The 288358-nt window shown below is 38.2% G+C and overlaps 2 protein-coding genes and 1 long non-coding RNA gene across 19 annotated transcripts; 1 reads left to right on the top strand and 2 right to left on the bottom strand.

The window, feature by feature from the left end:
• Positions 1 to 24019: 24019 nt before the first annotated feature.
• On the top strand, positions 24020 to 31417 carry LOC131832300 (uncharacterized). 3 transcript variants are annotated; one of them, XR_009353980.1, is made up of 4 exons: positions 24020 to 24182; positions 24280 to 24563; positions 25663 to 25961; positions 26533 to 29211. It is a non-coding gene; the product is annotated as an uncharacterized LOC131832300 (long non-coding RNA). The 3 variants fall into 3 exon arrangements; XR_009353979.1 differs by lacking the exon at positions 26533 to 29211 and adding an exon at positions 31173 to 31417 and having other exon boundaries at positions 24280 to 25961; XR_009353978.1 differs by having other exon boundaries at positions 24280 to 25961.
• A 39397-nt stretch (positions 31418 to 70814) lies between these two features.
• Positions 70815 to 115850, bottom strand: SREK1 (splicing regulatory glutamic acid and lysine rich protein 1). Of its 4 annotated transcripts, none has more exons than XM_059175133.1 (12): positions 115243 to 115850; positions 105327 to 105460; positions 99524 to 99639; positions 93901 to 94065; positions 93585 to 93763; positions 92302 to 92432; positions 91324 to 91438; positions 86199 to 86318; positions 85490 to 85858; positions 81245 to 81340; positions 74150 to 74291; positions 70815 to 73004 (listed from the first exon to the last, which is right to left on the bottom strand). In XM_059175133.1, the coding sequence occupies exons 1-12, from the start codon at positions 115401 to 115403 to the stop codon at positions 72855 to 72857; spliced, it is 1878 nt and encodes a 625-aa protein (XP_059031116.1). In that variant the 5' UTR covers positions 115404 to 115850; the 3' UTR covers positions 70815 to 72854. The 4 variants fall into 4 exon arrangements, with proteins under 4 accessions (XP_059031116.1, XP_059031115.1, XP_059031117.1 ...); XM_059175132.1 differs by having other exon boundaries at positions 74150 to 74294; positions 115243 to 115846; XM_059175134.1 differs by lacking the exons at positions 105327 to 105460; positions 115243 to 115850 and adding an exon at positions 99926 to 105308 and having other exon boundaries at positions 74150 to 74294.
• Positions 115851 to 153579: 37729 nt separating this feature from the next.
• Positions 153580 to 280326, bottom strand: ERBIN (erbb2 interacting protein). Of its 12 annotated transcripts, XM_059175122.1 has the most exons (29): positions 280130 to 280325; positions 279473 to 279579; positions 278874 to 279021; positions 234436 to 234483; positions 229586 to 229783; positions 226032 to 226149; positions 212935 to 213013; positions 211252 to 211341; positions 209207 to 209263; positions 204729 to 204792; positions 203719 to 203793; positions 202732 to 202876; positions 201641 to 201713; positions 201170 to 201299; positions 200727 to 200842; positions 199083 to 199152; positions 190848 to 190947; positions 183933 to 184054; positions 182478 to 182651; positions 181404 to 181589; positions 174260 to 174374; positions 172057 to 172240; positions 168187 to 169732; positions 163822 to 163965; positions 160987 to 161106; positions 158147 to 158356; positions 156970 to 157062; positions 156434 to 156508; positions 153580 to 155652 (listed from the first exon to the last, which is right to left on the bottom strand). In XM_059175122.1, the coding sequence occupies exons 5-29, from the start codon at positions 229772 to 229774 to the stop codon at positions 155545 to 155547; spliced, it is 4383 nt and encodes a 1460-aa protein (XP_059031105.1). In that variant the 5' UTR covers positions 229775 to 229783; positions 234436 to 234483; positions 278874 to 279021; positions 279473 to 279579; positions 280130 to 280325; the 3' UTR covers positions 153580 to 155544. The 12 variants fall into 12 exon arrangements, with proteins under 12 accessions (XP_059031105.1, XP_059031104.1, XP_059031107.1 ...); XM_059175121.1 differs by lacking the exon at positions 278874 to 279021; XM_059175124.1 differs by lacking the exons at positions 278874 to 279021; positions 279473 to 279579 and having other exon boundaries at positions 158147 to 158275; positions 280130 to 280326.
• Positions 280327 to 288358: the final 8032 nt, after the last annotated feature.

Genomic DNA, 288358 nt, shown 5'->3' with positions numbered 1-288358 from the left:
AGGAATGCGGCCGCCTTGAGTACTGATAATAATAATAATAATAATAATAACGTGATAATAATTACGTTACCTTTCTAGGCTACTGGAACAATTAAATGAACTACCACTTGTGAATATACCAGTATTATTATTGAGCTCTACTGTTTCATTTTATTAACAGGGAACCTGAGACTCCGAGGTATTAAGTAATTTATCCAAAATCAGAATTTAAAGGCATAAAGTTTTGTCTTTTCTCTGCGCGCTGCTGGACCCATCAGTGATGAGAGTCATGTTTCCTGAGCATTTGCTGTGCGTGAGAAACTGTGCTAAGTGCTTTATATCCATTTTCCCCCTCACCCAAACCTTACAGAGTTGGTACTTGTGTCAGCTTCCACTTGACACGTAACAAATGATCACAAAGTTGTCAGCTTAAAATAACACCCATTTATCGTCTGACACTTCTGTTGATCAGAAGTCTGGGCACCACATGTGTGGGTCTTCTGCTCAGGGTCTTATAAGCCTGAAATCAAAGTGACAGCAGGGCTTTGGTCTTCTCTAGAGATTCTAGGGAGCAATCTTCTTTGAGGCTTGTTGAGGTTGTTTGTCGAATTCAGTTGATGGCTCATCAACTCTTGTCCTTAAGACCATCAGCTGATTGGATGAGGCTCACTCATATTATAGAAGATAATCTTCTTTCCTCAAAGTCTGCTGATTTAAATGTTAATGTCATCCAAAGAATACTTTCCCAGCAACATCCAGACATGTTTGGCCAAATATCTAGGTACCATGGGCCTAGACAAGTTGACACATAAAATTAATCTTTGCACATAGTCAATACCCTGTATATTACCATTCCCTTTGACTTTTGCTTATTTACTTTTTCCAGTTGTGCTGTGGAGTCCTCACGTGAAGAAGCAGAAATGAAGTTGGGGGAGAGAACTCTGGAGGGAGGGAGGTCTTGAGCTATTTCCCACACTGATTATATAAAGATGTTGACTGTGCACAGACTCCCAGTTCTTTACACTGGTGACCAGTTTCTAACAACCCACAAGGTAACAATTACAAAGATCTGTCTCCTTGGAAACTGTAGACATCTGCACATATATTTTCAGATAATTATCATTTTATATCCCTTCCAAAGAAGGAATAAAAGGATAGAAGGAGGCAGGGAAATAAAGGTAGTGAAAAATCATAAAGAGTAGTAAGCTGCTTTCTGCTGCATTCAGAAATACCATTATTGGGGCGCCTGGGTGGCTCAGTGGGTTAAAGCCTCCGCCTTCGGCTCAGGTCATGATCTCAGGGTCCTGGGATCGAGCCCCGCATCAGGCTCTCTGCTCAGCAGGGAGCCTGCTTCCTCCTCTCTCTCTGCCTGCCTCTCTGCCTACTTGTGATCTCTGTCTGTCAAATAAATAAATAAAATCTTAAAAAAAAAAAAAAAAGAAATACCATTATCTCTAACACTTGTTCAAAATTTTCACGTAATTCAAAATTAACCTGCACAATGAAGGCTCCAGGCAGAAGCACCTCAGCCTCAATGGTCCCCCAGGTGGTAGAACCGTCACATTCAACCCTCCTGCCTCAGCCCCACACCAGGTCTGAATCTTGCCAATTAAGTAACTTCTTCCCTCCAGCTTCCTCACAGCCAGCATTTACAGCCCCTTTTGGAAACTGGCAGGGTGTGAGAGCTGCCAAAGACATGAGAAGTTCAGAATAAGGTTCCCAATTTCAAAATGCTTCTCAGTGAATTTCAAAATACCAGCAAAATACCTGTGATGGTTAATTTTTGGGGGACTGGCCTGAACCACAGTGTCCACATACTTATTCAAACATTGTTCTGGATGCTTCTGTGAAGGTGGTTTTTGAATGAGATTCACATTTAAATCAGTGGGACTCTGAGTGAAGCAGATTGCATTTCCTACTGTGGGTGGCCCTCATCTAATCAGCTGAAGGTCTGCATAGAACAAAAAGACTGATCTCTCCCAAGCAAAAAGGAGTTCCACCAGTAGATGACTTTGGACTTCACCTGCAACACTGGCTCTTCTCCTGGCCTCCAGCCTGGAGATTGCGGACTTGCCAGATTCCGTAACCACATGAGCCAATTCCTGAAAACAAATCTCCCTCACTCTCTCTCTCCACGAACACACACACCACACACAGCCCTACTGGTTCTGTTTCTCTAGAGAACTAATATAACCCTCAAGATGACTGTAGAAGTATGTGATGTCACAGGTCTAATTAGAAGGGACAGGAGGTTTTCTATGGAGGAGAGACTGGCAGAGAGGAGAGGAGAGGGTTTTCAGAGATTACAGACCAGGGTTCTGCCTCAGAGAAAACAGGGGATTGAAACAGGCCAAGAAAAGCAGAAAGCCATGAGGGAAGGGGGAATGGAACTGAAACCAGTAGGAACAGCTTCTAGATTCTGAGCTCTGCCTCATACCAGGCACCTTGCCCAGGGCTTATATTCGTTATTTTATTCAATCCATACAAAAACCTAAGGAATGGCCCAAACCCCAAATACTGACAACACCAGAATCTGGTGAGGCTGTGGAGCAAGAGGAATTTTCATTCATTGCTGGAAAGAAAACGAAATGGTACGGCTACTTTGGAAAGGAGTTGGGCACTGTCTTATAAAGCTCAGTATAGACTTCCCATATTTTCCAGCAATCATGCTCCTAGGCACTCGCCCAAATGATGTGAAAACTGACGCACATAAAAATGTATGCACAACTATGCTATCTAGAGCAAACTATACGTTTAATGCAATCCCTATCAAAATACCGTCAACCTTTTTCAAAGAAATGGAACAAAGAATCCTTAAATTTGTATGGAACCAGAAAAGACCCCGAATAGCCAGAGGAATGTTGAAAAAGAAAGCCAAAGTTGGTGGCATCACAATTCCAGACTTCAAACTCTATTACAAAGCTGTCATCATCAAGACAGTATGGTACTGGCACAAAAAGAGACACATAGATCAATGGAACATAATAGAGAGCCCAGAAGTGGACCCTCAACTCTATGGTCAACTCATCTTCCACAAAGCAGGAAAGAATGTCCAATGGAAAAAAGACAGCCTCTTCAATAAATGGTGCTGGAAAAACTGGACAGCCACATGCAGAAAAATGAAACCGGACCACTTCCTTACACCTCACACAAAAATAGGGAGGACAGGTGTCTGAAAAGTTTACACACTGTATGATTCCAACTATATGACTTCCTGGAAAAGGCAAAACTGTGGAGATGGTCAAGAGATTAGTGGCTGTGAGGGGGACACGCAGCAACATGAAGCACAGGTGAATTTTAGGGGCGTGACACGGCGATGATACTGCGATATGGATATATACTGCAATATGGATATATACTGCGATGATGGATATATACATGCATTTGTCAAGACCCATAGAACTGTACAACATAAGTGGGGAGAGAGGAAGGTACAAGAAAACCCATTGTATTTTCTGTACAGTTTTTCTGTGAACCTAAAACTGCTCTTTAAAAAGTCTATTAACAAAAAAAAGAAAAGAAAAGAAAAACCCTACTCAATGGGTGTTATTCCCATGTTATAGGTAAGGAAACTGAGGCACAGAGAGATAAATAACTAGGATGACCCAAAACAACTCAGCAACAGCAGCTCTACCGAGCACAGCCAGGAGCTACTACGATGGCTGGCACTTCCTACTAAGGATGCAAGGGCTGAGCCATTCGCCATCCGTTCACATACAAGCCCTCTGTGTCCCCACAACACCCACCAGCAACTTGTGCATGCCCTTTCAGAAGTCTTGTATGTCAGCCTTTCTCCACTTAATAGTTCTTACACATGTCTCCCTCTCTGTCTCCATCTCTGAAGCCAGCATGGGGCCAATAAAGTTCTGCCCAATGGCCTTAAAATTACAAGGGCCCTAAAATGGTCCACCCATCCAAGGCAGAAAGAGCCTAGGAACTTGCTAGAAATGCAAATTCGTGAGCTTGACCCCCAGACACAGTGACACTGGAACTCTGGGTCCTGCCATCTGTGTTAAAAACCCCGCCAGTAATTATTCTGAGTAAAATATTCCATTAAAAAAATAAGTACATACTATATCATTCCATTTCTGTAAAATTCTAGAAAAGGCAAACTTATCTATAGTAACTGAAAGCCTCAGGATGGGAAAGGAGTTAGTGGATATGTTCATCTTCTTGAGTTTGGTGATTATTTCACAGATCAATATGTATGTCAAAACCTGTCAAATGGCACACCTTAGGTATGTGTACTTTATTGTGTCAATTATATATGAAAAAAGGTGTTTGAAGTTGTCTCTGTGGAGCACCTGGGTGGCTCAGTGGGTTAAGCATCTGCCTTTGGCTGAGGACATGATCCCAGAGTCTTGGAATTGAGCCCCACATGGGGTTCCCTGCTCAGTGGGGAATCTGCTTCTCCCTCTCCCTCTGCCTCTTGCTCCCCAAGCTTGTGCTCTAGTATTATAAATAAATAAATAAATAAAATATTTTTAAAATAAAGCCCGCCAGGGAATTCCGACACACGCAAGCACTGGAGAACCACTCAGCAAGGAGGCAGAGGAAAGAGCACCTGCCATGTCTGACTGAGAGTGCAGGCGGTGGGGGGAGGAGTGTTGATTTGGTCCTTCTGAGTCTTCAGGTTTCCATTCTAGAGGAAGTCCACAGCAACTGGGAGGTTTCAAAGTCCGCAGATAGGTTAGGTTGGTAGGTATGTAGGTAGGAAAACAGGGAGGAAGGGTGGGAGGAAAGGAGAGAATGGAAAAGAATTGCCACAGGTCTCCTCACTGTTTCTGACGTCTTTTTCCTGCTCTCCACCACACTAACTCCTGGTTTCTGGATTAGCCAACAGAAGGACCTTCAGTCGCTGACAGAACCTGGCTATGCTTGTTTCCTCCCTTCGGACCTCTGCTGGGGTACTCCTCCTGCTCAACCCTCCTCCACTCCTCCCACGCAGACCCTCTGACCAGCCTCTCCCGCGATCCTCTGGGCACAGGGCCTGCCTTGTCCCACAGGCTTCTACAAAGCTCCCCGCGCTGTGTAATGTTCGTTGAATAAATAGACAGGCAACAGCCAAGGGAGGAAATGGGAGAAAGGGGGTCAGTCTTGTCATTTTTGTCCCCTCCTCGCTTGCCCCCTTCCCACTGCCGCCCAGGATGCAAGAGTCTAGAAATCCTGACGCTAGGCATCAGTCCTTTGGCAAACTTCTGCCAAAGCCTAGGCCTCTTTGCTTTGGGGGATGTATCCCCAAACTGAAGTTAGGCAGTCTTGTGGGCTCCCTGGGCACGGGCACACTCAGGGAACAGAGGCACCAGGCCTGCAGGACACATTGCTCTGGCCATGGGTCAAGCTTGACAGTCTCGCTCCTCATCTAAGAGAGATGCTCACACCCATCTGTCTTCAATCCCTGAATTCTTCCCCCACCACACCTGCAGACCTCTTCGTACACCACACACAATCACTTGTCTTGCATGTTTGTAAATTAGAGAATGCTTCATCTAATTCTAAAGTCCTTGGCACAATAAATTAACCCACATCTACCAGGTGGCACCTCCAGCATCCCCTGAAACATAAAGACTATAAAATATAAGAAACAACCCGGAGACCAGCATCTCAGTGCTTATACTCCCTTCAGCAAGAGACCATTTCTTGCCTCGGCTTTCGCCTGATTCATCTGTCACCTAATTCTGATGTCCATCCAGGCGTTAAATGGATTTAGGCCTTTTAACCTAAAGCCTTCTGCCACCTCATTTATTATACCTAGAAACCAAGTGCAGAATGGGGTTTACTAAGTATTTGTCACAGATGATGCTGACTTCAGGGTGCGTGCCTGTGGGGGTGCTGGGATGCTCAGAGACAGCTGGGCCTTGTAGGAAGTCTGCGCCCTGGGTCCTTCTGCTGGGTGTCCCTGCCCCACACAGCTCCCGCCTGTCGAGACCTGAAAAAAGCTAAAGGCAGGGCACACTCAGGAGCTTGGGCTTTTTAGCAAAAACTGTCTGCTGCCCTTTGTATCAGAAAACATGTTAGGAAGTGAGTACCTATGTGGGTGTAGGAGAGAATAGAGAGAGGGTGTGTGGCAGACTATCTTGCTGCTGCACCCGACTCACGGCCAGACACCCTGGGCATCCCCCAGGCCCAGCCGCCAGGGTTCTGCAGGTAGGCCTGGCACTATTCATTCTGACGTGACTACCTATCAGCCATTTCAGTTCGTCTATTTATAAAATGGATATTTTTACACTTAAAAAAACCTAGGAGGCCGGGCGCCTGGGTGGCCCAGTGGGTTAAGCTTCTGCCTTCGGCTCAGGTCACGATCCCGGGTCCTGGGATCGAACCCCACATCAGGTTCTCTGCTCAGCAGGGAGCCTGCTTCCTCCTCCTCTCTCTCTCTGCCTGCCTCTCTGCCTACTTGTGATCTCTGTCAACTAAATAAATAAAATCTTAAAAAAAAAAAAAAAAAACCTAGGAGACCTAGAGACATGAATCTTTCTCAGTTCAGAATTAAAAGGGGAAAGAGTTAACGTTTACTGGGTAATCACTATTAGCATCTGGAGTTATGACACTGTGTACATCTCACCTCCTTAACCTTAGCAATAAGCCTGTGATGTGTACAACAGTTGTGACGTAGGTAATTAACTCATTCAACAGCCCACAAAGGAGGGAGGTCTAGAAATGCCCCAGCCTGTCTGAACCTTACACCTCAGGTGAGTCCAGAAACAGGTCGGTGATTAGGACCTTGAAACAGGAGTCTCTTAAACGTGTGTGTGTGTGTGTGTGTGTGTGTGTGTACATACACATATATACACACATTTATTTATATTAAATTTATTTTATTTCTATTTTTTATATTTATTTTTTACTTTATATGCATATATATATAAACTCTTTAAGAATATAAGGGTGGTGGTTGATCTATATTAACAAGGCATTGATCTATATTAACAAGGCATTTAACAAGGCACTGTTATATTTCTACTATTATAAGTTCTATCTTACAAAACATTTTAGAAATGAGATCATAGAATCTCATTTTTGTAAAATCAAAAAAAAAAAATTAGTGTGGGTATAGTTCTGTCAGGGGTGGTACCTGTGTACCTAGAAAAAAGTCTAGCAAATATACCAATGTTAGCAGTGCTTACTTCAGAGACAGGAGGTCATACATAATCTTTATTTCATTCTGTATACTTTTCTATAACTCATAAAGATGCATACAATGGGCAGAAATAACTCTTCCAATAAAAGCAATTGAATCCTGGAGTGCCTGGATGGCTTAGTAAGTTAAAACTCTGCCTTCGGCTCAGGTCGTGATCTCGGGGACCTGGCATCAAGCCCCACATCAGACTCTCTGCTTGGCAAAGAGCCTGCTTCCCCCTCTCTCTCTGCCTGCCTCTACCCCTACTTGTGATCTCTCTCTCTCTCTGTCAAATAAATAAATAAAATCTTAAAAAAAAAAAAACAATTAAGTCCTATTGTATGGTGACTAACATAACACACTAAAAGAATAAAATAAAATAAAAACATTTTAAAAATAAATAAATAAGAGTACAAGATAAAAAAGTTCAATCAGAAAAACAAAACCTAAGGATTTCACGTCCAGTGAAACAGTAAGTTTCTGTTTCCGTTAACTTTCTCCCTGGATTTCATGTGTAATCTAATCAGTTTCAGAAAACGCCTCTCTTCATTTACACCCACTCACTCAGTCTGGCGTTTGTTAAGCACCTACGGATAAATCAAGTACTGAACCACCGCCCCTAGGAGATCTGCCCTTCCGAGTCTCCTGGAAATGAAAGGACTACAGTTACTGTCCTCAGAACCTTCTACGGGACAGGGAGAGAGACGGGAAGACGAGGCAGTAAAGGAAAGGAATTGAAAACTAGAACAAAGTAGCATCAGCTCCAAGCAAGGAAGAACTATTTGGACTGTGCTTTGCTTTTGTATGCTACAAGGTAGGGTGGGACCAGAAGCTGTGTGTGGAGCCCAGTTTCCAGATTTTGCAGGTGAGGGGATGACAGGGCTGGAGGAGAGACTGAAAGCAGAGAAGAGGCCACCTGAGGACAGGTGACTAAAAGCAGAGGAAGACCAAGAGGCCCACCACGTGGTCTCCCTCCCTATAACTTTTCCCTACCTGCCACACACACCTGCTCTTGGACTCTCCCTCCCAGGGTTCCCTCGGCAGGACTCTGCTTCCATGTCCGTAAGCATTAAAAATGGGGATCACCCTTACAGGATGTGGTTTTATGATCTATTTCAGCTGGCGTTCTTAATGAAAATAAATGTATCCGTGCAATCCTTACTAAAATATTTATTTCTTCAGACACTTTGAGTCAACTTCTTTGGAAACTAACGATTTCTTTTACAACCATCCAGAATCTCAGAAAACTTCCAGATTTGTAAAGACTCAGATACGGGGCACCCACAGAAGGCTAATTAATAGTTAGGCACCTGTTCAAATAACAGCCTGCAAGAATTTGTTCAATGCCTCCTGGTAGGGATGGGGAATAGCTGAAATTCTGTGTATAAATGCTATATAGGTCTCTATGGCCAAATTAAGGGATTTATTGTGTGTTCTAAACACTACAATTGATCTCATATTGGAATCGCCTATTTTTCTGTAATTTTTCCTTTGAAACTGTTTTGAGCTGGTCCCACCCAATCACAAAGGATCGGGTCACTCAAAACCATTCTCCCCAACTTTTTTTCACATTATCCACCCATAGAAAATGAGCATATTTGTATGATAGGCTAAGGTAATCTGGGGGAGATTTGGAGCATAACTCTTTGGAACTTGGTGTCCGTTAAAAAAAAAATCCTCATTATATTTTCTTTGTTTTATATATAAAATCATGATGAGAAGATTTAAAATATTGGGGAATATGTTAAATACTGAACGTATATTAAACTTCCCCCAACATTTTTTGATATATTTTAATAAGAACCTTGAGCTTATTTCCATTAAGGTAGCAAACTAAAGTTCTTATATCATATCCTAAGGCTAAAATAGCTACACATAGTTCCTAATCAAGAATTCTCAGATGCTTGAGTGGCTCAGTCAGTTAAGTGTCTGCCTTCAGCTCAGGTCATGATCCCAGGGTCCTGGGATCCAGACTGGCACTGGGCTCCCTTCTCAGTGGGGAGCCTGCTTCTCTCTCTGCCCCTCCTCCCACTCATGGGCTCTCTCTCCTCTCTCTTTCTCAAAAACAAATAAAATCTTAAAAAAAAAAAAAAGTCTTAATGATGATCCTTCAAATTTGTGAGTCACATAAGCGAGAAACTTCATTGACAGAACTATAGTGTAAATTTTAAAATCATTTTTATCACCCTTGAAAAATTCACAACAGTGAAGATTACCCTTTTTTTTTTAAAGATTTTATTTATTTATTTGACAGAGAGAGATCACAAGTAGGCAGAGAGGCAGGCAGAGAGAGAGGAGGAAGTAGGCTCCCTGCTGAGCAGAGAGCCCGATGTGGGACTCGATCCCAGGACCCCGAGATCACGACCTGAGCTGAAGGCAGCGGCTTAACCCACTGAGCCACCCAGGCGCCCCAAAGATTACCCTTTAAAAAAAAATCTAACCACTCTTCTTTCTTTTCATTGGCAACATAATACTGAAATGTATTTAATGATGGGAATGAATTTTTAATCCAATGAAATCTTCACATCAAGTATTCCAAAAACAATGGTAACACTCTGACTGAGAGGGCAGGAAAGTCATCCTTCAAGGCCAATCAGCTGCAAAACAGACAATGGAGCCATCATCTGTGTGGTAGGCTGATTATCAAATTCCCAGAAGTGTCTCTGTTGCAATCCCCAGAGTCTGTGACTATGTTACTTCATATGGCAAAAGGAATCTCCCAAATGTGGTTAAAATGAAAGGTCTTCAGCTCAAAGGATGATCCTGGTCATGCATGTGAACTTAATGTAATCCCAAGGGTCCTTATAAGGAAAAGTAGGAGGCAGGAAAGCTGGAGTCAGAATAGACTTGACAACAGAAACCAAGGGTAGAGTCAGAGAGATCTGAACATGGCATGCTGTTGGAGGAAGGGGTTGTGAGCCAAGGAAGGCAAGGGGCCACTAGAAGCTGGAAAAGATCAGGAAACAGGTTCTCCCCTAGAGCCTCCAGAAGGAATGCGATCCTGCCAGCATCTTGACGTGGGTCCAGTGAAACCCATCTCAGACTTCTCACCTCTAGAATAGTAAAATAATAAATCCCTGCTATTATTTAAGCCCCTGCAGTTGTGGCTATGTGTCAGAGCAACAATAGAAAACTGAAACATGTATGTAAACTAATGCTGAGCCAGGACCTGGAGCCACACCCACAAGGAAACTTACCCAACCTCTGCATCTCCCCTACCTCCGACCACCTATTTCTAGGGCATCAGAAACACAAATTCTCCAACAGTTCCATAAGCCTTTGTCCACAACATGCGTACTTTGCAGCTGGCTGCGAAATTAGGTCTCTGGGCAGTAGGATTCTGCCTTCACGCAGCACATCAACCTAGACTCCTGAGTGCTGCGTGTTGCTCCTCATGCTGGCCACCCAATGTGACCACAGGGCAACCACGAGACCCTGCTCCCCTTGAGCTGCCCCCTGTGAGGGCTCCAAAGCTCCTGTCCCTGCAGGTCCTGCCCCGCCTCCTTAAGGCAAGCCGTAACAATACCTTTCAGCACACATGTGACCCTTTGTGACATCTCAGGATCCTGGTGACAACTATTGGGAATCTCTGACTTCCGTGGTCATCGTTACCAAGTCTGATACACAGCAGTACACCATGGTTTCTCCACTTCCAGTTTCTCAGCAGAACTGGATCGAGACGCCAGGCAATGATCAGCGGGCAGATAACAGAGCTGCTGGTGCAAGGCGTACACCAGGAACCCTGAACATACACAGACTCGGCTCAAGAGCTATTTAAAGGAGACTAAATCCATATACATGATAAGTGACAGATACGTACCATTTTAGGAAGAAAAATCATCCAACCAATACTTTACTGGGTCTACACGTGGTACAATGTTGGCTCTATTTAGTCACTAAATATACATGGCAACTTTTCAAAAAAACGTGAATTAGGGTACTGTTTCCTGTCTTTTTAAAAGTGCAGGCTTGAAACACTAGCATATAGCAAGAATTCTATTTTTTTTCTAGTTCATCTGCCTTAAATTGAGCAAGTAGGCCTAGGCTATTGGTAATTCCTGATGAACAGTCTGAAGAGAAAGGCAGCTTAACCAGGTAATTTATCTCATCAAGTCACGGGCTGAGTCCTATAGGAATGTGACCCATTATTTTATAGGCATAGCACACATTTTGCACTGAATATAAATCTAAATTACAAATGAAGCATCGACACTAGCCATATTACAATTTACAGGAAATGATACACAATTTTGAAGCATGATTTGAAATAAATACAAACACTTATTTTAAATAGATACAAATACTCTTTGTATTTAAAGTAAACAATAGAGTCATCCATCTTGGATTCCTGAGGAGGAATATTTTACCACAGGTATTGTTTAGAATTACTGGTACAGGTGCTAATAAAAAGCAAACTGGATTCTAGTCAGTTTTATTATTAAAATAAAAATATTATTATTATTATTAAACTTCTCTTTTAATTCTTATTAAATTTCTCTTTTGCTTATCTCTAGGGGAGATGGTTCTCCACCCTTTGGTAGTAACAGCCTCAAATCCTTTTTAAAATGAGGCAAATATAGGGGCGCCTGGGTGGCTCAGTGGATTAAGCCGCTGCCTTCGGCTCGGGTCATGATCTCAGGGTCCTGGGATCGAGTCCTGCATCGGGCTCTCTGCTCAGCAGGGAGCCTGCTTCTCTCTCTCTCTCTCTCTCTGGCTGCCTCTCTGTCTACTTGTGATTTCTCTCTGTCAAATAATTAAATCTTTAAAAAAAAAATGAGGCAAATATAAATAAAAGAATGTAAGCATACCTAGGAACTAAATCTACCTAAAAGACATATTTAGAAACCTCCAAATACCAGTGCCTACAGGAAATATTAAAACCACCCTAATACATCTATAACCCATTACTGCATAATCTTCCTTCCATTTCTCTGTTTTGCTTTAGGAGGATGTAGTTGGCTCACCTCCCAATCAGGACTGAACAGCCCCACTTCCTTAGAGTTTTGGCGGAGCCCTTACAATGCTGGCTGCACATGAACTCATTTCACACTTGGGAGACGGCTCCAGCCCTGCCCCCAGAGGATCCCATGAGCGCAAACTCCCACGTATTAGCTTTCAACACAGATGAAGACAGTAAGAATCTGTCTAAACTCTTCACCTTTTTCAAGGATGGCAAATTCAGATGTATAAGGCCAGGCCAGTAACGCAAATAAGTAAGACAATCAGGGGCTACTGGTACTACACAAACTTGAGCCAGGAAAGGAAGTGCATTTTATTTTTTTTTTAAGATTGTATTTATTTATTATTTATTTGACAGAGAGAGAGAGAGATCACAAGTAGGCAGAGAGACAGGCAGAGAGAGGGGGAAGCAGGCTCTTAGCCAAGAAGAGATCCCAATGTGGGGCTTGAGCCTAGGACCCTGAGATCATGACCTGAGCTGAAGGCAGAAGCTTAACCCACTGAGCCATCCAGGCACCCCAGGATGTGTGTTTTAAAAGTTCATAATCACAGGGCAGCTGGGTGGCTCCATTGGTAAAGCATCACACTACTGCTTTCAGCCGGGATCATGTTCTTGGGGTCACGGGATCAAGCCCCAGATGAGTTCCCTGGCTCAGCAGAGAGTCTGCTTCTCTTCCTTTCCCTCTGTCTGTTCCCCCCACTCATGTGTGCGTGCACTCATTCGCTCTCTCAAATAAATAAATAAATCTTTAAAAGAAGAAATACAAAAAAGGTTCTTGATCTCAAGGACACGGTGGTGGTGGTGGTGGTGGTGGTGGTGGTGGTGATACTGTGTTGTGTTTCAGTGTGTTTTGGAGGGTTGGTTTTTGTTTAGTGGAATTTTGTTTCGAGTTTGTTTTGTTTTTAAGCTTTTGCCTGTTTGGGACCTTGATTTTTGTCTGTTTAATTTTATTTTTTCATTGAAAGAAGTAATTTTCTTACTGGGTTGGAGCACTCTAGGAAAATTAGGAGATATATTCAGAAATTTCAGGAGACCCCCTGTATATTAGAATATTTAAGCCATGTGAACATTTATTTAGACTTATTTCAACCATTCTAAGAACATCACTATTCTAGGATTTTCTTAATGATAGTCATTAAGAGAAAAAGATTCCACAACATCCTGAAGTAGAACATTCTAATCAAGAAAAAAATGAGACTCTGAGACAATGCTTACTTATTCTGTATTTACTTTACTTGAAGTTTTTATTTCCACCTGGCCTTAGAGATATTTAGGAAAGTGTTTTATGATGCCTATTATTTGTGGGAGTTTCTGTTTTATTAATTTTTAATCTTTGTAAAATGTACTTACTTTAATATCTATTTTAGATGATTTTGATAATATTTTTATGGTTCCTTGCAAAGACTATATATCAGAGTAACCCCTATTCGTGATGCTGTTCAGATTATATTTCTATATTACTTCTAACATTATTTGCTTTGTATATTTTGAAGCAGTATTATTTGGTTCATAAGAGTTCATTATAGTTATATATATATTTTTTAAAAGATTTTATTTATTTATTTGACAGACAGAGATCACAAGTAGGCAGAGAGGCAGGCACAGAGAGAGGAAGGGAAGCAGGCTCCCTGCTGAGCAGAGAGCCCGATGCAAGTGTCGATCCCAAGACCCGGGATCATGACCTGAGCCTAAGGCAGAGGCTTTAACCCACTGAGCCACCCAGGCACCCCAATAGTTATATATTTTTGACAGTAATTTGTTTTATTAACATAGAAGACCCCACAATCTTATTTAATCTCAATTTATTGGCTCCTTAGATTCTATTTTATTGTATCTACATTATCACCTGTTTTTAATTTGTTCAATTATCTGATCTATCTCCTCTTATCCTTTTACATTTAAGCACTTGCTTCACTTTGTTTTAGGTCTACTTCTTTTCGATAGCATAAGGTTGGATTCTGTTTTCTGACTCAGTATGAAACTCTACTTCTTTTAATGAGGATATTTTATCCCATTTATATTTATCATTGCAACTGAGCTGGTTGTTCTTATTTTTATCACAGTAGTCAATGCTTTCTCAGTGCTAATTTAGTTTTAAGTCTTTAACTATATTGATTCTTCTTCTTCTTCTTTTTTTTTTTTTTTCTGTTCTATGTTTGTTCACTTGGTTTTGATCTATATGCTCCAGAATTCTGGATATTAGTTTGTTTCTTATTGCACTAAATAATCTACTACTTCTGTAAATAATTCTTTCACCTATATTTCTCTGTCAGAACCAAGAAAATACTTTATTTTTTTTTCAGTTGCCTCTTTTTGAGATAAGAAATGAAGCACATTCTTTCTTCCATTCTTTCAGGTTCTTTTATTAATATCATATGGACTTTAAAACCTGGATTATTGTTAATTTCATATTATATGTCTCCTTTAAAAAAGATTGTGGGACACTTTAATTCAGCTCTTTTTTTTTTCACCTCAATTCTGCTTTTGCTGCCTTCAAGTAATTGTGAATTCTGCAAAGGCATTCCAGCTGTGAACAATCCTCTTTCTATTCATCTAGCTGCCTTTTTATCTTATAAGGCTGCCTTTTCACTGCAATTCTTTTTCACTGCTGGCTTTCTCTCTTGATGCACAGAGGTCAAGTCCTCTTGAACTATTTCAAGAATGTCAAGAAGCCTTATGAAATTTTCTTCTGAGTTCCATGGGAGATGATTTTTAAAGGTATGCGTTTCCTCTGAGTTGTCCAGGTCCTATACCCTTTCCGTGGCTCCACACAATTTTTTTCAGGCTCCATGTCAATGTTTTCTCTTCTTTGAATGAAACCTACATCTAGCCTTAGAGTTTGTCAATGGAGAGTGTGATATGCCAATCTCCCAGGCTAATTCTTGATTTTGCATGGGTTTTCATCTAATTGATCACCGATTTGTTGCAGAGGTACCGACTTCAAACCTCTTCTTCCTTGTTCTCTCATACTGGAACCAATGGAGTACATGAGAGACTGGAATTCCCAACATGCACTTCCTATCTCTGCTCCTAAACTAATGCTTTATTCACACACATACACACACATACACACACACACACACACACTTCATGCTCAGATAATTTTTGAGATTTTCAGGCTCTCCCTAGATATACAAAGTTGGGAAAGGAGACATCTACTCTTCCAGCCTCCAAGAGAGAGATATAAAAATTATAACTGATCATTTTCAAATTATATAGGACCTAAGTTCATATAGATAGAGGATAAAGGAAGGTGGGATATATAATACCTCCTGACATTTTTTTTTTAAGACCATCTGCTTTGGAAACAACTCTAAAGCTTGAGGAGTTTTTCCTAGTCAAAACCCATCTGCTTTATGATTACTGTCAATCCCTCCCAGATTATTTTACCAGGTTGCGTAGTTTGGGTTGGGGGAGTAAATGCTCATATTATACAGGATATTTGTGATTATTTTAGTAAGAAATAAACCATAAGTCTCTTTAAGTATTTATTGGCTTTCCTCCAAACACAGCCCCTGAAAGGTTATAGTGTATCCTTTCAATATCAAGATCCAAGGTTCTAAACACACACACACACTCTTGCTGCCAAGCTGTTCAAGATTCCCTTCCATCTAATTTTGATGTCAATGATGCAAAAAATCTCTGGAAATCCATCAAAGAAGCTTCTGCCAAAAAAAATCTCTGGAAGTCACTCAAAGATGTTTCTGACATCAGGTGCTTCGATTTACTCATATATCACAGTGGCCATCCATATGTTGGGAAGTTCACAGGGTGATACCTAACTTTCAAACTCAGATCCTAAGTCCACCAGCCAAGGAAACACAAGTGCTTACGCTTGCCTGTCATGTGCCATCCTGTTCCCTCCTTCCCCCCAGGAAACGGATGCTGGCAGATGGTCGTTCCCACAGGCAAAATCATGGTCTTGTTGTATTAAAAACTCATCCCTATGCCCACCCCCACCCCCGGAGGATAGGAGGCTGCCACCAAATGCTGGATGCTCCAGAACATGACACCATATGGTTGTCCCCATAGCCAGAGGCTTAGTAAATGGTGCTAAATTGCAGACAATTCAAAGAGATGCCTTTGTTTGCTGCTGAGACCTTAGTCTTGCCAAAAATCACTGCCTGCCCCTGAAAGCCCAGAGAAAAGATGGCCAATTCGGTGGAGGAGTGCAAGTGCATTACCTGTGCTCCCAAATGCCCAAGGAAATGGTGTCTGAGGGTCCCAGCAGAGTCAAACCTCCCTCCCCAACACATCAACCATGAAGGTCCCAATAACCCTCCGGTACAAGCAGTCTCAGGAGCAAAGGAGGAAAAAAGCCAGACTTGAAACCCCCAGAGCAGACCCAACCTCAACACCTTCCCTAGAACCACCCCGACGTCTCACTAGCACACTAAAGGGTGTGCGGTCAGTGACCCGGGCTCAGGTACAGCATCCCCCTCTGCAGCTCTCTGCCTTTGGAACCCCCACCCCCTCTCAAGCAGCGGGCGGTAACACGGCCTTGCCCAAATAGCCTCCATCAGACACTCAATTAACTTTGTCTTCCTTCCTTGCCTTTATTTTATTAAAAAAAATTTTTGTTGTTGTCTGGAAAGAGACATCAAGATGTTTGGCCCGTTGAGCGATCTGAGTTTCTGCAGATTTTTAAATACGGCTAATAAAACAGAACCCAAAGAATTACAGCCACCATTATGAGAGGTATGATTAAACTGCCTGGGCATGATTTGATTCCATTATATAAGAACATGAGAGAAAAAGATTAAACCATCATCTTTATCACCCTTGGGGAGAAAAAGCACCTTTCCCTGCACACTGAAGACCACACCTCCGTTCACAGAGAAATTAAAATCCATTCATGGTTATTAACAATCAATGAGCTGGCCACTACCAGCACATTTGGGGAAGAGTTGATAACTGTGCCTGTGAAGACGGTAATTTACATTAATATGGACCATGAAGCTAAAAATGAAGATGAAACAGTGAAACGGAAACGTGGAAACCAGAAGAGACGAACTTTCTTAGGTTGTACAACCTACAGGAGGGCTCACGGCACCCACCAGCATGAGGAATCTGTGGGGTGGCCTGGGGGACAAGAGATCTGAGTGCTCTGCAAACACTGTCCTCTTCCAGCTCTACTTATGGGCTGCCTGGTGCCTGCAGACTTCACGAGAGGGTACTTGGCACACAGTGGTTCCTGCAGGGATGTCCCGGGTCCCTGTGGCTCCATCATCAGTTGCTGGGGTGTTGCAATTTTCTCTTCTGACAAGCTTACTTGACCGAGAGCAATGGCAGAGCTAACACTTTGGAAATTTCCACAAATCCTGGATCCTCCCATGGATCCTTTCCCTGGCTTACCTCCAGTCCACACCCCCAACACTCGTAACCTACCCTACCCACCTGCCTCTTTCTCTCTCCCCGCGCCCCATTCACTTTGTCTTCAGATACATATGATTCCAGCACACTGGGAGTAGGTGAAATTTTATATGAAAGGAATTGGAGCACTTGAAATTTAGAGAGCATTTTGGTTTGGGTTGGTCAATAAGAGGTTTTAATTATTCTGATCTTATTAGTCACTTATGTTTAATTCCTTACCCATCCACGGCACACAGATTTAAGAAGACATAAAGAGGGGCGACTGAGTGGCTCAGTTGGTTAGGGCATCTGCCTTGGGCTCAGGTCATGATCCCAGGTTCCTGGGATCTAGCCCCACATCAGGCTCCCTGCTTAGCAGGGAGCCTGTTTTTCACTCTCCCTCTGCCTGATACTTCCCCTGTTTGTGCTCTTTCTATTAAACAAATAAAAATCTTAAAAAAAAAAAAAAAAAGAAGAAGAAGAAGAAGACATAAAGATTACATGTACAGTGACTCCTCTAAAATTGAAACTAAGCCTGCTTTCATAATGCAGGAGAAAGAGCCTTGTACTGGAAGCCAACAACCTAGAGTGTACTCTTTGGTCTGTCACTATACATTTACATGGTCCTGGCGGATTCATTTGCACTTCTTGGGCATTGCTTTTCTCATCAATGACACTCACTTAACCTTTGGGGTCAAGGACACCTCTGAGAATCTGATGAAGCTACAGACCCTCTTCCCAGAGAAATGCACACGAACACAGAACTTTGCACACAGTATCATGATACCCCAAAAAAAGGTCCCCACAAAAGTCTACCTAGGGCTTCACATGTATAAGTGAGCCACAGACCAGGAGCCCCCAGACAGGAGCACCTCGCCAGCCACTCCAAGCTGCAAAGTGCCACACCTTGGAAAAACCTGGGAGCAGCAGATAATGCTAAAGCATTTACTTTAGGAGAAAGAGGGGAAGGAAGGAAAGAAGGAAATCAAAGGAAAAAAGAATGAGGAGGAAAAAGAAGTTCTCCTTCCAGTAACTTGAAAAACACTTATAAATTGAGTCTGAAAATGAGCACTTAACTGAATTAAATGCAATATAATTAAATTTCAGGTTATAAAGGAAAATGTGATATAAAATTTTAACTCATTTAAAAATATACATTCTGGAGAACAATAAAATGACTCATTTTAAATAAGATAAAGAAAGGAAAATGGAAGCAAAAAAAAAAAATTTACCGTAACTAAATAATGATCTCAAAATAGGATTTAAATACTTGGAATTGTATGATAATCAAATTAATCTTTACATTTTTTTAATGATCTGGTTTCTGTGACTTGATTCTTAAATCTTCTGCGAAAATAAGCCTCATCTGCAGATGGCTTTATTTAGTTCTATGAAAACACACCGCTACCCCCATTTTTGAAAATGCAATCTTAACAACTCCGTATAGGTATTCAATCTAAAAGATGTAATTACCTTTAGGTGAACGTCTTGAGCCAAGCCGCAAGCAGAATATAGCCACTGACAAATATTATGTGAACAGTGAGCCGGAGAAGCCATGAACTCAACAGAGAGGGCACTGGGCTCCAGTCGTGGAGATGGGGAGCCAAGCAAGTCCCTTGCTCTGTCTGGACCTCAGTTCTTTCTTCCGCAAAATAAAGGTGTTGAGCCTGATTTAGGAGGTGCTCAGGTAAGGCCTGAGCACGTTTCTCTGACTCCAAAACCAGTGCTCTCTGAAGGACTGCGATAGCCACTTCTCGTTCCTAGAAAGAAAGAAAGCAATTCACCTGGCTGATGGATGCCATGCCCTCCTATCATCCAAATCTGGCACCTTCTTTGTGGGTACAGAGAGAAAGAGCTAGGAAGGGAAACTGGGGATGCCAAAAGAGAAGGAGATTCTGGTGCCATATTTAAAATGCCACCCAAGCACGTTTGACACGCTTCACGCTTTAACATACAGAACATCGCGCAGCCGTTAACTCTCAAGATTTATTCTCCTTTTTACTACTTATATGTTATGCTACTTAATTTCTCTAATTTTCAGGCTGGCTCAGGTGCAATAATGGAATTCTAGGTCAAGGATAATTTTTACACATGATTAACAGGCTGGAAGAACAGTGTCTTTCCAAAAAATGAATTATTCACCTGAAGTAATTAGCCGGTGGTTTCTAGTTTCTCGATATTCTCATTACAGCCTGTCTCCTCCTGTCAGAACGGGACTTGCGCTGGAATTTGGACCTTCATGTGGGCACCGTCCCCATCTGTGGGTTTTGGAATGAGCAGAGGAGCTCTGCCTTTCATCTGCCATGAATGAGCCTCCGTCACCGGAGCGAGGCTTTCATCAGCGAGCCTGGCTGGAAACCTTCCTGTGTGAGCACGAGCCTGCCAGACATTTGTATCAAAAACCCACAGGCTTTATTTAACTCTCCCTGGAAGGAGGTATAAAGGTTACAAAATAATGAGGAAGAGCTCAGTTGAGCAGGGACCCAAGAGTCACAACCTCTTTGTTAAAACTGACAAAAGAGGTGGGAGATAAACTCTATGAGGAATGGAATCGGGGCGATTTAACCTGCCGAAGGGGAAGCTGGAAGGGAGCAAAATCACAGGATTCATACATATGAAGAGAAATTATAATAGGGGATGCTGTCCGGACTCCTCGGAGGGAAGGTAAGAAAGAAATGGGCTTTAATAGCAACAAAAGGGTTTGCAGGTATTTGAGCATGTTGGAAAGAACAGACAGTAAGAGAGAAAAGCGGAGTTCTAATCCATGCTCCTCCCTTAGCCAGCTGACTAGCCCAGGAAGCCCTGTTTTCTGGGAAATGGGAATGGGATTGCCACTGCCCCCACATGGCACTGGATGAGTAACGTTAGAGTAAAAAAGAATGTGAAGCACAAAATCGCCCTGAGAAAGTAAAGAGCTTCACCTCAAAGTCAGAACTGTTATCTCCGTTTTGGCGAACCACAGTGAGGGGCTGCTGGTCACTGTCAACAGTAGGGCCCTGATTTACCTAGTAACCTCATGGAGTAGAGTGTCTTTAGCTCTGCACACATGTTTATTTCTCAAGAGCCAAACAGATTGTGTGTGTCCGTGTTGTGTTTATACATGTGTATTTGTAGACAAAAAGGATCCCGATAAGGAAACTTTTCAACTTCTCTGGTGGAGGCTAGTTTAGGCCTAAAATCATAGTAATACCCTAAGAAATGCTGAAGTATATGAGAGGTTACCTTGGCGTATAGGTCTTATAAATAAATAGTGATGTCCAGAACTCTCTCACAAGGGAGCTTTCCCAGTCCTTACTAAAGCCACCCAAACATAATATCCCAGCAGCTGGCATTATTTTATAGTTGGAAAACCCAAAAGAACCCATGGAAAAGCTATTTTATAGAAGAACAAAACAGCAGATTATAAAATCAATGTCCCAAAGTTAGTGGGCTTTATATATACAAAGAAGAACCTTAGAATGAGAGAGAATACCCCATTTATGATATCAATACACAGGTGCCAACTTAATAAGAAATGCCCAAAATCTTTATGGGGGGAAGCGCAAAGGATTCCTTTGTGTCCCAAAAGTCGCCTTGAAAAAGTCCAGAAATAGAGCATGTTTTGGCATATCAGTTATCGTGAAGGCAATATATAAACTGAATAAAATTCCAATATAAAATATCACTAAAATTTTTGTCTGGCACAAAGTAAGTGTACTACAAAGTTCATTTGGAAGAAGAATAAACAATAATGCCAGGGGGAGAAAACCTAAAAAAAAGAAAAACAATGTGAAGACAGGGAACTAGCTTATATAAAATAAAGCCTCTATAAGTTAATAAAAAACAGTGTGGCACTAACACATGACTAGAGAAACCAATGGAACAGAATAGAAAATCCAGACCTAGGCCTAACTGCACATGGAAATTTCATATACAATAAAGGAAGCATCTCAAGTCAGAGAGGAAAGAGTCATGCTAACAGTGTGAGGGGCCGGCTATATGAAAAAGAGAAAATTAGACCCATTTTTCATAATACACATCATGATAAAATCCAAATTGATTAGAGATTCACAGATAAAACATAAACCTATATAAGTACCTTAAGAAAATATATGTAAATAGCTCCAGAATTAGAGAGAAGGGCAATTTTTCTCAGTATGGCTCAAATCCATAGAAAAGGTTAATAAACTTGATAACATAATAACCAAAAACTTTTGTAGAGGTCAAAACACCATGAACATAGTCAACTACCAAAAGGTGAACTAGGCAAAACTATTTATTGCTAAGATCACAAAATATTAGTATCTTTAAGAAAGAACTTGGGGAGGGGGGTCGGGAGAGGGCGGTTGGGTTATGGACACTGGGGAGGGAATGTGCTATGGTGAGTGCCGTGAAGTATGTAAACCTGGCGATTCACAGACCTGTACCCCTGGGGCTGATAATACATGATATGTTTATAAAACCTTAAAAAAAAAAAAAAGAAAGAAAGAAAGAAAGGAAGAACTTCTCAGAACACAACAACAAGGTCCAACAACCCTGAGAGAAAAACCAGCAAGGCGGTGCCAGTGAAAATGTCAGAGTAAGAAATGGCAGGAGTGCACTCCTCCGTGAGAGCAAATAAAACACTGGCAAAGAACTGTCAGAATCCACTTTTTCTGGAACTCTGGAAATGAACCCAATAGATGGCTACAATTTGGGGGGCACTCAATCAACAAAAAGGGCTGAATCTCAGTAAGAACAGTGAGCTCTGGGGCATTTTAATTTACTCTAGTCCCCTTGCCTGCCCTCAGCTTAACAGTTGCCTTGAAAGTAACAGCCCGCAGTCCCAGTATCTATGAGGTTCCAGAGAGAGCAGAACCATTCTCATTTGCAAAGAATTGTCCTTGGTGATCTATCTAATGCTTCCATGGAAGCCTTGCTCAAAGAGCATGTTTTTGTTCTCTTTTTTGACGATTTTATTTATTTGAGGGGGGGCGCTCAAGCAGGGGTAGGGGAATGGTGAGGGAGAGGGAGAAGCAGACTCCCCACTGATGGGGAGGCCGATATGGTAATCAATCCCAGGACCCTGAGATCATGACGTGAGCTGAAGTCAGATCCTTAACTGACTGAGCCACCAGGTGCCCCCAAAGAGGCCTGTTTTATCTCCCCCAACTGGAACACACCCAGTACTATAACCATTACCCAAAGTGCATTTGTCAAAAACATTTATAATGTTGTAAAAACATTTACAATTTACAATTGGAACAGACAATAGATTAAAAAGCATGGCGGGGTGGGGGGAGCGACTGGCTGGTTGAGTCAGAAAAGCTGTGACTCTTGATCTTGGGGTCATGAGTTGGAACCCCATGTTGGAGGTGGAGATTACTTAAATAAAAAACTTTTCTAAAATTTTGAAAAATAAAAAGCATGGAGGAAACGCTGGGAAATATTACCCTTGGGGCATAAGAGCTTGGAAAATTTCCAATGTATTCCGATAACCTGGAAAGCCACAGCCTCAAAAACAGGACTACATGTGTTCAGGAAAGACCTGAGAAGACCTTTCATCCTCACCCCTGGCTGATCCAGACTCTGCACACACAGGAAGTGAAGACTAAAGCAGGGTTACAAACTGCATGGCTGAGGACTGAAGGTTCACCCCAACACACACAGAGTCCCGGGCAAAAACTCAGAGATATGTGATTTCCGAACACTGAAGGAAACCTGTGTCCACTCATTGTCTGACCAGGAGGCTAACAGAACAGAAACTTCAAAGGTCAAAAATGACAAAAATATAGACTTAAACTCTGGCTCAGAAAAGCCCCTAAAAAACAAACATTAAAAGCAAGCAGAAACAACAGACCCTGGGGAAGTTGGAGAATCTTGTTTCCAAAGTCACACATTACAATGCTCAACCTGTCTACTTTTCATCTAAACATTGTGAGATATGGAAGGAATCAAGAAAATATGGTCTATACCTGGGGGAAGGGGAGGGACACTCAATAGAAACCATCTCTGAGGTAGCCCAGACACTGGAGTTACTAGGAAAAGATTATGAGTCAGCTGTTTTACATGTGTTCAAAAAGCTAAAGGATATCGTGAGGACACTGTCTGACCAAAAGGAGAATATTAATAAAGAGAGAAATTATTAAAAGGAACAAAACAGAAATTATGGAGCTGAAAAGTACAATAACTGGAATTGAAACTTGACTACTTAAAGGTAGGTCAATTGAAATTACACAGTCTGAGAAAATAAAAGAAAGAGAATGAAGAAAAATGAAAAAAAAAATCTAAGAAACCTACTGGACACCATCAATCATATCAGCAGATACACTATGGAAGTCCCAGAAAAAGAATAGAGAAAAGGGAAAGAGAATAATCAAAGAAATGAAGGTTAAAAAAAAAAAAATTGGCAAAGCCCCCCCAAATCTCTTAGCCTCAAACAAAAGATTTTCATCAAATGTCCTGTATTACTTAGAGATTTACTGTCACAGTTTCCCCATAGTTAGGAAAAGTATGGCCACGAAGAATTTTGCTTTGAAAAACCACACTAGAACTTAAGCCCTTTCTTCTAGAAATAATATAGAATCACTGCCAAGAGCTCATTAAGCTCTTTCCTTTTGGCATCATCTTCTGTTCTTGCATACAGGAAAAACTTCTGTCATGCCCCAGTCGGGCGTGGAAAAATACCACCAGGAGGGTTCAGCTCCAGAGCAAGTGTTCTCAGCTGATCACCAAAGCAGATGATCACCCAAAACACAGGAAACCACCACGGGCTGTCATCGCTACAGGACAGCAAGCCAACTGGCTGCACAGGTCAGTCTAAGGACGTCTTTTGAGCTTGTGATCAAAAGGGGGCACGGGGGGAGTATTGTACTGTACTGACTTTTTCCTTTCTTCTCTACATGGACAGAACCCATGACGGCTGTGGTACCACATGACTCTCGCCACAGTGTGTATTGTTGAATCCTCTCGGACTGTTGGTTATCTGATTTACGTTCCTGAGAGACTGGTGCTAGGAGATCTGGCATCGCTTCCCATTCAAAGAGCTGCCCCACTGAAGCAGCATACATCGGGGAGGGTGCGACTTTGCTGATACCCTGGAGTTGGGGACTCCCCTCCGGGTCCGCAGAAAGCCTTCCCCCAGCTGCAAGGAGATGGGCTCTGCGCGCACCTGATTTCTTCTCCCTTGAGAAGGTTTCCTGACAGCTTCTTAGCAATCACAGACCTTTCTGACTCTTTCTAAATCAACACTGTAAAGACACTTTCTCCAGAAATAAGGTTGAGTTCAGAAGGGCTAGAGACATGTGGGAAGGTTATGTGAATCCTAAAGCCGAATGCTTTTCCCATTTTAGAAGGCTACTTTCTCATTTTATGGTTACTGCTTCCCTGTTAGTTCCTCTTAAAAACAATTATTTTTTTTCTTTTTTAAATAGTGTTCCCTCTGGAAAATCTTAGAATGAGGTGGGGGTAAGACTCTATGACCACCTGGTTAGGGTTGAATCACACCTGATGTACAATTATACACTCTGCCCCACCCCTGAGGGGCTGGGACATGAAACAGAGACTGCCCATTTACTTGACTTGCTGTGCAAACATGGGCAGCAGTATCTTTCCAGGCCCTGGTTTCTCACTTGAAAGTAGGGAAGAATGAGAGTATTTACCTGATGATATTTAGGAATGGCACATACTAAGCATTTTATGAGTATTTTTTATTGTTGTTGTTATAATAACAATTATTATTAGACTTAGTGAGCACCCTGAATAGGAACATTAGGTCTAATTCTCCAGGGTGTAGTCCCCAGAACATAATAGGTGCTCAATAAATATTGAGTGGGAGGTTGAATGACTGAATAAATGGAAAACTATTTAAATGAGGAAGCAGCAGTAGTAGAATAAGAATTCAACCCATGGTCCCACTGAGTGTAGGTTGGGACCTTCCTAGATCTTTCTGGATAGATATTCACTGATGTTTGTATGTCCAGTGCAAAAGGAATATGTGTAAATAGAAACAGGGGACAATGGTGAGACTCCATGTTTTTGTTTAAATGTTTATGTATTTATTTCTTTGATGGGGGATGGGGAGGAAGAGGGAGAGAGAGAATCTCAAGCAGACTCTGTGCTGATCAGAGAGAACACAGGGCTTGATCTCAACACCCCAAGATCATGACCTGAGCCAAAACCAAGAGTTGGGCCCTTAATCAACTGAGCCACCCAGACACCTTGTGAGACTCCATGTTTTATATCTGTTGATGTAGGTATTGTAAACATGTATTGATTTGTACATCTGATGCAGAAAAAGCCGTGATGTCTGCCAGCCGCAGAGAGACATGGCAGCTACTGGAGAGTCTGGAGACATATCGGAGATCCCAGGAACCCTGACGGGGATTTTGGAAGCCACAGCTACTGAGAGCTACAGGTGCTATAATGGAAGCTACTGCTACTGGTCATGTTGCCACCAGAAAATCTGCCTCAGAAAGAAGTTGAAAACCACTGAGGACCAGGGAAGAAACTGCTGAGGTATACTTTCACTGGGAAAGCCTTGCCAAGAGCCACCATGGACCCCACCATCAGGAGCCACATACCCGGTGACAGGTAAGGAGACTGCTGTGCTTCTGGCTCTATGCATCTCTGCCTTGCAATCCTTGATTTTCTGGTAGGGGTAGGGACTGTGAGTGTTCCACTGTCTTCCCTTAAAGTGGGCACAAGGCCAGCTCAATCACACAGAGCTTAGGTTCTCAGTGAAAGAGGTGTATCTCTGTCCCTGCTTTTGTACCCCATGGTAGGAGAAGGAAATCTCCTGATTACCAATCACTATGTAATCCCTTACTTGTATGCAATATTTTTCTCCTTAGGAATTAAAATGATGGTACTACAAATCAGGAAAATTTGTTATAAGACATATATTCCTTTTTTTTTTTTTTTTTTTTGTCAGCACTCACTCAGTAAGCATGGGCAAGTTACTGAACTTTGCCTTCTTCTAACATGGTTTTTCCCATCTATGAGGTCAGGCTCCCTTCCCATTAAATATGGATGGTGTTGATCTCTACCTGCTGACTCTCCCCTTTGTGTTGGTGTTTTATATTCATGGAAGCCCAGCAAGGAACAAAATACAGAATTCAGTGCAGAGCTTCTGTTCATTGGGTTTTCATTCAAAATTCAACAGGTAGATAGAACTCCCGCATAAGAAAAGGAGGAGGCAAGTAATGCCATACAGTAATGATGCTTGGATGCGGGCTGCCAGGGCCTCGGAGGGCCAAAGGCTGAGCTTTTCAAAGAAAGAGAGTCTGAAGATGTGAACAGTGTGTGCCAAGATCACGCTAAGTGAGTTTTGCTGCCCCCCCGACCCCGAAGTCGGTGGTGTGTGAGCTCTGCAAACACAATCAGCTCCCATTTGCCTGGAACCAGGCTGGTATTTTTGTGCTCCTCTGCAGACGGGGACGAATGGTACTACTGCATCTGGCTAATGGATCCAAAAACCAACAGTGTAACATCAAGTACTTCACGTGCGAAGATGATGCAAAGTACTGTCCGAAAGTACAAAGGTACTAAGCAAGCTCCCCGCCCTCGAAGAGCTAACCAGATTGTTGACGAAACAGACCTACTAAAAATAAAAGATGGAATTAAACAATCCCATCAGATAGGTGTTAAGGACTGGTATCCACTAAAAGGACAGAAGGATTTACAGGAAGGAAAACCCAATGGGGTGCTTGGAGGGTTTTGTAGCAAGCTGGGGTTTTGGCCAGAGCTTGCAGACTGGGTTGAGTCTGGGTCAGTGGAGAGGAAGAAGAAGAGCAGGGGTGTGTGGGAGCCAGCTCACACGGTCTCGTGAGAGCTGCTGGTTACCTTTTTTAGGAATACCGTCAGACAGCCATTAAATGCAACCATGACTAAAAATTAAATTATAAAAATCTTAAAATTAAATAAATTATACCTTATAAATGTATATTTATATTATTTAGTACTATAATGGATAATATAGTATCAATACATAATTGAACATTATCTAAATAAACACTCAGAACTCACTGCTTCCTCATTACTTTACTGCATTTTACTGTAATTTATGCTGCTCAGGATATTAACATCTATGGTATCTATATGGTGGATATGCTATGTAATCATACACAGCATTACTATATACTATATACATAATATATATATTTTAATATAATATAATGTAGCTACTGCATAGCTCTTCCAAATTTCTTTCATGCTGGGAGCATTTACATAGCAGAAATCTGCAAATGCTAAGAATCAGGGTTTGATTTATTGCTTTGTTGGTTGTTTAGACTAAGAAAGTAATGGAAAAATCTTAATAACACAGATTCAACTTTTAAAGATACCATGTTGTGGGGGCGGTGGTGCCTGGCTGGCTCAGTCAGAAGAGCAAGAGACTCTAGATCTTGGGGTTGTGAGTTTGAGCCCCACCTTGGGTGTAGAGATTACTTAAAAATAAATCTTAAAAACAAAAAATTATGTCGGTATTTGTTGCATCGTGAATGACACCAAAGACTTGAAGAAATCTTCCAGCATTTGAAAATTGTTATGTGATTCAGCAAAGTCCCTCACACCATTGATGATCAAAACATTCTAAAATACCTATTTATGGGGGCACCTGGGTGGCTCAGTGGGTTAAGCCGCTGCCTTCAGCTCAGGTCATGATTCCAGGGTCCTGGGATCGAGCCCCACATCGGGCTTTCTGCTCAGCAGGGAGCCTGCTTTCCTTCCTCTCTCTGGCAGCCTCTCTGCCTACTTGTGATCTCTGTCTGCCAAATAAATAAATAAAATCTTTTTTTAAAAATACCTTTTATGTAAAAAAAAATATGTCAACCAATACAGCAGAACTGCAGTGAGAAAGCCAGTTATGAAACATTTACACACCACTGGAGGAAGGCCACATCATAAAGAAGTAACAGCATGTATAAAACAGCAGAAGCTGAAACATTCATAGCAAACGGGATAGATAATGTGGTGTGATAGGAATAATGTGAGCTATAGTCCCGGGTTCAAATCCCAGTTCTGCTGTTTATTAACTAGGTGAATTTAGAGGGGCTGCAAAACATGAATGAGCCTAAGTGTTGTCACAAGTAAGATGATAAAGCCAACCATATCATGCTGTTACAAGAATTCGGAAGAATATAGTTTTAAATGCCTCAGATAGTGCCTGGGGGTGCCTGGCTGTCTCCGTCAGCTGAGCGTCTGTCTGGCTCAGGTCATGATTCCAAGCGTCCTGGGATCAAGCCTCTCAATGGGATCCTGCTCAGCAGCAAGTATGCCTTCTCCCTCTCCTTCTGCCCCACCCTCGCTTGTGTGTGTGCTCTCTTTGTCTCTCTCTCAAATAAATAAATAAAACCTTCACGCCAGTCAGAATGGCCAAAATTAACTAGTCAGGAAACGATGGGTGTTGGTGAGGATGCGGAAAAAGGGGAACCCTCCTACACTGTCGGTGGGAATGCAAGCTGGTGCAGCCACTCTGGAAAACAGCATGGAGGTTCCTCAAAAGTTGAAAATAGAGCTACCCTACAACCCAGCAATCGCACTACTGCACATTTACCCTAAAGATACAAATGTAGTGATCCGAAGGGGCACGTGTGCCTGAATGTTTATAGCAGCAATGTCCACAATAGCCAAACTATGGAGAGAACCTAGATGTCCATCAACAGATGAATAAATAAAGAAGATGTGGTACAGATATACAATGGACTACTATGCAGCCATCAAAAGAAATGAATTCTTGTCATTTGCAATGATGTGGATGGAACTAGAGGATATTACGCTGAGCAAAATAAGTCAATCAGAGGAAGACAATTATCATATGATCTCTCTGATATGAGGAATTTGAGAGGCAGGGCAGGGGGTTGGGGGGGTAGGGAGGGAAAAAATGAAACAACATGGGACCAGGGAGGGAGACAAACCATAAGAGACTCTTAATCTCAGGAAACAAACTGAGGATTACTGGAGGGGAGGGAGGTGGAAGGGGTGGGGTGGAGGGGTGATGGACACTGGGGAGGGTATGTGCTGTGGTGAGTGCTGTGAATTGTGTAAGACTGATGATTCAGACCTGTACCCCTGAAGCAAATAATACATTATATGTTAAAAATAAAATAAAATATGGGTGCCTATGTGGCTCAGTGGGTTAAGCCTCTGCCTTCAGCTTCGGTCATGATCTCGGGGTCCTGGGATCAAGCCCCACATTGGGCTCTCTTGGCAGAGAGCCAGCTTCCCCCCTCTCTCTCTGCCTACTTGTGATCTCTCCCTCTCTGTCAAATAAATAAATAAAATCTTTTTAAAAAATAAATAGAATAGAATAAAATGAATAAAATAAAATAAATGCCTCAGTGGCTGATGCATATCACACACCCAATACAGATACTAATTTATTGTAAAATATTGTAAAACCACAGAAAATAGTTTGAGCAATGGGTTTATTTATTTAAGGGATGGGTGGAAGCATCATGTCTTGATTTCCAGGCAAGGAACGTGGAATTTACTACATAAACACGGGTGGGTCCCTGAAGGTTTCCTAACAGGTCAGAAGGTGCACCATGGGACAATGGAAATGGTAGTGATTTGCTCCAACCCTTCCTTCTACGGGGACATCTAGTGTAGTGCTGAACGGAAGCTCAGTTATGTACAGAACAGTGCCACACGGCTACTGGAAAATCCCAAATGCCTTCTGAATAAAAGATTAAATCACATTTAATATAATTTTGGTATTAGTATAAATCAGCATGCTCTAATTCTTTAAAAATGCATAACGCTTATCTAGCAGCGATAGGAATGCCCAATTAAGCAAGAACACCAAACCCACCCTCCATACTTGTCCTTCCTGTCAGTCTTTCACTGAAATGATTGCCAGAACCTGTGGTTCTACTTCCTCAGCATCTATCTATCTGCTATGAACCTTCCCCCATGGTCTTGTCTTAGGTCAATGATTCATAGCCTTGACCTCAGACTGGAATCACCAAGACAGTATTAATAAAACTGGGCCAGTGTCTGGGTCCTGCTTCCAGAGACTGTGGTTGAGTTCGTGTGAGGTGGGGTTTGAACACGGATATTGTGAAAGCTCCCAGGGACTCTACCACGCACCCATGCCTTAGTTTATGCTCCGTTCCTTATCTGAATCACTGCATGAGACAACACTTGCCTCCAATGTAGACTTCTTCAAATCCCTCTTCACCCTGCTTTCATAATGATCTCTCAAAAACACTCATCATGCCACTCTTGCCTGAGAACTTACCAGTATCTCCTCAGTTCCTACCCAATAAAGCCCAAGCTCATTGACATCAACCTTCTTTAACCACACACACACACACACACACACACACACACACACGCTCTAGTGAAAGGGTTATGACAACTTGAAACAAAGTGACCCAGCCTGGGAAAGATGTTGCAAATTCAGATGTTTAAAGACATTTCCTAAACTCTTTGTTCAAATACCCAGCCCCATGTAGCTGCTGTGCTTTCCTGAATGCCACAAAGAGTTTGGGGAGGGGAAAGAAGTCCAAGCACAGAAATAGCTCTCAGCCCCCGGGGCCCACGGCAAAGTGGGGGGAGATGGTGGCAAGGAGAGGTCAGCAGAGTTCAGGAGAGCCTACTCGGTTCAACTTCTGACTCCCAATACATTATCTGATTTCCCTCCATTTATGGACTGAATGGTGCCTCTCCCCCAACTTCATACCCCCCAGGACCTCCTCAGAATATAACCTCTTTTTTGAGATCAGATCTTTAGAGAGATAATCCAGTCAAAATAAGGTCCGTAGGGTGGGTGCTAATTCAGTATGACTGGTATCTTTACAGAAAGGGGCATCGGAAGGCAGGCGCACTAACAGGAGAACACAGTGTGAAGACAGAGGTAGAGATCGGGGCGATGGGTCAACAAGACAAAGAATGCCAGACACTGCAGCAGACCACCAAAAGTTAGGGGAGAGGCTGGGGACAGATTCTCCCTCGCATCCCTCGGAAGGAGCCAATCCTGCCAACACCTTGATCTTGGACTTGTGACCCCACAACTCAGAGACAATAAATTTCTGTCGTTCAAACCACTCAGTTTGTGGTATTTTGTGATGGCCAACCAGGTAAAGTAACACAACTCCCAAATCTGCTTCTTGATCTACCCCTGCCTGTCTCTCCAGCCACATCCCACCTCTCACACCCAGACTTCATAACACAGCCATATCAGTTGACTTCAGGTTCTCCAGATGTAGCAGGTTCTGGGCCTCTGGGCCTGTGCCCATGCTGCTGTCTCCATGTGGAGTGACCACTACCAGCCCCCTTCCACCTGGAGGGTACCCACGAGTCCTGGAAGGCTCAGTTCAACCCTCCCTTCTTCCGTTTCCCTGGTCACTGTGCTCTTCTCCCTCTCAGCCGAACTTCCACAGAATCAGCCACTCATCCCCAGATGTACCACTACTGCTGCTTGGACCCAACATCCCTTCCCATGGTCTCAGCTCCGTCTCTTACTCCAGCCACTGGTGCAGCTACTAGCGTCAACCCCATGTCAACCAGCTGCGCACAGGTGTGATCTGACCCCCCTCTCCTCGGCCCACACCACTTGCACCTCCCTGCCTGGCCCAGGCCTTCTCTGATGCCAATAATGGAACACCCACAGAAACCCACTAGATACATGCAAAGGCCAAATGGAAGAAATACTCTGGAACTGGATAAAGTTGCCCTTTTCATCCCCTGGGCAGGATGTTCTGACTAACTTTTTATCAAAGTCCTTAGAAGTTCCAGCAAACTGAGTGCCAGTGGCTGGGGCAGTGGCCAACTCCGTAAGCATCCCTGTGTTCTGGCTTTCTCTCCTTCCTTATTTCACTCCCTTCTTCCCTCCCTCTCTACTGCTCCCTTGAATCATTTTCAAATAAACTGCCTACATGCATGTGTCTTGCCTCCAGCTCCATGGTCAGAGAAAGTCAAGCTAAGACATTGTGCTTATTTTGTATTGGATTACACCACATGAAGTTGCCAAGATTTGACTGTAATTGGCTTACAAAAATGGCAATTTCATATGGTCTGACTAATGACTATTTGTTTGTATTTAGGTCTTTTCCAACTGAACATAAGCTTCTTGAGATCAGGAGTATATCAGGCATTTCTCATCCCTATCATCAACTACTGTGGCTGATGCCCAGTGGTCCCTCTATAAATGTCAAATGAGTATGTAGTGATCCTCCAGATGTAGGTAAGGAAAAGATTAAGGAAGGATTCTTCCTTAAGTTGACCCCTACTTCACATTTTGCACCAAATTAAATCAATATGAATTAAAGATTTAAATATAAAGAAGAAACAATTTTTTTTAAATACTAAGAAAAAATGTATAACCTAGTGGTGGAGAGAGTTACTCAAACCAAAATCCCAAGATGGAGCAAGAAGGGCTCCACTCACAGAAGTGCAGAGTGCTAGAAATGCATCTCAGTTAAGCTAGTGGCTTCTAAGGAAGAGACCTCAAACCTGACCTCTGAAAGGGCCACAAGAAGGGTGTTCCAGGTAGAGGAAAGAGACTGTGCAAAGGCAGAGAGATGAGAAAATGGAAAAAATGAAAGCAATTGAAGTTTTCCATGTAGATACTAACTGATCCATGGGTATTAAAAAACCTCGCTTTGGGGAAGGGATGACAAGTCTCACACAAACAGCAGCTATCTCAACATCAGTCATCATCAGGGAAATACAAATCAAAACCACAAAGAAATAGAAGAAAAGAACCTGTCCGAAGGGCTAAAATCGACAACACAAGAAACAATAGGTGTTGGCAAGGATGCAAAGAAAGGGGAATTCTCGGGGCACCTGGGTGGCTCAGTGGGCTAAGCCTCTACCTTTGGCTCGGGTCATGGTCTCAGGGTCCTGGGATGGAGCCCTGCATCGGGCTCTCTGCTCAGTGGGGAACCTGCTTCTTCCTCTCTCTCTGCCTTGCTCTCTGCCTACTTTTATCTCTCTCTGTCAAACAAATAAGTAAAATCTTAAAAAAAAGAAAAAGAAGAAGAAGAAAGAAAGAAAGAAAGAAAGAAAGAAAGAAAAAAAGAAAGAAAGAGAAAGAAAGAAAGAAAGAAAGAAAGAAAGAAAGAAAGAAAGAAAGAAAAGAAAAGAAAAGAAAAGAAAAGAAAAGAAAAGAAAAGAAAAGAAAAGAATGGGGAATTCTCTTGCACTGTTGGTGGGAATACAAACTGGTGCAGCCATTGTAGACAATGTGTGGAGGTTCCTCAGAATGTTAAAAACAGAACTATCAAACTATCCGGCAATTGCACTACTAGGTATTTACCCAAAAGATTTAAAAAAAAAAAAAATACAGGGATGCCTGGGTGGCTCTGTCAGTTAAGCATCTGCCTCTTGCTCAGGTCATGATCCCAGGGATCCTGAAATAAAGCCCCACATCAGGCTCCCTGCTCAGTGGGGAGATTGCTTCTCCCTCTCCCTTTGCCACTCCTCCTGCTTGTGCTCTCTCCCTCCCTCTCTCTCTGTCAAATAAATAATTTCTTTAAAAAATTTTAAAATACAGGGTGCCTGGGTGGCTCAGTGGGTTAAGCCACTGCCTTCGGCTCAGGTCATGATCTCAGGGTCCTGGGATCTAGTCCCACATCAGGCTCTCTGCTCAGCAGGGAGCCTGCTTCCTCCTCTCTCTCTCTGCCTTCCTCTCTGCCTACTTGTGATCTCTCTCTGTCAAAGAAATAAATAAAATCTTTAAAAAAAATTTTTTTTAAATAGATTCAAAAAGATGCATGCACCCCAATGTTTATAGCAGCATTATCAACAACAATCGAACTATGGAGAGAGGCCAAGTGTCCATCGACTGACAAATGGATACTGATGAATGGATACAGAAGATGTGGTATGTATATATATGTATATACACACATATGTATATATATGCATACATATATAATGGAATATTACTCAGCCATCAAAAATAATGAAATCTTGCCATTTGCAATGACAGGCTGGAGCTAGAGTATATTATGTTAAGTGAAATAAGTCAGAGAAAGACAGATACCATATGATCTCACTCATATATAGAACTTAAAAAAAAAACAGATGAACATATGGGAAGGGGGAAAAGAAAAAAAGGAGAGAAACAAGCCATGAGACTCTTGATGATAGGAAACAAACCGAGGGTTGATGGAAGGAGGTGGGTGGGGATGGGCTATATGGGTGATGGGTGCTAAGGGCACTTGCTATGATGAGCACTGGGTGCTGTATCTAAGTCATGAATCACTGAAGTCTACTCCAGACATCAATATTGCCCTGTACGCTAGCTAACTCCCTAAAATTTAAATTTAAAAAAATATGCAAGTTATTAAATAAATAAATTATAATAAAGTAAAAATTAAAATAAAACAAAAACAAAAACCAGCAGCTGTTTTCTTGGAGCAGGAGCTCAGAGTTAGACTCTGCCCCTGTTCCCTTGATGGGGGTGGAGTGGGATCTCTGTGTGAGGTAAATGGTTGCTGGGTACCCAGGGTCATTGTGATCTCGGACCACACACCGGCACCGGCTTTGACAAGTAACAGAAAAACTGGCCAGGTCCACGCATGAAGGCGCATCCTGACTCCACAGCTGGATCCTGCACCAAATATACATTTATAAACCCTCTCCATTCTCTTTTGAGGTCTTGACAGAGAACTGCTTGCTTGGTAATTCACCCCACGGCGGATGACACGCCCGGAGCTGCTCAAATCACATGACCCAGCCTGGCTGAGGAACAGGATCTCACACGGAGCCACAGAACGGAGCATAAAGCAGGTTTATGCTTTATTTTTCAGTCTAGAATTAAGTTAATTAAAGACTCGGGGCACTGTGTTTTATGGCCTGTGATAATCAAAACCTTTCCCCTACATAAAATCCAGTGTTTATACCATGTTTACCCTAATGGATTGTTCTACACAATAAAAAGAGGGTTCTCTGCAACTTGGTAACTGAAGATAACTTTTAAAAATTTCCTGTTCCAAGAATCGGGCAAATTGAATCAATTTACTTCATTTTATAATAATGCAGGATTTCACCATGTATTTTAGAATCCACTTTAATTAATGAAGTATGCATTTTGCCATGAAATCCTTCGAAACAAGAGAAAGTGAAGGGACTAAACACTAAAGCATTCTAAAGAGGACCGACCAGTATACGCCATGTCCTGTTCAAGAACAGGAGTAATTGAATACGAGTCCTGATAAGAGATTTTATGGGGAAGTTCGTCATTTGTCACTTGTAATAATGAGGAAAAGTCACTTAGCTTCAGAAACTTGGTCTGTCACTAGAGGGTAAGCATAAAAATGCCCATGTTCTTAAAACCATCTATTTCAAAACTCCTGTCTTCGGTCACTTATCTACTTTTTTCAGACATCTGATAGGATAAATTGGAAGAAACTGATCAAATAATATCATCAGTAATATGCCCAGGGAATGTCTATAGTCATATATTCCCCAAATTACAACAGTGTGTTATTTATGACTCGTGTCAAAAATGCCTTGGGACTTTTGCTCCTCAATTCCACAGCAGTTTATTGTCCCAAAATTGTTCCCCTGTTTTATACCAAGATCCACAGCAATAAAGCAAGACATCAGAAAAATCAGCATTTGATATCCACAGCTTAGCATTCTCTGCGACCTGGGACAACCGGGAGATCACAGAAAGGGTCTCAGTGACCTTGCTGTAGCTGCAAATCACTGTGATCTGAATTATAATGGTCTCCCTTCCAATAATACATTACAGACTCCGTGCACTTAGGCGTCCTCAGGATTTCTCAGTAGGAACCAAAAATATTCCAGCACACACCACATTTTTCTTATCACACAGCTTCCATCAATATATTCATGCTCTCTTTTAAAACTCATAATAAAGGGCACACCTATGTATTGTGCCCACATTTACCCACAAGTGCTCAGATAGATACATAAGCCAATAAATCCTAAATAACTAAATAAAAGAACTAAAATTCTTATTCAAGGGGAGAATGCACGGCTGTTCAAGTTCAAGATCTCTCCTAATAGAAACTGAATGAGAAACTAAACAAAAGCAAGCTAGCAGAGGTCGGCTGTGAAGGTCAGGGAGATGAAGGGGCGGCCATAGCAGCTAGTAGCAGGTGGTACCAAAAGGAGACCCACTGAGACCCTTGGCATTAGCTGAGAATGAGTCCCCAGACCATCAGGGGTCCCCATATTCAAACAAGTCTCTATAGGATAGGATTCCTCCATAAAAAGCAATAAAATACTAAGAGAAACACAATACCCTTTCAGACCCACGTAAAGAACAACAAAGCCATATTGAAATGTCATTGCCCATTGCTGGGAGTCCTGCTGGGGACCTCACCAGACCCCAGGGTTCCCATCCTGCCCCAAACACAGAGGCCTTCCCCCTAGTTTTCTCGCAACCTGAATGATTCACTCACAACAGGAATAAGTCAGATTTTTCCCTCAGGACGACTACAAAGTATTAGACGCCATGATTATAAAAATGGTGGCTAACAGGTCCGGGGTGCCAACGGGATATGAGGCAGTGTGCTAAGTGTTGTTTATATCAGAACTCATTTCATCTACACCTCAACCAAATGAGACACATGCTATTATGAGCCCACTCTTACAGATGAGAATCTTACATGTAATGAGTTAGACACTTCAGCAAGGGTCCGTACTGTCCTGTTCACAGGCATGTTCTCACCTCATTGAACCCCTGCATCTTTGCCCCGCCATCCAGTGAGGTGGATCCCTGGAAACACACTTGTGCCACCTGGTTCTGTCCGTTGAGCCAGTCAAAACCCCAAATTCGACCGGAGAACAAGGGGCGGGGGGTCTCAAAGCCGATTGCTGAGTCTTAGCGGCAGACCAAAAAGAAGAGTCGCAGTCCCCCGCTGCCAAGGTCCCAGCAGCCCTGGGGCCCGTAAGGGATCTTCCAGCAAGCTTGCTTCTTCCTGAACTAGACTGGGTTTCTTCTGCTCCTTGCTGCAACCTCCCTGCCTCTGATGTGGGGAGAGAAGAAAGTGCTCTGTACCTCCAGGAAGACCTTACCCCCCACACCTGGGCGCCTTCATCAGCTGGAACCAAGAGGGAGCTTCCAAACTCTGCAGACCCCCTGCCACGACCCCCACCCGGGCTACCACCACCTGCCTTGGGGCCACAGGTCCTTTCTCCTGCTACAGCAGCCACCACAAGAAGCTCAGGACCACAAAGCACCTGGAATTCCCTTTATGGATCCTGCCACCCACCATCACTCACCATCGCCCCCCCCACCTCTGAACTCTCTACCTGCTGAATCACATAGCAGTCCTCAGGGAAATCTCGGCTGTTCTCAGCCCCCTCCAGGACCATTTCCTTTACCTCTTGCTCTGACTAAAACCTGAGGAGACCACTTCTTCTGCAGCCCTTCTAAGTGACGGCTGTTATCCCTCTCGCGCTACTTAAACAACTGGGCTGGAGATGGAGTAGCTGTCCTAGGATCCTCACTGCCACTTCTCGATTTCTTCTTCCGACATCCTCCAACCTCCGCTTTGATCTTCTGCCATCACCCTGTTCCCACCCATTACCCCTCCTGGTTACAGTCATCTACCGAGGCCCAACATCACCCCTCATTGCTCTAAGATTTTTGCTCTTGGCTCACTGTCCCTTTCTCCAACAGTACTTTCTTCAAAATCCTTGGTGATTTTAATATCGTTTGTTTGTTTGTTTGTTTTTATTTTTTGTGATTTTAATATCTTTTTAGATATTAAAGATACCAAGAGGCTGTCTTTTCATGTCCTAAAGTTTTTGTCCTCCACTCTTCCTCAGTCACTCATTCCTAAAGTCATACCCTAGACCCTGTCATTTCCAATAATGGTATCCCCTCCAAAACATTGATTTCAAGAATTTCATTCATATTTCCACTGCTTATTTATATCCCCACTTGTCTTATGGCCGCCTCAAACTTGGCAACACCATCCTTCCAGGCATGTGGACCATTTTTCTCATACTCCACATCCAGTCCGTCAAGAAATCCCAGTGGATCTACTTTCAAAATATTTCCAGAATCCTGGGCATCTGGGTGGCTCAGTCGATTAAGCCTCTGACTCTTAATTTCCGCTCAGGTCTTGATCTCAGGGTTGTGAGATCAAGCCCTGCATCAGGATTCAAGCTGAGCATGGAGCCTGCTTGAGAGTTTCTCTCCCTCTCCCTCTGCCCCTCCCTCCTGTTCACACTTGCTCTCCCATGCACTCTCTCTCTCAAAAAAAAAAAAAAAAAAAAAAAAAAAGGAAGAAAAAAACCCAACAACCACATACTTGAGGTTATGGCCTTTTCTCCTCAAAAGCTCTTTGCTGGCTTTTTTCGGTCACATTTAAAGTGAAAACCAAAGTCTTTACAGTGATTTAAAGACCTAAGACATGAGGGCACCCTAGCACTTCTCGGACCTCCTTCCTGGCAGTACCACGTTGTTTATTCTGCTTTGTTTATTCTTCTTTGTTTATTCTTCTTTGTTTATTCAACATACGAGACCTGCTTCTGCCTCGCTCTTTCTCTCACCTCAAGTAAAAATGTTTTCTTGTGATGGGTTTTACCTTACTCTCCTCTCTCCTGGGTCCCTACTCAGATCACTTCACCGAGGGTTTCCCTAACCAGTCAACTTAAAATTACAACCCCTCTACACCCTCTCTCCCCACCCTGTCCCCTTTTCTTGCTTTTTTTCCTTCATGACACTTACTGTCCTCTTCATGCTATAAACCTTACTTCTTTCCTTAGTGTCTGCCTCCACCCGGTGGAATGCCAACTCCACAGAGGCATGGGTTTTTGTGTTTCTTTTTGCTAAGTCTCCAACACACAGGACATAGTAAATACTCAATAAACAATTCTGAATCAGTGAACCAATAGATTTAGGCAGATGAGGCCATCTCTCAAAGGCCACAGAGCAGGTAAGTGGTGGAACCAGGACCTGAGTACACATTTACCCAAGGCCACAGTCTCTGCACTGATGGACCACCCAGTCTCACGGAACGAACGTCCCAGTTGGCTCACGAAGAGACACAGTCACAAAAGCTAAATCTTCATGAGACAAGTTTGCTGTGCCCTTATTTTTAAAGATTAAAGATAAACAAGAGACTGCTTGGCATTGTTTAAATCAGGGCAAACTTTGTAAAAGGCTGGATAATAAATATTTCAGGCCTTTAGGCTACTTGGTCTCTCTCAACCGCTCATCTCTGCTGTTGCAACACGAAAGCAGACTCAGACAATACACAGACGGAGAGGCACAGCTGTGTGCCAACAGAACTCTATTTACAAAAAAACAGATCACAGACTAGATTTGACCCACGGGCCATAATTTGCTAACCATGGTTCAAATCTGTAAAAATGCAATTAGGCTGAGTGTGTCCTTGTGTTCCAAGTCCTAGGCCATTACAGGAAGTCGTGGGATGAAGTGAAATGTGCATGAACTTCTACTGAAGCCAGTTCTGGGTTCAAATTCCAGGCCTGCCACGTGCTAGTTGTGACCTGGACCCACTACCCAACCCCTTTGGGATTCACAGTGCTCACCCGTCAAAAGGGACGGAGCACCTTTCCCTGGCAGGGCTGTGGTGAAGCATGAATGAAAGGACATACATACAACAGCCACTAAATTGCACGCTGTAGCTGTTCAGGACTGACTGTCCTGAACAGTCAGTTAGCAGACAGCGCCTCTCGGTCCTACTACACTGCACATCCCCTGGGGCCCAGGCACTGAGCAGTGTTCATTTTGAGTTCCCCTTAGCACCTAATTCTGGCCTGCAGATGTCAGTACCTAGCACTTTGTGAAAGTGAACAAGGACATCATCTGTAATTACAAAAACCTGTTTGCCTCCTCTTTATTCACAGCTACTAGCCACATGGAAAGAGCCATGTGTGGGGCAGTAACGTCGGGAGAGGTTACGTGTGATCTGCAGGAGAGGCTTTCTGTTCAAACCTGGCTTTCACATGGACACATGAATATTCTAAAAGTTCCACTCTGTTGTTTCTGAGAAAACATACATTGGTGACATCAGAATGATAAAGTGGGCAGTGGTTCTCAAACTTGAGCAAACATCAGAATCACCTGCTGGGCCTGTTAAAACACCGACTATGGGTTCACCCCCCTCCCTGAGTTCCTGTTTCAATGCCCCTGGGGTCAAGTGCATGTATCTGTGCTTGTAGCTGTTTCCCCGGGGGGGGGGGGGGGGTTGTCACACTCTGAGACCCTCTGCTCAAGACCCTGACTTCTGAGTGTAGTCCTAGAACCAGTAGCAGCAGCTCCAGGGACCTTGGGGGGAACACAGAGCCTCAGACTTCCTCCCAGATCTCCTCAGGCAGAAGTGGCATTCTGGCAAGAGCCACATATAGTTCCCACACATGTGGCAGCTGGCCCTGCTCAAGACCTCCAGAGCCCTTGGGGCGCCTGGGTCTCTGCACTGTGGGTTAAAGCCTCTGCCTTCGGCTCAGGTCATGATCCCAGGGTCCTGTGATGGAGCCCCGAATTGGGCTCTCTGCTCAGAAGGGAGCCTGCTTCCCCCTCTCTCTCTGCCTGCCTCTCTGCCTACTTGTGATCTTTGTCTGTCAAATAAATAAATAAAATCTTAAAAAAAAGAAAAGAAAAGAAAAGACCTCCAGAGCCCTCAGCCCTAACACTTCAAGATGCTCCCCACGCACGCGCCATCCAGGAGCTCCCCTGCACATCCTGGCCCTGTAACGCTGAGGCAGGTCAGTGGCCTGGGCCACTTGGTGGCCTGGGCCCAGGGGACAGAAGGAAGGAGATCTTGTCCATGATTTGGAGGACCTCAGCCACAGCTCTCAGGGTCACGCAGCAGGAAAACTCCTTTCTCCACACTGAGAAAACAGTGCTCAGAGTTACATCCTCCTGACCACACAGAGAGGCAGAGGGCAGGACCCCATTCTGGGGGGAGCCCCCCAACAACTCCACCCCGGGCGTCCTTCCTAGAAATATTCAGTCTGCAAAGCTGGGCAAACAGAATACAAGCCAGCCAAACTGAAGGTCTTCTGGACCAGCAGGACCTCCACCCCTTATTTCTTCCTGGAGTCCCTATGATGAGAGGAATTATTCAGGCCAGGTGCCAAACACAGTTTCATGGGCTTACGGGGCTCATGCAGGCCACACCAGGATCTTGACCACCATGCAACGAGGCCATCCAGCCTCTGTACCAACACGCTCCTCCCTAAAGGCCAGCAAAATCCCTGGGAGAGTAAGTGCAGCCCTCTCACCCCTGCTTCGGCTTGCCTCTCAGCCCTTCCCACTGCACGGAGAGCCCAGTGCAAAGGATCCCACACCAGCCCGCAGGGGATGAGCACGTCGAACCACAGTTCCTTTCCCTGGAAGAGGAACCAAGACAGGAAAACAGACATCACAAACAAACATGCAAACAGGGCTTCAGCTCATGAGAACGGGGGGGGGGGGGGGGGGGGGGTTCTCTATTTCTCTACAAAAATGTGTTTCTCCACGGTCCTTGCGAAGTATGGACACCAGGGCGCCTGGCTGGCTCTGCTGATGGAGCATACAACTCTTGATCCCGGGGCTGTGGGTTCAACCCCATCCCACAAAGAAATGAGTGGTATTGACTGGCCTCCAGAACACTGTCAAGAAAGGGACGATATGCTGAATGTTTGAAGTCAACTTTACAACTGGGAAAAATGAAACAAAATAATAACATCCAAGTGAATAAGCAGGTATCATCCTTTCATAAGTTGCACTAATTGTGGTGAAAAATTAAAAAAAAAATTAAAAAAAAAAAAAGCCCTACCCTGTATGAACATGAATACTTGTGAGGAGTTTACTGCGGGTCAGGCAGCAAGCTGGACCTCCCTGGTTTCACACCACCCCCTGAAGCAGCAGGAGCTGATTTCACTCACAGCAATTCTCACATCCAGCATGTGGGCTTTTCTATACCGACAGACAACCAGTTCTCCAACACTCCAGCACCAACTGGGTGGGTATCCCACAAATCAGCTCTGCTCTGACACGAGCTATCAGGAGTCAACACCAGGCCCCACAAGTGTAAGGGCTCTCTCCCACAAACTGCAGGTTGCAAATATCGGGCACCCAGGGTACCCACTCTCTGTCTGACACAGCTACAAAGTTGAGGGTTCCCCCACGACCTCATTCCAGGTCCAGTGATTTGCTTGAACAGCTCGCAGAACTCGGGAAGACACTTACTTTCATATCAGCAGTTTATTATGAAGGAGACAAAGGAAGAGCCAGATGAAGAATCCGAGCCCCACTGTTTAAATATATTTATGGGGGGTTCATTACAGTGGTATGACTAAATCATTGGCACTAGTGACTGAACTCAACCCCCAGTCCCTCTCCCCACCCAGAGGTCGGGAGGTAGGGTAAAACTGCCAACCCTCCATTCAAGACTTGGTCTTTCTATGGCCTGACCCCTATCCTAAAACTACCTAGGGTCCATGAAGAGTCCTTCCACTAGAATCAAAGACACTTGAACACTCTGGGTTTTTTTGTTTTGGGGGTTATGCATGCTGTTGATTAGAGAAATAAAGTTCAGAGAGATTAAATAGTGCCCAAGGTCCCACAGTGATTTGCTGGAGTCTGGATTTGAACTCAGTTTGTCTCATCTCAAAGTCAGCAAGTGCTCACAGGCACCGTGGCAGTCCAGCCTCCTCTTCTCCTTGCACAAGGGCCAACACTTGAACACTCTTTTCACTCCAGAAAATACAAGGGTTTTTGGAGTTCTGTGCCAGGAACCTGGGACAAAGACTAAATAGTTTTCTACGATATCACAAATGGCCATCATTCCCTTCTTTGTACAAACAGGAAATCTAAAACTCAGAGAGTTTCATTAACTTGCAAAAAGTCCTACAGCTAGGAACCGGGGGGTGTAGGTTCCTTTGAGGCTATATGCTTAATCATTAATGTATACCACCTTCCAACCTTAGGGTGTAATGAGGCACCTCCCTTGAGAAAAAAAATAAACACAGTGATGGCAAGAATATCCGAATGCTTCTGAGGTGTCACATTGCCTTTGAGTAAAGGTAACCCATGTGTAACAATGAAAACATATACCCATCTTCCGGAGATCCAGATGGCTCACGCACTGTTTGGATAAATGGGGAGGCAGTCAATCCCGTCATGAGAAGGGAAAGCAAAACTCTGCCTCAGCTCAACCACAGGCCATCATGACTACCAGCTGCAAAAACACGGCACTTGGTCATGGCCCAGGTGTTAGTGTTGACCTGCTCTACCACATGCATTGGCCCAGACTAAAGCACGAGGAGACTTCCTGCTTCTCAATCTTCCTACCTATACGGTACTCCTTCCTCACCCGTCAGAACAACAGAAGGCCTTGCGTCGTGTTGGAGGGAAAACAGACGAAGCCCTGAGAGGAGCGTGGCTTCACCTACAAGTGTGGGATGAGATAAATTAAAGAGCTCTGCTTACATTAGTTTCAAAAGGGAAAAGGCAGTTGATTTTTATTATAAAACCAAAGGATGATTTGACGTGTGTTGGAAAGTTGGCAGCTTTGTCACAGAGAGAATCATCTTTGTGTAAATGCTTTGTGTAAATGCAAAACTTTAAGTCATAATTCAATGGTCGGGGTAGGAGGGGAGGGAGGGATCAAGGCCGTTCAGGTATAAAGTACAGAAAACACCCAGAGTCCCAAGCATACAAGATAAAGCGAAGGCTAGGGGAAGTACAAATGGGAATATTATTAGAAAGAAAAGCCAGGTCAGTGTTTTAACACTGGCTACGGGGTGCCTGGCTGGCTCAGTCCGGGGAGCGTGCAACTCTTGATCTCAGTGTTGTAAGTTCGAGCCCCACAATGGGTGTGAAGATTACTTAAAAATAAAATCTTAGGTGCGCCTGGGTGGCTCAGCGCTTTAAGCCTCTGACTTCAGCTCAGGTCCTGGGATCAAGCCCTGCGTCAGGTTCTCTGCTCGACGGGGAGCGTGCTTCCCCCTCTCTCTCTGGCTGCCTCTCTGCCTACTTGTGATCTCTCTCTGTGTCAAATAAATAAATAAAATATTTTTTAAAATAATAAAATAAAACCTTAACAGAAAATAATTAATAAATAAAACCAGCCTCAAAGCAAGTCATATATGGCACATTAAGCAGAAATGGACTCAAATGTCTTATTGACACAAAACAGAGGAAATTGGAGTTATGAACTGATTTGTGAGTGGTCATAACAATAAATAGCACTTCTTAAGAATGTACTGATCAAAAAAAATAAAATAAAATAAAATAAAATAAATTTTAAAAATATACTGATCACCAAGCTAGATATTATTCCTATTTTATGACTAGGGAAATCTGAGGCTTAAAGAAGCTGAATAAGCTTCAGCAGATGCTACAGATGATTTAAAGCAGAGCCTTGATCCAAATCAAGGTGGAGCTGAATCCAAAGCCCATCAATTATTTAAGACTACATTGAAAATGGCTAGAAATTTTTTAGGACTACAAATTGGGAAGTGGCATCCCATTTGAGGTACGCCTAGAAGGGCCTGGAGCGACCCCTGCTGGTGATCTGCCCAACATCTTTCCCCCCCTTCCCTCCTTCCTGTTCAAACCTCAATTATGTTATATACTTAATCATCAAATTTGCAGCTCCCAAGGGAAGAGTCCTGATTAAAATAAGAAAATCCTTGATGGATGTTCTCTTTGCCACTGTTACTGGTCTGTGAGTGAGCACGACTTGGGCAACCCGTTATACTGAAGGGAGGGGGCTATATATAATATAGGGGAGATACTCTTCTCCCTCCTCAGGAAAAAATAAGGAAGTACATTGTTCTTTGGCTAACTGGCAGCCATACTGTAGCCATGAAGAAAACCAGGTGAAGACAAAGCCAAGCCCCCATGAATGCAATTGTAGCAAGATGGGCGGTGGGGGAGGGGGGGTGTGAAGGGGACCTGAATCTATACAAAAAAAATCCATTGAGCTGCTCACTTAACAAATTTTTGCAAGTGTCATACTTCTGAACTTCTTATTGTGTGAAGTAAAATGTGCCTTTATTTTTAACTAATTTGAGGCACAGTTGCGGTCACTGGCATATAAAAGCCTTCTAACTGGATAATGGCTCCCGGCCCCCATCATCCTCTTTAAAGCTTACCAAGTAGCCGTGTTCCACAATTAGAGATTCAGTCCTTTCAATATTTGTGTTCCTTAACTGGTCATAGGTAAATAACTATATAATCTTAGAAAAGGAAATATTTTTCTTCTCTTTTTTTTGGATCTCATGTATCTATATGAGAGAGAGAGAGCAAGGGAGCAAGGGAAGGCTGGAGGGAGAACGAGAAGCTAACTCTCCTCTGAGCAGGGAGACTGATGTGAGGCTTAATCCCAGGACCCTAAGACTACGCCCTGGGCCGAAGGCAGATGCTTAACCCACTGAGCCACCCAGGTGCCCCAGGATTATTTTTCTTAATACTGCACAAAAGGAAATGATTTACAAAGGAAAATATTAATAAATTTATCCACACAGAAAGTTAAAACTTTTTTTTTTAAGATTTTATTTATTTACCTGGCAGACAGAAATCATAAGTAGGCAGAGAGGCAGGCAGAGAGAGAGGAGGGGAGCAGGCCCCCTGCCGAGCAGAGAGCCTGATGTGGGGCTCCGTCCCAGGACCCCAAGACCACGACCCGAGCTGAAGGCAGAGGCTCAACCCACTGAGCCACCCAGGCGCCCCAGGATTATTTTTCTTAATACTTCACAAAAGGAAATTATTTACAAAGGAAAATATTAATACATTTATCCACACAGAAAGTTAAGACTTTTTAACGAGAGATACATAACTAAACTTTAAAGGGAAACAACAAAATGAAGAATGATTTTTCTGCATATAACACAAAGAGTATCCTTTCTGTATAAAAAGCTCTGCAAAGGGACACCTGGGTGGCTCAGCCATTGGGCGTCTGCCTTCGGCTCAGGTCATGATCCCAGGGTCCTGGGATCGAGCCTTGGGGAGCCTGCTTCTCCCTCTCCCACTCCCTTTGCTCCCACTCCCTTTCTCGCTGTGTCTCTATCAAATAAATAAATAAAATCTTTTTTTTTAAGATTTTTATTTATTTATTTGACAGACAGAGATCACAAGCACACAGAGAGGCAGGCAGAGAGAAAAGGAGGGGAAGCAGGCTCTCCGCCGAGCAGAGAGCCCGATGTGGGGCTCGATCCCAGGACCCTGGGATCATGACCTGAGCTGAAGGCAGAGGCTTTAATCCACTGAGCCACCCAGGTGCCCAATAAATAAAATCTTTAAAAAAAAAAAAAAAGCATTCTGCAAATAGATGAAAATCTCAAGAGAAAATGTGCAAAGGATATGAACAAGCAATGACCACTAAATGTATTTTTAATGTTCGATTTTACTCATAATCAAGAAAATATAAATTAAAATAAAATAGTATATTCATCTACCAGATCTAAATTGGCTATTTTCCCTTAATAAGGACTATGTCATTAAGGAAAGGACTTCCTACTGATGGTGCCTACCAGTTGAGGCTCCTGGGCTCGCTCACTCTGCAGCAGACTAGCCTGGGTTGGTTATCAGGGCCGAGGCAGGGGTAGAGAGAGTGGAAACACATGGGTTTCTCAAGGCCCCACCTCAGAACTGGCACGCTATTATTTCCACCACCTTCTATTGGGCAAATCGCATCACAAGGCCAGGAAACAGTGAGGGAAAACTGACATTGCCTCTTGATGGGGAATTTGCAAAATCATACTACGGAAGTTCTGAATACAAAAAAAGACAAAGAATTGGGGCCAATTTTCAATCAATCTATCACAAGCATGTCCTACATTATCCCAATTATGCTTTGAAAAAATTAAATATCTATAAGAGAGTATACATGTTTTTAATGTTTGTGATATGTGACCAGATAGACCATCCACAGAAATCTATCCTCAACTGCACAAGCACCACACAGAAGAGAATATAGAAATGGCCAGTAAGACTATGAAAACACACTCCACAGCACTAGCCACCACTGAAGTGCAAATCCACACCATGGTGAGACTCCATTACTTACCCACTGGCATGGAGAGAATTAAGATGAACAAAGTTTTAAAACCCGACAACACCGCAGATTCATGAGGTGTGGAGTTGCTGGGACTCATATACCACTGGTAGGAATGTAAATGGGTAGATAACCACAATGGGAATTGCCCGTATCAACCCCAATGAATATAGACACTCCTAGGGGGCCCAGCAATTCCTCTCCTAGATATATCCCCCAAAGCAAGGCACATATGCACATGAAAGAAGATATTTAAGAATATTCACAGAAGCAGGAGCACCTGGCCTTCGGGTCAGGTCATGATCCCAGGGTCCTGGGATCGAGCCAGGCATCAAGCTCTCTGCTCAGCAGGGAGCCTGCTTCCCTTCCTCTCTCTCTCTGTCTGCCTCTCTGCCTACTTGTGATCTCTGTCTGTCAAATAAATAATAAAACCTTTAAAATATATATATATTAAAAAAAAGAATATTCACAGAAGCATGCTTACAGTAGCCAAAATCAACTCAAATGTTCATCAACAAGAGAATGACTAAGTTGTGAGGGTTTTTCACCCCCAAAAGGGAATGCCATTACAAGTGAAAAGAAGAAACACTACTAGAAATAACATGGATAACCCTAACGGACATACCGCTAAACAAATGAAACCAGACCCCAAAAAAGCATATACCTTACAATGCCATTGACCCCGGGCAAAACTAAGCTGCGGTCACAAAAATCAGAAGACCAGTTACCTTGGACAACAGGATGCTCCGAAAGTGGCACTAGGTGCTGCTAACGAACTGATCCGGGTTGGGGCTTTCCCTCGGAAGACTTGAGGCGATCCACTTAAAACATGGGTATTTTGCTGTATGTCCGTTATACTTCAGGCACACTATTTACCAAACAAGGGAAAAAAAAAAAAAAAGATACGTTGGAAACGTTCGCTCTTAAAATGCACATGCCTCTCCGGGGAGACCTCTCCGTGGTAACCCATCACCGAGGGCCCCACCGAGAGCGCCTGGCCCGGCGGGGCGGCGAGCCGGGCGAGAGGCTGCAGCACTGGCAGGTCCGAGAGGCCTGGCGGCTGGAAGGGCGCCCCCGGGCAGGCAGCCCCCGCGCAGGCAGCCCCCGCGGAGCGCCCCAGCGACGCCCCGCGCCAACAGCAGGCCCTCGTGCAGCGCGCGAAATCAGCTCGGCGCCCTTGGCCGCGAGGCTGCTCCTTGTGACCCCGTCCCTTCCTGTCCTGCGCGCCCTCTAGGCCGAGCAAGCCGCCTTCGTGATCTTCTCGGCTTTTCCCGCGCTCAGCACACGGCAGAGCAAAGCACCGCCCCCACCCCGCCCCGCCGGCGCCTGGTTCAGTGGGAGTCCCCGCAAAATTGTCACAAGTGACAGCAAGTTTAAAGGGACCCCGATGGACTATGGACTCTGAAAAACAATCTGAGGGGTTTGAAGTGGCTGGGGGGTGGGAGGTTAGGGTACCAGGTGGTGGGTATTATAGAGGGCACGGATTGCATGGAGCACTGGGTGTGGTGCAAAAATAATGTGTTTTTCTGAAAATAAATAAATTGAAAAAATTTTAAAAAATAAACATTTTTTTAAAAAGGGACCCCGAAGGGCGCCTGGGTGGCTCAGTGGGTTAAGCCGCTGCCTTCAGCTCAGGTCATGATCTCAGGGTCCTGGGATCGAGTCCCGCATCGGGCTCTCTGCTCAGCAGAAGCCTGCTTCCTTCTCTCTTTTTGCCTGCCTCTCTGCCTGCCTCTCTGCCTGCTCGTGATCTCTGTTAAATAAATAAATAAAATCTTAAAAAAAAAAAAAGACCCCGATGGAGCGGAGAAGTGAGTTGGGGAAAACTGGAGGGGGAGACAACCACCAGAGACTGTGCACCCTGAAAGACAAACTGAGGGTTTTGGAGGGGAGGGTGGAGGTGGGTATTATGGAGGGCACGTGTTGCATGGAGCACTGGGTGTGGTGCATACGTAGTGACTCTTGAACACTGAAAAAATAAAATTTTTAAAAAATAATAAATAAAGGGACCCAGGTGAACCCGCCTGAAAGAGCTTTCCTACCGCTCTTTTCCGCTTCCCCTCTCCACTTCAACTTCAACTTCCCAGTCATGGAATGCCTCCTTGTCAACACGTTTTTAGGATTTTCTCACAGATAAAAGGGAGATCCGTGGTGCTTGGGCTTGGGCTGCCTAAGGGACACTGGGGACAAGCTGCCAGGATCGAAGGAAGACTATAACTAAAAAGAGTGCATTCAGGACTTCGCGTTCAGGCAGATGATTAATTCATATCACTGTCTTTCCATGACAGCTGGGGAAATTTATCCAAACTTGGCTCAAGGATTTTAAAATGTGCTGCAGTTTGCCCCAAAGGGATCTTAAAATATCTATGATTTTAACCAGCGTAATGTTTGAGTGTGTCTGGTCTCTGTCAACATAGGTTAATAATAAATTTGATTTACTAAATATAGCAAAGTAGGGCACTGTTGTCTGCAAAGTAGTGCTCAAAATAATCAAAGGAACACTCTAACTCTGAAATGAATAATACATTATATCTTAATTGAATTTAAATAAAATAAAATTTAAAAATAATAATAATCAAAGGAACATAGAGAGAAAATGATAGGAAACTAATTTGTAAGGTAGAAAAGCAAATACTATGCCCTTTCTGGACCGATTAAGCCTGTTGAAGAACAAACTGGTTTGCATTTTAACCACAAGAATCTATTCTTGTAGCGGTGCATGACTAAGTCCTGGGAAATGTAAATAAAAATCAGGAACCATTTGCCACGTAGAAATTTGAGAGTTATTTTGACCTCGTATCACACACCATGTAAGTCAACCAATGCCCCAGCTAAATCCTAACACAAATAAGGGAATGCACACATTTTTTATAGGCCAAAGTCAGAGTAACTTCCAAGAAATAACGCTGATGACTCTACTCACCTCCTGACACAATGCCAGGACTACCCACATGGCAAAGGAAAGACCATGGTTAGAAAGTCCTGCTACCCTCACTAATAATTTTGAGAGATGGGGCGCCTGGGTGGCTCAGTGGGTTAAAGCCTCTGCCTTCGGCTCAGGTCATGATTGCAGGGTCCTGGGATCGAGCCCTGCATTGAGCCCTGCTTCAGGCTCTCTGCTCGGTGGGGAGTCCACTTCCCCCTCCCTGTCTGCCTGCCTCTTTGCCGACTTGTGATCTCTGTCAAGTAAATTTTTAAAAATCTTAAAAAATAATGCTGAGAGATCCAATGTCCCAAATAGGCAGCATGACCAACCTGTCTAGCACCCCCCCCCCAGATAACCTCAAAGATATTAAATTCTAGATTCCATCTACCCATTCAAGGAAAACATATATTCCCCTTCCATCCCATGATACCCGTGTATATCAAGGGCTGTTACTAGCCAGACTGAGCAGGTTTGTTGAATGGAAATGACCTAATACAACGGCTGGACATGAAAACAGGAAAGACACATGAGAGCCACTGAGCAGATGTCTGAAGAGTCCAATCCTACTTTAATTTCCAGAAGATGATTAAGTTTCAGGCACACACAGCCGTTCAGACCTGCTGCTTGAATCTTCGGTCACTCACCCATCACCGTGCCCAGACCATCAGCTGTGAGGGGAACACGGTGATCAGGAACTGTGCACATTCCCCGGCTGTGAGGGGATCGAAGCCTAGAGGGAACACCTATGTGTGAACATCCACGGGAAAACAGGTCGGACGAACAAGTGTGTAAGTGCCACAGGAGAAGAAACACGGTGCTGGAACTCACCTGGCTAAGGGCCTCCGATGAGTACAGCTGATGGCTGTTCAAAGGTGGCAGGCCTCAAAGCCTGGAACCTGGAAATGCCACCTTATAAGGAAGAAAGGCCTCTGCAAATGGGATTGAGTTAAGGATCTGGACAAGGGGCGGTCATCCTGGGTGATACTAATGGGCCAAACTCTGATCACAAGCATCTTTCCAAGAAGGAGGCAGAGGGAGATGTGGGCTGGACACTTGGAAGAGGAGGCCATGTGAGGACAGAAGAGATTGGATGAAGCAGCCCCAAGCCTTGGAATGTCAGGAGCCACCGAAAGTTGGAGAAGGGAAGGAAGAGTCTCCTCCCAGAGGCTCCAGAGTGCAGCCCTGCCAACACCCTGACTGGGACTCTGGCCTTCAGACCCAGGAGAGAACATAATTCTTTTGTTGTAAGCCACTAAATTTGTGTCAGTTTGGTCCACAGAAATAGGAAACTAACACATCAAGAATTGGGAAAGACTTTAGAGGGGAAAACAAATGCATGTGCTGAGTCATAGAGGGTGTGGAGATGCAAGTAGAGGAGGCAATGGTAAAATGCAAAATGGAGGGGTGAGAACAGCCTCGGCTGGATCATGGAGGGCCCCGATGTTTCTGTTAACATTTTACCTCGACATTTATTCATGGTGAATGAGAGGGAGCTCTTGCAGGGTTTTAAGTCTTTTACATTTTAAATTTACACTTCAGAAAGGTCTCTGTCCACACTGTGAAGACCTTCCCTCACCAGCCCCACATCCAGTGTACTAGGAAATCCTATGGGCTCTGTATTCTAGATGCATCCACATTCTTACTTCACTCCCTGCAGCCACAGCTAGCATTCTGATCCAAGTCCCCGGGTTCACTTCTAGATTTTGAAATAGCCTAATAGCCTCCTCGCTTCTCTCTCTCCCCCTCTCTCTCTCTCTCTGTCTCTTTATCTATATACATATATATGGGTATACTATATCTATCTATCTATCTATAATTGAATAGTCTTAGATCCAGTAACAATAAGCTCATTCAATAAATCTACATTAAAGAGATAGAGCTGGGTACCTGGGCGGTTAAGCACCTGCTGGGATCAAGTCCAGCATCGGGATCCCTGCTCAGTGTGGAATCTGCTTCTCTCTCTGCCCCTTCCTCCACCCTTCCCCTGCTCATGCTCATGCTCATTCTCTCTCTCTCTCTCTCTCTCTCGGAAAAAAATAAATAAAAAAAGAGAGAGAGCTGTAGGAAAAGACACTAGGTAGATGATAGATACACCAATATTATTGATAAAGATAGAGACATACATTTGTGGGACAGTTAAGTAACATAGCATAAAAAATGTCCAGTAATGAAAGAATGCTTCATTACATTGTGAAATATTATTCAATCATAAGATATTTTCACTCATATACGCAAAACAGTAATTAACTGGAAGCGATTAATGGCCTATTTTAATCTATCAGATTAGAAGATACATTTAAATGATACCTAATTTGGCAAAAGTGTAGGGTATGTTAGTATTCTAAATAGGCACAATCTCTTTTTTTTTTTTTAAGATTTATTTATTTATTTATTTGACAGGGGAAGAGAGAGAGAGAGCACAAGTAGGCATAGCGGGAGGCAGAGGGAAAGGGAGAAGCAGGCTCTCTACTGAGCAGGGAGCCTGATGTGGGGCTCGATCCCAGGATCCTGGATCATGTCCTGAGGCAAAGGCAGCCACTTAACCAACTGAGCCACCTAGACACCCCGGTACAATCTTTTTCAAGGACAACTTGGCACTAAGTGTAAAATTTCTGGCCCAGCAATAGTATGCTAGGATTTATCCTAAGAATAAAAGAAGAGATGAACGAAAGAGTCATTTCTATGAATGCTAAAAATGGTGATTAATTTTTTTCCTGATAAAGCAAAAAGCATGACCAACTTAAATTTACAACATTGTGTAGTTACTTAAATATATTATGATATATTTCTGGCTCATTCATGTAATGGATTACAATGCAGCCCTTTAAAATGTGCTAAAGAAGAGGGGCACCTGGGTGGCTCAGTGGGTTACAGCCTCTGCCTTTGGCTCGGGTCATGATCCAAGGTCCTTGGATAGAGCCCCACATCGTGCCCTCTGCTCAGCAGGGAGCCTGTTTCCTCCTCTCCTCTCTCTCTGACTGTCTCTCTGCCTACTTGTGATCTCTATCTGTCAAATAAATGAATAAAATCTTTTTTTTAAAAATGTGCTAAAGAATATTATTAAACAGTAAGGAAATATTCACAATGTTATTAAATTAAAAGAAAGTCTTAGAGTAGTGCATACAGAAATTTATGTGCAGATAATATTCAGAAAACTAGAAGGGCATACTTCAAAATGCTCAGAGTTATTTCTGATGGTGGGAACTACATGTCCTTTTTAATTTATTGTTTATGATTTTCTCCTTTACCCAATACTTCAACAATAAATATATAACATTTTGAAATCAGATTTAAAATATTTTGTTCCTACATTAATATTTGAGAAAAGTCTCACAATGATATTTTAAAAGGTAAACTACTAAACTATACACAGGTTTTGATTCCAAATTTGTGTATATGTTCACAAAGAAAATATACTGGAAGAAAAGACCAAAATACAAACAATGTTTAGTTCTGAGTAGTAGGGTTCCCATTTTGGGGAAAATGGGATAAACAGGTTCACCCCTGTCTCTCCCCAACTGAAAGCAGTTACAAAACCGGGACATAACATGGGGACCAGCAATTTGAAGATTCTGGAAACAGAGCAGCAAAAGGACGGGGAAAGAAGATTGGCACTGGAAGTACCCTGATTCAGTGGAGAGAACTTACCATTTTATTTAACTCCACTATGGCCCTATCTGGACTGGGGGTATTGGGGGCCCATCAGGAAGCCACCGTGGGCACCCACCAGACATCTGGCTCCAGGAACACTGACCAGCTCTCCTGGCAGTGATGATTCTGGCAAAGGTAGCCCGCGACCACCTATAAAACTCCGGAAAAAAACTACACTCTCTCAAAGAACTGCCTTCCCAAAAGAATAGAGCAGATCTTGTTGCCTTTTTCTCTGTGTCCCCTCGGTGTTCTGTCAACTAGGCCCATATGGTTGCAGAAGTGGTCCGCAGAGCATGGTAAATAAAGCCACAACTTTCTGAGGGAGGTACCAAAAAGGCGACTCCCCGGGGAAATGGAGTACTGAAGCAATCAGAGAAAGGCACTTGGAAAATCATCCCACCGAGTTGCTGATGACCCCTGGCCTCACTGCCAAACTGCACGAGCTCCAACTTAATCCTAATCGAATGACGACTTTGAGAGCTGAACTAAGGGATAAACCACTACCAAAGAGTTAGGCTGATGGCACCACTGGGACAGATCAGAACAGCCCTGCAAAGTTGGGGTCCCTGCTCAGCAGAGAGCCCGCTTCTTCCTCTCCCTCTGTCCCTCCCCCTGCTCTCTCTCTCTCAAATAAATAAAATATTTTAAAAAGAGAGAGAGAGAACTCACAGCCTGTAATCTCTTGGACATCAGCCTTAGCCATTTTTCAGCATTCGTCACCTCAGGTAAGAGACTACTACAAAAAACTTTTCTGCAGCAAAGGAAACCATCAACAAAATGAAAAGGCAACCTATTGAAATGAAGAGGTTATCTGTGAATGATATCTTTAACAAATGAACAATACCTAAAATATATAAAGAACTCACACAACTCAATACCAAAAAAAAAGAAAAAAAAAAAAAAAGAAAGCCCACTACATAGTTGTTGGAGTTACCTGATTTGGAGTTTACAGCAGGTATTACCAAATTCCTCCACCAGGTAATGGTGAGCATTCTTGAAATGAACAAAAGAAAGTGTCAATAAAAAAAAAATAAAAAAAAATAAAAAAACAGAAGACAGGGGATAAGCCTCTGTCTTCGGCTCAGGTCATGATCCCAGAGTGCTGGGATCAAGCCCCGCATCGGGCTCTCTGCCCAGCAGGGAGCCTGCTTCCTCTTCTCTCTCTGCCTGCCTCTCTGCCTACTTGTGATCACTCTCTCTCTCTCTGTCAAATAAATAAATAAAATATTTTAAAAAAACAACAACAGAAGACAGAAACAAGGGTCAAATGGAAAATTTCAAACAACATTTATTGGAGGGACTTCTTAGCAGAATGGAGATGACAGAGGAAAGAGCATACATAAGGAGAGGTCAGGAGAAATTACATAAGTCAAGCAACAAAGAGAATAAAAGATTTAAAAAGGGTGAATCTATGAGTTACTTCAAAAGTGTCGGGACAATACCAGAAGGTCTAAAAACACTCATGTCACCAGAGTCACAGAAGGAGAGAAAAAAGATGGGGTGTAAAACACTTTTTTTGAAAAAACAATGAAAGTTTTCTGAATTTGGTGAAAGACACAAACCTACCCATTCAAGAAGCCCAGCAATTCCAAAACCCACCCAGACACATCATACACAAGCTGCAGGAAACCAAAAGCAAAGGAGACATCTTGAAAGCTGTCAGAGAACAATGATTTGAATAAAGGCAGGTTTTTCCTCAGAGCTGAGTCCTGAAGACTGGAAAGAAGAGAGCAATACTTTTTTAAGTCTGAAGGAATAGAACTGTCGGCATTCTATATCAGAGGTAACATTCCTCAGATTAGAAGCCATTCTCACACGAAGAGAAACAAAGAGAATTCATGTGTGCACATCTGCTCTCAAAGAACTGTTTTAGGAAGTTCTTCCAACTGGGGAAACATTATCAGAAGGAAACTTATCTTCGGAAACAAAGGAAGAGAAACAAAAATGGTAAATATCTGATAAAAGTAACAATGGCAGTTGAACACAAAAATTGTAACATTGTCTGATAGGGTTCTGTTGGATGTAGATGTAATAGAGAAGATCACTATTGTATACAGTGAGGAAGGTAAAGGGACCTATGTGGTGGTGATATTAGAATAAGAACTTAATTAACAAAATTAATGCAAAAGATGTTCAAGCTCTGAATAGGAATCAGGGGCAGGGAGAATGTTCTCCAAACCAGAACAAGTCCTGTACCAAAAGGTCTGTCCTCACTTTCACCTGCCAAAACCCAACTTCATCCACCCATCTTTCTTCAATCCATGAAGACTTCATCAAGGTTCTCTCACTTCCTTCTGTTACATCCCCTTAGCCATTTGATTTATAACTGAGAGCCTTTGTAATATAGTAGCTAGTAATATTAATAAAAATATCAACAACTGGGTGCCTTGGTGGCTCAGTGGGATAAAGCCTCTGCCTTCAGCTCAGGTCATGGTCTCAGGGTTCTGGGATCGAGCCCCGCATCAGGCTCTCTGCTCAGCAGGGAGCCTGCTTGCCTTCCTCTCTCTCTGCCTGCCTCTCTGCCTACTTGTGATCTCTGTCTGTTAATTAAATAAATAAAATCTTTAAAAAATATATATCAACAACTATCTGTTAGGCATCTTCTCTCAGATGAGGCACTAAGTATAACCCTTTACAAATGTTATTTCTAATTCTTACCAAAACCCTGTGAGACAGATAATATTATCCCCCACTTAACAAAAGAGGACACAGTCTCATTAGCTACTGTGATTTGTATGCCTGTTGCGTTTACAATAATTAGACTTCTCGGGTTCTGCTAAGTTGGATCTATCCTGAAGCATCTTCTGGGCTCACAGAATCTAAGCTGAACTGACCTTGGTAATGTGCTTCTACTTTAATCCTCTGACTCTATAGCTGACAAAACTGGGCTCATTTGGTTTATTTTGAAATGGACTCAAACCCATAAATCCCAGAGAAGTCCAAGCCAATAAAATGTATGTGAACTGGGAGGTCTTGACTATGGCTCTTAAGCCTCCCCGCAAATAACATGCAAGAAAAGGCTGAGAAAGTTGAAGAGAGCTTTGTGCAAACGGCAAAACCACTCTGGATTCTAGGATCAGAGAGAAACGATTTATGTTTCTGAGCATCAATACCTTCGACTGACCTTGCTGCTGAATGCTTATTGTGATTTCTGTGCTGCAGCACATTCCAAGTTCAAAGTAAGATGGATATATCTTAGCAACACGTGCTGGAGAAAAATCGATTTTTATGATAAATGGTGTGATGCTTGTCTTGTCTGGGGGCTGTGTGGGCAGCCCCATAGGGGCCCAGCATATCTACTTCTTAAAGGCCACCACTCTTGGAGCATCATAACAGGATTGTTACCTTGGAAAGTTTTAGGCCAAGCTGCAGTGCACACAGAAAGAAAGAGTATCTAAACCATTCAACTATCATGTCTGCTATGGTCTGAATGTGACCTCCTCCATATTTGTATGTTGAAACACTTGTATGGCAGTGGGACTTATGCCAGGAGAGTAGCGCACTCATGAGTGGGATTAGTACTCTTATAAAACAAGCTCTAGAGAGACACAGTCTCTTCTACCAAGCAAAGATGTAGTGAGAAGGTATCAGCTAAGAACCAGGAAAAGGGCCCACACCCAACCATGTTGCCATCTTGATCTTGGACTTGCCAACCTCCGGAACTATGAGAAATGGTTGTCTGTTTTTATGAGCCAAACAGTCCATGCTATTTTGTTAGACCAGTCCAAGCAGATTGAGACAACATCCGAGGGAGCTTGGCATGGAGGAGGCCCAATGCACTGGGCATTGAAGAAGAGGATTTCGACTTGGAGAAATGGGATTGGAGGGATAGGGAGCAGATGATATTCCAAGTTGAGAAGGCCAGAGCCCAGGAAAGGGGACCAAGTCGCGGGGAGCAGAGTTTGACTACAGCATAGGGTGTATATTCAAAGAAGGATAGGGCCTGCATTAGGAAGGGAGTTTTCAGTGGAAGGAACTGAAACCCAATTCAAGTTTGCTGAGTGAAAAAAGAAGGGAATTCATTGGGCTCTCATAACTGGAACACCCAGGGCTCTTGCTAGACTCAGGTAAGATTGGATCCAAGCACTAAAAAGACCCTCCGTTTGTCCCTGTCCCCTTCCCTCAGCTGTACTCACCAATGGGTGCCGGCCAACTTCCTCAAGTGGTCAACGAAAAACCAGCAGCAGTTACAGGGATACATCCCCTCGTCTGAAACTCAGGTGGGAGAGCGTCTCCCTCGCCTAGAGCAGTAGCTCGATCTGATTGGCCTTGTGCAAGACACTTCGTAACCTCTCCCTGCACCCGTCGCTGGGTGCCTGTAAATGGGGAGCAGTGGTGGGCCGGGCCTGAGTTATCCACCCACCCTATTGCCACAGAAAAGGGCCTGTACCCAGAAGATGGAAGATGAGGAGAGGGAAGGCAAAAGTAACAGTTAACACGGTCTACCACAAGGCTACGTCGTGGAGGGCCTCGGAAGTCAGTGTCGGAGGTTGGCACTGTATTGTTTAGACAATAGCAGGGACAGTGACTTCTGTCTTCCAGCAGAGAAGATGACTGATCAGAAATGAGAGTTACATAAGGAAGTCCAGTGACAGTGCATGGGGTGGACTGCAGGGGTCAGGCATGAGGGAGGGTCCCTCCAGCTCCAGGGGCTCACATCTGAATTTGACCCCCCAGGGAGCCCAAGGGTAGGTCCTGGCCATGGTAGAATAGGGAAGAGCAAAGCACTGGGAGAGGACTGTTCTTATGTCTTTATCCTGACAACCAAATAGCAACAGCACCAGAGAAAGGGTGGGTGGGGTGGTCTTCGAAAAGACCAGGGTTCCGTGTTTTCTCTGCAAGCCTGTGACCCTCACAAAGCTTGTCTCAGACTGAACATCGGAGGGGAGGTGGAATGCAGAATGAACTTGCCTGGGGGCATCAGATAGGGGCTCGGGATGATAAAGACATTAACTTGGTATGTGCACAGAATAAGATCCAGAAGGCTGCACACAAACTGTCAGCACTGATTCGCAGAGAAGAGAGAGAACTTTCACTTTATAACAGCAACACTCTGATGTTGTATAAAATAAGCAGGTTTCCATTTGTAATAACAGTATCCATGGGCATTGTGTCAATGTTGTGTATACATGGCAAAAACGTACATTGTAAAGGAAAGGCATTGGAATTTTTTGTACCTTGAACTGGTGACTTGGGACACAACAGGTTTGCTCTGGGTGGAGATGAAGAGGGTACAGTGGTGGGCATGGTTAGTTCTCTCTGGGGCCTCAGGAAGCTTCCATTGAGAGGCTTCTTGTGCTTAGACTTGAAAGAGGATGGAGCGTTGACCAGACCAACAATAGTCAGAGGAACAGACATTGGAGGCTGAGGGAACAGGGCAGAGGAGTGAGGCCAGAGGAGCCTGGAAGGTCTACAAAGGCAACTCAGAGCAGGAGGTAGGGGCCAGCTCAGTCACCCCACCTGAGTACCAACCCCCTCTTCCCCCTCCTTCCCCCCACATGGGGCTTTGCTCTGAGAACAAGAGGGAGCCATTGATAGGCTCCATGCAAAGGCAGGAGTGGTGTTGAGGGCCTGAACGAAGTTGGCAGCCATGAGGATGGAAATTTCTCACATCCAAGAGCAAGGTTCACACGCTGAGCAGGGGATGCAAGAGCTAGGGCTACTGGTTGCCATTTTCTGGTCTGAGCTGCTGTTGGATGATGGTCCATAGAAAGAGGAGAGCTTTCTTTTTTTCCTTTTTTTAAAAGATTTTATTTATTTGAGAGAGAGAAGAGATCTCAGGACCCTGGGATCATGACCTGAGCAAAAGGCAGAGGCGCTTAACTGACTGAGCCACCCACATGCCCAGAGGAGAGCTTTCTTAAGGTCAATTCCATTGTTCTATGATCTTTATCATTATTCACCAGCGTTCACTTTTTTCCCCTAGTAGGTTAGTTTCATCCACTTTGCATCTGCCATCTGATGATTCGATCATCCCCATTAATACTGGAGTGGCCATTCAGTGGCAGCACATTACCCTGTCACCTGCACCTTCCCTGAGCTTTTAGAGAATGTCCAGCCGCTCCTCCCCAGGACACCCTTGCCATTTGCTACATGTGCTACACCATGGTCCTGGCTTGATCCCAGGACCCCAGGATCATGACCCAAGCCGAACGCAGTTGCTTAACCAACTGAGCCACCCAGGGCCACCCCTGCCCCCTGGCCCCGGACACTCTTTTATCAGCCTGGTGAAGGGAGTGTGCTCTAGTTCTCTCGAGGAACATAGTTAGGGTCCCTTTTCTGGCCTCACGAAATAATCTTTCCTAATACTCCCAGCCCTCTGTACCCCAGAGCATTTCTCAGCACTCCATTTGGGCAGCTCTGCTTTGCACCTGGTTAACTGTAGGTCACCACTTTGTCTCTGTCTCAGAAAGTAAGTGAGCTGCTGTCAGGACTGGCCCAGATGTCTTTGCCAGGAGGAGCTCCCCTATCGATAATTCCCCTTGCCATCTATCTTATGTCCTCCACAGCCCCAGTTCAAACCTCCGCGCTACAGCCACACACAAGCCCCCAGAGGCAGTAGACACTTTAGGACTCGGTTCCTACAGTTCTTTCAGTGAGTACAACATTTCCTCTGTGCCTTGGAGCTATGCTCCACTCTGACTCTGGTTCTGGTCAAAAGCAAATCTTGGTGGGGCAGACCTTAAGGAAGATGGAACTCTCTTATGAGGCAAGGCCTGCCTAAGTGCCTAGCCGTTTCCACGGGTCCCTACACCATGGTCCGAGAGAGCATGAAGCGGAGCGTATGTCCCTTACCAAAAGGCATTTTCTTGGCAATTTTGAACTTAGATACCATCTGAAATTTGCTCAAGAATGCCTGAGAATTTAGCCATTACTTATGAGCATTCCCTCATGCCTCTGGCCCTCGCCTTTCCTGCCCTCCTAACCTTCATCTCCCTCCTCCCCCAGCCGAGGACATTAACAGACGTGCCTCCCAACCACCATTCTAGTGGACTTGTTGGGAAAATGAGATCCCAGCATCCTGCTTAGAACACGAAGCAGGGGTGTCGAGCTCCGTGGAGCCTGAGAGCATACTCAGTCATTTTAAAAGCTTGTTATTTTTGAGGCCCCAAGCTCAAGAAATGAATTCAGAAAGAAAATGAAAAAAATAACAAGACAGATAGCAGGAGTGCCTCCTCCACTAACAAAGGCCCTCAGCTGAAACCAATTTGGACAGCTCAGCTTCGTCTTGGCTCATGAACTCCGGTTTACCTCAGAGAAGCCCTGCAGTGCACACTTGCGTGCATACACGCACACACGGCAGACCGGGTTGAGAGCTGTTCGGCCTGAAAGAAGCAAAGGAAACTTGCTCCTTTTATTTAGGTGATAATCTCTGTGGTTTTGATTTCAGTAGCTTAACATCTTCTGAAGATGTCTTAGGTCATCCTGGGCCTGAAAGATGGGTTTTTAGGAGACACTTCGGGATACTGAACCTCAGGAGAAAATAGGAAAATTCCAGAACCAGCTCCTGGTGCCTTTGTTTACACTAGCCACTTACCCTTTGAAACACCTCATCTCACAAATGGCCTTTATTTTTTCAAACCCAGGAATGAAGAATTTGAAATCCTGAAATATCTGAAGTGCCCCAACCCAGAACTCCTCACCAGAAGGTGCCTGCCTGAATCTGAATCTCCTGAGAAGAAAATGGCTTGCCAGCTCCTGGGGAAGATTCGGAGTCTTCCTTTCAGCTAGCCTCTATCATCAGAGGAAGCAAAGAAGGTAAGGAAAGGCACGCTCTCTCCCTGACTGCCTTCAGACCCCAGCCAGTATCCACCTTCTCCTTCAGACTTTCTGAAAAATCAACCGAGTCCTCTAGAATTTCACAATGTCTGCACACAAGGGCACAGCCTTGCTCGTTCAGTGATACCTGCTGTCCACCCGAGCAGCTTGGATGCTTTCTGTAAACAAGGAACACTCCTTCCCCCCCCTCCCCCCCAGGGCACAACAGAAATGAGGTAGAGAAAAATTTCATTCTAATATTAAGTGAGAAAAGCAAAAGTCCAGAGCTGTGTGTATGGTAAGTTACTAACTGTGTAAAAATGGAAGAAAAGAAACTCATTTGCTTGCATAAAAATAAAATATCTCTGGGACTGCCAGGTGGCAAAATCAATTGGGCATCGGACCCTTGGTTTCAGATCAGGTCTGATCTCGGGGTCATGAGATCAAGCCCCACATTGGGCTCAGTGCTCAGTCAGCTTAAGATGATCTCTCCCTCTACCCCTCTGTACCTCTTCCACTCTCTCTCTCTCTCAAATAAATAAATAAATAAATAAATCTTGGAAGGAAGGATAAAGAGAGAGAGAAAGTATCTCTGGAAAGAAACACAAGAAACAAATTATACGATCTCTGAGGAAGTAAACTGTATCCTTTTGTGGCCTTTGAATTTTGAAACAGACTGAATTTCCTGTTCAAAATGAAGTAATTAAAACACAATTTAAAAACACATATTTATTTTTAAAATATTTCAATTCTCCCAGAATTTCAAGGTAGAGTAGGCAAGGTTGGACCAATAATAGTATACTTGTGGGGGAGAGTATTCTTCTAAAGACTGCAACCCAAGGAAGGTTAAATATTGGGACCATGCTTCTTTGGGAACAGGTGGAACCAGAGGTGGAAAAAACAGTGTTATACTAAATAGTAACAGTGCCAGGGGCGCCTGGGTGGCTCAGTGGGTTAAAGCCTCTGCCTTCGGCTCAGGTCATGATCCCAGGGTCCTGGTATCGAGCCCCACATCGAGCTCTCTGCTCAGCAGGGAACCTGCTTCCTCCTCTCTCTCTGCCTGCCTCTCTGCCTACTTGTGATCTCTGTCAAATAAAAAAAATCTTAAAAAAAAAAAATAGCAACAGTGCCAGTGTGGAAGTGAAACATCTTAGAACTCCAGGAGCATTCCTGAGTTCACAAAATCATGGGAGTGTCCCTGGACTTTCTGATACAAAATGGGGACAAGAACAAGGCTCATGGGGGCACTTGGGTGGCTTAGTGTGTTAAAGCTTCTGCCTTCGGCTCAGGTCATGATCTCAGGGTTCTGGGATCGAGCCCCACATCGGGCTCTCTGCTCAGCAGGGAGCCTGCTTCCTCCTCTCTCTCTCTCTACCTGCCTCTCTGCCTACTTGTGATCTCTGTCAAATAAATAAATAAAATATTAAAAAAAAAATAAGAACAAGGCTCATGAAGGCACTCGTATAGGGTCAAACTAAGACAGCACACTTGGATGGAGAAGACAGTTAAGAAGGTCAGGAAAAAAAAAAAGTCTGAAATTCACAGAAGTCAAAAAGAAGGTATAGGATACAGAGTAGAGATTTAACCCAAGTCCACCTCCCAAGAGCAGCCCAAACCCCGATACTGAAGTATGTACTTACACCGAAACTAAGGTTATCCTGGAAGGAAACTTGCTCCTGAGATCCACAGGCAGCACCCCTGCCGACTCATACAGAGCCTTTGCGTGATCAAGAAAATTGTACTCCTTCCTCAAGACAACTTCCTTGTATCTGCCAGAAAATTGTCAAGTCTATGATAACTGCTCTTTGAAGGGCAGCCCTTCCTGGTGTGAACCCACAGCATGTTAAATCACTGGAGCTGCAGAGGACAACTCTGAGTAGGGGCAGGGAGCCTGCAGGCCCACATCTGTGGATCTCAAATGGAGGCAGGATTGCCTGTCTACACACATGCACGCGTGCACATATGCACCCACTCCAAACCCTAACAAGTGATTCATATTTCAAAACACTGTTTTGTGGAAAAAAAAAAAAAAAACTTCCTTAAATAAACTTTGTTTTTCAGGTCAAAATGTGACTTGTTATTACTGTATTTTATGTCTATATTTTACTGTGCCCTGAGATTTAATTTGTGCCCAATTTGTCATGGCTCAAGAAATGTTGGGAACTCGTGGTTGAAAGACTCAGAGTTGTAAGAGCAGAGGCCACCCACTTCTAAGTAAGATGTGCTTCACGGAGAATGTTCTCTGTAGGTCAGCTTCATCTGTGATATTAGGTGATGCAAGAAATTATTGGTTTAGGGATCTAATATGGATAACAACTTTCTCCTCAACACATAGAAAAGGTTCTCAAATTCTAATCTGCATAAGAATAACCAGAGAAGTATGTTAAAATTATATTCCCACCTCTTCCATCCCAACTACAGCCACCATAATGACTCAGTAGGTCTGGAGTTTTGTTAAATACCTGAGCAAGGACTCAGCTACAGCACAATCTTCAATCTCTTGTGTGAACTCAGAGGAGACTTGCCAAATAGGAACAGTATCCATGATCTCTTTTGTTACCAGTGGCTTTTAAATACATAAGCAATAATCACATGGCTCCCTTAGGTACTTGAAGCAAATAAAGCAAAAGTGCAGGAAAGTCAAAATTGCCTCTGATGTCTTTCTTCCATTGGGTCCCAGATGAAGAAATTGACTTGCATTCAGGAGCTCTCCTAAATGAGAAATAAGTATCACTAAAGGGAATCCCAGCCAGCATGCTCCACAGAGAGAATGAGACTCACCCAGGAGGTAACAGATCAGGGTCTCCCAATTTACCCAGCAGAGGAGTAAGGAGCCCATGATTCTGTGACAGAAGAGGAAGCCCTCATGCTATTAAATACTTGCATAATGTGATACTTGTTGGCTTGGTGTTAAACAAAGTACTAAGTACGTTCAAGTTGCTCTAGAGCGTCTTTCTTCTCTTGCCCTTTCTCCTCCCCACCATCTCGGCCCTGAAACACATGCCCAGGAGGAAAGGGACAGGAAATCAACATGTATGGACTGAAGTCCTGTGAAATAGGTAGTCCTGTTACCACTCTGCAAATATGGGAACAGAGCACAGAGATTAAACTCCTTGCTGCAGTCACACAGGGGGACAAATCAGGCCTAGGACTCACAGGCTGCTCTGGCTGGCATTCCAAGCCTTGGCTTGCGATACCCTGGAGCATTTGTGCTGTGCACTCTGTCAGGTACAAAATAATGGTAACTAACACACGGGGTAATAGCACGATTTGTTCTCAGTTTCTTAAGTCTTGTGCCCAAACACTCTCCTTCTCTACTCTCTTTCCTCAAATCTCATCTTCTTCTCATGGCTCTAAATTCTTTCTATATAGAGGGCGCCTGGGTGGCTCAGTGGGTTAAGCCGCTGCCTTCGGCTCAGGTCTTAATCTCAGAGTCCTGGGATCGAGTCCTGCATCTGGCTCTCTGCTCAGCAGGGAGCCTGCTTCCTCCTCTCTCTCTCTCTGCCTGCCTCTCTGCCTACTTGTGATGTCTCTCTGTCAAATAAATAAAAATAAAAAATCTTTAAAAAAAATTCTTTCTATATATAGTCATCAACTTTCAAATTTATATTGTCAGCCCAGATCTCATCCCTGAGCTTCAGAGATGTATCCACTAGGCAACACATCCATGACTTCTTGGGGTCTGAAATGGAATATGTCAAACACTGAACTGTTTATTTACAGTCCATCCCTTTCCAGCAAAATCCTTTTCCTTCCTCGTTCTTCACCATTTTGCTTACGGGTACTGCTTTTGAGGGGACTCCTCTCAACAACGAGCATTGCTCTGAATTCCTTCACCCTCCCACACAAGGTACATTAGCATCCTGAGACCCACCTACAAATTGTAACTACAAATCTAACTACTACCTACTCTCCTCTCTTTTACCGTCCAGTTATATAGATATGCATCTGTGTATTCTTATTTCTCAGCTGCAGTGTCACGATCAAAAACTTCAAGAGCCACTCATTGCCCATCAGGTTAAGGAGCCTACCTATGTCTTTGATCTCATCCTCCCTTATCTCTCCATCTTGGTTCCTTCCATACCTGGAGATCTGAGCTCTTTCCCACCTTGGAGCCGGAGTATTTGCTGCTGCCTCCACCTGGAATGTTTTTCTCCATACCTTCCCATAGCTGTCTCAGTTTAAATGTAGATCCTCAGAGAGGCCTCCCCTGATCGCACTATGTGAACTGGGTCCTGTACATACTTATTTTTCTCTAATGAATACCTATCCATGACTTATCGGTTTTTCCATTAGACTAAAAGCTTTGTGGGGACAGGAATGATTGACATAAATGATAATTCCCTGCACCCCACTTTCACCTAACTCAAAGAGCTCCACAGGAAAGGAGAGGAATTAAGGACTATCTGTAGTGTTTCTGTATCCATAGAAGTAGTAAGATTGCATGCTATAATGAGTAGAATTGCATCCCCCAGAAAGATATGTTCATTTCCTGATCCCTGGAACCTGTGGGCATGACCTTAGTCACAAATAGGACTGCTGCAGATATAACCAGTTAAGATGAGGTCATACTGGACCTCATCTTAATCCAATATGATTAGTGTCCTTATAAGAGGAAACTGGGGACACAGTGAGGGAGAATGCCAGGTGACAACAGAATAGTGACTGGAGTGGTGTATGCATCAGCCAAGGGAGCCAAGGACTGCCAGCAGCTCCAGGAGGTACAAGGCAAGCCTGGGACAGATTATCCCCTGAAGCCTACAGAAACGGCATGGTGCCGCCAACACCTTGATCTTGGACTTCCAGCCTCAAAACTGGAACTCTGAGAGGCTGAACTTTTGTTGCTTTAAGCCACCCAGGTTTGTGGTGGTCATCTCTCACTTGAGTCAAGTGAGGAGAGGATAGTAATTTCTAAAGTAAAATGTAGCTCTAAGTTTTGTGGATTTTACGAAGAGTAATTAGTCAGAAGTGAAGTTAGGCCCAATATAGGATTTGGAGAACCCGGAGATGATTTCTAACGTGGGTTTTCTTCCCCAAAGGTAAAAACTCTCACCCAAACTCTAATATCTCATCCAAACCAATGTTACCCCAGCCCCTGAAGCAGAAAATAAGACATATTTAATTCTTCAAGCAATTAAATTGCTCATTAAACTTTTGCCACCTAGCCTGAAAGAACAGAAAATCTTATTACAGTGAGGTTCGAAGATGTTCTCATTGTTTAATAGCTGTAGTACTTTTTAAAAGTCAGGTACTGATAATGAAGTTACATCGGCCTTTGAGGACATCTCTGAACACAAATTGCATTAACTCTGAAGTCTCAGTTGGTTCATCAACAGTAATGGAATTATTACTGCCAGAAGCCATGATTCCACGGAAATGATAATTGTGTCTTTCCAAATACTACAAACAGTGATGCTTGGCAGTCCTGTACGCATTGAATCAGAAAAATTACCTTTTTATCTGAATTTTTGAGATGGGTTTTAATGTAAGCAGCATTTTGGAGGGGGAAAAAAAACTATTCAAATTTTAATTTAAAATGGTTATTAAAGGGGCGCCTGGGTGGCTCAGTGGGTTAAGCCGCTGCCTTCGGCTCAGGTCATGATCTCAGGATCCTGGGATCGAGTCCCGCATCGGGATCTCTGCTCAGCAGGGAGCCTGCTTCCCTCTCTCTCTCTGCCTGCCTATCTGTCTACTGTGAACTCTCTCTGTCAAATAAATAAATAAAATCTTAAAAAAAAAAAAAAAATGGTTATTAAATACTGGGTAGGAAATTACTGATCGTCAAGTATTAGGTCATTCAAACCCTGTCCAGACTCATTGCTTACCCCTGGTGAACATGGGGCTACTCACGTCCTCTGAGTTTTGGGATCATCATCCATTAAAGAGCAAGAAGGGAAGAACTAAATCATTTCCCAAATCTTTTCAAGCTCTAAAATAATGTGTGTAGGCATTTCCTTATTCCTCTGCAGTATAAACATAATATTAATTGTTAATAATATTATATTATATAAATTATATGTAAAATTATATATTTCTATTTTATAAAAATATATAAAACTGATTTTTTTAAAAGGCATGTTGTCATTAGGACTGAAAGAGAAGATCACCATATCACCATGTAGCTTACTTTATTAAAATACAAGGGAACTTCTGGGACGCCTGGGTGGTTCAGTGGGTTAAGCCTCTGCTTCGGCTCAGGTCATGATCTCAGGGTCCTGGGATTGAGCCCCGCATTGGGCTCTCTGCTCAGCAGGGAGCCTGTTTCCTCCTCTCTCTCTGCCTGCCTGCCTACTCGTGATCTCTATCAAATAAATAAATAAAATGTTTTTTAAAAAAATACAAGGGAACTTCCAATTTCTGCCAATAGATTTGACAGCAAATTCCTTTGAAGACGCACAACACCAAAGCTTACTTGAAAGAGTAAGTAACATGAATAACCCTAAATCTACTTTTAATATTGATATGTAATATAAGAAGGAAATTCTAGACTCAGGTTGGCTTTATTAGTAAATTCTACCTAACACTATGGAAGAAGTAATGACAATATGATACCCAGTCCTTCAGAAAACTAAAGAGGAGGAAGTCAACACTTTCCCACTGAACCTATTAGGCCAGCATGACCCTTTTAAACCCAAATCAAAGACATGACAAAATCCTGGAAAAGCTTACTACCACTTTTCAGTTATTTTTTTAAAAGCCGTAAATATGTAAATGTCTCAGAAACACATGAAATTACTACTCAACAGTGGCAAGATTTGAAGATTTTTTTATTAAAAATATAGCAACACAATAGCAGCATCATTTGATAAATCTTTACTAGTACCACTTGGAAGTAGTCCTACTCACATAAATATACACCACCTAATGCAGCATCTTTGTTTACATTTTAAACTCTTCCCCTAATAATCCATAGCATCATGTAAAGAACACTACTGTTAAGATTCAGGAGAGTAATAGTTAACTATGAAACTGAACTACTTACACAACTACATAATACACCCAAATGTTCTCTTCAGTGGAAATCAGGGAGCTCTGTTGATTGTTGCCCAACAGTCTGTTGCCTGCCACACAAGCTCAGATTGGTGGAATTCCATCCCTCCAACTCTAATTCCTTCAGTGTGATTTCCATAAATTTGGCTTGCATATATAGTCAATTAATTATCTATCTAGCAAATAAAAGTGAATCAGGAGTGGAGAAAACTATATTATTCCATTCTAATCCCAGGAAAATAAGTCTTAGCAGTAAAATATCTGAAGTTTCCCAAAGATTGGTAATTTTCAAAATTAAAATGTTAGCCAGATACAAAGTAAATTTAAAAAAAGTCAATGAACTAAAATACTGCTTTTAAAAATAATATATTAAGAAACATTATATTAAATATAAACTAATAGTTATAATTAGTTGCTAGGAACTATAAAAATACCTTAAAATAGAATGGAAAGAAATCTAGTTATTACTTACTACCAACCTGAATAGGGACCAAAAGTCATTAATAGCTCCAGCTTTTATTTTTTAAATAATGTTATCAATCTTCAGGCAGAATCACCAATAGAAGATTTAAGAAAAACAAATACATCCACAAACCCAAAAATAAGTAGGGAAGTCAACTTTATTTTAAAAGACTTTATTACATTATACTGGACTACTGCTTCCAGAAATATAATTTAGCCCTTTTAAGAGCACTAACTTTTGAAATCTGAAAATAAACAATTTTAAATGAACATTACACTAAATAAACACTAAATACTAAAGAATACTAAGTATGTAAGTAGTAAAATAAAAATTTTTTAAAAATCTCAAACATAAAGAACATGTGGAAATGACAACTTCATAACCCACCCAGTTAAAACCAGATAGTATGTTTTAGTGAAAATATAGTGATTCACTGAAATGTTAAGTTACTCAATGCATCCCTCCAAAAGGACTCATTTTAATAGTTAATTCAACTACTAAAAAAAAAATTTTTTTTAATCAAATCATATTATTTCTAATAGATTTTTAAATGTTTAAAAGCCTGTCACTACATATTATAATCCTTTAAATTAATATCTTCAGAGTTGACTTGGATTAAGGGCTTTTTTTTTTTTTTAAGTTTTAAGATAAAGACAGCAACATATATATAGGAATGAATGAGGTCTTAGAAATAACTAATATCACAAATGAAGTTATTTTCTTCACAAAAAAGAAAGGATTCTAAATATGAGTTCTTATTTTTGAGTATTTCAAAATTTAAACCTCAGACATTTCTGAAGATCAACACAGTATATATAGAACCTCCTGAATTTAAGAATTCTGAACAAAATCACAAGCTGATTAGTGTTTGCAATTATAAATTAATTGGATTAGATGGAGAATAATGAGAGAACTGCAGAAGTTGTGGATTTATACTTGTTTTCACGTATGAAAATAGCCAGCTTATCATGAAGGCCCATCTTAATATAAATAATTCATCTCATTGCTGAAAAGAAAGAACAAGAGATCTAAAATGGTGAATAGCAACACAATTCAGGAAAAGAATCTACTCTGATTAAACAATCAGGCTTAAAGAGATAATTATAGAACGGATCAAGTATAAAACGCCTGTCTTCTTGGCCTTACCTCAAGTTTTCCTGACAACATCTACCTGGATTAAAAAAAGAATAGCCTTAAAGTAAAAACAAAATGCCTTGCAGGAAAATATCAAATAAATGGAAACCTACCTGGCTCCTATAAGTGAACAAAAACAAAAAAGTCTCTCTTTCTCTCTCTCTCTCACACACACACACACACACATGCACACTCACACTCACTCCAATACCTCCAGGCCCTAGAAAGCTTTGCTTCCATAAGCCCATTTAAGAACATTTTTTCACTTTCTCTGGATCTCTTGTATTCCTATTCATGTCCAACTTTAACAAATCGGAGTCTTCCAAAAGCATCATCATCATTTTAAAGCTGAATATCACCAACAGGAAAAATAATTAGCAGCAAGAACCAAATTAAGTTTGTCAACTGTCAATACAGGGAACATTAAGACTCCAGAGTACAAGAAATAGCTCAAACTTTAAATGATGATTTTATAGACACCACACATTCATTCTCCAAGTTGAAATAATCACTATGCCAACTAAAACAAGATAAACATGATAAACTAAGATGCTATTTTGAAATGCATAAACAAGTACTTTCCTCTAAAATACTTAGCTTTATTAGAGAAATGGTACTAAAAATAACAAAGATTCAAACATTTGCTCTATTCTACTTACATATTATAAATAAGACAGCTGTTGGTGCAAGACACCCACTCCTTCCCAATCTTTCCATATGCACCCAAGCATTCTTGTATCAGAATAAGCTGTTTACCAGCCAACCGTATATGGCTGAATGATTAAAATGACCATCTATACTTTACATAGTAAAGCATTTTCAAAAATTTTAATGTACACAGTGACAAAAAGGAAAAAAAACACAGTTATTCTGAACACATGAAGAGTAATTAAGCAGCTTCATAATCAAACCAGGCTTCATTGCAATAAGGGCAATTCTTTCCATTCTCTACCAAATACTTAAGTTTCAATAGTATTAACATTAAAAGAAAACTCAAGTTGAAACCAAGTAACTGATGTGCTACTCAGCTTCTTAAATCTATAAGTAACTCTTCCCATGAGGTAAGGCAACAGAGTAATTTGATTGTATTAGGTTGCATTAAAATAATTGATACTTGATTTTTTAAATAACATGCTAATTAAAAGGTGTAACTTTTAGGAGAACAAAACAATAATGAAAAGATATCTGAAACTATGAGTTATGGCTTTGGGGGAAAATATTAGCAATGTTGTTTTCCTACTTGCATACTTCCTGCAGAAAGTGAGCCTAAGAGTAACGAATGACCTATATTTTAAACTCAAGTAAACATATCCTTAAAACAAATAACCTCATGTGTTTCTTTTACATAGAATTTCTGCACATCATTTATGAGAAGATGATTAAGAGGTAATAATTAAGGCCATCCAATGGAGACAACAAAAGTGTTTGCTCTGATTTAAGTAAAGAACGAACGTGCTTCATTTTCAATTATCACAGTATAAAACTGATGGTCCCAAAACTGCATTGTTGTTTTAAGCTCTAAAGTCATTCTTGAAAACAGGACTTCCCTCATGTTAGGTGAACTACATAAGAAGCTCTTCTGACATACCACTTGCACCCTTCTCTATGGGAGTGAGTGGAATATCCATCTATGTTCCATATGAACTGAGAATGACTAGCACATATAAAATTCTAGAAAACAGCATACCACATTGTAGAAGGCACTAAAGCTTCAGCTTGTGCTCCCATAGCCCATTTTGAAAACCCAGTTTTCTTTTTATAATGGCACCTTTGCCACCTACAGCTGACAACACACTGCAGTATTATTTGTAATAAGCTTGGAAATGTCAAGAAAGTTCAAAAAGAAATGCTTACTCTGTGGGGAGACCCAATGATTCTAAACACTGAATACTAATGCACTATTATTAGTATTCAACACGGGTGCTCTTCCTTTTGAGAGAGAACAGGAGCATGCACTGTCAGTTGTTTGTTAATCCACTTATTTAAGCAACTTTAGTCTGTAAAACTATTTTAACAAAAAAAAAACAAACCTGTTGTCCTAAACAGTGAGCAAAAGAAAACACAATAGTGAGAATTTAACACAATCACCGTAAATCCTGTGAAGTAAATGTTAAAACTTCTTACATACTCTGCACTTACAAGGATGTATATATATTTCCACCGATTTCAAGCACATCATCAAATCTGTATATATTGAAATTAAAAAAAAAAAAAAAAAGTAAAACAATACAAAATTCAGCAACTACCATTTTTAAAAAGAGCCTCCAATGCTTATCTCCAGTCTTTAAGGATAGTACAAATTTGATTTTGATGTCCCATTTATTTTTAATGGTTCTTGGCAAACACTAACAAACCACATAACGAGTGTGTCAGCCACCATGGAAATGCACAGATTCTAGAAGATGAGGAGTCTGGGTAACACCTGTTATTTTCACGATGTCCATGCTTTATTTTCTTACTCCGGAACAAGATGGCCACACAGTCACCTAACAACTAGAAAAGCTGTTAGTTTGTATCTTTATGCTCAACTGGATTTCTTCACTGTTTAACATCTTGTTGAGAGATTTAAAAGCTTTGGATTTTATTCCAGCGTGTGTTTAGAGGTGCATTTGTCAGTCCTATACTGCTTCTGTTTTGGTAGAGAGGTTTTCTTCATTTGGCTGACAATTTCCATTTTGCTGTACTTTGTTTTCCTCGGTCCTTGGTGCATCCTTGTCATCTACTTCTTTGCCCACGCTTGCTTCTGGTTCTTTATTGTGTTCCTTCTCCTAAAGTAAGTATGAAGCCACACATTTAATATTTTTCTCAAGAATTTCCTGTTACATCTGGTTATGGATAACATATGTATTTCTGTGAATTTAGTAAAAGTAGGTATTTTCTGTCATTACCTTATCATATAAATAAGATATGCAAACATGTATCAGTGTGTCCTCCATACTTCTCATAAAATATGGAAACTGTAAATTAAATTAGAATAAAATAATCTAGAAGAAAGTCTAGGAAGTGTTCAGTAAACATTACTGAATTGAAAAAATGGAAGAGATCTGCTGAAAGAGTTAAACAGTTCCCAAAGATGCCAGGATAGATCTGTAATCTGGATACCAAAGAAGAAAAATTTAGAGGATGTAGAAAAAGAAATCACTGTTTGTCCTAGCAAAGACTGCTCAAGAACAGTGCAATTCTGCCCTCAGTTCAAAGGAGAATTAAATGAGAACATACGGAACAATCTCTGACATCAGACATACAGAAATGCTCAAGAGGCATTATCAACGTTACTGACAATGATGATAAACCCCTACCAATGAGTAAATAAAATTGTAAGATGAAAGCTCCAAAACTCATAATTGATTTCCAAATACAAATACACTTACTGAAATAGCAAAGCAATTAATGTAATTCATAAGTAAATATTTATCCCCAAAAATACCCTTACTTGGTGGAATTTGGTTTTCCATTAATTATTCTAATCCAGTAAATCTACTAATTTCAGTGTACATTACAAAACCAATGATGACAGAACTTTTGTCAGATTTGCTGAAACAAATCTATTTCAAGAATATATATATTTTTTGAGGAAAATACCCTCAACCAGAAATCTTTGTATAAAATCAAATACCTTATCATATATTGTTCCACATATAATACACGTTATGTACAAACAGTCTTATTGTATGCCATTCTAGGACTCCCTAAAGTAAGGAAAGCATATGAGTTTCAGTTAGCTCTTACCTCATCCCTTCAAAAATCCAGCTTAAAAAAGTTACCAATTGAATAAATATTAAAAGATACCAAAAACATACAAAATACCACAGCCCTCAAAAAGGTTTTGGTCTACACCTAGTCCTATGTAAAAAAAAAAAAAATCTCAATTATTAATTATTCAAAGCCTAAATAATGAATGCCTGCTACTTACTTTAAGTGAAGTATTGTTCTTCTCCAACTTTTCCTTTCCATCTCGGTCATTAGAGCTTTTTCTTGTAGAGCTTGATCGTTCTCTCTCTCTTCTTTCACTAATATGGTCCCTTTCTTTTTCTCTCTTTTTATCCTTCTTATTTCTGCTATAAGAATAGTGATAATATGCCAGTTAACTTCTAAGAGATTAAAGACCTACTATGTCATTAACAAAACAGTCTTCTCTAACACTAATGCACTATATGTAAGCCCATCAGTAATCTGGTCTGACCAAGTAACATAAACAGTCCTATAGACCCACCTACTCCACTTCGTATTAATTAAAAAATTAATTAATTAAAAAATTAATTTTTTAAAGATGCCCAAGTCTTTGCAGAGGCCACCATGTGTTCACATAAACCACAATTTCGTATTTTCAATTTATTTGTTCAAGATTTATTTATCAACTGTAATGAGATTAAAATAAAACCAAATACTCAGGTTTTTTACCCACCTTTTCAAAGCAAAAAATGAGTAAGCAGAAAGGAATGAAAAGGACAAAGAATTAAAGGCATCTCCCAGGGAGGACTGAATGACTGAATATCAGCAAAACTTGGAATTTCAAAATAACAGTGCTACTGTCATTGTCATTCACCATTATAAACAAGTCGCACCAATTCAAGATCAAAAGTTAAGGGAAGACTACAAGAACAAGTTCCAATGATAAAAACAATATACCCTTAGAATTAGAGAACAAAACATCGTATTTCCAATCGGAAACATAAGATTTTCTACCTTTTTATTTTTTTTTAAGATTTTATTTATTTATTTGACAGAGAGAGATCACAAGTAGGCTGAGAGGCAGGCAGGCAGAGAGGAGGAAGCAGGCTCCCCACTGAGCAGAGAGCCCAATGCAGGGCTCGATCCCAGGACCCTGGGATCATGACCGGAGTTGGAGGCAGAGGCTTTAACCCACTGAGTCACCCAGGCGCCCCAAGACTTTCTATTTTAACAAGTTGGCCTTAACGTGGAATTTTAAGCTTTTTTCTCTTATTATGAATAATTCAAAAATAAAGACAAAGACCAAGAAAACAAATAAAGACACTGGGCAAGCAGAACTAAGTACATATAAATATTTAGTATAAGAAAGGTAGCATCTCAAATCATCGAGGAAAAGATGGGTCTTACAACTGGATTATTATTTGGTAAGTGATAAAACTCAATCAATATCTCGTATCTCATTCCACAATATATAAATAGGTCCAAATGGATGAGAAACCTAAATTTTTAAAATAAAATACAAATGCTAGAAGAAAATTTACCCACCTTTTCAAAGCAAAATTCCTGTAAGATTTTTTTTAACGACAACTAAATTCAGGTACAATAAAAGACTGATAAATTTGCCTACATAGGGCGCCTGGGTGGCTCAGTGGGTTAAGCCGCTGCCTTCGGCTCAGGTCATGATCTCAGGGTCCTGGGATCGAGTCCCGCATCGGGCTCTCTGCTCAGCAGGGAGCCTGCTTCCCTCTCTCTCTCGCTCTCTCTGCCTGCCTCTCCATCTACTTGTGATCTCTCTCTCTCTGTCAAATAAATTTAAAAAAAAAAAAAAAATTGCCTACATAAACCTTCGCAAGGAAAAAAAATACATTACCATATTCAAAAAAAAATGACATATTTACAACATATGTGTGCATCTTTCTACAGAATTTTTAAATATCAAGGGAACAATCACATCAAACTGAATAAATGTCTTAGGAGTAAATTTAACCAAGGAGTCAAAAAATTTGCTGAAAAAGATGAGGACAAATAAAAAGAAAGACATTCATGTTTATGGATTGAAAGACTTAAGTATTATTAAAATGGCAACAGTATCCAAAGCCACCTAGAGACTGAATGCAACCTCTATCAAAATCCCATTGCTGTTGTTGCAGAAATACAAAAACCCACCCTAAAATGCATACAGAATCTTTAAGGAAATCAAACAGCAAAAACAATCTTAAAAAGAATAAAGGTTGAAGGCACAGCATTCCCAACTTACTTACAAGGTACAGTAATCAAAACAGTACAGTACTATATAAGGACAGAAAATAAACCACTGGAATAGACCAGAAGACCCAGAAATAAACTCCCACATAAATGGTTCAAATGATTTCTGACAAGGATGCTAAGACCCATTCAATGGGGAAAGGACACTCTTTTCAACAAATGACATCAGGAAAACTGGATACCCACATGTACAAGAATAAAGTTGGACCATTATCTTATACTATATTAAAAAGTTAACTCAAAATAGATTGAAGACCTAAATGTGTATGCTAAGACTATAAAATTCTTAGAAGAAAACACAGGAGAAGATCTTCATGACACTGCATTTACAAATGATTTTCTGGATAGGACACCAAAAGCACAGGCATTGAAAGGAAAAAATAGACAAATCTGACTACATCAAAATTAAGAGCTTTTGTGAACCAAAGAATAGTATCAGGAAAATGAGAAAGCAACCCACAAAACAGGAGAGAATATTTGCAAATCATGTCTCTGGTACAAGATTAATATAAAGAATTTAGAGAACTCTCACAACTTAACAAAATACAAATACCCAATTTGGAAATGGGCAGAAAACTTGAAAAGACATGTCCCCTAAGATATATAAATGATCAATAAAGCACACAAAAAGATGCTCAACAGGGGCACCTGGGTGGCTCAGTGAGTTGAAGCCTCTGCCTTCAGCTCAGGTCATGATCCCAGGATCCTGGGATCGAGCCCCACATCGGGCTCTCTGCTCAGCAGTGGGAGGAGCCTGCTTCCCCCTCTCTCTGCCTGCCTCTCTGCCTACCTGTGATCTCTGTCAAGTAAATAAATAAATAAAATCTTTAAAAAAAAAAAGATGCTCGACATCATTATTCATTAGAAAAACGCAAACCAAAACTATAAGATGGTACAAGATACCATTAGGCACTCAGTAGAATGGCTATAATCAGAGGCAGACAATAACAAGTGTTGGTGAGCATGCAGAGAAACTGGGAGTGCTAGCACAATGCTGGTGGGAAGGTCGAATGACAGAGGCACTTGGGAAAACAGTCTGGCAGTTCCTAAAAAGATAAGGAGAGGGACACCTGGCTGGTTCACTTCGTACAGCAGGTGACTAGTGCCACCCTAAGATTACTTACAAATTTAAAAAGTAAGTAAATAAGTAAATAAATTGATTCGCTGCTCTGCATACGGATTTAAAAAGAAAAAAAAAAAGTGTACTCTAAGACTCAGCAATTACCACTCCCTAGGCCCGTGCTCCAGAGAAAGGAAAACAAGTGCCTACACAAAAACTTGTGAATGAATGTTCATGGAAGCATTATACATAATAGTTAGAAAATGGAAAAATACTAAGTTCATTAATTAATGAATGGATAAGTAAAACATGGTTTCATCCATTCAACGGAGTATTATTCACACAAGGAATAAGATATCAATACATGCTCTAACACGAACCTTGAAAACATTACATTTAATGTAATACAAATACAGAACACTACGCATACTGCATGAGTCCATATACCAATGTCCAGCACAGGCAAATCCACAGAGTAAGTTAGACTAGGGACTCCCAGGAGCTAGTAGGGATTAAGTGCTTATGGGTACGGGTTTCAAGTGAAAAAAATATTCTGGAATTAAGTAGCAGTGATGGTTGACGATACTGTGAACCTCATTAAAAACCAGTGAGTTGCATATTTAAAGTGAATTTTATGACATGTGGATTACTTCTCAATTCAAAAAAACAACAACAAAAGAAACACCTAAGGAGCGCCTAGGTGGCTCAGTCGGTTAAGCATCTGCCTTCAGCTCCCATCATGCTCCCAGGGTCTTGGGATCGAGTCCTCCAAGAGGCACCCTACTCCACAGGGAGCCTGCTTCTCCCTCTCCCTGTCTCTCCCCCGCTTGTGTGCTCTCTGCCAAATAAATAAATAAAATCTTTTAAGTCTATATATAAATAAACCCAAGGTGTAGTTGGGGCTAGGTAGTGTCTCTCTCTCTCTCTCTCTCTCACACACACACACACACACACACACACAGTGTATACATAATGTATGCTATCTTTCGTGAAGAAGGAGTTATTCTAATCAATGCATCTGCTTAATTTTACAAAAAGAAACACAGGAAGGATAAAAACAATCGATTACTCACAGAAGGTGAATGGGGAGCAACGCACAACAAACAGGCAAAAAGTAACTTTGTGAACACAACTTTTTATCTAATTTGAGTTCCTAACTGAAAAGTTCTTTCATGAGCAAAGTATTAAAAATACATATGTGGCCCACAACTACAGTAATGCCGTCCATTATCTTCACCCTGAAACAATGCAAATAAACATAAGACCCCTACTGAGAAACATGCTCTTCTCTACACGCTGACAAAGGTTTTTATAAATTTCTCTTTTCTGTACCTATAAAACCAGGGAAAACCAACCGAAAAACTATACCCATTCATTAAGGTAGTGAAATGAAAAATAAATACACAGAATGCAATAACCTTCCTTTGCAGCACAAAGCCAACCAGCAATGAGAGGACATAACGAAAGAAAAGACTTCATTAACAAGGGCAACAACAAAAAAAGATCTAGGAATAAACTCAGAAATTGCATAAAATCTGTATAAAACAAACACTGAAACATTCTTTTTTTTTTTTTTTTTTAAGATTTATTTATGTTATTTTACAGAGAGAGAAAGAAAGAGATATCACAAGTAGGCAGAGAGGCAGGCGGAGAGAGACAGGGAAGCAGGCTCCCTGCTGAGCAGAGAGCCCGATGTGGGACTCAATCCCAGGACCCCAAGATTATGATCTGAGCCAGAGGCAGAGGCTTAACCCACTGAGCCACCCAGGTACCCACACTGAAACATTCTTAAAATAATGCTATGGATGGTTTAACAAAGTGAAAAAGAGTCGGTATAGAAAAACTGACTATCACAAAGCTTCATTTATTTAAAAAATAAATTTATCAATGTCCCCTAAGTTAACTTTATTTCTATATTTTATTTCTATATTTTATTCAAGATTTTATTTCTAGAACCTAAACAACTGACTCTTATTTTCAAATGGGAAAAAAAAAAAAAAAAAACACAGGTAAGAATTGTCAAAAATGCTCAAAAAACAGCAGTCGAAGTGTGGGGGAGGATCAGACTGATTAAATGTTTAAAAAATACTACACAATTTGAGTAATTAAAAGCCTGGAGCATTGGTACATGATAATAAGTCAAACCAACCCAGGGACCCAGAAATAGACCCATTTACAGAAAGAAATATTTAATACCTGAAAAGGCAATATAACAAATCAAAGTTAGAAAAACTGAGTTTTTAATAAATGATAATGATCAAAAGAAAAGCATATGGAAAAATAAAATTGGATCCACATGCCATATTATACATAAGGATGACCTCCTCCTAATGGATCAAAGATTTTAATACAGTAAGTAAAACCATAAAATTATAAGAAGAAACAATGGAAGGCATTTGATTATAATCTTAGAATAGAAAAGACCTAATCTGATGTGACTCAAAATCCAGAAGTCATAAAAGAAAAAATCTGAGGGGCACCTGACTGGCTCAGTCAGTAGAACATGTGACCCTCAATCTTAGGGTTTTGAGTCTGAGGCTCCACACTGGTTTTACACTCTACTTTAAAGAAAAAAAAAAAAAAGAAAAGAAAAGAAAGAGAGAAAGAAAAGAAAAAACTTGGGTAATTATAAAAAAATCAAAATCCTCTTTAAAATCAAGTCTTATAATATTTTCTGAAAAAAAATGACAAAGTAGGAATGATACCTCATATCAAATCACTAATCTCCCTAATTGGGGGGGGGGGGGGGCTAGCTGGCTCAGAAGAGCATGCAACTTCTCGATCTCAGGGTTTTGAGTTCGAGCACCATGCTGGGGGTAGAGCTTGTTAAAAACTAAAACACAAACAAAAATAAAAACAATACTTAAAAAAAAAAATCACTCTAATATAAAAAGAGCCCCTGGATATAAGGAAATTCTAAAAACAAAAAGCAGACCCCACAAAAAAATGGCCAAAGTATACCAACAATTCACAGAAAAGGAAATATATATGGCCTTCAAATATATGACGAGAAGGTCACCTTCACTATTCAGAGAAATGCAACTAAAATTACTGATTATATACTGATACAATTTCTCATCTATCAGACAGTCAAAAACCCACAACTATAGTAACATAATACAGTGCAGCTGAGAGAAAACACTCTCATACATAGCCAGCTGACATGCAAACTGCTGCCAATCTATATGGAGGGCAATAAAGAAACACCTGTCCAAATTATAAACACACACAAGCTGTGACACAACACCACTTTTGGAATTTTCCCACATAACCTGCACACAATGAAGTTAAGTCCAAAGGTATTCACTATAGTACAGTACAGTAATTTATAATACAGGAAAATTAAGCAAACCCATACTACTGCAGGCTGGTTAAATAAACCAAAGTACTGCCACACAATGAAGTCCATGCAGTTCTAAAAAAGAGTAAAGCAGCACTCGCTGATGAATACATAAAGGTCTCCAGTCTGTTGACTGACAAAAAGCAAGGGCACAAGTGTTTTTTTGTGCTACCTTCTGGATAAGAAATATGAAAAGAAACTATAAATTTAAATGTTATAGATCTCTACACAAAAACAGAAGAATATACAATCCAAAAAATGAAGTCACTACTTATGGACACAGAGTAGTGCATAGGTGAACTGATGTATTACTTTTTATAGTGTTGGGATTTCTGAACATGCAAATGTGTAACATACTACTCATTCAAAATAAAAATTTCAAAAATAGACCAAGAAGAAAAATTTTCTTCCCCTGCTCCATCCTTGGATTTAGGTTTTGTTGTTGTTGTTTTAAGATTTTATTTATTTATTTGACAGACAGAGCGATCACAAGTAGGTATAGAGGCAGGCAGAGAGAAAGGAGGAAGCAGGCTCCCCGCTGAGCAGAGAGCCCAATGCGGGGCTAGATCCCAGCACCCTGGGATCATGACCTGAGCCGAAGGCAGAGGCTTTAACCCACTGAACCACCCACGCGCCCCCATCCTTGGATTTAGTACACACTTTCAACCTACCTCCTAGGAGACGGAGATCTAGAAGATTTCCTTTTTATAGTTTTTGATGTTCTTGGTGATCTGGAAGAACTCCTGCTCCTCCTCCTACGCCTTTCCCTGAAAATAACAAATATATCATTTAAAAATGCAGCAATTTTAATAAAGCGCAATTCAAATACACAAAAACAAAAGGGTCCTTAAGACTCTCTAGTTAACAGTAGTCTTCAAAGACCAGTTTAAACTCATGTCCTTTAAAGAACATGTCTTTTTTTTTTTTTTTTTTTTAAGATTGATTGATTGATTGATTTGACAGAGAGAAACACAATAAGAGAGGGAAAACAAGCAGGATGAGTGGGAGAGGGAGAAGCAGGATTCCTGCCAGGCAGGGAGTCTGATGCAGGGCTCAATCCCAGGACCCTGAGATCATGACCTGAACTGAAGGCAGATGCCTAACGGCTGAGCCACCCAGGCCCCCAAGAACATGTTCTATTATCTGATATTACTGCAAGTCAAATTTTGAACCATAAATTTTATAGACATAAAAATATGTTCTAAGATTTCATAACAGAAAAGGGAGAAGACTCCTTTTCATCTCGTTTATTTGAACACTAATTTCCTGAATGAAAAAAAATATCAATGGATATTTCAGATTCTCTCAAGTTAAGTATGTTCTTCTCCAGGATCTAAAATATGTTCTGCTTATCCAGATCCTTTGTCCTGCATCTAACTCCTTGCTGCCCCACTGTGGATTATTTTATAGAAAGATTAAGTTGGCTTCCAAAATGTGAACTTCCCAAATTCAAGCATTTAGAATGTCTCTAAAAAATAATTTACATGAATCTGTTTTACAGAGAAATTGTTTTATCCTCCAACTTCCTACCATTTTATTGCTCTATTCATTTAAACCGAATGAACAAGTTGCTTAGACAGAAGTAAAATAGTTAAAACCTGGGGTGGCTTAAATATGAAATAAAAAATAACCACTGAATTAACAATGTTTATATTATTAAAAACTATTTTGTTTAACATGTTACCAAATAACTTTATTTATAAGTGTGGTCAACTGAGAAACAATTAATTTCAAGATGTCCGTAATTCAGGGATGAGGTAGGAGGACATACTTACTATGATTAATGTGTCCAATCACCTCCCAAGGAGCTCTAATAATTAGTGGCCATATAGGTGAAAGAACCAAAACCCCTAGAATCTAAGTTCTCCACACCACCCTCAGTAAGAATATTCTAGGCTAGGGGTGCGTGGGTGGCTCACTGGGTTAAGCCTATGCCTCGGCTCAGGTCATGATCCTGGGATCGAGCCCCACATCAAGCTACCTGCTCTGTGGGGAGCCTGCTTCCCCTGACCCCCACCTGCCTCTCTGCCTACTTGTGATCTCTCTTGTCAAATAAATAAATAAATAAATAAATAAAATTCTAAGCTAAAGAAGCATTTTGCCTATAATAGCCAAGAACTTTGAAAATACCATCAATTCCAATTTTACCTCAAGATCTCTCCTCCATTACCCAATTTTATTCCAGAACACCCCAAAATTATACTTCCTGACTAATGTGAAAATTAGGGAAAGACATTCCATTCAGTCTGTGACATTCTGTAACAGCTCTGTATAAGTACCACAAATACTTATTTCATAGTATGAGAATATCAATGTATCTTAGACTTTGTTTACCCTCAAAATAGTTCCACTGTGACCAGTTTTGACTGTTTAACTTTGTTCAGGAAGCACTGTGTACAGATAGACATCTAGTAACTAACAGCTGATGAGAGCTAAGTCTGGACAGACAGCAATCCAGAACACCAATTAGGTGAGAAAGAGGCAGTCAGGGGTAGTAAAAGTACCTGTAGTTGGTTACACTTAGATTTAAATTTTAGTTCCACCACTTACCAGTTGCATGACTAGGGCCATATTACTTAACCTGAGTTTCAGTTTTTCCAACTGGAAAATCGGGTTAATAACTAAGCTTGATAGTGCTGTTATGAGGATTTAGGATGATACCTGTAAGTACCACACAGTGTCCTGCACATACTCAGTGTCAATATTTTCTTTCTCTTCACTAGCTTTATTGCTTGTTACTTAAAATACTATGAAAGTTGTAGAAGTATCAAAATTTAAAAATGTAGGTTAGGGGCACCTGGGTGGCTCAGTGGATTAAGCCGCTGCCTTCGGCTCAGGTTATGATCTCAGTGTCCTGGGATGGAGCCCCGCATCGGGCTCTTTGCTCAGCGGGGAGCCTGCTTCTCTCTCTCTCTCTGCCTGACTCTCTGCCTACTTATGATCTCTCTCTCTGTCAAACAAATAAAAAATCTTTTGAAAAAATTTTTTAAAAATTAAAAAAAGAAATTAAAATGTAGGTTAGAGGACAATGTTGAAAATAAAATGCCACATACCCTATTTTTCCGAGCCATGAAAATGTTTCCTGTTTACTAAACAAATCAGAGCACATAAAAAACAGGAAAATGCTAAAAGATGACAAATTGTAACTCTTCACCAAGCTCTTATGAAAGCATAAAACATACCAAACTTCTGAACCTTTAGAAACTAGTGTTAGTTAGCCTTTCTTTTCCAGGCCCCAGAGGTTAGTTAATATATTTAGGAATGAATGTAAACATCTCAACTTCCTTAAATGTCAAGTAACTTAAAATGGCCCCCTACAAAACTAAATATTTCAAAGTCATCTAAAAAGTAAATTCAACTGAAATTAAAAGGAACCAAAACATTGTTTTCTGTTACGAAGGGCAATAATTAAATGATCATATAAACACAAAAGAAGGTGTGACAGACAATCAATAAAATCACTGAGCAGCAAAAGAATAGTTGCAAGGCTTGACTGAGGTCCACAGCAAAGAAGCTAAGTTAATTCTTCAGTTTCTGGTTCAATGTGCTGAAATACAACAGCGGTCTGTTTACATACACTATTACTTTCAATTTTATGCTTCTGCGGTAGTTTCTTAAAGCAGGTACCAAGTTCTGATTAGAGAATTCTCAATTAAACAAAATCTCTTAAAAAGAAGAAAAAGAACTACCATATTTCTTTTTTTTTTTTTAAAGATTTTATTTATTTATTTGACAGAGAGAAATTACAAGTACACTGAGAGGCAGGCAGAGAGAGAGAGAGAAGGAAGCAGGCTCCCTGCTGAGCAGAGAGCCCGATGCGGGACTCGATCCCAGGACCCTGAGATCATGACCTGAGCTGAAGGCAGCAGCTTAACCCACTGAGCCACCCAAGTGCCCCAAGAACTACCATATTTCTAATATGGAAGTGCAGAGCAGATGGAAAACCTCCCCTAAGCCGTGGTATTATCACACTTGGAAACCATGATACTAATAGTCTTCTCACAGACTTACTATGGCAATTAAGTAAGGCCAGTCATGAAAAATTGTGCCAAAATAAAATCTGACACTTGGTAAAGCATTCAACAAATGCCTGCAATTATCTTGTATTACCTAACCAAAGACTGGTATATTAAGAACAAGCTACTAGAACACAAAGTTAGAAAAACGGGAAATATGCATTCATCTCCAATCACCTTCTATGAAAAACCAAGTTTAAAAGTCATAAAAACTTGCTAAAATAGGTGTTTTGTTTAGTATTTTTAAGATCTACTATTAAAAAAATTAAGAACTCCCATTTACTCAGTTACTATATCATGTGGAATAATGGATATAGGTTTAGATAATCTTGAATCAAGGAAGGTCTAGGTCTTCTTTTTGCAGCTGTTACTATGGCAACGTGCTGCCACCTGGTGGCAGTGTACTTATTAATAGACGGAACAGTCCTAAGAAAAAAGGAAAATCTTAACATTGACAGATCAAGGAAAACAAAAATTTAAAAGTCATGCACTTAACAAAACAGAGCAGTAAAAACAAATGAAATTTTTATAAGCATTCTGAATATGAAAATTTACCAAGAGGTTAAAAAGAAGGGCAGGGGAAAGAAAAAAGGAAACCTTGTCCTTGCCATCTCATCCTCCAAGAAAATAAGCAGCAGCAGTCACTGTTTTATACCAGGGATTACAAAGGATAGTTAAAACTTTTCGAATTGCCCAATTATCATCTCTTCCACCTCACAGATTCTAATACTGTGGCAAGTGCTCTATTAGAGAAATGTTTACTCTGCAATTAAAGGGCAACGTTCTGGTATTATTGTACTGTTTTCACTTATGTAGAATAACCTCTTCCCCTTGGTTAAAATTCAGATTCTCATTTGTTATCAGTAAACCCTTAAGTAAAAATTTTAAGCATTATCAAACCTGCTGGAACTACGAGATCTTCTTGATGCATTGTAACTTCTGGGTGGTGTTCTGGATTTTTTATCCTTCTTTCTTTTGTCATCTATCTCTTTGGATCGGTCCTTGTCTCGTTCCTTTTCTTTGTCCTGTTCCTTGTCCTTGTCTCGCTCCTTGTCATGTTCTTTTTCCCGCTCTCTCTCTCTGTCCTTTTCCTTGTCTTTATCCCGGTCTTTTTCCCGTTCTTTATCCCGGTCTTTGTTTTTACCCCGTTCCTTTTCTTTTTCACGTTCCTTCTCCCTCTCTCTCTCTTTTTCCCTTTCCTTTTCTCTATCTTTTTCTTTCACTCTTTCCTTTTCCTTGATCTTTTCTCGGGTGTCTTTTCTCTTGTCCCTTTAAAAACAAAAATAAATAAATAAATTCACAACTAAAATTATTCTACTCCCCAAAAAGGACCTCCCTTTCTTCAACAAAACAACTTATACTAGCTTATAATACGTGATAATTTCTATATAACCCAGGTGTACATGAGGCTGTTACCCAGTTTAATTACATATTTTAGAAACCTCATGAGTCATTCTGATCATCAGATTCCAATCAATGGCAATCAATATTAATCACTACTTAAAGCAATAAAAAATATTAAATGTCTCTCATTAGAAACCTAAACCACAATAATTTTTTAACAAATGAAGCCATGAGAAAAATTACCGCTAATTTCCCCAAGACTCACCGTGAACGTGAACGACTCCTTGATTTCCGTCTCTCCCTTGATTTAGAGCGTTTTTTATGTGGGCTCTTGGATCTACGTCTGTCTTTTTGTCTTGAACGTGATCTATTATGGGATCTACTCCTAAAGAAAAACAAGTTGTTAGAATGTCAAAACTTACTCTTACAATTGTAATTTTTAAAAATTTAAGATGTTTTTCAAGTAAGAAAATTTTAAAACTGACCCCAACAATATCTGTATTTTAAAATTCTCTATTACATAACGCCTCAGTCAGATTATTTGCAATAAATTATTTATTAGCAACTTTACCAAACACTTCATTTTCAGAATACAGAGAAAGAAATTACATTATTTTCTATGTCAGACTGAAGCTATTATTTCCAAGTGTGGCTTTCCCGTGCTAATTATTATATGCCTGTTACCATATGACTTCTCCCACAGAACAAGTTTTATACTATAAATTAAACTCTTAACTTGCATGTAATTGAACTGCTAATGGTGATACTTTGACAAACAGTGGTTTCCTGGCTCAAGAGTTTCTCTAGCTGGCAGTGTGATGTCTGTCATAACATATATTAAGAATGTGTAAGGAAGCACAGTACTAATTACACTCCTAGTATGACAGGAAAACAAACATTACTCATGAGTTGAAGCTACAGATAATTAAATGCTGGATCTCTAAGACCTTTTGATTTTATAACTACATAAACATAGCTCTTAAAAGAAACCGTTTTTTTTTTTTTTTCATTTTAAATATTTATTTATTTGATATGTAACAAGAGTGAGAGAGAGAGAGAGTGTGTGTACAAGCTCTGGGAACAGCAGGCAGAGGGAGAAGCGGACGAGCAGGGAGCCTGATGTGGGCCTCAATCCCATGATACCAGGATCATGATCTGAGCTGAGGGCAGACGCTTAACAGACTGAGCCACTCAGACACCGCCCCCCACCCTTTTTAAGATTTTTATTTGAATGTGAGCACAAGACGGGGAGGGAGGGGTTGAGGAGAGGAAGAAGCAGACTCAGGAAGCCCAATGTGGAGCTCAAATCCAGGACTCTGAGATCATGACTTGAGCCAAAAGCACACACTTAACCGACTGAGCCACCCAGGTGCCCCTAAAAAAAACCCTTTATTACTAGAATTCTTGCAAGAAAAATAAAGGTTACTTCAATTCTGAAATTCTATAGGCTCCTTATTCCCACTGAAATAGTGCTTATATATTGTAATTTTTATCCTAGTAACTATTTATCAAAATATAACAAAACTGAATGCACAGACAAAGTGACAAGACTCACCAGCTCTGGAGCAAAACAATCTGGCTCTGACACTCAGCTCTGCCACATACTAGCTGTGAGAACTCTGGCTACTCGCTTAGCCTCGCACTAAGCCTAGTTTCTTCATCTACAAAGTTGGAGAATCAAACCTTTATCGCCTAGGGGGGTCATGAGGACTGAATCGGATCATGCATGAACGAATGCCTAGCTGTGTCAGGCACAGAGTAAATGTTCAAAATTCTTAATTTTCAAGATCATCAGCATTAACAATTAACATAAATGAAAACTTTAAGTTACAGCTTTATTCCAAGGAGATCAAATGAACTTCCACAAGTATGCTTTATATAATTAAAATTCATCTTGATAGTCATGTTTTCATGAGTTAAGTTAAAGCAAAGATCTATAAAAGAAATACATACAGTTAAATGCTTGTGGTATGCTACGAAGCCAGAAAAATCTCAAGACAATTTTCAATGAATAATGAAATCCTGCTTTTTTAAACACATTTTCAGTACCTAAAATGTTTCCCAACAGCTAATTTTCAACTGAACCACTTATCTATTTTATGGCTTTAAAAATTATACATTTATGGTATTGAAAATACCATATTTTTAATAGAGAAAGATAAGCCAGTTTGCTGAAATCTTTAATAACTCAAGAGATAAAGGGTCGTGTGCTAGGTATTAAGGCAAAACTGCAAAACTTAAGCCATTTTTAATCCATTTACAGACATCCACATGAGGAGAATGTTTTATAAGGCCTTTGCTTCTACGTACTTAATAGAAAGTCTTTACATTTTTGTTCTAGTTAACTTGCTAAAAATATACATAGTAATTTTGTTTTCCTCAAACACTGCTTTCCAACCTTAATTAAGCAAAGAAACACCTTTTAAAAAATTAGATATAGCCTTAGCAAGAATTAATTTTAAAAACACTGATCATTTGGATTCCCACCTTACCCTACAGGTCCTCAGAGTTTCAAAGTCCCAAGAGTAATCACTATATTTTAATTTTGACATTAAAAACTATCACGTCCCTATTTCATCCACTAGTCACCTCCAAACAAGTGTTATGATTAGGAATGCAAAAAGCTTCAAGTCAAGAGCAAATCTAATCCAACCAAAGAGAAAGACTTGAGTTATCATCAGGAGATCTCATTTTAGCATAATGTGCAAAACCACATTTATAAATTAAAATGTAAATACAGGGCAACTTACCATCATGTCTCATCAAAGTTCAATTCTAAGTCCGCTGTTTCACATTAAAGTACTATAAAATGTCTTATAGTTCCCATGCTGGTCTGTCAAGGTTACTTAACTTTAAAATATAATAATTACAGTACTACCCACCTTTTCTAACACTGCCCTTTGAAAAAAACACATATAAAAATTTGAGCAAAGTCAAAATACATCTCCCTGGTCCTAGCCAAGGTCATAGTGACAAGAAACCCCTTCCTGCCTCCTTACAAGGGAAGGAAAAGGGAAAGGATAGGGGCTGGAGGAGGCTCCAGAAGCATCTGAAAATGCTGAGAAAGTAGAAGAGGGTAAGCCTTCAAGAGCAAAGGCTCCTGAAACTCACACTCCTGATAGTAAGTCTAGTGGGGCAGAGCCAGAGCTGAGGGGAAGTTCCTTACATATCAAGATCCTTAAGTCAAATATTTTCAGGGATTTCAAGGGATTTTTTTTCCCCCCTTAAAAAGAACCTTTATTCTTTTGTATTTCTTTATGAACTCAGTAAAGGCTACATGTGTTTCTATACATGTGTAAAAATTAGTATAGTATAAATTTACTTTAGTAAATTTAAACTTTAATAAAGTTACTTTAGTATATTTATACTGTATTAGTATAAATTTAGTGTAATATAAATTTATATACTACATAAATATATGAGAGTGTTACATGTATATGTGTGTATGCCAAAAGCAAGTAATTTCTAATGCTACATAGACAAACCTTGAGGAGAACACTCTCATGACTTAAGAACAGTAACTAACAAGTTTCACTTTAGACTGAAAAATCCTTCCCCTACTAACTCTTGGAAAGGGAAAATATCCAAATATACTTAAAATGATAAAAGCAGGAACCTTAAAGCAGAGAGTTAAGTAAATTTGCTCCAATAGATAAATCTTCACAGAGATTATCAAGGAAACTGATGTTAATCATGTTTTCCTTTTTTCCAGCCTTAGAAAACCAGTAAGGTATTAGATTTGGAGCACAGCTCTTATAATCAACACAAAATGAGATTCAGGTCACTGGTCTCTTTCCTTCTCAGAAAAGAAGTAATTATTCTTGAGCTCAATTTTTTATCTCTTTTATCTCCTTTACCTCCACCACATCCTGTCAACCTGCAGAAATATCCACAATCTAGTACCACTGCTTCAATACCACTTTCCTTCTCCAACTCAGGCTTCTGTGGCTCTGACCTCTTCCCTGTACATGTAACAACTTCCTTCACTTGGATCTGAACTTGCCTTACTGGAAACACCTTGGAAGGGGAGACAGTAAAACCATATCCCAAAAGAGACCATACAAACTAAGAATTATGGAGAAGTATACACCAATAAACAGCTAGAAGTATAGCTTATTAGAGTCAAACAAAGAATACCATTTTTTTCCTTTCTCACTGCTTCAATTTCCTTGGTATCATAGAAAAATAGACTAAAGTGAGCTTGCTGATGAGGTTCAACATACAGTATACTGGTTCCCTTTTCTCCTTCTCTCAAACCTTCCTCCTTCTCTAACACCACCACACACGCCCTGCACACACACGCACAGAGACTGTTCCCTACCTCTTCTCTTTAGACTTAAGTATGTGTATACATATTAACATGCAATTAGGATCCACTATATACAGTCTCACATTTCAGTAACACCTCCCTCCAGATCTTAGAGAAGACAATAAAATTTTTCACTTTAAACATGATTCTTAGGGCACTTCCAAATCAAAATGCTGTTGCAAGTTCTCATTCAGACTGAGTACAACAGAACAGATTTTTTATTTATTATTATTATTTTTTAAGATTTTATTTATTTACTTGACAGAGAGAGAGCATAAGCAGGGGGAAGGAGAGGGAGAAGCAGGCTCCCCACTGAGCAGGGAGCGAAGATGCAGGGCTCAATGCCAGGATCCTAAGCCAAAGGCAGACACTTAACCGACGCGGAGCCACCCAGGCACCCTCTTAACAGATTTTTTAAAAAAAGAAAATTAAAATGACAGAACTATGTTCCAAAGTAAGACAAACAGAACAGAAATAGAACTTTAGCATAATACAATAGTTGAAGCTAAAGCTGCAAAGTTACTACTGTGTTTCAGGTCCCAAAGTGGGTGCAGGAGAGGCTCTTATCATCGAGAATATCAAAGATTTAATAAAGCACTTCATTTGACTCATGGCACTAGAGACAGGTAGGTACTGGAATCCAAGATATGAGGTGCTACTCCCTAAGTCTTGAGGAGACTTGGGGGTGGGAGGGAGGGGACAGGGAGCTGCTACTTCAACAATATTTCAGCATCACCAAACATGTATGTTCCTTTTTCTCAAGAAAAAGAAGGGAAAGTTTCTGCCAGTTCTGTATTAAGACTAGTTTATTCTTAGAAGAATAAGGAATAGAGCACCTTAAGACAGAAAACTAACTTCTGAAACTGAAAATTAATTGAAATAATAAAAATTATATATCAATTAGATAAAATTTCATTCTCAACTATATTATTATAATTAAAGCAACATTTAATAATAAGCATAATTCCTGGTGAACTCCGCTGAAGTTTCTAAATTCTGATACGTAAACAAAAACTCAAAAAATCTTAACAGTCTTAAATACATGACCAAAAATTTTAAATATGATAGCAGAAATTCTCACCTGTGTTTTGACTGCGATCTTTTTCGTCTAGAATGGGATTTTGAGCTAGACCTGGATTTTGAACGAGTATGGGAACGAGATCGACCGCCTTTTCTTTCATTGCTCTTTCCAGACTCTGGGAGGAAAAAACCACTTTGCAGTGTAAGCTCAGAACAATTAAAGATCCCAGTTAATAATCAGGCACAAGTGGAATGTACCACATATAGTGCAAGGGGCCTACTCTCTGTACATCCTCCTCCTGTGCAATTATCCTTCAGAAACATCCAAGAAAGTCATTGCATAAACTCGTTGAGTGCAGCCACCCTGCAGCAGTACATATAAACCAGATGATTATAAACAGCTGTTCGTAATATTTTGTTGCTGCCATAATGTACGATTATAACATGTCTGTAATTCCTAGGACAACGATTTTAAATCTTCTCTCCATTTATTTTGCTAGCAGTGAAGCTTAAATTCTGAGTGCAAATGTAGAAAATTTGCTCAACTGTAAACCACCTAGACATTTTTAGATTGGATTTTTAACTTTCAGTAAGCAACATAAAAGTCTGAACAGGTGTTCCTTTACCTTGCTAAAATGGTCTTTGTGTTTGGCTAATCATGGGCTCTTTCTTATTTTTAAAATGAAATCATTGAAGGAAAGTGAGCCTGCTTGATTATGTTTTAATTATATTTATTCTTAGTTTTAGCCTCACAATAACATTTATACTTTGCTTTAAAGCCAATCAGTTGTGAGCACTGACTTTGCTACAAAAACATAAAGAACTGATTAACTCAAGCTAATGTGCCTCAATTCATTATCACGGGAAAACAGCATTTGTGCTAACCAGTTCTTTAACCTTTGACACTAGTAAGTCACTTACTCTTTCTCGAGTTTCAGTCTTCTTGTTTGTAAAATGGAGGGACTAAACAAGATAACTTCTAAAATTCCTTCCAGTTCTATGGTTCTATGTGACCTGTGTAACAACACTGTGACCTTACCTGGTTCAATGGCTGCTGAGATAAAGGACTGAGCCTCTCGTACTCGCTTCATTACTTCTTCTAACTCCTTAGCTGCAGCCTGAGGTGTCATCTCAGGGGGTTTTACTATTGCATTGTTGGAGTGATTAATTCTAAATTAAAAATATTAGCATATCACAAATACACACCATATTTTACAAAACATGAAACAAATGTTTATGATACACATATTTATAAATCTGAGGACATGTCGAGAGCACATTAAGAATGATACAGCTAAATACAGAATAATCAAAACCAACATCAAAACCCTCATTACCACTCATCTTTATCTCTTGCTACCAAAGCCTAGAGGAGAGAAGAAAAACTGAACCCTACCTGACTCCCTAACAACTTGAATATATCCAATTTAGAATTATAATAAATTAAAATCCTGACATCAGTATTAAAATGCATCATTTCTCATCTTGGAATATAAGATTTCACGGATATCTCTACACACTGGGAGAATGCAGGAGAGGCTGTATATTGCACAATTTTAATTAACCCTGAACCATGGGTGAGTCAGATACAGCTTCAAATCTGAGAGGCACCTGATAAAACTCCTATCAGATCAGAAGGGGTTTCTCTGACGCACATAAATGAATCTGGTAAGTCTCACTTTACCCCCTTCACACTAAGACAGGCATTCACTAAAAAGAGGTATTTCGTCCTTTCATAGCTGAATCTCGATCAAGCTATATAACTAAAGCAATTACCTATGAAATTTAGATAGAACTGTTGCCTTAATAATCTGCAAGAAATAGAATTTCTGATCTTGAGTATATAAAGTCTATACCAATTTTTCATTTTGCACACAAGGATATGAGAAAATATTAAAACTCAAAATGTATGATTCAAAACACTTCTGGGTACTTAATATTATTTTCTTCCTGGGATTCTGGATTTACCAAAATAATTGGTAATACCAAAATAATTCATTTCATATGTTCAACCATCCCTTAGTCTAGTCCTAACCCAAACCCAATCTGCTTTATTAGAGCTTATGAGAAAAGACTTATAACCATTATATAGGGTATATAATGTTAACATCAAATTAGATCTTATAAAATAGAAAATGTCTTCAAATACAACTTTAAAAGCTAAAATGGTAACTTAATGTATTTCATTTATACTTAACACAAAGTCTTCCTTTCCACAAATTGCCAATTACTATTAAAAAGAAAAAAAAAAGCCTTAATTACATCAGAAATACTTTAAGTTTTTCCAAAATCATTAAAATTTCTTTGTTTAGGGTTTCTTACTTCAGTGGCCTGTCTCCAAACATAACTCCATTAAAAGCAAGGGCCCTTGGTACAGAATTTTGGTCTGCAAATTCCACAAAAGCAAACCGAGTTGGCTGAGTCTCATCACCTGCCATCCGCACAAACTTCACTTCTCCAACTTGTTTAAAAAATTCAAGTAGTTGATCAGCTGTTGTTGTCTGAAGAAACAAAGTCACGCTTTAATAAAGTATATTCTTTTTTTAAAATTAGGTAAATATTTGTCAAAAGCTATCATTTTGAAGAAGGGGTAAAGAGGAAGAGGACCTACCACTCAGTTTTTCCTTAAATTAGTTACCTGGGAATTCAAATTGCCAACATAGACTGTTCTCCTAATTTCATCAATTTTGGAAGGATCCACATTTCCCATAAGTGGTGGCTGTGGTATCTCTCCAAGCGTTGTAATGTTGGGGTCTAGTGCTGCTGCTGGTATAGCTCCCAAACTGCTAAGGGAAACACCCAACTATAAATTTAAAAAAAGAAAGAACACATACTTCCTGTTAGTATTCAAGATTACTATTCTTTAACCTTAAAAAGAAAACGATCAACTCTACAAGAATGGAAGGTAACTACGGAGTCCTAACTTTAAGCCAGGTATTTATCTGAATTATTGAGGAGGAGGTCACCGTAGTTAGGCATGTAATTAGAAATACAACATAATTCTTAACTATCTGGGTATTTTAATTACTTTCAAAGTTGAAACTAAAAATGAACAGTCAATTCTCATTATTACAGCACTTACGCCTATAAAGTTGCTGTATGACTACTATGCCAATTTCACAGATAAAGAAAAAGACTTATGGAGGTTAAATAAATTTCACAAAGCTACTCAGCTGCCAAGCGGTAAAAGCAGGGTACTACCATGCACAGTTTAAAACTGAAACAGGGACAAAGTTTACCTAAGAAAAGAAACTGAACTTATATATACTTTGATGGGAAGAGGACAAAAGCTTTGAATGATCTTTCATAACATTACTAAATTTAGTTTTATTTCAAGGGTTAAGGAATATATTTTTAATGTGAACTTCAACGAGGAAAGATAGAAGATCTCAAAATTTGAAAATGGAAGACTCCGCAGAATTAATGAGAAGACATTTCAAGGGGAAAAAAATTAGAACTGTCATTTCCATTTGAGATTGAAGAAATGTTGGGGCCCTGGTGCACCTGGGTGGCCCAGTGAGTTAAGCATCCTACTCCATTTCAGCTCAGGGTTGTGAGATGGAGTCCTGTGTCAGGATCTGCGCTAGGCATGGCGACTGCTTAACATCCTCTCTGCCCCTCCCAATCCCTGCCTCTCTTTCTTTCTCTCTCTCCCCCAGTCCAAAGAAAGAAAGAAATTTTTGAGCACTGATTACATAATGCTACAAAACTAAGATTAAACAAATACTACATAAAAACACTTCCTAAAGGTGAAAGCATAAGTTAATGAAACAAGTATCACTTACACTGTTCTAACAGCCTGTGTATTTTCTTTTTAAAATGTCAAATTAGGTCTTACCCTGCTTAAAGCTAACCAATGGTTTTTAATACCTTTTGAATAAAATTCAAATTCCTTTCCATGGCCCCAAAGTCCTAAAATCAGTATACCATCTATCCCTCTAGTATCTCAAAATATATACTACCACCGCCCCCATTTCCTAAGCTTCAACTATACTGACTGCCACTCTACTTTGAAGACAAAGTTTTTCTCACGTTATAGCTTTTGCTTGGAATTTCTTGTCAAAAAACTCTTCCTTGTCTTCTGCCAGTCAAATCCTTCAAGCATCAGGTCACCTGTCCCCTCCAAGAGGCTTTCCCTGACTTTATATAAAGCTTCACTTTCTAACACCTATTTTTCTTCATAGTATTTATTATAATTTGTGGTATCTTGCTATTAACAGATCTTGGATTTGTTGCTCAGCACCACCATTTCAAGTTATCCTAAAGTTGTATAAAATATCTTAATTCAAAACGGGTGGTGATGGGAGTCAAGGTTATCACCCTCTGAGCCTAGTTTTTCTCCACATTTTGCTTATGTATTGACACTCCTTTATCTCCCTTCCACACCTTATCCTGTACACAGATGTTTGAGTCACTAAATTTTTTTTTACTGTACAAAAGAATTATTATATACCATTAAGTTAAATCACAAATATGACTATTATTTCTTAGGGTTTTTTTTTTTTTTTTATTTCTTAGTTTTGAATGGATTTAAAGAATTCAACAAACCTCCTCAGGCACTCCTAGTTGTCAATTACTTTTTTTTTTTTTAAAGATTTTATTTATTTGACAGAGCGAGATCACAAGTAGGCAGAGAGGCAGGCAGAGAGAGAGGAGGAAGCAGGCTCCTCGCCAAGCAGAGAGCCCGATACGGGACTCGATCCCAGGACCCTGAGATCATCACCCGAGCCAAAGGCAGAGACCCAACCCACTGAGCCACCCAGGCGCCCGTCAATTCCTTTGACCTGCAAATTTTCTCCACTGGGACATTAGACAGACAGACAGACAGACACACACACACACGGAATGTGTTTTTTTCAAATTATCTAATCCAACCTCCCGGTTTCTCAAACTTAAGATCATTCAGCTCTTTTTTAGAAACTTTTTTCCTCTTCTTTTTACTATACCATTCTGCTATACCTATGCTATTTAATATGGTGTTCTAACCCCATACAGCTATCTGAATTTTAATTAAAATTCAGGGACACATTTCGAGTACTCAATAGGCACACGTTACAGTAGCTATGACACTTGATAGTACAAAGACATTTTCAGCAGAGCAGAAATTTCTACTGAATGCAGATGCTCTGTAACAATACAATTACCTTTGTTTTGATTACTCTACTTTCTAGCCCTGATCTAAAAAAAAACCCCACACTATTTAGTTACCCTGTTGGTCTTCAATGGGTTAAAAGATTACCTAGGCTCCTGATGTAACACTTTCGCCCTCTGACATAGAAACCATGGCCTCCTGAAAACGAAATGTTCTAAGCAAAAGCCGTAAGGCAAAAATATGTTTGGCATATCTAAGAAACAACAAAGCCAATATGGCTGAAGTAGAGTAAGCCAAGAAAACAGGTAGGAAAAATGTCAGAGAGGTAAGCAGGAGTCAAGTCACAGTGGGTCACCTGTCCCATTTTCTATTCAAATTGTTCATAAATTAAATTTCAAAATAATAGATATCTGCAGATGAATTTAGAGAAAACCATTTCCCCTCAAGGCAACAAATTAAATAAAAACATTATGCTGTTGCTAAATAAACCATAAGAATTATCAAGATAGCAAGATAATACTTTCTGAAAAATAGATAGTGATCCAGGAATTAAATGTTAAAATATACCAGAATATAACCCAAATAAAATTTTCTAGAAAATCTGTAAAAGGCTTAACTCAAATGATCAGATTTTGAATTAAAAAGTATTCTCCTGGGGGACACCTGGGTGGCTCAGTTGGTTAAGCCGCTGCCTTCGGCTCAGGTCATGACCCTGGAGTCCTGGGATCGAATCCCACATTGGGATCCTTGCTGAGCGGGGAGCCTGCTTCTTTCTTTGCCTCTGCCTGCCACTCTGCCTGCTTATGCTCTCTCTCTGACAAATAAGTAAATAAATAAAATCGTTTAAAAAAAAAAGTATTTTCCTGGGATGCCTGGGTGGCTCATTCCACTCAGGTCACAATCTTAGGATCATAAGCTCAAGCCCTGTGTCAGAGCTCATCGCTCAGCCAGGAGTCTGCTTGAGATTCTCTCTCCCTCTGCCCCTTCCCCCACTCATGTTCTTTCTCTCTCTAAAATAAATAAATACGTCTTTAAAATAAAAGGAGGGGGTACCAGGGGGTGGGAGGTTGGGGGACCAGGTGGTGGGTATTAGGGAAGGCACATATTGCATGGAGCACTGGGTGTGGCGCAAAAACAATGAATACTGTTAACGCTGAAAAGAAATTTAAAAAAAAAAAAAAAAAAAGGAGGGAGTACCTGTGTGACTCAGTCAGTTAAGTATCCAACTCTTGATTTGGGCTCAAGTCATGATCTTGGGGTTGTGAGATCGAGCCCTACCCAGCCACCATCTGAGTGTGGAACTTGCTTAAGATTCTCTTTCCATGGGGGCACCTGGGTGGCTCAGTGGGTTAAGGCCTCTGCCTTCGGCTTGGGTCATGATCCCAGATCCAGGGATCGAGCCCCGCATTGGGCTCTCTGCTCAAGAGGGAGCCTGCTTCCTCCCTCCCTCTCTGCCTGCTTCTCTGCCTATTTGTGATCTGTGTCTGTCAAATAAATAAATAAAATCTCAAAAAAAAAAAAAAAAAAAGAAAAAAGAAAAAAAGATTCTCTTTCCATGTCCCTCTGCCCCTCCTCTCTTTCCACCCCTCCCAAAATAAATAAATAAATTTTAAAAATCCCCCTGACCAAAAATAAATAAATAAATAAAAGTAAAAAGCATTTCCCCACCAGCAATCACAATGCAGGTCTCCAGTAGTACAATGCTATGTAAAGAAAAGACCCAAAATTTTGCACTTCAAAGTTTCATAGACCACTTTTATAACTTTAGTAAATGAACTTCCATCAAAGGGGCACCTGGCTGGTTTAATCAATAGGGCATGAGACCCTTGTTCTCCAGGTGAGCCGACCCCTTATAGTGGGAGAACTTACTTTAAAAAAAGGTGGGGTGGGGAGGGCTGGCTGGCTCAGTTGGTAGAGCATGCAACTCTTGATCTCAGGGTTGTGAGTTCAAGCCCCACACTGGGTGTAGAGATCACTTAAAAATAAAATCTTTAGGGGTGCCTGGGTTGGACGACTGCCTTCGGCTCAGGTCATGATCCTGGAGTCCCGGGATCGAGTCCCACATCGGGCTCCCAGCTCCATAGGGAGTCTGCTTCTCCCTCTGACCTTCTCCTCGCTCATGTTCTCTCTCTCTCAAATAAATAAATAAAATCTTTTTTAAAAATAAATAAATAAATAAAATAAAATCTTTAAAAAGGAAAAACAGAAAGAAAAAAAGTATTTTTTTAAATAAATGCTTATTTATTTTTTTAAGATTTTTATTCAATCATTTGACACACAGAGGAGAGAGCACAACCAGGGGGAATGGCAGGCTGAGGGAGAGGGAGAGGCAGACTCCCTGCTGAGCAAGGAGACCAACTCGGGGCTCGATCCCAGGACCCTATGATCATGACGTAAGCAGGAGGCAGACACCCAACCAACTGAGCCACCCAGATGCCCCCAAAAAACAGTACTTAAAAAAAATTACTATCATAAAGTTAGTATTGGTTCATTCCCTAAACAGTCCCAACACCACAAAGCTAAGACACACCACAGAATTAAGGTGAGCTTTATATTTTGTCTTACATTCATTTCTGAAGAAAAATGACCCTTCTCTAAAACAAATATGACAGGAGCCCAGTATCAGCAAAATCTTTATTTACCACTCTTAGAAATCACAAAGGAGGTATTAAATTCCTATTTAACTCTATGTGGTTAATGAAAACATAATTTTACCATGTTTTTACCTTGTTACATTTTTTCAGTATTAGACAAATGTTTCTCTGAGATATTTTTCTTCTCTTACAAAGCTGTGATTCATTTTATTTTATTTTACTTCAATAGATTTAGTCCTCTTGAACTGGGAAATAGAGTTATTACCTAGATTTTCCAATTCCCCATGCAATCTAAAATGCTGGGCTTCAATAACTGATTCTCTAATGAATAATCTATTTTAGTTCTCAAATTTAAATGAATGCCCTATTACTTCAGAAGTATTTCCAAAAGTCAGTTTAAGTCAGTGATAACGTGGCGGTGTGGGGGGTGGGGGTGGGGTTAGTAGACATTTTGAATCCTTTTCAATTAAAAAGAAGGAAAAAAGATTCAAAACAAATAATTTTCTAAGCTCTTTATTCACATGATTACACAACTCAACATAAATCTCTTTCAGAAGAGGGTGTGGAATACTTACTGTGGTCAAGGGATTTGGGGTCGGTATGGGAAGCAAGCCTGCACCAGGCATTAAACTTGTCATGGTTGGAGCAGGAGCCAATAAAGAGAGGGCTTTGGATTCCTCTGGAATTTTACCTGCAGAGGCAAGTTCCAAACATTATGGAAAGCAGAAACACCACACAAACTTTACACTATGATTTTACAATTACCCTTGCACTTAAAAAATAATAATAATAAATGAATCTATCTATCAGATCTGTACAAAGAAATAAATAAGAACTTAAGTCTTTCCTTTTATCCTGCTCTACTAGGAAAAATAAAAGTGAGCAAAACTTCAAAGACTAACAATCTCATTAATGGAATATTATTTTAAAAATTGAATAATGTAGACAATTATTTAACACTTTGAGCTATGGGTCACCTGTACTGGAAACTTAATGTTCATGAACCAAACGATATCAAGCATGGACGCTTTCCCAGGACGGTGTTTTCGCGGTGATCGAAAGTTGTGTTACACATGACAACCGTTCGTGTTGGCTGCATCACTAATAGCACACAGAACATCAGATACAGAAAAGAAGAACATTTTTTAAAGTTTAATCCCCAGAAATGGCAAATAACCAAATTAGTCAAAAAAAAGAAAAAGAAAAAACAAATATGTGCGAATTGAAATTTGTTCCTTAATGAGTGCCCCTATCCTGCTTACTAAACTACCTACTGGTGCACAGTTTTGATAACCTTCCAATAAATTCCATTAAATTTCAAGTAGACAGTAAAAAACAAAAGCCTACTCCATGTAATCAGCTTCAATTTAAAAGGAAGTTTACGCCCATCCAGTTAAAAAAAGACATCTCACCAACTAGGTCAGAGACGCTTAAAAATCCAATTCCAAAGAACATGCCTTGGAAAACTACTAAAATTTTTGAAAATCACTAACAGAAGTTCCCTTGTCTCAGGAAACTTCTTAAAGTCCTGATTTTTAGAGCCAATTTATGTATACTTATCTGAAGAGGGGTGGTTAATGCCTAAATGTCTTGCTTATAAACATCTAAATTGCCTAATAAAAATAATGACAGTAACACTAAAATAACCTTAGACACTAGAAAGAAAAAATCCCTATGACTAAAAATTGAAAATTTTACTCTAAAAGTTCATCAATTTGCCATATTTAATTACTGAACTCTAATCAATTAACTTTGATATGAACTGCAACTTTCACACATTTTCCCTTTGTGTCCTCTTACTGCCCCTGTTAAAATTATTTCTTAAAAAGTTGTCTACATATATCTATTTTAAAAGAACTACTTAATAGTTATGTGGTAGTTGGCTATACATTTCTGTTATGGAGTCCTCAAAAATAATTTAAAACACAGTGTACAAAATCACACTAAATTAAAAATAGCATATAGAGTAAGTTTTCAAAAGCACCACGCTGGATTTTAGAAGTAATAATTCTACTTAAAACAACCAGATGTGGAGGGATAAATCTCTAAACAGTATTATCTGAATATACCTCTAAACGTGGATGAAATTCAAGACAGCTTTTAAATTTTGCTTCAAATAATAATTATACCTTACTTATAGGAACAGAAGAATTACATATGATTAGTTTTAACAAAGGTCTTTTTCCTAAATTTTGCAACATCTAAATCTATATTAATTGACTAATTTCAAAAACAGTTACTTTATAATTTCAGTGTAAATTCTGCACACACACAGATTTTTTTAACACGCATAAATAAAAGGTAGGTAGGCCTTACTGAAGACATTAAATAACAGTAATTTATTTTATATTTATTAGTTATTGGTATTAATATACGTATCTGTATACCCACCTATATATACTAAGCTATTTAAATTGCTACCAGACCCATTTTATCTGTTATAAATAGGTGTTATTTTTAATGCGTATAAAACCTGAAAACATCTTCATAAATTGACTGAGGTCCTGTAGTGTAAACCTTGTGCTCTGTCACCCTAATTTATGCATCCAAAAAACAAAGAGTTTCAATTCATTAATGCCCTCAATTTAAGATTATTTGTCAATTAAATAAGCAAAACTTCTCACAGAAGACAGTATAGAAAGCCTACACAAAATAAAAAGTATTCAACACAGGCCAAAAGATGAGTACTTAATATTATATTTTCACTTTTGGCTTAAAAAAAATATCAGTAAGTCATCTGACTCTCACTGCCTCTCACAGTAGTAATAAACTGTTAGAAATATTAAGTCTAACTATAAGCACACTTTTTCTTATCCTAATGACCATTAAAGATACTTTAAGAAAAAAGTTCTGTTGCTTAACTCCCAAGATAGAATTCTATCAAATTTACCCTCCATATACTACCAGAGTATATACAAAAATATAAAACAAGCATTTAAGCATTTTTCCCAAACTATACTTCTCAAAGACAACTGAGAAAAAAAAAAAATATCTCAGAGTATTAAAATTAAAGTGCTAGCCCTCATCTCAGAATCCATTTAGAAGCTAGTAACACCTGAAATTTTTTCAAAAAATTCAAGCAGAGAAATACACACACCAAGTAAGTTTTCAACAAGTTTCTCAAATATCCATTCCCCACACAGGCAAGCAAGTCTTTGTAAGTCAAGGAAATTAGTTCTTTCCTTTAATAACTCAAAAAAGTAAATGTCTCTGCTTGTCCTCTACCCCTAGATTGTTCTAAGAAATTTACTTATTCTCCTTGAGGGTTTTGTATGCCTAAAATTCTAGAGAAGGGGGAAGGATGAAAATTAGAAGCTATCAGTTGGTTTTTATGAAAGATGAAGATTTGGGAGAAAAATTCAAAAAATGCTGCCATGAGGTCAGAAAATGTTCCTAAGATTCTATTAGTGTTTCAGTGTTTCCAGAACAAAATGTACTGTGCAGTCTATAAACACCAATTAAGACTCACACTGAGCTTCAAAACACTGTATCCTAGTTTACTATGAAAACTTATTTCATTCTAAGATTGAGCTCTGCTAATCATCTCCCAATATAATCTGCAAAGCAATGTTATGAACCCTTAATGGAATACCATTTACAAAGAACTGGAAAACCAGCTCACAAGTTATAAGTGAAAGAGATTTAACAAAACAAAAACAAAAACAAAAACAAAAAAAGGGACAAAATAAAGAAAAAGAAATGAAATTAAAGTAAAACAATAAAAAACAGAGACAGGGCGTCCATCTTCTGCGGTTCAGACTCCGATCTCATTTCCCCAATGAAGGTTTCACTTGACGGCAGGTTTAGTGGCATGGCAAACAATGCCTAACTCAGGCAAGTGTAACAGGTCTGCCTTGGCCAGTCTAGTCATCTAATAATGCACAAATATCACATAGAGAAAACATACAAAACCAAATTAATAGTCAAAATCCATCTACCAGAAAATGTGGACATAAAGTTACGACTGATGATTAGGCTTGACACCCTTGTTATGTTTGACCTTATCTTTTTCTAAGTGTTAACATTTACAAAAAAGAAATCTGAGATGCACGCAACAACAAAAAGAGGTCATATCTGGACAAGTATAATGAGAGCATATTTTATTTTGAAATGGCATGTTTTATTAACAATAGCTAATACTCAATATGTATAAAACTTTTACACATCAAACATCACTTTATACAGCTTTGGGTCTTGTTACAAAACTGCATTACAGAAAAACAGCAAATTGAAAGAAAATGAAAAAACTTAAAACTGTTTCTATGGTTTTCTCATTTCTTTCATAATGCTGTTTCTATAATATCAAAGAAAGAATGCATCAGTGAAGTAAATAGAAGAATGCTTACAGCACCCCATCTCCTCTAACAAAACTTACTCCACTGGAACTCTTTCCTTTGTTTTTTTTCAAACTCACTTTGCTATCTTGTTCAGTATAATAACACATTATTACCTTGCTTGCAGTGCATAATCATATCTTCAACAGCTCACTATAAAATTCCTCAGATTCTATAAGGTTATTCAGTGGTATTTAGTTAAATTAAAGAAAATTATGTATCTCAATGTTTCTCCAATACCAATTATTTTATCAGTGTCCTAAAATACTTACAACTAAACTAAAATTAAATATGTGCTTAAACTTTCATGTTCAAAACTAGAGAACCTCTTAAAATGTCAATATTAAAAATATTCAAGAGCTATGATAATAAATGTGTATTTACTAAGCTCTATTGAATAAAACAGACAAAAAAGAGAACCTCTACATGTCCATAACACTTAATGACAAATCATGGCTTGGGCTTCTCAAACCTATGAAAAATTCTATGGAAATGTAGCCAGGTTCCAACAAAGCAACACTGATAAAAATTCTTCCTTCCAATTTAGTAATGAGCTTATACGGCTGGTGGCATAGTTTTGTGACAGGATTAATATTCCCATTTAATAAACCTTCTGATTTCTTTTTTCCCATGTAGTTCACTTGGTGTGAAACTGCTATGAACTTGGTATGCAGAACTAAACCATTTACCAGCTCTTTTCTCACCTTGCTCTCCAATTCTGGGCTGACTGTCCCCTTACGGAACAATAGGTAAGGACAGATTCAGCGAATAGTTAACTTTAATCCATTTTTATTCTACCTACTCCATTCTAACACCCAGGCATGGGAAAAACACTTTCAAATTCATCTGGGGAAAAAAAAAATCTAGAATGTCCTATTCTGGGACTTCAAAACCAAACAAATGGTTTCTACTGTATCTACTGTTCTACTGTAATGTTTCTGACATCCCAGAATAGGCATTCTGAAATAAGCATCAAATTTTGAAAGTGTAGCACTGTGTACCATATATCAAGTTATTTTAATATTAGCCTGGTTTCTAACAGAGGCTTTAAAACATTATATACTAAAGCTCCTTAAATTGTTTCAGTTATATTTTTTATGTTGTAAAACAGTTACCACTATCCACCAGGGAAAACATATTTTAAGGACATTTAAATTATAATAATCTGTTCTAAAATCTATGTACACATACCAGTGTATTCTAAATAAAAGTCAACTACACACCAGAACTGTCAAATTCAGCACAGCCTATTATATGTGAATGGCTCTGTAAATAAAAATAACTAAAAATTAAGTATTAGTAATAATTAGTTCTTAAAGCAGGTTAAGCCTTGAATTTATTTAATAGACTATAAGGCTTTTGGCCTTGTTCCCATCTTCAACAATATTTCCTTAACGGAAGCTTCAGAAAATTACTTTCCATGATTTTTCTTCAATTACCCATCCCACCCCCAAAGAAAAGCAAGCCATTGAAAGAAAAAAATAAATTCCAGTTGCATAGCAATCACAATAAATATGCAATAATGGTCTAAATGAGAAGGTGAATTACCTTAAGAGGATACTTTAGAGATTAAATTATGAGTATTTTTCTTATATACATAATACCACTTAACCCCAATTTGGCAAAATGCAGTTTTTATTTATGTGATATCATTAATACTGTATATAGAGAGACAAATGCTCACTTATTTATACATTTAAAATAATTTCCCCTACCAATTTAATATTTTCATTTCAGAAAGCTTTCTTTACAACTCGCAAATTGACTACAGAAAGCCAAAGCAAATCAGAACTCATGATTTTTTAAAATGTTTGGCTATTAAATCTCAAGCCTACATAAGTAATAAGTTAACAATTATAATATATTTTATTATTAGGTAAAAATCCTTTCCTTCTCCAAATTTCATTCTTACACACACACACACACACACACACACCCCCACACACACAACAATGTACTATCTACCTACCAATTTCTAGGATAACCAAAGGTAGTAACACACAGGACAGAGATTAAAATAGAAAAAAACACATGAGATACCAACCTTCTGCACAGGGTACAACTATCAGAGCTCTGTCAATAAAAACCGTGTTAGTTAGATGCTGGGCCACGCCAACACTTGATGGGTCACGAAACTTAACATAACATACTTTGGAAGAAAAAGCAAGAGGAGCGTTGCTGCAAGATAAAAAGAAAAACAATTGGACTAATAAACATTTGGTTGGTTTTGTCATTTTCATCTGAAATTTCTCTTATATTTTCATATAATCTTACATAATCAAGAATTTTTATTGCTAAAGATCATTAAAACACATAAAGTTTTATATTATCAAGTTCTTATTTAAATTCCAATGAGTTAATATAGTTACCATCAGTTTATTCCCTATAGTTAAGAGTCTGTTTCTTGGTTTGCCTTCCTCTTTCTCTCTACCTTTCTTTGCTCATTTGTTCTTTTTCTTAAATTCCAGTGATGTCATACGATATTTGTCTTTCTCTGACTTACTTTGCATAGTATGATACTCTCTAACTCCATGCCATCAATAATGGTAAGATTTCATTTTTTTTTAATAACTGAGTAATATTCCATTGTATATATACCCATCTTCTTCATCCATTCACTAGTCAATGGACATTTGGGCTGTTTCCATATTTTGGCTATAAGCTTCGGGGCGCCTGTATCCATTTGAATTAGTATTTTTGTATTCTTTGGGTAAATACCTACTAGTGCAATTGCTGGGTAGAAGGACAGTCTATTTTTTTTTTTTTAATTTAAGATTTTTATTTATTTGACAGACAGAGATCACGAGTAGGCAGAGAGACAGGCAGAGAGAGAAAGGGGGGTGGTAAACAGACTCCCCGCTGAGCAGACAGCCCAATGCCAGGCTCGATCCCAGAACCCTAAGATCATGACTCCAGCTGAAGGCAGAGGCTTTAACCCACTGAGCCACCCAGGTGCCCCTGGACAGTTCTATTTTTAATCTCTTGAGAAACTTGAGAAACCTCCATACAATTTTCCAGAATGGCTGTACCAAGCAAAACTTAAGTCTTTTCATGGTGATTTGTCTGCAAAAGTTGACAGCATCTAGGAAGGCCTATCGTCTTATGTGTAAAAATACCAAAATGTGAAAACAGCAGATTTAACCCAAAAATGTTCAACCAGTCTATCATCAATAGGCAAAATCACTTTATAAAAGTCCCAATCCTCACAATTCCAAATTCTGTAACCACTTTCAACCCTTCGTAATGCAACTCCCCAGGTTTTAGATCACTAAAAACTTCACCAGAGTCCTGCAAATAGGTAACACAGAATTAAAATTAAGGTCTTTCACATGTAGTAGAAACTGCTTTACGCTAGGCAGCATTGTGATTTTCCAAAGATTTTACAAACAAAATATTATGTATTTCATATGCAAAAGAACATACTCTTCTAAATCGTAGGAGATTCAATTTAACCTAAGTAGCCCTACAGTAAAAAGAACAAACAAAAACAAAACAAAACAAAACAAAAAAAACACACAGCAGACAAAAGCAGTTTATAATAGAAGTCCATCTTGTTAGTCTGCAGGATATACTATATTCACCGATGATCATTTTATCAATCTGTCCAAGATTATTTTCAATTAAAGTCTAAAATTGTCTTTAGCAAGGAAAAAACCTCCCATTCAAACTAAATAAAAACCTAATAAAGGACATATACAACTCCTTTAAAGCATTAAGATTTTTTCACACTAAAAAAAAAAAAAATTTGTTCACACTAAGAAAGAAGTGAGATCATCTGAAAAATATCATCTTTGCCTCGTGCAGTAACAATAATCTAGTTTACAAAACAGATCAAGAAAAAAGTTGACCATAATCCTAGCCCTAGTAAATGGCAAAGGTGGGACTTAAAGTTTAATTATCTAAATCTAATAATCTCATGCAATCTTCATCATTCAACTAATCAAGAATTTTATAAGCATTTTAGGGGCACCTGGGTGGCTCAGTAGGTTAAAGTCTCTGCCTTCGGCTCAGGTCATGATCTTAGGGTCCTGGGATCGGCCCCACGCACTGGACTCTGCTCAGCAGGGAGCCTGCTTTCCCCCCCACTCTCTCTGCCTGCCTCTATGCCTACTTGGGATCTCTCTCTCTGTCAAATAAATAATTAAAATCTTTAAAAAAAAAAAAAAAGAATTTCGTAAGCATAGGGGTGCCTGGGTGGCTTAGTCGGTTAAGTGTCTGACTCTTGATTTGTCTTGATTTGGTCATGATTTCAGGGTTGTGAAATGGAGCCCCAGGTCAGGCTCGGCACTAGCTTTGAAGCCTGCTTAAGATCTTCTCCCTCCCTCTCTATTAAAAAAAAAAAATTTTTTTTTAAGCATTTTAATGTACTACTTAATTGGCAATTCCAAATATGAGCCATTTTAAAAATAAAAAATCTTTCACATAAGGCAACAAATCCACCTTGATAATGGTTAAACATACAGGTTTATGCCATTACCCAAATACTGTGATAATAAAACATATTAGCACTTAGAACTTGAAACTATTTACGTTATTATTAACATAACTAGTCAGGCTAATAAAAGATGACAAAATGAAACTACCTCTTTCTCACCCAACACAACTCAATTCATTTCTGCCTAAGGCTATCCAATTCAGGCTTCAAGAGGCCCACTCCAACGATGCCTACTCCACACCTCCCCACACACACAAAAAGTGAGTCAAGCACTTTATGAATTTGTCACTGGGTAGAAACAGTCGTATCCACACTTATTAACTCACCTTTACATTACCAAATCTCCAATTTAGGCCTCTCTTGAGCTTTAGACTCCCAGATCCAAGTGTCTGCTGGAATATTACACCTTGATGGTCACAGGCCCCACCCCCAAAAAGTTACTAAATCTAAAATTCATCATTCTTCTTCCTCACTAAACCTGGTCTTTGTCTTAGACTTTACCTCTCAGTTAAAAATGCCACCGCATTACTCAAGTCACAAATCTAGGAGTAATTAAACATAACCATCATTACTACCACTCACTACAGACTTCCAAATCTCTTCTGGCTACATGGTAAAATTCCATTTCGTTGTTCCTTGAAGTCAGGTGTGCCCAAGGAACTGGTTTTGGCCAATTAAATATGAGCAGAATTGACATTCAGGAGCTTTCAGGGTCACTGCTTGGTTCTCTTCCTCTGCCACAGTGACCAGCCACCATTTAAGAGATGGGTGGCCACTACATCTGCTTCATCCTAAAGTCAATGACCACAATGAGTAGAGTTCCCTACTTCACGAGCTTAGCATAAGAAATAATGTTTCTACAAAAACTACTAAGATGCAAGGGTATTTTGATCTTTGACCCTTCCCTTTTCATTCAATTGGTCATTAAATCCTGTGAAGACTGCATCCCAAATATTTGTCACATTAATTATTTTATCATCCTTACTATAAGAACCTTAATTCAGACCCTCATTATTTCTCACCCAGATTATTACAATGGCTCCTAACCAATCACAGTGACTCCAAATCCAAACTCCTTAATAATGGTCTTTCAAAAAAGTTGCCAGAGTGATCCTTCAAAACTATAAATTATGTCATGTCACTCCACTGCTTAAATTTCCTTAAAGACACCCCTTCTGTTCTTGTTTTACCATCTAAATGCTCTCCAAAGTCCAGGCATTAGAAATTCTTGTGGTTTCTACAACATAATCTGAGTATCTGGGCCATCTTTGTACATGTTGTTCCATTTGCCTAGAATATCCTACCTCCCTTTTTGAGTGTTAATTCCACTTTTCTCCAAGACTCAAGTTTCCAAGTCTTCTGGAAAGCTACTTTAAAGTCTCAAAGTGAGTAAGCACCTCTCCTCTATGTGCTACATTCTTTTATACACTTTTAGCACAGCCTTACCAGTTTTCTTAGGTGAAACTCTCAACAGATTTTAGAAGCTTCTAGCACAACTGATTTGGCACATGACACAAGGGTCCATTTTACTGACTAACCAACAACCTATAATTTGGGTGGCTTGATCGAATCAACTTAAAACAAGATTCTCTCTCGGGCTGAAAAGTCACTTAGACTCAAGGCTTGGGCCAGATGCCAAAATAGTACAATAAGTCTGCAAAGAATATAGAGCAGATACACGGAAACAAACTAGCAGACAATAAAGCCTCTGAGAAGAAGCAGACAGTTGCCTTGGATGGTGATTATCTTCCTGGTTCCCAGTCCCAACTCCCATGAGGCCTACCTGTACTACAGTCTTTATTTCAATTTAGGAAAATATCCACCTTTTTAATAATTTTATCTCTTCTTGAGGTAGACTGGGTAGCGCTGTTTGCCTTTTGAAACCAGCCCCCTTCCCCCCCAAAAAAAAACCTATAATTACAATCAGCTACTAAAGCCCTAGCAAGGGGTGCCTGGGTGGTTTAGTGGGTTAACGCCTCTGCCTTGGCCTTTGGCTCAGGTCATGATCCCAGGGTCCTGGGATAGAGGCCCCACATCAGGCTCTGCTCAGGGAGAGAGCTCAGCAGGGAGCCTGCTTCCCTTCCTCTCTCTCTGCCTGCCTCTCTGCCTGTCAAATAAATAAATAAAATCTTAAAAAAAAAGAAAAAAAAAAGCCCTCGCAAATACAAATACTCTCTTTAAGCACTGAAATCTACAAGAGCCTAAACAAACCACCATTGAAACTACGTTCCCTAAATAGATCCTTCTGTGTAAGAATGGAAACCTAAGTAATCACTGTGGAAAATTAAAAACACTTTTTCCAATACTCCTACTTAAAACCCACACCATTTCAAATTTAAAAACAACCAGAGGAAAAGGAAATGTGAGACTGGATGGTAAAGCAACTTCATGTTATAATAGACTATCAAGATTTGAGAAGCCCAGGACTGGCTGACAAGACTGATCGGTGCAGACCAAACATCATAATAGGAGTATGGACACTAGACAGAGCTACACCACTGTTTTGACAAATTTTCTTTATCTTCATCTCCAATTACCTTTCTTAAAATACAGAATAGAGATCAACTTACATTTAACACTTTTATTTTGAACATTACATCTAAAATACAACACAGTGTCAAGCCTAAATACAGAAGATGAATTTCTCAACGAATGTATTTTTTTAAAGAATTTATTTATTTATTTGACTGACAGAGGTCACAAGTGGGAGGGGGGAGACTCCCTGCTGAGCAGAGAGCCGGATGGGAGGCAGATCCCAGGACTCCCAGATCATGACCTGAGCTGAGGCAGAGGCTTAATCCACAGAGCAGCCCACGCGCCCCAACAAATGTATTTTTATTTATAAATCACTGTTCCCAAATTTTATATTTACAGCTTTTGTTCTAATACATCTAACTTTTAAATAGATTTACTTTTTTAAATTAAATAAAATTATCAATTTTAAGTGCAATTTTGACCTAGATCTTCATTTTTAAAAGAGTGTTACATATTCCAAATGCTTCTAAGGAAAGTAGCAGTAGCCAAATATAGCAAATTTTACCTCTACCTCATTAGTTGAATCAAATTTTGTTTCTTTTTTCTTTTTTTTTTTTTAATTTTATTTATTTATCAGAGAGAGAGAGGGAGAGAGCGAGCACAGGCAGGCAGAGAGGCAGAGAGGCAGAGGGAGAAGCAGGCTCCCTGCTGAGCAAGGAGCCCGATGCGGGACTCGATCCCAGGACGCCGGGATCATGACCAGAGCCAGAGGCAGCTGCTTAACCAACTGAGCCACCCAGGGGTCCCTTGTTTCTTTTTTCAAATATAAAACGGTATACAACCGTTTTTCAAAAAGATCAGAATTTCTGACTAGGAGTTTACCGCAGAAATTTTTTTTTGAGCATCAGTTAAATTTCCTAGGCCCTAACTGGTTATTTTGTTTTTCATTAAACACAGTGATAGCACAGTACTATCTTTTTAAAAAAAAGTCAAGCGGTACTAATATATCCAGTTTTTTATTGTAGGATCTATCAAAAAAGATATAATCCAAAGCATGGACAAAGTACATAGACTCACATATAAAAATATTAACTGACACACAATTTATAACAGGGTTTCTCAGAAGAATTCTAGTGTACTTTGGATGGTAATTTTGCCTTATGTTAAGATTTTCTTATGAATTACTGATCCTTGCCCACCAAATGCCAGAAGGTGCTCCCATCAGTGCAGAAAATCAGAAAGACACATTTTCAAATGTTTCCAGCTAAAACCAACTGACTTAAAACACCAAAAGAACTAATATAGGCAATGACAGAATTTGAAAAACACACTTATGACATAATTACAGCCTTTAAAATGTTATTACTATAAGACACAGCAATATGAAAAAATAATTATATGCTGAATGAAAAAAGTTCACCATAAGTGTATAAATCCTTTGATTATGCTACATTAAAATAAGCACATATAAAAAGGACTGCAGGAAATCTATGGAAATGGAGAGAGAATTGTTAAGTGGTGTTTCTTTTTCTCTATTTCTCGTAAAATGATTATACTGGTCCTATTAATTTTTTTAACTAAGTAAATAAGTAGTTGAAAGATTCTTCCTTATTAATCCTTTGAAGACCAGAGAAATGAAAACCAGCAAGCAAAAAAAAATCCAGGTGTTAATGTGAGAAATGGTGTTAGAAATCAGGATAGGATTACCCTTTGGGGTTTAGTCACTTGAAAAAGGACACTGGGACAACGCTGGGACACACACAAACCTGATGTTGGTGCTAATTACACAGGTGTGTTCACTTTGTGGAAATTCATCAAGACTTTTCTGTCTGTAGAGTACACCTAAAAAAAGAAATGACTAAAAAACTACAAAAAAGTTTCTTACTGCTATAAAAAGGTTCTCACGTATGGTATTCATTTGTCGTGCCACAAGTGAAAGCAAAAATTCTGGGTATTTATCATCCCAATAGCACAAAATAAGAAGAATTTTTAACATGTATAATGGATGTTCACACTAATTACCAATATTTAAAAACGAAGAAACTGAATCACACCCTCATTCCAAAAGAGTTAAATTTAAAATCTGAATTTTCATATTAGCAAAGGAATTCTTAAAATCTTAAAGAGAAACTGTTTTCACATTCTTTTAAAGAACTCTATTTCCAAATTCAAAACAAATGAAATTCTACTCAGCTTCCAAACATTAATCATAAAGTACTGGGGCACCTGGGTGGCTCAGTGGGTGAAGCCTCTGCCTTCGGCTCAGGTCATGATCTCAGGGTCCTGAAATGGAGCCCCACATCAGGCTCTCTGCTCAGCATTGAACCTGCTTCCCCCCGTCTCTCTGCCTGCCTCTCTGCCTGTTATCTCTCTCTGTCAAATAAATTAAATCTTTTTTAAAATTAAAAAAAAATCATAAAGTACTGTTTTCAAGACACTGCAAACAGTTATCTGTCCTCAATACAACTACTACCATTGTACTGTTATCCATTTCAGCTCAAATTTGCAAATACATCTTTAACATAAAAACCAGGTTACAGGGGCGCCTGGGTGGCTCAGTGGGTTGAAGCCTCTGCCTTCGGCTCAGGTCATGATCTCAGGGTCCTGGGATCGAGCCCCGCATGGGGTTGTCTGCTCGGCGGGGAGCCTGCTTCCTCCTCTCTCTCTCTGCCTGCCTCTCTGCCTACTTGTGATCTCTCTCTGTCAAATAAATAAATCTTTAAAACAAACAAACAAAAAAACAGGTTACAACAACTTCATTATAGAGAAGAAAACACACTGTTAGTAAAGCATGTCATATTTTTGAAAAACAGTAATAAGGGACTACATTTAAGGAAAAACTGATTAAGAATTTTGCAGGACCCCCCCCAAAAAAAAAAAAAAAAAGAATTTTGCAGGACCCATATGTGCTATGTTTATGTTACAATTTTGCAAAACTTATTATAGTTTGTGACACACTAACTTTTTATTCTCTTTGACTTATAAACTCTAAGTAATATCTGATTTCAAAAAAAACAGCCCATTACAAAGTGTCAGATAATGACAGTCAGTATATTGCCACCCATACCCTGGTTTTAACTATGAAAGTGATATTATGTTGGCACTGAATAATATTATGTAATATATTTCTACCTATGAGACACATTATTACCACAACCTTGAAAACAAGGTTAGTTTACAAAGATTCATATACAAAATATTTTGCTGTTTGATTCCAATTCTTAAGGGTACAGCATTCTTCCAAACACTTCTCAATATTAAAAAAAGTTCTGAATGCTGAAATGAAGAGACAGCAGAAAGCATTTGCAAAAGATATTCAAACTATAAATGCCATTGCTGATCAATACGTATATGCACGTACTTAAAAAGTATTCTTGACAAAAAAGTATTATCTGAATCTAATCATGTAGAAACAATCTATATAAACCCAGATTAAGAATCATTTTACAAAATAAACTATGAGACAAATTGTCAATGTCATGAAAGATTTTTTAAAAAGGTGACAGGGGACTGTTCTGGATTAAAGGAGATTAACAACCAAATAAAATATGTGGTTTCTGATTATATTTTGGATGAAAAAAAGAAAAAGAAAAAACACATGATTATAATAATTGGGAAAATTTAAACATGAACTACTTGTTATACATTATCAATGTTAAATTTCTTAAACATGTTAACAGTATTATGGTAATGTAGAACAATGTACCTGTTCTGAAGAGATACATACTTAACAGTCCTGGTGTCTGCAACTACTTTGAAAAGGATGGGAAGAAAGAGGGAGTTTAAGTGTAGAGGGTATAGATAGCTAGGGAGACAGAGCTCAACTGGCAAGAAAGGAATATAGGTGAAGGAAACGTGGGTGTTATTCTTTTCAACTATTCTGTATACATTACATATTTCAAAACAAAAAGGAGAGGGAAAAAACTTCAAAAAAATTTAAAAATCCAAATACCAAACTTTACCAGTATCTATGCTGTGGCAATGCGATATACTTACAGACAGAAACCGAAAGAAAAAGCGGTCTACATGCATCATTATGAAATAAACGAAAAAGTCAAATACATTTGGGGGGGGGTGAAATCCTGGGCAACTGCTAGCCCTCCCTTCAAAGAATTTTGACACAACGAAAAAAGGCTGAGGATTTTAAGATTCTAAACTCTACTTTAACAAAAAACAAAACAACAACCAAAAAAGTGCGTGTAATAATGTGAACAACCCCAAACCCCTTACAAATTTTGAGCAGATTAGTACCATACAAGGGAAATCTTACTTCAAAATGCAGTACTTGAGAAGTGGCCGAGAGCTACATGTAGGCTTTTAAATAGAGACAGACTTTCAAAGCTTCCAGCAGGGATAATCCTGCACCGACTAATTCTTTTTATGAAAGGCTTAGGACAGTGTGACCTTCAAAGCGGAAATTTTAATCCGCGGCCAAAAGGGCGAATAGACATGATCTTTAACAACATGGATGGGCTCGGTCAGATTAACCAAGAAGATGCTAAATTTGTGAACACCGCCCTGGGGAACAAATACAGCCTCAATTCCAACCGGCCATGAGCCGCAGGCTTTCTAATCAGTAACAACGGCCTGACACCAAGGCCCTAACAAGTGGACAGTTTCCCCGCCGCGGTCTCTGCGATTTTCACATTGCAAAAACGCTTAACAGGCGTTAGCCATGAGGACTATTCCGGGCCCACCTGCGGCCATCTTAAGTTCGGGAAGAAAAAGGAAACGGGGGAGGCACTGAATACGAGGAGCCGACCGAGACCACAAATCGAGGACGCACGAAAAAAAAACTTCCCTAATTGTCTCTAAAGGCTCGGTGCATAAGTTAAACCCCAGTCTAACTAACAAGGAGACAGGACCTCGGCTCCCACCCGCCCGCCCCCTCCCCCGAGCCCGGTGCCCTAATCAAACATGGGCACCAAGGTAAGCCCGGGCAGTCACGTGACGGGCACCGCGCGCCCCCGCCCGCGCTCTCCCCAACGCCTCAGTGCCCGAGGTCTCTATGGCGCCCGCGCCCCTCCCCCAGCCGAGCTCGAGCACTTACTCTGGGGGGTAAAGCCGCAGCTCTTCGATTTCTCCTAGGAAGGAAAAAAGCGTCCGCATCTGCTCACTGGTCACCGCCGACGACAGATTGGTCACCTGAATCACCGCCGTAGGGGTAAGGCCGAAGCCTAAAGCCAAACCGAAGCCGCCGCCGCTGTTCATCCCGACCCGCTGCTGCTGTCCTCCGCTCTCCAACGTCTACGACGCGTCAGCGACGGAACCGGGAAAGCGAAGAACGCGCGGCCGCGAGCGCGCTCCCGCTGGCGAATTCACGGCGGCGGGCAGGTCTAGCCGCCCATTCCACAACTCCCCTGCTCCCAGGGCTGCGCGCGCCGGCCGGAAGCGTCGCTCCGGCAACCCGGCGGGTTAGTGGAGGCTGTAGCCTGGGGCTCCCGAGTCTTCCAGCCGTCTGTAGCTCCTGTTAGTCTTCTCGCTAGGATATTTATCGATTTTCTTCCCCTGCTTCGAATAAATCAAATTTCAGTACTCCTAAAAATGTAGGAGACTCGGATCTTTCCGTTCTTAAATCTAGGTAGAACTGGGGAACCCAGAGGGCTGGCCTGCTGGTGCGGGGTTGGGAAGGAGGAAGGACTCTCCGGCATCACAGATGAATGCTTGACCAAACCGTAGCGCGTCGTGATCACATGCAGGCCGCTGCCCCGCCCCAACTATTGAAAACGTTGGCCAACGTCCTAATTAAAAAAGGGAAAAAAAATTAAAAAAGAAAAGAAAAGAAAAAAAAATTAGAAAACGTTTAAGTTCTGATTGAACTAGGAAAGGAGGCAGGTGAAAGCTATGCGGTCGTTGTTTATAACTTGTCATTCAGTCGCTCATTTCGCAGGTACTAATATTTATTGAGCCTTACTTTGCAGACACCGTTAGACAAGGGCACGTAAAAGACGGTTACAGACGGTCCACATACAACTTGCAACTCAGGGCCGCCTGGGTGGCTCAGTGGGTTGAGCCTCTGCCTTGGGCTTAGGTCATGATCTCGGGGTCCTGAGATCAAGCCCCACCTCAGGCTCCCTGCTCAGTGGGGAGCCTACTTCCCCCTCTCTCTGCCTGCTTCTCTGCCTACTTGTGATCTCTGTCTGTCAAATAAATACATAAAAATCTTAAAAAAAAAAAAAAAAGGCAAAAAAAAAATTGCAACCCAATGACAGATAACGAAGTATGTGCTCCCGGGCAGCTGCTCCCAAAATTCATCCCCAGAACCTTGCTGAGGGTCCTGGAGGCCCTTTGGATGGGTCCGCAAGGCCAAAACAATTTTCAGTATAATGCTAATACTCTTTTGACCTTCTTCCCTTTGTTGGCATTTGCACTCGTGGTGTAAAAGCATACTAGATTAAGCTGCTGCACCTTAGGAGGAAACAAGGCAGTTGTGCCAAACTGCACTAATAGTGGTATTTTGTATTCTTCACCTCCTTGCAATCATAGCATACAAAGTTTAAGATTGTTTCAACATGCTAATCCAAGAAAGTCCTTGACAAAGGGGGCAAAAATTACTAATTTCATTAACTATTAAAAATAATTTCATTAACCCTAGCATACACATCTTTTTAATCTGTGGAGAGAAATGGTAAGTACTTTTGTTGCGTGCCCAAGTAAAATGGCTGTCTCCAGAAAAAGTACTTGTGTGATTGAGTATTCACACAAAAAAACAAATATTGTGAAACTTGTATATACTTCCCCTTAAGCTACAGCTTTACAGTACTTTTCCACTAAAAAATACCAGTGATATTAACATGTGTAGTTTTTGACATTACATAATGAAATATGTGAACATTTGAAAGGTCTCTACAACTCAACCAACAACTATTTCCAAAATAGCCAAGGCTATTACAAAATCAAAATGAGTCATCAAAGTGGTAGATAGACTCATGGATTTTAGTGTAGCAGAATACAGAAAGTTAATTGATACAGTTTCAGATTTAGTTTGCAACTGAACTCTAAGAAATACCGTATGTGAAGTTTGGTGTGGTATCAAAGAAGTATATCTAGAATTATCTAGAAGGGCTATGAAAATAGTTTTTCCTTTTCCAACTCCTTATCTGTGTGAGACCAGATTTTCTTCATATGTTTCAATCAAAATATAACACAACAGACTGAATGCACAGATAAGAGATTCCATCTGTCTTCTATTAAGCCAGACAATAAAGAGGCTTGAAAAATGTAAAACAATGCCACTCTTCTCAAAATTCTGTTTTGGAAAATAACATTTTATCATAAAAATACATCATTTACATTAATGTATAGTAGGTTCTAAAATGCTAAGTTTTGGGGCACCTGGGTGGCTCAGTGGGTTGGGCCGCTGCCTTCGGCTCAGGTCATGATCTCGGGGTCCCGGGATCGAGTCCCGCGTCGGGCTCTCTGCTCATCAGGGAGCCTGCTTCCTCCTCTCTCTCTCTCTCTCTGCCTGCCTCTCTGCCTACTTGTGATTTCTCTCTGTCAAATAAATAAATAAAATCTTTAAAAAAAAAATAATAAAATAAAATGCTAAGTTTTTGGACGCCTAGGTGACTCAGTGGGTTAAAGCCTCTGCCTTCGGCTCAGGTCATGATCTCAGGGTCCTAGGATCGGGTCCCAAATCTGACTCTCTGCTCAGTGGGGAGCCTACTTCCCTCTCTCTCTCTGCCTCTCTGCCTACTTGTGAACTCTGTCTGTCAAATAAATAAATAAAATCTTTTTAAAAATTTAAAAAAATGCTAAGTTTCTAATTTTTAATGTGGTAAATATGGATAGCTATCCTATAAGTCTCTCAGGATCCTCAATATTTTCTAAGTGTATAAAGGGGTCCTAAGTGAAGTTTGAGAACTACTACCAGAGGGATAAGCACAGACAAACCTGGGAGTATATAGGAGGGCCACTTAAACTTAGTCCTAATGGAAGACTTCCCTAGAAGGGATGTTGCTTCTGCTGAATCTTAAACAAACAGGAATTAGGCTGGGGGAGAGTGGGGAGTGGGGGGAGAGGCAATGTAGGGCATTCTAGAGTGAGTATGCAGAATATACAGATGCAGACAGGTATGGGAGTCCAAGTGAGGTTCAGAATATTCAAAATTTATTCCTGCTAGACCAAAGGATGATTAGAGATGCATGAAAAAGAATAAGCATTGATGGAAGGTGATGTTTGTCATGGTAAGAGGTTACTTTATTATACACTTTATATACTATTGAGACCTATTGAAGACCTTTGAGCAGGAGAATGGCCATGAGAAGGCTCATGTTTCAGAATGATCGTTGTCACTGAGACATGAAGATACATTAAAAAAGGTGGTGACTAGGGAAGCCTGGGTGGCTCAGTCAGTTAAGCATCTGCTTGCAGCTCAGGTCTTGATCCTGGGATCCCGGGGTGGAGCCTAACAGCAGGCTTGCTTTTTCCTCTCCTCTGCCCCTCCCTCATGCTTGTGCTCTTGCTCTCTCTGTCTTTATCAAGTGAATAAAAAAAATCTTTAAAAAAAAAAAAAAGGTGGCCACTAAAGGCAAAAGAACTGGATCAAAGGGTAAGTGGTGGTAATGACAGAAAACAAGGAATAGTCCCAATTTGGGGAAGGACTGACCCATTTGAAAATAAAATGAATAAAGGTTATATATTTATATACATGGAAAAAATATAAATGGATACACACTCAGCTTTAGACACAATTACAGGTGCTTTGGGTTTTTGTTTTTTGTTTTTTGTTTGTTTGTTTTTTGTCCTCCTGAAGCCCAGCCATGAATCCCTAGAATTAGCAGTCACAAGTTCAGAATAGCAGTCCTCAGACTTCAGTATACATCAAAGTCACCTAGAGGGAATGTTAAAACAGACTGCTGGCTTCCTCCCAACTAGGTCTGGAGTGGGGCCTGAAAATTTAATTTTCTAACAAGTTCCTAAGTGTTGCTGTTGGTGGTATTCTGAGAACCCCACTTTCAGAACCCCTGGTTTAGGAGGTCATAAAAGCAGTACATCGTACATTTACTACTACTGTTGATGGTAAGGCAGATGGAGGAATTTGTTTCTGGCCTGAGGGATTGTGTAGTAGTGCCATAATTTAGGACCAAAAATAGGAAGGAAAGGCAGCTTTGTGAGGAATGAGCAAAAAAATATTGAGGTCCATTATGGACAAGTTTCTGAAATGAAGTTGAGAGAAAATAGAACTAAAATACAACATGTTACTTAAGCTTGAAAGTAGATAGAGTTATGCCAGGCATATGTGTAGAGGAAGTACAGTGGGTAATGTTAAAGGGATAAAAACAACAACCAAAAACAGTATCAAGCCAGGAGGTGAAGGGGAGGTGGGATAGTCACCAAAGTTAAGGGAGGAAAAAATCCTAATAAGGAAAAAGTGAGGTGTGAAGAGGAAAGAATGCTGAAAAGTATCACATTTTATAGAGATGACAAAATCAGGGACAAAATGTGCCTACTGGTAGATACAATGTGACTGTTGAGACAAAAGCTACATGAACCGTTTAGAGAAGCCAAGTGCACAACCATACTTCTCTTGATTCCTCTGTGAATCTTCCAGCAAAACATCCCAACCTGTCCTAGCCCTGCCACTTTGGCCAATGACAAAGTGCTCCACTCAGGGAACATTTTCAGATATGCTTTAGACATCCAACCTTTACACCATGTTCTGTCTCCAATCTCATGACCCCCATGTGCAGATATTTCTTCATCCCTTAGGCCTCTTGGTACATCTGCCTACCACTACCTTCTTTTTTTTTTTTTTTTAAGATTTTATTCATTTATGTGACAGATCACGAGCAGGCAAAGAGGCAGGCAGACAGTGAGAGGGAAGCAGGGAGCCCGAAGCGGGACTCGATCCTAGGAACCCGGGATCATGACCTAAACCGAAGGCAGAGGCTTAACCCACTGAGCCACCCAGGCTCCCCCAACCAGTACCTTCTAAAACAGGAAGACAAGCAGTAACAAACTTTCAGTGCAGAGAGGGCTCTGCACAGTTTAGGTTCAGGACCATAACAGGACCATGACTAGAAACCAAAAATATGAAAGATAAACTCCAGCAAATAAATTAACAGCAATAAAAAAGATATACATTAAAATCATATGCAATTCTTGGATCTAGAACCTGGAATTGCGCTCTGGAGGAAACGGCTTTAGGAGGCCAGCCACAGGAAGAAAATGTTTGATCTGTGAAGCTACGGAGAGGAGTGTGGGTTGTGCTTATAAGAGGGTGTGATGCCTTTGATCTTGTTTTGCTTTTTGAACAAATGAGATTTCCAATGAATCTACTCTACAGAATTTTAAAGGAAATTTTGACAGAGAATAATTGAGAAGTAACATCAAATAAGGAAAGATCTCTAAGTAGCCCTATCTTTGAAGGAGGAGTGCTGATTGTAGACTGAGTGCAACAAGAAAGCATTGGGAAAAAGGTAAATAACGAGATAGAATCAGAAGCGGAGTGAGAGGTTTGCATGCATGAATGCACTATGTGTGTGTACATATGTATTCATATGTAGAGTGTTTTGAAATAGGACTCCTCCAGAAATGAAGAGAAACACTTAGTCTTTCCTGTGTGTAACCCTATGACCCTCTTCTTTCAGAATCCAGAACTCTCCATTAGTTCGTGATGTCTCTAGTGGACTAATTCTGAAAATTTATCATTTGGCATAATTCTTTTAATTACTAAAAAGTTATTCTAGGGGGCCTGGTTGGCTCAGTGGGTTAAAGCCTCTGCCTTGGCTCAGGTCAAGATCCCAGGGTCCCGGGATCGAGCCCCACATCAGGCGCTCTGCTCCACAGGGAGCCTGCTTCCTCCTCTCTCTCTACTTGTGATCTCTGTCTGTCAAATAAGTAAATAAAATCTTTTTAAAAAAGTTATTCTAGGGGCACCTGGGTGGCTCAGTGGGTTAAGCCTCTGCCTTCGGCTCAGGTCATGATCTCAAGGTCCTGGGATCGAGTCCCGCATCGGGCTCTCTGCTCGGCGGGGTGCCTGCTTCCCGCTCTTTCTCTCTCTGCCTGCCTCTCTGCCTACTTGTAATCTCTCTGTCAAATGAACAATAATAATAAAAAAAAAGTTATTCTAGATAGCTTAAACAGAAGGGAAAAAGTATAGGCAATGATGGCAAGGTTATTTCATGAAGTGCAAGAAATAATTGCACAATCAAATCATTGGAAGAAGTATGACTAGGACATATTTAAGATAGACTTTGGTACTCTAAGAAATCAGAAAATATGTACAAAGACAACTAAGATATTCAATAGAATTTTGGAAAGAATTGTACACAGAAATCTTAGGATAAGGAATTGATCAGAGCAGTTGTGGGAACTTTAGCAGGAGGCATTCATAGACCATCTCAAGAGTGTTGCCTAGGGGCACCCCTTGGCTCAGTTGGTTGAGCGTCTGCCTTCGGCTCAGGTCATGATCTGGCATAAGGCTTTCCCTGCTCGGTGGGAGCCTGCTTCTCCCTCTCCCTCTGCCTGCTGGTCCCCTTGCTTGGGCACTCTCTCTCTCTCTCTCTCTCTCTCTCTATCAAATAAAGAAATAAAATCTTTAAAAAAAAAAAAAAAGGAGTGTTGCCGATAAGGTAAATCAACTCCAGTGATTCCCCAGCTTTTGGCAATCACTGATCTGCTTTCTGTTTCCGTACATTTGGCTTTTCTGGAAATTATATACAAATGTAGTTATACAATACATGATCATGAGTATCTAACTTTTATCAACAAGCCAAATGTTTTTTGAGGTTCATGCATATTGGAGCATGTATCAATAGCTTTATTCCTTTTAGTGCCAAATAGCAGAGTGTTGTATGAATAGCCAATATTTTATTGATTTGCTCAACAGTTGATGGACATTTGGCTTGTTTCCAGTTTGGGGCTATTATGAATAAAGCTACTGTGAACATTTACATGTAAGTCTCATTGCTTTTGGGTAGAGAACTAGGAGTAGAAGAGTTGGCTCATATGGTCAGTTTGTTCAGCTTTTTAAGAAACTGGCAAACTGTTTTCCAAAGATGCTGTACCATTTTACTTGCCTGTTGGCAATATATGAGAGTTAGAAATGCTCCATATCTTTCTCAACACTTAGTATTATCTATCTTTTTTATTATAACCATTCTAATGTGTTTGTACTGGTATTTCACCATGGTTTTAATTTTTATTTCTCTAATACTAGTAATGTGAACAACTTACAATCAGCTCATCAGCCATTCACGTATCTTCTCATGATACATCTATTAACATATTCAAATCTCTAATCATTTTGATGAGGTCATTTTCCTCTTTTCAAAGAGTTGAAGGTTGGGGCGCCTGGGTGGCTCAGAGGGTTAAAGCCTCTGCTTTCAGCTCAGATCATGATCCCAGAGTCCTGGGATTGAGGCCAGCATCGGGCTCCCTGCTCATCGGGGAACCTGCTTCCCCTCCTCTCTCTCTGCCTGCCTCTCTTCCCACTTGTGATCTCTGTCAAGTAAATAAATAAAATCTTAAAACACACACACACACACACACAAAAGAAAACAAAGAGTTGAAGGTGTTTTTATGATTCTAGATACAAATTATTATCAGACATGGCTCACAGATATCTCTTCTTCATCTGTAACTTCTGTTTTCATTTTTTAATAGTGTCTGTTTTTGTTTTTATGGTTTGCTTGTTTGTTTGCTAAAGTTTTATTTATTTATTTATTTATTAAAGATTTTATTTATTTATTTGACAGAGAGAGATCACAAGTAGGCAGAGAGGCAGGCAGAGAGAGAAAGAGGAGGAAGCAGGCTCCCTGCTGAGCAGAGAGCCCAATGTGGGACTCGATTCCAGGACCCTGGGATCATGACCTGAGCCGAAGGCCGTGGCTTAACCCACTGAGCCACCCAGGCGCCCCCAAGTTTTATTTATTTATTTGACGGAGAGAGAGCAAGAGAGCAGAAGCAGAGGGAGCTGTGGAGAGAGGAGAAGCTGCCTCCCCGCTGAGCAGGGAGCCGTATGCAGCACGGGGCTCCATCCCAGGACCCTGGGATCACAACCTGAGCCAAAGGTCAGTGCTTAAACCGACCGAGCCACCCAGATGCCCCTTAATATTAAGTGTCCTCTAAAAAATAAAAGTTTTTTATTTTTATGAAAACCAAATTATCAATGTTTTATTTTTTATGTTTTTATTGTCACATCTAATAAATCTTTGCCTCACATAAGGTCACAAAAATTTTCTTTTTCTCCTTTTTCCATTTTTTTTTTTAAGTGGGCTCTGTACCGAACATGGGGCTTGAACTCATGACCCAAAATCAAGAGTTCCATACTCTACCAACTAAGCCAGTCGGGCACCCCACAAAGATCTTCTCCTGTTTTTTTTGTGTGTGTGTTTGTTTGTTTTCTGGAAACTTTTAGTTTTACCTCTTACATTTATGTATCTGATCCATCCTTAGTTATTATTTCATGTTGTATTAGGTAAGGGTCATTGTTCTTTTCACCGTTCCTCCTTTGCCTCTTCTCCTCCTCTTTCTTCTTCTTCTTCATATGAGATCAAATTGTTTTAGCACCATTTGCTGAAAGGACTATACATTCTGTTGCATTATCTGAGCACCTTTGTCAGAATTCAGTTGACCATAATTTTTTTTTAAAGATTTTATTTGTTTATTTGACAGAGATCACAAGTAGACAAAGAGACAGGCAGAGAGAGAGAGAGGGAAGCAGGCTCCCCACTGAGCAGAGAGCCTGATGCGAGACCCGATCCCAGGACCCTGAGATCATGACCTGAGCCGAAGGCAACAGCCCAACCCAATGAGCAACCCAGGCGCCCCAGTTGACCATAATTTGAGGGATTTATTTTTGGACTCGAAATTCTGTTCTACTCATCTATATACAACACTGTTTTAATTACTGTATTCATATTAAGTTTTGAAATTTAGTAGTGTGAGCAACCCAAATTTCTTCTTCTTTTCCAAAAATCATTTAACTACTCTATGTCCTTTTCACTTCCTTGTAAACTTTAGGATCAGCTTGTACATTTCTACAAAAAACAAAAATAAAAACCTGCTGGGATTGTGATAAGGATTGCCCTGACTCTATACATCAGTTCTGGAGGAATTGTCATATTAATAACCCCAAGATTTCCATTCCATGAATCTAGAATTTCTCTCCATTTATTTAGATCTTTGTCACTTTCTCTTAGCAATGTTCTTCTTTTTAATATCCTACTTCTTTTACAATGTATTTCAGGGACGACTGGGTGGCTCAGTTGGTTGGATGACTGCTTTGGCTCAGGATTTTTTAAATGCTTTTTTTTCCATCTACTGAGATGATCATAGTACTTCTAGGATTAAATCCCCTTGGTCATGTTATGTAATCCTTTTTTGTATGTTGATAGATTCGTCATGTTAATATTTTATTAAGGATTTTTTTTTAATGAAGGATATTGGCTTTTAGTTTTCTTTTTTCACAATGTGTTTATCTGGCTGGCTGTGATGTCAAGGTAATATTGGCCTCGTTGCATGAATTGGGAAGTATTCTTTCTTTTTCTATTTTGTGAAGGAGTTACGTAGGAATGACACTGTTTCTTCTTTACTTAGAATTCACCTGTGAAGCCATCTGCCCCTAGGATTTTCTTTTTTTCCTTTTATTTCCTTTCTTTCCTTCCTTTCTTCTTTCTTAATTTCTTATTGAAGAATAGTTAACATACAATGTTACATTAGTTCAGACTTTTCTTTATGGGGATATTTTTCATTACCTAGTTAAGTTTTTATATCTTATAGGTCTATTCAGCTGTTCTACCTCTTAAAATAGTTATGTTAGTTTTTGTCTTTTGGGGGAATTTATCCATTTCATCTAAGTTTTATCATTTGTTTATCAAAAGGTGTTCAAATGATGCTCTCATCCTTTCAATTTCTGAAAAGTCAGTACTAATATTCTCTCTTTCAATCCTGATATTGGTTACTTTATGCCTTCTCATTTCTATTTGTCAGTCTGGATAAAGGTTTATCAGTTTTGTTGTCTTTTCAAAGAAGCATCTTTTAGTTTTATTGATGTTCTCTAATTTGTTTCTTTTTCTTGTTTTATAGATTTCCATACTGATTTTATCATTTTCTCACTTCTGCCTGCTTTGTGATTGATCTGCTCTTATTTTCAGGTTTCTTAAAGCAGAAGCTTATGTTATTGATTTGAGACTTTCTGTTTTCTAATATTACCATTTAGGGCTATATATTTTCCTCTAAGCATTGTAGGGAATACTCTTTATTAGAAGTTTCAGAAAAGCTATTCAGAGCTAATGTCTCACCAGAAGCACTATACTATAAATTTCTTTTTGTTACTGATTTATAATTTAATTGTTGTGGTTGGAAAACATATAACTAATGATTTCGATTCTTTTAAATTTATTGAGACATGTTTTACAGCTTAACATATGTCAGCCCTGGAAATTGTTCTATGAGTGCTTGAAAATGTGTATTCTGGGGGCTCCTGGGTGGCTCAGTGGGTTAAAGCCTCTGCCTTTGGCTCAGGGTCCTGGGATCAAGCCCCTCATCGGGCTCTCTGCTCAGCAGGGAGCTTGCTTCTGCCTCTCTCTCTGCCTGTCTCTCTGCCTACTTGTGATCTCTGTCTGTCAAATAAATAAATAAAATCTTAAAAACAAAAAAAAGAAAATGTGTATTCTGTTGCAGTTGCATAGAGTGCTCTGTAAATGTCACTTAGGTCAGGTTGGTTGATCATGCTATCAAGGCTTCTATATGCTGACATAACATGCTCTGCGAGATCCCGGTAGCAGAGAAGTTATCCATGCTGCAGAGCATGGTGGTGGACCTCCCTGTACCCTGTAGGAACTGGACTCTGGGGACACCATGTACTCTCCGTACGTGGAGCTGCGCTTTAAGCACAGGAATCAGCAAGGGAAATTAACAAGGGAAATCCTCTCCTGTTGCAGTAATTATTCATTGCTCTCTACTAAAATAGTTTAGCATTGTGCCATCTGGCAAAGAAAAGATATTTAAAAGACTCGATTTAAATACTATTTAAGCAGTATCTTAAATAGCAATTTTTCCCCAGAGCTGACAATCAAAAGTGAATTTCTAGCCAAGAGACAATAAAAATGTCTCTCCTATAGTTTGTGGCCATTAATATCCCTGCTCAGTTTTTTGTTTTTATTTTTTTGTTTTCAACTGTTACTTTTTGACTTGTTTCCTAAGTGTTGCCCCTCTGTGTGTCTTGCCCCATAGTCTGCCATGGACTTCAAAATAGGAAGATTTCTGACCCTCGCCAACAGATTTATGGGTTTAGGAATACATTCAAAATTCAGGAATGTATTGAGTTTTTACTTCTTACCAGCCCCTCTCAGGTCTGTCCTGCACTTGCTAGCAGCCGATAAGGCAGCCAGAGATGTGTGCAGAGCTCATCTAACTTCTCTATAGCTCGCTCAGTGCCAGGATGTGTCCCTATTACATTTCTTGCTAGCCACTCCACCAACTAGAACCATAACCTAAGGTTAGCATAATGGTGGACACGGCCTATTCATTTCTTAGCATATTTGCCACTTTTGTTGACCACACTACTGAGTGGTATTTTCTGCTCTTTTGTACAAATCAACTCATCGATCTTTCAGTAAAGATGCTGCTTTCCACAGCCAAGCTCCACGTGGTAGAACATCATTGCCAGTGGAGCAAGGGGAAGAATGGGAACAGGAACAGCTCCAGCCAAGGACCCCACAGACTCATACTGCCCTTAAAATTGAGCAGATTTCATTAATAAGCACTTCTCATTTTCTTTGCCTTTAGTCAATTTTCCAGAGCCTTGAAATGGCTGGTTCTGACTATTTTGGTTAGTTGTTTGTGGAAAAGAACATTTGCCAACTTCTTCACCCCACTATGGCCAGAAGTCCCTGTCAGTACACTTTGTGTTTTTTTGTTTTTGTTTTTTTAACATTTTATTTATTTGAAATAGAGAGATCACAAGTAGGCAGAGAGGCAGACAGAGGGCTGGGGTAAGAGGGGAGCAGGCTCCCTGCTGTGCAGAAAGCCAGATGTGGCTTGATCCCAGGAACCTGAGATCATGGCCTGAGCTGAGGCTTAACCCATTGAGCCACCCAGGTGCCCCCCTGCCAGTACACTTTGAAAAGGACATTTATTCACCTCTAGGAATAATTTCATGGTAAACAACTGCCATTACTGTGAGGCTCCTAAGGAAGTAGCAGTCACATGACCAGGCTCTAAACATTTCTTACATTACAGATGTAATGTAAGTTGCAAATGAAGAAACTAAAGTGCAAAGAGATTTACTCAGAAAACATGTGTTGAACACTGACTTAATGTCAGACCTATTCTAGGGGCTGAGGACACAGGAGTGAAAAAAGTAACCCCTACCCTCTTGCTAACATTGCTGTGAATTCTATTCTGGAGACAAAGAAACTTATCCAAGTTCACCCAACCAATGAATGATGATTCTAGTCTGTTTGACTCCCAAGCTCTTCTTTCTTCTCCACATGGCCCCTTATCTTAGTCTTTTAACTGCTGTAACACAAGATCTCAGACTGGGTATTTTAAACAACAAAGTTATTTCTCACGATTCAGGACATTGGGAAGTCTAAGATCAAAGTGCCATCAGATTCAGTGTCTAGTGGAGACCTGCTTCCTGGATCACAGATGACCATCTTCTTGCTGTGTGTTCACATGGTGAAAGAGCAAGGGAGCTCCCTAAGGTCCTTTTTATAATTCCATTTATGAGGGTTCTACCCTCATGACCTAAGCACCAACCATCACATCGAGGGTTTGGGTTTCAACATATAAACTTGGGAGGTTGGGGACACAAACATTCAGTTCCTAGCACTCCTCAGCCATAACTTAACTGTGAATAATGCCTTTCAGTATAAAGAGAAGTTTTAGCAGTAATACCTTGTTTATTCTTTATTAGAAACTCATAAGTAGAGATTTTAGTGAAGGCTAAATTGAAGCAGAAGAGGAGTGTTTAAAAACAACAACAAAAAAAGCATACCAATGGGGCATCAGGCTGGCTTAGTCAGAGAATTGTGCAACTCTTGATCCCTAGATCATCAGTTGGAGCCCCACAATGGGTGTAGAGATAACTTGAATTAAGTAAGTAAGTAAATAAATAAATAAATAAATAAATAAACATTTTTTTAAAAAGCATACCAAGACTTAAACATAGTCTTTCTAATACCCAATTAATTTCCATTATTTGTTAAACCATAGCATTTCATATGAAAAGCCTTGAAAAAGGGGATCACCTATAGTTTCTTATTTTGATGAAAAAACTTTTTGGTTTTATTGTGATGAAACTTTTGAATACATGCACATAATTCAAAATCCAAAAGTTACAAAAGCGTTAAAAATCTCTCCAAATCCCTGTTTCCCAGCCACCCAGTCTCCCTCTCCTGGGAAAATAAATTGTGCTGTTTGATTCACATCCCTCTTGGCCTAACTCTCAATTAGGTGCCTATTAGGTTTTAACAAAAATACTTAAAGGAACCGTATACAACACAGTGTTAAGACCAATATAAAGGGAGGTAGATTTTTTATTATTATTATTATTAAAACATGTTGGGGCACCTGGGTGGCTCAGTTGGTTAAGTGTCTGCCTTCAGTTCAGGTCATGATCCCAGGGTCCTGGAATTGAGCCCCGCATCAGGCTCCCTGCTCAATAGAGAGTCTGCTTCTCCCTTTCTCTTTCACTCTCCCCCCTAACTTGTGCTTTCTCCCTCACTCACCTTTTCTCTCTCATATGAATAAATAAAATCTTTAAAAAAATAAGTTAAAATAAAACAATACATCTTTATTTCTTAGTCATTCTATGTATGCAACATGGGTGCCAGCCAATTCTGCTCATTGTAGTCCACACTGAATATAAATATAAACTGATACGCAAGATAAAATAAGGATGATTTCTTAGCCCAGTATAGAGTATGGTCTTCTAATAAACTGAAACAAATAGAAGAAAAAGCTTTTCTTGACCTATTCCAGTAAGTTTTTGTGGTAACATCAAAGAAAATTTTATTTAAACAGCTAAGGAGTAAACATTCTTATCTAATTAATTCCTAAACAGCTTCATGGAAATATTTGTAAATTTTAAGAGCAGAAGTTTTACACTCTTCCCCTGGTTGACTATTTAGACCTAGTTGTCATTCTTAACAACTTAACAGAGGAATAAAAATTGAAGCAGAATTTTCCACTACTCAAATGCTCAACGCTCTTCACTCTACCGTCAGGAATGAGAAGTGTTGCTAGAGGTGGATTTAGTATAATGAAATGTTTAGTGTGAGAAGCAGAAGAGTCAAAATTTGTTCTTCTTTGTCTGTTTCTATTACATTTTTAAAAAGGATTTATTTGAGAGAGAACGCACACATGAGCAGGGGTACTGAGCCACCCTGGAGCCCTACTTGCATTCTATTTTTTAAAAGAAATCTTCTTGGACACTGTCTCTTTCTAGTGTTCTTCTCTTGGAATTCCATGCAACTAGCATGGTGAGTTGACCTGGGGCCACCTTCTTGGTGAATGGGTGGCCCAGCTGATTCTTACTGCAAACTAGTTCAGCTTGTCTCAGTAGGTGATAACAGTATATGTACACATTTGTCTGAACTTGCTCCCTTCACATAGATCTCTCTGGGGGACTTCGTGGATTGGCAGGGGCCTGGGAGGCAGGGGGAGGACTGTAGCTACAATAGGAAACTCACTAAAGGCTCAAAATATTTGAATTCCATATCCTGATACTCACTTTCCTCTCTCTTTTTTTCTTTCATCCTGGAGACAAAACTAATAACTAACTTCTTTGTGTTTAAAGGTTAAAAAAAAAATGTCTGGGTGGCTCAATCAGTTAAGTGTCCGATTCTTGGTTTTGGCTTAGGATCATTATCTGAGGATCCTGAGATGTAGCCCCATGTTTCTGGCTCCAGGCTCAGTAGGGTGTCTGCTTGTCCCTCTCCCTCCCCTCTGCCCTTCCCCTGTGCCTCTCTCTCACAAATAAATAAATAAATAAATAGTAAATAAAATCTTCCCCAAAAATATAAATTTAAAAGTAAAAGTAAAAAAAAGTTCTTAAAGTCTCAGTATTTAATAAAGGCCACATTTTGGAAAATATCAATGGCATTTATGGAATATCTCTTACGGATCTGGTATGAGGTTAGGCATTTCACAAGTGATATCTCACAAGGTAAGTTAAGAGATATCAAGTTAAGGGGCGCCTGGGTGGTTCAGTAGGTTAAACCTCTGCCTTCGGCTTCACTCATGGTCTCAGGGTCCTGGGATCAAGCCCCCAATCAGGCTCTCTGCTCAGCAGGGAGCCTGCTTCCCCCTCTCTGTCTCTGCCTGCCTCTCTGCTTACTTGTGATCTCTCTCTCTCTCTCTGTCAAATAAATAAATAAATAATCTAAAAAGAAAAAAAATTTAAAAAACAAAAACATTGTCAGTGACCAGGTTTTCGTATTTATTTATTTACTTATTTTTAAAATAGTCTCCATACTGAGCATGGAGCCCACTGCAGGGCTCGAACTCATGACCAGGAGATGGGAGGCCTGAACTGAGATCAAGAGTTGGAAGTTTGGGGCCCCTGGGTGGCTCAGTGGGTTAAGCCTCTGCCTTCAGCTCAGGTCATGATCTCCAGGTTCTGGGCTCAATCCCTGCATCCCACTCTGCTCAGCCAGGAGCCTGCTTCCCCTGTCCCCCGCCTGCTTCTCTGCCTACTTGTGATCTCTCTCTCTCTAGCAAAAAAAAAAAAAGAGAGAGAGTTGGAAGTTTAAGCAACAAGTCATGCAGCCATTCCCCCTCTCTGAACTTTTAGGATTTAGTAAGAAAGCCACCTGAGAGGATAAAAAAAAAAAAGGAAAAAAATTTTTAAAAAAGAAAGCCACCTGAAATGGAGTTTATTTTACTTGTTTGGTAGGAAAGAAGGTTTTTTTGTTTGTTTGTTTGTCTTTAAGATTTTATGTATTTGATAGAAAGACACACAGTGAGAGAGGGAACACAAGCAGGGGTACTGGGGAGGGAAAAGCAGACCTCCCGCCAAGCAGGGAGTTCCATGTGGGGCTCAATTCCGAGACCCTGGGATCATGACCTGAGCCGAAGCCGCTTAAGGACTGAGCCACCCAGGTGCCCCCACAAACCTTTTTTAAAGATTTTAAGTACACATTTAATTAACAGTTTAAAAATTATATATTCAGATATTTTATTTCCTCTTGGTCTAGTATTACTAATATGTATGTGTGCTTGTGCGTGCATGTGTGTGTGTGTGTGTGGTGGGAATTTAAACATCTCAAACTTTGCAAATTTAGTGGCATAAAGTTCTTAATATCCCTTGATATCTTTTTAATACTTGAAAGATCCATAATGCATGGCCCCTCTCTCCTTTCTAAAATACCTTTTTCTTCCATGATCAATCTCAGAAGAATGTTGTCAATGTTATTGTTTATCAAAATGTATTTGTTGGGGTGCCTGGTTGGCTCAGTTGGTTAAGTGTCTATATTCAGCGTAGGTCCCCGTCTCAGGGTGCTGGGATTGAGCCCCATGTCAGGCTCCCTGCTCAGTAGGGAGTCTGTTTCTCCTTCTCCCTCTGCCCCTCCCTCTCCTCATGTTCTCTCTCTCTCAAATAAATAAAATCTTCATGAAAAATGCATTTGGTTTTGTTTGTTTGAAGTAGGCTCCATACCCTGTGTGGAGTTCAATGCTTGAACTCAACCCTGAGATCAATGCTTAACCAACTGAGCAACCCAGGTGCCCCTATTTGTTTTCTATTTAATTAATGATCCAGATATTCTGATTTCCTTTCTCTTCCTTTAGGTTTAACTTGCAGCCATCTACAAGCAAGGAAGACAGTCCTTACTGTAAGGACCTATTTAGCAAGAGGTTTTCATTAAAGTTAAACTGTCACTGCTCCCCTTCCCCCAGGGGATTTACTTGGAGACAAGTCCCAGGAAACCAGCCTCAGGTAACAAAGCTCAAATACAGGGGTGGGTCGGGTCAGGTGGAGACATCCGATCAGTGAGGGGATGCAGACTGTCTCCCTGGTTACCAAGGGGTATGGTCCCCGCCCTTTGGGAGCCTTTTGGGTGCCAATCCCAACCGAGGTGATAGGCTGGGTCAAATGTCTACTAGGGTAAATTGTAACTCAGTTGGTCACCTAGCATCACTGTGGAGTTTCCTGTGTGTGTTACAATCTCATTGACCACCTGTGCATGGCCAGGCCCACCCGCATGGCCTTTGCCTTTAAAAACTAGTCTGTGAAACAGAGAAGCGTCGCCCTCTCTTGTAAGAGGTGTGTCCCCGAACATTCGGTCTGATTCTTTTTTTTTTTTTTTAAGATTTTATTTTTATTTATTTGACAGACAAATCACAAGTAGGCAGAGGGGCAGGCAGAGAGAAAGGAGGAAGCAGGCTCCCCACTGAGTGGAGAGCCTGATGCAGGGCTTAATCCAAGGACTCTGGGATCATGACCTGAGCCAAAGGCAGAGGCTTTAACCCACTGAGCCACCCAGGCACCCCATTCGGTCTGATTCTTGATGCTTGGCGCAAAATAAAACTTTGCTTGACCTTCGCTTTATATCAGTCTTGCTCCTTTAATCACGGACCCATTATTGGGGCATAACACTCATCAGAAATTGAATTGGTTAGTATTGTGATCTTGGATTTCCAGCTCCAGAACTTAAAGAGATAAATTTCTCTTGTTTAAAGTTCAATTACCAGGGGTGCCTGGATGGCTCAGTGGGTTAAGCCTTGCCTTCAGCTTAGGTCATTGTCTCAGGGTCCTGGGATCGAGGCCACATCGGGCTCTCTGCTCAGCGGGGAGCCTGCTTCCCCTCTCTCTCTACCTGCCTCTCTGCCTACTTGTGATCTCTGTCTGTCAAATAAATAAATAAAATCTTTTTTTAAAAAATTCAATTACCAGTCTGTGGTATTTTTGTTATATGGATAAAGACACTTAACATATAAAGAACCAGATTAAAAAAAAAAACAAAAACAGATAAATGTCCTCAGTTCTTAAAGGGAAAAGATAATCAATAGATGTCAACTCTGAAATGACATATATATTGAAATTATCAGAAAATGTTTTTACCAGCTGTTATAACAGTATGCCATGAGTTAAAGGTGAAGGCTCTTGAAATGAATGAAAAGATAGTTCTTAGCAGAGAAATAGAAAACAAAATGTACAAATAAATAGGTATTCTGGAACTGAAAATACAACATTTGGAGTAGAAAAGCTCACTCAGCAGAATAAGTAACAAAGGAAAGAGTCACCACTTGATAACAGGAGAAGAACTGATCCAATCGTTAGCAGATTTGATGTCTGGAGAGAGGCTATTTGTTGTTTCACAGACCCATCTCCTCACTACGACCTCACACAGCAATAAGGGACAAGGGAGGTTTCTTCAGCCTCTTTTATAAGAGCATTACTTCCTGAAGGCCCCACTTCATGATACCATCACCTTGGGAGTTAGGATTTCAACATACGAATTGAGAGGGGAACATCAGTAGTCAGCCTATCACATCAAGTAATTTTTTATTTTATTTTATTTTATTTTTATTTATTTGACAGAGAGAGAACATAGGTAGGCCAAGAGGCAGGCAGAGAGGAGGAAGCAGGCTTCCGGCTGAGCAGAGAGCCTGATGCGGGGCTCGATCCCAGGACCCTGAGATCACGACCTGAGCCAAAGGCAGAGGCTCAACCCACTGAGCCACCCAGGTGCCCCTCACATCAAGTAATTTTGAGTTGTATCCTAGATGTTTTGAATTTGTATTGTGTGACTTGTGAGAGCTTGGATCCTATTAAAACCCTGTGAAGAATGTCTCTGCATACATACATATATATAATCTGTATTTGGACTTCAAGTTCTGTCTCACTTTCTATGAGTCATGGTTCCAACGTGAGTTCACTTTTCAAAACCTTTGGTGTGCTGCTTTAGAGCTGTCTCATGTTGCTTGTCCCTCTCAGAAGTGGGTTGGCACTGGGGGGGGTTGTTGTAATTCAGTTTTTAGATCTTTTGCAATCCTGCCAACAAGATACACAAAATGAATAAGTCTTTGATCATAAGGGACTCACCATTTATTAGTTCAGTAAAATTGTTTAAAATATTTTGCTTGGGGCGTGTCTGGGTGGCTCAGTGGGTTAAAACCTCTGCCTTCGGCTCGGGTCGTGATCCCAGCGTCCTGGGATGGAGCCCCGCATCGGGCTCTCTGCTCAGCCGGAAGCCTGCTTCCTCCTCTCTCTCTACCACTCCTCCTGCTTGTGCTCTCTCTCTCTCTCTAATAAATAAATAAAATCTTTTAAAAAAAGATTTTATTTATTTATTTGATAGAGATCACAAGTCAGGAGAGAGGCACGCAGAGAGAAAGGAAGGGAAGCAGGCTTCCTGCAGAGCAGAGAGCCCAATGCGGGGCTCGATTCCAGGACCTTGGGATCCTGAGCTGAAGGCAGAGGCTTAACCCACTGAGCCACCGAGGCACCCCAAATAAACAAAATCTTAAAAATAAATAAAATATTTTGCTAAGAAGATGTTTGTTACATTTTAAAAATCATCTACCAAAGTGAACGATAGTAAGGAACACTTGGAATATGTTTTACCAATGATACACTGGTAAGTAGTTGTCACTGTCTCTCTCGTTGTATTATTAGAGAACATAAAAATAAAAATGAAAATAGACTCCATGTACTCTAGATGCGTGTGAAGGTTATATCTATCATACATACATGCTGATCACTATGCCAGAGATGGAATAGGGCCACAGTTTGATTCAACACAGGTATCCAACCTGAGACTTCATAGAATCAGGTTAGTATTTAGCTGGGTTCAAGGATATTTGAAACACAATCAAGCCAAATTAAACTGCCTTTTTTTTTAATCATTTAGAAACTGCCTCAGGGATCTTTACTACAAATAATCAGGCCAGAAAGGACCTGTGATCTAGTGAAAAATCTAGTGAAAACAACTTCCAATGACATATGGCAGAACTCCCTCAGGCTTATAATTAGACAATAATAAACCAAAGGTCACCTTATGTTTCACAGAGGGTGTTTGTACAAACATTCAAGATGATCAAGTTGAATTCCAAAATGGACATATTGATTACCTTACAGATAAACTAAAAATATAAAAAATATTGGAGAAAGTAAGAAAAACCATTTAGTTTGGAAAATAACATTTTTACATATTAAATTCAAAAGCGTATTTACAGAAATATTTTAATCCTTTTCAAAAGAGCTACCTTAAAAAAAAAAAAGAGCTACCTTAAATATCATATCTGGTTTCCAATTCTACGTACTGCCTGCTTTCATTTTTGTTTTTTAAATAATCATATGTTCTGAGTATGTATTTTTGTCCAACTCTGCAATGGTTATTTCATATAGATGTTTAATACCTAAGTTATTGTGTTCTTTTCATTTAAGTATTCTGATTTTCAAGTATTACATTTTTTGTTATCAAAAAATACATTTGAATTTAGTATCAAAAAAGGACTTCGCAACTGGCAACTATATAATACAGTATAATTAACTATAATCACCGTGCTGTACATTAGATCTCCACAAGTTATTCATGTGAAAACTGGAAGTTCATACCCTTTCTCCAACATCTCCCCACTTCCCACACACTCTCAGCCCCTGATAAGCACCACTCTACTCTCTGTTTCTAGGTTTCTGGCTTTTTTAGATGCTACGTGTAAATCATAGAGTATTTGTCTTTTTCTATCTGACTTAACTTAGCACCATGCCCTCAAGGTCCACCCATTTTGTTTTCTTCTTTCTCATGACTGAATAACATACATATATCTCACATCATCACCCATTTCTCCATTAACAGACAAGTTATTTCTCTATTTTGGCTATTTTGAATAATGCTGCAATGAACATGGGAATGCAGACATCTTTTGAAAATCTTTATTTCATTTCTTTTGGGTATACACCCAGGAGTGAAATTGTTAGATCATAGGGTAGTTCTATTTTTGACTTGTTGAGGCTTCTCCATACTCTTTTCCACAGTGGCTGCACCAGTTTACAATCCCATCACCATGTACAAGGTTCCCTTTTCTCCACTTCCTTGCCAGCATTAATAATCTGTTTTCTTGTTAATGACTGCCATTCTGACAGGTGCAGGGTTAATATCTCATTGTGGTTTTGATTTGCCTTTTCTGGATGATGAAGTCAAGCAACTTTTTATGTACCCGTTGGCCATTATGATTTCTTTGGAGAAACGTCAGTTCAGTTCCTGGGCCCATTTTTTAATCAAAAAAATTTTTTTTTGTTTTTGCTTGTTTTTGCTATTGACTTGTTTGAATTCCCTGTATATTTTGGATATGTGGTTTACAAACATTTTCAGATGTATGATTTACAAATATTTTCTCCCAGTACATAGGTTGCCTTTTCATTTGGTTGACCATTTCTTTTGCTGTGCAAAAGTTTTTTCATTTCAGGTAGTCCCACTTGTTTATTATTTATTGTGTTGCTGGTCCCTTAGGTGTCAGATCCAAAAAAAGCCATTTTTCATTCTGCTGATGTGGTATATCATTTTTTGATTTGCACAGGTTGAACTATTTTTACTTCCCAGGAATAAATCCTATTTGATCAGGGTCTGGGATCCCTTTAATGTTCTGTTGAGTCCACAGAACTCAATTTTGGGGGATCTTTGCATCTATGTTCATCAGGGATATTGGTCTAATTAATGATCTTGTCATATTACATCCTTGTTTGGTTTTGGTATCAGGGTAATACTGACATTGCAAAATGAGTTTGAGAGTTTGCCCTCTCTTCCATTTTTTTGGAATAGATTGAGAAGGATTGGTATTAGTTCTTTAAATGTTTGGTAGACTTTTTCAGTGAAATCACTTGGTCTGGGCTTTATGTATTAGAAATCATTTTGTATTATTGATTCAGTCTCTTTGCTAGTTGTGGGTCTGTTCATATGTTCTGCTTCTTTTTGATTCAGTCTTGGTAGGTTGTATGTTTCTAAAAATGTATCTTTTTTCTAGGTTATCATTTGTTAGTGTATGTTCCTTATCGTCTCTTAGGACCTGTCATATTCCCTTGGCACCAGTTGCAATAGCTTGTCTTTCATTTCTGATTTTAATTATTGGAGTCTTCCCTCTTTTTTTCTTAATCTAGCTAAAGATTTGTCACTTCTGTTTACCTTTTAGAAAAAAACAGTCCATGGTTTCACTGATAATTTTTACTTTTATTTTTTTTAAGATTTTGTTTTTTTGACAGAGAGAGAACAAGAGAGCAGAGGCAGGGGGAACAACAGAGGGAGATGAAGAGGGAGAGGAAAAGGCAGGCTCCCCGCTGAGCAAGACCCTGGGATCATGACCTGAGCCAAAGGCAGATGCTTAACCAACTGAACCACCTAGGCATCCCTCCCCCCACCACCGCCCCGCTTTTCTGGTCTCTATTTCATTTATTTCTGCACCTTTTTTTTTTTTTTTTAAATATCTTTCTTCTGCTTACTTTGAGCTAGTCCTTCTTTTTCTACTATCTTGATGTATAAAGTTAGGTGGTTTTATTTGACATCTTTCTCTTTTATTAATATAGGCATTTATGGCTATAAACTTCCCACTTATAGCACTGCTTTTGCAGCATCCAGTAGGTTCTGTGTGTTGCTTTCACATTTTTGTTTTGTCAAGTGATTTTTAAATGTTTTTCATTGTTCTTTTTGACCCATTAGTTGTTCAGGAGTGTGTTGATTAATGTCCACACATTTGCGAATTTTCTAGTTTTCCTCCTGTACTGATTTCTAGTTTCATGCTATTGTGGTTAGAAAAGATACTTCTTATGATTTCAGTCTTCTTAAATTTGCTAAGATTGTTTTGTGCTGTTATGTAGGATCTATCCTGGAGAATATGAACTTGAGAAGAATATATTTTGCTGCTGTAGGATTGTATGTTCTGTATACGTCTACTGGGTCCACTCTCCCTAAAGTATGGTTTAAGTCCAACATTTCCCAGTTGATTTCTGTCTAGATGATCCACCCATTGTTAAAAGTGAAATACTGAAGTTTCTTACTGTTATTTTACTCTAATCTGTTTCTCCCATCAGATGTATTTGCTCCATATATTTAGTTCTTATGTTGCATACATATATACTCATGATTTTGTATCTTCTAGATGAATTTATCACCTTACCATTATATAATAATCTTCTGTCTCCTGAATTTATTTTTTGATTTAGAGTCTATTTTGTCTCATTTAAGTGTAGCTACCCTTACTCTGTTTTCATTTTTACTTGCATGGGATATCTTTTTCCATCCTTTCACTCTGAGCCTGTGTGTGTCATTAAAGCTGAAGTGAGTTTCTCTTAGGCAACATAGAGTTGGGTCTTATTTTTTCACCCATCCAGCCACTAGATATATTTTGATTGGAAAATATAATCTGACATGTAAGGTAATTACTGCCTGGGAAGGACTCAGTAGCGCCATCTTATTATTTTTCTGTTGCTCCCTTCCTTCATGAATTGATAGTGATATACTTTGCTTCCTTTCTCTTTATATTTGGAATCTACTATAATTTTTGCTTTGTGGTTACCATGAGGTTTACAATAAAACGTATTTATAACAATTTATTTTACACCAATGACAACTTAACTTTGCACACAAAACTTCTCTTCTACTTCCTATCTTTTATGATTTTGGTTCTCAATTCACCTCTTTTTACATAGTGTAGCAATATAAAATTAGATGCAATCTTATAGTATATAACATTTAGACACTGCTGTAGGTATAACTGTTTTAAAATTATTTATTTATTTATTTGAGAGAGAGAGAGAGAGGAAGTGGCGGGGTGGGGGTGGTAGAGGTAGAGAGGATAGAGAATCCCAAACAGATTGCATGTTGAGCATGGAGCTCAATGTGGGGCTTGATCCTACAACTCTGAGATCACAACCTAAGCTGAAACCAAGAGTCAGATACTTAACTGACTACATCACCCAAGTGCCCCTCTTTTTTTTTTTTTTTGTATAGCTCTTTTTAATACTTGCATCTTTTCATCTTTACACTAGAGTTAAGTATTTAACATACCATTATATTGAAGTATTAGAGTATTCTGAATCTGACCAGTGTGTTATATATTTTTGAATGTTTCATGTTACTAATTAGCATCCTTTCATTTCAAGCTTATTTTGCAAGGCAAGTCTAGTGGTAGTGAACTCTCTCAGCTTCTGTTTGTTTTGGAAATTCTTTACCTCTACTTCATTTCTGGAGGACAGCCTTGCTGGGTAAAGTATTCTTGATAGGCAGTTTCTTTCTTTCAACATTTTGAATATGTCATCTGACCCTCTCCTAACCTGTAAGGTCTCTGCTGAGAAATTTGTTGAGAGCCTTAAGGGGATTCCCTTGCATGAGATTTTTTTTTTTTCTTCCTCTTACTGCTTTTAAAATTCTCTTTTTTGATTTTAGATAGCTTTATTATAATGTGTCTTGGTGAAGCTCATCGGATTGAAATTGTAGGATGACCTATCAGCTACATAAACTTGGATATTCAAATCTCTCTTGGGTTTGGGCAGTTGTTGGCTATAATAGCTGTTCATAAGCTTTCTACCCTTTTCTCCCTGCTTTCTCCTTCTGAGATTCCAATGATATGGATATTGGTTCACTTGATGGTATTTTGTTATGTCCTATAGCCTTTCTTAATTCATTTTCATTCTTTTTTATTTGCTTCCCTGATTGGATAAGCAACTGATCTGTCTTCTAATTCATTCTTTCTTTCTTCTGACTGGTTAAGACTAATGCTGAAGCTGTCTATTGAATTTTTCAGTTCAGGCATTGAGTTTTTCAACTCCAAAATTTCTGTTTGGTTCTACTTTATGTTCTTTGTCTTTGTTGAACTTATTTTGTTCTTGCTTGGCTTTCCTGGTACTATTAAATTTTTGTTTGTGTTCTTGTATCTCTCTAAGCATCTTTAGAATAATTATTTTGAATGCTTTGTCTGACAATTCCTGTATCTGCATTCTTTGGGGTCCACTACTAGTGGTGTACTGTTTTCCTTTGGAGGAGTTATGTTTTCCCAATTCTTCATGATCCTGGTAGCCTTGTGTAGTTGTCTGTGTGTTTGAAGAAACAGTTCCTTTTTCTAGACCTTATGGACTGACTTGAATGAAAGAAGACGTCCACTTGTGGGTGGAGGTACACTGTCACCCTGGATATGAGGCACAGGGTTCCAAATGCACAAATGTGTAGTGGCACTGGGTCTAAGGGGACAGAGGAGAACATAATGTCTTTTTGCTCCACTCTTGAGATTCACAGCAACTGTGTGGTCCTTGGTGAGCACTGCAGTGGGTTTGTAGTGGCTATAAGGGCTGCTGGGGTCCTTAGCAGTGCCTCCAGGCACTGGCTAGGGACTAGGCCAAGCAGTGGTGGTGGCCAGAGCTGGTGGTGTGTACACACTTGGCTGCATGTGCCAGCTGCAGGTGCCTATGTAGTGGTGGGGTCCTATTGCAGACACACACATAATGGCAGTGGCTAGGTAAGCAACTAGGGCCAAGGCCAACTACAGGCTCAGTGGAAGTTGCAGGGGCCCTGTCTTTGGCATGCTTTTCCCTGTCTGTGTGACCTCCTCTGGCTTTGCACATGTGGTGGAGGTCAATTACAGGGCTTGGGTCAGGGGTGCATAAGTACACAACTGGAGGGGATAGCTATAGATCAACAGACAGGTCAGGGCCTGATCCACACCCACAAGCAACTGTCAGTGCCCTGGTTATTGATCTGTTCTCTCTTGTCTGCACAGTCTTCCCCTGAGCATGTATACTGCATTGGAGGCTAGTGATAAATGCCAGGTTAGCAGCATGCAAGGGCAAAGCTAGAGGGGCAAGCAAGGAGGTGCATGGTAATCGGTTTTAGCTGCCATTGTCTAGGCTTGCATCTTCACTTGCAAAGTTGTGGGGTCCTGAGCTGGTTACCATTGTGGCTCCCAGGTTCTGTAGAGCGTACATGGAGTTAAACATCTCAGACAGCTGGTATAGAAAGCAAATATCTGTGGGACAAAACCTAGTAAAATCTGAAGGGTGTCCCCAGTGAATGTACTGGCTGTTACTTTCTTCAGTGGTGAAATATGCTGAGTTTGTCTGCAGAGCAGGTGGTGAACCACAATGACTCCTGGTGTGTGGCTGCTACTGGTAGCACCTATTTTTATTCCTTGTTTCTAGCCATCTCTATATCTCAGCTTTGCCCATCTAGGTGGAATGAAACCAACGTGGGACCTTCATGGAATGCCCCAAAAGGCTGGGGAAGCTGGATGCTCACCCCACTCTTCCTTTCCTGGTGAGAAGAACTCTTTATAGCTAGGATATTTCCTCTTGACCCTGAGCAAAGCTGACTGGGGGGATGGGATGATGCCAGAGAAATGAAGTTGTCTTCCTTTTCATCTTACGCAGTTTTTATTGGGTCTTTTGTTCCAATGTGTTGCTCAAATTTCTTCAGTAGACTCCAGAGCTGTTTTTGTTCATGGATAGCTAATTGTTGATCTTTGGGGAAGGATGTAGTTGGGTTCTCCTACCTCATCATTTGGGGCTAAAATGACTGCTTTCAAACTTATCTACAAGTTGCTATTAGCCAAATATTTGCTATCATATTTGAGAATGACCTGAGATCACTTTTTCCCTTAAAATTTAGACAGACAACATAACAATTACAACAAATTTTGGTTACAGGGCAAAACCATTCCATAAAGCTATCACTCCAGTTTTTATATAAGACTTCTGGAATAGCAACCATAAGGTACCTCTGTTTTTATAAATTGCCTTTTCCACTTAACATTGTATTTATCATTTTCCTATTTTGTTTCCCGATATTTCTAGTTATCATTTTAAGAATTTATACAGTAGATGAAGTACCTGCTTTATTTAATCAATTATTCTCATATTATTGCTTATTTGGGTTGCTACCCATTTTTACTTTTACATATAGTACTTCCATGGACACCAAAATAACTTTGTAAGTCTTGGTGACCTCAGTAATCCCATTTTTGTTTAATGACAATTCAAAAAACAGTATTTTAATTTGTACCGTTTCTTTCATATTTAGTAGAATTTAATGCAAACTAGACAATATAGGTTTAAAGAAATTGCCTGTAATTAAATAGCACACAGATTATTTCTACGGTTACAGAAAGCTTTTTTCTGGATTTTCAGAGTGATAGAAAAATTTAGTAAATTTTTTTGGTTATTGACCAAAATTAAAAATGCCCACAGAGGGACGCCTGGGTGGCTCAGTTGGTTAAGCAGCTGCCTTCGGCTCAGGTCATGATCTCAGCGTCCTGGGATCGAGTCCCACATCGGGCTCCTTGCTCCGGGGGGAGCCTGCTTCTCCCTCTGCCTCTGCCTGCCATTCTGTCTGCCTGTGCTCACTCTCTCTCCCTCTCTGACAAATAAATAAATAAAATCTTAAAAAAAAAAAATGCCCACAGAGGGGCATCTGGGTGGCTCAGTCATTAAGCATCTGCCTTCTCCTCGGGTCATGATCCCGGAATTCCGGGATCGAGCCCCACATCAGGGAGCCTGCTTCTACCTCTCCCTCTCCCATTGCTTGTGTTCCCTCTCGCTGTATCTCTGTCAAATAAACAAAATCTTAAAAAAAAAAAAAATACCCGCAGACTATCAAATACAAATAAGCAAATATTTGATTTTTTCTAAGGTACTAATCCAGTAGAATCCTTCCCTCTTTTTAAAAGTTTCAAAAAATTGGTTTTTGCCAATATATTTCATAACATAACGCTTAATAAAAGAAATTCTTAGTTCAGTAGTATTATATACAAAGCTATAGCACAAATAATTATATTTGGAATGGAAGATTATGTACAGCTGTGTGCCATTTTCCTAACACAGTAGTGAGCCTGGGTGGCTCAGTGGGTTAAAGCCTCTGCCTTCAGCTCAGGTCATGATCCCAGAGAGTCGTGGGATCAAGCCCCGAATTGGGCTCTCTGCTCAGCAGGGAGCCTGCTTCCTCCTCTCTCTCTCTGCCTGCCTGTCTGCCTACTTGTGATCTCTGTCTGTCAGATAAATAAATAAAATCTTAAAAAAAAAATATTGAGGTAGAAAAGCTGATGTTCTATACCCTGACATCTGTACAACTGCATGATACATTGAAGAATAATACTTGAAAAACTTTACCTGTTAAATGAAATTCATTTTTAAACCATGAGTAGGATGATTGAAATAGCAATGTTTTTGTCTTTGTTCCTAGAGCTAACGAACATGCTGTTGGGTGTGAAGAAACTGAGGATGGAGAGCAGATGGGATTTTTGGCAGAGAGCAGACAAGTCTGACTCTCGGCAGCAGGAGCTGGCTAATGCTCTAGCATACGGTGCTGATAATACCTCAATCAATTAAAGAAATGCCATCCAGGTTTTGTCAGTCAGAAGACATCTTAACTACTATTTCTTAAAGCCATGAACAGCTTCATTATAACCTCCTATGGGGCCAAGGAAAAATTTAGGATTCACTTTTGACAGTTGGCTGCTGTCAGTTTTTCAGTGAATGTATGTTCATGCCTGGAAATGTTGCTAATGGGAAATGTTGCTATTTGTATGATACTATGTCACCATCTGAACAGCACATGCATAATTTATTCATCATCCACAAATATTTATTGAACTCAACTGCTGAGTGCTTTAATATGTACATAACAAACCTTTTGTTTTCAAAGCTGAGTATACTGCAAGTCAGCATGGGGTTCCTGTGAATTCCTATTCCTTCTGTACCTCTCTTCAAGGCATTTATCACTTTCTTTTTATACCTTCTCTCTCAGAGTAAAAACCAAAGTGAACCTTACAATGGCCTAACCCCCACACAAACTTCCTTTATATATCTGACCTCCTGACCTCTCCTGTCTCTTTCCCTCTCTCTCCCTAGGACTCCTTTCAGATAAAGTGTACTCCTTGTATACAACTATCATCATGACCTTATTTATTGGCTACATATTATTTTTTTATTTATCATTAAACAGGCAGCTTCCAAATCTTTCTCTTTTTCCCATTACTTTTCCCTGAGTAGCAGGTGGGCATTTTTTAAATGCCTCAAACAGAGCAAGTGCAAATCAGAATTTATTATTCCCAATTTCAATTAATGGCATCACCACCTAGTCTTCCAACCACAGCCAGAACCTGGAAATAACCCTTAATCCCTCCTCCTAAACTGTCTCCACCTCCACCCCCCACCCCCGCCACCGTCTGCATCCTATTACCCTGGCACTTCTTAACTATATAGATTCCCTTCCCTAAATGTCCTTTTCCAATACCTTGGCTAGTGCCAATGTCATCTTTATTCTCCTTTTCACAAGAAGCTTTTAATTGTATGCTAATTCTAAGTTTATTTTCCCCTAACCCCAGCCAGTGCTACCCCATTTTCCATACAACCTTGTGATCTTTTTAAAGTTCAAATCAAATCATTTATTTTTTTAAGATTTTATTTATTTGACAGAGTGAGAGATCACAAGCAGGCAGAAAGGCAGGCAGAGAGAGAGAGGGGGAAGCAGACTCCCCGGTGAGCAGAGAGCCTGATGTGGGGCTCGATCCCAGGACCCCGAGATCATGACATGAGCAGAAAGCAGAGGCCTAACCCACTGAGCCCCCCAGACACCCCAGGAATCAAATCACTTATGTCACTTAGAATAAAATCATTTGCATGGTATCAGAGGTCCTGCTTGTCATCCATCCTTTTCAGACGACATTCTGGAAGCTTTCAGGTCTGATAGCAGGGAATGGGGTGTTTTCCCTATTACCAAATCTAACAATTCCCACTAGAGCCAATATAAATCAAGAGGGTCTGATCCAAGGGAGTGGAGTGGGGTTTGGGAGACGGTCTTTGGAAATGTGGTAGGCACACAGCCAAGGCCAAAGTTTTAGGCTCTTGGATAGGTCCTGGTCTAGCTCTGTTGGGTAGAATTAGAGGAGTCATGAGGAGAAAAAGTAGAAAAATGAATATGCCAGTTGCATTTGATTTCTATTACTGACTACAAACTTAGCAGTTTAAAACTACCCATGTATATTATCCCGAAGTTCCTGTAGGTCAGAAATCTAGGCCTGGCTTTGCTGGAAACCTCTGTTCAGGATCCCACGGGTTGTACTCAATGTACTTGGGGTGCATCCTTATGAGCTTGGGGTCCTCTTCCAAGCTCATTCAGGTTGTCAGCAGAATTCAGTTCCTTGCAGTTGTATAACTGAGGCCCTCAGCTCCTACAGGTTGGCTCTCACCATAGGCAGTTCACAATATGACTGCTCCTTCAAGTTCAACAGGAGAACATCTTTCTTGATTCAGGTCTTTTAGACAAAGCCTGGTGTCTGTCTGCCTTTCTACCTATCGTGCTCTCAAAATATCTATTTCTGTATCTCCTCCATTTTATTATCCCTCCCTCTCTGATACTAGCTATGAAAATATATTATGAACAGGAATTTTTCTTTTTTTTATACTTACACTTTTTTTTTTTTTTTTAATAACTTGAGGGTCTCTTGTCATCCATTAACTTATTTACTAGTCACGATTACTATCCCTGTTCCTCAGACTGGGAAATAAGGCACAGAAATGTTAAGAACTTGCCTAAGTTCACACAAACAGTCCTAATTGGATCTGGAATTCAGGACAGCTTGGGAGGGGCCATTGGGTAGCCTACCCACAGTGACAATGAATGAAAAAGAAGGCAGGAGGAAGAGTGAATGGAGGCAGAAGTTGATTTTTTTCTACAGAGGTGGATATGTGGGTGCCAGGAGAGAGGCTATTGACAGTAATAATGTCAATCTGGGATTTCCTCTGAAATGTGACTAAATCTCACAGATGCCTGCCATTCAAATAGGATCTACATGACAGAGACCATGAGATCACATCTAGTGTGAGGCTCTTGTTACAGTGGAGGAACTATGAAGGCCACCTTTTGGAATTAAAGAGGGACTGAATGAAGGACAAAACTCAGTGCATTTTTTCAATGACATATAAGGATGCCATAAACCTACTCTGAAATGCACGTGAAAAAATAGAAGTCTGCTTATACCTAGGGAAGTTTTGGAAACAGGAGTAAAGAGGCAAGACTTATCCTATAAGACAATGATTCTCTCTCAGTGTTATCTCCAGACCATAAGCATCAAGCATCACCTGGGAACAGGGCTGGAAACAGAAATTCCTGGGCACAGACCTGCTTCAATCAAGCGCCCTGTGGGTGCGGCCGGACACAGGCTCCTGGTGACTCTAAGGGGGCAGAGCTGAGGGTCGCTGCTTTAAGAGATTAAGATACACATTTTTATTTATAAAAGTAACAGGACAAAAAAGCAAATACAGAAAAATGTTAATGGAAAATCAAGATGATAGGTGTTTTATTATAAAATTTTCAAATTTGGTTTAAAAAAATGACCCCTTAGGAATAGGAAAACAGTCCAAGAGAACACTATAGAAAGCTCAAACATGGATGCATAGGTACTTGATATATAATAAACATCACACTGCAGATCAATAAAAAAAGTAAATTTCTTGAGCCTTGTGGAGAAAACATGGAGCTTGATTCCCAATGTGTGCCATATACAGTGGTGGACTCTAGATGGAGTAAAATCTAAATATTGATAGTAACTATAGCTAATAGAAGTCAATGTGGGAAAATAGTTTATTGACTCAGATATGGAGAAGACTCAAGAACAATGAAGCATAGATGATAGATTGTTAAACTTTTTTTAAACAAAGGAAATCATAAACAAAAGTAAACAGACTGTGGACTGGGATACTGATGGTGTCTAAAAAACAATAGGAGAGTACTATCTGGAATAGACAAGGAACTCCTACAAATTGGCCTTGAAAACATCAGAAAAATGGAAAGGGAATAGGAAAATTACAGAATGGTAAACCTTACTGACTAACAAGTGTATGTACTTGTCAAATACCCTAGTAATCAAAGGGAGAGAAAATAAAACAATGTCAAAATGCATTATATTCATTAAACATGCAAAAGTTATCAAGTCACATAAAACTAACTACAGATATGTGGTGAATGAGATTCACATCTAGCCAGTGAAAGTGTAAACTGGTGCGGACTTCCTGGGAATTACTTCACAATGCTTTCTGCAAATTAATAGTATCTGTGACCTGGCAATTGCACTTGTAGGTATGTATTCTAGAGAAATTTTCAGAGCTTCAAAAAAATGACATAAATGAGGATACTCACCACTCTGGTGTTTATGAAAGCAAGGGGGTAAAGTAGAGACATCACAGTTGTTCATCACTAGAAAAATGGCGGAGTCAAACATAGTGGATTCACACATCACAGAAAAGAAATCAACAGCCTGTTGCATTTGTTCAATAAAAAATATCAACACTATTCTTTTGTTGTTATTTATTTATTTGACAGAGAGAGAGAGGGAGAATGCATGCACAAGCAGGCTCCCCACTGAGCAAGGAGCCTGATGTGGGACTCCAGGACCTTGGCATCAGGACCTGAGGGGAAGGCAGATGCTTAACCAGTTGAGCCAATCAGGTGCCTCAGCACCACTCTTTTTATAATCATTTTCATCCTATAAATTCAACTTAGATTTTATTATAAGAACTTAAAATTAACTTAAAATTGATGTATAGTTTCTTTTAGAAAAAGTGGAATTCTCTTCTCACTTGTAGAGATCATTTAGTATTTTACAACCACATTTTTACTTTTGATCAACACTAATTGTACTACTTTTGCTACACTGTATCTGGTTTTGGTCATTATTCTTTGGATCCCAAATCTACTTTTGAGATTTCTCATTTTGTTCCAATATATTCCCTGATTTGGGTTCAAATATATCTCTTTTGCTGAGGCTCAGTGGGAGATTAATTTTGAGGCCTTGAATTTCTGAAACTATATTTTGCCCTCTGTCATGAAAAACCTTAAAATATCCCTGCATCCAAAGTGGGTCATTAAATTTCTGACTTTGTTCACTTTGCAAGTAAATGCCTTCACATTTTGGAACATAAGATCTTTTTTGGAAAGTTATTTTTTTTTTTTTTTTTTTTTTTAAAGATTTTATTTATTTATTTGACAGAGAGAAATCACAAGTAGGCAGAGAGGCAGGCAGAGAGAGAGAGAGGAGGAAGCAGACTCCCTGCTGAGCAGTGAGCCCGATGCGGGACTCGATCCCAGGACCCTGAGATCATGACCTGAGCCGAAGGCAGCGGCTCAACCACTGAGCCACCCAGGCGCCCCTGGAAAGTTAAAATAACTTTGGAAAGTTATTTTTTAAAAAAAATATTTTATTTATTTGAGAGAGAGAGCGTGAGAGCTGAGAAGATTGGAGGGAGAAGCAGACTCCCCAGGGAGCTGGGAGCCCGATGAGGGACTTGATACTGGGACTCCAGAATCCTGACCTGAGCCAACGGCAGTTGCTTTACCAACTGAGCCACCCAGACACCCTCTTTTTGGAATTTTTAAAAATGTTCTTTATACCTGATCTGAAACTTCGTGAAGACATTATGGTGTGCATGTTTATAGTTTTTATTTGGCCATGAATGGGCCCATTTGGTTTGAAGACCTATGCTGTGCTTCAGGTCTAGGACATTTCCTTGAGGTTTCTAAATCCACTCCCACCCCCTTCATTGTATGTCCCTACCCTTCTTTCTCCTTTAGAACTCCTATTAGACCCATGTTGGAACACAAGACTTTCATTTTCATTTCTCACTATTTTTAATTCATTTGCATCACATTTTATGGAATCCTAATCCAAAGAACTCACAGATTTCTTTTTGGGATAGCCTTCCTATTCTTCAGCACAACTAGTGAATTTGTGATATATTCCACTTCCCATTATAGAGATTATTTAAATGCTTTCCTAACAGTTGATCTTGCAAATTAAATAGTCTCATTTATCCCTGAGAAGATACCATTTCAAAATAATGATTTAACTATTGGTACTTCTGTTTGAGGACTCTTTTCATGGTATTGCTTTCTTTCAAATGCTCAGTAACCACTGTTCTCATCTTAATGTGAACTTGTATGAGAATGTTATTTGCTTACTGCAAACCATTTTCCCTGATGGGCAAAAGGAAGGACAGGACATTGGGAAAGCCTGATAGAATGGTTCTAATATAATCACTCACATACATCATCTGCATAGTGCTTAGGATAAAAAGGGTGGTAATTATAACCAACCTCTTATGATGCAGTACTCCCAGCCGTTATCTAAAGCTTCTTGATCTTTTATTCTATCTCTACTTTTGAAGCATCCCTGAAGCCAGATTCACCTTTCAGGTAGAATTCTCTGGCCCGGTCAGTCCTGGGATTTCAAAGAATTCCTTAAAATTTATCTATCCAGTGCACTTTCATTTCTCCAAACTGTGGAGATTAAATAATACTTTTACCTACCATAGTATGAAATAATCCTCTTCTCTGTCACTTCTGTTGGTATGGATGTGAGGAGCCTGAAGGATGTACCAGCTTGAACAATGTACTTTGTGACAGCTAAGCCTGTGCATGGTTACTCCTATTCTTGGGAAACTGAATGCTTTTGAAGGATGATCCAAATGTGAAAGATGTTTTAATATACATTCTGGGATAGCATCAGTTCTCAGAGTATTAGTTTTTGCTTTTCATGAAGATGAGAAACTTTCCAAATCATCCATCCTAAAAATTCATGCTCTGTGCATTTATTTTTCTTCAATGCTTAGTTTAGTTTTCTTTAGTTTTTCTGACAAGGAAGTTCATTGGGAAGACAACACATTAAAGAAAAAGCTGTGCCTTAGAAAAAATTGATTGATTTAAGGACATCAGTTCAGGAAAAATATGTATAGACTTTAACATGTTTTCATGCAAGGGGCGCCTGGGTGGCTCAGTGGGTTAAGCTGCTGCTTTCAGCTCAGGTCATGATCTCAGGGTCCTGGGATCGAGTCCCACATCGATCCTATTCTCTGCCTACTCGGCGGGGAGCCTGCTTCCTCCTCTCTCTCTGCCTGCCTCTCTGCCTACTTGTGATCTCTCTCTGTCAAATAAATAAATAAATAAATCTTAAAAACAAAACAAAACAAAACAAAAAAAACAAATAACATGTTTTCATGCAAAATAAAAATAGCTCTAGGGCGCCTGAGTGGCTCAGTGGGTTAGGCCGCTGCCTTCAGCTCAGGTCATGATCTCACGATCCTTGGATCGAGTCCCGCATTGGGCTCTCTGCTCAGCAGGGAGCCTGCTTCCTCCTCTCTCTCTGCCTGCTTCTCTGCCTACTTGTGATCTGTCAAATAAATAAAATCTTTAAAAAAAAAAATAGCTCTATCGAATAATGGTGGTGGGTGGTATAATTTTACACTGTGGACTTCTTCCTTTACTGATGATATGTGAGCTTTTCATATCCTGTAATCAGATTAAGGGCTGATTAAGCAGCTAGATGGGCCACATGAAATCCGAAAGATCATAATTGTCTCTGATTGTTTTATGAAAAGGAAATTATCAGCAGAATTATTTTTTCTCCAATCTTTTTCCTAACAATCCTATAGAAAGGTTTTAGGACTAACTTAATTGTTCTTTAAAATAAAAGCAGAGGAGATTCTACTGAGGTGTTTTTCCTAAAAAAAATTCTCAGTTTAGAATGCAAATTGCTTCACAAAGAATGCATAGTCCTAAAAAAAGAATAAGATAGCATCGTCTTTTAAGTTTTCCAAAATTGTAAATGACTATGCTGATTATCCCCTGGGATTAAAAATTTCTGCAGAAGTAAAGAAACTGCAGCTTTAGGTATAAAATAGACAACTTTTCTGAACTATTAGGCATGGGTGGTTCATTCTATTAAACATCTGACTCTTGATTTCCACTCAGGTTATGATCTCAGGGTTGTGAGACTGAGTCCTGTGTCAGGTTCCACAGAGTGTGGAGTCTGCTTAAGATTCTGTCTCTTTGGGTGCCTGGGTGGCTCACTCAGTTAAGTGTCTATCTTTAGCTTGGGTCATGATCTTAAGGTCCTGGGATCAAACCCTGCACTGTGCTCCCTGCTCAATGGGGAGCCTGCTTCTCTCTCTGTCCCCGTTCGTGTGCTTTCTCTCTCAAATAAATAAAATCTTAAAAAATAAAGAAAAAAAGAAAAAGATTCTCTCTCTCCCTTGCCCTCCTCTCCCCAGATGGGTAGGGGCACCTGGCTGGTTTAGCAGGTAGAGCATGAGACTCTTGATCTCAGGGTTATGAATTCAAGCCCTACTTTAGGCATGGAGCTTACAAGAAAGAAAGAGCGAGCAAAAGAGAGCGAGAGAGAGAAAGAAACAAATAGGGATGCCTGGGTGGCTCAGTCAGTTGAGCTGCTGCCTTTGGCTCAGGTCGTGATCTTGGAATCCTGGGACCGAGTCCCGCATTGGGCTCCTTGCTTGGCAGGGAGCCTGCTTCTCTCTCTGCCTCTGCCTGCCACTCTGCCTGCTTGTGCTCTCTCTCTCTCTGACAAATAAAAATAAAAAATCTTAAAAAAAGAAAAGAAAAGAAAAGAAATAAACAAGGGGAATCCCTAAAAGTTGGAGCAGGCTGCTCATATAATCTACATTACCTTTAAAAGACAAGTGGTATTTTATTCCCTTGTGTATCAACTATGTGTATTAATATTTTTGATGAAACATAAAATTATTTTGATTTCAGTCTATTTCATAAGAAATCTATTTACTATACATTAAACCAAAAGAATAAGCTAATAGAATTTCAACAGAAGTAATGAAAAAAAATACTTTGAAATAGGTTTGACTTCTCACCAATCTTGAACTAACTGGAAAACATTTCCCATTCCAATGGCTTCCTTTAGAAGTAAAAAAACAGCAATTTAAGGTAAACTACACTTCCTCCATACTCAGAAACACAAGGGTTTAAAGTGCCCAAAAACTTGCTGTGTATCTTTCTATGACAGTTTTTCTCACCCTGAATTTCATAAAATAAACTACACAACTTTAAACAGCATAAGTTTATTACCTATTCACTGTGTTACTTTAAGCATTCCAAATAAGGAAAAAATTTGTAAAGTTTTACAAATGCTGACTGATAAAAATATTATATAGCTGCTAATGGGATTTTCGTTTAAGCACAAGTTAATACTAATAAGTTTAGTTCTGTTAATGCCAATGCTTTTTTTTTTTTTTAAGATTTTATTTATTTATTTGACAGACAGAGATCACTAGTAGGCAGAGAGTCAGGCAGACAGAGAGTGGGGTGGGGGGTAAGCAGGTTCCCTGTGTGGGACTTGATCCCAGGACCCTGGGATCATGATCTGAGCCGACGACAGAGGCTTAACCCACTGGGCCCCCCAGGCTCCCCTATGCCAACATGTATGTTTAAAGAATTTTTCAGGGGCACCTGGGGGACTCAGGAGGTTAGGCCTCTGCCTTAGGCTCAGGTCATGATATCAGGGTTCTGGGATGGAGCCCCACATTGGGCTCTATGCTCAGGAGGGAGCCTGGTTCCCTCTCTGCCTACTTGTGATCTCTCTCGCTCTGTCAAATAAATTTAAAAAAAAAATCTTAAAAAAAAAAAATTCAGGATCACCTGGCTGCCTCCATCAGGGGAGCATGGGACTCTTGATCCTGGGGTTTTAAGTTTGAGCCCCATGTTGGGTATAGAGATTACTTAAAAGTAAAGTCTTAAGAAAGTTTTTTCTTTTTCAAGCATACAGACAACTTCAAGTCCAAAGAGGTCAGAAAAGTATTTACATAATAAATATGTAAGAAATTTTAGAATTTTATGGATTTAAATGAACTGATGATTCCCTCATGAATCAGCATAAAACAGCAGTTTGTATAAAGAATTCTATACAGAATAAATTATTCTGAACACATACTGTTTAACAGTTTAAAATTTTAAGGTGGTCAATCTTAAACACTATCACTAAAAATGAGATAGTTTTGGTTGTGATGGTTTGCTGCATAATATTTAAATAATGTCAGTTATGAGAATGGGCCTTGACTATAAATTACTCAACAATATGTAAACTAAAAATGTCTTCATTTCCTCAGAAGATTTAATTTTCCACTCAAATTTTAAAACCTTATCATTGCCAACCAAAACAAAAATTCTAACAGAGTTCTAACTTCATTTTAGTTTTCCAATATTTTAGAAGAAAATTATGGGTATATAATTAAAGTGCAAAACATTTTGTTATTAATTTTTTGTTACATAATCTATCATGTTATCTTCTTTGTTAACTTTCTTACTCAACTATATATGTTATAAGAACAAAAAAAAATTTTTTTTAACTAACTAGTGCATTAAAGCACTAGTGCATGTAATACTTGGAACATTTGTAATATATCAATATAATGTGTAGACAGTTAACTTAAGGTTAGATCACTAATCAATCATTTTTTGTGGCAAATTTCCTTTTCCAAAATTACCTCTGTGTATCTGATGAGAGATAAAATAGCTGAAAATGTCACCATTATATCTATTTTATGTATTCCTTATTAAAAATAGAATGTGACTGAAAAATTGTCTGAAATTTTAAAAAAGTGTGCCAAAATTAGTATTTTAAAATAAACTATGAATAAAGGGAACACCGAGGCTCGTCTTAAGAAGCTGTTTGTCATTATTTTTTTAGAGATTACAACACGCATACAGTAAATGAATTTTATCAAAATACAGCACATTTCCTCTACTATATCCATAAAAATCAATTCCTATGTAAATAGTACTGAAAAACAACTAAAATGAGTTAAAATTTACAAAGAGTTGTTAAAGGGTTTCAATCAATATTATTAAAACTATACAGTACAATAACCAAGTGATAACATCTTGAAAGAAGTGCAATATTTGAGTTCACATCTTTTGAAAATTACTGCCTATTTATTCTGACTAGCAAGAAAGAGCGGGTTCAACTTTTTTTGCAAAAATAATGTAAATTGCCATTTTTGCTAGTCCTATAAAAATCTTAATTAAAACAAGGTTGAAGAACAAAGCTTAACAGATTAAAAATTCCAAAATTATATTTCTTAGTAATTAAAAATGAAGTGCAATAACTGAATATTGCTCTAATGAAAGGCTCCAGGTTAGCCTTGACTAAAAACAGTTATTGGTCTTCTGTGGCACTTTTTTCTGGTCCAAATAACCATGCATTAATTCTTACCATTGCATGTTATTCAAATTTTATTGAATTACAAGACAGAACAGAAACAAATAAAGTTAATGGTTTGGATAAACAAATTGATAAACAACTATGAAATATTTGTTACACTAATGAGAACAAAGGCAGCTGGTGGTAAAACACTATTCTATTACACTGATACACTTAGAAACCCTTTAAAGACTCTGAAGTGTTGAGTTCACATTTAATGTTACCTTTAGGAACAGCCCTTTATTTGAATACCTTTACACACTGGTAGGCCTCAAGGACCCATCCCTTTGCTCTACAACTCTCCACAGCAATTCTCTATCACTGTGCCAATTTCACAAACTTACTTTGGTTTCCTAGCTCCATGCGTACTGTTTCCTTTTCTTTACCAAGGCAATGTGAGACCAAACAAAATCCAGAGGCTTTCCTAAATCTGCTTACACTTTGTGTTATAGCAACACAATCTTAAAACTGGCCATTTTAGTTTCATGTGCTGCTAAAAATAAAAATTATAAATTAAGATTAAAATGGAATACTAATTATAAAACAGATTGCAAGGACTACTATTTGCAAAAAAAAAAAAATCAAGAGATTTCCATATCACAAAAAAAATGCATGGACATGCATCTACATAAGAGTTAAAAATTTCCTGTGACTAAAAAATTAAAAATTGAATCACCAGTAGCAAATGTATTGTCAATGGCTATGACAAGAACAGATCCTGTAGAGCTCATAAAATGCAATTACCGTCATTTTATTTCTTTAAAAAGACATTACATTTTTTATTGCATTATTTTATTAATAAAAACACATTAAGAGCTTTTTCAATCTCTGCTTCCAGATTTTTATAGGAAGTGACTGTTTTAATCTGGCCTTGGAAAGTGAACCCACCAGCACCACCTTCACCTACTCGCTCTTCAATTCAATATGCACATAGCAAAAACCAACACTTCAAATCTCTTGCCCACATTGAAAACAAGTAGTTTCAGCAGAAAAACATTAATACGAGTTGAATAAAAATAAGGGCACAAAAGCTATGAGACAGAAAGCTCTGCCATCTGTCTCTGGGCTACAATCAAGGCCAACTAGAGCCTTGCACAGAGTTCAGTCATGTGTATGAAATCCAAAAATAAACCTACAATCTATACAAAAACAACATATGTTTGTTTTTGTAGCCTTGATTGCTATGTTTAAAAACCTAACAAGAACTTTTATATGGTATGAATTCACCAGTCTCCCCTATATACTGTACAGTGGTTCTTTCCCTCTGACCACAAGTTCCATTATTTCATTAATGTACAAATTTGAACATAATTTTTTGAGTTCTTCTTTACATATAAAAATAGTCAAAATATTAATTTCTCCTGCAAATATCTTCCAATAAATCTTGCTGCCTTCCCCCTTTTTTTGTCCACAATTCTTATGAGGAAACCTCTCGTACAATGATGAGTTCTACTGTGTTCTGGAAAGTTTTTAGCAAGGACACTGCTTGTCCATGTTCAATATTGATAAAACTGTAGCCATTAGCCTAGAGGAAAGAAGAAAAATGTCTTTAAGAAAAACATTTCATAGTAATTTATTTGCATGTGTACATTTAAATATCTGCTGGTACTGCATAAACCTGGCAGAAAATAAGAATCATTCTGGAAAATGATGGAAAACACATGCAGACTCCTGGGCCTTAGGAGGACCCAGGAACCTGTATCTTGTCTATGTTTTCAGATGATTCTTATGCAGCAACCCAATGTTAGGAAGCACCTGGCTAAAATACAGTGCCAGGTATGGTGTTCAATGTGTATGCACTAAAACATAAATGAGGTCACCAACATGCAAGGATACCAGAGGGCAAGGCCTACTCTTTCTATTGCCTTGGACCAGCAGGTAAACACTACACTTCTAATAATTTAGGCTTAACATTTATTGAGGTCTTACTACATACCAGACACATAGTTCTAAGTGCTTCACATTAATTAAATTCTTTAATTCTTGTAACAAACAAAAAGATTCCTTCACGTTCTTATTTTCAAGAAGTTAACATTCCTGAACTCTAACAAAATGCTAAGATATACTGAATATGTATTAAAAAATATCCATGGTTTTTCCAAGGTTCTAGGAAGAAATATGATCAACTATGAAAATATTAGAAAGTGGCCTATAGGAAATGCCACTATTTTCATCCACAAATATTTAGTGATAACCTTCACAAAAGGACTATTTTAAAAATCTGACCTTTAATAATTACTTGATGAGAAAGCAGATCTTATAAAATGAAAAATTAAGAAAATAATAAAAAGATGTATCTTAGTTACCTGAATAATTTTATCCCCTGGTTGTAATAATTTTGATGCTGGTCCTTCAGGCTGTACCCTTGTTACAAATATACCCTTTAATAACAACAAAAAAGATAAACACTTAATGGAAAACAGTATGCACCAATGACAGAATAACAAGGAACAATTTTTCTTTGACAGTATATAAATACTTGAACCATAGCACAAGTTTTCTCACCATATTTTCTGAATATTGTTATTTTTGGTGCTGGTAATTCTGACTTGAGTATAATGACTTCTCTTAAAGTACAGATGTGCAGAAATATAATAACCAAATTTAAAAATCACTTCACAATGTAATGAACATTTAAAACTGGGGGTTTAATCTGTTTTCCTCAAACAATTAATTTGAAGTGATCATATTTCAAAACAGAAAGCTGAACAATACAGAGAGAAGTAAAAAAGTTGGTATCTGTCTACATTTATATAAGTATCTGTTAGATTTTTACTTATGTACAAGAGACAATAGTGAATAAAACCTTATGAGAATATCAAGGACATAAAAACAAACTCACGTCGTCTTCAGGTCTGAATGGATTTCCTCTGCCCCCAACACCTCCTGATATGCTAAACCCAAGTTCTGGATCCTTTTCAACTCTTACTCGAATCTGAATTAATATGAAAATAAACTATTACTAATATTTCAGAAAAAGCTACAACACAGTATTTAACTATAGGTAAAATATATAAAGATTCATCTAAAATAAATACTCAGCTATATGAAGGGAAACCATGACATGGAATATTATGTTAATGAGTTAGTGAGTTAAAGGCACAGCTAGGATTATAAAGCATAGCTCCTAACTTATCCTATTGCTATTTTACAAGGATAGGCAACCGATTACTACTGACGCTATCTTTTTTTTTTTTTTTTAAGGTATCATGGATTTTAATGATATGGAGCACACACAGTTACTATCAACTTACTGCCAGTTTCTATCTGTAAAACATCTAAATTACATAGTATCACTGTTTCCTGGAGGCTTCATAAGATATTTAAAAATCCCCGGGTGGTTGTTGGATATCAACTCATTTCCTGAACCCATTTATATGCTTCCAAGACATTGGAACTGATGATCAGCTGATAATATTTTTATAACCACGCTATAAAAAAAGATCAAGAACTAAACTTGTTACAAAATACTCCTTTCCCCAGAGACTAAGCCAAAACGAACAAAGCACATGTTCTCTACCTCACTTTCTAACAGTACTATTTTATCAATAAACTATAAAAACGTGTAAATGTATGATTAGTCACTTTTTACGTACTTTGGAAGACTGAATTCTCAAAATAGTTTGGAGGATAGTCAAATTTCAAACTCTCAGTATCAAACAACAATAGTAAACCGTAATAGGCCAGTCACGTTTCATGGTCTACTATTCATATTCCTGAAGAAGATCTAATTACTGGAGTCTCATCAAATGGTTTTTATAAACAACCACCTTAGGAAAAAAAAAAAATCACATCCAAAACCCTGAATCCTATGTCAACTAATCAGAACACAGGGGATCATGGAGTCAAGTTAAACCATTAAGTTTGACACCGTATAAACTTAATATGAAACCAAACCTTTCAACAAATTGGTAAAACTATGTTAAAATTCTATATGGATTTATTGCTAATAGTTAAATATCCTATGAAGTACATTAAAAGCTTAGTTTCATAGTTCAAATATTCTTGATTATTCTTACCTCTTGCCTTGCCAGTTCATGGCCTTGTCTAGGAGGACAATGGGGCTGTGTATATGGAGGCTGGTGGGCCACCTTCAGCATCAAGTAATCAATTAGTTGTTCTCTAGAGGGATGCCTTGCCACAGAAGCCTGAGGAAGGGGGTGATGTATTTGACTATAATTTGCCTGAGGCCTGAGGGGCTGGCCCATCTGTCCATTAATCAAAGGCATCTAAGAAAAACACGAAGTGTCTTAAAATGACCAACAATAATCTCTCATTACAAATATCTGGATTTTCTTCTTGGAACATTATAAAGCACTAGAGTTTAACATTCTAAATCGCACAATATCAAGCCACTCACACTATTTTTTTCTAATTTTGCAGTTTTAAAAGAAAAAAAGCTATTAATTCTAAACTTGCTTAAACGCTTGCAGATAGATTTTCACTCTTTAAAGGTTTCAAATGAAAGGAAATACTTTAAAATTTAAAATTTTAACATTTAAAATTATCTGCTTTTCTGTTCAATATGCATGGACCTGTTTTTCTTATAGTAACCAAAAGTTAAAATGGTAATTATGTCAAAATTTTAAAATTTAAGCCCATTAAAAGGGTAAATTTTTCCATCTCACATATACACAAGATGCATTTGTTCATGTTTTCTTCTGAACAAAAGTAGCAATTTCTGTGGTAGGATTTTTTTCCTAATCTGACTCTATTTCCTTTTATTTCTTTCTTTCCAGAATTAATAAATTAATGCTGCTATATGGTAGAAAACTAATTTACTTCTTGAGTGTGTGTAACAGTTGGCAACTTTTAAACTCTCTAAATGTTAGTTCCATAAACCAGTAATCACAAAATTTAAACCTTATCATTCTATTTTACTTTTTGCAAGCTACACAAAATATCTTGAGATAAATATTTTGTTGTTAAAGAATTATCCTGTTTTGGGGCGCCTGGGTGGCTCAGTGGGTTAAGCCTCTGCCTTCAGCTCAGGTCATGATCACAGGGTCCTGGGATTGAGCCCTGCATCAGGCTCCTTGCTCAGCAGGGAACCTGCTTCCCCCTCTCTCTCTGTCTGCCTCTCTGCCTACTTGTGATCTGTCAAATAAATAAATAAAACCTTAAAAAGAAAAAGAATTATCCTTATTTTAATGCTTCTCATCATTTAGACTGAATCTGAATTTTACACTTAAAATCACCTTTGTGCAAATGTGGCTAATTATGCTAGTATGAGGAAACTATCTGAAAAATAAGTTTACATTTGGATTATAAATATTTGCATATAAAGAGAATGCTATATAGAAGGGGAGATATTTTTCAGAGATTAATCATTTAAAACTTCTTACTGATTATCAATAAAAAGGTGATCTTATTCACAAGTGAATTATAGAAAAACTGTAAGAGAAATATTGAAAATTAAATTATCCCAAAAAATTATCCTAAAATTATCCCAAAGTAGAAAAGTTTGGGAAAAGATTATGGTAATTGTTTCATAACTACATGCTCTTGTTATATGAACGTTGCTGAAGGAAACAAAGAAGTTAGGCTTTAGTGAACATTTTTACTTTAAAAAGTTATCTTTTTTACTGTGTTACACTTCAGAACTTAGTTAATTCTGGACTTTGGAAACTTACAAAGTTTCCAACTGGAGATTTCTAACAGAGTGCAAAGATATCATCACTCTAGGCCAAATCTTACATTGATTGGAGAAAAAGTGAATGAGGTACTCTATTATCCCTATATCTTTTTTTAAAAAAATTGTGGTTGTTTACTAGTTGAACATGGTAGATTTGAAGCAATTATCTGGCAGGAGCCTTTAATTGGTTGTGTTGTCACTTTATTACTTCTGCACAATTCTGTGGACTGTACTCACTCTCTCCAACATGTATCATTTACTCCTATGTGCAGATTCAGTACTTTTCTTCTGGGGAAAATTTTCCAAACAATAATTACTTCTGACCCATGCTAAGACTGCCTGATATCTAGATTCTGAGTTGTACCTGACATTTTACATCAATGTTAAACATACCCATGGAATATATTAAGCTATCATTAGTAGATGGCTCAGGAGAATAAAAGTATGAAACAAACCAATAACCTAAACTACAAAATGTGATATTAAAAAGAAAAAGAAACTGAATAACATAGCTCAATTAAAGAAAAACAGAAAAAAAGGGTAACATAGAGTTATGTATGAACTTATGTTATAGGGCTGGGTACCCACTCTCAAGAACAGTGTGGAAGTTTTTATAGAATACATTAAGTATGCTTCAAAACTGTATTGGGCTATACTAGGAATATGGAATCAGGAGAAAGAACAGCTGAGAGAGAATATTAAAGGAAAGAATTATCAATCTGGTGTTGGTGACAGAAAAGTAAATTTTCTAAGTGATGCTTTAGTTACGAAAGTCATAAGAATACGATCATCATCTACTCTACCACATACAAAAAGTCTTCCAAGGTGATTTCTAATTACATTTAAAGTATTTTAAAATGCCTTTAATAATAGTAAAACATCCTCAAATGAAGAATTTAAGACAGGTTCATGTTTAATTCTCCAAAAGGTTTGCTATCAGGATGCTAAAAAGCCTCAGACTGAAACAATAAAATAAGCAGATGACAGTAGAGAAATAATAACAATAAAATAATTTTCTACGGTGGAAAAAAAGCATTGACTAAACTAAGAAATAACAGAGTAAAAATCTCTTTCATATTTCCTAATTAGTTTTTAAAAATCTTTACTTATCAAGGAGGAAAAGTCCTCAAAACATTATTTTTACTGTTAAGCATAGTTATTTCCAGTTCAAAAGCTATAAAACAAGTTCAAAGAGATGTCTTCATTTATTTCCTGAACACCTACTTTCATCAAGCTGTCTGGAGGAACATCTTTGTGACTAAGTGTAGCTGACGAGTAGTTCGGCTGTCCTGAAAGGAATATATCATCTTGACAAGGATCTCCTGGACAGGATGTCTGGGGATGCTTCAAATGAGGGGAAAATAAAAAGTAAACAAATAATGCTCTTTCAGATGTGAAACCAAAATGATGATGATGACAATTGAAAGGAGAGTAGGAAAAAATATTATAGGTAGTGGAAAGATGAAGAACCAAGTCAAACATTATGATCATAACTGCCATCAATACTAGTATCTTTATGATGGATATTAACTAAACTTGTTGTAATCATTTCTTTATATATATATAAAAAATCATTATGATGTACACTTTGGACTAATACCATATGATATGCCAATTATATCTCAATAAAACAGGAAAAATATCTCAGTACATTCAACACTGTTAAGCTATTTCTTCATGATGTATTTAGTTTTATTTATAGTAATACCTAGCTTTTAACAATGTGAACAATTTAGTTATTAATAAAAGTTAAAAGTCCCAAATTTTAAGAGCAACTAAAATTTACTCCTGTTGGGACGCCTGGGTGGCTCAGCTGGTTAAGCGGCTGCCTTCAGCTCAGGTCATGATCCCAGCATCCTGGGATCGAGTCCCACATCGGGCTCCTTGCTCAGCAGCGAGCCTGCTTCTCCCTCTGCCTCTGCCTGCCATTCTGTCTGCCTGTGCTGACTCTCTCTGTGACAAATAAATAAAAATCTTTAAAAAAAATAAAATAAAAAATAAAATTTACTCCTGTTGAGACTACAAAAAGTCTTTTTTTCCCTTAACCCCCCCCCCCCAAAACTGCTATTCTTTTAACAGCACAGTGCCCACCAAGATTTTCTTATTAATGATGGGCAGTACCAATAAACACACAGTCTTCTAAAATTCACTTAAGCTTAATTCTATCACATTAGTATTGGACAGCTCAGTATTTTTAAAATGAATTTTTTGATGAATTTTTAAAAAATTAACTAGAGTTTGTATTTTTGTATGTCAATAATATCCTTATAGTTTATCTCACTGATAGCTTTAGAGAAAAAACAAACTCAATAGCTCATTGTCTCTGAATATATTTTTTTATAATATGCTAGGAAGCAAGATGCCCATACTTTTCATTTTAATTTAGTTCTAAACACACCCAGCTATATTTTTAAAAACTGAAGGGACCGTGATAAATAGCACTATTGTTACTTTCAAAACAATATGTGGCTAGCAACACAGCTATGTATACACTACATCATCATTTTGAAAAATAATCTGAAATCTACTTCATTATGATATGCCACAGGATACACATAAGCCTAAGGGCTTTGTGACTTAATCTAAGAAACTTTATCTGCAATAGAGCTATCATGTGCAGTTTAGTTGCTGGTTCAAAGCACTGATTAGCATTTTTAGATTTGGTTTGATCTAATTTTGTGTATTTATGCAATGAATATTTTGCCTTCCTTCCCCATTTTTGAGATGTGCTTTCGGATTGCACAGTAATCAACTTAGGTCATAGCTTGAAGTTTAAATTCAAGTCTGAATATGTAACCTTATCTAGTTTTTAAAAGAACAAATATATTATGAATGAAAAAGCAAAATGCAACAAAGTCAAAGGCTATGAGTTTAAGAATAATAAACAAAAAATATCACTGTTTAAGAGTTTGGAAAAACAATCGTTCCAGATGACAATAAAGATTATTTGAGTTAATAAAAGCCCCTGGTCTTCACTCTGTGGTTTCAGCTGGAATGAGTACCAGAAATTCAGGGCTTAATAGCTATCTCTCTTCTCTCTCCATTTCAAAGTGATAAATTATAAAACAATTGCTAGGACTCTAACACAGAAACAGATGGCACAGCAAGAAAGGTGAGGTCCAGCCACAGCAAAGTGAATCCGGGAGACCACTCTTGTCCTAGAACACAACAATGCAAAGCCAGCAGTGTATTAAAAAGGGGTTGGTGATGAGTACCCTTGGGATAAGGCAAGGATCCAGAAGTAAGCAGAGTCAGTAGGAAATAAAACTAGGGGAAAGAGACAAAATAATGTTGTAGAAGGAGAAAAATCTTTTCAGAATGGAAGGTAAGGGGAAGAAATAAATATTTATTTATAGGCCATGCTACCACCTTAAGCTGTTATGAAGAGAAAAATCTTAAAATAGAGCCATACCAGAGTTGTTCAGTTCTTTCTCCTTCTCTGCTGTTCTTATCACCTACCCTTAACTTTCATTAGAAGAATAAACCTTCCTTCTTCATCATTAATGACTACACTGAAACATGTATAATAAAGGATTTGGGTTTTGCCTTTTCATTGGTACTTATTACAATTTTTCCAGCCTTGTATTTAATCAGATTCAGTGAATTCTGATTAAACTTACTTCCAGGTAGTGATTCTCATTTGCCAATTCTAAATTACTAAACTAAAAATTATTCTTCCCCACAACACTTCTGTGTACTATATATATAGCACAGCCTTTAAACTTGAATTTTGGAGACTAACAAATTTTATTAAGCGAAAACACCACAAAGCATAATAATTAAAAAAACAACAACACTCGGTTATTTCAATTGCTCATCCCTATTTACATAAACAAGAGTATATTACATCCTTAGCTTATAACCAAAGAAACTTAAGCGATAAATACTAAATCAACTTTACAGGGAGTTTCAGAATTAAGCCATGGAAGAACTAGAAGGTAATCAAGATATCTAACCCACCATAAAAACTTATTTTCTAGAAATGGGAAAACAATAAAATGTGGGTTTTTTTTTTTTTCTTCTGTGTACTAAAAGTACTGGTCTACTGCAGGTACTCACTCGAAAAATGTGCCCACCAGAACCTCTTCCGTCTGCAACACTCAAGGCAAGGCTGCCTTGGCTGCCATGCAGATCCCTAGAGCTGCCATAGTGAAAGTTGCTTACAGCAGTAAAATTGGAATTAAAGGACCTTGACAGCATGCTCTGAATAAAGAGGGGATAGATTTAACAGAGATTAGTGTAGCATGCAAAATTCACAAGACATGTTATGTACAAAGACGTATTTATAAGTAACCCCAATACCACGCAGGAATATCATGCATCAAATTTTAAGTGCCAGTGCAAGAAATTGGCACTATTTACCATATATTTACATGACAACATACACATATACACATAAAGTACATGTAAATCCAACCATTCACATGTTTAAACACTAAAGAAGAAAGTACAAGCAAACAGTGGCTTTTTATGATGCTATCATTTCCTTTACTCCTAACTCATCTTATTAGAAGTTTGTCAGAAAAGAGAAACTGATGCCATACCTAGACGTATGTGTACATATGTAGTTATATATGGAACACAAGCTAATTTTTTTATAAAGATACATTTTTACCAACCAGTTATTTCTAACTTAAACTGGAATTCTAGAGTCTGCTTCATTTTATAGAATTTTATATCATTATTAAATAAATGGAGCATTTAAACATACATACATTCATAGCATAAGTCTGCAAAACACACCTGGCTCCTGACCACTATAATTTCTAAAAAAAAAAAAATTCCCTTAGAAATTCCCTTAGAAACATGTCTAAAGTTAGAAAAAAGTTGAACATATACATAAAGTTTTAGGATATAACAGAAGGCTCCCACTGCTCTATAGTTAACGGGAAAAAAGTTAGACAATGTACTTTTAAAAACGGTTTCTCCCATTCATATAAATAGATACTTAAGATTTCATTTTAGGAGTTAGTGGCATTTGCTGCTTAAACTTGGAAGAACCACTGATGAAATCCTTACACTGATGAATCCCTTATCACCAATCCCAGAGCTGCCTGAGAAATGAACCTCAATAAACACAATGCCTGATTTTCATTCTTCCTGCTTATTAATTCCCAGAGCTGTTACATGCTCTTCCTTTGTGTGGAGTCCCTGAATATGAGAGTCTTATGGTCAAACCGAGAGCAACCATATTTTGAGCATGGCTTGTTATCAAGAAATACAGAAATGGCTAACAAGCATTTCTATATTATTCCTAGGGAATACATATATGTTCTGCAGATTATGAAGTTGATCTCTAATACTAAGAAAACTTAATGTGCCAAATTACAATGTACACTTTTGGTTTTTTTGTGGATTCCAAAGTAATGACTAAAGAAAAAGCTAAACTTAATAGGCCATGCCTATGCTTTCCCAGACCATTTCACAAGCAATTAGGACTTGGCAGAAGAAATTCAGAGATACCCAAAACATTTGATTATAATGTAAAAATAAAGAAACTATACACAAAATCACACATAGAAACATAAACAACACACACTGAAGTACTACAAATAGTTTTATCATGCTCTTAACTTGATGGTCCAAATGACCCTTTTTAATTATATGTAGATCCTGGAACAAAGCTTTTTAGGACATCTTTGAACATATCTAGAGTTTCTGTAAATATGTCACTGACTAAGAAGGCTGAAGCTCAGAATAGGTCCAGGCCTGTGAATTCAGGACTGTGCACAGACATCTACATAAAACTGCACCCTGTCACAACACAACACATTTGTGCAGAGCTCAATTAAGGAATATGTCCTGGGCACTGGTTTGGTAAATAAATATGTCACTGACTAAGAGGGCTGAAGCTCAGAAAGGTCCAGGCCTGTGAATTCAGGCCTGTGCATAGACACCTACATAAAATTGCATTGTCGAGGCACCTGGGTGGCTCAGTGGGTTAAAGCCTCTGCCTTCGGCTCAGGTCATGATCCAGGGTCCTGAGATCGAGCCCCGCATCGGGCCTCTCTGCTCAGCAGGGAGCCTGCTTCCCCCTCTCTGCCTGCCTCTCTGCCTACTTGTGATCTCTGCCTGTCAAATAAATAAATAAAATCTTAAAAAAAAAAAAATTGCACCCTGTCACAGTACAACACATTTGTGCAGAGCTCAATTAAGGAATATGTCCTGGGCACTGCTATTCACTCCATGCTAATATTTGTATAGTAGCAACTAAATGTGGAAATTATCATATTATGTTAATGATGTTCTGGTTGAGTGCTTCTTACCAGAATTATTAATTTAATTAGATAAGTCTTCAGAAGGATAAGGTGAGATCTATTTATATGTTTGGGTTCCAGGTATAGTTTGTTGCAGTGAAGGGAAGGAGGAGTTACTAACAGAAGGTTAAAAAACCAAGTAAGCTGCAATAATTTATCTATTTTTTTTTTTAAATTAATGCTAAGCATTAAGGAGGGCAAAGTAGCAACTTCTGATTTGGGGACTTCTAGAGGTGGGGCAGGCATTGTGAAATATTTTCAAATATCTACTAGACCATAAGAATTATGTTTGGGGGAGGAAAAGGGAATTGCAGAGAAGCAAACAGATTCCCCATTCACCCTCCATCATTTTTAACCAATGCTTTCAAGTTTGGTAGTCTAAATCATGTTGCTCTGTGTCCTCACAAGGCTTTTCTTAGTTTCACTGGACTAATCCTCACCTCTAAATTATCAGTGGGCAAAACTGGGAAATTACTGCCATGTACTCCTGAAGTAACTGAATGGTCAATTTCTAAATATAAAAAGCAGAGAGGTACAATGAACAGAGGGTAGCTGCTACTTGCTTCCTATGTACTCAAGTCTAGGTACATTTCCATCAAACAGGAAAGTACTGGGAGAACAGGCACCTGAGATATCAACTACACAGAATATAATGATAACCGAATTCATCTCTTCACCAAATCTGCTCTTCATTCTCTATGTTGGCATTTCCAACAAACAGTTATTCAAGGTACCACTCAAGCTTAATTCCTTTTCCTCAGACACTTAATAGAGGAATATTCCAATCACAAGTAAACTATTCTAGAGTCTGTTTCGAAACTGTCTCTTGAATTCTTGTCTTTGTCTCAATTCCATCAATACATTTCTTATTTTTAATCAACTTAACTATAGCCTCTTCCTTCTCTTCAAAACAAAGCAAAGCAAAACAAACCATACCTATAGCCCTTCCTCCTTCTAGTTCCATAATAACTCCAGGAGTTTTGTTACAAAACAGCGATGGTACTCCTTTGCTTAAGTAATTTCCAAATTCTTGGGGCACCTGGGTGGCACAGTGGGTTGAAGTCTCTGCCTTCAGCTCAGGTCATGATCCCAGGGTCCTGGGATCAAGCCCAAGTTGGGCTCTCTGCTCAGCGGGGAGCCTGCTTCCCCCTCTCTCTCTGCCTGCCTCTCTGCCTGCCTTGTGATCTCTGTCTGTCAAATAAATTAATAAAATCTTCAAAAAAAAATAAAAGTAATTTCTAAATTCCTTAGAAAAAGCACACAAGTTCGAAGAGCCTCAATAATAAGTACAGCTACAGATGAGACAAAATGGATGAGTATGATTCAAGGCCATTAGATGTTCAGCTATTTTAAGGTGATAGTATTGAAAAGAGCTAACAATGGTAAGCAGAGGTTCATGTGAATTGATACATGGTATTAATCATATTTTAGACATTCATTTTTGAAAAACTGGACCTAAGGAAGTTTTTTAAATGACTAATTGAGGTTGTATACATTTAGCTGTTTTTACAAACAAATAAGCTAAACATGATCTTAAGTTATTTTACCAATGATTTCCAAACTTCATTAGAGCCAAAGACATCTGATTTTAGATAGGTCAGAAATGCAGTTCAGGAAAGTCAAGAGTAAATGCCATGCTAGAAGCCATCTGTGTCAGTGACAGTGTTAGTCTTAAAACATTGACTGGGAAAAAAAATCTTAGATAAAATATTTACATTTAGGATATTTCTTGTTATTCTGCTAATTATATAGTAAGACTACTATTTTCGTATACATAGTTACATAACCAATAATTATTAATAGATGAGAGAGGGAGATCAGAAAATGCTAAACAGAGGTATACATGCAGATGCATGTATTATTTACAGTATGTATGGCACAGTCTAAAAAAGATATACACTAAACATATGAAATGCATTTTAGCTTATCAGGAAACACTGGGGAGTAAGAAACAGAAAAGAAGCATATCCTACCATCTCAGTTGTTTTGAGACTGGCTAAGTCTAAACTTGAACTCTGTTGTAAGTACCAAGAATAAAATCCTCAAATATAAGTATATATTCAGTAATTCAGAGTATCTTGTTTCACCTTAAGAAACAAAGAATACCAAATATTTTTAAGAAAAATAATTTTATAGAAAGGAAAATAAAAAATTCATATTTAATTACCTTTTCTAACTTTTTGGCTTCAATGTGTCGTAGTACTTGTTCTCTCCAATCATGAGGAACTTTACTTTTTCCTGGAGGATCTAATAAAGAATGCTCAGAACCAACCCTTGCATTTGGTCTTTTTGAAGGACTAGTCCGTGAATAATTAAAATCACTAACGGACATAGTTCTCTCTGGTATTTCACTAATGGAGGGTCGAGCACTCTGAGGCCTTGATGTATTTGGACCATCGATGCTATATGTTCGTGCAGAAAGAGGTCTCTGTGATCCTGACATCACTGGAGTTCTTCCCGCTGAATGTAACTCTCTGTATGATAAATATTCTCCTTCAGGAATCTGGGCCCGCCTTGTGGGACCTGATTCACCAAGATTTACAGAAGCTGTAGAGGAAACACTACTTTGTCGCTGAATCGTAGTTCGAGTTGCTCCAGGAATGAGTCGGTCGTTTGGTGAGATGGCCCACATTTCACCGTGTCTTCCTGGACCAACCCTCTGATGTAAATGGTATCCAGTATTAGCCCGAACATTGTTATGGTTAGAGAAATTCATATTGGCAGAATGTTTAGCATAACTATGACTTTCTGTGCTCTCTGATCTAGGAAGGCGCTGAGGAGGAAAACCGACATGATCTATTTGGGGATTCTGTTTAGTGTGCCACAGAGTGTCCTTAACAGCAGCACTGCTACTGTACTGGATGTTATACTGAGGAGGACCGTACATCTGAGGCATAGGTTGTGGGCCACTTACTGTGGGGCTTCTTATTATATTTGGCTCTTCAGGATTATGATTTGAATCAAACTTGAAAACTGCCTTTGTACCTGATATTAAATCAGTAGATGAAGAAGAACCAGTAAATACTTGCAATGGTTGATCATACAAAAGTGTAGCAGACTTGCTCCTGACAATATTTTTTCCATCAACAGTAGATGTTACTTTAATTGTTGCACTTGGCTGCTGTGGTCCATTATCACTAAGGATGTCATAGATTTTTAACCCTCCAGTCTCCATATTAGTTATACTATGAGATTTCACAACAGATCCAATTGGCCCACTTCTCTGAGGAGAGAGATCTTCAGTGCTTTTGGAAACACCCATATCAACAGAAGAATCAGTGCCATGTGGTTCAGTCCTCCTAGCAGACTGTGGAGTTTCCTCAGAATGTCCATTTATCTTATTTACACATTCCAGATTAGAATACTTATTTCCATTTTCCAAGGGCTCAGCTTCTCCTTTAGAATTAATGCTTAAAAAGTCTGTTCCAAGCACTATATCCTGTGTCTTTGATCTTTCCACTATCTCTGGTTGAAATGTATCATTAGTTACAAGTTTATTAAGATTCATATTGATATGGTCTAGTTTGTGAGATTCATCAGATGTGGCTGCTGAGTCAACACTTTTCTCAATAAGAACCAATCGCTCTTCAATATTCAAATCATATTCAGGTAAGTTAATGTCTTTTTTATCATGAAGCTGGAATTTTTCTTCTGTTGAATGATTTAAAATATCTCCATTTTGTAAGAGGCTGTTAAAATTTTCATCTTCTTGTCTAAAACAAAGATAATTTTATCACAAACATCATAAAGCTCAGGTTCTTTTTCTTTATTTTTAAAGATTTTATTTATTTATTTCACAGGGATCACAAGTAGGCAGAGAGGCAGGCAGAAAGAGAGAGAGAGAGAGAGAGAGAACCAGAGAAGCAGGCTCCCTACTGAGTAGAGAGTCCGATGTAGGGCTTTATCCCAGAACCCTGTCAAATAAATAAATAAAATCTTAAAAAAAAAAAAAAAAAAGTAGGTAGGTTATACTAAAAAAATAAACTTACAGAACTCAACAAGAAGTTAGTTAGTTTTTTTTTTTTTTTTAAGATTTTATTTATTTATTTGACAGACAGAGATCACAAGCAGGCAGAGAGGCAGGCAGAGAGAGAGGGGAGGAAGCAGGCTCCCTGCTGAGCAGAGAACGCTATGCGGGGCTCAATCCCAGGACTCTGGGATCATGACCTGAGCTGAAGGCAGAGGCTTTAACCCACTGAGCCACCCAGGTGCCCCAAGAAGTCAGTTTCATTGTATGGTGATTTAAAAAATAAAACTAAACAATACAGACTGAAAAAAATCTGAAGATCAAAAGCAAAACTAAATCTAATCACTCTTCTAAGTTATTTCATTGTATTTGGCAAATATTTATAAATGTGCTATTTTAAAATTACAGAAAACATTTTATTTCTGCTTTGTGGAAATAAACCTACTTATATTTCACACAAATATGAAATCATATTTGTGCCCTCTTGCATAAGTATTCAAGTTATGTTTAACAAATATTCCTTAGGATTGATCTTCCCATTAGGTAACAGACTATATTCATTACAGAAATACAACAAAGTTGTGGATATATCCCTTTGATACCCTTTATTTCATTACCCAAAAAACTTTGGGTAATGAAATAAATAAAATTTATTTATAAAATTTATAAAATACTAAAACTATTTCCCAACAAAATACTGGAAACATTACTTCAAAAGTTAATCATTATCTTAACATCTAAGAGGTTATAAAAATTATTCTACTACCACACTAGGTCTCAGCCTCAAATTCAGAGGGCAGAAATAATTATTCATAAGTACGTAATAGCTAAACTCATTTTGTGACATAAAATCTATTTTCCTTCTACAACAATACAAATCAGCACAAACAAAATTTGACTTAACTGTGTCTGGAATTTAAGAACCATTTTACTCTAAAAATTATCCATACAGTAAGCTTTGGGTTCAGTAGTAACCCAAATCTTTCTAATAAGCACCTAGCTGATACATTAACATGAAGGTGAAACAACACATCTTATTTTGATAGTCAAGTATTTTGAAAGCCCAAATAACAGTTGTTTTAAACTTCAGCTAATTTTAGCCTATAGGAATTAAGTCTTGTTTAGAGTCTGACCTACAAATTTGGGGCTAATTCAAAGATACAGAAGTAGTTAAAAGTACTGAATGCCCTTTAATGGCACTCTTCAAAAATGAGTAACAGAGCACCTGTGTGGCTCAGTGGGTTAAGCCTCTGTGTTTGGCTCAGGTCATGGTCTCAGGGTCCTGGGATTGAGTCCTGCATCAGGCTCTCTGCTCAGCGGGGAGCCTGCTTCTCACTCTCTGCCTGCCCCTCTGCCTATTCGTGATCTTGCTCTCTGTCAAATAAATAAATAAAAATTTTTAAAAATATGAGTATCTAAAAAATACCCATTTCAACTTGAATTACTCTAAACATGTTTGTTTTAATATCTAAAAATACTGTTACAGTGTCCAATTTTTTAATGAAGAGAATTAGAATATTTTAAATTCTTTCTTCCCCATTTTTAAAAAGAAGTTTATTTTTTTAGTAATCTCTATATCCCATGTGAGGCTTGAATCTATAACCTCAAAATCAAAAGTCACATGGTATTCCAACTGATGTAGCCAGATGCTCTTTTTCTTTCCCACTTAAAAACGTATTACAAATGGGGGCGCCTGGGTGGCTCAGTGAGTTAAAGCCTCTGCCTTCGGCTCAGGTCATGATCCCAGGGTCCTGGGATCTAGCCCCACATCGGGCTGTCTGCTCTGCAAAGAGCCTGCTTCCTCCTCTCTCTCTCTCTGCCTGCCTCTCTGCCTACTTGTGATCTCTGTCAAATAAATAAATAAAATCTTTAAAAAAAAAAAAAACTATTACAAATGAAAACGTAGCAAACCTAAATAAGTAGTGATAAAATGGGGAAGAAATCATATACTACCTGAACTACTTCTATTAATATTAATTTGTGAAATCTGGTTTGTTTTAGTCATATATATTTATTTGCCTTATTATCTCTCCTGTATAAATAAATTATTCTATTAAGATGTTCACAGACCTGATTTTGGAATTAATACCAATATGAGTTTGTTTCACTGGAGAGCAAAGTGAGGTATCTTGACTACTATCAGTGTTAAGAGAAACTGAATCAGACATCCGAGATGGAGAAGAACAGTTGCTGTTATTCTGATTGCTATTGTGTGTAACTTCATCCGATAATGAATCTGTATCCTTTGTATCATCTGAAATACAAAAACTTAAGCTATTGATAAAGTCACTAAGGATTTGCGTTTAATACTTTGCAGTAATGACAAATGACATTTATATTGTCCTGGTTCAATATATAAAGAATTCTATGGATTAGAAGATAAATAAAAGCACTTCTGAAAATTCAGTCCTAATATACACAAAGATTAAATAATTTAAAACTCATGATACCTTTAAGTTTTTGACAAATATAATCTATGTTAAGATTATCCAGAATTTGATTCAGTTTTAACTACTGACAAGATTATATTATACAAAGTTTTTCTAAGGCCATCAATTAATTTTAGTGAATAAGGCTCTTCCACTCATTCACAGTATTTTATTCAGTAGGACCTACACCCAACGTGGGGCTTGAATTCACAACCTAAAGATCAAGAATTGCATACTTTATTAACTGGGCCAGCCAGGTACCCCCTCATTCACAACTTCAAAAAGACATAAAAACAAAGAATAAACAGTAGAGTTCACAGCCTAGATTTGTAACCTGGGGAAGAAATTATTTCATGTAAGTATGGAATTGTTTTCATCTATTCTGAAAATAAAAATGGGCAATACAGTCAATTAAAAAAAACACCGAAGAAATCAAGAAAGTTCACCAGGTGAGCTCTCTCCTGCTATTTTTAAACCATTTCAAAGAATTATATATTAAAAAAATGATCAATATATGAGATGGCTTTTGTTTTTTATATAATCAGAAATAGACAATATTCATATGCCATTATAGGCAGGTACTATCAGAAAGTATTATATTTTTAAAAGTAATGATAAAAAAGATAGTAACTTGGGGCACCTGGCTAGCTCAGTCAGTGGGGCATATAACTCCTGATCTCAGGGTCTTCAGTTCAAGCTCCAGGCTGGGAAAAAAGCTTACTTAAAAACAAAATGAAAAAACGAAATGATTTAATATCTTTACAACCCTGAAGACTGTTTTTAATGAAATTTTACCCACATCACAGAAATAGTATATACAGAGAGAGTCAAAGGAGATTATATGAATTAAAGATATTTTTTCTGCTCCAAATATCTTAGGGGCACAGTTTGAGTAGTCTGGATTTTCTTTACAGTTGGCAATAATAGTACATGGGGCTTTCTATACTCAACTTTAAGGTATCTGGGCGCTGGAGTCTTAATTTTTAAAATACTGTTAAGCAAGATGGCTTTCTTTCCCAGATATTATTCCTTTCTTTCCTAGATAAGTTCTTTCCTAGATATTATTCTTCCTCTTCAACTTCCTTGTGCGGTTAGATAGCACAGTAAGCAGGAACTAGTAAGTACTCAAACACATATCACTATCACTATTATTATGAAAACCAAACTATCTAGAGGCACCTTGACGTAAGTTTCATTAATGCCATAAAGGCAAAGACTGGATGAATATTTGGTAGAGATAATACAGACACGTTCAGGCACTGGGGGGAGGAGTGAGGAAGGGTGAAAGGAAGGGATAGATATCCTTCAAGTTCCCTTTCATGTCTAAGAAGAGTCAGAGATTCTATTACAAGAAAAAAAATGGCTGGGGTGTGAGGATGGTTTAAAAAGAGTTCCAGGACAGATAAAATAACACGCATCTATTCTACATCAGGTATTGTGCTAGATCTGAGTACACTGAATAATCTAGCACATTTGATACTCACAAACTACTTCATTAGCCTCAATGTATGTCAAGTTAGATAAGTTCATATGCATAAAATTAAGCAGCTCAAGGGTTACCCAACAAATAAGCAGCAAAAACAGAATCACAACAGAGGTTTTTCTGTCTATAAAGCCCATGCCCTCATACATAACCTTGCATGAGGGAAGAGAAAATATCTAATAAGGGTCTTCTTTAAAAAACAAGAGGGATAAAGAACAAACCTTTTAGGAAGGCATATTTTAAAAATTGTTTCAAAAAAGTATTCTAAATAATATAATGACTTTTAGTGAAATTTATTTTAAAAAATTATAAATTTGATAAATTCAGCCCATTTCTATTCCTAGTGCTTTCAACATCTAACCTTTTTTGTTATTACTAAGAGCTACCACTTTTGGCTGGTTAATAGAGCTTTCAATTAATGGTGGTCGCATCTCTGCCATTTTCATCTCTTCATCAGAAGAAAGTTCTTCAGATTCCTAATTTAAAGAAAGAAGAAAGTATTTAAATAAACTTTGGTTTCTTTGAAAGAATATATATTAAGTCATAAGAACTTCAAAGAGAAAAGAATACTTAGAACATGGAAAAAACCTTTTTATGGTAACAGCAACTAAAACTAGTATATAATTTAAGTTTTTCAAGATATGGCAATAAAACTGTGGCAATTATTAAATATGTCAAAGTGGCTATGGAATAATACTTTATGATAGGTTTTAATTCAAGTATATTAATGATTATAATGTGCCTGGTACTCTGCCAAGTGTTAGAGAAATAAAAATGAATAAAGCACAATCTCTGTCATTGAAAAACTCAGTTTAGAGGTATTCCAACCAAAAGTCTCTTCCTAATTCTCACATTTATTCCCTCCAAAATTATCAAGTTGCAAGGAGTCAGAAGGACTGAGGAGTTCTTTTACGAAAATGAGTTAATGGCAATTTCTGACCAATTTGAAGAGAGAATTTTTTATTATTTTCCATGAATTTTTCTCTAATATTTGATGAAAGTCCCAGATTATCTGCCACTGAGTGATTAAGTGAAAGGCGTAGTGAACAAAAGGACCTGGTGGTGAACAACTATTTATAGAAATATTTTAACATTGCAAATACTATATATAAAAAACAGAGCTTTTGCAGATTTAATTATTATTCCAAATGATGAAAATAAATAAATAATATGATGAAAATAAAAACTCTTAAACATTGTTCTGTTAAAAGTACTAAGACTTGTGGTTACTCATAGATGACATAATAAAGATATGGACCAGGGTCAGAAAACTATCTCAGTAAAAAAGCCAGATCATAAATATGTTACACTTCGAGGCCCTTAAGTCTCTCAACTATTCAACTCTGCCACTGTGGCACTCAAGTAGCTACAGACAATATGTAAACAAATGCCTGTGGCTATGTGCCAGGAAAATTGAATTTCATCTGATTTTTCGCATGTCATGAAAGTGTCTTCTTCTGTTGATTCCTATTCAATACTTAATAATGCAAAAGCTGGGGGCGCCTGGGTGGCTCAGTGGGTTAAGCCTCTGCCTTCGGCTCAGGTCATGATCCTCAGGGTCCTGGGATCAAGCCCCACATTGGGCTCTCTGCTCAGCGGGGAGCCTGCTTCCCTCCTCTCTCTCTCTGCCTGCCTCTCTGCCTACTTGTGACCTCTGTCTTTCAAACAAATGAATACACTCTTTAAAAAAAATAATGTAAAAGCTGTTCTTAGCTTTCAAGCCATATAATGACAGGCAGTGGGCCAGACATGGGCCAAAGGTCATAGTTTGCCAAACCCCGTTCATGACTGTACTACGATGGAAAGACATTTCTAATTAGTAGAACAGGAAGAGAAAGTAAAGAGCGAAGAAAGAGAAGTGAGGGGTGAGGTAAGAGAGGAATGACATTCTGCACAAATGAAAGCATAGAAATAAGAGAAGGTATGTCAATTCCATGTAGCTGGAGCTCAGATAACTGCCAGGAGACAGAAAAGTTAGATTGGACTGAAAAGGGAAAGGTTATGCTCTTGAGTATCAAGTACGTGCTGGTCACTACTGGAAGTTGCCAAGCCAGGAGTTCGTATCAGGTTATCTTTCAAAACGGTAACTCTGATATTAAGAATGCATGGAAAGGGGTGCGTGGTAGCTCAGTTGGTAAATGTCTACCTTCGGCTCAGGTCATGATCCCAGGGTCCTGGAATCAAGCCCTGCATCAGGTTCCCTGCTCTGCGGGGAAGCCTACTTCTCCCTCTCCCACTCCTCCTACTGTCTCTCTCTGTGTCAAATACATAATATACATAAAATACATAAATAAAAAATCTTAAAAAAAATAAATGCATGGGAAGAGATAGAGAGCAGCAGAAAGGGACCTGGTTATCCTAATAGTCCTAAAGGAAAAAAAAAAAAATTATCTTTAGGCAACGGCAGTGATGGCTGAAAAAGAAAAAAGGAATCTGACAGAAATTTAGGAATGAACAGAACCTAATGGTAGAATTAATGCGCAAAGAATGAGAGAACAGGAGAAGGAAGGGCAAATGGTATGTCCCAATTTTGATACAGACAGTACTTTCAACTGCTGAGCAGACTTCCTCCAATACTACACCTGGCATCTGGGAGCTATGGCCTCCTACATTTCCTCACCTTTCTGTCTCCTGTGCTCAAGTCAACTAATGTTCCTGCAGTTAGCTCTTATTTTGTCCTTCCCCACTCCTTCCCTTTGGACTGCATTTTCTTCAATAGTTATGTTTAATGTAGATAATTCTTCAGTTTATAATTTAGCTTTCATTTCTCTTCTGAGCTAAAGAGACACATTTCCAACGACCTACTGAGTATGTTTAATGGATGGTCCTGTTAAGTGTTCAAATTCCACATATTCAAAAACAACCTCATCCTTCAAAGGCTCCTTGTTTTCTTAATATTCAAGTTCAGTTAATGGCATCATCCTATTCAAGCACAGCTGTGTGACTATTCCCTCTTCACTCCTTATAGTCAGGGATATTTCATACTAAATCTCTTACATTCTTAAAACTAAGTTTCAGTCCACATTTTCTAGTATTCTAATAAAGAGTATTTATATAAATAAGTCATTTATATAAATAAAGCCCTGAAATGGGGAAATTCAGTAGCTGTTGCCAGATAACCCTAATATGTAGCTCTACCACAAGTACTGCTCTGCTAAAAGGCCTTCAGTGGCTCCTCAAAGACTACAGAACACTAAATCCAAACATTTTAGCATGGCTTTCCAGAGCCTCATCATCAGGAGCCAAACTACTCTACTAATTTTGTTTCATTCTACCACTCCAACCCCATTCTACCTACACTCAGGTAGATGGAACATGTTCTTTTCTACATTTCTCAGGTACCTCCCTTTTGCTATCATTATTCCTTCCATATTTTATTCAGTTCTCCTATTTCTGCTAGATGAAATATTATAATGTACAAATTAAATGGCTCCTTCACCCTAAAGCATCCATGGTTGTTCTTAGCCAGAAAATACCTCTTTTTCTAAATTTATGTAGCACTTAATATTTTTATCACTTAGTATTTTTCTTATACACTCAGCACCGTCTAACCTTGACTGTATCTATATACCCATATATCTATTCTGTCACCATAGTTCAAACACAGTGCCTTTTGCATAGAAATCATACAAAATAAAGTATTAAATTCACTGGGACAAACCCAATAACCTTTTCACAAACTATGCTGTATTAGGTGCAATGTATATGATAAGTATATGGAATAATGTGATCCATTTAAAATACATTCACAAGCCATGAGGCTTCTTTCTAGTAAGTGAATACTAGCTTAATGGATAATCTTGAAGACAGATGATATGCTTTGAATGCATTTAAATTTTTCAGGAATAAAGATGCTGCTATGAACCCACAATATCACCTTTTCTATATACCAGTGCTCTGCAAAAGAACTTTCTATAATGATAGAAATGACTGGTCTGTGCAGTTCAAGATGGTAACCACTAACTAGCTAGACATAGCTACCGATCACCTGTAATGTAGACTAGTAAAACTAAGAAACAGAGCTCTTACCTTTATTTACTTAATTTAAATAACCACTTACAACTAGTGGATACATAATGGGCAATATAGCTATAAATAAAAAACACATCAGAATTTCATTTTGCAAAGTTAGAGCTTTATCATTTTACATTATCTCCAGCAGTGTATGAGAGGAATGCAAAAAAAAGAAAAAAAAAGTGCAGCTACTTCTGGAAAACTCTGGCATTTTCTCAAACAAGTAAACAGAGTCACTATATGATTCAAAAGTTTTACTCTTAGGTATATATCCAAGAAAAAAAAAGAAAATATTTACTGACACAAAAACTTGTATGCAAGCATTCACAGTGGCATTACACACTATAGTCAAAATGTGGAAATAACCAAAATGTCCATCATTATTGATACCATGGAGTATGTATCAATGGTCAAATCTATAGAGGCAAATAATTAGTACATAAGACGCTAGGGCTCAAGGGGATGGAGAGGTTGTGGGGAGATGGCTAAGAAGTACTGGCTTTCTTTTCTGGGTAATAAAAATGTTCGAAAAGTAACAAAAAGTTCACTGCAGTGAAGGCTGAACAACTTTTAGTGTATCAGTAGCCACTGAATAAAGGGTACAACCTTTATTTAAATGGGTGAATTACATAGCATGTGATCTATACCTCAAAAAACCTGTTTAAAAAAAAAAAGTTACAGCTTTTATTGATCCACTAGAAGAAACTCTTAAAAGAAAGTCTCAGACTCCACCAAAAAATTACTAAAAATTACTAAATTACTAAATGAATACAGAAAGTCACAGGATACAAAAATCAATATACAGAAATTCATTGCATTTCTATACACTAAAAACAAAGTAGCAGAAAGAGAAACTAAGAAAACAATCCCATTTACAACTGCATCAAAAATAGTATCTGGGGGTCTGGGGGGGGTGCCTGGGTGGCTCAGAGGGTTAAGCCTCTGCCTTTGGCTTGGGTCCTGGTTTCAGGATCCTAGGATGGAGCACCACATTGGGCTCTCTGCTCAGCGGGGAGCCTGCTTACCCCTCTCTGTCTGCCTGCCTCTCTGCCTATCTGTGATGTCTCTGTGTCAAATAAATAAAAATAAAAATAAATCTTAAAAATAAAAATTTAGATATAAACTTAACCAAGGAGGTTAACTCTAAAAACTAAAACACTGAGAGAAGAAACTGAAGATGACACAAACAAATGGAAAGACACCCCATGTGCACTGAATGGAAGAACAAATATTGTTAAAAAGGCCATACTACCCAAAATCAATGTACAGATTTAATGTAATCATATTGAATTACCAACAGCAATTTCCATAGAACTAGAACAAATAACCCTAAAATTTGTATGGAACCCCAAAGACCTGAAATAGTCAAAACAATCTTGAAAAAGAAGAATGGGGGGGTGTTTGGTTGGCTCAGCTGGTAAAGCATGCAACTTGATCTGAGGGACATAAGCTCAAGCCCCACTTTAGGCATGTATCCTACTTAAAACAAAGTAAGAACAAAACTGGAGGTAGTAAAAGCAAAGATTTCAAGATATACTACCCAAAGGTATAGTAATCAAAAACAGTATAGTATTGGCACAAAACCAGAAACATTGAGAAGTGGAATAGAATAGAATCCAGAAATAAATCCATGATCATCTGGGTCAATTCATCCTCAACAAAGCAGGAAAGAATATCCAGTGGGAAAAAGAATGTTTTTTCAACAAATGGTGGTAGGAAAACTGGAGAGCAACATGCAAAACAATGAAACTGGACCACCTTCTAAAACCATACACAAAAATAAACTCAAAATGGATTGAGAACCTAAATGTGGGACCTGAAATATAAAAATCCTAGAAGACAGCACAGGCAGTAATTTCTCTGACACTGGCCACAGGAACATTTTTCTTTCTCTTTTTTCAAGATTTTGTCTTTACATACTCTCTCCACCCACTGTGGGGCTCAAACTCAAAAACTTGAGATCACAACTTGCACGCTCTTCTGACTGAGCCAGCCAGGTGACCCAGAACATTTTTCTAGATGTGTGTCCAAAGGCAAGGGAAACAAAAGCAAAAAAAAACCATTGAGACTACATCAAAATAAAACTTCTCCACAGCAAAGGAACCAATTAATAAAACTAAAAGACAACTTATTGAATGGGAGCAGATACTTGCAAATGAGACATCTGATAAAGGGTTAGTATCCAAAATATATAAAAAACTTGTAAAACTCAATACCAAAAAAATAATCTAAATTAAAAAATGGGCAGAAAACATGAACAGACATTTCTCCAAAGACGACACAGAGAGGGCCAACAGACACATGAAAAGGATCTCAACATCACTCATTATCAAGGCAATGCAAATCAAAAATCACAATGAAGTATTACCTCACAACTGTTAGAATGGCTAAAATAAAAAATAAGAAACAACAGTATTGGTGAGGATATGGAGAAAAGGAACCATCCTGCACTTGTGTTGGGAATGCAAACTGGTACAGTCACTGTGGAAAAAAGTGTGGAGGTTCCTCAAAAAAAGAAAAAAAAAAAAAAAAAGAATTACCATATGATCCAGTAATTCTACTACTGGGTATTTACCCAAAGAATATGAAAACACTATTTTGATATATGCACCCTGATGTTTATGACAGAATCAATTACAATAGTCAAAATATGGAAGCAGTGTCCATCGATAAGGAATGCATAAAGAAGATATGGAATGTGTGTGTGTGTGTATCTATCTATGTTGCTATCGATGGACAGATAGGTATACTGGAATATTATACAGCTATCAAAAAACAATGAAATCTTGCCATTTGGAGCAACATGGATGGCTCTAGAGAGTATAATGCTAAATGGAAAAAGTCAGTCAGGAAAGGACAAATACTTAATGATTTCATTTGTATTTGGAATTCAAGAAACAAAACAAACGAACAAAGAAAGAAAGAGACAAACTAAGAATCAGACTCTGAACTATAGAGAACAAAGTTACCAGATGGGAGGAAGGTGGAGGATGGGTGAAATATGTGATGGGATTTAAGAGTGCTCTTGAGGAGTACTGAGTAATGTACAGAATTGTTAAATCACTATATTATATATCTGAAACTAATAGAACACTGTATCCTAACTAAAACTGTAACTTTAAAAAAGTGTTAGACATTCAAAGAAAAAAAATATTTCACAATCAATGATAAATGCTTAAATAAGTGAAATAACTGAACTATACTTATGGCAATCTTTTCAATAAACAATTGAGATGATGTATATTAAAGAATTAGAATAGAACTACCACAATATAATTTACATAGCAAACGTGAATGCAATACAGGTTATAAAATTTTAAGTTTGAAGTGATAAATGAGTAATACTATAACAAATACCATGAAATTTCTCAAATGAGGTAGTGTATTTTCTGCTTTTGATTAACATTTTTTTATCTTTAGTTAGGAATAATGAAATGCTAAATTCTTAAAAGTTGTTACAACTGTTCCAGAGAATAAACACAATGCAGTACCTCAAAAACATCGTCGTGATTAACAATATGCTTCAAGTTTTCAGAGGCTTTCATATTTGTAGTCACTGGTAGACTCCCAGGACTAATCTCAGCTTCAGATTCACTGGTCTTCTGTAAAGAGTTTCCTATCATATACTTTTCTCTTTCATCAGCTTTGATTCTTACTGGAGTGGTACTTTCTGAAGTCTACGTCAAAGAAAACAAAGAATCCATATTCCTTAAAGCTCTGTATCTATTTTTGTACTATAGTTCAGATTAGAATTTAAAAGTAGGGTGCCTGTTTGGTTCCACAGGAAGACTCTGTGAGTCCTAATATCAGGATCATGGGTTCAAGCCCCACATTAGGTGCAGAGATTACTAAATATATATATACAGTGTGTGTGTATGTATGTGTATATAGTATGTATTTATTTTGGCCATATACGCTCATTTGGGGAGCAGGTGGCCCCCAAAGGTTCATGAACCACATTAAACTTTATAATTTAGCTGAGGCTACATTTCACCTCTTAGGCTGCAAAGCTGGCATTCATGAATGAGTCACTTAGCTCAGCAGTCTCAAACTCAGGCTGGTTAGACTGTTTTCTGCTGATTGTGGAATATATGGTAACTTTAGCAACATAAGAAAACTGTTTCTGTAATATAATGTGGGGGAACAAATTCCATGAAAGGAACACACACTTTAAGGATTGTTGTACATTTCTGAAACATCCCAAGGAAATAGTCTGTCATAGCAATTACATTTAAAATTAGAATTGGGTAGAGTGGATCAATGTTAACACGGGAAAAAAAGTATTTCTGTAACAACAAATTTTCTGACATTCCTTATTTTTTTAAAACCTATGATGACGTTATCCTGCCCACATGGAAAATCTGTAACCATATTGAAGTGTAATAATAGCAATCAGAGAGTCTGCCGATTATTCTAGCTTTCACTTCAGGTGGTGAGAACAACACCCTAAATTTGGGAGGACATTATCGTGTATACAAAAAGGACCATTGTATCGATTATTCTTTCAAAGTTTTAAAAAGCTTGAAATAAGTTTTAGTCAATTCTTTTAAATTGAGTTTTCTAACCTTCACACCCACATCATTATTTACAACTTGCTGATCTTCATGTGGTTTCAGTTCTTTTCCAGAATCTTCACAGGTCTCTTCATCTTTTAGTCTATGTACAATGGTTTGAACAGTTTTGACCATATTCTTAAGCTCATCTGGGTATGGTGTTGGATATCTCTTCAAATTTCCCTCCTAGAGAAATAAAATAAGTAAAATTTGAAATATGGATAAATATTTCTAAAATCAACCTCAAAATTTAACTATAACCCACTTTAATTGCACTGGTTATCTGGCTCCTGAGGGTAACTTTAAACACAGATGATAGGCCACTAAGATCATTTTATTTTATTTAAGATTTTATTTATTTTAGAGAGAGAGAGACAGAGACAGAGAGAGAGGTACACAGAGAGAGAAAGAAAGAGAGAGAATGAGAAGGGGGAGCGTCAGGGGAAGAAGCAGCCTCCCTGCCGAGCAGGGAGTCTGATGCGGGACTTGATCCTGGGACTCCGGGATCATGACCTAAGTCCAAGTCAGCCGCTTAACTAACTGAGGGCACCTAGGCACCCCCTGAAAGCATTTTAGACAGAAGTATGGTTTTATCAATAGTGAAAGACTTCACAGTTACAGATTTAACTAATACTTTGAAAACTTTTTTTTTAAAGATTTTTATTTATTTATTTGACAGACAGAGATTGCAAGTAGGCAGAGGAGATAGGCAGAGAGAGAGGAGGAAGCAGGCTCCCTGCTAAGCAGAGAGCCTGATGTGGGACTCAATCCCAGGACCCTGGGACCATGACCTGAGCCAAAGGCAGAGGCCTTAACCCACTGAGCCACCCAGGCGCCCCTGAAAACTTTTTTTAAAAGCAGACTAGTATGTCTTCCATCTTAAGATTTATGGTGTGGATATTGCCAACACTATCACTTGGCTTTGAAACAGGTATGTTTTCCAGATAGATATTTTTCCAGACACATATAAAATTCCTACATTTATATACTGTCTTATATGCCAGGAACCAAATACTTCCAAAGTCAGTCTAATTGCCATTTTTCTGGGATTCAGCTAGTTTATATAAGGGCAAAATAATTATATCCACAAGTAATTTGGAAATGATTTATTTACTACTTCTGTCACTGCAACACAGATTCTCAAACCCATAAAGAAAAACATGTTCATAACAGAGTTCTTGATCCCTAGAATCTAAATAATAAATCATTAAAAAACAGGAAGAGGGAAAGCAATCACGTGTTTTTCTCTTATTTTTATATTATGAAATTTGGCTTAAAATCACATAGTTTTATACTGTTTTTAAATTCTTTCACAGGACACAGTGGGATCAATAAAACTTCAAGTGCCTTGAGGGCAAGGAATGAAACCAATATTCCTTTGTATCTCTGAAATAGTACAGTAAGGTAAATAGCACCAATTAAGTATCAGTGGATCTGTTTAAAACCTGAGGGGAAAACAGGACTCACCCTGGGAGGTGCCTCCCTTTCATCTTTGTCTTCATCACAATCAAATGCTACTTGAGCCCGCTGTTTCCTCTGTTCCTCCCACAGTGAAGGATTAAAACTTTCATTATCTGATATGAACATAACTAAAGAAAAACAAACAACAAACAAAAATATACTATATTTTGCTGTAATTATGGAAAACCATTACTTGCTCATAATTTTGAGTTATAAACATTAAGGTAAGTCAAGACTGATCAATGCCAACAGCATTCAATGCTCCTGTAACTGTAATATCTCTTTAAAAGTATTAATAATATATCTTTTCTTCCCTTAAGTGAATTTGTCCTATTACCAGAAGGGTTCCTGAAAAGAATCTAACAATTACAACTCTAAGTAGGTATGTGATTTTGTGCAGTTCCCTACAAAAAGCAGCATGGTAATTGTGCCTCCTTCAGCAGCACACATATGACACGGCAATACATAAATTATTTCAGAATAATCGTCCCTATTCTGATATTGTTCATCATATAAGGGGGATGAGGAGATAAAGACAAAGTAAGTTACTTTGGTTAAAAAAAAGATTACCCTGATGCCTTGCTATTAAATCTTTGCATTATACATTATACTTTATATACAGCTTTACTAAGCAAATAAAGTGCTAATAATTTACTAAGCAAATAAAGTGCTAATAAAGTGATTTTTTATATTAAAATGTAAGGAAAATTGAAAATCAAACATAAATGCAACACTACATATCCTGCTATGCAATATAATATTGAAGGTAAAGAGTCAACAACTATTATATTTTTTTTTGCTTTTTAGGCAAGTAAAATAATCTAAGGCTTAACAATTAGTCCACTTGACTATTATACCTCACCACACAGAAGTTTGTGCAATACAAGATAAAATCACAACTGTTTTCTGTCCTCTAAAAAAAAATGACTCCACTCACTCAAAACAAAAGGGAGTAAAAGCACCCAAAATTAGTTGGAAAAAAAAAATTCCTAGAATACCCATATGTGGTCAGTTTGAATGTTTAGCCAAAAGTAGCATCATTATCATTAATTTTTAGTCTTTATTGTGGGATTCTTACCATTCTGTAATATCATATCCAAACAAAGAACATCACAAAACCAAATCTGAACAAGAAGAATTGAGTTTTTACCTTCAGCTTTTCTTGTTTTCAATACTTGGCTCAAGAAAAATTTTTTAAAAAATAACTTTGTGGCATTAATAGTTAATGAATTATAAAGTTTGTTTTTTTTAAATTTGCGGAAGGTAGTTCAAATTCCTAGGAATCCCTATTGACTTTTGTGGTATACTTGGAAAGGCAAGCAGAGCCAAGCAGTTTGCAACAAAGCCTATTTCCATGGTTCAAAAAATTCCCCTCCCATCTTAAGCAACAATTTCAATCACCAGACTAGCTGAGAAATCTCTTAAGAGTTTTTATATCAAGCCAAAGCAATCTTATACCAGAATTTTTTCAGAACTCCAAGGGAAGTAACTTTTACCATGACCCTCATTCTTGTCAACTTCTGATCGCCTATACTTTCTATGCTTTAGTGTAAACCTCACATCTTTTGAGATTCAGGACATCAAGTAATACTACTACTTTCTCTGCATTTTAGATGCCACTAGACCTGATAACCCCGGCAGATTCACTGGAGACTCTAGTATTTGCCTAATAGCCTTTCTCTCTACCTAAAACTTGCCAATATCAAGAACGGTAACAATGTGTGATTAATCCCCTCTACACCACTACAATTTCACAGGCCTCAATCTTCTGAATTTCAATGTCCATCTATATTTCACCAATGTGATTCATAATCCTGGTCACATTCAAGATGTAAGCTTCTGTAAAACTTTCCTTCTTCTTGACCACTACAACACTCATTCTTTCAAAGCATTCCCTTCCTTATTATTGCTGGTACACTTTGAGTTCCTTATTCTCATTTCTTACTCTTCCTGTAAATCCACTGTAGGTTTTACTTTCTTTTCTATTCAGCTTTGGTTTAATGATACATTATTTTAACCACTTTCAAATTTCTTGCCCCTTTCTCAGTTTATACCTTTCCAACAAAACCCACGGATGTGCTACTTCAACCACCTAACTTCTTTGATCTGGACCGCTCACTTCTATCAGAGAAAAGTGACATCACCCTGTTGTTTAGAACCTTTACAAATGTATGGTATTCCTTTATCTTTGCTCCATCTTCAGTGCTGCCCAGGAATCCCATTTATTTCCAGTCGGTCTTTCCTCCTACTACAAATCACTGTCTTCAAGGTCCCTACCCCCGACCTCTAGAGGAAGTTTTCTCTTTGACTTCAATGAATAAAGAAATGCCATCAAAACACTCAGACTGAAAATTCCCTGACCCCTGCAACAACCAGTTTTCCCCAGATACAAATTGTTACATGGATGCTGTTTCCCATTTAACACTGATTCCTCTAATAGGCCCCAATACCAATACCATGCTTTCTATTTCAAACTTATCCATCATTATTCACCTTTAGAAGGTGAGGCTTTTTTTTTTTTATTTTTAAAGATTTTAATTAATCTCTACACCCAATGTAGGCCTTGAATTCACTACCCTGAGGTCAAGAGTCATGCTCTACTGAGTTAGCCAGCCAGGCACCATAGAACATGACCGTCTTGAAGCAAGGATTTTTATCATTAAATACTTAGATCTAACCCACTGCTTGGCATATTGGTGCTAAATAAAAATGGAATGAATTAAATGTGAACCAAGTATCTATTCTCCTTAAACTGTATAAAACTCTAAGCCAAGAACATTGTATTTTCTGACTTATTACTTGGAGGTACTATGATGAAGGAAAAAGTTTTTCTTGCATTTGAAAAAGAATTCACCCACCTGGCCATGTCAGTATACTTTCTGATTCAGTATTATTAACTGCAGTATGTTACAGTGTTTTCTTTGTAATAATACCGATAGTGAAATACTTTGAGAAACATGTAAACTCTAAGAGGACTCAGAATATTATTTTTTCTAAGTTTTATTTATTTAAGTAATCTCTACATCCAAGGTGGGGCTCAAACTCATGACCCTGAGATCAAGAGTCACATGCTCTTCTGACTGAGCCAGCCAGGCACCCCAAGGACTCAGCATACTATAAATGTATCTCAGACTTTTCCTTTTAAAACTCTTCTACTCTAAAATACATCTCTCATACCAAAAATTTGAAGGCCAAGATTTTGCTATTTCTACTCTTTGTATCACAAATACATTTCTTACCTGAACTACGACCTGTTTTACAAACAAATGGAATAAATCAAAATGACAGAAATGATAGGAGGCCAGGTAAATCTGAATCATGAAAAGAGAAGACAGTAAGAGAGATCAAGGAATGAGTATACCCATGAGTAGAACAGTTCTGAGCAGGAGTCACCAAACTTTTTCTGTAAATGGTTAGATAATAAATATGTTAAGCTTTGTGAACCAAGAGACAAAATCAAGGATATTACAGGAGGTACTTATGAGAGAAATCAAATTTCCAAATATTACTGACAAATTTAAAATATACTAAACTTATAAATTTTGTTATATAGTAAATGAGAAGACTAAAGTTCTCACTGTTAGAGTAACATATTTCTTAACTGGTATTGACTATCATCAAACTGATGTAAATATTCACCTGTAAAAAACTATTCTTAGCTTGTGGGCCACACAAAAACAGGTAATAGGCTAGATATGGCCCATGGGCCACAGTGTGCCAATCACTTATTGGAACAAAAAGTATTATGACGGAATATATTTATCTGATTGTTTCCGAGAAGGGCCTTCAATGGTCTCTCACAGATGTATATTTAACAGTTTAGTTCAGGGATGCCTGGGTGGCTCAGTCAGTTAAGCATCTGCCTTTGGCTCCGTCACGATCCGGAGTCCAGGGATCGAGTCCCACACTGGGCTCCCTGCTCAGCTTCTCCCTCTGCCCTTCATCCTGCTCGTGCTCACTCACTTTCTCTCTCAAATAAATAAATAAAATTTTAAAAACAAACAAAAAAAAAAACCCAAAAAACCCACAACAGTTTAGTTCATTACTCAAATAAAAAAATACATATGCCTTTGGCTAGTTCTAGTCATTGCTGGAATCATGTTTGGTTATTTTAGTGTTAGTTAAAATGAAAGGAAAATAACATTCTGAAGTCTCTATATGGCAGTAACAAAAGCAGGTAGACCAAACAGTAGTAACGCATTAATATAATAAAATTATCAAAGATTAAATAAGTCCTTTGGAGACTTTGGTTCTATCACAAAGTACAGAGTAATTTTGTCTGAGAATCTTCTTTCAAAATGATATCTGTATTGGATTTCTTTTTTTTTCTTTTTAAGATTTTATTTATTTATTTGTCAGAGAGAGAGAGGAGAGAGGAAGAGCATGCACAGGGAGGGATAGAGGCAGGCAGAGGGATAAGCAGGCTCCCAGCTGAGCAAGGAGCCTAATGAGGGCCTTGATCCCAGGACTCTGGGATCATGACCAGAGGGGAAGGCAGACACTTAATCGACTGAGCCACCCAGGTGTCCCCGTATCGGATTTCTAATAATTACCAATTTTTATTTTTTCTGAAATAAATGCAGCAAAATGAGAATAAGAACAAATTTTCCCAATATGCCTTTAGGACAGGGACAAAAGCTATTAAATCTGGCCCACTTTCTGCTTTTGTATAGCTTACAACCTCCAGACAATTTTAAAATTTTTAAATGTTGCAGCAAAATCCCAAAACCCAAAAAATTATTTCATGACACATGAAAATTACATGAAATCTAAATTTCTCTACCCACAAATAAAATTTTATTAGAACACACCTTAGCTCATTTGTTTACATATTGTCTGCGACTGTTTTTGCATGAAACAGACAGCATCAAGCAGGTAGAATAGAAAAATATAGTCTATGAAACCTATAATATTTACTAAATGGTTCTTTGCTTAAATAACTTGCTAACCCATGCAACAGGACATTAAAGTCTCTTCTCTACACTAAAAATTAATTCTCTTTCCTCATAAATATTTTAACTATTACCATTCTATCTTCCCACATCAAAGAAGAACTATTGGAATATATTATGTAGCTGATTGTAATTCTATTAGAAATCACCTTCAGAGATGAAGCAGAAAATAGAGACATAAGTCCCAGTGCCTATGGCAAACAAAGAAAAAAACACCTATTGATGTATCCAAACATTCATTATAATTCCCCACAATGCACAAACAGGGGCATAAGCCAGAGTTGGTAGATCCACTTTGAACTTCCTAATTTCTTTTGTTGTTGTTTTTTTTTTTTTTTTGCCCTTGGTAATTTCTACACCCAACAAGGGTCTTGAATTCATGACCCTGAGATCAACAGTCACAAATTCTACCGAATAAGCCAGCCAGGTGCCCCCGACTTCTTAACTTCTAATGCGTATATATACAGTACTTGCATTATTAAACAATACTTCAACACTACCTAAAATGAAGTATACTACATTTTGTTATGAATATGTTTCCAAATTATACTGTTAAATATGGAAACTGGGGTTTAAATACATGAAAAAGGAATTATGCTTACAAACCTATTCTCTAAGCATTAATTATAGATCCTCAATGAAAGAGGCTATTCACATCTGATTTCTCAAAAGTCTTAACTTTTAATTTAATTCAAAAGCTAAACAGTTTTGCTTCACCCAAATCAACCTCATTAAATAATTCCCAAGAAATGATAACTTATCAAAGCAAGTTTTTTATTTCTCCTTGCAAAGAATAAGAAATAATTAGCACAGATAAAAGAGTTCTTTATTTATCACCAATAATGGAACAAAGTTAAATGAATTTAGTCTATAATCTCAGTAAGTATTTCAAAACTGTTTGCTAAGCCTGCCAAAACAATCTAAGAATAGTAACAGCTAATATGATTCTGTCATTTTGCTAAGTACTTTACACCCAGTGGTTCTCATCTGTACAGAAACCCTGCAAAACAGATACTATTATCAGTATTCCAGGATAAGGAAACTGAAACTCAAGAATATATTTTCTGCAGTGTTTTTATTTATTTATTTTTAAAAAGATTTTATTTATTTATTTGACAGAGAGAAATCACAAGTAGATGGAGAGGCAGGCAGAGAGAGAGAGAGGGAAGCAGGCTCCCCGGTGAGCAGAGAGCCTGACGCGGAACTCGATCCCAGGACCCTGAAATCATGACCCGAGCCGAAGGCAGCTGCTTAACCCACTGAGCTACCCAGGCGCCCCTGCAGTGTTTTAATTTATTAAGAGTTAATTTATAAATAACTTTGGGCCATGAAGATTGTCACTGGTTTCAGAAAAATATACACATAACAATTCTATTTTTAGGTGTAACATTAAACATACATCTCACACAGACATATAACAATATGTATTAAAAACAATTTGCTCCTTAGTCTAAAAGGCTTTCATACCAAAACTGTTCAAAAACATGTGTGGTCAACAGTAAAGCCTATATATTCCCCTTTCTAGGCAAAACGTAAGAACTTAGAAATAACCTTTTACTCAGACTTCTACAAATATCCTTATCTGGTATACAGATCCAAGGGTGGTATTTAGTCTACAACAAAAGAAGTGAACAAAATATTTCCTGGTTCAATATTCATCATTACATGACACCTGACATGTATTCCTAACATTTAGCTAAAGAACAGAGAGTCCTATTATAGATGAAGTTGACTGTTTAATTTCAAGGAATCACTTAAGGAAGCATATGGTCTACATGTACCTCTAAGTTCAACTATCTACAATCCTGAGATACTGAATTATTTTCTCATTTTCAGAAATTTATCGACTAATTCTCCAAATTCCCTTCAATCTATTAAGAGTCTATGAGACTTAAAATTCACTTCACATCTATGCTGTGATTTGTTAATATTATAATTTTTAAAAATAAAGAAATTTTTAAGTTCCTACCATCCTCAGTCCTCGGCTGCTGAGGGAACATGTAGTTAGTAAGCACCATTTTCTGGGTCTCTGAATCAGTCTCTTTTTGAAGAGGTATCAGGGGTTTGGACTAGGGAAAGAAAACAAATGTTTAATTTTCAATAATCCTAAAGCAAATACATATCCAGCAATTCTTCTGAATAAGTACTCATCATTTTTTCTATAAAGTACCAATGTGTAGATTACAAAAGCAAGATTATATATACATAAAAAAAACTTCTAGGCACTGATTTGAAACTTGTAAGGATCTTAAAAAAACAAACAAATAAACAAACAACCATTTAGTTTTTAGTGTAAAACAAAACCCATGCTGTACTGCAATTATCACTGGTTATCAATACAATTTTAAAACATTTCCAATACCAAGTATATCCACAGCCCAATAATTACTTATCACAGTGATTTAATAAAGCTATAAAATAAGCCTTTCCATTTTACATTATTGTGCCCCCTTTATGTTATCCTTCCCCTTTGGAAAGAGGCTTTTAAGGAAATAATTTAGAAGGTTTAGTCCAGTTATCTGCAGATTAACTCTAGCTGAAAAGAGAGTACTTAAAACAAATACGAAGTTGTAACCTGATTCTCTCTTCTCCCTGTCTCCTGTCTACCTTAATGATACCACAAGTTACTCAGTGGTGAAACTATAAATCCATCATTTTGGACCTCTTTTTTTCTTAAGACTTCTTTCCTAACTGGTTATAAAGTGATTTCAATTTATTCTTAAGAAAACTAGTAACTTTAGCCATCATTTTAACTTAAAATCCTACCAATCCAAGCCTTAGTCAACTCTAAATAGAGAGGGAACTACCCAATCTCTCCCTCACCTGCCACCCTACCAAATAAATCTTTAGACTTTTGTGAAAATTTTGCAGCTAGCTAGTTCCATCCAATAATCTTACTCCCAGTCAAATATTTTCCTCCATGCCTCTCAATTTTTCTTGGTAAACAAAATGCCCTGCATCTCAAACATCTTCACTGAAAACTTTCCTTGATCTCCTCAGATAACAGAAATGGTAGATCTATTCCTTTCCCAAACACAGTGCTCTCCTTAAGTCTTCTCAAATGCAGGGGTGCTTATTCTCCCATAGCTCATAAACCCTGGGTTGGAGGGTAGATTCAGAGCTTACAAATACTGTGAGATCATCACTTGTATCTCTTCAAGTGTAAATAACTGTTCTTTTGTGGGATAGTCAATTGTGCCTCTACCATTCTGAATTCTGCCTCTTTCATTCTCTCCTTTCCTAATTATCTACTGACCTTCCGGCAGTATCCATCTATTCTTGATTCTTTTATGACAAATCTTTCCACAGTCATGGATAATTCAACAGATATAAAATGTAAATGACATGGTCATGCTCTTAACCCACTGAAGTCTTAGGAGATGAGGAGTACGTGAGAAAGGGGAAAGCAGTCAACTTAGATGGACATAACAGAATTATTTAGAGGCTTTTCAAAACTAATTACCCCAGGGTGCCTGGGTGGCCCATACAGTTAAATGCCTCCCTTTGGCTCAGATCATGATCCCAGGATCCTGGGATTGAGCCCCGCGTCTGCTCTGCAGAGTCTGCTTCTCCCTCTCCTTCTGATGCTGTTCCTGCTAATGTTCTCTCTCTCAAATAAATAAATAAAATCTTTAAAGCAAACAAATAACAAATCACCCTTGAAATAATTCTAAAATTAACTATGTTAATAACTGTAAAATTCTATAAATATATTAAAATGCATTAATTGTACACTTTAAAATGCGTGAATTTTATGGTATGTGAATTATATTTCAACACAGATGTTAGAAGAAAACTAATTATCTGTTAATTATGGAGTACAAAGTCAGAAAAAGAAATTGATAACTATTTACCAGTCTCTCCATTCCCTAAAACATCTAACTCCTGTGATCTCTATTCCCGTTTCTTTTTAAAAATTTATTATTATTTTTTGTAACCTCTACACCCAACATGGGGCTTGAACTTATGACCCGGAGATCAAAACCTTTGCCATAATTCCCACAATATATCTAATAAATATTCATCCTCTGAAATCTGGAATCACAACAAATATTTACTTATATTTGGCCTTTATATGCCAAAGTACTATGACAGGCACCAGGTATACGATTACCAATTTAGGAGAGCTTACGATGTATGAAAGGTAAGACAGGTGAGAGCAAAATGAGACATTAAAACATGATTTAAGTACAGGTTAGAGAGGATACAGGGAGTAACAGAACCCATCAAAGGTGTTCATTTATCACAATCTCGAGTGATTAGGAAAGCACTCCTGAGAGAATGCCTTCCTACATGATGAATGGGCATTACCAGGTGAGAGGGGTGAACAATGTTCCAAGAGAGAACCCATTTGGGGATATGAAAATGAAGGTATAAGGGATAGAGATGAAGACAGGATGAGTGAGGTCTTGAAGGATACTGTATGGAGAAAGAAGTCATGAAATGGTTTTAAGTAGATTAGTGCTGGAACCAGATAAAAGGATCACTTGAAGTGTGGTTCAGAATGAAATCAGGGTGATATAAGATTGAAAGTGGTGCCAACACTGGAGGCAGAGACCAGTTAGGAATTTCAATAGTCCAAGTCAACACTGTCCAGCATAAATACAGAAGTGACACTAAAGTGAGAACCATAGATAATTTATAAATTTTTAGCAGCTACATGTTTTTAAAAAGCAAAAATAAGTTAAATTTTGATAATGCATTAAATTTAGCATATCCTGTATATCTAAAATATAATTTTGATGTGTGATCAAATAACAATTGCAAATGTGATATTTTATTTTCTTTGTTTATATTACATATACAAAATCCAGTGTACATTTTATGCTTAGAGCACATCTCAATTTGGACTACACTCATGACAGCAGTGCCTACTGTACTGGACAGTGCAGGTCTAAATAAAAGGTAATACACTATATGATGAATAGTAGTTAAGATTTATACATCCAAGTGGCACCTGAATGGAGAGGGAAGGAGAAGTGGACTTCCTACAGGGCAGGGGCCCCAACATGGGACTCACTCACTGCCAGGACACTGAGATGATGACCTGAGGCAAAGGCAGATGTTTAACTGAGTCACTCAGGCACCCCTACGATTTTTTTTTTAAGATTTATTAATTTATTTTAGAGAGAGTGTGCCAACGTGGGTGGGGGGAGGGGCAGAGGGAGAGAATATTAGGCAGAGCAACACCTGGGGCTCAATCTCATGTCCCTGAGATCAAATCAAGAGCTGGATGCTCAACTGACTTAGCTACAGGTGTCCCCACTACAATTTTTTTTTTTTTTAAGTAATTAACAGATGTGGAACAAAGAGATGAAAATGAGAGAACACTGTAAATATGAAGAGATTGTCTTAGATACTAGATAATTTCACTAAAAGGAGTCATCTGGCATAATTTTCTGGTATTGATTTGCTGCAATAGTGCTATTATACTAAAAGTCTGAGTCCTTAATACCAGGAGCTATGTCTCATAACTCTAAGTATCTGGTATAGCCAGGGCCCAGCAATGTTCTGAGAATCCAGATGAAAAATTTCAAAACGTTTCATATTAAATATTCAATTAAGAGATCAGAAAATTAAGAGTTCCACATATATATGAACTGACACATTTAATGATGATGCAATAATCACTATGTTCAAGCTGTAATAAAAGCAAAGGTATCATCATTTCAGTATTTCCTTAACTTGCAGAACAAGGAAATACTACAATCTGATTCAAAAGTGTGGACTGACAACAGCTTAAGGCTTTTAGGGATATTAATAAGAATTGGGTAAGAAAAAGGATCTTGGTTAAGAAGTCTGGAGAATCCTGAAGTGTAGACAAGTGGGTTTCTTTACTACAGCAACACATAAGGGTTGTTAATATAATTCAAAAGAGGATATAATACAGTCTCCCAAGCAAATTTAACTATGGAACTTAAGAATATCTTATAAGTCTAGTGTATCCACAACCCTGGGAAAATATAGCTTTAGATAATTTATTATAGGATATTGCTCAAGGTCAAATACTAAGCATTAAAAGGATCAGCAAACTGCATACTCTATGCTTAAAAAAAAATAATCAGTAAGAAATACCAAAGAATAGATATGGAAAAAAGATTTCCTCCTACTTACAGATAGTAAGTTAACCCCTATTTTGTTTTGAACCTAAAATTCAATACTTAGCCAATATTATACAGGAGATTTCTTCCCAATTAAACTAGAACGTTTACAACAATCTACATTGTGAATCCTAAGATTGAGACATTTCAAATTAAACTAAAAATATTTTGCCAAAGTTTTTCTCAGGTGAATGATAACTACTCTTTGCAAGGATAAAATACTAACATTTATTTCTAAGACCAAGGCAAATACAGAGAGACCTATCTATTAACTGTCCAAATGGAAACTTAACTAGAGTACTAAGATAGATGCACTGACCTGACCTTTTCGCCTTCCATGAACTGTAATACACTGAAATCAGTATTTCATTCCCAACGTTCCACTAAAACTATGTACTCTTCCCAGGGTCAGCAACTACTTCTACCTTAACACACCTAATGGCCAATTAGAAGTTCTCATCTACCCAAATCACTGGCAACATGTGGCACAGATGATCTTTCCTGAAGCACTTTCTTCAGATAATTCTCTGGATAACATACTCTCCTGGTTGGCTGGTCCTTCTTATTCTCCTTGTGGTGCCACTCTCCTTCCTGTGCTTAGTCTTTGATCTTCTCTTCTTCTCTATCCTCTCTCCCTACTAATTTTATGCAGTTCTATGGTGTTAAATGGAACATCTGTAAAATACTGACTCCCAAATTTTATCTCTAGCCAATACCTGACATCCCTACATTTCTTCTCACCATCTCACTATCACAATAGTTGAAGGCAAGCAACACCTCCTTCTAAACTACTGCAACCGCCTCCTTACTAAACTTTCTCCTTCCAAAACAGAATATTCCACCAATAACCTTACCACCTAACTATGGCCCATTCCTCACTCAAGTGTCAAAACGATCTTTTAAAAAATGTTACCTCTCGCCATTCCCTGGCAAGAAATACTTCAACAGATTTCTATCTAATTCAGGGTAAAACCCCAGTTGGTTACTACAGCCTACAAGGTCCTATGTGATCTAATTCGTTTTCCTCTCTGATCTAATCTTACTCAGTTCTCTTCCTTGCTCACTGTATTCCAGCCATCAGGGTTTTTATCTATTACTCAGTTACAACAAGCTCATTCCAGTATTGGGAACTTTACTTTAATATTAACTTAACTTTATTAACTTTATTATTAACTTAACTTTAATATTTAAATGTACCTCCTTTTCCAACTCACTGCCCTAATCTATGCATGACTCACTCCTAATTTCCTGTGAGCATCTGCTCTACTGGTGCCCTTCCTTAGAGAAAGACACTTTATTCCTATATCACCCTATTTAAAACAGGATGTTTACTCTTGCCCTCCTATTCTTCTAATGCCTATCAGCTTCTGTTTTTCTTTGTAGCTCTGACATACTATTACATAATTACTTGTTTCTATCTCTTGAAAGTGTAATCTCAATAAAAATATGACTCTCTTTGTTTCACCAATATATCTCAAGCTCCCAAAGCAGTTCATGAACTATTGTAAGCCTTCAATAAGTTTATTGAATAAATGTTTATCAATCAAAGGTAAGTCCAAGGAATAATTCTTAATTCCTTAGAAACATTTAGGATGTGTGCAAGTTCTCCCTCTCACATCAGCCCAAGCTGCCTTCAAAAAGACAAGAACTCCTGCCACAGTTTTATTGTATTTTTTAAGATTTTACTTATTTATTTGTCAGAGAGAGAGCACAAGTAGAGGACAGAGCAGGCAGAGGGAGAAGCAGGGTCCCCAATGAGCAAGGAGCCCGACGTGGGGCTCAATCCCAGGACCCAGGATCATGACCCAAGCTGAGGGCACATGCTTAACCAACTGAGCCACCCAGGCATCCCTCTACCAGTTTTAAATTCTATCAGTTACATAATAATTATCTACTCCCTCTCATATTTTTAACCTCATTCTCTACATAGCCTCCTTAAACAACCTATAAAAATGTTCTCTAATACTAAAGGATTCCTTCTTACATTGCCCCAAGCTACTGGTTTATGTTCCTCTCTTCTTTCTTATCCAGCCTTCTTAAAAGCTCAATCAACAACTGTATGCCTCCATTCTCTCATTTATTCATTCCTTAAATTGCATCAATTGGGTTTTTGTTCTAATGTATTCCTAAAACTACATTAGCTGTAGTCAAAAGTTGGCAAGAAATAATGTATATTTTCCAGATTTTATTTGAATTGACTCCCCAACAGCATGTATCCCATTACAACTTCTTCCTTAAAGCCAGCTACCTCATCCTTAACTTGAATCTACTATCATAAAGTTTTTCTTCCACCTCTATGGCCACCCTTTCTAAGTCTTGTAATACACCTGTCACTTAAATGTTAGTAATAAATACATAAATAAACATATGAATGTTAGTTCCTCAGGATTCATCCATCCCTAACAACTAAATAAATAAATTTATAGACTCCCTTTTGAGAAAATAATAAAAGATATGAAACCACTCCCTAAAAAAAGTGATTAAGATGATGAGCTGAGCTCCTGTATCTTTTCTTGTGATGGAAAACTTTTGAAAAAATTTCTTAATAAAACAAACAAAATGAATAGGTCTATAATGTCCTGGAGAAAAGGAAATTGTGCCTTCAGGAGCAATACTGAGAAATCCCAGGAGGTTCGAAATTTAAAGAATGGACAAACCCAGAGCACAGAAATCACAGTCTAGAACAAAGTCGAGGAACCTGGGGGATCATGGCCACTAGAATTATTCTCTAGATGCCTACTCAGATATATCAAAGGTACTTCAAACTTAACATGCCTAATTGGAACTTAGTATCTTCCCATAAACCTATTTCTTTCTGTTGTGGTTCTTCATTTTGATTACCAGATCAATATCCAGCGAGTCACTCCAGCTACATCTCTGAGGCTCATCTTTGCTTTTACTTCCTTTCTTCTCACACGCGTGCATTCTTCATATATTCTACTGATGTGGCCTTTTAAGTTATGCCTTAAATATACCCACTCTTCCCTGGTCCTGTTATTACCTTACTTCAGCCAACATGTTCTACTGTCTTGAGTATGGCAATGCCCTCCAACCAGTCTCTTCTGCTTTCACACCTGGCACCATCACCCCTGCTAATCCATCTTTCACAGTGCAGTTCAAAAAGCTTTCTAAAAATAACAATCTGATCCTACTACTTGCTTGTTCATGTTATACTAGTTCACCTTCAACTACAGTAGGTTGACATGTATCAGAGGATCAATTCTTCCTCTTAAACTAGTGGCATATATAAATAACTGATTATAACCATGATGACCAAATGCCCAATTTGCCTGGGACATTCGCATTTTACACATGCTCTTTTGACAGAATTATCATAAAGCTCCTTTCACTCTCAAAAGTGTCCTAGGGGGCACCTAGGTGGCTCAGTGGGTTAGTCCTATGCCTTCAGCTAGGGTCATGATCTCAGGGTCCTGGGATGGAGCCCCACATCGGGTTCTCTGCTCAGCAGGGAGCCTGCTTCCCCCGTTCTCTCTGCCTACTTGTGATCTCCCTCTCTGGCAAATAAATAAAATCTTTTAAAAAATGTTTGGAAAAATAATAAATTGACTATTAAATTTCTATAGACATATGCCACAGAGGATCACTAAAAACTTAAAGAAGTTAGAGAATATCGAGTCTGATTTTTTTTTTAAGTTAGTAAGAAATCACCAGTTTATTGAATGAAAAACCCAACATCCACTCAGTCCTTCAAGCCCCACCCCTCTCTGGCCCAAGAGAGCAGCTCAGCCTAAAAAGACGCTCTGGACAGCAGGGCTGAGCAGGGGCTAAGGGGCTGGAGGAGTTTGGGAAGGTATGGAGAATGAGAAAAACACTTCGAAATGAAGTTTGAGTCTGATTTCTTAATCAATGTATCTTTTTACAGATTCAAGAGAAATTAGACAAGTCCAATAGGATTTATTGTTTTGAATCTACAGAAACTACACAGAAATATCTGTATCTCAGTATTTTCCAAGATTTTTCTTATATATATTTTAAAATGTACACCAAAGTATAACTGCTCTTAAATGAGCCCATGTAAATTATTATGCATAATCATTTAACACAATTGGAATTCCAGTAATTTACAAAATCAGAATGCCTACCTGATTATCTGAGAGCCACATAGCAGTCAATTGTTGCAGCTTTGTAAAGCTAAAGGGCAAATTCTTTAACCTGTGGGGAAAATACAAAATTAAAATAACAAATGTTAAAATGTAAGAGCAAAACCTAACGGTCTTCTAAATAATATTGTATTACTGAGTATGAAAATAGGAGAAAAAAATTTAATTTAGGAGAGAACCCAATATAGGTCTTTGACACAGATATGACAAAATACTATCCAGTTTAATAAGAATCACTTTAAAAATACAATTCTTCCACTGAATTAATTCAGCTAGGGGGAAAATGGATAATCTAATAAATCCCAAAAACTGTCTGCTAGGAAAAAATGTTAACCATCCCTACTTTAATGCAAATACAAGAACACATTAAGCATGTCTCATAATACTGCTTTGAATATTTTATTTGTACTACTACAGAAAGCCTTAGTGATAGTTTGTTATAAAAACTGTACTGTTCTATTTTTTCTTGTGAGCCAGGACTTTCATATTCCAAAGACTACTTAAACACTATAATGAATAAAAAACAAAGTGATATTAACAATTCATCAGAATGCCAAACTAGAACAGCACCTATTTAAAAAGAATGTCTACTTAAACCTTCTACCTTATTAATGCTTATCCACTCTGCTATGCCTAACTTCCAAGGCAATTTGCTAGAGCCTAGGGCTAGGGCTGTAGCTTTGGGGTACAAAGTATGGGAAGAAATGAGGACTGAATTTTTTAAAAACAGGCAGTGGTTATTCTAAAATAAAATGGAACAGTCTGAATACCCTAATTAGAAAACTGGGCTTACACTAAACCTCTACTTTACAAGCTAAATGAGTCATCTGAAATTTGGGTTTTAATTTTCTCCTCATAAAATAACAATACCTACAGTACTATTTCATAGTGTTGTTTTGAATACTTTGTAAGATGCTATGAAAGCATAAAGTAAAAATGCTCTACGAATGTTCTTTTATCATTATTAGTATCTTTACCTCAGGAAAAATTATGGACAGGTTGTTCTTAATTTAACATGATTCCAATTTAGTAATTCTAGTGATCTACTTGCTCTGCACCTTGACTGTGTTGCCCAAGCTATGTGAATGGGTGCCTAATCACATCTCTGCTCCACTCAGCAGCAGTATTAAGGTGAAGATATGACTGTAGGAATATAAAAGGTGACTATAAGCAAAGAACAGCTGCATAGCTCAAGCAATAAGTTGTATTGCTGAAGTCAACACAAAATTAACTATGGTAAATTACCACAGTATTAAAAACCACAGGTAAAATCAGGTCATTCTTTCAAATGAAAATTCTAAAAACAAAAAATATTGGGGCGCCTGGGTGGCTCAGTGGGTTAAGCCTCTGCCTTCGGCTCAGGTCATGATCTCAGGGTCCTGGGATAGAGCCCCGCATCGGGCTCTCTGCTCGGCAGGGAGCCTGCTTCCTCCTCTCTCTCTTTGCCTACCTCTCTGCCTACTTGTAATCTCTGTCTGTCAAATAAATAAAATCTTTAAAAAAAAAAGAAAAAACAAAAAATATGTAGGAAAAGAGCAACATGCATGCCGTTTTCTATCATACTATTTATAAAGAAACTTAATTTTATCCAATCAATATTTTCTATAAATCAACATTATTACAAACCTATTGTCACTTAAATTGATGACTTTTAATTTTTGCATATCACCCATTTCCTCTGGAAGTGTCTCAAGTTTATTGGAATGGAGAAATAAGACAGTTATATTTTTCCAGCTTCCAATCTGAAGGAGAAACATAAAACTGGGGATCAAAATTCTGGCCTACTGCTTAATAGACAGAAGTAACATATCATTTATGAAAATAACGAAAACATTCTTCTCATTTATAAAAGGAAACACATTTTCTCTTTTCAGTTACTAATTTCCATGTGTAAATAAAAGTATTCAAGTATCTCTGTAAATCAGTATATCTGACTGTTATTCAGAAAATAGATAACAGTTACATAATTATTTCTAAAGAAATAAAAGAAATAAAACCACACTGGATAGCTATAATGAATAATATAGAAAAAAATAAAGAAAATGCAAAGCAAATTTAAAATACAATACCTCTGGGGGTAACTGTTGTAAATAATTATGATCTGCAGCAAAGGTTCTTATATTAGTAAGCTGTCCAACAGATGAAGGCAAAGCTTCAACTTCATTGAAGCTACAGTCCAGTTCTTCTATTGACACTAACCTAATTAAAACAGAAAACACACATTATTTTTAAAGTTTCCTATACATAATCCGAAACTTAAGAATATATCAATATTTGAACTTGACTTCAACAAATCCAGAAAAACTCTTATTTCCACTAAACTTAATTTAACAATAAAAATATGCCTGCCTTTATTAAAAAACCTAGCCAACCTGTAACCAATTACTTATTTAAATGCTTATGGAATCTCCTTTAGCTGCTATTCATGCACTTATCTGGAAATATATGTGATTGAATGAAATGCATACATACTATTTATAAACATAAATATATAAAGCTGAATGAAAGTAAAGTCTTCTAGTGATTCAGAAAAATCTTACCCTCCTATAGAGTCTGGCAGATACATTAATTGATTTTCATCTATTTTAAGAGTTGTTACATTATTCAGTGAACCTATTTAAGGAAAGAGATAACACATAATTTTCCAGCTTTAACTAGAAGCAAGTCAAACAACAGTCAATGTGAGCACACATCAATCATACAGAATTTTCTTAATCAACCTATCTAAAAGAGAAACCAACCCAACCTCATTAATCTGTACTCCCTTACCCTATATTTTCAACTTTTACCAATATATCACCTTTTAACATTAGTGTGTATTTATCTATTTTACTCCTGTTAGAATGCAAGCTTCATAAAAGGAGGGACTTCTGCCTGCTTTGTTCACAGACCTAGCACTGCTCCTTAAAATAATGTCAAGGCACAAGTGAGCACAGGCAAGAAGGAATGGTAGGTGTATAAAATTCATAGGTATATGGTAAACTATTCTGTGTATTTTAAATGCTAAAACAATAAAAATAGAGTTTAATATCAAATTAAAACTGTTGAATAAGTTATAGTAGAATCTGCAAAATGTAGCCTGAGCTAAAACAGCTAAGTAACTCAATGAATAAAATAAATAAAAATATTTTTTTGGTTTTTATGTTTAAACATCATGAAGATGGCAAGATTTATGTTTTTGGTTCTTGAATCAAAATAATTCATTTTCCTTGAGGCATCATCAGACTAAAAGCAACTACAAATATAGAATCTCATGGAATTTGCTAACTGGTTTGTTTTCTCAACTTTGAGTCTAAAATGGAGACTGAAAAAAAGATACTAGGTAAGGGCTATGAATAGGTATTATAATTTAGATAAATCAACTTCTTTTTAAAGAGTTTAAATTTTAGTATAGTGATAAACATGACATTTCCTTAAAGAAAAATATAGTAATGTCAACCAAGATGTAAAATGTGTAACTGATCACACGAAACAATTCAACTAAGATCTGTGACTGGCAGTACAATAAAACTAGCTCATAACATATAAAATTTGATATATGAAAGCTTTAAATGAAACAATGGCAAAAACTTAATTTCTGAGATTTTACATTAATAAAAAGGAATTACATGAATTAGAAAGCAATACAAACCAATAGTCTCAGGCAGTTGTTGAAGTGAATTGCTTGATAACAGGAGGTCTTGAAGGTTTTCACATGCTGAAATTCCTTCTTCAATCATTTCAATGTTATTTTTGGAAACATCCAAGTATGTGAGCTGTTTCAAACTACCGATAAACTGTAAGTAAAAAAAGGAAATCTAATGACTATATTAAGTGAATTTATGGCTAGTTTAGGTAATAAACTCAATACCAAGTTATAATTCACAATAAAATGTTTGTATGAGAGAAAAGATTCAATTTTTTATTAAAAGCTGTAAGTAATGTATTCAGTAATAAAGCTAAGAGTTCCTGCTAAGAGCCTAGCAGAGTGACAATGGCCATATACTTTTCTTTGGGAACTCAGCTGTCACCATTGGCTAGGGCAACAGAAGGTAACAGGATTCTTAGGTTCTTTGGGCATGGGAATAAATAAATGTCGGTCGTTAGGACAGAAACTACATGGAAAATAAACCACTTTAACAGTTCTCTGGACAAAATGAGTTAGGATATAAACTCAAAAGCAACCACTGCGAAGGACATACTCCAGGTCCAGGAAATTAAAAAGAATCTATTTTACAAAGTTTACTATGTTAATATTCTGAATTTTGTCAAGAATGTACTGATAGCTAACAGGCACCTGGGTGGCTCAGTGGGTTGAAGCCTCTGCTTTCAGCTCAGGTCATGATCCCAGGGTCCTGGGATCAAGCCCCACATTGGGCTCTCTGCTCAGCAGGGAGCCTGCTTCCCTCCTCTCTCTCTCTGTCTACTTGTGAGCTCTGTCAAATAAATAAATAAAATCTTAAAAAGAAAGAAAAAAGAATGTACTGGTAGTTTAAAAAATGCTATTTTCTTCTATCTAATATATTTACAATTAAATAACCATCCTTAAAAAAAGAAAGTAATCTGAAAATGTACAATTCATCAAACTGCAAAGAACAGACTTCACTAAGAGAAACCATATAAAGTTTGATATACATACCCCTGGAATAAAAGTCAGTCTATTACCATCCATCCAAAATTCTTTCAATCCACTTAGTTGCTCAAGTACTTCAGGCTGTTTGGGTAAGAAGGGGGTGGGGGAATTCAGTAATTTACTTGAATGTTTTTATTTGTCAGAAGTAGTTCCAGGGAACTTGTAATGGTAACTTCTGGTTTAAAACATTTAATAAATAATGGGGGAGGGGGGGTAGCATGGAGCAGAGCCAAGATTCTAGACCTTTCATTATATTATAATTACTACAGTGGTACTACTAAAAGAAAACTCAAAGATGAGCATTCCAAAAAAAAAAAAAAAAAAAAAAAAAAGACAAGACAAGCATTACAGAATAGGCTCAAATATTTATAAAACTAATAAAGAAATAAAAATAAGTCCCATCACTTTCAAGAATAAAAAGATACTATCAATCATTATCTGTAAAAATATTTATTAGCCTTTTCCCCATGACCCAGCAATTTACTTTTGCCTTAGAAGTACTTTTTCTTACTCATCTAGGCTGATGAAACTTTGTTTTTCCCTTATGATCTCTCAAACTGTCTACTTGCTGTGCCTAATTTTGTTACTTTTTCCATGGGTTTCTCCTTTATTTTACATTTGATTCTCACTACTGTCAGATATTTCTATCTGATTAACTCTCCCTCTTAAGTGTTTTCGTATCTTTTTTCCCCAAAATATGTATATATCTTTAACCTATTTTATATTTTAAAATGCTAAGAGGGGCTCCTGGGTGGCTCACAGTGGGCTAAAGCCTCTGCCTTGGGCTCAAGTCCTGATCCCAGGGTCCTGGGATCCAGCCCCGCATTGGGCTCTCTGCTCAGCAGGGAGCCTGCCTCCCTTCCTCTCTTTCTGCCTGCTTCTCTGTTTACCTGTGATCTCTGTCTGTCAAATAAATAAGTAAAGTCTTTAAAAAAATGCTAAGAAATAAATACATTAACTTTCACATGCTCTCAATCAAATTTAAGACCTTTGAATAGAGACTGGTAAGAACTTACCACTTCTGTGAATTCATTACTTCCCAAATCCAGTCTTTCCAGTTGGGTCAGTCTATTCATGGTTCTATGCACATGGGATTAATGAAGAATTGAGTATATAAAAACTTCAATTAAATGGAAGCTTTCAAATCAATAGTATTAAACATTCTTAGGTAAGATCTAATGTACAGGTTTCACCATATTGACAAAATAAATATAATTTCTCAGAAAAGTTTTCTTTATTTAATTTCTAAATAAAATAAGTTATGAATTATTCTCTAATTTGGGTTCTCATCAGCTCTTCATTTCTATTCCTAAACAGTAGTCATAGTAAATTTAAACACACAGACCAGAATATGAATAACTGGTTTTTGCTTTTTTCACAGAATAAATTTTCATTTAGTATTAATTAACTAATGAATTAGACTGGCAGCTACACAGTAATTATTACCGTTTTTCAAGACTGGTCATATATTTGTAAAACTTCAAAATAGCTTATTTCTAAAAATAAGTACTCAAAATTCTAAACAGTAAATTTCTTACCACATTTCCAAATTAATTTCAATACAACTCAAAATCAAGTTTTATAAGAATCATAAATATGAGTAGTAAAATCATTTTTAACTTCCAACTTACTACCAATATTTCTCTGCAACTACAGTGACTTGAAAATTGTACAAAACCTCATTTAATAACGAAATAAGCTAAACTGTACTTTTATCTCTCCTTCAATACAGCATTTTAAAAACCTAAACTGGGGGCGCCTGGGTGTCTCAAGCCTCTGCCTTCGGCTCAGGTCGTGATCCCAGGGTCCTGGGATTGAACCCCGCGTGGGGCTCTCTGCTCAGCGGGAAGCCTGCTTCCTCCTCTCTCTCTGCCTGACTCTCTGCCTCCTTATAATCTCTGTCTGTAAAATAAATAAATAAAATCTTTAAAAAAAAACCTAAACGAGTTAATTCAAATACATATTTACACTCTTATAATTACTATTTTTAGAGAAACCTTGTATTTGATAGATTGAGGTACTACCAGCTACCCAGATAAAGAACTTCGTGCTGTAATTTTTTAGGATATGCCAAAATGAAAGCAAAATACAGTTATCATCATATTATTAATATATATTAATATGCTAATGGCTTAAAAATTAACACTATTAAAAACCAACAGCCTCCTTAAATTACAAAATAAGAACACAGACTATTTCTATCTTCTCTGGAAATTTAACAAATTAGAAAAAGTAAAATAACACTCACAAAACGTTTCTCTGCCTTTTCAGTGAAAAAACTAAAACATAGGAACACACATAATTGGAGGTGCGCCTAGGTGTCTCAGTTCATTAAGCAACTGCTTTTGGCTCAGGTCATGTTCCTAGGGTCCCAGGATCTAGTCCCACCTAGGGCTCCTTGCTTGGCAGGCAGCCTCTTTACCGTCCCCTGTTGTTCTTCCCCTGTGTTTGCAAGTGCGCATCTTTATTGCTCTCTCTCAAATAAATAAGAATTTTTAAAAAATAATAGATAAACAAAAGAACACAAATAATTGTAATGACACTATGTTACTGACCCAACATTAGAGGAAACTAATTTCTCCTAACCCTTCCATTTAAAGTATGCCATTCTATCAATATTCCTTTAAATTATTTCACAACACCAATTTTTCTCAAAGCTGCTTTATTTAACTTAGACTTATTAAAGGCCTAGTCTCAACTATAATTGCTCCCTTACTCATATCTTTGTCCAAATCTCTAAGTCAGTTGTAGTTTGCTTCATAACAAAGAAGGTTTCCAGGACCTTTTGAAGAAAAATGAGAAGCTATCACATTAAACTATATCCAGGTAAGCATTTGAGAAAAGTAAAAAGGAGTGTGAGGAGGGAGGGGAGAATTGAAGAAATTATTAAAATAACAAAAGAACATAGAAAATGCACACAGAGTAGTTAAACACTGTAACAAAAGGGTAAGTCATACAAGAGTACAAAAAAGAAGCAGTGCATTGGAAAAATTCAATTATGAATGACGTCTTTAGAAAGAAGTTTAAAAACTGATGCAGGGAAAAGTGAATGACATGTATATGTAACAAAAAAGAAATAAAATGTAAAATCTTCAAAATGTCTCTATATTAACTTGCATTAATTTATACTGGCAACTTTAGTCCTACTCTAAGATACCTCAAAAATCTAAGACAAAATTTCACGTTTTCATTTTCAAGTCTTCATTTAAGATCCAGATTCCTACTTCAAGGAGAAACCAAAGACAATATATCCCTCAAATTTCTTCCTATTTACCTCTCGAATTTCTTTGTATTTAACTCCTTTTTATCATCTCTTCTTGTGTCACAGGGAAAAAACCACATCTTTTGTGTGCTTGGCCCTGTGCCCTCTAGTACTTAGATGGTATTAAATTTCACTTAGCTACATAACTGAAACAGCTTTCCCACTGCTCTCATCTTTGATTATAAAAAGGTTCACTCACATAACTTGAATGCACATGACTTTAGTAGTTTCTGCCTTTTTACAGGTTTGTGAGGTCTCAAAAGTTTTAATCACAACTCTTAAAAAGAAAGCAGTAAAGAATTATATTTGAAAATATATCAGACAGAGCCCAGTTTAAAGTTAAATGAGATAAAATAGTAAGTTAAAATTATGGTATCAGATAAACAATATTAATTATAGGCTTAGCTATTAGAGTAAACAATTTACATCCTATTCAAATCTCTTAGAAAGCAGTCCGTTTGAACTAAAGGAGTCACTGATGCCAGTACCACATCTGTAAAATATTTAAACCTTTATGAATTTAGTATGGATCATAATTCCCATTTTAATTTATACTCACAACCATCACTATAAATACCAATCTTTCCTGCACTGAACAACAGTCAGCTAATAGATGATGTCTTCTGGGAATCAAAACCAGATATGCTCCTTGTCCTCAAAGACTCACATTCATGGGGAAGGTTATAGGTACATGTGTGCATGCATATAAGTTGGCCAGGTAAAAACAGGAGTAAAAGGGAGGGTTGCCTGGGTGGCTAGGTAGGTAAGCGTCTGCCTTTGGCTTAGGTCATGATCCCAGGGTCCTGGGACAGAGCCCTGCATTAGTCTCCCCGCTCAGTGGGAAGCCTGCTTCTCCCTTTCCTACTCCCCCTACTTGTGTTCCTTCTCTCACTGTGTGTCTCTATGTCAAATAAATAAAATCTTTTTTAAAAAGAGTGAAATAAAATGCATTAAAAAAAACAAGATTGGGGTGCCTGGGTGGTTCAGTGGATTAAGCCTCTGCCTTTGGCTCAGGTCATGATCTCAGGGTCCTGGGATCTGGAGGTCGGATTCTCTGCTCAGCAGGGAGCCTGCTTCCCTTCCTCTCTCTCTCTCTCTCTGCCTGCCTCTCTGCCTTCTTGTGATCTCTGTCAAATAAATAAATACAATCTTAAAAAAAAAAAAAAAACAAGACTAACATGGTAAATTTCATAACAGATGCAAATAAGATGCCACAGAAGCTGAGGAAGCCAAACTCCTGGGGAACTGGAGATATCTCCCTTAAAAGCTAACAATTAACTCCTGACAAATCAATCACAACAGAAATCAGCAAAGTATTCTGTAAAGGATCAGAGAATAAATAATTTAGGCTTTGCATACAGTCTTTGTCACAACTATTTGATTCTAACACTATAGAGCAAAGGGAGCCGTAGACAATATGTAAATGAATAAATGTATTTCCAGTGAAACTTCTTTGCACAAATTAACAGTGGGCCAGATTTAGTAAGACAGTAGTTTGCCAATGCCTACACTGTAAAAATGTAGCGATGAATTCAGGAAGTTTTAATGTATTTTTTTCAACAAATGGACACACACTATAGTGCATTTTCAGTGTGTAGATCTGTTTTAGCTTTATCTTACTTGCTCTTGGATTGCCATCTTTTCTTGATGTTAGCTTACCAGCAGAGGGCTGTCCATCCCACTTCTAACTTACAACAGACTACAAAACCCAACAAATTCTTAAAATTACAGTTATCAAACTTCACATAAAGACCCTACAGATTTCACTAATTAATACTATATAAGAGCTCTAGTATATGAACTGGGACCTCTATATGGGACTAGTAGATTTTATAGACATATTTTGATATTTGTGACACAAGACCAAATTCAGAAAGCTTATGAAATCACCATAAAATACCAACAACAGATGTGAAAGTTTTATATTCAATACCACTGATTAAAATATGACCACAAGTCATATTGTTCACAATGTGATCAAAATATGATCACAAGTCAGTCTTTTAAAAATAATTTTCACTCATATTTTAGATATTACAAAACTAACATTTCTTTAAAGACTTAAGAATTCAAAATTCTTGGGGTGCCTGGCTGGCTCGTCAGTAGAGTTTGGGATTCCTGATCTTGGGAATTATTAAGTTTGAGCCCCACAATGGGTGCAGAGAATACTTAAAAAAAATCTTCAGAAGAATTAAAAATTCCTATTTTAGAAAGAATAGCACCTTTACTTACTTTGGCAACATTTTCAACTGGTTTTCTCTAAGTTCTAATATCTGGAGTTTAGTTAATCTGCAAAACAAAATAACAAATTAATCATCTATGACAAAGACAGTGATGTCATACTCCAAGTTTTAAAGCAACCAATATTCTGTAATTGCAAAGTAAGAAAAGGCTTTTTCTGCCCCTCAGAATTAGTTGGGGGAAAAAAGTTAAACACTTCTAAACACATTTAAAGCACAACTTGTTGTCCCTAAATATTAATCCTACAGCATTTCATGCAAACATGCCTCCAAAATATTAGCCATTAGCAGGTTAGAGAACAGTAATTCAACTACAGAGTCCAGCTCCAAGAGAAAAAACAACAAAGGAACTTAAGGGGATATAATAAAGGAGAAATCCTCTGGCCCTTCAGTGATGCACATTCCAATAAAATTAAGGGAAAATGAGAAGATTGGGTGGTCTAGAGTTGCTAACTAATGCCATAATGTCAATCATATTGCAATATATAAATGTATCAAATCAACACGCTATACACCTTAAACTTACAAAATGTTATATGTCAAATATATTTCCATAAAAAAGTGGTCCAAATACCAGATATAAAAAAACAGGAATCTGACAAGTATGCTCCATATATATATATATATATATATATATATTATACATCATATATGAATATATTAAAAGTATAAGCAAGTATAAGCATAATTACACATAAACACAGATAAATACACATATATATTTATGTATGTAAATAAATATATGAAGCATGATAAAGTGGGTCCCACAGGACAGTCAATAGGCTACAATAATGCCCAGAATTCATTCTCTCTTAGTTAAAATGTAATTGACATATAACATTATTAGTTTCAGGTATCCAATATAATGTATATGTGTATATATTGTAAAATGACCACCATAGTAAGTGTAGTTAACATCCATCATCATAGTTAATTTTTTTCTTATGATGAGAACTTTTAGAATCTACTTTCTCAGCAACTCTCAAATATGCAATCCAGTATTGCTGAGAACAGCAATTACACACTCAAAATTTATTTATTTTATAACTGGAAATTTGAACTTTACCACCTTTTTTGTACCACCTTTACCCATATTGCCACCCTCACCTGTGCCAACCACCAATCTGTTCTCTGTATCTAATGAAGCTCAGGTTTGGTTTTATTTTGAGATTCCACATATAAGTGAGATCATACACTATGTATCTTTATTTACAGACAAAAAGATGACTAAAATTAACATGTCATTGAAAAAGCACTTTCTCTACTAGTTTTAAAATAATAGTAATTTGATACCTAATAGTCATTCACTCAATGTTCATCTTTTCATTAAAAAAAAGTTACTCAAAGACTATAACGACAAGAATTACTCTATGTGGGGCGCCTGGGTGGCTCAGTGGGTTAAGCCTCTGCCTTCGGCTCAGGTCATGATCCCAGGGGCCTGGGATCGAGTCCCGCATGGGGCTCTCTGCTCAGCAGGGAGCCTGCTTCTCCTCATCTCTCTCTCTGTCTGTCTCTCTGCCTATTTGTGATCTCTCTCTCTGTCAAATAAATAAATAAAATCTTTAAAAAAAAAAAAAAAAGAATTACTCTATGTTCAGATACTGGCAGGAGTGTGCCAATGGGGTGGTCCCCAGAAACACACTTTCTTTTCTCCAGAATTTTGATTCTAGTGGAGAAGACAGATAAATCAATAATTAGATCATTTTCAAATATGGTAAATGCTAAAAATATAGTATTCTGTTCTCAAAAATATAGAAATTACCCACATTTAAAGTATTTTTGAATACTTTAAAAACCAATTCAAGTTGTAAATTACCTTTTTTTTCTAAATATTCACTGCTTATTTATTTATCTGGGAATATAAATTCAAAGAAAAAATAACAAGACCCCAAAAACTGTAAAAACCTCAAGGTTTGGAAATAATTACAAAAGAAGAGCGTATGAAAGTATAATCAATAGTATTACTAAAGCAACTTTTAGTTTTGTCAACTTTGTAAGAACTAACAAGAAAAGGTTTTAAAAGAAACTGTAATTTACCTGCCAAAGTTAGCTGGCAAGAACTCAAGGAAAGCATCATTTAGATATAACTGCGTTAGGTTTAACAGCTGAGAAAATCCATCAGGAAGCCTATATAAAATATATCAGAATTTAAGTTAAATTAACACACAGAATTTCAGTCTCAGAATCTAATCTATCTAAGAATCTGTCTAACCAACACATGTTCTTAACAGGTAACAGTTACCTTTTTACTTTAATGAGGGACCCACAAACCTGAGATTTCCTTTTTATAATAATTTACCTACTTCAATAACTTTTTTATCTTCGTAAATAGGAAATGAGATAGTATTTGCCTCAAGATAAAATGTGCACAAAAAGGTCAACTTGAATGAACCACAGTACAGAGAAATGTATTTAGGACATAACTATGACATTGGCAAGCACTCTTGAAATTTGCCTTATCTAACATCAACCCAAAGGATTCATAAAGAATTGCAAAACTTGACAGTATTTTTTTTCCCCTCAAACCATGACAATATGGACTTTTGGGGCTGGTGATTCTTTGTATTGAGGAGGCTGTCTTCTCCACTGTACTGTTCAGCAGCAAGCCCGGCCTTATCTATTCGGAACCAGTAGCACCACCCACCACTGCAGGTTTTAAAAACCAGAACTGTCTTCAGAATTTGCCAAATGACCATTGGGGGCTAAATCATTCCCATTTGAGAGCCAGTAGTTTAGAAATTATTTTCAATTTCAAAACCTGGCCTTTAAATAACCAAATAAAGATTGCATAATTTTATAATAAGCAAAGAAGAAGTAACACAAAAAGCTAAAGGATATTTTGGAGCCATATGAGAACCTGTATGTATCAGCTTTCCCTTTATTTCCTCTGGTTTACAAAAGAAATTCCAGATCTAGAACTGGATACTAGAGCAATATTTTTAGCTAAAGACAAAACATCATCATTACATGTTTTCCTAGATTTTTAAAAAGTACAAAGTTCTGTTGCAGTGAGACTTCTCAGTCTTTGACTTATGTTGTTTCTTTCCTATGTCACATTCCTTCATCTACCACAGCAAATGAAGCACCAATGTTTGAAAATATTCACTAAATATAGTACTGTATTATGTGAAAGCTGGTTTCAGTTTTTGACTTAGCTACACTAAACCATGCTCTACTCATCTTTTGCTTCACTATTCCATTTTTGCAAAACTTAATAGTTCTGGAGTCAGGAAAGTGTTCTATTTATAGCCATTACTATCATAAAAGAAAATTTATGACCTCTGGCATATGTTGTAACCAATCACATGGTTTTTCCTTTTTTGTTGTTCTTACCTTCCTGATCTTTCAGTTTCTTTTACTATTTTCAAAAGTTTTTGAGTGCTACACAGCTGATTTGTGAGTGAAGAAATTCTTATATTCTGAAAGTATCACTGAGGGAGGAAACCATATTCTAGCCTCATTACTGACACAAAACATCTGTGAGACCTGGAGCAAAACATCTGGATTATCTGTTCGGATGTCTAATTTACCTTTGTAAAATAGGAGGTTAGAAAATATGGCATTAGAAAAAACCATGGTTATAAAAAGGTTTCATTTTAACCTAAAAATGAAATTTAAAGTTGATACCAATTACACATTAAAAATATAGAAAATAATTTTCTACTACTAATTCACAGCTGTTTTACTCAAAATTAACTTGTAATTCAACTCAGAACTTACTTGGAAATAGGGTTTACACTGGCCTCCACAACCGTCAAAACTTTACAATTTTTTATATTTTCTGGAAATTCCTGTATTCCTAGAAAATGAACAAATAATTAATAATCAAATTAAAAGGATATAATAATTAAAAAATGAATTACTGTTTACCTTGCAAATTCAAAATTTACCAACTAACTAGGATCTAGACAAACTGACAACATCAACCAAACAGAACTCTACAATTTCTCTTTTCTTTTTCATTTTTTGTTCATGTGCCTCTTTATAACTGCCAATTATTAGTTTAACCTCCCCCTCCTTCACTTAGCTCTTCTGAAAATTAGTGCCTTCTCCATCTGATGATGTTAAGGATACAAAATACGAATACTTAGCACTCTTTCTGGTTTTCTGCCATAAAAACATGATTACTTTTTTTTAATGCTGGGCCCAGATTAAGGTATTCCCTAACATACATGTCAAGTGACAAAGCTGAGAACAAAGCTGAAGCCAGAAGTAGTAGAAAATCTACAGTTGATATGCCAGCAGATATGATGGCAGCTGCTGACCAATTCAGTAAAATACCGCATCAATGGGGTGGACAGGCCAAATTACAGAAACTTTCTAACCACATACTCTTTTTTAAAATCTTTTGTTGTTCTTGTTAAAAATTTTACTTATTTATTTGACAGACAGAGATCACAAGTAGGCAGAGAGGCAGGCAAGGAGAGAGAGGAAGGGAAGCAGGTTCCCTGTCAAGCAGAGACCCCGATGTGGGGCTTGATCCCAGGACCCTGGATCATGACCTGAGCCGAAGGCAGAGGCTTTAACCCACTGAGACACATAGGCGCCCCTCTAAGCCATCTCTTATTTCCTCACACTATCTCAGCAAAAATACAGTAACAATAATTTGTGAACTAACAATAACCCACAAATTTCCAATAGCAATGTTATAACACAAACTAAAAGAATGCTAAAAGCTTTTTAAAATATTACAAAATTCTGTAAGACTCCTTCCTGTACTAACACAATACCAATACTGAACATAGTTGACATCAGAGGATCATTCAAACTTCTTTCAACTTCATTACTTTATCATTCAAGATAAGCAAGTTTACCACAGTGCCAAACACAGAATTTCAGGTGCCCAAAAATTAATAATGCAAAATCACCAACTGACAAATACTACAGCAATAACTGTTTAGTTAAAACTCATCAGCAAATGCTAATATTAGTGGGTAAAATAATGATGAGAAATAGGATACTAATAGATTGATTGTTTCTCCCAAAAAGATACTTATTAATAACAAAAGAAAAAAAAGCAATTTAATAAAGAAATATCAAAGGCACCATCTTAAATTGCTTTAAAGTTACCATCACCAGTTAGCAACATCACGTGGTACCAAATCTAAGATGCACTGGGAAGGGATGCAATACCATTATTGTCATATTCTTGCCAAAAACATGTAACATGAAGTTAATCATAAGCAAACATCAAACAAATTCAAATTTAGAAAAATCTTACTACATAACTGGCCAATAAAATTTAAAACTATCAAGGTCAAAAAAGACAAAGGAAGACTGAGAAATTATCCAGGTAAGAGGAGACCAAAGAATATAATTGGGGGACTGTGTCAATGTCAGTTATCTCCCTTGTTCTAAAATATTACAAAACATTACCACTGTGGAAACTAAGTAACAAGTACACAGGACTACCCTGCAATTTCTGTTACAACTGTATGTGAATTTACAATTATCTCAATAAAAATTTCAATTAAAGGAATCTGGGCTCAATGATTCCTTATGGGAAGGTTTTATTACCATTGTTATTATAAATTCAATTTCTCAAACAGTCAAGATAACTCATTTCTTTAATTTCAGTTTTAGGAACTTTTACTTTTGCTGAAATTTATAGAGTTCATGTAAATCTTCAAATTAGCAAATATATACAATAATGGAAATTGAATGATATTAAGAAATTACTGTTTTTTTCAAGTATGACAATAGAGTGGTTTCATTTTGAAATACTTATATATGAAAGGAATTCTTCATGACTTGCTTTAAAATAATCAGAGGTGAGGAGGTGCCTTGGTGGCTCGGTCAGTTAAGCATCCAACTCTTGGTTTCAGCTCAGGTCATGATCTGGGGTTGTGAGATGGAGCGCCATGTATGGGTCCACACTCAGCACAGGGTCTGCTTGGGACTCCTTACCCACCTTTCCCTTTGCCCTTCCCCACCCCATTTGCTCTCGTGCTAATAAATAAATAAATAAATAGATAGATAGATAGATAAGATTTTAACAGAAACTATAAGGGATGGCAAAGTAGGAGGTACAGATGAGTTTAGTAGGAGGTATTCAATATACTGATACATGCTGAAGTTGGTTGATAGGTACAGTAGATGTATTATATTCTACTTTTGTAAATGCTTGACATATTCCACTATAAAAAGATTACGACTGTTCAGCTACTAGAAACAGACTCAGAGACAAAAGAACTTTGAAAGAGTTACTGTACTTGAAGAGGAAAAAAATGAACAAAATTGTAAAGATAAAGCTTAAACTAAGAAATAAATGGAGGGATGCCTGGGTGGCTCAGTGGGTTAAAGCCTCTGCCTTCGGCTCAGGTCATGATCCCAGGGTCCTGGGATCGAGCCCCGCATCGGGCTCTCTGCTCCGCAGGGAGCCTGCTTCTCTCTCTCTCTCTCTGCCTGCCTCTCTACTTGTGATCTCTCGGTCAAATAAATAAAATTTTTTTAAAAGTAAATTAATTAAAGCTAGATATTCTTGATATTTTCTAGTGATAATATATTTTCATGTGTTTACTGATCATTTTTATTTCTTCTTCTTTGAACTCCATGTTTATTGTACATCTTCTATTGGATTATCTTTTTATTACTGATTGTAAGCATTCTTTAGAAATACTAGTGTATCAAATTTTTCTCAGTTTGTCATGTATTATTTATTTAGTCATACAGAAATTTTATTCTTTTACTACTGTGCTTTTTTAAAATTAATTTAGTAGTTTATTAGAGAGAGAAAGAAGGAAGGAGAAGGAGAGAGAGTATCCCAACCAGGCTACATGCTCCACGAAGAGCCCAACAGAGGGCTCTATCTCATGATGGTAAGATCATAACCTGAGCCAAAATCAAGAATCAGACACTTAACCAACTGTGGCACCCAAGTGCTCCTACTATGCTCTCTATATCTTGAATAAGATCTCTTTCCTATCCCAAAGTCATAAAAATATTCTACATTTTCCAATAATTGTAACTGTTTTCATATTATTATCCTTAATTAATTTGGAATTTATTTTAGCACATATTATGAAGGCTCTCTCTTTTTTTCCCTATTTCCCATATAAAACCACTGTTCCAATGCTAACAAAATACTTTTGTTATTTCATTAATTTGTAGAGGCACCTCTGTCATATTCCAGATTCTTTCATGGTTATGTTTCCTGACACTCTATCCTTTTAGGTCCTTCTACTCATCTATTCCATAGTTTTATGTTTTTCTTCCATTTAGGTTGCATGCACATTTTCTATAAAGTTCATTTCTAGATATGTGTGATAGAGTGGTTGCAATAATAGACTCACTTCCTATACCACTCTCTCTACAATGTGATCCTTCAACTATTACCATCAAAATATTAAGTATAATTTCCCTATGTTCTGATTCCAGGCTCAGCCATGTGCTCTGCTTTGGCCAATGAAACTTTAGCCAAGTTACTGAAATTAAGGGTTTAAATAAGCTCTCTGGCTAATTTCCACTAGCTCTTAGGGTCCCCTTATTGTTCTGTGAGAAACGTGGCTGGGATGGCTTGGGCTAACCTGTTGGAGGATGAGATCTGTCATCCCAACAGAGGATCACAACATTGTGATTTAAATAAGTCTTTATCTGATTTTGTTATCAAAATGTATTTTACCCTTATAGACAGAATTGTGTACTTTCCCCCCATACTTTAATCTAAAGAAGTTTTTATAAATTAGGGATAACCCCAATTCCAAGAAGGTTTAGTCAAATTTGCTCTTAAAAGTAGAATTGGTAGTTTTTCTGACTATCCAATATAATACTGTATTCACTGGTCTTTTTTTTCCTTTTAAAGATTTTATTTATTTATTTATTTATTTATTTGACAGAGAGAGAGAGAGAGAGACAGCCAGACAGCCAGACACACACCACAAGGAGGCAGAGAGGCAGGAAGAGAGGAGGAAGAGGCTCCCTGCTGGGTAGAGAGCCAGATGCAGGGCTTGATCTCAGGACCCTGAGATCATGACCTGAGCAGAAGGCAGAAGCTTAACCCACGGAGTCAACCAGGCACCCCTCACTGGTCTTTGTAAGTCTTCTGCTTCTTGAGCTGATTTTGGAAATTTATTTTTTATTTCATCTAAGTTTTAAAATTTAGTGGCTTTAGGGGCACCTGGGCGGCTCACATGGTTAAGCGTCTGCCTTCAGCTCAGGTCATGATCCCAAGATCCCGTGATCAAGCCCCTGCACCCTGGGCTCCCTGTTCTGTGGAGTCTGTTTCTACCTCTGCCCTCCCTCTGCTCGTTCTCGATCTCTCCCTTTCTCTCTCTCAAATAAATAAATAACATCTTTAAAAAATTAAATAAAATTTAGTGGCTTTATAGTATTTATTCTTTTTTGAGTGAAAAACCACTTTTTAATAAAATGATGGTAACAGGAATATGAGAGATGTTGCTTTTGGAGGGAATAACAGAAGAATTTTCTTATTAATGGTAATAAAAACTTGAAAACCCTGTTAGAAGTTGAAAAATTCGAACTACCAATCTCCAAAGCATCTCTTTTACCTAGAAATTTAACACTTCAATTACACATTTTAGGGTATGTACACAATGAACTGCTTAATTAGTATCTGTTTCTTCTATTACTGCTTGTAGGTTTTGTTTCAATTGATTCAATTTTCTGTCCTAAGTACACGTAACTATTCATTATACTGTACTTGGAACAGCAAATTTTTGCTAAATTTGACTACCAATAACTTTCATATTTTTTACACTGGTTTTGTTCCTTCTTCTTTTCTCTCATTCATTTACATATAAAATATTTGTTATGGATCATATTCTTAGAAGTTAAATTCTTGGGGCGCCTGGGTGGCTCAGTGTTATAAGCCTCTGCCTTTGGCTCAGGTCATGATTTCAGGGTCCTGGGATGGAGCCCCGCATTGGCTCTCTGCTCAGCAGGGAGCCTGCTTCCCCCCCCATAACCTGCCCACCTCTCTGCCTACTTGTGATCTCTGTTTGTCAAATAAATAAATAAAATCTTTTTAAAAAGTTAAATTCTTATCAGTCCTTTATTTTTTTTTAAGATTTTATTTATTTATTTGACAGACAAGAGATCACAAGTAGGCAGAGAGGCAGGCAGAGAGAGCAAGGGAAGCAGGCTCCCTGCTGAGCAGAGGCTTTAACCCATTGAGCCACCCAGGTGCCCCATTATCAGTCCTTTAAATAACAAATAATTTGTCTCAAGTGACAATTCTACAAGATACACTGAACATATTAAAACAGTACTCTTTTGCTAAACTGACTTAATACTTTAAAAAATGTGTATGGGATAGCAGCAGGAGTCCCAGGGCAGATGTGGTAGTTAGAGCCAGAAGTGGGAGACTTGGAGGAAAAAGAGCAAAAAAGGCAGTGAGTTTGGATTATTATGGTAAAGGTACTGTGAAATCTGCTTTTAAAAAGGCTCAGGTCATGATCCCAGGGTCCTGGGATCAAGCCCATCAGGCTCCCTGCTGAGCTCAGCAGGAGCCTGCTTTTCCCTTGGCCTGCAGCTCCCCCTGCTTGTGCTCTATCTGGCATGCACTCTCTGACAAAATTTATTTAAAAAATTTTTGTAATCATTCTGTAAACACATATTTTATTTCTCTTATGTAAACACCAAAGAATGGAATCAGGTATATGCATACTGACATGGTGAATTACACGGATTAATTTTCAAACACTGTAGGAACTTTGAATATCTGGGGTGAGATGGTTGTAGTGTATTCTTCTTCTTTTTTTTTTTAAAGATTTGTTCATTTGACAGAGAGTGAGCTCAAGCACAAGGATGGGGAGTGGCAGGCAGAGGGAGAGGAAAAAGCCGGCTTCCCACTGAGCAGAGAGCCCAATGCGGGGACTTGACCCCAAGACCCTGGGACCACAACCTGAGCTACAGGCAGACGCATAACTATCTGAGCCACTCTGGTGCCCCCGCAGTGTGTTATTCTTATCAAAACACATCTTTTACAATAGAACATTCCACATTTAGAGGAAGGACAGGGGAAGGACATTCCATGGTTTTCAGTAGCACTCCACTTCATTTTAAAAACCTTAGCTAAATATCTCATTTCTTTGGCCTTTGTCAAGTCCTTAAAGTATCATGAAATCATCTACATAGAAAATATTACCCAAGAGGTATATTATTTTTAGTACACAATAAAGTCTATGTAAGGAGAAAAAGACCAATTGGAGTAAAGTATGTTCTACTGATCTAAACTTTTACATGAAGAAAGAATAATTTTAAAAGTTCTAGATCAGATTTCTGTAATTTTAATATTTAATGGGAAGTAATGCTTTTATCATCTTCCACAAATACATATATTTTATATTTTTAAAAATTTTAAGTACTTTATTCCACAGCATGAGGTTTATAAAAAGTAACCAGTATCTGTGATATAAGTAATTCTAAATCATCTCCAGCTTTCAGATACACAGTAATAATTTTTCCTTAAAGGAGGAGTTTTGAAATACTTCTGGGTTTTCTGTTTTTACAAACTGCTAGCATTGTATTTACTATGACTTTAATTCCTACAGGTTCTAAATCTTCCCTTAACTCCAAATAAAAATTTTCAAATACCCTTTAGGTATTGCTTAGGTATCTTAAAAAAAAAAAAAAAAGCCCAAACTGAAATCACCTATACTCTGCATTATTCAGCTAATATGTACCACCTAAACACAATGTAAGACACTATTATAGACTATAAATACTAAGACATGGTTCCTTTTCTTGAGAAGCTAAAATGTAGCAAAGAAAAGTATTTTCATCTTACTAGTTTTTTTCCCTCCTCACTAGTCTTTCTTCTCTGGATCTTCTGTACCTTCTCCTCTTCTTCCAGGTCTCTTAATGTTGGATTGACATTAAGACTCATTCTTTAGGTCTCTTTTCTTTCCCACTCATGCCCTTGGTGACTGTATCTAGCCTCTGGCTTTATATACCATCTATATACCATCTATACACTTTATATACCATCTATACACTGACAACCTCCACGTATGTAGAGCTAGCAGAGCCCCCTTTTGACTGAAAACTCCAGATCCCTGCAAATAAACAGGTATCTTATTTCAAATGTAACATGTCCAAAAATGACCTGATTTTTTTTCCACTAAAAATTACAACTCCCAAAGATGACCCCATCTTGGCTGTTAGCAACACTATCCTTCCACTTGTATACACCAATACCACTGAGGTCATCTTTATCTCTTATTTCTTATCTCGTGTCCCACATTCAGTCCATCTTAAAATCTTGTAGACTCAACCTTCAAATATATCTAGAGTCTGTCCACATCTCACTGCTTCTATCGCTGTCATCAGAGAAGACTGACATAACAGCCCAACTGGTTACTTTTCACCTCTGTACTCACAATGTTTCTACATGTAGCTGGTGTAAGTCTTTAAAACACAAATCAGATCATGGTCTGACTGATCTGCTCAAAGCTTTCTAAATGATTCCATGTCACTGAGAGTAAATGTCAAAGAACATACTGATGCCTACAAGGCTCTAACTCTCTGACCTCTATTCCTCTCACTCTCCCATCTTGCTGACTGTTTTAGCTACCCTGGCCTTCTGTTTCCCACACATACTATGGACACTCACACCTTACCAACCTTATAGTGGCTGGTCCCTCTTTCTGGTACAATCTTAACTCCAGTATCTACATGGCTAACTTCTCAAGTCCTTGTTCATGTTACTTTCTCAGTGAGGCCTACTTTCAATGCTTGTGTTAGCCGGTCTTCAAAGATGGTTCATTTTACCCTTAACATATGCAGAACCTGAATTTTATCATGAGTTACTTTTTAATTCTCTAACAAGTCCAAGTATCTTTCCCTTGTTCCTTCTCACTTGAATTTCATAGTGTTCCTTCTTTGTAATATACCCTTTTTGTAAGAATTTAACTCTTGCTCAAACTTAATAAAATGAAAACACTAGATTAGATATTGCAAAATGTGGCTTTCCTCTTTGGAGGAACAATTACTTTGGAGTAAACAATTACTATTGTTTAATTATAGAAGAACTCTTTCTTTACTGCTGGGAAAGAGAAGATACTTCCTGACATATAGGATCTGGCCTGGTCTTACAGGTAGCTACTTGGCATTCAAAGGGACATCTTGGTATTCTCTTGTTGAACTACACGATTTCAAAGAGTATCAACATCAGACCAGGCCATTCTTTGACCATGAAAGAGCAAAACAAAAGCAAGTATATACAGTTAACCTCTAAACAACATGAATTTGAATAGTACAAGTCTACTTAACCACAGATTTTTTTTTTGACAGTACTATAAATGTATTTTATGATTTTTAGTAACATTTTGTCAACCTAGTAAGAATATAATATGTAATACATACACCATACAAAACATATGTTATACGTTTATATGTTAGGGGTAAGAGTTCTGTCAAGAGTAGGCTGTGAGTATAGTTAAGATGGCGGCAGGGGGAGGGAGTTAAAAGTGCAGGGGGTTGATGCTCCTAACCCCCACATCATTCAAGGGTCAACTATAATCTTATGTCTGAATAAGACATTGTCCAAAACATAAAGTACCAAACAATCCATAAGTGATAAGGCCACAGTAAGGTATAATGAGTGGACACCCCAGCTACAGTCTATATTATTAACATACTTGGCAATGACCAGTGATCACTGGTCTAAATATTTTTAGTTCTAGGTTAGTTTAACACACAGTTTTTCTTCTTTCATGATCTTAAACAAACTGATTTATTAAAAGAGCTCAACTTAAACAACTAATAAGTACATTAGCAATTTAAGAAATTTGAAAACACAGGAGAAAAATACAGTGACTGTAATTTTCCTCATAATCAATTTAACTTCTCTGAGTTTAAAGTGAAGAGCGTTTTCCAGCAGTTGGTCCCTAATCATCAGATCTTCTCAGGTTCAATGAACTGTTTTCTGTTTTCACCACAAACTTTCAATTCATTCTTCCAGGGCTTTCTGACTCAATTAAAAAGAAAAGGCCTTAATTAACCTCTCTAGCATTCCTCTATCAGTTAGAAATATCTGAGCTATTCTTTCTGGTTTCTTTGCCTTATAATTTCCTGGCTCTGCATTCTGTGTGCTCAGACAGATGAATTAACTAGGCTAGTCTTCATTTCTTTTATCTCCCTTTCCCCACTAGCCTTCCCAATCAAGTACGTAGCAGAATGTTTTAATCATCATCTGCATTAGTTTTCTCAAGAAGGACAGGCATTTGAACATAGAAATGATTATTTCTCAAACACTAGTTGCTTTTTTGCAATGACTTGGGCGTGGTGAACTTTTTTATTTCTTAAAAAAGCTAATAAAGCAAAACTTAAGCCACCAAAGGAAGAGCAAATTAAACAAATTTACTCTTCAGTGCAGTTGCATTTAGATGAGTTTAAGACAAAAAGGAGAAAAAAAAAAACAAGCAAACAAATAAAAGGCAAGGGACTGATGATTACGCTACTTAAAATGTAGGGGAGATCTGTTCTCTGTGAAATCACAGAGAAAGAGAAGAAAAGAAAACATAAATTACAATTTAATTTTTAGTGAAAATAAGTTGTAAGGTTTCACTGGCAGCAGTAACTAATGTCATCCTCCTTCTGGGCAGAATATTTGAGTGCTTATTTTATTTTATTTTTTAAAGATTTTATTTATTTATTTGACAGAGATCACAAGTAGGCAGAAAGGCAGGCAGAGAAAGAGGAAGGCTCCCTGAAGAGAGAGCCTGATGCAGGGCTTCATCCCAGGACCTTGAGATCACGACCTGGTCTGAAGGCACAGGCTTTTAACCCACTGAGCCACCCAGGCGCCCCCTTGAGTGCTTATTTTAAATCTTCTCATCATATAGAAATTATTTCCAACTCCTCAAAAACACCAGCTGATATAATCATATAAAACAAGTTTTCTATATAATCAACAAAAACCATGCTGAAACTAGAATTAAAAAAAGAGAAACACTATAGTTCAGTAGGTTGTCATAACTCATACACACTATTCTTTAAGAAGCTGCAAAAAGTTGAAGATATCAAGGACACTGATGCACCACAACTGCACCATTCTCAATTCAAAGTAATAAATCCAGAGTCAATGCATTTTTCAGGAGACATATGCAAGCATGTTCATTACTGAGTGAGGTATTATTTTCATAGCATGAAGAGTTGTAGCAGTTTGCCAGCCTTTCCCAGATGCATACAACTGTATTAGTAACATTCAAATTATTTCAGATGTCTTTCCTTATACTTTAACACTTTCCATTTAAAAAGATCAAAAAGTAGAAAATACCCCTTTGGGATGGAATGTTAAACTTGATGACCTCTAATGTCACAACAATTCTACAGTTCTACCTGTGTGTTGACTTAACTATCAGCATGTGGAGAGCTACAATGACAGTGGATTAAGTTCCTCCTAATTTATCAAGTAAAACTTGTCACTCTAAAAAAGCAACAGGAATTGAAACTCATTTCTAACTACCCTTAAAGACAAGTTTTAAGCTGAGGAAATCTACTTAACTGGCATAAAATCATGAGGGGAAAGGTCACACAAACTAAAAACCTATTGACCTGAACTCTTCAAAATGTTAGTATCATGAAAAACACAAAAAGATGGGCAAACTGTTCCTAATTTTAAAAGACTGAAGAGACACAATTGAATACTATGTGATCTGTAACTAGGGGTGGAAGGGCAAATAACTAAAAAGGGCATTTTTAAGCAACAGGGAAAATGTAATGTCAAATTTCTTGAAAGTGATAATGATATTGTGGTTGTTTATAAGATTTCCTTGTTCTTGGGAAATGCTTCTTCCAATATTTAAAGTTCATGTCTGCAACTTAAAATTTTAAATAGGTTTACCAAATAGAAATTTTATATAAGCAACAACATCTTTTCACTGAACATATTTAAATTCACATATATTTTTAAAAGAGAAGGAAACTAAACATGGCAAAATGCTAACAGAGTGTGAATCCATCCGTGTTCTGTCAATTTTTATGTAGGCTTTTAATATGGCTATGAAATTTTTGAAATAAACTGGAGAAAAAACGGGATATAAATGAATCCAATCTAAGTAGTAATTAGATTCGAAGTTTTTACTTAAATCACAAATTTTTCATATCACAGAAAAACAATAATTTTTTAAGTAGCTTCCATACCCAACATGGAACTTGAACTCACAGCCTTGAAATCAAGACTTGAAACCAAGGCTCTGAGAACTGAGCAACCCAGCTGCTTCCAAATAACAGAAAATTTTTAACCCAAGAGTTAAATGTTTCAACAGAAGTTTAAAAAAATTTACAAGTTTTGGGGCACCTGGATGGCTCAGTGGGTTAAAGCCTCTGCCTTTGGCTCAGGTCATGATCCCAGGCTCCTGGGATCAAGCCTCACATCAGGCTCTCTGCTCAGCAGGGAGTCTGCTTATCCCTCTCCCTCTCTCTGCTTGCCTTTCTGCCTGTCAAGTAAAAAAATAAAATATTTTAAAATAAATAAATAAATAAATAATAAAAATTTACAAGTTTTAAACTTAAAATTTATTAACTATAAACAACTAAAACTCAGTAGAAAACTAACTACTATAACCTTCTCTGAACCCAAAATGAATATGAACATGTTATACCTCCTTACAAAGGATTTAATCCTTAAAATAGAAGTATTAAATTGATGACCTGCCTACAAAATATATAATTATTTGGTATGAATTGCCCATAGCTAAGATAATTAGGGTTTAATAAATGAAGGCATGCAAATAAACACACATATTTATTTTATTTATTTACAATAACTTTTTTATAGAAATGGGTAGGCACAGTTGTAAATTCATAAAAAATTAACTGTTAATTATGAAAACAGGATAATTCTTTTAATCAGTCCTAAAATGGTTTTCAATTGATATAATGTAGAATTGATATAATACAAAGATGTAGAATTGATATAATACAAAGATCCCTCCTGTATATTCCTATCATCAAGACAAAAAGTGACTTTGCAACCAAGAGCTATCAAATATGATTGCTAGGCATTTACTGGTGCTACTATACTAAATTTTTTGGGACTTGTTTCAAGTTTTTTTCAAATGTTATAAAGAATTATTTGAATATAACTTGGAATTTAATGTTTGTTGAAGTCTTATCTTTTGGCAGACAATTTAATATTTACTCTCTTGTGATTTTTTTTTTGGTAATTATGTAAGAAACATGTTCATTCTAAAATTTTCAAGAATTTAGCTCTCTCTCTATTGGACCAGGTAAGCACCTAACATTTTGGAATGTTCCACATTATCTTCAGTGTATATCAAACTAAGCCTAGACTATATGCAGCAAGAGAACACTGACCATGTCCTTTTATTTCTCATCATTAACTATAATCCTAGGTCCCAATACAGTACTTGGCAAAAGGAGGTCTTTCGATAAATATTCAATGATGTTAATTCAGTTCACGTATAACGTTACACAAGTTTTTTTTTCAACCTTTAACACTATAGCATAAATATTTCATGACAATATTGATGGAACTATATTAAATTCCTCTCTATGGCTATATATAAATAGCATAATCAACAGCAGACACCACCATTGTTAATAAGTTTCTCATTATTACAAATAATAGGACAATAAATACATATAAATATATAAATTTAAGGATACCTAAGTATATACATGTATGTATCCATAGCATTTAATTAAAAGGTCATTGAAAAGTTTTTACAATTTATCTCCACATTGTTTTAAACTATCATGTGGTAAGTTTTATATATATGAAAGTTAATACAACACTTTTTACTTCTGTACTTTTGTTTGTTAAAACACAATAGAAATCTCAATAAAATTACATGTTCTTAAGTACAGAAAGCCAGGGGGAAAAATCTTACCATTCTTGCTGACATCCAGTTCCCTGAGATTAATGAGATTTGCAATAGATGCTGGTAATGTTGTTAAATCATTGTCTGGCAAACTCAGTTTGTGTAGAGACTGACAGTTAAAAAGTTGCTATTGAAACAAGGGAAGAAAGGATTTTGATTAAGTTTCCTTAAATATTTCATTTGTTAACCTTTATACAAATAAATATTATTAGTGTGGTTAAACTTCATGAATTATACCTACAAAAACATTAGGAAAGATCTCTTATCGTTTCATGTTATTATGGGTCTGAACACAAGCAAACTACTCAATCATTACATCCTCATACTTCTGCCCTAAGCAAAATGCACTCAGAAAGAATAATAATGTGGGGGGTGTCTGGGTGGCTCAGTGGGTTAAACCGCTGCCTTCAACTCAGGTCATGGTCTTAGGGTTCCAGGATAGAGCCCCCTATCTGGCTCTCTGCTCAACAAAGAGCCTGCTTCTCCTTGCCCCTCAGTCTCACTGCCTGCCTCTCTGCCTACTTGTGATCTCTCTCTCTCTGTCAAATAAAGAAAGAAAATCTTAAAAAAAAAAAAAAGAATAAAAATGTGGTGTGTTCTTTATTAAAGTAGTAAAAAAATAAGTGGCTATTAAATATGACAAACTTTGGAACTTGTATTTCAAATATTTTTACTCCAAAATGAAAATTTACACAAATTAACCCCGAATATGACAACTGACTCAGAATGACTCAAAATACTTAATTCTGACTTGGGAGGACAAAAAAATTTATGAACAAATATATTCTTACACTAAAATCACAGTAATAAAATGTACTTATTTATTTTTATAAAATGTATTTAAAATAAAGTATATTTAACCAAAAGTGTAGGTAAATGGGTCACTTCTATACTTCATACCAAAAAACTGTGTGGAGCACAGAGAATTTTTAGGGCAATGAAAATACTCAGTATGATACTAAATCACAGATACATTTCTTTTTTTTTTTTTTTTTTTTTTTAAAGATTTTATTTATTTATCAGAGAGAGAGAAGGGGAGAGAACGAGCACAGGCAGACAGAATGGCAGGCAGAGGCAGAGGGAGAAGCAGGCCCCCGCTGAGCAAGGAGCCCGATGTGGGACTCGATCCCAGGACGCTGGGATCATGACCTGAGCCGAAGGCAGCTGCTTAACCAACTGAGCCACCCAGGCGTCCCACAGATACATTTCATTATACATTTGTTTAGGCTCATACAATGTACAACACCAAGCATGAACCATACTATAAGCTATGGACTTTGGGTAATGATAATTTTCCAATATACGGTCATCAATTTTAATGTAAATACCACTCTGATAGAGAATGTTGACAATGGTGGAGGCTTAGTGTAGGTATATGAGAATTCTCAATTTTGCTATGAATCTAAAACTACTCTTAAAAAGTAGTGTTTATTAGCAAATCAAACAAAAAATTATTATCAGGATAACAATGAATAAGCCCTTTTTTAAGAAGAGCATTCTTCCAAAAACTGAAAGAAGTACAAGTGATTCAATTATCTGCACTATCACAGCAAGACTCTCTTTTCTATTCAATCACCAAGCTGAAACCCTACTAGTGCTTATTACAGAAAGGGACTAATCTTGGACTTCCAAGTTCTCCAGAACAACTAAGTAAGATAAATTACTTTCTAAAGAACAGTATGTAAGGAGACGGTAAATTACAAAGCACCTTATTACAACCTGGGGAAGTAATTCATAAACATGCAACCCATAATCTTAATATTTTATCCACAACCATACACAGATTTCTTTATAAGACAATCTTGGATGTCACTGGCTTTTCAAATGTTTTTACTACTAACCACCAAAGGAAAAGCCTTTTTCAAAGCACTGTCATCCAACATGTATATACACACATGTACACACACACAGAAATCTAACACATAGATTCCATGCACCAATGGACACATGTAACACACTGTACTTTCTATTCTATTTTAGTTACAGTTGCCAGATGAAATAGAGGATGCCTGATTAAATTTGGATTTCAGATAAACAATGAGTAATTTTTTTCAAAGATTTTTATTTATTTGTATGATACAAAGAGAGAGAGCACAAACAGGGAGACCAGGAGAGGGAGAAGCAGGCCCCTTGCTGAGCAGGGAGGCCAAGGCAGGGCTGGATCCCAGGACCCTGGGAATATGACCTGAACTAAAGGCAGGTGCTTAAACAACTGAGTCACCCAGGTGCCCCAACAATGAATAATTTTTAGATGTACATCCTATTTATTGCAAAAACACACTTATACTAAAAAAATACTCATTGTTCATTTAAAAATTATAATTTAACAAAGTGTTCTCTATTTCTATTTTCTAAATCCACCAGGGTAAATCATAGCTCCTTTTTTGGAAATGCCACACATGCTTATGAGTCACCAATACATCTCCATCCAGTTTTGATAAACACTACTGTTTGCGTAGTAAAACATTCTAACAAATTAAAAGTACTGAACAAACTGAGGGTTGCTGGAGGGGAGGTAGGTGGGGGATAACCTAAATGTGTGATGGGGTAATAAGGAGGGCACTTCTCATGTTGAGCAATGGAAGTTATACGTAAGTGATGAATCACTAAATTCTACTCCTAAAACCAATATTACTCCAGATGTTAACTAACTAGAATTTAAATAAAAATTTTGGGAAAAAAAAAGCTACTGCAGTTTTTCCATAATAAACAAGAAAATGAGTTGAGAATAAAGAGGCATTTTTTTAAGAATTAATAAAAGTAGCCACTGAAAAATTTTAGCAAAGAAACTGATAACGTGAGAGGATATAGCATGGCAGCAAAAAAAATTTCCTCCATCTAGTTGTTCTTAGATTTCAGAAATGTTATGTCCCCCAAAACCTTTCCAAACAAAGCAAAATGGGACAAATAGAACAGTACCTCTGAAAACCTGCTTAATAACAAAATTATTAGGTGACAACAAAAGGACAATTTATTCTTAATTATAATAATGTAGATCAATGTCTTATTAAAACTAGGAAAAGAAAGCATTAATTTCTATTTGTCTAGCTAAATCTATTGGCTTCAGAAATCATGCAGTCCTACCATAGGGGCTACAAAAAATGGAAATTAAATACAAAATTTTAACTTAAAACTTGCTCAAATACTCAAGCAATTAACTTGAAGAAACAAAGGTTAAAATTCTATTTAAAAAATACTGGAGGTGCCTGGTAGTGCAGTTGGTTAAGCATCCAACTCTTGGTTTTGGGTCAGGTTGGGATCTCAGGGTTGTGAGATGGAGCCCTATGTAGGATTTCAGGCTCAGCACAGAGACTACCTGAGATTCTCCCTCTCCCTTCTGCCCTTCTTCCTCTTCACATGCTCTCTTTCAATAAATAAATCTTTAAAAAAAAATTCTTTCAAGTTCTGTTGCATACCCTAAAATAAAATTAAACCAAAAAAGAAAAGAAAATAGAAACAATGGAAACACAAATATTGGCTGCATTATGGCTACACCAAGGGATATCGTATTTCTTGCACAAAAATAACCAAAGACAATTCTTAAAAGACAGTATTGACCATACCTTTGGAAGCTCTTCAATCTGATTAGCATCTAAATAGAGTTCCTCCAAAGTTTTTTCAAAAGTAAAAATCTCTTTGGGAACCTGTTCCAAACTGCAATGAGAATAATCAAGAGTAGTGACAGTCTCCTCTTCCCCTCGTAGACAACGACATGGTACCAACCGCACAAATAAGCTTCGTTTTGTAGTCATTTTTAGACACTGCAATATTGAAATAAAAATACGCTTAGTTAAAACACATGTTATAATCAACAATTTTCCCAAAAAATAACAACTCATTTATCATGATCTATGTAGCAAATATAAGTACATCCTTCTTTATATTCATCCAATGGAATACATTCAAACATATTGTTACTGTCAGAATTTATATACATTTATATATACTGAATTTCAAATGAAACTAAATACTTCTGTACTTTAAAAAATGATCTGTTAAATAGCTATTTATATGCTTCTGTAAGAAACATGCTTTATGAGTCCCACTTATTCTCAACTAGAAAAGCCCTAATACAACAAAGATACTTCTTTAATTTCTGGGTAAGAGCTATTTTATTTTTTAAGATTTTATTTATTTATTTGACAGAGATCACAAGCAGGCAGAGAGAGGGGGGTGGGAAACAGGCTCCCCACTGAGCAGAGAGCTGGAAGCGGGTCTCGATCCCAGGACCCTGAGATCATGACCTGAGCCAAAGGCAGAGCCCTAACCCACTGAGTCACCCAGATGCCCCATGGGTAAGAGCTATTTCTAAATTAAGAATTTGGGGGAACCTAGGTGGCTCAGTCAGTTAAGCATCTGCCTTCAGCTCAGGTCATAATCTCAGGGTCCTGGGATCAAGCCACAATTGGGCTCCCTGCTCAGCAGGGAGTCTGCTTGTCCCTCTCCCTCTGTTCCCCCTTTTCATGCTCTCTCTCAAGTAAGTATATATTATCTATAAAGCATATGTTATATATATTTATAATAATATATATTTATATTATTGCATATATCAGTTTTGAGTAGAAAGTAGGACTGCAAATATATTTTCAGATCTTCTGTAGTGAGCCATCAGAATCATGACCCCAGGGCACCTTGGGTGGCTCAGTGGATAAGCCTCTGCCTTCGGCTCAGGTCATGATCCCAGGGTCCTAGGGTCCAGCCCTGCATCTGTCTCCTTACACCACAGGAGGCCTGCTTCTCGCTCTCCCACTACCCCTGCTTGTGTTCCTGCTCTTGCTGTCTCTCTCTCTGGCAAATAAATAAATAAAATCTTTAAAAGAAGAAGAAAAAAAAAAAAAGAGTCATCACCCCTTTAACTTTCCAAGGCAAAATTCCACATCAAAATTTCAATACACGCCAAGTGAATTTTGTTTCAATTAAATATTCGTCTTTTGATTTTTCTAAACAGCTTATAGATCCTATATTTGTGTAAGGTTACGCATTAGAGAATAAACTTGCTTCAATTTAGTTTGAAACAATGAAGTCTGTATAAACTAAACTAAATGGGAGAAAGGTTTACTTCTGAATTAGTGAAAATTCTCCAGGCTAATTTTAACCTATCCATAGGTTAATTCCAACTAGTCTAAGATTGTATTACCAAAGACAAGCCTACGTCAATAAATAAGAATGACTGTTAATCAGTTAACGACTCTGTAAAATATAAATTCTTGCCTTAATCAGAAGACAATTAGAGTAATAGAATACTTCTAACCAGAGCCAAGATTATATTGAAGCCAGTGAGGGAAACTGCCTAAAGGACAAAATAGGAGGCACCAAAAATAACTTAATCAAATTAAATATTTTAATGCTTTATTTTTTAATTAAAATCACTGAAAATTAATCTGTTTATGAACAAAATGACTTTTTTTTTTTTTAAAAAGATTTTACTTATTTGACAGAGAGAGAGAAATCACAAGTAGGCAGAGAGAGAGAGAGGGGAGGAAGCAGGCTCTCTGTGAAGCAGAGAGCCGGAAGCGGGGCTCGATCCCAGGACGCTGGGATCATGACCTGAGCTGAAGGCAGAGGCTTTAACCACTGAGCCACCCAGGCGCCCCTACAAAATGACTAATTTTTAAATAAGGACAGGATTGGTATTATTTTTTTCTTTTGCCTCAGGCTTCAATATGGCTCTGTAAAGTACTGCTACCAACTTCTATTTCAAATTATATGATATTCTAGAGTGTTTGACAACTAAGTATTTCCCTTGCAATCTTTTTAAAAATAGGACTATTCTTAGTCAATCACCATGTGTCAGGCACTGTGCTAAGTTCTTTAGATAATATATGCATATTCTCATTTCATACTCATATATCTAAGACATGTACTATTATCCCTATTTTTCCATAAAGAAACTGTTTCTGTGCTCTTATTGTCTTATACTACTTCTCAATACATAATGATATATTAGAACTCAGGTTCTCAAGATGATTAAAATATCAATAGGTCTTTATTAGGCACTTCTCCTTTAGGGCTTACAAAAAATAAAATACTGATGGGGTTCAGAACACACCACTCAAATACGGTACCTTGACATATTGAATACTTTCAACTGAAGGAATGTGAGAAAACAGCAGAAGCAGGAAGGTCATGCTGGCCTCCCCTTTTACTTCTCCACTGAAATAGGCCATAAAATCCTCATGTGAGAGGTGCCTTCCTTATACCTGGAGGAAAAGAGCAGCCCAATCTCTCAAGAATGGAGAAGAATCCTAACAAATGGGCTTTACTTAACTTCCCCCCAGTTTACTACACTTATGTCATACTCTGACCTATCATACTTATACCCAAGTCTACACTCTTCATCAAATCTAGCATAAATATATTAAGTTTTAATGGTTTCTTTACATCCTAACTCCTCATAAAGGCTCCTGTGCCACTTAAAATTTGTATGAAATAAATTTGCATGCTTTCTCCTGTTAAAACTGTTTTTGTCAGGTTAGTTTTCAGACCCAGCCAAAGAACCTGAGAGGGTCAAGGAAAAATTCTTCCTCCACTACACTATGATGTCAAACACAAAAGTTTCTATATAAAATCTGTTTCATGGGAATATAACACATAGCATGGTGACTACAGTTAATAATACAGTACTGCTTATTTGAAAATTGCCTAAAGAATAGATTTTAAAAGTTCTCACTTCAAGAAAAAAAAATTTAACTACATACGGTGATGGATGTTAATTAGATTTATTACGGTGGACACTTAGCAATACACATATATACTGAATCATCATTATGCTGTACACCTGAACGTAATATAATGCTACGTCCATTACACTTCAACAAAAACAAAAAAAAAGATTTTGTCAGCAAATATCCAGAAAAGTTTACTGAATATTCATTAATAAACTATATTTATATGTGGGTATGTTTTACTGATAAGAATAAGCAGTTTTGTTGATCTAATAAGAATTTCATTGCTGAAAAGGAATTCAGCTTATCCTTGTGTGTTTATGACATCCCCAAAATAAAAGATTCCAAAAATGAATATGAAATTTCTTGCTCAATAGATTATAGGATTTCAACTGATAGTGAGTTAAGAGGACATTTAAGAACAATCTTAAGGGAACTCAATCTGTTCTTTCCAATATGGCAACCACTAGACATGTGGCCATTTTAACTTAACCATTTTTAACTTAAAATTCAAGTTAAATCAAATAACTTGATTTAAGCACTAAGCACATTTTAAAAGCTCAATAGCCCCATGTGTGGCTAGTGGCCACCATACTCAGAGAAGACAGAGAAAATTTCTCTCAGTGCAGAAATTTCTGTGGGACAGTGTTGGTCTGGTGTTTGAAAATATTCTGGTTAATCAAATTATAAATACTATATGTTTATATTTTTGTAATATGATAGTACCCAAGAACATGGAAGATGTGGCCTAAAAATTTCTGAATTATAATGGATTTGGGAATATAAATGCTAGCTGAGAAGAAAGGGCATGAAATGTTTACTACCAAATAAATGTATTTAAAAGAGTGTATTTAGGGGAGCCTGGGTGGCTCAGTGGGTTAAACCTCTGCTTTCAGCTCAGGTCATGATCCCAGGGTCCTGGGATGAGCCTCACATAAGGCTCTCTGCTCAGCAGGGAGACTGCTTCCCTTCCTCTCTCTCTCTCTGCCTCTCTGCCTACCTGTTATCTCTGTCTGTCAAATAAATAAATAAAATCTTAAAAAAAAAAAAAAGAGTATTTATTTTAGATGCTTTCATCTGTGCAGCACACTTGAAGCATAAGGCAATTTACAAGACAGAGTAATTGTTAATGAAGCTAATACAACCTCCAAGGTTTTTCTGTAGTGCTAACCATAAACAGATCATGCTGCAGACAGACAGATGGTCAGAAATTGTAAAACTTCTCAAAAGAGACAATGAATTCAGAAAAGGAAATCAGATGCTCTATAAAACAGTTTACATTTTAAGTAAAAATTTCCTGTGGACAGAGGCTAAGGAGAGAGCAGTTTAGACCTCAGATTAAATTCAGCGGGCCTCAAGCCAATATAAAAATGGACCCTAATTTATCAGACTAAAACTGCTTACTGACAAGAAAGGAGGGGGAACTTACTTATTGAGGATACAGGAGGTAAATACCATATGGCAGAGAAAGGAATGCATAATAACAACCAAACAGAACCTCCATTACACAATATTAAAAGGAAGTAAACCAAAGGAAGCCTGGCCTGTTCTAAAAAGGAAGTGATCAACATGGGGAATGTTCATTAGAATTTTAGTGTTATGATAAGCAAGAGTCACTTTATAAATCAGACTTAACACGAGAGATATAAAAATATTCTTATCAAATGGAGAGAGAGAAGCCAACTAAGAAAAAAAAGGCATAACAATAAGCCAAACATTTTCTAACAAAAGAAATTAAAGCTACTTACCACTGGGTTGAATTTATCTCCCTGATGTTTCTTAATTGAGCCAACATTCTATGGAAACCAAAATAAAAAAACAGAATTAACAATAAAAATAGATCGTTATGACTTTAAGGGATCATCTCTTCTAAATTCCTTCCTCAAAATGTAAATTATAATTCTAAAAAATTCACTAGTGTATATGTGCTGCCGAAGCGAGCACAAAAATTCACTAGTATAAACACACAAATTTGCTAACTTCTAAATACATACCTAACTTCTTAACAGTCACTGGATTGTTTTTAATATATTTGTTAGCTATGGTGAGCCCTCATCTATATCAAATAATAAATACCCACTTAACATTAAAATCCCATTTATCTGGACCTACTGAAAACAGTAAAATTTTTCCAAGCAGATATATTCAAATCACCAATTATATTTAAATTTAGTAGTTTTTTTTTAAGATTTTATTTATTTATTTGACAGACAGAGATCATAAGCAAGAAAAGAGGCAGGCAAAGAGACAGAGGGGGAAGCAGGCTCCCCACTGAGCAGAGAGCCCGATGCGGGGCTCAATCTCAAGACACTGAGATCATGACCTGAGCCAAAGGCAGAGGTTTAACCCACTGAGCCACCCAGGTGCTCCAAATTTAGTAGTTTTTTAAAAAAGATTTCATTTATTTGAAAGAGAGCAAGTGAGAGTGAGCAGGATAAGCGGGGGGAGAGAGAGAGAGATGAAGAGAGAATCTGAAGCAGACTCTGTGCTAAGCATGGAGCCCAACTCAGGGCTCAATCTCAAGCAGGAGTTGGAGGCTTAACCAACCGAACTACCCAGACACCCCTAAATTTAGTAGTTTCTGATGGTTCTGTAAAGCAGACAATAGTAACAGCTGATCATATTCTATTCCTCCCATTACAGAAATCTTAGTTTCTTTGGGGGCAGTAATGGACCCAGTTAAATATTCACAATTGGAAGGCTCAGGGGTTGGAGGATGTAGTTGAGATCAGTGACGTATTAAGTCCGCTTCCAGGATAGAATGGGGCTGGTTACGGGCAAACATTTGTTTTCCTTATTCAGGGGTAGATGTAAACATGTCTACTGCTGTAACAACAATCTTATGACCATAAGTCAACAAGTGTGAGTATTAAAAATAACTAATAAGGCTAACAAAGCAGAAAAACAAAACAAGTTGGGGATTTCTAAAAGCACTACTGAGCAGCTGGACCAATGTTAACTGCTGCCTTCTTCCGGATTTCCTGGTATGTAAGAAAACTAAACTCCCATTTATTTAAACCATTGTGAAGTTTTCTGTATCTACAGACATAATACAAAGTGAAATATTACATAGTCCGTACTGCAAAGTAAAATAGCCTTAACCCAAAACAGTAACATTAATAAAAAGTATACATATCATAATCTTATTAAAAAATTCGGTAATGCTAATAAATTTGTGTTTCAAAATTTTAGTTACCCTAAATTTATTAAACTATTTTTTTCTGTGCCAAATGGTTTTAGTACTCCTGTTGTTTAACCTTCCCCACAAATTCTACTTACAGTACATGTCACAAAAAAATACCTGTGTGTACAGCAAAGATGGTCACTAAATTTCTCATTCAGTATACTCCTACATATGTAAGAATCTGGTAGAATGGAATTGCCAATAAGCTGAAACAGAATATGGCTATGGAAGAGCAAGTTGGAGAGAAGAGAGATGCGAAACCTGTATTTAGACATACTAGTTTATAATACCTGATAGATGTTCTAGTGAGATCTTTAGTAAGCAGTTGGCCATTCAGAGATGTGGGGACAGAGTAGTAGCAAGAATAAAATGTAAATTAAGAGTCACAACATTTGATTTGTGAACAGAGAGGATTAATATAGTTAAAAGAGCCCACTGGTAAATTTTTATAAAGAGATTTGGGCAACAATTCATAGACTGTCCTAGCAAGATGTCCACCAATAAAAAAGCTGCTCATGAGGAGGAAAATAGAAAACATACTTTTGGTGTAAAGGTATAACTAGCCAAATAAAACTCACATAGGGTATTTCTCAAAAATATAGATTACTGTGCTTTCTTTCTAAAGATTCTTTTTTTTCCAAGACACTATTATTTGAGAGAGAGAGAGAGAGAGCATGAGCGAGTGAGCATGAGAGTGGGGGAAAGAGCAGAGGAAGAGGACCATCAGACTCTACCCTGAGCATGGAGCCTAAGATGGATGGGAGCCACCCAGGCGCCCCTTTACTCGATTCCGGGACTCCAGGATCACAACCTGAGCCAAAAGCAGTTGCTTAACCAACTGAGTCACCCAGGTGCCCTAAAAGAGTTTAAAAAGGATAGGTATTAAGTGTTCTTTGAATACTCACCAGTGAAGCTATCTAGTCCTAGCCAGAGCAATTAGGCAAGGAAAATAAAGAAAAGGCGCTCAAATTGGAAAAGAAAAAATAAAACTTGGGGGCGACTGAGTGGCTCAGTGGGCTCTCTGCTCAGCAGGAAACCTGCCTCCTCCTCTCTCTCTGCCTACTTCTCTGCCTACTTGTGATTTCCGTCTGTCAAATGAATGGATAAAATCTTAAAAAAAAAAAAAGAAAAAGAAAAAGTAAAACTGTCACTATTTATAGATCTCATAATAGTATATATAGAAGCCTCTAAAGACTCCAAAAAAACTGTTAAAACTAATAAGTGAATTCAGTAAGTTGCAGGATACAAAAATCAGTTAATTTTCTACACACTAAAATTTTCAGAAAGAAAAATAAACAATCCCATTTATAATTATATCAAAGAACAAAATACCTATGAATAAAGTTAATGGAGTAAGTGAAAGACCTAAATATCAAAAATTCTAAGACATTAATGAAAGAAATTCAAGATGCAAATAAATGAAAAGCTATTCCATACCATGAACTGGAAGAATCAATAAGGGTAAAATGTCTATACTACCCAAAGCAATCTAAAGAGTCAGTGCAATCCCTAACAAAATTCCAATGCCAATTTTCAAAAAATATGGTCAATTAATTTATAACAAAGGAGCCAAGGATACATAAGGGGTAAAGGACAGTTCCTTCAATGAATGATAGTGGGAAAACTACAGTCACAGGCAGAAGAATGAAACTTGACCATTACATCATACACAAAAATTAACTCAAAATGGATTAAAGATTTGAACCTGGGGTGCCTGGGTGGCTCAAGGGTCCAAATCTTGATTTCAGCTCAGGTTATGATCTCAGAGTCATGAGATCAAGCCCTGTGTCATGTTCTGCACTCAACACAGAGTGTGCCTGTCTCTCTCCCTCCCCAAGCTTGCATGTGCCTCTCTTCCTAATAAATAAAATCTTAAAGAAAAAAAAAAAAAAAAAAGATGAACTTAAGACCTAAAACCATAAAACTCATACAAGAAAACAGAGCTTAGGCAAGCTTGGCATCATCTGACACCAAAGGCAACATAAAGTAAATAGGACTACATCATACTAAAAAAGTCTCTGGCACAGCAAAAGAAACCATCAGCAGAAGGAAAATATAACCTACAGAATGGGAGAAAATATATACAAGTCATAAGTGACTAATATTCAAAACATATAAAGAACTCACACAACTTAATGACAAAAACTCCAATTAAAAAATGGGCAGAAGGGGCGCCTGGGTGGCTCAAAGGGTTAAGCCTCTGCCTTCAGCTCCAGTCATGATCTCAGGGTCCTGGGATGGAGCCCTGCATCAGGCTCTCTGCTCAGCAGGGAGCCTGCTCCCCGCCCTCTCTCTGCATGCCTCTCTGCCTACATGTGATCTCTCTCTCTGTCAAATAAATAAATAAAATATTTTAAATAATAATAATAATAAAAATTAAAAATGGGCAGAATATCGGAAAAGACACTTTTCAAAAAAAACCCATATAGATGAAAAGATGTTCAACATTACTAATCATCAGGGAAACGCAAAACAAAACAATGAGACATCACATCTCGCATTTTAGAATGGCTATTATCAAAAAGACAAGAAATAACTAGTATTGGTGAGAATATGAAGAAAAGGAAAGCCTTCTGACTTTAAGTGAGAATGTAAATTGGTACAGCCACTCTGTAAAACAATATGGAGGTTCCCTTCCCCACAAAAAAATATCCAGTCATATACCCAGCAATTACACTTGAGGGTATTTATCTGAAGAAAACAAAAACACTAAGTCCAAAATTAAGACAGTCCTCATATGCACTGCAGTGCATACACACATAAATATTATTCAGTCATAAAAAGAATGAGATCTTTAAAAAAAAAAAAAAAGAATGAGATCTTACCATTTGCAACAACTTGGATAGATGGATATTAGGCTAAGTTAAATAAGTCAGACATAAAGATAAATACCATTTGATCTCTCTTAAATGTGGAATTTAAAAACAAACCCAAAACCCCTCCTAGATACAGAAAACAGAGTGGTGGTTGCCCAAAGCGGGAATGCGGGGGTAGGTTAAGATAAAGGAGGTCAAAAAGTTACATACATACATATAGTCTTTCCATCACCCCAGCAGAGGTCCTCACATGCTACTTTCCAACCAATACCCTAGCCAAGGCAACCTGTCCTATAACATTTGTGTATAAGTGTTGTAAGAATGCAGGCTTTGGTTCTCATGGAGCGAAACTGCTGGGTCACAGTCTGTGTTTAATTATATATATTTTTTGAAGTTGTTTTAGAGAGTGGTTTTATCATTTAACACTTCAGAGTTCCAGATACATCTTTTCCAACACTTGATATTCTCCACTCTTTCTTCAGTATGTGCATGGCAATAGCTCACTGTATTTTTGTTTTGTATTTCTCTAATTACAAATATAACAGCAGAACCTCATTTGTACTTAGACCTCATTTAGATGATAAAACACTGGACTTCAAGCCTTGATGCTCTAAAAGGATAAAACTTCTGAAGAAAGTGTTCCGGGCACCTAGATGGTGCAGTTGGTTGAGCAACTGACTCTTGTTTTGGCTCAGGTTGTGATCCCAGGGTTGTGGGATGAAGCCCTGTGTTCAGTGCAGAATCTGGTTGAGTTTCTCTCTCCCTCTCTTTCTGCTCTTCCACTCAACACTGGCATGCTCTCTCTCTCTCTTAATAAATCTTTAAAAAAAAAAAAAAAAAAAAGTAGAGGGGCAACTAGGTGGCTCAGTCAGTTAAGCAGCTGCGTTCAGCTCAAGGTCATGATTCCAAGGTTCTGGGATCAAGGCCTACACCAAGCTCCTTGCTCAGCAAGTGTGTCTGCTTCTCTCCCTCTGCCTGCTTGTGTGCTCCCTCTCTTTAACAAATAAATAAATAAAATCTTAACACCCCCCCCCCAAAAAAAGTAGAAAGTGATAGAACTTTGTATATGGGAGGAAAGTATTGTTCAAAAGAGCACACTGTATTGGAAAACAATTCTCCCTGAACATTTCTGCATGATCTGGGTTCTCTAAGCAATGTCATTTACAGGCAATTTAAGATGTTTGTATAAAGAGACATTCCAAGATAATAATGCTTAGCAAAATTAAGACAGTCCAATGTCTTCTCTCAAGAAGATTGTTTAAATTCCAGAGTAAAGATAAGATTTCTGTCTCACTTTCAGAGGAAAGGACACAGACTCTCATTACCAGTGGTGCTATGTAAAATCAGAGACTCCCAGTTTGGAGTTCCTCTCCTGCAATGCACACTATTGCCTGTGCAAGTATGATCTGACCCTTACTGTGTAGTCCTGTGTAGATTAAGGCTCAGGTAAATGACACAAGATATGCCCTGGTTGCCACTTTTGCAGTGAGTAATAAACTCTGTCTCTGAACTAGAGGTTATGTGCATACTGACAGATTAACATACTAGCTTTTAAAGAGGGGAAAATCTAGACCCTTTACTGTTTCTGATTTAACCACTATAAATAAGAAACACATCAGGAAACCTGGGTGATTCAGTCAGTTAAGCATCTGAGTGTTCCTGTCATATCTCAGGGTGGTGAGACTAAGCCCCATGTTGGGCTCCACACTGGGTGTGGACTAAAGATTCTTCTTTCCCTCTCCCTCTGCCCTTTCCCCCAACCACTGCACCCACTCTCCCTCTCTCTAAGAAAAAAAAGAAAAGAAAAAAAGGAAAAAACACAGCCACAGTGTTTTATACCACCCAAAATCAAAATACGGAGTCCATTTCCCCATTCATTGAATTCGGGCTGATCTTGTGACTTGCTTATATGGCAGTTTGTTGAGGAAGTAACAGTACCTATGCCTCAAGAAGACTTTATAAAACTTCCACCTTTGCCTTTTTTTTTTTTTTAAGATTTTATTTATTTGTCAGAGAGAGCGAGCGAGAGCAAGCACAGGCAGACAGAGTGGAAGGCAGAGTCAGAGGGAGAAGCAGGCTCCCTGCGGAACAAGGAGCCCGATGTGGGACTCGATCCCAGGACGCTGGGATCATGACCTGAGCCGAAGGCAGCTGCTTAACCAACTGAGCCACCCAGGCGTCCCACCTTTGCCTTTTTTGAATGTTGTCCTAAGAACATGTCATAAAACAGCCCAGGATAAAAGAACATAATGCTGATTCACAAATTCAAGAGAAATATAAATTCCTCTTATTTTAAGCTAACAATCTTCCTAACTTTAACAACTATATTGTTTTTTCCAAAGAGGAAACTTTAAGCTTTATTTTCTTAGGGCATATTTTTTATTTCATTAGTTTCAGTTTTTTCTATGTTTTCTGCCTTTATTTATTTTGAATTTAATGGTCTTTTTTTTCATATTAGGGTAAAGATTAAATAAATGATTCTAATACTTTCTTCTTCAAGATTTAAAACTGTAAATTCTCTAAGCTGCACTTCATAAATTTTGATATGCCTTTGTTAATTTAAGATGCTTTTGGCTTTTCTATTTGACTGGTTCTTTAACCCACAGGTTACTTAGAATCATTTTTATTTCGACACAGGGTACTAAACCTTACTTTGTTACTGATTTTTAACTGAATTCCATTATGGTCAATTTCGACACAGGGTACTAAACCTTACTTTGTTACTGATTTTTAACTGAATTCCATTATGGTCAAAGAACACATTATCATTTCTAGCCTTTGCAATATGCTGAAGCTTTTGGACAGCCCCACAAAACATCTATCTGGGTAGAGTGTTTCATGTCCACCTGAATGTCACATTCTATATCTCTTGGGTATAATGCTTTATAAATATTAATTAGGTTAACTTGGTTGACAGGGGTGTCTAAATCTTCTATATCCTTACCATTTTAAATATTTAAAGTACTGAAATCTCCATCAGTGTAAGTCTATTTCTCCTTTTATAATTGTCTATTTTTATCTTATGTATTTTAAAGCTCTGTTATAAAGTGAATACACATTAAAGGTTCTTATTATCTTCTTGATAAGTGGGTCCTTTTATCATTATAAGATGTTCTTTTTCTCTAACAATCCTTGTCTTGAAATGTATGTCACTTGATAGCATTGTAGCCATAGGAGCTTTCTTTCAGTAAGTTTTAATACAGTGTATCTTTTCTCATCTATTCCTTTTAACCAAATTTATCTTTATATTTAAAGTGCCTACTTGGAGGCACCTGGGTGGCTCAGTGGGTTAAGCCTCTGCCTTTGGCTCAGGTCATGAACTCAGGATCCTGGGATCAATCCCCACAAGGGGTTCTCTGCTCAGCAGGGAGCCTGTTCCCCCCCCCCCCCCGCCTCGCTCTGCCTGCCTCTCTGCTACTTGTGATATCTCTCTCTGTCAGATTAATTAATAAAACCTTAAAAATAAATAAATAAATAAATAAATAAATAAAATGCCTACTTCTATGAAGCATACAGTTGGTCTTTCGGTCTTATCTAATCTGACAATTTTAAGTTTTGATGACAAGCTTAAACCTTAATATTTAACATAATTATTGGTGTGGCTTAATTTAAGCCTATTCCATTACTGTTTATGTTCTATATGTTCTTTGTTCCTCTTTTTCTTGACTTCAAATAATGCAAATGATGCTATTTTTCCCCCATACTATCATTTTATGGCCTTTTTGCTGTATTTTTTTGTTGTTGGTTGCTCTAGGAATATACAATACGCAGTCTTAATTCATTACAGCCCATCTTCAAATATTATGTCACTTCACATGTGATCTAAGAAATTTAAAAGTATAATTTATACTTACAGTTATTCTCTCCCATATTTCATGCTACTGTCATATATTTTACTTCCACATATTATAAATCCCACAATATTTTTTGCTTTGCACTAACTACTGTTATATAAATTTGAAAACAAGAAAGAGGCGTCTTGGTGGCTCAGTTGGTTAAGCAACTGACTCTTGTTTCAGCTCAGGTCATGATCTCAGGGTCATGAGAAAGAGCCCCATATTGGGCTCTGCACTTAGTATGAAGTTGGCTTGGGACTCTCAATCCCTCTCCCTCTGCCCCTTCCCACTCATCTTGCATGTTGTCTCTCTAAAATAAATAAATCTAAGAAAGATAATTAAAAAATAAAAACAAGAAAACAGAATTTCATATTTATTCACAAATTTACCATTTTCTTCAGTCTGTTTCTTACCACAAATTTGCTGGTAAGCCAAACTGAGCAGATTTTTTTTTCTTTCCTTTCTTCTTCTGCTTCTTTTTTTTAAGATACTCCATTTTTCAGTTGTAAAATGTGCATTTGGCTCATTTTCAGGTTGTCCATTACTCTGCTGAAATACCCAATCCCTCACATACTACCCTGTAAATTGCTTTATCTATTTATTATTATTATTATTTTTTTTTTTTTTTTTTTTTACAGAGAGCTAGAGAGCACAAGTAGGCAGAGAGGCAGGCAGAGGGAGAGGGAGAGGCAGGCTCTTTGCTGAGAAAAGAGCCCAAGACCTGGCTTGATCCCAGTACCCTGGGATCATGACCTGAGCCAAAGGCAGACACTTAACCAACTGAGCCACCCAGGTACCCCCTGTAAGTTGCTTTAAAATCCCTGTCACTTACTTCTAATAACTGGGTCATCTGTAAGCCTGCTTTTATGAACTATCTTCTCTTAAAAATATCATCACAGTTTCCAGTTTTTTTGTATGTTTCACAATTTTTCACAGTATTCTAAACACTGTTAGATTAAAGTTGAGAATTAAGCACAATATTGTTTTGTTAAGTTTTCCTTATTTCCCAGAGAGTCTACACTCTTCTCTCAGGACAGCTGATTGTAATTCATATTCCTAGCAAAAATCTGTATGAACTGGGACTGGTTGCAGCTTTAATTAGATTGATTTCATCTGTGATCACTTCAACCTACAACTTTTCCACCCCCAAAGACAGCTACCTTTTTGATCTTGTCATCAACTGGGGTAGAAAGAATTTGGGATCTGCAGTTCCAAGGTTTTTTTTGGTTTTTTTTGTTTGTTTGTTTTGGTTCAGTTTGCCTTTAGATTTGAGTCCAGCAGAGTCCTACAATTCAAGAACACTGAATTTTCAGGACTATACATTTCTCTGAGTTCTTCAAGACCTCCTCCTCTACTGCTCTTCATGACAAAAGGCAAGGTGGATGGAATTATCAGGCTTAATGATTAATTTTTGCCTTAGAGGCCCTTGTCAGACTCCCATCCCTTCACAAAAGCCCACAATGTCATTCAAAAACTTGGATGAGTTATCATCACTTCAGTCTTTGAATGTATGGCAAGTCTGCTAATCTCTTCTATACTGAAACCAGGCAAGTGTCCCCAAGCAGGGAAGCTATGGCACTCTTGATTCACCTTGGAAATGTTCATTATCTGTGGAATTTAGTTCACTAAGGCTTTCTTGATTTCATGGATTTTTGCTAGCCCCTTTTTTTGTTTGTTTGTTTTTGAAGCAGGATCCTTTTGTTTCCAGATTTTTCTTATTCTTAGCAGGGAACCAAAGGTTTTCTGTGTCCTCCTAAAGCCCACTAGAAGCAGAAATATCAGGGCATTTCCAGTGTAGATGAAACGATTTTATTTATAGAAAAGCCAATCCCATGGAAGATACCAACCCTGACCCCCTCCTTTGTCAAGTAAACTTAGTCAAGGTAGAGGAAAAATCTCTGGAATTCTCCCCCCATTTCAGTTTAGGAGAAATAACATTAATTTACTGAAGAAAAGAGCCTAGTTATTTAAAAAAAAGAAGTAGTATTTCATTTTACAATTACAAAAAAGACTAAAAATGCAAACACCCCAGACAGAAATGAAACCTAAGATTAGACCATTCCATAGTCAAAGGGAGCAAGTACAGGTAGAATCAGGAAAGAAAGCAGTTCAATATGGCTCATAACCAAACTGAGGGAAGACGAAATGGTGCAGAAAAGAAATACAGAGGTCTGTGTGTTCATTTAACTATTTCTAACATTATAGTTGATTCTGTAATTTTCAACAATAGGTCAATAAAAGCTGTGCAAAAAAGACATTTGGGGCAGTATGTATCACAAATGTGTATTCACAATGATGTTGCTTACTGTGATAGGTAAAGGAAATCTTGGCCTTATTTCAAACCTAGAAATATCTTCCTCATACAGTCTTGACTGATTCCTCAACTTTTCCTCGTAACACACAATCTTGTGGGTGGATTAACTTTATTGTGTGTATTCCTTTACTTCTTTTTACTTCCTAGTATTGATTTTCATGCTAGACTAACACCCAATATTCTCAGTTTCTGCTAATGACTACAATAACAACTTCTTTTTCTTGATGCTTGAAATCATTAAGCATCATCTGGGAAGCCCTACTTGGAACAGAACAAAATGGTCAAATAAACCAAACAGAATCCTGGTTCTCTAAAATACTCTATGGGAACAGTTGAGTTTGACCATGTGCAGCAATATGCTATACTATGCTATACCAAATAGGTGTATTTTTCCTCCCATTTTTTTTTAAATAAACATATATTTTTATCCCCAGGGGTACAGGTCTGTGAATCGCCCGGTTTACACACTTCACAGCACTCACCAAAGCACATACCCTCCCCAATGTCCATAATCCCACCCCCCTTCTTCCAACCCCCCCTCCCCCCAGCAACCCTCAGTTTGTTTTGTGAGATTAAGAATCACTTATGGTTTGTCTCCCTCCCAATCCCACCTTGATTCATTTATTCTTCTCCTACCCCCTTAAGCCCCCATGTTGCATCACCACTTCCTCATATCAGGGAGATCATATGATAGTTGTCTTTCTCTGTTTGACTTATTTCGCAAAGCATGATACACTCTAGTTCCATCCATGTTGTTGCAAATGGCAAGATTTCATTTCTTTTGATGGCTGCATAGTATTCCATTGTGTATATATACCACATCTTCTTTATCCATTCATCTGTTGATGGACATCTAGGTTCTTTCCATAGTTTGGCTATTGTGGACATTGCTGCTGTAAACATTCGGGTGCACGTGCCCCTTCGGATGACTACGTTTGTATCTTTAGGGTAAATACCCAGTAGTGCTATTGCTGGGTCATAGGGTAGTTCTATTTTCAACATTTTGAGGAACCTCCATGTTGTTTTCCAGAGAGGTTGCACCAGCTTGCATTCCCATCAACAGAGTAGGAGGGTTCCCCTTTCTCTGCATCCTCGCCAGCATCTGTCATTTCCTGACTTGTTAATTTTAGCCATTCTGACTGGTGTGAGGTGGTATCTCATTGTGGTTTTGATTTGAATTTCTCTGATGCCCAGGGATGTAGAGCACTTTTTCATGTGTCTGCTGGCCATCTGGATGCCTTCTTTGCAGAAATGTCTGTTCATGTCCTCTGCTCATTTCTTGATTGGATTATTTGTTCTTTGGGTGTTGAGTTTGCTAAGTTCTTTATAGATTCTGGACACTAACCCTTTATCTGATATGTCGTTTGCAAATATCTTCTCCCATTCTGTCAGTTGTCTTTTGGTTAACTGTTTCCTTTGCTGTGCAAAAGCTTCTGATCTTGATAAAATCCCAATAGTTCATTTTTGCCCTTGCTTCCCTTGCCTTTGGCGATGTTCCTAGGAAGAAGTTGCTGCGGTTGAGGTCGAAGAGGTTGCTGCCTGTGTTCTCCTCAAGGATTTTGATGGAGTCCTTTCTCACACTGAGGTCCTTCATCCATTTTGAGTCTATTTTCGTGTGTGGTGTAAGGAAATGGTCCAATTTCATTTTTCTGCATGTTGCTGTCCAATTCTCCCAACACCATTTATTGAAGACGCTGTCTTTTTTCCATTGGACATTCTTTCCTGCTTTGTCGAAGATTAGTTGACCATAGAGTTGAGGGCCTATTTCTGAGCTTTCTATTCTGTTCCACTGATCTATGTGTCTGTTTTTGTGCCAGTACCACGCTGTCTTGATGATGACAGCTTTGTAATAGAGCTTGAAGTCCGGAATTGTGATGCCACCAAATTTTGGCTTTCTTTTTCAATATTCCTTTGGCTATTTGAGGTCTTTTCTGGTTCCATATAATTTTTCCTCCCATCTTAAAAAGGATCTCTCTCAGGGAGCCTGGGTGGCTCAGTTGGTTAAGCATCTACCTTCACTCACGTCATGATCCCAAAGCTCTGGGATGCAGCCCTTCATCAGGCTCCCTGCTCAGTGGGGAGTCTGCTTCTCTTCCTCCCCCCACCCCCTGCTTATGCACATGCTCTCTCTCCCTCTTTCAAATTAATAAATAAAATCTTTAAAAAGGGGGGAGGGGTGCCTGGGTGGCTCAGTTGTTAAGCGTCTGCCTTCAGCTCTGGTCATGGTCCCAGGACCCTGGGATCAAGGCCATATCAGGCTTCTTGCTCAGTGGGAAGCCTGCTTAGCTCTGCCTGCCACTCCCCTTACTTGTAGTCTCTCTCTTTCTATCAAATAAATAAATAAAATCTTAAAAAAAAAAAAAAAGGACCTCTCTCTCAAGCTACCTTGAGTTAGTACCTCTCCAGCTACTAACCTCTTTCTCTACTCCCCTTTACAGTAAAACTCCAACCAACCTGTCTATATACACTGTCTTCAATTATTTCATCAACTGTTCTTAAACCCACTCCAATTACACTTATGCCCCCATCAATTCAATGGGAAATATTCTTCCTAGTTCCTCAAAGGCCTACAATAGTGCCAAATTCAACAGATAAATTCTAAATTCACATCTCACTCATTTCATTAGAAGCATTGTTCCTACTATTTTACACATTTTCTTCACTTAGCTTCCAAGACATCACATGTTCCTAATCTTGTTTTTACACCACTAATTATGCCTCAGTTTCCTTTGTCAGTTACTCCTCTTTAATGCCAACCACTTAACACATTATAAGTGACTGACAACACAGATTTTGGTCCTCTTCTCCATATCCATATCATCCTTGATGACCATCCAGTTTCAAGTGTTAAAATCTTATCAACTCTTTAAATAGTAAGTACTGGAATGATACCTGTCCTAGTTTGGGTTCTCCTACAAGCAAAGTTAAGTATAGGACATTCCTTGTCCAGAAAATGACCCGAGGGAGCAGGAAGAGTAAGGCAAAGATGAAGAGGGGTGCCTGGGTGGCTCAGTGGGTTAAACCCTCTGCCTTCGGGCCAGGTCATGATCCCAGGATCCTGGGATGGAGTCCTACCTCGGGCTCTCTGCTCAGCAGGAAGTCTGCTTCCCCCCTTCTCTCTCTGCCTGCCTCTCTGCCTACTTGTGATCTCTGTCAAAATAAATACAATCTTAAAAAAAAAAAAAAAAAAAAAAAGGAGAGATGAAGAAAAAGCCAATGTAAGGAATGCTATATTGTCAAAGTCATTCCTAAGCACAACAGGGGCTCATTCTACTGAAACTTCTTGAGAAGTACACAGGCAATCTCTAGGAATTGTCTGCCTACAGGATGAAGACAAGCTGTTCTTGAACTGCCCCTGTCTGCTACTGATTAAGGGTTGCCTCTACCGACATTAACTTTCATTGGCTACCAGCCTATGCTTGCTTTCTGGTATAGATGGCTTCTGATAACAGTGAAATCACTGGGGCTTCCTTTCACTGGGAAGGATATTCCAAAGTGACTCTCTGCTCTGTTATGGTACTGTTTCTTGCACCTACAGTTAAAGTCAGAAGTGAGCCAAGAGGATGTGATGCTGTATACCGGAACTGCCCACTAGTTCTAGATGAGACCACTTCTATTAACCCCAGACTTCCATATCCAACTCCCTGCTGTATGCCTCCATTTAGTGGAGGAATATAAAGAAAAAAGCAAGAATTAATCATTTAGAAAAACAAAGGAGTAAAGATGCAGTAAGAATCCAAGAGGTGATTCCAGTTTTGATGACAGTACAGTTAACTCTTAAACAATATGGGTTCGATCTGCACATATTCAAGTGGATTTGTAAGTTGATTTTTTTTATAAATACAGTACAGTGCTATAAATGTATTTTCTCTTCCATATGATTTTCTTTTTTTTTTTCTTTCAGGAAGTTCCTACTTCTTTTTTAAAAAGATTTTATTTATTTATTTGAGAGAGAAAGCTAGAGCAAGGGCAGGGCGGGGGGACAGGGTAAGAGCAAAGGGAGAAGGAGACTTCCCGCTGAGCAGGGAGCTAGAGGCGGGACTCGATCCCAGCACGCTGGGATCATGACCTGACCCGAAGGTAGAAGCAGATGCCAACTGAGCCACCCAGACTCCTTCCTTGATTTTCTTAGTACCACTTTCTTTTCTCTAGCCTACTTCATTGTAAGGGCACAATACACATAATACATTTACATACAAAATATTTCTTAATCAACTACTTATGTTGTCAATAATGCTTCCAGTCAAGAGTAGGCTATTAGTAGTTAAGATACATCAATTTTTGACAGTGCAGGGGTCAGCACCCTCAAACCACACATTGGTTCAATGGTCGGAGAATATAAACGTTAAGAATAGACAGTTCCCCACCAAGTTTAAAGATACGAAACACACCACTAGGAATCAGAATGGGAATATAACAGCACAAATAAAAATTATTTCTGCATTTGGGGGTTAATGTAGAACTTTATCATATATTGCAAAACAAAGTATTTTAAAAATAAATTACTAAATTCAATATATAGTGATGTTTTAAAATTTTTCATAACTTACTATAAAAATATAAATTACATAACAGTTTCAGGAAATAGAAAATCATGGATGAAACTTAAGGGTTTATCAGTAAGCCACTACTCTAAAAGACAATAAGCACCTAAGCACTCACAAACTTTATTTAAAAGAAATGGAATTTGATCACAAGATTCAGAGCTCATAGGAAGTATGAAAAAGTTCTCAATTCATATTACAAATCCAATATAATTCTTACACAACACCTATCAAAGTCAGCATACTGCATCAATACACCATTTATACTCAAGAATACTTCAAAAAATCCTAAATTATATAGAAGAAACTCAAATACAGTAGTAAAACTAAACATGACTATGGAAAATTAATTCTAGGAATGCCAAAAGAATAAATCTATGGAAAAAAAAAGAATAAATCTATGAACAGTACATCACATAAAGAGATGAAAAGAGGGTAAAATGGATCTTCTTTTTTTTAATTAATTATTTTTATAAACATATAATGTATTATTTGCCCCAGGGGTACAAGTCTGTGAATCATAAGGCTTACACACTTCACAGCACTCACTGTATCACATACTCTCACCAGTGTCCATAACCCAACCACCCTCTCCATACACACCCCGCCCTGAGAAACCCTGTTTGTTTTGTGAGATTAAACAGACCTTCTTGACAATGCCAAAAGGGAATCTAATAAAAGACAATACTCATTCTTGAGAAAAATCCTAGTAAACTAGAAACAAAATAATTCCTCAATAAAAAAACAAACATCTCCATCACATTCATGGAAATAAAATTAAAATGAGAAACACTAACACTAAAACTTAAGAGAAGGGGCAGCTGGGTGGCTCAGATGGTTGAGTGGAAGCCTTCAGCTCCGGTCGTGATCCTAGGGTGCTCAGCAGGGAGTCTGCTTCTCTCTCTCTCCCCCTGCCTCTCTCCCAGCTTGTGCACTCTTTCTCTTGCTCACTCTTCCAAATAAATAAAATCTTAAAAATAAAATAAAATTTAAAAGAATATTAACCCTATCAACTAAGTGAAAAAAACAACTCACAGAATGAGAAAATATTTGTACATCATGTATCTGATAAGGGAACAATATCCAGAATACATAAAGAACTCTTACAAGAAAAAAACAAAAACAAAACTTTAAAAAAACAGGAAAGCATCAGAAGAGGCATTTCTCCAAAGACACACTAATGGTCAATAAGCACATGAAAAGATGTTCAACATTATCAGTCATTAAGGATACACAAGTCAAAACCACACTCAAATGTTATACCCACTAAGGATGACTATAATCAAAAAGACAGGCAATAACAAGTGCCAGAGAAGATGTGGAGAAACTGGAACCCTCATATATTGCAGATGGAAATGTAAACTTGTACGGTCACTTTTGAAAAAAAAGTTTGGCAGTTCCTTCAAAAAGTTAAACAGTTACCATATGATCCATCAGTTCCACTCACTGGTACACAACAAAGAGAAGTGACAATATACCCTCTCTGAAAATCTTGTAACTAAAGTTCAGAGCAGCATTACCTATAGCGACCATAAAGTGGAAACAATTCAATACCCATCAACTAATTAACAGATAAACAAAATGTTGTATATCCATACAATGGAGTATTATTCAGCTATAAAAAGAGATTAACTATTGACACTTGATACAACATGGATGAACTTTGGAAACATTATGCTATGATAAAGAAGCCAGACAGTCAAATCCTTTGCTCAAGTGAGGTCTTTTTACCTTACTACAACAGACTTCTCATTCTACCTGCCACTTCAACATGGTGATTACTTCTTCGGTTCTCTATGCGGTTTTTTAAAATGAAGAGATCTATAAATAAAATGTGTTTTTATGCAGTGTGTACACTGTCCTAGAAACTGAACCAAACCTGTTGGAACACATGACCTGATTTGAGAATCCTGGACACAAATGCCACTGTTTGAAATTCCATTAGCTATATTTTCTGGACCCTTTATAATCAACTCTATTAAAATGCAAATTCACACGGTGAAGACAAGATCCCCATTTCCAAAGATGAATTTCCACCTAAGTGTATCTTTTCCTGGGTTCAAGAGAAGAAGCAGCCACCAGCAAAACCCAGAAAAAGGTCTGAAGTGGCTAAACAAAAACAAGAAGCCAGTCTGAATCCTCATTTTTCTGTAAAGCTAATATGTTTGCTTTGGGGATAACTTAGCCTGGGTATGATTATAAACATCATAAACCTTCCAAGAAAGAAAACCAGATGACTCTCCACACCCTGTTGCACAAGATTATCAGTAAAACTTAAAAAAATACCACCACTTGATAAAAGTCCTAGAATTCAAATTGATATTTCAGGTATAACATCTGCCATTCTAGGGCAAAAAAAAAAATTATCTTATTTTTTTAAGTTTTTATTTATTAAAGAAATCACTATACCCAACATATGGCTCAAACTCATGGCCCCGAGAGATCAAGAGTCGCATGCTCCTCTGACTGAGCCAGCCAGACATCCCTAAAGACTCATCCATTTTTTTTAAACCTTTATTTATTGCTCATACATACCCTCTCCAATGTCCAACACCCAGTTACCCCATCGCCCTACCCCCACTTCCCCTCCAGCAACCCTGTCTGTTTCCCAAGATTAAGAGTCTCTTATGGTTTGTCTCCCTCTTGATTCATTTTTTCTTCCCTTCTGTATGATCCTCTGCCTTGTTTCTTAAATTCCACATATAGTGAGATCATATGAAAATTGTCTTTCTAGGACTGATTTATTTCACTTAGCATCATACCTTCTAGTTCCACGCATGTCATTGCAAATGGCAAGACTCATCTATTTTTTAAGTAGAATAGCATCATACCCATAGAAAAAAAAATAAAGGAGAAAATTTTAAGCTTCTTCTACTACTCAAGCAATAATTTTTCTTCTTTTTTTAACCACATCATTTAGTTCCCTATATACTGAATGCCTTACTACAAAGGTGTTGGGGGAACATAAAGTATAATATGCAGTTTTCTGATCTCAAAGGGCTTAGAAATAAAATGAGGGATACAAGACAAGTTCAGTTTAGAAAGACTAAAGGGCAATAATTAAAAGGGCATACCATTAAGAATCTGCTGGTAAGGGGCGACTGGGTGGCTCAGTGGGTTAAAGCCTCTGCCTTCAGCTCAGGTCATGATCCCAGGGTCCTGGGATTGAGCCCACATGGGGCTCTGCTCAGCAGGGAGCCTGCTTCTTCCTCTCTCTCTCTGCCTACTTGTGATCTCTATCTGTCAAATAAATAAATAAAATCTTAAAAAAAAAAAAACCTGCTGGAAAGCTAAAAATAAACATTTTATTAAGAAGATGTCTGAAAGCCAGAAACTATTTTCTTTGTTATTTTTTGTTATTACAGAGAATGGTATTTCATCTTTGAAGAAATCCCAAATGTGAGCAAGAAATCACTATAATAAAGAATGTACAGTTTAAAACATTATCTTGCTGTAGTGCCACCTTTTATAAGCTGTTCCATCTAACCAATATAGAATTAGAAACCTTTTTTTTTTAAAGATTTTTATCTATTTATGACAGAGATAGCAAAAGAGGGACAAGCATAGTGGAGCTGGAGAAGGAGAAGCAGGCTCCCCACTGAGGAAGAAGTCCTATCATCAGTCCCAGGATGTTAGGATCAAGACCCCAGCTGAAGGCAGACACTTAAGGACTGAACCACCCAGGCAACCCTAGAATTAGAAACTTCTAAGTGTTGGCATTCCTAAGATTGAAGAAATGGCTGTGTCTAAAAGTCAGAATTTAAATTAAGGTTTAGGGAGCTGCCTGGGTGGCTCAGTAGATTAAGTGTCAAGGTTAAGCTCGGGTCACGATCTGGGGGTGTTGGGATCAGGCTCCACATCCAGCTCCCTGCTCAGGGGCAAGTTTCTCCCTCTCTCTCTGTCCCCTCTCCCCAACTTGTGTTCTCTCTCTCACATAAATAAAAATAAAATCTTTTTTTTTTTTAAAGATTTTATTTATTTGACAGAGATCACAAGTAGGCAGAGAGGCAGGCAGAGAGGGAGGGAGGGGGAAGCAGGCTCCCTGCTGAGCAGAGAGCCCAATGGGGGGCTCGATCCCAGGACCCTGAGACCATGACATGAGCCGAAGGCAGAGGCCTTCACCCACCAAGCCACCCAGGCGCCCCAAAAATAAAATCTTTAAAAAATAAAAATTAAAAAATAAATTAAGGTTTAGAGATTCAACCTCACTACCTGATGATACAAAATAAAAATGGGCATTTGTTGATAGCTACTCTGTGCTAGGTACTCTGGTAAATGCTTACATACATAATCTCATTTCTCAAAATAATCCTGTCAAGTAGGTTCTAACCCTAATTCTAATTTTATCCCCATTTCACAGAGGAGGGATGGAGGTTGCTTAATTAGGTTGTATTAGGAAGGTGGTCATGAAGAGTCCCTGAACTCAGCCCTGCTGGCTCACAGTTCCAGATCTTTACCTACTACACATACTCTGTGTAAAAATTTCCTGTTATACTTAAGTCCTCCTGGACTTATCTAACTTATAATGTGGGGAAATCAGCCATCATTTTGCAAACACTACTTTTTTTTTAAAGATTTTATTTATTTATTTGACAGAGAGAGAGATCACAAGTAGGCAGAGAGGCAGGCAGAGAGAGAAGGAAGTGGGCTCCCTGCTGAGCAGAGTGCCCGATGCGGGACTCGATCCCAGGACCCTGAGATCATGACCTGAGCCGAAGGCAGCGGCTTAACCCACTGAGCCACCCAGGCACCCTGCAAACACTACTTTTGAGAGTACTTCTGTTAAGTAACAAATTTCTTTAAAATTTTCTGTGGAAAAGTAAAAAAATATATATATTGTTGGAGCAACTAAAAAGTACATATTTTGTGCCCAGTTCACTCACACAGAGAGAACTCTGATACGCCTCTAAATTAGGTATTTTATGCATATTTAAACACAAACAAAAGTCACAAGACAATTAAGTAGGAAGTCTTAAGACTCCAAGTATATGGGCACCTGGCTGGCTCTGTCAGTAGAGCATGCAACATGACCACAGGGTCATGAATTCAAGCCCCACACTGCACACAAAGATTACTAAAAAAGAAAAAAAAAAATTAACAGCATTCCATGACATCAATGATTTACAATGACTGTTAAGGACAATCAATGTGGATATACAAATGGCAAAGACTAACATAATAATAAATTACACTTTCAATGTTCCTTTTGAGAAAAATCCTATGTGCATAGGGACTTGGGAGTCTTTTGAAATAAAATACCATGGCCTATGGGAGGGTACCATTCTAAAATTTCAATACAAGTATTCTGTCTATGTCAAAATGGATGAGAGGAAAAAATTACATCGCTGACACCTTTAGAGTAACTTCTTGGGGCACCTACGTGGCTCAGTCGGTTAAACATCTGATTCTCGGTTTCAGGGCAGGTCACGAGATTGAGCCCAGTGCCTGAGCTCCTTGATCAGTGTGGAGTCAGCTTGAGATCCTCTCCCTCTTATTCCCACTCTGCCACAACTCCCCCCCACTGTGTGTGCTTTCTCTCTCTCGAATAAATACATAAAAATCTTTATAAAAATAAATAAAAATGGGCTAAAGATCTTAATAGTCACCCTACCAAAGAAGACAGAGATGGCAAATAAGTGCATGAAAAGGTGCTCCACATCATATGTTATTAGGGAAATGCAAATTAAAACAATGAGATACCACTGCAAACTATTAGAAGGGCCAAAATCTGGAACACCGACAGCACTAAATGCTACTGAGGAAGCGAAACTCTCATTCAGTACTGGTGGGAACACAAAACTGTTACAGACACTTTGGAAGACAGTTTGGTGGTATTTTAGAAAACTAAACATATTCTTACAACATGTTCCAGCAATTGTGCTCCTTGATATTGCCCAAAGGACCTGGAAACATATGACCACAGAAAAACATGCTCACAGTTTTATTCAGAACTGTTACTACTTGGGAGCAAACAAGATGTCCTTCAGTAGGTGAATGGATAAATAAACTAAACTGGTACCTTGAGTAAATGGATTATACTAAGCTAAGAATAAATGAGCTACCAAGCCATGAAGAGACATGGCATACTGCAAAGTAAAAGGAGACATTCTAAAAAGTCTATGTACATAAATATATACAACAATCCAACAATATATACAACATGCTGGAAAAAGCAAAACTATGCATCAGAACTTTCCAGAAGTTGGAAAAGTGAATGAAGAGGCAGAAATACAGATTTTTAGAGCAGTAAAACTGCCCAGTATAATATTCTAATGATGGACACATGTCATCATACATTTGTTCAAAGCAACAGAATGTATGACATCAAGAATGAACCCTAAAAGTTCATGATGGACTAGAGTAAATGTTGAACTCTGGGTAATAATTACAAGTCAGTGTAGGTTCATTAATGGTAACAAATATACCACTCTGATGGGGAATGCTGATAACTGTGCCTATGTGGAAATGGGTCTATGGGTGAATCTCTGGACCTTATGCTCCATTTTACTGTGAACCTAAAACACTGCTCTGAAAAATTAACTCTATTTTTAAAAAGGACAACTAGTCCTGACAATTCTTATGAGAAAAAGGAGTGGCTGTATCTTAACTGGAAAAATTATAATTTCTGTCAGTTACATTTGTATTCCAACATGCAATCACTCAGTGTTAAATAATACCTCATTCTAAAGTCATCTCTTTCAATTAGCTGTGAAGTTTTTCTTTGTATTTTTTAAAGCCAACTCGGTCAAGTAAACTGGGACACTACACGGATCAAAATTTGATGTTTTCTGGGACTATGAGGACTTTTTAATAGCAGACACGTGACTGGTCATACTACTGGAAATCTTGAAAACCTCCTAAGCTAAAACCACCTGTATCATATTCTTTGATGTTTTAGTGGTCTCAGTAAAGCATTTGCATAAACTTGCCTCCTGAGGAAACTACCAGCTTCTTAATGGCAAGAACACCTTGTAGAAAAGGAATTGCCTTCTCTCAGACATAAATACTTCTCAACTTTCATAATACGAAAATAAACATACCATTTCCTCATCTGATTTCCAGTCCACCAATAAGCAAAACGGAATTGTGATAAGTCATTCCTTCATTAAAAACAAAATCCTGAAATAGTCTGCTATCCAGGTAGCAAAAGTCCAAATTAGAACAATGATGGATAGAGGGGTATAAAATATATCCATCTGCATCTACTTTACCCTTAAATCAAGTTAGAGTACCAAAAAAATCTATTATTTTGAATTATATTATCTTATCCTAGTATATAATCCATCTTCACTGAGCTTTTTATATTTATGCGCTTCTCTTTTTATTAAAAAAAATCATTATTTTAAATAAAAAATTTTTAAAAATCATGAAAAAGAGGCTGAGAGCTATAGAATATGAGCTATTAAATTGTTGTCAAGGGACGCCTGGGTGGCTCAGTTGGTTAAGCCGCTGCCTTCAGCTCAGGTCATGATCCCAGCATCCTGGGATGGAGTCCCACATCGGGCTCCTGGCTCGGTGGGAAGCCTGCTTCTCTCTCTGCCTCTGCCTACCACTCTGTCTGCCTGTGCTCATGCTCTCTCTCTAACAAATAAATAAATAAAATCTTTAAAAAATAATAATAAATTGTTGTCAACAATATTGTCTGTTCATTACTCAACAGCTCTTACATAAGGGAATTCAGATTTTAGAAATCATTTAGAATGGCAAGGAAAATCTTTTGTCTCTTCTGCGGAACTTGTGATACTTTTCTTTATTTAGGGTAATGAGAACCTTGGCTCCCAGGAAGCTTAGCTAAATCAGGTCTAACACAGCAATCATGCTAAATTACTTAAAAACTATTTATTTCCTTATTCATTTCCCTGGATGTGATTTTCCACTTCTATTAACTATAGTATTTACATCCTGTTAAAAGTAACTTCAAATCTTTTATTTAAGAAGAACTATTAAAAAAAAGTCATATTGAACACACAAAGATCTTATTTAAGTAACTCTATCACATTGTAAAAGAATAAAAGAAAAGCTAATTTTTAAAAAATTGCCCTTTTATTTATTATCTGAAAAGATCTCCAATCAGTGGTACCTGGCTGGCTCAGCAGGTAAAGCATACATCTCTTGATCTCAGGGCTGTGAGTTCAAGCCCCACACTGACTACAGATTACTTAAAATAAAAAAATCTTAAAAGATCACTAAACAAAAAATGCTAGAAAGTGATACAGCAAACTAACTGCTTAAGTAAAGAGACTGAAGGAACAGTGGACCCTGGCAAAAGAATCCCTATTTATCTCAGTTTCTTCATTTACCAAAATAAAGGTAGGGCTTCTTACAGACCAGGAACATAATTAAGAAAGACTTAATTTATTTGTTTATTTATTTGTTAATTTATTTGTTAAGGTTTATTTGTTCCTTGGCCTCTCCCCTGAGCGTGACAGTTCTTAGCACAAGGCAGATGCTTAAATGTTGTTAAAGTCTAAAGAGCTTGGAGAGGGGCATCTGGGTTGGTCAGGCGTTTAAGTGACCAACTCTTGATTTCAGCTCATGTCATGATCTCATGGGCTGAGATTCTTTTCCCACCCTCCCTGTCCCTCCCCACCATTCGAGTGTGCACACACACCCACTCTCACAAATAAACAAATAAAATCTTTGAAGAGAAAAAAGAATGAAAAGACAAGTAGTAAAGGGGAGAAAATACATGCCAACCACCCATCGGAGAAAGAATTAGTGTTTAGAATACTTAAGTCTCAAAAAACTTAACAGTGAAAAAAAAAACCCTATTAGAAAATGGACAAAAGACATGACCAAATATTTCACTGAAGAGAATATACAGATGATAAACAAGCCCATGAAAGACGTTCAGTACCATTAGCCATGAGGGAAATACAAACTAAAAATACGATGAGATACCACTTACAAACTTTTTAAAGATTTAATTTACTTATTGGACAGAGAGCACACACAGGGGCAGCAGCAGGCAGACAGAGAGGGAGAAGCAGGCTCCCCACTGAGCAAGGAGCCCCACGTGAGACTCCTGATCCCGGAACCCCAGGATCATGACCTGAGCCAAAGGGAGTCATTTAACCAACTGAGCCACCCATGTGCCCTACCACTATGTAACTTTAAGAATGGCTAAAACAGGGGCCCCTGAGTGGCTCAGTCAGTGGGGGCGTCTGCCTTCAGCTCAGGTCATAATCCCAGGGTTCTGGAATTGAGTCCCACATCAGGCTGCCTGCTCGGTGGGGGACCTGCTTTTCCCTTTCCCTCTGTGGCTCCCCCTGCTTGTGCTCTGTCAAATTAATATATAACAAAAAAATATTGGGGCACATGGGTGGCTCAGTGGGTTAAGCCTCTGCCTTCAGCTCAGGTTATGATCTCAGGGTCCTGGGATCGAGCCCCTCAACAGGCTCCCTGCTCAGCGAAGAGCCTGTTTCCCCCTCTCTCTCTGGCAGCCTCTCTGCCTACTTGTGATCTCTGTCAAGTAAATAAATAAAATCTTAGAAAAAAAAAAAAGAATGTCTAAAATAAAAAATAGTAAGTAAGAAAGAAATTGTTAACATCACTAAAATGCTGGAGAAGATGTGGAAAAATGGATTTGTCACACATTACTGGTGAGAATGCAAAATGCTATGGCCACTCTGGAAAATACTCTGACAGTTTCTGATATGACTAAACTATACAATACAGCAATTACACTTAGAATTTACCCTAGAAAAATGAAAATTTATCTGCATTCAAGAACTGTACATAAGTGTTCATAGAGGTTTATTCATAATAGTCAAAAATGAGAAACAACCTTGATGCTCTTCAATGTGAAATGGTTAAACAAAATGTTAGTATGTCCATACTGTGGAATACTACTTAAGTGAATGAACTGTTACTATTATAGCCAAAACTCTGATGAATCTCCAAAAAGTTAGGCTGAATACAAAAGCTCATCCCAAAAGTTACATACTATATGACTCTATTTATACAGTTCTGAGGAGATTTTGGGAAGGAGATGAATATAGTAGTAATATAAGGACAACACCAGGGATTCTTGTGATGATGGAACTGTTCTGTACCTTGTGGTCAATTTTAATATTCTAATTGTGACCCTGTACTTTAATTTGCCAAAAGGTTGCCTCAAGGGAAAAATGGACAAAAAGTACCTAAGATTTCACAACAGTATTTTTAAAAACTGCAAGTGAGTCTGTAATTATCTCAAATTAAAGGGTTTAATTCCAGAAAGAAGGCTGAAATGAAACATTTATAAACTGGGGGAGAAGAGAGGGCTAGCACTTTTACTCCTATTATAAAAAGAAAAATTGGGGTGCCTGGGTGGCTCAGTGGGTTAAGCCTCTGCCTTCGGCTCAGGTCATGATCTCAGGGTCCTGGGATCGAGTCCCGCATCGGGCTCTCTGCTTGGCAGGGAGCCTGCTTCCTCTTCTCTCTGCCTGCCTCTCTGCCTACTTGTGATTTCTGTCTGTCAAATGAATAAATAAAATCTTTTAAAAAAATAAAGGAAAAAAAAAAAAAGAAAAATTTAGTTAGGCTAACCAAAATATCCACTAACAATTAGTAACAATACAAAACAGTTTATGTATTTAAATTTTAAATTAAATTGCTAAGCACTATAAAAGTTATAAATCCAGGGGTGCCTCGGTTGCTCAGTTAGTTAAATGTCTGCCTTCAGCTCAAGTCAGATCTTGGGGTCCTGGGATCAAACCCTGAGTTGGGCTCCCAGACCAGTGGGGAGTCTGCTTCTCCCTCTGCCCCCTCCCTACCACTCAAGTTCTCTCTCTCTCTCAAATAAATAAAATCTTAAAAATAAAAAAAAGTTATAAATCCAAACTAACCCCCCCCAATAAAACATAGGACAAAAGCTCCAGGACACTGGAGTTTGGCAATGAGTTCCTGACTAAGACATGAAAGGCAGAAACAACACAAGAAAAATGAGACAGGGACGCCTGGGTGGCTCAGTTGGTTAAGCGGCTGCCTTTGGCTCAGGTCATGATCCCAGCGTCCTGGGATTGAGTCCCACATCAGGCTCCTTGCTTGGCAGGGAGCCTGCTTCTCCCTCTGCCTCTGCCTGCCACTCTGTCTGCCTGTGCTCGCTCTCGCTTCTCTCTCTATGACAAATAAATAAAAATTTTAAAAATCTTTAAAAAAAAAAAAAAGAAGAAGAAAAATGAGACAAACTGGATTTCATTAAAATTTAAAAATATGGGGTGCCTGGGTGGCTCAGTGGGTTAAACCCTCTGCCTTCAGCTCGGGTCATGATCCCAGGGTTCTGGATTGAGACCCTGCATCAGGCTCTCCGCTCAGCAGGTAACCTGCCTCCCCCATCTCTCTCTGCCTGCCTCTCTGCCTACCTGTGATCTCTGTTAAAAAAAAAAAAAACTTAAAAAAATTTTTTTTAAAGATTTTATTTATTTATTTGACAGACAGAGAGAGAAAGATCACAAGTAGGCAGAGAGGCAGGCAGAGAGAGGGGGGGAAGCAGGCTCCCCGCCAAGCAGAGAACCCGATGCGAGGATCAATCCTAGGACCCTGGGATCATGACCTGAGCTGAAGGCAGAGGGTTTAACCCACTGAGCCACCCAGGCAACCCTTAATAATTTTTTTTTTAAATTTGTGTATAACAAGCCATTATCCACAGGGTGTAAAAAGAAAAAAAAAAAAAAGAAAGAAAAAAGAAAAGCAACCCACAAAATGGGAGAATATATGTGCAAATCATCTATCTGGTAAAGGATTAATAGCCAGAATATAGAGAACTCCTAGATCTCAAGAACAAAACAACCTGATTCAAAAATGAGAAAAGGGCTTGAACACACATTTCTCCAAAGATATAAAATAAGCACATTGAAAGTGCCTGTGGCCAGTAAGCATGTGAAAAGATGTTCAGTATCATCTGTCATTAGGGAAAAGCAAATCAAAAACTACAATGAGAGGGGCAGCTGGCGGCTCAGCTGGTAAAGCATGTTACTCTTGATCACAGGGTTTGAGTCTGAGTCCCACAATGGGTCTAGAGATTACTTAAAAACAAAACAAACAACAACAACAAGAACAAACTCCAATGAGATACTACCTCATACCCATTAGGATGGCTACTATCCAAAACAAACAAGCAAAAAAAACAGAAAGTAAGTGTTGCCAAGGATACACTGAAATTTTACCCCTTGTGCACTGTTGATGGGAATGTAAAATAGTACAGCCATTGTGGATAACAATGTAGTAGCTCTGCCTAAATAAATAAATAAATAAATAAAAATTATCATATGACCCAGCAATTCCCTTTCTGGGTATATAATCAAAAGATTTAAAAGTGGGGTCTCAGAGAGATACACATTTTTATGGTAGCATTATTTATAAGAACAAAAATGTGGAAACAAACCAAGTGTCCACTGACAGATAAACAGTTAAGAAAAATGTGGTATATACAATAGAATATTCACCTTAAAAAGGAAACTGTGATACATGCTACAACATGGATGAACTTTTTTTTTTTTTAGATTTTATTTATTTGAGAGAGAGAGAGCCTGAGAGGGTAAAGAGTCAGAGGGAGAAGCAGACTCCCTGCTGAGTGAGGAGCCCACTTCGGGGCTCGATCCTAGGGACTACAGGATCATGACCTGAGCCAGACAGTCGCTTAACCAACTGAGCCACACAGGTACCCCAACATGGATGAACTTTGAGAACATCATGGTAAGTAAAATAAGCCAGACACAAAAGGACAAACATTGTACAATTCCATTTTTATAAGGCACTTTAGTCAAACTCATTGAGACAGAAAGTACAATAGTGGTTGCCAGTGGCTGGGAAGAAGAGGGAAGGAAGGGGAGGTTACTGTTTGATGCATATACAGTTGCAATGAGAAGAGTTCTAAAGATAGTGATGATTAATGAACAAAAATGTAGACTTATTATTGACCTGTACACTTAAAAATCATTAGAGCAGTAATCATTTTTACAACAATTTTTACAACAATACAAAAGTAATTTTTACAACAATTCAAAAAAATTTTTAAGTTATAAATCCAAAGAAAAGAAAACTTAAATAACCTGAGGAAGCTTCAGGGGAAAACAGTGGTACTTCAGTTGGACTTGATAGATGATAATGTGTAGAAAGAAGCCACGTAGGAGTTGCAGAACAATCATTAAAAAATTTAACGATGAGAATGCTCCCACTTTCATCTGTAATTGTGCTTATTTCTCAGAATTTCTCAAACAGATCAATATTTAAATTTTATTTTCCCAGAAACTGGACATGAATTATCAAAAGTTTATAATTTCTTTAAAAATCAGCTTCCAGGGGCTCCTGGGTGGCTCAGTGGGTTGAGCCTCTGCCTTTGGCTCGGGTCATGATTTCAGAGTCCTGGGATGGAATTCCACATCGGGCTTTCTGCTCGCCAGGGACTCTGCTTCCCATCCCCACCCCCAACCCCCACCCCCGCCTGCTTCTCTGCCTACTTATGCTCTCTGCGTCAAATGAATACATAAATAAATCTCTAAAAAAATTAAAAAAATAAAAATCAGCTTCCAAATATTCAATACAGGTAGTTTTACATTCTGCATTGCATTATTCCTACATACATGCCAGTAAAAGTAATTTGATCTTCTCAAGTAATGCGGAGCATTATAAAAGAGAATTCTTAGAATATTCCCAGTTCCTCCCTCTCATTCTATATAATGTTGCTATCATTAATTTCACTTATCCATAAATTGCCAAAAATGAATAAGCTCAGTCCATTAAGCCTTTGCCTTCAGCTCAGGTCAAGATCCCCGGCTCCTGGGATTGAGTCCCACATCAGGCTTCCTGCTTTGCAGAGTCTGCTTCTCCCTCTCCCTCTTTCTCTGCCCTGCTCCTGCTCTTGCTTTATGTCAAATAAAAAAATAAAATTAAAAAAATAATAATAATAAACAAAACCACCCACAGAATATACATCACAAAGAGTAAACCCTTATGTAAACTGAGTTAATAATGTTAACAACAGGGGTGCCTGGGTGGCTCAGTTGGTTAAGCCGCTGCCTTTGGCTCAGGTCATGACCCCAAGGTCCTGGTATCAAGCCCCACATCCGCTCTCTGCTCAGCAGGGAGCCTGCTTCTCCCCTTCCCTCTCTCTGCCTGCCTCTCTGCCTACTTGTGATCTCTGTCTGTCAAATAAATAAACAAAATCTTTAAAAAAAAAAAAAAAAGTTAACAATATTGGTTCACCAATTGCAACAAATGTACCGGGCAGTTAAAGGGGAAACACTAATGGAGTAGGTGGCAACTCCATACTTCCTTCTCAATTTTTCTGAAAATCTGAAACTACTCAAAAGGTAGTCTGTTTCTTTAAAATTTGAGATTACAGGGACTAGCTCAGTCAGTTGGGCCTCTGCCTTTAGCTCGGGTCATGATCTGGTGGTATTGGGATCCAGACACCTGTCAGGCTCCCTGATCAGTGGCTTCTCCCACCCGCTCTGTTACTCTGTTGGCTTGTGTTCTCTCAATCTCTCTCTCTGAAAAAAATAAATAAAATCTTAAAAAAAACTTTTTTTGAGATTACCAATTACATACTGCTTCAGGATAAATCTTTCCATAGATCCTCTTGGCTCAAATATGGATTTCATTTTTATTTTTTGTAAAATAAGCTGTATTCCAGTTATTTCTAAATTTTAAAATGATCATCTATGACAAACTGGCATCTGCCAAGGTTTCATAATTTGCATGAGCTTAGAACTTGTTTATTCATCCAAGGTTTATTCATCCAAGGTTTCATTCATCCAAGGTTTCATTATTTGCATGAGCCTAGAACTTGTTTTTCTACAATACCTATTAAAAATATTCAGAAAATATTGCTATTTTAGCTTCCAGTTAAGTATGGTTCTGAAGGGGAAGAAAAGTATAGTTCTGGGGAATCTAATGCACAGCACTGTGATAGATTTTATTGTTAATACAGTGTTACATACTTGACAATTGTTAAGAAAAAAATGTGCTGAGAAGAAAGTGTCAGCTAACACACTGGAGGCAATCAACACACTGTACACCATAAACTTACACAATATTATATGTCAATGGTATTCAATAAAGCCGGGAGGGGTGAAAATTTAAAAAGCAAAAAATAAACATCTGGCACAAAAAAACAGTGCTATTCTATTTTTTTAAAAGATTTTATTTATTTGTCAGAGAGACAGTGCACATGCACACAAGCAGGGGGAGCAGCAGATAAAGGGAGAAGCAGGCTCTCTGCTCATGGGACTCCATCCCAGGACCCTGGGGTCATGACCTGAGCCAGAGGTGGACACTTAAGCAACTGAGCCACCAAGGCATCCTAAACAGTGCTATTCTAAAGAAAATGTATACTTCAAAAAATACCTAGGAAAGCTAATTTCAGTACATCTGAAATTAATGATGTACTATATGTTAGCTAACTGAATTAAAAAAAAAAAAATCAATACGGTCAGGAAAACTGCATTTATTTTTCAAACCTCATTTACATCACTAACAAACTAAATTACCTCTAGGATTTCACTTCCCCATCTAGGCCAATAGTTTTCTTTTCTGCTAATTAAAAAAAAAAAAAAGATAGGGGGGTTATCTAGAATAGACTATTTTCTAAGTTAGTCATTTTCAGAGATAAATCCCATTAAATATGAGGAAAATATAAGCATTCTGGGGAACATATCTTTCACTCACACCCAAATTATGTATTAATTATATTACAGGGAAGAATAAGGTTAATAAGCCAGTGAAACATATCAACTGACAAAAACATTTTTTATGTGTATAAACTACCTAAGTAGAGAATTTACTATTATAATCAAAGGACCAAAATAACTGCCATTTAATGGTATCCATAATTATTACTATGCATCATACTAAGTACTAAGCAATTCAAGGAAAATGTTTATAATCAGAATTATTTTTTTTCTTGTTAAGAAACAAGAAGGTTCATGAAGCCAGTCAAGTATTACTTGAAAATACCCTCAAGAGGCAATTAAGGGGCAGAACTACAGTAGAAGATACCAACTTCTATCAACCCAAGGATTTTTATTTCTCTAACAAGTCGCACTCAGTTTAGCAAATTACATTTGGTCCTTTCCATTCCCACAGCCAAACAATGCTAAAGAAAGCAAATACAGTCTGATTAAATGGAAGGTCCTGGGCAGCAATAAAAATTACCTATTCCACTAATGAAGACTAAATTAATCACATTGCTACCCTAACAGTAGCCGATGGTCTCAAACAATGTAAGGCAAGTAAGGGAAGAATTCTGCAGTTAATAAAGAACAAACTAACAGTTACACCAGAAGGGAGGTTAGGGTAGGGCAGATGGGTGAAACAGGTGATGGGGATTCAGGAATACACTTGCTATGATGAGCACAGGGTGATGTACGGAAGTGTTGAGTCTCCATATTGTATACCTAAAACTAACAGTGCACTGTATATTAACCAACTGCAATTTTTAAAAAAACTTCAAAAAATTTTTGTAGTTAAAAAGATGGGTTAAATGTTAGAATATATTATTTAATATATTTATTATTCAATTAAAAATAAATAGTACTTTGACAAGTGCAATAAATTATATACCTAGATCTAAGTACATGAATAAAAATCTATTAGCAATTTTTTCAAGTATTCAGAATACAGTAGGTGATACATATGAACAATCTCCTTCCTCTATTTTATACCCAGATAAGAATACAATTAATGAAATTCATTCACAACAGCAATAGTTCTCACCCTCCTTCTATTAACTTTGTGGAAATAAACACAGCAAAAAATATACGCATTTCTTTATAAATACAAGAAATATGCATACTAGGGGCACCTGGGTGGCTCAGTGGAGTAAGTGTCTGCCTTCAGCTCAGGTCATGATCCCAGGGCCCCTGGGATCAAATCCCGAATCAGGCTCTTTGCTTATCCCTCTCCCTCTGCCCACAGCTCCCCTTACTTGTGCTATGTCAAATAAATAAAAAAAATTTTTTTAAATGCATACCAGGGGGGAGCCTGGGTGGCTCAGTGGGTTAAGCCGCTGCCTTCGGCTCAGGTCATGATCTCAGAGTCCTGGGATCGAGCCCTGTGTTGGGCACTCTGCTCAGTGAGGAGCCTGCTTCCTCCCCTCTCTCTGCCAGCCTCTCTGCCTGCTTGTAATCTCTGTCTGTCAAATAAATAAATAAAATCTTAAAAAAAAAAAAATGCATACTAGGGCACCTGGGTGGCTCAGTGGGTTAAGCCTCTGCCTTCGGCTCAGATCATGATTTCAGGGTCCTGGGATCAAGCCCCATGTTGGGCTCTCTGCTCAGCGGGGAGCCTGCTTCCCTTCCTCTTTCTCTCTGCCTGCCTCTCTGCCTACTTGTGATCTCCTTCTGTCAAATAAATAAATAAAATCTTAAAATAGAATAAAATAAAATAAATTAAAAATACATACTAATAAGAAATATGGATTTGACAACAAGAAAATCATAAACACACTGGAAGGCATATAACTATTAAATAAATGGAAAGCTCACCTTCCTATAAAGACATATGGTATATTAGATTATACTTCCTAAGTAATCTATGAACTCAAAGCACTCTCAATCAAGAACCATACTTGATCTTAGCCAAAAGGCCAAGAAGCGATTCTCCATCAACACAGCAAGAAGCATTTAGAACTTACAATGACTCAAGTCGATCTGGAAAAAAAATTTTTTTTAAGATATTATTTATTTATTTGACAGACAGAGATCACAAGTAGGCAGGCAGGAGGGGGTGGGGAAGCAGGCTCCCTGCCAAGCAGAGAGCCTGATGCGGGGCTCGATCCCAGGACCCTGAGATCATGACCTGAAACGAAGACAGAGTCTTTAACCCACTGAGCCACCCAGGCGCCCCTGGAAAATTCTTTTTAAAGCAGACTGATAGTGGTGCCTGGGTGGCTCAGTTGTCTAAGCAACTGATTCTTGATTTTGGCTCAGGTCATTATCTTAGGATGGTGAGGTCAAGCCCCAGGTCAGGCTCCATGTTCAGCATCATGTCTGCTGGGGTTTCTCTCTCTCTCTGCCTTGGCCCTTCATGCATATGCATGCAAGCTCTCTCTCCCAAATTAAAAAAATAAATCTTTAAAAACAAAAATAAGGTGATAAGACAAAACTTTTTTTTTTTTAGATTTGATTTATTTATTTGACACAGAGAGAGACACACACACACACACACACATACACACACACTGCAAGAGAGGGAACACAAATAGGGGCAGTGGGAGAGGGAGAAGCAGGCTTTCTGGCAAACAGGGATCCCCGGGCAAGCTCCATCCCATGACTCTGGGATCATGACTTGAGCCAAAGGCAGACACCTAACAATTGAGCCATCCGGGCACCCCGATAATCCAAAACTTTCAGGTATTAAGCATACTGTAATGAAGGAAAAAAAAAAAAATCAAGAAAATATAGTATTACCATAACAAAAACAAAAATCTTGACATTAATTAAGTATATTTGGGAATATACTATTGATAAAGATAGAATTTTACAGGTAAAAAGATTTACCCAACAAACGGTAATATTATCCTAATATCTTAAGAATATCTTAAGAATAAATCCAGATGATTGTTTCACTACTTAAACTTAGGTTATTATATTTATAATCTTAGCACAAATCCTTTTCAAGAATATCATTAAACCCATAAATGCATAAATATGATTAATCTGACTACATAAAAAAATTTTTTTAAGATTTTATTTATTTATTTGACAGAGAGAGATCACAAGCAGGCAGAGAGGCAGGCAGAGAGAGAGGGTAGGGAAGCAGGCTCCCTGCTGAGCTGAAAGCCTGATGCAGGACTTGATCCCAGGACCCTGAGATCATGACCTGAGCTGAAGGCAGCGGCTTAACCCACTAAGCCACACAGGTGCCTCACTATATCAAAATTTAAACTTCTATATAACCCAATAGCATATAAGCAATAAACCAATTAAATCCATGTGAAACACAAAAGGCATACAAAAATGTCATATTCTTAAAAGAATTCTTACAATGAACTTGCCAACGTCAGTTAGTAAGCAACAGATTTAAATCTAGGCACTCTGACTCCAAAGCTTATGTCCTTACCTATTATACTTTACTCCCTATCTCAGATTTGCACAACTATTTCAAGATAGCTAATATCCAATTTGTTCAAGAATGCACTTAGAAAGGTATGCTTACATATTATTTGTGAAAGTGTAAATTGATACAATATCTTCAGAGGGAATTTGCTTCTATCAATCAACTAGAATTACATACATAGCAAATAAACTTTGGGTATTTATCTGGCAGAAAAAAAGCAAATAAAAGTGCAAACATTTATGTGCAAAAAAAATAGAGAATAAACATATATTCTGTACAGTACTGTATGTATAACAACCATAACGCTTATTAACACATATACATACCTACTAGATCTCTAAATATGTAATTGATATATATATATAATTGAAACATATCTCCCACTTATATTTAAAAATACTTAGACATGTATATAGATGAACAGTGAAATGATGGAATACACACTAAAGTATTCATAAAAATACACAACACACTAATACCAGAATATCTGGGAGATGCGATTATGGAAAAATTTTTTGCTATATATTTCTGTATTGAATATTTATAATCAGAAAAAAAAATGTAATTGTTTTAGCCCTTTGCCTACCAAAGCCTGTCACTGCTTGTACCTTATCTAGCCTTTCTAACCTACTCTAAAATAACTTGGTCTACGGATACCTAAAAGAAAGAACTGATAAAAGTAGTACTGACTTCAGTAACTAAGGTAAGGAAGAAGACTCCCAGGGTTTCTGGCTTGGGGATCATTTTCACAAGAGCAGACAAGACACTAGGTTGATATCAAGTGTCACTAAGAAATCAAAGTTTATCTACTATTCACAGTCTCTGTTACTCTTCAGTTAGTCCCAGGATAATGAACAAAATCTTTTGAAATCCCCAAAGATTAACAGGGCACCCAAAGAATCCATTTGCTGCTTTCAGAATCCTTATCTTTTCCTAGAAGACTGAAAGCAAATCTTAATTCTAATCACAAAAAGAAATGCCAGTATACTACTACTACTTCTTCTCTCTCTCTCTCTCTTTTTTTTTTTAAGATTGTATTTATTTGACAGAGAGAACACAAACAGGCAGAGCATCAGACAGAGGGAGAAGGAGAAGCAGGCTCCCCACTGAGCAGGGAGCCCAATGTGGGGCTTGAACCTGGGACCCTGGGATCATGACCTGAGCTGAAGGCAGATGCTTAACTGACTGAGCCGCCCAGATGCCATGCCAGTACACTTCTTAAATCACTTCAAAATCTCTAAGGATGGGGAAGTTAAACCAATTCTTTCCAAGGCTAAATAAAAGCCTTGGCAGGGAGATCATAGGTTTCTTACATTTACACCTAATACAAATGAAACCACTTCATCCCTGCCCCACCATCCAATCCAGACTCTAGATTTAGTCTAAGGTTTGAAATTCCAAGGACACCGTTATCAGAAAGATCAATATGTATGCCAAACTTTGGAGTCTTACAAACAATATAACCTCAATGCAGAAAGCATAGTTATATCAAAATTACTGCACTCAACTAAAATTGAGCTTCAACATTACCTCCATAAGGATGCAGCCAATGTAGACAATAAGAATATGATTCTTTCCATCCACCTTTCACACAGTAACGTGTGATTACCAAGGAATGAAATATTTCACCTAAATATATTATACCAAACATTACACTTTAGAATTGTATCTCTTTAGAAATACTTTGAAAATTAATTTGACTACAGGGGCTTGTCTTCTGTCTGAAAATGTCTGTCTGAAAACATGTTATCACATCTCCCTCACCAAAAAAAAAAAAAAAAAGTATAGAAACAAAACTAGTTCTCACTATCAGAAATAAATTACAACTATGGAAAGGGACAACATGAGAATGAACCCTGTGGTACTGAATTAAAATGAAATGTATCTCTGAGAAACCATCCTATATTTACTGAAATATATTCATAAATGTGAATGTATACGTGTGTGCATACAAAAATATCCCCTAGCTTAATGCACTTAAGGCGGCCTGGGAGCAGCAATACCCCAAGAAGCAACAAAGACAAGAAGTGCCCAGATCTTGGCTTCTAAGTACCATTTTCCACTAAAACTTACCGGAGCAAGTTTAATGGTAACTCTAGAACACCATATTGTGCTGGATACAAGAAGGAAGAACTGTATCAAAAAGAAAGAAGAAATTAAGCCAGCTAGAAGGGGTTCTCACTACCCAAATCCAGAACATCTGAGTATCAAAACAAATGATAATAGATTATAACCCAGTGAATGTAATAGTTTATGGTAATGTAAATAAATGAGTAAGTTAAAAATAAAGAAGGAGTGCCTAAGTTAAAGCCTCTGCCTTCGGCTCAGGTCATAATCCCAGGGTCCTGGGAAGAAGCCCCACCTCGGGCTCTCTGCCAGGCAGGGAGCCTACATACTCCTCTCTCTCTGCCTGCCTCTCTGCCTACTTGTGATCTCTGTCTGTCAAATAAATAAATAAAATCTTTTAAAAAAATAATAAAGAAGAAAATGTTTACATAGTTCCAAAGTACCTACCCCCCAAATATTTATTAATTGCAAGTAAGGAAAGTATACCTTGACATAGGAGGTATCTGGTAGTTACAACCATAATCGCATAATCAATGACTCTCATCAATAATGGGACAACTGAAATTGCCTATGACCTGATAAGAGCAATGAGAAGAATGCAACATCACTTCCATGATAACCCTTCCAAAGACCTAATCATAAAAATCTAAATCTAATCACAAAATCTAATCAAAGATCTAATCATGACAACATCACAGAAATAGAATTAAGGGATATTCTACAAAATAACTAGATCTACAATCTTGAAAAGAGTCAAATCCTTGAAAGTAAACACAGAAACTGTTCCAGATTAAAAGAGACTAAAGACATGACAACTAAATGTAATATAAGATTGTCATGTGGGTCTTTTTGCTCTAACAGACGTGGGGGACACTGGTAAGATTTAGATGTGGGAAATGTAGTCTTTGTTAACTTCCTAATTTTGACAGTTATAAAGTCATTACACAGGATAATGTCCCTCTTTGTAGGTAATAAAAAAGTATTTGGGGGTAATGGAGCATCGATCAGGTGGGCAACATACTCTCATATATGTCAGGGACAAGAAAGGTTTTTGTTACTATGCTTTCAACTTTTCTGTATATTTGTCATTATTCTAAACTTTTAAACATGAAAGAAATATTACCGAAAAATCTGTAGCAGTTACCAGAGAAGAGTTTATCTACAGATAACAACACAGAATGGAATTTGTTGAGAATCTGAAGTGAAAGGGGGGAAGGGAAGGGATGACAACAAACCACAACACATCTGAGGAACCAAATACAAAACAAAGTGGGATCTCCAAAAAGAATAAGTTTTCTTTGCAAGGAGGACTGCGAAGTGTGTCCTGGGCAGTTACCCAGGTAATAAAACCATAGAACAGCTGCATGGTTAAGGCCTCCAGCAGGCACGCTATACTATGGGATTTCTGGCACTTGGGCAGTATAACTGTGAAAATGGGAATATTACCCCCTGAGGGACAGGAAACACCTGTAAGAGGACAAACTACCACATACCCTAAAGGAGAAAGCCATTAGCTAACTAACTAACTATACCAAAGCCAGAATAACAGGGATTCACATGGGCTGGGAGAATACCATGAAATGACCAATACCATACAATCTGGATCATAATACAAAGCAATAACCACAATGAACAATCAAACATGAGAAAAAACTAGAAGCATGATGGATATACCAAGTACAGTAAGATCAAATCTCCTATACTGCTAATAGAGGAAACAGAAGACAATGTAAAAGTTTTATCTCAGAGACTCAACAGGTTACAAGTAAATAAAAAATACAACTAAAAATTAAAAATCAACTCCTATGGGATGCCTGGGTGGCTCAGTTGGTGAAGCATTCGACTTTTGATTTCAGCTCAGGTCATGATCTCAGGAATATGAGATCAAGCGCCGCATCCTGGCTCTACACTGAAAACGGAACCTGCTTAAGATTCTCTCCCCCCGGGGCGCCTGGGTGGCTCAGTGGGTTAAGCCTCTGCCTTCAGCTCAGGTCATGATCTCAGGGGCCTGGGATTGAGCCCCACATCGGGCTCTCTGCTCAGCAGGGAGCCTGTTTCCCCCTCTCTCTGCCTGCCTCTCTGCCTACTTGTGATCTGTCAAATAAATAAATGAAATCTTAAAAAAAAAAAAAAAATTCTCTCTCCCTCTTCCGCTGTACCTACGCCCTGCCACCGCACACGTGCTCTCCATCCCTCTCTCTAAAAAAATCTACTCCCATGAAAAATCAAGAGTTCCCAGAAACTCTATCCTTCCCACTAAATAAAGTAACTGAAAATAAGTGAAGGCTAAATTGGTGAACTAAAATAAAATGTCAAGCCTCAGGATTCTTTCAGAATGTAATGCTAGAAGACACACACACACATACATACACCACACACAGGAGCACAAATCAAAGGAAATAATGAAAGCTCCATAAATCTCAACATTCATCTAAGTTTTCAAAGTGCAGAGTGCACTCCTTGGGCCTTAGAAGTCCTTAGACACTTTGAAAGATTCTTTAAGATCAAAACTATTTTCACAATTATACTGAAACATCATGTGTCCTCTCCTATTACATTAACAGGTATGCAGCAAAAATCCAGTGGGTAAAATTGCTAGCACCTTAGTGCAAAACCACTGGAATCAAGCTATATGAACACCACTGCATATTCCCAGATATCTTCTTTTTTCCTTGAAGCTTTTATTTAAGTTCCAGGTAGTTAACATACAGAGCAATATTAGTTTCAGGTGCAGAATTCAGGGATTTATCACAAGTGCCCTCCTTAATACCCATAACCTGTTGAAGCCATACCCTGCCCACCTTCCCTCCAGTAACCATCAATTTGTTCTCTACAGTTAATTCCCAGATTTCTTTTTAAATGCCACATTCACTTAATATCTTTAATAAAGCAGTATAAAATAGTTTTATTAAATTTCCACTCTTTAATACATGTCTTTTTAACATTTTATGTGAAAGAATGGCAATGCTGAGGAAAAATACTTGTGTATTTACTTCAAATTATAAGCTAAATTAGCTTTTTTCTCATGAAACACCACTTTGACCTAAAAGAACAGATGACAAACTATGCTTATAGACTTAGGAATCTGGCAGACATTTTCTCAAAAATAAACCAAGTATGCCTGCAACTGCAAGGGAAAAACACTAACAGAATTTGTTACCAATGATTAATATTCAAACTTCCAAGTGAAAATTCAGAAATGTTTACCTGTTACCCTGATTTTGACAACTTCACAATATTAAAAACTTTTTTGATGAAATTAGTGGTGATATTAATAATTTTTGTTTTCTACTACCTAATGAAATACATCAAATTCTCGAAAATGTAAATATAACTCAATGAACCAGTATTTCTCCAACAACCATTATGGGATGTCACGAAATTATGCACAGGTAAAAGATTCAAAGTGCAAGATAAACTAATGGATTTTCAGGTAACAAGAATCAAAAATTCCCTGATACAGTGTCACATCTGACACTGCAGCTATCCTCTAAATTTTGGTGTGGGAACATTTCTTAATGAAATGTGGCTCATTCAGTTAAGTGTCTCATTCAGTTAAGTGTCTGCCTTCAGTTCAGGTCATGATCCCAGAGTTTTAGGATGGATTCCCATATTGAGCTCCTTGCTCAGTGGGGAGTCTCCTCCCTCTGCCTCTGCTGCTGCTCCCCCTGCCTGCGTGCTCTCTCTCTCTGACAAATAAATAAAATCTTTATAAAAAAAATTTTTTTTGGTGTGGTATCAAGGAATATCATCCACAATTATAAAAAAAAATGTTGAAAATACTCCTTCCTTTTCCAATCACTTCTCTGTATAATCCTGGATTTTCTTCATATAATTCAACCAGAACAACTTACTACAGACTGAATATAAAAGTAGATGTGAGAACCAAGCTGTTTCTATTTACCCAGACATAGGAAACTTGCAGAAATATTTGACAATGTCCCTCATTCTGCTACCATTTGTTTTGAAAAATTGTTCTTGTTGTTTTATTACATCAATGTCATGATAACATACTATGATTTATGTTATTTATTCGAGAGAGAATGTGCACGCATGCATATTCACATGCACATGCACAAGAGGGGGACAGAGGGAGAGGGAGAAGCAGGGGCTCCCCACTGAGCAGGAGCCAGAAGCTCCATCACAGGACCCTAGGATCACACCCTGAGATGCAAGCAGATGCCTAACCAACTGAGCCACCCAAGCACCCCAGATTCATGGTTTTTTAAACAAATTAATTGATATTTAGGAATTTCTAATATGGGAAATAAAGTAAATATAACCCACATAAAACAAAGCTTTATGGGACTTCTTAGTAATTTTAAGAGTATAAAGGGATCCTAAGACCAAAAAATTTGGAATAGTTGCCTTAGGTCTACTACTATTACTTATAATTATATTGTGCTATAATAGAGTGAATTCTCTGGGTGCCTGGGTGGCTCAGTGGGTTAAGCCTCTGACTTCAGCTCAGGTCATGCTCTCACGGTCCTGGGATCGAGTCCTGCATCAGGGTCTCTGCTCAGCGGAGAGCCTGCTTCCCTCTTTCTCTCTCTGCCTGCCTCTCTGCCTACTTGTGATCTCTCTCTCTGTGTCAAATAAATAAATAAACTCTTTTTAAAAAAATTTTTTAAAAATAGAGTGAATTCTCTTAAGGACAAATGAACTGTATAAGGCACACTGTCCTAAAGCAAGTTGTCAAAGACTATTCTGTTTCCTAAGTTATTCAGTCTTCTTTCCATTTTCCTGTTCCCTCTGAGGAACTTAAGGATGTTGCCATAGCCCTTTCTCACCCATTCTAATAAAGCAACAAGCCAGGAAACCACTCACTATGTACAAAAGTAAATGGGCTCTGAATAAGGATGGCCATAGAACTAATGCCCCCAGATGTTATTACACCCACTTTGATTACTTTTTAAAATTATTTCCAAGGGGCACCTGGGTGGCTCAGAGGGTTAAAGCCTCTGCCTTCGGCTCAGGTCATGATCCCAGGGTTCTGGGATCGAGCCCCACATCAGGGTCTCTGCTCAGCGGAGAGCCTGCTTCCCTCTTTCTCTCTCTGCCTGCCTCTCTGCCTACTTGTGACCTCTCTCTGTCGAATAAACAAATAAAATCTTTAAAAAAAAATTATTTCCTACTTTTTCTACTATATTCTATATACCTAAAATCATAGGTATTCTTCAGATAAAGTCTTCTTTTATTAACTTCATTTTTAGATAATCTTTTCTACTGTCTTACATACTACCATTTATAAAGCCTGGCAAGGCCTTCATCCAATGGTACCTGAAACAAAAATTCCAGTGACAAAAATAAAGTAAGTGACAGAATTCCACCGTGCTTATTTTATAAAAACAAACAAAAGAAGGGAATTTCAAAATTTTAGGGACACTGAGAGAAAAGACATCTAACCTGAGGGATAGGACAGAAAAGAAAGGGACAAATGGAGAAGAAAAATAGAGATATAAGCTTGTGTGTGTGTGCGTGTTAAGATTTTATTTATTTATTTATTTATTTAACAGGGAGATAGAGAACATAAGTAGGCAGAGCGGCAGGCAGAGGTAGAGGGAGAAGCGGGCTCTCTGCTGAGCAGGAAGCCGGATGTGGGACTTGATCCCAGGATCATGACCTGGGCCTAAGGCAGCTGCTTAATGACTGAGCCACCCAGGCGCCCAAGCTTATATGTTTTAAAAAGCCAAAAGCATAATGAAACAAAAAGGTAGAGGGGTTTACAGTGTCTTAATAAAGGAGTACATAACAACATGATCTTAACAGAGGTAATTTTGTGGATATTTATAAAAAAAAAAAGTTTAGGAAACATAAATTTAAAAATCTATTATGAGTATCTGGTTATAATACTGGCATGTAAACTGAGTGGTAATGCAAAAGTGATATTTACAATTAAATGGGGCAAATAAATTTTTTCTATTCATTTTGTGAATAGTTTTTTTAGGTGATGAGCACGGACTCATAAAGTTTAGAAAAGAGGGAAAGAGCAACACATAATCAAGAAATAGCTGAACATGGAGAAAATAGAGGAAGCAAATGAAGCAAACTACAAAAAATAGGAAGCTAAAGAAATGAGAAGACAGGGACGCCTGGGAGGCTCAGTTGGTTAAGCAGCTGCCTTCGGCTCAGGTCATGATCCCAGTGTTATGGGATCGAGTCCCACACTGGGCTCCTTGCTCAGCAGGGAGCCTGCTTCTCCCTCTGCCTCTGCCTGCCGTTCTGTCTGCCTGTGCTCCCTCTCTCCCTCTCTCTCTCTGATAAATAAATAAAATCTTTAAAAAAAAAAAAAAAGAAATGAGAAGACAAAGCATAATAATAGCTAGATTCCTATTTTACAATTAGGAAACCTAAGACAGAGGAGAAAACTAAAGGTAAATCTGAAAAATGGGTGCAGTATGGTTCAAGAGTTAGTTATGAGAGGCACCAAGGAAGAAACAAAAAAGTATCTAGTCAAAGAAAACTTGGAGGCAGAAGTGCTGAATTCTTTCCTTACAAAATTCAGAAGTATGTACTGTAAAGTATAATTCACGTATTCGTTTCTATGGCAGGAGCAAACAGCCTGCATGCAAAAACTGAAAAATCTATTTTGCACAAGTACAATTTATGTTGTCAAGAAAGGAAAAGATAAAGACCTCTTTAGAATTTACAACACAGGTGTTCTTACCACGCCCCCCCCAAGCATCTAATAGGGAAATAGGCAAAGGAAAGAGTCAAAACAAAAATGCAAGCAACAAAGTGTTTAAATAGAATCTAGCTAAGCAGCACTCAAAAAAGAGAATTACTTTGCTATCCAGCATCATTAAAATTCTGCATAAACCCAAATACTTTATGAACACTGCCATAATTTATTCCTAGCCAAAACAGCTTTAAGTCTAAATTATGTTATCTATAAACAATTATTTAAAATAAATGCTGAAAGATGCACCTAATTTTCTGAAATTTTTAAGTGTTTCTTAAAGTAAGGTATTGTTTACTACCAAGAGTTCAATATCAGCATCTCTAAAAGAAGTGAATTTAGAGATTTACCAATGATATACATAAAATGTCTGTAACTATAGCTACTACTTCATTAAGAAATAACATGCAATAAAAAGCTGGTTTCCATATTTGAACCACTGTAAGCTTTTCAGACATGAGAAGTTTGCAAAAGCTTGATCTGAACAAGTGAACTTTATAATGTAATATTTGAATTAATTAGTTGAAGGATTAAGTTTATCACTACTGAAAACTCCTAAGTACTTTCCATAAATACCGCCACTAAATACGTACTTTGTGCAGTGTAAACAAAAGGTTTAGAAGTACTCCAGATTTACCAATTTAATCTAAGAAAACCCATACAAGACTAAGAAGTATAGAAAAAGAATACTAAGAAGAATATCCAAAATGTAAAGCCACTTGAATATTTCAACTGTTTACCATCTTTCTGTAACCTCTTTTCAAACCGTACAGTCACATTTTAAACAAGGCTTGAAAATATGTAGTTTGACAATAGTATAAAGCCTGAAATTAATTACGTTAATTCAGTACTGAAGTAACAGAATTCTAAGTAAACCACAAAGTGAATTTTGTCTTGATGGTACAAAAGGAATCCAAGGTTCTACAAGGGTGAACATTTCACATTTTTAAAGTGTGCTCTCTGCATCTAAACATACTACTGATGCTCAAAATAAAAAAAAAAAAAAAAAAAAAAATCAAGAACTTTATCTAAAAACGGATTTAAGCAGTCACTTTCAAGTGCTGCAATACTTCTCACTTGTAAAATTTACTAATGCAGAGAAACATCTTCACAGAGTGATAATTTTCTACAAAAGACTTGCTCTATTAAGGCTCTGTTGCTCTGAGGCCAAGTAGAAGCCATATAAGGAAACTGAAGTTCAATGCCATTTATTTTGTTCTGCTCCTTCGGATGCCCAAGAATAACCTCTTTCGTTATGTCCCAAATCATAAAGTAGATCACTTATAGACTTTTAAATTCCTTCATAAAGCTATTCTGATTTAACAGGAATGACTTGATGGTTCACCACCTTACCAACCAAATAAATAAATGATAAATTTTTAAAGACGACCTCTGAGGGGAAAAAAATCAATACAATATATAATAATAGTTAAGAGACTCCCATTTTGGAAATGTACTTAACATAATAAACAAGCTGTGAAATAATTTGGTCCTGCTCTTCAAAAGCTATATCTTCTTTCAACTAAAGAATGTCAACTATTTTTCATGGAGTAGCATGAGCAAACTAAATATTAATTTACAGTTAAAATATACCTATCAACAGGATGCCATACTCATTTAATATTTATTCCAAAGCACGGTATTATGTTTCACCTCCTTTACCACAGTATAAGGGGAAAAAAAAAAGACATACTAAAACACCAACCAGGGGAGCCTGGGTGGCTCACTGGGTTAAGCCTCTGCCTTCAGCTCAGGTCAAGATCTCTGGGATCGAGCCCCGAATCCGACGCTCTGCTCTGCGGAAGCCTGCTTCCCCCTCTCTCTGCCTACTTCTCTGCCTACTTGTGATCTCTCTGTCAAATAAATAAATAAATAAATAAATAGAATCTTTTAAAAATAATAATAAATAAAACACCAACCAAAAAGCCATTTGTGTTTGTTGTGAACAAACTAGTTTTTTCTTTAAGGACTACCAATTGGTTCAGAAGTGTTTATAGCTCTGACCGGTGGAATGTCTCCCATGTTTCACTAATTTTCTGCACCTATCACTTACTAGACAGAACCAGCCAAAACATTTGGACCAATACAAAAATGTAAATAAAGTACTAAAGTAAAAGAACTGATGTTTATTATAATCAATAAGACCTCCATAAAAATCTTTTTAAGCGTTTTACTTTCCTTTATATATTCTGTTCTTAACTACAGAGGAGTCCTAAGAGATCAGACTACTTACGGGTGTATTTGTTTTTTAATTACAACTCTTTACCCATAATACTTTCTCCTTCTCCTTCCTAGGTCACTTACAAGAAAAATTAAGCAGATACTTCCTTCCTTTCGATTAACCAAACAAGTATCATTGAGATTGTAAACGTCCGAAAAGGAGCCAGCTACTGAAGAAATACATCTCCCACCTTAAAAAAAAAAAAAACAAAAAGACTAAGTATGGCAAAGTTCGTTTATAAAATCCGACCACATACGTTTCTAAGGGCTGCAACTAAAAAGAAAACAAAACCTCTATATACAATTAACGCAAAAGTCAAGTAATCGGCAACAGTATAAACAAATGTGGCAGCCATCTCAACAACAGTAAACCCCTCGCTGCAGCGACCTAACTTTTTTTCCAAAACCGGCGCTGCCAGGTTCGATAACTTAATAAATAAAATATATACATTGTATGTATTTTAGGAAACTAAAACTTCTGGACCTAGTGCTGAACAAAGGCACGCTTTCTTCCGATTGCTTTAAACTTTTCGTCTCACCGCATTCTTACAACCTCTTCTAAAGTAACCACAGTCCAGATGGTAGAAGGGGGAAAAATCAGTTCTACTTACTATTTAGCAACTGAAAGACTATCCACTTCGACACTACGAAAGATTAATCTAGAGCAAGTGGGGGAAAAGTGAGAAACCCCAAAGTACCTCTCTTTCCCGGCCCAAGAGCTGTTCTTGTGGAGAAAATTACCTTTCGGTCGGGCAGTGTCTCAGGGCAGCTTTTTCAAGGCTTCGCCAGACATGATTTCCTTCCCTTCATTAGTCACTTTGGATCCAGCCGAATTTCTCTCTCCAGTGAGAGCGGATGTGGAGTGGCCTCCCGCAGTAGGACGAGTAGGTGGTTCGGAGTAGGGGGTTGGGAAGAGGGCTGGTTTCCTGGTCTCAACTTAGACAGGAGTTTCTCAGCCCCAACTAGGATCTCCGCCGAAAAAAAACTTTTCACTCGTGACACCGCCCGGAATTACCGTGCGAAACTCACTTCCTGCCTTGGCGCAGAAGCAGGATCCAGCTCGGTCCAGGGGAACCCGGAAAACCAGCTCCGCGCGCGCCGGGGAGGGGGAGGGCAAGGGGGAGTCCGCGGAGAGCCTCGAGCTCCGGGCGCCCGGCGCGCCCCGCACACCCGACGGCGGCGGCGGAACCCGGCCGGCGGGGACCAAGATGCCGCCGGGGCGCTGGGCGAGCCTCGGCCGCGCTAGGCCGCCAGCTCCTCCTCGCCGCCGCCCCCAGAGTCGGGCGGCGGGGTTATTGTCTCGATAGCGCCTGCCGCGCCCTTCGCCCGCGCCGCCGCCGCCGCCGCCGCGGCCGCCCCGGGCCGGAGCCGAGGGGCCGGGCAAGCTCGATGGCGGCCCCCTCCCCGGGCAGTCCGTCGGGCCGTCCGTTCTTCCGTCCGTCCCTCTCCGCCTTTCCCAGTCGCCCTCGAACCCTCGTCTCCCTCTCCCGTTTTCCCGCCGCCGTCCCTTCGCTCCCCTCCTCGTTCTTCTCCCCAGGCGGCGGTGGCTCCCCCGGGAAGCCCAGCGGGTGGGGGCAGGCGGCGGCTGGGTCTCCTCACGAGCTTGCGGGGCCGCGGCAGGGGCCGAGGCTGCGTCCCGCGCCGCCGCGCCACATTCACTCGAGCGAGAGACTGCGAGGGGAGGGGTGGGGAGGGGAGGGAGGGAGAGGAGAGAAAGGAGGAGGGAGGGAGCAGGGGCGGAGGGGAGTGACTGCCTCTCAGGCCGCAGCGGCAACAGCGCCACCGCCCCGCTGGTGAGGGGGAGAGACTGCGCGCGGCTCCTCCGCGGCGGGGGCGGGGCGGCCTCCCGCCGGCTTCTCCCCAACCGCCAACAGCCGGGCTGGAGGCCGGCGCGAGCCAGTCACTGCGCGCGGGGGCGGCGCGGGCAGACGTCCGCGGCGGCGGTGGGGGGCGTGGGGGGCGATGGGGGGCGGCGGCGGACCCGGGGTCGGGGTTGGGGGGGAGGGGCCGGCGGCGGCGGCGTTAGGCTCGCTCAGGCCTAGGCCGGGGGAGGCCTGCCTGCAGCCCCCCCAGCCGCCCGAGGTGGAGGACGCTAACGATGCGGACCCCGACTCCTTTGCGCCCAGCCGTGGAGACTGAGCGCCCCCGAGCCTCCCACGTCCCGGCCGACTGAGCTTCTCTCTTAAGACAGTAATCGGTGCGAAGGGTTCAAGTGCAGCCCCGATTTTAAGGCTGCAGGTATCTCAACTGCAGCACTCCAACTTCCTCTAATGGCACGCTCGGTTTGCAGGAAACCACAGCGGCGGCTCGGTGAAGCTTCCCACGCCGGCCCTCGCTCGGAGCTTGCTCGCGCAGCACAGCAGCTGGGGCTCCTCCAAGTCTCAGCCTCACACCGGCGAGGAGACAAAGCTGGCGCGGGGAGGGGGAAGAATGGCCCGCGAAATTGCCTCAAGATAGTGCCTTTGTTAGAGGAGGCATTGGCCACACTCCGAAGGCGACGTAGGCTTCCAACCCCAGCGGTTTCGGTGGTGCAGTCTTGAATTGCGCTGGCCCTAATAATTCAGTCTGGCAGGGTTTGCGTTTATTGCGGAGCGAGACTCTTAAGCATTCCATCAACACATATGGCATAAAACGCTTCAACCATAACATTGCACAGTTTTTGCAGTTACTGCTTTAAATATGTTAACAGACAAGACGGCCTTGTTTTACCAGACAAGGAACGTGACAGATACGGAAGAAACCATTCCCCGCCCCCAGTCTCTGCTGTGCTTAACCCTGTACAATGATGGTAATTAGTCTGTGTGTCCCCGAAGTCATTGCTTCAGTTCTTCCGTCTGTGTTCCAGAGATAATTATTTATTACCAAGTTTGAATAAAGCACTGTATGCCCTATAGATAATTTTTGGCTTGCATCCAAAGGAAGGAGTTCATAAAGTCCATCAAAGAACTGTTTACCAAAGTGAGTTGTACGCTAGTGAAAACACTTGAAATAACTCCAAAGGTGTTCAAGACATTCTGTTAGTGACAGCATCTTAACTACTTCCAGAACTGCTGGAATGAACACAGGTAGTTCTTTAGGGTAGAGCTGAAGTTGAAGGCTCCCAAATAGTACCAAAGTGTTCAGGTTTACTCAGTGCTGGAGTGGAGGTAGGAGAACATTTAACTACAGCGAGGAAATGAAATGACAATCAGGTGTAATAGTAACACCAAGCTAGTTAAGCCATCTTATGTGAATATGAGTCTTGGGCATTGTATAAAATCTAAAGTTGGTATATTGTTTATGGTATTTTTAATCTCAGAAGAAGGATTTCCTGTTCCCCTTTCAAAAACCGGCTTGAGGGGCGCCTGGGTGGCTCAGTCGTTAAGCATCTGCCTTGGGCTCAGGTCATGATCCCAGGGTTCTGGGATAGCCAGACATTGGGATCCCTGCTTGACGGGAAGCCTGCTTCTCTCTCTCCCATTCCCTCTGCTATGTTCCCCCTCTCGCTGTGTCTCTCCCCGCGTCTCTGTCAAGTAAATAAATGAAATCTTAAAAAGAAAAAAACAAAAACAAAAACAAAAAACCACACCTGGCTTGAGTCTGACCAAACTCAGTAGCATAGCCTTGAACTAAAAGGGTCACTCTACTAAAGCATCCCAGGATGGAGTATCTCCCATACCAGTATGAGACCAGATAGAATCTGGAATTTCAGTGTTGTATTTAGTCCCAGGTTGGTTCAAGACCCCTTTAAATGTGGCATCATCGATGTACGTAAGCCTAACTGGCACCACCCCTTCCCAAACTTAATGGGACCAGACCAGTCCCTAGGTTAGGACCTGCCTGGGCCCTAACTTTTTTCCCCTACTTAAACTCCTACTGGGGTCCAATCTGGCCAGTTCCCATTTAGGCTGGAAAAGTTTTTATAACCAAAGCCCCTCCTCCAATTCACCTAAAATTTTGTTGTGGGAGTTAATCCTTTTGAGTCTTTTATTTCTCTAGCACAAAGCCATAATCCTGGGAAAGGTAATATTTAAGCCTGATTAGTCATTTATATCTAATTCATCAGATTGCTTCCCCAAAGCAGCTTTTGATGAGAGGGAATATAGAGACAGCATATGCTGATGCTGAAAAGGTAGGAGAGGGAAATGTGGTTCCATTCTTTGGGGAAATATGTGAAGAGAAGTATAGATAATAAGGTGCCTCCCATTTGATTGTTAAGTAAGTACTACGTGTACTGCAAGAATGAGCCCCAAAGCACTGAACCTAAGAGGCTGGAAGCCAGGATACACCATTTACCAATATTATGCATTTTGACAAATGTTTCTTTAATGATGTCTTTTAAAATATCTTCAGCAGGAATTCTGTGTCTGTGCTCATACAGAGGTAAAATGACAGATATATATGACCAGGGTATTCAGAAATCAGAAATAATGATTCATCTTTGTTGTTCATCACTGACTACTTAGTTCTAAATCATATGAGCAGCACATACAGATGTAGCCAAATCTTCCATTTGTTCCTTTATTATAAGGCATTCTTGGTCTGTGCTTTACAGATTAATTTCCTTTGAAAATCTTCTCACAGTTCAACTAAGATGGACTTAACATTTCAATTATGATTAAAAAGAGAACTAAAGCCCCACCTTCAACAAGCCTGCCTAACTGTGATTCCGTAATGATTAACTGAACTCCAGGACCACCTTAGAGAGAAAGCTAATAAATTTGTTGATATTCTAGCTTCATCTTCCCCATTGTGATTCTCTAAATAATTCTCTGTGAAAGGCAGGGAATTCTTTCTTTGGGATTCCCCTTCCCAGTGGCTAGGCTCTGGAGAGTAATTACTGTCTGCTACAGATAAGCCACATATCTGAAGGAAAGTCTTAAGGTCTTAAACATTCCAGGGAATGCACACAGCATTCATCAAGGGGAAAAAAAGTCTCAGCAAAGAGCCTATCTACTGTTTTAAAAAGGGTCCCCCTGTCACTTCCCTATATCAGCCAGGCAGCTATGCAGAAGCACTGTGAAAGAAAGCAAGTAAAGGGCAAAGAGACATTCCAGATGATCATTCTTTTCTTTCTTTCTCAAAACCTAGTGAAGAATTGGTTATCTAAAACCGAAGTCTTTGGGGGGCGCCTGGGTGGCTCAGTGGTTTGGGCTGCTGCCTTCGGCTCAGGTCATGATCTCAGGGTCCTGGGATCGAGCCCCGCATCGGGCTCTCTGCTCCGCAGGAAGCCTGCTTCCCTCTCTCTCTCTCTCTCTGCCTGCCTCTCTGCCTACTTGTGATCTCTGTCTGTCAAATAAATAAAATCTTTTAAAAAAAAAACAAAAAACGAAGTCTTTGGGATGCCTGGATGGCTCAGTTTGTTAAGCGGCTGCCTTCGGCTCAGGTCATGATCCCAGCATCCTGGGATCGAGTCCCACATCGGGCTCCTTGCTTGATAGGGAGCCTGCTTCTCCCTCTGCCTCTATCTCTCTCTCTCTGTCACTCCCTCTCTCTAACAAATAAATAACATCTTTTTAAAAAAAAACTTGTAAAAAAAAAAAACACAAAGTCTTTGTCACAGTATCAAAATTAATCTAGAATAGAGCTAGAGTTTTTAAAAGTCTAGAAGCATTAGAGCAACTAGATCAAAAGGCATTATAACATATAGTGGGTTTTTTTTTTTTTAATTTATTTGACAGACAAAGATCACAAGTAGGCAGAGAGGCAGGAGAGAGAGAGGAAGGAAAGCAGGCTCCTCTGTGGAGCAGGGAGCCCGATGCGGGGCTCAATCCCAGGACCCTGGGATCATGACCTGAGCCGAAAGCAGAGGCTTTAACCCACTGAGCCACCCAGGTGCCCCTATAACATGTAGTTTTAGTAAGGACTGACTTCCCTATTTTCACTTCCATCTTAGCCCCTTGATAGGGAGAGGGCAGGAGGTTAGGGTACCAAGAGTGTGGGAAAAGGACACTTGGGTTCAAAAGAGGCAATACATGCAGGAACCAAAATTAAGGATTTTATAGTACTTTGGGAATGGAATCATCCCTCCTGTAGCATGCCTTTCTGACATATTTTCAATAATATTTTTTGAAACAGAAGTAAGTCTGCCTCTTGTGAAAATCTTATGAAAAGTTTTCACGTTTTTTGTCCTAGTATATGCTTGATAATCTTTTGTTTTCCATCCTATACATTTTATAGCCTATCGGAATTAAATTTCTTTCAGATGTCTTATGAGTTTTTTAAAGTAGAGAGAAAATAAATAACGCCTGGTGATTTTATATGTGATCTCTGAAACAGGACAGCCTGAATTAGAAACTTAGCTACTGAGTGACCTCGGGCAAGTTCCTGAACATCCATAAACATAAACTTGAGCTTCCTCATCTCTACAATGGGGACTATAATACTAACTGCCTCATAGATTATTGGGAGGATGACATAGGACAATGCTCATAAACTGCTTAGCACAGTGTTTGGCACATAAAAGTGTTAACTATTATAAGTAGTTCACTTTAAAATGCACTGATAATATGTACCATGCTTCCATCACTTCTAAGATGGCCAGATAGATAACATTTCTAAAAAACAACAACAACAACAAAAACTAGAATACTTCTTAGAGGAAAAGCACACATTAATATCAATTATCCAGAGACAACAAATGTAAAACCATGTCTGTCCTGGACCAACTAAAACAAATAGTCTCCTTAATCATTTCCAACTTTACTATTTCCTTCTGATCACTTCCCCTCTCATAGCTTCCCTAGTATGAATCATAATCTATGTCAATCATACTATAACATGCACACTTCTTCTAAATCATAACAGTATTAATCAACAAAAAAAGCTTAAATACTGCTGCTTATTGCCTTTCAGTGCAGGCTTTCACTTAAGAATACCATTTTTCTTTGGGTAACGAAACTGTTTTCCTACTCACATGCACACTATATATTTTTCTATAGTATTTTTTTTTTAAAAAAGACTGTTTAGCATCAAGTATGAAAACAGCCAATACATGAATGTGAAGCATGATTTGAGATGTAGTGTGAGGCTAAATGCCCTTCTCTAGACGGCAACTATGTATCATAAAAACTTGTTTAACTAACCAACATACCATTCCTATTTCAAAGTAAATTATCTCTGCTGTTGATGATAACAATATCATCAGAATAACTGGAGAAATCTCACTTAAATTGAGTTTAATCAGTATTAAGAAAATGAAACTTCTCAACTGGGTTTTCTAAAATAATTCTAGATATACTTTAACACTCATACTTCCTTCCACCTGGGGGGGGGATGTATTTTCTGAGAATTGAGTACAAACTTTCCTTCAGAAATGTTGAGCTAAAAATAGCATATTTTAAAATAACAGCATACCTTAAGATGTTTTCTCTATCTTCTGTTTTCCTTAGCTCAATTCTTTTATTTTTCTGCCATTAAATTTATGTCAACAATCAGATCAGTCATGTAGTAGTTTAGTTTTCTTAGTTTCTAGTATTCCTCTAAAATAGATACAAAATTTGTCTTCCTTCTACCTCTAGAAACTGCCTCTGAGGGTTTATGTTTTCTCATTCAAAACATTTTATTGTATATTTTTCATATTTCCTGCTATATACCATGCCAAACTATTTATAGAAAAGTCACTTTCCTTCCAAAGGATTTGTAATTCTTTACATAGGAATAAATATGTAAGGAAGAAGTAGTTTTCAAATATTTTATTTGGTAATTTCAGCACAATTTTTCTTTTTCATTCTTGATATTTTATTTCATTTACCTGATTTCCAGTCACTTACCTCATAGATAACTGATATTTCTGGTTTGTCTTCTGTCCTAATGAAACCTTAGCTTATAAGTTCTTTGTCATCAATCCTGTCATCTTTCAGAAAAGTTCTGGCACTGACATTAGCATTTACTAGCTGATGACCTTGGACAAATGATTTAATCTCTGTGCAATAATTCATGATCTATAAAATGGAAAGATAAGCCCCTTCTTATCTATCTCATAGGGTTATTGTGGGCAGCAAATGAGATGAGGTAAATGAAAACACACTATAAATATTACATAAATAAACACTGTCTTTTTTTACATTAATAGTAATACATTTCATTATTATCATCAATATAATATCATAAGCCATATTCTATGTCCATTGACATAGCGGCTCTATACTATGCATACTTTAGATTACCTATTACGTGCACAGTCTCTTTTCTTTTTTTTTTTTTAAGATTTTTTATTTATTCATGAGAGACAGAGAGAGGCAGAGGCAGAGGGAGACACAGATTCCCCACAGAGCAGGGATCCCGATGTGGGGCTCCATCCCAGGACCTGGGATCATGACCCAAGCCGAAGGCAGACACTTAACCAACTGAGCTACCCAGGCACCTGCATGGTCTATTTTATATAAAGTCTATAACCTAAAAGAAGAAGTAGGTATAAACTCACCAAATTTTATATAAAAATTCAAGTCATTAATTCAGCTGTCCAAAATTCAGAAGCTTTATTATTCAGACACTGGTTAAATTTTACACCATGAAATGTTGCTAGGCAAATGAGAAGCATTAAATTTAGGGAGAATCTTTGACCTACTTAAAGATAATAAGTTTTTTAAACTCTAGAATCCAAACATTTTTAGTAGTGTTTGAACAAGCATGAAGGGACCTTTAGAGGTCTGGTTTCTAGTTCAGCTGCATTTTATAGGTGAGAGAGCTTAGATTTGAAGACTTGCCCAAAGTATAGTACTGGTTAGAGGTAGAACCATAATTAGAACACAGTTCTCCCCCATTTCAGTATCTGTTCTTCTCTACCACGCTGCGACCACACAGTAATCTAAACATGGAACAACCAGAAACCACCGAAGAAAAGTTTGGCAGAACTAACCAAATTCATAAAACTTGCTTTGGCCAAAGCCATTATAAACAAAGTTAAAAGACAAATGACAGTTGGAGAAAAAATACAACATATATGAGAAACAATAGCTAATATTTATACTGTATAAAAGGTTCTTATCA

The sequence above is a fragment of the Mustela lutreola genome, chromosome 5 (genome assembly GCF_030435805.1).
Source record: "Mustela lutreola isolate mMusLut2 chromosome 5, mMusLut2.pri, whole genome shotgun sequence".
NCBI classification, from domain to species: Eukaryota; Metazoa; Chordata; class Mammalia; order Carnivora; family Mustelidae; genus Mustela; species Mustela lutreola.
Note: the sequence above shows the minus strand (reverse complement) of the source record. Positions and strands in the feature narration are given on the sequence as shown.

Coding starts and splice junctions, on each gene's coding strand:
- ERBIN (XM_059175122.1), bottom strand. CDS start 229,774: ATGACTACAAAACGAAGCTTATTTGTGCGGTTGGTACCATGTCGTTGT. Junction 200,843..201,169: donor TACAACAGTTACCCCCAGAG/GTATTGTATTTT, acceptor TTTCTCCTTCAG/ATTGGAAGCTGGAAAAATAT. Junction 156,509..156,969: donor CATTCAGACCTGAAGACGAC/GTGAGTTTGTTT, acceptor TTGTTATTAAAG/GGTATATTTGTAACAAGGGT.
- SREK1 (XM_059175132.1), bottom strand. CDS start 115,403: ATGAACAGCGGCGGCGGCTTCGGTTTGGCTTTAGGCTTCGGCCTTACC. Junction 105,461..115,242: donor CTGCGGCTTTACCCCCCAGA/GTAAGTGCTCGA, acceptor TTTATCTTGCAG/CAACGCTCCTCTTGCTTTTT. Junction 85,859..86,198: donor AGGAGTCGTTCACGTTCACG/GTGAGTCTTGGG, acceptor TTGTTTTTAAAG/GGACAAGAGAAAAGACACCC.